This window comes from Toxotes jaculatrix, chromosome 17 (genome assembly GCF_017976425.1).
Source record: "Toxotes jaculatrix isolate fToxJac2 chromosome 17, fToxJac2.pri, whole genome shotgun sequence".
Classification (NCBI taxonomy): Eukaryota; Metazoa; Chordata; class Actinopteri; family Toxotidae; genus Toxotes; species Toxotes jaculatrix.
The window spans coordinates 6,682,088-6,914,816 of record NC_054410.1 but is presented as its reverse complement, the minus strand read 5'-3'; the positions used below and the strand labels follow the sequence as shown (position 1 = coordinate 6,914,816).

At 40.0% G+C, this 232,729-nt stretch overlaps 6 protein-coding genes and 1 non-coding gene across 13 annotated transcripts; 5 read left to right on the top strand and 2 right to left on the bottom strand.

Moving 5' to 3' along the window:
- The first annotated feature begins 6,621 nt into the window (after positions 1-6,621).
- fndc3ba (fibronectin type III domain containing 3Ba) lies at positions 6,622-95,778 on the top strand. 3 transcript variants are annotated; one of them, XM_041060653.1, is made up of 27 exons: positions 6,622-6,723; positions 30,709-30,854; positions 33,666-33,741; positions 50,119-50,195; positions 52,881-53,112; positions 53,264-53,435; positions 53,751-53,881; positions 66,219-66,277; positions 68,579-68,730; positions 68,844-68,903; positions 69,082-69,220; positions 69,817-69,870; positions 70,178-70,302; positions 71,307-71,481; positions 71,720-71,806; positions 73,114-73,249; positions 73,491-73,562; positions 74,854-74,972; positions 75,238-75,343; positions 76,022-76,194; positions 76,849-76,962; positions 77,261-77,410; positions 79,160-79,440; positions 82,102-82,320; positions 88,152-88,318; positions 89,552-89,679; positions 91,013-95,778. In XM_041060653.1, exons 2-27 carry the CDS (start codon positions 30,738-30,740, stop codon positions 91,322-91,324), a joined length of 3,633 nt encoding a protein of 1,210 aa, XP_040916587.1. In that variant the 5' UTR covers positions 6,622-6,723; positions 30,709-30,737; the 3' UTR covers positions 91,325-95,778. The 3 variants fall into 3 exon arrangements, with proteins under 3 accessions (XP_040916587.1, XP_040916588.1, XP_040916589.1); XM_041060654.1 differs by lacking the exon at positions 6,622-6,723 and adding an exon at positions 7,030-7,156; XM_041060655.1 differs by lacking the exon at positions 6,622-6,723 and adding an exon at positions 7,790-7,817.
- Positions 95,779-100,323: 4,545 nt separating this feature from the next.
- On the bottom strand, positions 100,324-101,787 carry ghsra (growth hormone secretagogue receptor a). Its single transcript, XM_041060942.1, has 2 exons — positions 100,947-101,787; positions 100,324-100,637 (listed from the first exon to the last, which is right to left on the bottom strand). The coding sequence occupies exons 1-2, from the start codon at positions 101,785-101,787 to the stop codon at positions 100,324-100,326; spliced, it is 1,155 nt and encodes a 384-aa protein (XP_040916876.1).
- Positions 101,788-104,617: 2,830 nt separating this feature from the next.
- Positions 104,618-133,510, top strand: pld1a (phospholipase D1a). The gene is made up of 26 exons (XM_041060899.1): positions 104,618-104,767; positions 114,494-114,709; positions 115,232-115,401; positions 115,881-116,023; positions 116,963-117,074; positions 117,348-117,413; positions 118,671-118,729; positions 118,980-119,072; positions 120,022-120,174; positions 120,754-120,903; positions 121,590-121,673; positions 123,588-123,669; positions 124,031-124,141; positions 124,291-124,476; positions 125,343-125,556; positions 125,800-125,928; positions 126,296-126,414; positions 126,871-126,984; positions 127,443-127,553; positions 127,911-127,999; positions 128,135-128,248; positions 128,433-128,482; positions 128,634-128,768; positions 129,295-129,448; positions 129,612-129,729; positions 129,974-133,510. Exons 2-26 carry the CDS (start codon positions 114,526-114,528, stop codon positions 130,196-130,198), a joined length of 3,165 nt encoding a protein of 1,054 aa, XP_040916833.1. The 5' UTR covers positions 104,618-104,767; positions 114,494-114,525; the 3' UTR covers positions 130,199-133,510.
- Positions 133,511-134,052: 542 nt separating this feature from the next.
- On the top strand, positions 134,053-191,715 carry tnika (TRAF2 and NCK interacting kinase a). 3 transcript variants are annotated; one of them, XM_041060960.1, is made up of 32 exons: positions 134,053-134,455; positions 145,238-145,303; positions 161,573-161,629; positions 162,673-162,798; positions 164,579-164,689; positions 166,115-166,205; positions 166,757-166,887; positions 166,990-167,044; positions 168,363-168,441; positions 168,856-169,031; positions 170,192-170,258; positions 170,350-170,548; positions 171,472-171,588; positions 174,120-174,350; positions 178,457-178,621; positions 179,263-179,523; positions 179,946-180,052; positions 180,342-180,457; positions 181,072-181,169; positions 182,229-182,297; positions 182,703-182,809; positions 183,011-183,113; positions 183,354-183,503; positions 183,707-183,806; positions 183,925-184,095; positions 184,201-184,344; positions 184,780-184,914; positions 185,132-185,232; positions 185,390-185,539; positions 187,172-187,331; positions 188,356-188,495; positions 188,933-191,715. In XM_041060960.1, exons 1-32 carry the CDS (start codon positions 134,399-134,401, stop codon positions 189,014-189,016), a joined length of 3,924 nt encoding a protein of 1,307 aa, XP_040916894.1. In that variant the 5' UTR covers positions 134,053-134,398; the 3' UTR covers positions 189,017-191,715. The 3 variants fall into 3 exon arrangements, with proteins under 3 accessions (XP_040916894.1, XP_040916895.1, XP_040916896.1); XM_041060962.1 differs by lacking the exon at positions 134,053-134,455 and adding an exon at positions 143,640-143,728; XM_041060961.1 differs by lacking the exon at positions 178,457-178,621.
- A 482-nt stretch (positions 191,716-192,197) lies between these two features.
- On the top strand, positions 192,198-197,163 carry slc2a2 (solute carrier family 2 member 2). The gene is made up of 12 exons (XM_041060963.1): positions 192,198-192,313; positions 192,862-192,957; positions 193,219-193,418; positions 193,666-193,790; positions 194,003-194,118; positions 194,220-194,382; positions 194,618-194,724; positions 195,094-195,174; positions 195,448-195,552; positions 195,703-195,804; positions 196,302-196,505; positions 196,639-197,163. Exons 1-12 carry the CDS (start codon positions 192,299-192,301, stop codon positions 196,840-196,842), a joined length of 1,518 nt encoding a protein of 505 aa, XP_040916897.1. The 5' UTR covers positions 192,198-192,298; the 3' UTR covers positions 196,843-197,163.
- trnak-cuu lies at positions 194,904-194,976 on the bottom strand. The gene has a single exon. It is a non-coding gene; the product is annotated as a tRNA-Lys (tRNA).
- Positions 197,164-198,195: 1,032 nt separating the features above from the next.
- On the top strand, positions 198,196-205,091 carry eif5a2 (eukaryotic translation initiation factor 5A2). 3 transcript variants are annotated; one of them, XM_041060466.1, is made up of 5 exons: positions 198,196-198,274; positions 199,428-199,602; positions 199,743-199,847; positions 200,520-200,651; positions 201,220-205,091. In XM_041060466.1, exons 2-5 carry the CDS (start codon positions 199,441-199,443, stop codon positions 201,280-201,282), a joined length of 462 nt encoding a protein of 153 aa, XP_040916400.1. In that variant the 5' UTR covers positions 198,196-198,274; positions 199,428-199,440; the 3' UTR covers positions 201,283-205,091. The 3 variants fall into 3 exon arrangements, with proteins under 3 accessions (XP_040916400.1, XP_040916399.1, XP_040916401.1); XM_041060465.1 differs by having other exon boundaries at positions 198,215-198,274; positions 199,423-199,602; XM_041060467.1 differs by lacking the exon at positions 198,196-198,274 and adding an exon at positions 198,533-198,720.
- Positions 205,092-232,729: the final 27,638 nt, after the last annotated feature.

Genomic DNA, 232,729 nt, shown 5'->3' with positions numbered 1-232,729 from the left:
TGCAGGAAATCATTTGGTGCTAGTTTACTCCATTGAGGGTTCACAGACCCACGTGGCTTGGGCTGTGACTGGCATACATAACGTAAAAACCTCTGTTCTGAATCACTGTGATTGGCGTCACTGTTGTCATGACAAACATGGGCCAAAACAGGAAATCTCTGGTGAGTGAAGCACATTGCTGATTGTTTCTTTTGGCAGAAAACATATTCAGGACATTCCCAAGGTAACCACAGCCAACTATTCCAAGGTGACAGAGAATCACTTAGTCACTGGATTTTACATTGCTTCCTCAATAGCATAGCCTCCTGCATGTTATGTTGCACAATTAAATTTTGTAACTTTCCAAGGGGACCCTCACTGCTGTTCCACCTGGGCAACATACTGATACTGTTTGCAACACCAGTCAGCTAAAGTGGCATTATATGAGTACCTGCATCGTCTCCAGCTTACACTGCCATCAATGCTAAGCTTTGCCCTTACAATTACAGTGTTGCCTGGGTCCATATACTACCACTCCTCCCTCGGCACAGCTGCCATAGAATACTTCTCCCATGCTGTTTTCTACCAGTAACAGTACTGGTAATGGAAGTGGTCTGTGTCCAACCAGAGCTGGCACCATCTGGCATTGCTAACCTATCCACTAGCATCATCCCCTCTCTTTTTTTCCTCACCACACAAATACCAGAGGCAGGTCATGGCGAGCACAGAGCCCTAGAATACAGTTTGATTTTTAAAATGCTAGTATCATATCAAGTGAAGAGAAGAAAACCTTTTGTTTTAAACATTTGCCTTAAATAACGAGCACCTATGCTCCACAAATAAAGAAGGAACTGGTGGAATTTTATTAAAATATCAGCTCATTTTAAGCCCTTTACTTGTGAAAAAAAAACCTTGTCAATCACTGTATTAAGGACTTTTTGGTCCTCAGACCTACATCTGTTAAAATTTAAGTAAAGTATAATTGTTGGCGTTTTGGGAAGAAGACATCATATGTTCTGGTCCTCACACTTCACTCATCACCTCCGTGTCATTACTTTGTTTTCGTAGCAGCTAAAAAAAAATTTCTTACCTCCTTTCTTAGGGATGTAATTCATGGCAAACCAAAGATGATTGTTCTGAATGTAATGATTGTCCTGAGAATGGTGTAATAGTTGGCATGCCACCATGTTGTGATATGGACATGACCAACTTGCCTCCCATCAAAGGTCAGAGTTGACTGGTCATTGTTTGAAATGGCACTCTGCTTGTTTTCCCCAAATGTCAGGGACAAAGCAATTAGCCAACCACATCCATGTCCCACCTCCCTGAGTCACCGACATTCCATTGCCATCATTGCCAACACCCACCATGATATCACCCACGTGATATCATGACTGGAAGGTGTTCTGTAAGTGGGAACACATGGCATGATTGGCAGCATTAGAACAAACACAGCTCTCCCCTGAACATGGTGCTTTAGACAAAGCTGACTGGAAACCTCCTGAATATAGCAAGGGAAACAACTGGAACCAATTCATCTTATCACAGAGAGAAAAAAAAGAGCAACAGAGAGATGTGCTTGGGCACTAAAGGGTCTTGAATTAGGTGGAGTGTCTTACTTGTTCCAGACATACCAGTGATACCAGAGACATGAGCTTTGGATAAAGCTGCCTGGAAAAGTCCTGAAAAGCAAGAGGAAGCAACTGGAAGCAATTCATCTCATCAAAGAGAGACAGAGAGATGTTCTTAGGCACAGAGGCATTTTGAATTGGATGTCTGGTCTGTTCCAGACATACCATAGATACCAGATATATGACGTAAAACACCAAATATCAATACCAAATATTTAAAGTCACTGTGTGCTGTCTCTTTTTGCTATGACAGGGGTGTGGCTCTAGGGGTGGCAGGCCTGATCAGATGCAATATAATTTTGTTTTAGGGTTTCAGTGATAGAATCAAATCCACTTGTCACTTCCAGGTTCTTTTCCTGGGTGAGCCTCCATCTATACCAGTGAGATACACAATTCGGGGCATGCATATACAAACACTCGCACACACCACAGAAATAGGTGAAGTGTTTGATGGTCCAACCAGCTGTCTTGCAGAATGTGAAGAAAAAAGAAAAAAATGGGGGTGGGGAGGGGGTAGAGAGAGGTTTACAAACAGACAAAGACAGGGAAAGAGAGAGAGAAAGAAAGGAGCGGCATGTCTGCTCTTGTTGGTGTGCAGAGAGCTTTGGGTTAACTCCTTTGAACTCATGATGAGCCAAATTCCATCCTCACATCTATGGGAGGAAGTACCTCACATGCACAAACACACACACACGCACCATCATGCCCTATCCACCTTTTCTTTGCTGCCAGACGCCTGTTATCATCTGTCACCTGGTGTCTCAGAGCAGCATTTCATTCCGCTTTCTAGTGAACATATGCACGCACATGCTTATGTAGACATAACATACACAGAGACACACACACGCATAACTGCATACTTAAACACACACGAATGTAAGAGTGGAGCGAGGGCATAATTAACATCTAGAAAACCACATAGTTCCCGCTTTCTCTTCTCTGCGTTCTCTCTGCTATAAGAATATACAGTACATAGTATCATATGGCTGGACATATTCCACTTACTTCAAAGACCTTTGGTGAACTGAGTGTGCATGATTACAGGGAGGGCTTGCTTTAAACAGCCTCAGAGACAAAAAAAAGAAAAATCTGAGAGTGAGAGACGGGGTAAGCGAAGGGGAAGAGAGAGAGAGCGAGCAAGCGAGAGAGAAAGCAGCTGGGTTGGTGGTAAACATCTGGTGGCTGTGGAGGCCTGGCCCTGACATACAGGGGAAATAGCTGCATCGTTGTTCCAAGATCTGCTCCCTCCAGTCTTTCCTCATCCACTCTCCTCCACAGATCTAATCTAATGCGACAGGCTGTCTGTAAAGGTCTAACATGTCACTCAATGTGTAACTTTAGCTTTGTTAACAAGTTTATCTAAATCTATAGGTTTTTTTTTTTTAATTTACACACTGACAATACATGTTTCCCAACTGTACACTTTCCACTGTGAAAAACAGTGCTAACATCTTTCTGATATTGAGTTACAGCCCCTTTTGCACAATTCACTTCAAACTTCCTCGCTGTTCCCAACCCATCTGCTTCTCTTTATTTACATCAACACCTTCTTGACTAATGCAAATTACATAGTGGAGATATGTATCTAACCAGTAGGTTTACCTTGTTAGTGACAAAATTTTAAATCATATATCAAAGTTTTAAGCCCACATGAACAAGACATCAACTATAAATATGGTGTTGTGTACATTCAGTGTAGTTTTTTCCCCCCATCTGTTTGATGACCTGTACACACAGCTGTACTTTGGTCAAAATTCTGAAATAAATTGCAACAACATCAACAACATCAGGAATTCCTAAACACAAACATAAACTTCCTGAATGTGTTGTCCATTTAGGGTATACATTTTTTCAAAGTGTTGCAAATTTAGAAGTGTTTCTTGAAAACCTTTATAGTTAAAGGGTTTTAAACATGAGACTTTGTCCATTTAACCCTAAAATCTGGTTTGGGGTCTTGGTTTCAGAAGTCCACAGACACAACCTGCTCAGTGTCTGGGATGGTGTTAACCAAATGGAGTCTCTTTGGATTTCTGTTGTTGGAGTTTTGTTCATTTTGTCAATAAGAGGTTCAACCGTCTGAGGTCCCCTCTGAGGTCTAACTAACCCCAAACACAATAACTTCACTTTGTGGGAGAACAGACTGTACATTTCTTTGTCTATGAATGACTTTTTGGCACAAAAAAAGAAACATAAACATTTGCGCACGCATAGTCTACATAACATAAAAAACATTTTCTGAAATAACAATCTCTGTGTTCCTTGCTGTATTTTGTCCTTCTTCAAATGTGCAAGCTCAGCTTGTGGCAAAGGAAGGGTTCTATACTTTTATATGTATGTAAATTTTTGCTTTACCAATGGCATTTCACAATATAAAACTGTATGCAGAATGTCATTGTGAAATCAATACATGCATGACTATGCTTACTTATATAATGTGTTTAATATGGTGATTAAAACGGTTAATATTTACTACTATTGTTATTATTTTTGCACACAGCTGTGGGGCCCGTGGGACTGAAAAGCCAATGTAAACACAATGCAATAGTCAAACAGCTGAACTGCTAAAAACGATAAAAACTGAGTAGTGTGTGTGACCACAAATGGTGTAACAGTGGAAACATTCAATGGAAGTGAAGTTAACATCTAATAATCAATAGAACAATCAATAGAAGCAGATCTGAGCATTTGGTCCAGTCACAAAGCCAAGCTTCACTTTGCATTTATCACACACAATAGAAGTAAACTGGCACAGATTTTGCCATATAATACTGCAGTAAGTATCCCCCTAATGTCTCCAGTTGCATCAGGCCAGTGAGGGTGATGCTGCAAATCAATAAGCAAGACTGTTTTGTGGCTGTATTGGACTTTTGGATCAATGTGATGAAGTTAAGTATTTAATTCACTGGATTAGGCAAAAATCAGACACTAACATCTGGTAAAAATGTATTTCTTAAGTGAAATTCCATCTCTAATTGAAGGCTGATGCTTGATGGATATGCTGGTGATGAATTAATGGACACTTTTGTTGATGACAGGTGAACAAGACTCAATTCTGAAGTTAAACTGAATTACACACTGAAGACAACATATATATCTGCATAGTTTTATTAATACCACTGCTTCAGTGGTATTATGCACTATTTCTGCAGTTAGGGGGCTCCACAGCCTCTTTGTGCCCACTGTAATATAACCCGAGTTGTATTTTTGGTGAGAGAGCATGATTTTTCTGACTGCCATTTCAGCTGCACCTTGAGGATGATTAGTGTTTATTGAACTGAACTGAATTTAATATAATTCCTTACAGACATGCTGTCCTGGCCATTGTTTTGCTGGCTAAGAATTACAACAGTGGCTGTTTTCTTAGTGCACTTGCTGGAATGTGTGTGTGTGTGTGTGCCAGCAGAGAGAAATCTAGAACTCAGGGGCAATGAGTGTATTTGGCTGAGTCTACTTGCTTGAAAATACAGCAAAGAAAGAGGTCGCTCACTGTTCGTGACAAACACGTAGATGACTGACGGAAACCGTGCTGTTCGTTTAGCAGCTTGTTTTTGGGATGTTTGCACTTGTTCTTTGCGTAGCTTGGCCTCATACTAAGGTAAAATAAAACCATGATCTGGAAAAAATAAGCAACAACTAATTGGAGTAATGCTTTGTCATGTCTACTGAACGGTTCTACACATTTTTCTGTCTGGGACCTAAATTTGAGAAATTCAGTCCTGGCACTGGCTGTCAGTGAGTCTAATGAGGAGCTTATTGCGCAGTGAATGATTCACTTTTATACTGTTTTCTGCTGAGTGGAATTCAACTCTCAACGGTCAAAATCCTGTTCACATTCAATCTGTTACTGAGTGGTAAAAAAATATATACTTGATGTTGAATGTTTCTAAATGATACAGCATCTGTGCTGTAATTTTACTCCCATTTTAGTTTTAAAATGCACTCAAAATCATTTAGGAAAAGTAGCTGGTCCTTTCATCAAATGATAGCTCTGTGGGTTTGTGATGAAACTATTCAGATCAAGCATTTGGCAGCGAGACACTTGTCTGCATTAATGTCTCAACTCGCCCAAGTAATCTCCTCCACAGATATCACCACTCTGTAAATACATGTAGCTGTGCTGTAATGCACCCAGAGCAAGGAAACCCAATGCATATTACAAGCTGAGATATAATCTAGTACTTGAAGTATATCTTGAACAGTATACATGAGGCCTCGTGGTCCTTTTCAACACACATGTACACCAAAATTCAACCCAGATTTCACTGATTTTGATCTTGATGTTTTGATGGGTTTTTTTTTTTATTTTAAACACCAGTGTCAGACCTGTAACCCTTGGACCTGTCAGCTGAGGGACACCAGGTTTCAGTACAGCCAGTAGAGGGACTTTGGTCTGTTGTCTAAGTTGTTTTGGAGGCACTGGGACAAAGCTTTGACTCATTTCAAAATGTGCTATAGGGAGACTATTTTGCATATGTCATGTCTGTAGGAAACTTCTGTAGATTATGATAAAGCTCTTGTTTAAAGTGCAGGTTGGGATTTTCAAATGAGTGGGGTTTTTTTGCGCACATTGATTTCTACCTTACAATCAGTGGCCTGACCCAGACAATAAAATGTTAAAACTGTTATGTAATACACATTTGTTAAAACAGCTCCAATTCTTTGTTTTGATGGCAAATCCACTATCAGACACCTCTCTCTTTAAATATTGACACATATTATTATTGGGTTAATTAATCAAAACTTAAGTCCTAAATGACCCAGATTAGAAATGACCGAAAATAACCGTTTTAGTTGTTGTTTTTATTGCTTGTTAAATATCCCGCCCGTATGAAAAGTTCTTCTGAAATGACAGTCAACAACCCTGTTCACAGCTTCAGCCACAAACGTGAGGGAGCAGCTCATCTCTCTGTTATGGCTTTTTGGAGGCGCAGCGTCTATTACGGTAAATAAAAAAAGGGAGGCGGGCTCTAGCCTCCATGTGCGTCGCGTTTTGATTGACATGGCGGAGTCTCCCAGTACGCGTTGCGCCGCGCCAGCAGACAGGCAAGACCCGACCCTGGGAATAAAAAAACGCGCAGCCCCGTCTGTTTGAAGATTATTTTATTGCAGCGAGGTGAGTTCTTTTACGCTTGTCTCATGGTACAAACCACCCCGCAAAGAACGGGAACGGAGGCCGAAGGAGTCGATGTTGAAAAAGTTTTAGAAGTGCGTGTCTGTCTCCGTGTGTGCGTCTATGTGTGTGTGAGTTTGGAGAGCTGAGCGCTGACGCCGGCAGTCTGGGCCACTTGGCCAGCGCAAAGGAAAAAGGAAAACTGCTTCACTGCTGCGGAGGGGAGGGGAGGGAGGTGAATCGAAACTTTTGGGCAAATTTTCCCGTTTATTTTCAAACAAGAAGGAAAAGGCAAAACAGCGGGGACTACCGTGTTAGTTCTTCACACTAGTCGAGTGAATGTGTCGGGCTGTGCGTTTGGAGCCTGCTCTTTGTGGTCCCGATTTCTCAGCTTTCACGAAAGAATGTGTTTTTGTCTCCGAGGACTTCAGATGGAGTGAGTGCGCAACAGGAGAAAACCTCTTCTCTTTGGTTTATTTCTGCTACAAATCGCTGTTGTACCGTTGCGGCTTGCATTGTTGAAATAGTCGGTTGTGTTGTAGCTGCTCAAAATCAGGAAATGAGCACTTTTACAGCTGGAAAATAACTTGGAATCGAAGATGCTGAGGCAGTCAGATTTGACAGAGTAGGTTGCGAAATCATTGATTTGACACCATAGGGGTTTATATTGCATTGGATAACTGTTGAGAAACGTTAAAGGGCCTGTGTTATTGCGACTTTCCATAGAAATTGTGTGCGGTTGCAGAATGCAGGAAAAGGCTTTGGAGAAGAAAAAAAAATCTCAACTCCAGCATATCCTAGCATTCCTTCCAGCCAGTGTGGCTACCTCTCTCTCTCTCTCTCTCTCTCTCTCTCTCCCCCCCTCTCCCTCTCTCCCCCTTTCTCTCTCTCCCAGAAACGACTACGTGTCTGTTTGTGCAGGGAAGACAGATCTCCCTCTCAGCCTCTCTGATGCAGACGTGGAAATCAAACATTGGTCTCCTGCTTGAAGCGATCGATTACCTGCCTTCCACGTACCTACATACGAAACAGACAGTTCTATAGTTAAAGCGCTTTACTTCATCAGGCAGAGGACACGAGGGATGTGGCAGAAAGAGGTCGGAAATTTTAAGATGCAAAAGATGACTTGTGCTTCAGTTTTTTTTAAGTTAATGACAGGACTGAGTGGTTAGTTATGATGCTGTCATGATTAGCGGTGGAGGGGGGGTATAATTGGGGCTATGATTTGGGAATCACATATCCCCCTCCACCCCCCGCCCCTCCATGCTGTGGGCTCTGGATCCAGTGGGCACGTTGGAGAATATAGGCTAGGGGAAAAAATAACTTCACACACACACACACACACACACACACACACACACACACACACACACATTTACTTTTTCAGGGGAGAGAGAAGGAGAAATCCGATCCCAAATACATGACGTCAGATGACATTCCTTTGGTGAAAGGCTGATGTGGCTATGCATTTTTTTTTTTTCAGTGAAAAACTGATATCCGACTTCTTTTTATGGGGATGAGGGGAGGATGAAGGGATTGGCTACCAGCTGAAAAGGTGTGTTTACCTTTATGGCTGGAAAGGAATTCTCCCTGTGGTGCATGAATGGGCAATTTATTTCACTGCCACAAGTCAGGGGCATCAAAAAGTCTTGGTATCAAACTTTTAGGCTATGAACAGCAAACCAAAGTATGGACAGTAGGAAGAAGGTAAAGCTTTAGTTAAACTGAAGTCCTGTGACATATAGGCTACATAATGTATGCATCTTAAAAATAACCCCATCAGTTGAAAGGAACATCTCAGACTTTTCTATTTCACTTTTCTAAATCTGACCCTAACTCAGATTTCAGCAGTTACTTAACAGGTAAGATAGGATATCAGATTTGGGAAGGCCCTGCTCCACAGCCCCGGGACGTTTCTTTTTGTTTCTTTGGTTTCAGTAAAGGTTGTTAATCAAGGCCTGCAGCTCACAACAAGTGTGTTACATATAAAACAAATGCTGAAGGTGCAGTAGGATTTTGCACAAAGTAATGAAAATAAGCGATCACTGTAAAATAAGTGAAATAAGCTGCAGGTCTAAGTACCTTAGTGGTTTGAGGTTACAGGTGAGGAGGTGATCACCATCTTGAAACCATATTTTCAAAGCAAAACGTGTGTTTTTGCGTGGTTTAAGTACTACACCCATATCCATCTTAACACAAGCTGAATGGGGTTTATATCACTGAACACTGTTCTCTGAGCGCTAAGCCTCTTTGGCTTCAACATCTATACACTATAAGAATGTAAACAAAGCTCATAGGATGGCATTTGAAAAATTACAAAAGCCCTCTTGTGCTGATCTTGTATTTAGAGCAGATTCTGTAAAAGTTTGGATGAATTATTGTTTTAGCATTTTTAAATGACAGTTTTTCAGTTTTTACTTTTTTTTTTTAAAACTTTATATCTACGTTTTGTGGCTGTGTGCAGAGCCAAGAATGTGTAGCTAGAGGATATGCAACAGCATAATGTAAGCAGGGATTTGCACTCAAACTGATGCAATTGCAAGCAAGTGACTTTTGCCCCCAGTTCCAGATTGCCATTTCTAAATTGTGTGTATGTGTGTGTGTGTGTGTTTTTTTTTTTTATATCAAATACACTGCAATTACGTAACAGAAGAGAAAGAACAGTGTTTAGACTGGAGTCAGGTTGAAAGAGGGTAGCCATTGTTGCTTTGGCCTTTTTCTGTCTTTCACATGAAGAGGCAAAGGGGTTGAATAAAGCTTTATATAAGTTAACGACCTGTGTTCTGTAACTATTACAACTTTGTCACACAGATCCAACCCACTCACTTGTCTCGGTCACTGTGGTGGTGCGTCATTGCCTATACATGGGGTAACTGTAACCTTTCGGCTGTTTTGTTTTATCCCACTTAATCATTTTATTCCACTTAAGTGCTTGAATGAGTACAGAAATAACGCGTACCCAGGAGGTCGAAATATGTCACTCAAAAGTTATTTTACTGGGCTTTTCTTTGGCAAAATAACACTTTACTGTCTATTCCTGCAGCAGGCAGATACCAAGAGTGACATACAGTGACCCAGGTTTGACTGGCTGTGTTTTAGTGACAAATGTCAAATGCTTTGCCTCTAATATTCTGAGAGAGGTTATTCTAGGCGCAATGAGGAAGTTGTTCTCATGCTTCGCGAGGACTCGTGATGCCAAGAGCATCTGTCTCTATCTAACCTCTGGGTAATCTGGGTTTTCCATTTTCTACCCGCTCCGGCTAGTGGTTCGTTCTTGGCCCAATAAAACCTTCAGGTACGCCTGGTCTAAATGGGGTCAGGGAAGGGGCAGGATGATGCTATCCATTGTGTGTATGAGTGTGTGCATGTGTGTCTGACTGGTAACCTAGAACATGTTATCCGTGGGGTAGTGTTACTGAACAGTGCTTGTGTATCAGGAACAGAAGCTGGAGCACCTATACAGTTACAAAGACAAGACAATGCAGACCTGGATAGTGTGTGTGTGAGCATGTGAAAGAGAGGCAAAGAACAAGAGGAGAGCTTCAGATAAACCTCCTCACTATTTGTTTCCTGTTACGTTGGTTTTCCGGGAGTTAGAGCTCATTTAACTCTCCTGGTTTCACGTCTTAGAGCTGGTTATATCTGCTACTGTCAGACCTGTGCACATTTTGTGCAAATGATATATTTTGGAAGGCACAGATTGATATGTCTGCGAGAGAAAAACAATCCATAGGACAGTGGTGATTTAGCAAATGAAACCGGTGCATTCGCCCGGGAAGAAGATGAAATATGCTCAGCCTGTGCAGATATAAGTTTGTCCATCATTTATCATCTGCAATTCTTGCTATGCCTGCAAATAATCACCCGTAGTTGCTCTTTACATATACTGACCATGACTTTTCAAAATGCTCCAGTTGTCCCTGATCAGTTGCCCATATTTTGGCATATTTCCTCCCATTAAGGGTGGTCAGTCTCTACTATTTGCAGTGCTGCACTATGTCTGCAGTTTGTATAAAGTCTGCTATCAGTCATACCATCTGTTTCTGCAAATGCAACAGGTGTGCTTCCCAGAAAGATTGCTGCCTTCGTGTTACTGTAGCTGAGGTGCAGTTAAGTCAATTGAACGAGCTGCTTCTTGCTTCCTTGCCTGTGATGAGAGGTTTTCTTATTGGCCCACTGGATGTGAGGAGGCGTTCCTCTGCTGTGAGGTCAAGGGGTCGACACCTGAAGTGCAAAAGGAGAATTTCTGCAGTTTCTCTTCCTCTTGTCTCTGTGGCCCCTTGTGTCTTTATGATGCACAGTAAAACACAGGGGTTCTCCCTGTGGTGGAGGAGGCTGGTATGTTTGCCTTGAAAATGGTCTCTGCTGTGGCTGCTGTGACATATGATGGAGTGCAGGGGAGTTCTTGAGGGCACACCAACCTAAACTTAAATTACCCAATGTTTTATTTACATTAAAAACAGATGGAGGGCCACTTTTTCAAGCTGACAAAATCTTTACATAATTCATTATTAGGGCTGCAGCTAACTGTTGTTTTCACTGTCCATTGATCTGCCCATTAGTTTCACAACTAATCAATTGTTTTGTTAAATAAAAAAATAGTTAGAAATGCAATTTATAATTTCAGAGAGCTTGACGTGACTTTTTTGTATTTCTTGTTTTTTCTCACCAACAGCTCAAACCTCAAAGACATTCAGTTGACTATCAGATGTAACAAAGAAAACCAACAATTCCTCACATTGGAGGAACTGGAACCAGCAAACATTTGCAAGCAGGGTTTAGTCAACATATCTCTGCATTCTAACATGTGAACACATATTATGAAAGAGGTTTGAAGTCCACAAAAAAACAAAACAATGACCTATCTCATGACAGCAGCTTGATGCTTTCACTTTCTATTTCCCATCTTTTCCCTGTGTGCTCTCTCTCTCTCTCTCTCTCTCTCTCTCTCTCTCTCTCTCTCTCTCTCTCTCTCTCTCTCTCTCTCTCTCTCTCTCTCTCTCTCTGTGTTTCTTGCTCTTGCTTTTTCTCTCCCATATGAACGGTGGCTTTTTGTTGAAGTATCCCAGCATCTCATGTTTGCTTGGCACAGAGCTGTAATGTTTACCCTCCTCTTTTCTTTCTTTCTGTCTCCCTCCGTTCCTACCTCCTTCCCTGCCTTGCTCGTTCTCCAGAGCCCTGTCTCCCCCGTTTTTTGTCTCCCTTGATAATTTCCTGCATTGTTGACAGTTGATTTAGAAGAAGATAAAAGAAGCCTTTCAACCTCTCTGCTCCCCATCTCCCTCCTCCCCTCTCCTTTGCCCATTGGCCTCTCCTCTCTCCTCTCCTCCCTCCTCTCCTCTCCTCTCCTCTCCTCTCCTCTCCGCTTCTCTGCTTTCCAGAACATCAGTTTTGGATGTGGTTATACAAGTTTCAGTCTAATATAAATGATATGACATTTAGAGAAATGTAAAACTTACTCTGACTGACTGTCATTGCTGACGTTGAATCTAAAACTCTCCAAGGACGATCACTGATTGAGTTGAAAGTTGAAAGATTGTTGAAGTTCTCAGCTATCTTAAACTTTTTGCAAACAAAGTAGTAACCTTGAAGGCATAATTTAATTTCAGGTAAACAGGATCATAACAAGTGACTTAGCATGCCCTTGACTCTTATGCTTGCTTATCCGTATGAATAATTTAGTAGGCATGCAGCTGATGATGATATGGATCATTGATTGATCTGTTGATTATTTTTTCAGTTAATCAGTTAATTGTTTAGTCTGCAGAATTTCAGTAAATTGTGAGAATTGTCCATCATCAGGCCAGGGTCTTCAAATGTCTTGTTTCGTCTGACTCGCAGTCCAAACCCCAAAGATTTCAGCACTTATTTGGATGTTGTGATAGTATCTAAATGAAAATATTGATCTATACAATATGGCATTGCAAAAACTTGATAATTGATTAATCAGAAATACCAAACATTTGCTGGTGCTAGCTTCTAAAAAGTGAGGATTTTCTGCTTTTCTCTGCCTTTTTTTGTCATATATGATACTAAAAACTAGACTAATTGAACATAAATTGAACACAGTTGATAGCTGCGTCCCTGCAATAGATAGTAAAACCCAACATGTACAAAATTTTGATGACAAAACTGAAAAAGTAAGTATAAGTCTAGATTCTATGGTTAGACAGAGTTAGAAAGTACCTCTGATCGTCCAGGAGGGTATGTGTTGGACAGCATATTACAGTGTGTTACAGTATAACTTTGAGGGCTTACAGCAGACAGTTTGTGCAAATGCTAGCAATTTTTTTTTTGTAGCTTTGATGCGTTTGAATACACAACGTTGTTGGCCCATGATGCAACGCGTGAGTTCACTGAAAATTTTCAGTTCCTCAGTTGGAGATTTGAGTCATTGCTCATCACTTGGTGTCACTTGAAAGGTTCTGACAGCAGCTGTATCGCTGCAGTGGAGACGACAGCGAGAGGCAGAAACAGACTGACATGGGAGGAAGAGAGCAGATTATGAAAGAAAATGATTATGACAGAGAGATAAAATGTTTTGAATCCAGAAATTTGGCTGTCGAGTTCTCATCTGTTGGTAGAAATACATGCCTGCCTGGATACATGCCTGCAGGTGAGCTGGAGTGATTTGGATGAGCTGATGTGTAGCGCTTGGTTACCCTGCCCTCTTCCTGCCCTTACGCAGTTCCTTCGGGGTATCATCCATAGAAATAGCTTGTTGAAGAGCTGCCCACTGATGTGTGTGTGTGTGCGTACATGTGCGTGGTCAGCTGGCCGAAGGGATCAGACGTGCACCTGTACACACACAGAGCACCAATTTAACACACATGCACGAAACATACCCTCACACAGAGTTAACTTTACGTGCCTGCATTAGCATGCCAGTCGTGTTGGTGTTGCTAGTTGGCAAGCCCATGGAAAGTTCCGCCGGTCGTTAATGGCTGTTTTTATGCCTGACTGTGAGCGTTTTGACTGTGTATCTCAAGTGTCTAGAGTCTGCTGTGGGCTGGGGTGTGTGTGTGTGCCTGTGTGTATGTGTGTGTGTTGAATTGGGGGAACTGAATCCTTAACTGGTTATACTTCTGATTATTATACAGCTGGAACTGAAATTGGAACTGGTACATGTACATGCTCCAAATATGCTTATTTTCTGTGTGTGTGACCATCTGTGTTCATGGGTATTTAATGTGTAAGTGTGTGTGTGTGCATGTTGTACACACTGTCAGAAGTTGGTGGGTATGCAGGGCCAGAGTTGAGGGTTCTGCTTCAGGAGGAAGTAGGTGTTTTTTAATGCAAAGCCACATGTTTTATTGCTTTCCCTTGTTAAACCACCCCCCCCCTCCTCCTCCAGGGCATGCAGACACACTTCGACCCCTCCCTCCCCTCTTCTCACCCTGTCTTCTCCCACCCATCCCAGCTCCACATACCTGCCATTTCTCCTTTGTGTTCTTTTGTCACTTACAGCCCATTTCCACAAGAATAATGCGCTTGAAAATGGTGGTGGACTTGGGCAGTTTTAGGTCATTTTATCAGGAGGAAGATGGCTCATACTCCTGCTCAGTAAGGCCTGGGACAAACATGGCTACTAAGACAAACTGTTATATTGTTCGGTATAAAACTGTAAAAAAAAAAAAAAAACAGTGATTTGATCGCAGCTCATAAAAGTTACCTTTCAACCATATTGAACAGTAAGTCCTGCGCTGCTTGTTCAAATTATGATTTAATTCTTGCAAAATCAGCTGACTCCATAAAAGTAATTACAGGTTAATGGCAGTACCTGTATTGTGTGATTGGCTGCTCCAGCTTGCCACGCTGGCCATGAGCTTTATTTACTTTGGAAAGAGTTCAGAAAACTTTTGTTTTTTGGGGGTTTTGAAAATGCATTTTCAGATTGATCCAGCTTGGTCTTGCCTTTGCCAGCATTCTTCTATTTTCCTTCACTTCTTCCCTCCTTGCCCTCAAGCCGGACCCCCCACAAATCACTAAAACATCCCAAACACACACACAGGCAGGCAGAAAGACACAAAACCACACTCACACACCCATATCCCTGAACTAGTGTGTGAAATCCTGAGGTTGATTGAGGAGGAGGAATGTGACCTTGTGACCCCAGGCTGTGGGGAGGGGTGTTATAATGTGTGTGTGTGTGTGCGTGCGTGCGTGCATATGTGTGTTTGATGTTGGGGAGCAAGTGATTGTATGTACACTTTCCATTGGCTTGCTATTCCCAGAAGTGTCCTCTCTTGTTTTTCACACTAAATCAGTTTTCTTCTAATAGATTAAACACTGTTGTCTGCTGTCTAGCACACACTCACATACACGTTCATAAAAACAACTATGAGTTATTCGTATAATTGAGCATGTACAGAACCATTCATTCATTATTTATTTGCTCTGTTGTACACTTAACGGCTGTGTATGGGAGAGACAGTGTGTGTGAGTGTGTGTGTGTGCACGTCTCAGACTCAGTTGTTGTGTTGTCTGTGAGAGAGGAGACAGGTTTCTCATGTAGGTGTGACTAAATAGTCTTTCTCTCTCAGCACCCCCACACACACCACCCACTGAGCAAGCTTTTTCATGGCCCATAAAACTGATGATCTGAATGTCTCTTGGTGGTTTGTCTGCGCCCACGTGCTCGTCCACCCGAGAATGTGAGTTTGTGCATCCGTCTGTATCTTTGTGTTTGTGTGTGTGTGTGTGTGTGTGTGTGTGTGAGTGTGAGTGTGAGAGAGAGAGACACAGAGAGAAAGAGAAGGGGGAGTAGAATTCACTTCTTGACTTGGCATAGCTGTCTTAATTAAGACTCATGGCATGCAGCCCTGATGGAGCTCAGCATTAGTGGCAGAGACGTGCTGTGTGTGCAGGCCTGGACGGCAGCAGGTCCACTGGCAGTGAATGTGGCCTTATTGTCTGGACTCTGTGGTTGTCCTCCTTCACTCCTCTTTACTAGGCGCTTGTAATGTAGAGCTGATTATGATGATTGTAGGTCACTGCATTGAAATACAAGTTAAGGCAGAAGGCTTAGGGCTAGAGAGACGGCAGGTAGATCTTAACACCAAACTTCACAACAGAGGTATGCTGCATGTTAAATACTGCATCCAAGCTATGTACCTCCGGTTCCAAAGCCACATAAACTGTGATTTGTCAAATAAATATATTATTTTGGTATTTAGTCCAGCTGTATGTTGCAATCCATCTCTGGATTAGAGTTACTTAAATACTTGTAATGTAACTGTAAAATCAACGAGGGAGAAAATGTGTGTGCATGCCGTGGCAGTTACTAAATACCTAATTAAAATGATGATGATGTTGTCCAAGGGATCACTGGGACTAGAGTCTTGATTCTTGGTTAATGATTGAATCGTCTGATGTATAAAACATCAGATGGTCTTGTTTAGCCTAAACAACAGTCCAAACTCCAAAATTATTCAATTTACTGTAATGTAAGATTAAGATGAACAGTTTTTCACATTTCTCAAATGAGAACCTGGAACCAGCTAATTTTTTGCATAAAAAAGAAGTTTGTCAAAAAAGCCGAAAAAAGTGACAGTATCTGTATTGGATTTTGAAAAACAAACAATTTTTTTCTTTTTCTAATGCACGTAATCTGATTTAATGTCAAAAAAGTGCTAAATGTAATGTAACAATTCCCCAATTAACTAACATTATGGTAGTATATTAAAACACTCATATAGTCCAAATCTTTTTTTTCTCACTCTCTCTGTCTGTCTTTCTGAACACACACACACACACACACACATGCACACACATTCATTATATTGTGTCCAGTGTCTGATCCCTGGGTCTAATTCTGCGGTGCAAGTTTGGGTTTTGGGGTTAGACTCCAGGGACCCATTAGCTGACATGTTTATTATGTATTTTACAGTTAAAGCCCCACAAAAGTTATTCTTTTTTAACTTGGTGCAAACATAAGCCAAATCATACACCATATTTGCTGAATATGCATCTGAAATTGTTCTTGAGGGGAAGCTATGCAATAAGTAATCTTCAGTCCTGTGGTGCTTTGGTGTGGAGTCTGGGCTCATCTGTAAGTTTACTGGCTGCAGTGAAAGACTGGAAATATTGTCCGCTGCCTGCCAAGGTAAACAATGTATTGTGTGTATGTGTGTTTATATATATGTATGTGCATGCTTGTTTTTGTGTATTGCAGTTCAAGCATGCCTGTGTGCCCAGTTGCTATATGTTTATGTGGCTGTGTGCCTATGTGTGCACTGAGGAGGAAGTGGCTGTGTTTGTTTAAACTAAGCACGCTCAGCCATGTGGGACAATTTAGCGGGAATGAGACCCCTGCACCCCCCACCACCCGTCCCCAAGCCTGCACTGCTCTCCTCCCCCACCCTACCCCAAAACCTTCTGAATGGGCGGCTGTCTTTTGAAAGCTGAGGGGTTGTTTTGGAAGTAGGGCCAATAGCGTGGGGGTGAGGATGAAGGCGGAGGACGAGGGGAAGAATGAGGACAGGGGAGTGCTGAGACAGGTTAAAGCTCAAAGTGGGAAGAGGAGGGGTAGAGGAGGAGATGAGGGAGTAGAGGAAGAGGAGGAAGGGAGAGAGAGCGCTGGTGCATAGAAATCAAAGTGTAACTAATGTTCATTGGCCACTGGTCCTTTCTTCCAAAAAGCATGCAACCACAAAAGTCATACACAACACACACACTGCCTTATCTGAGCCGCCACTTGAAAAGGATCCAGCTCTGCAGGCAAAGCATCATATTTATGCTAAAGGGCTGTATTACGTGGAACCAACTGCATTACACAGGAATAAAGAAAAGACTAGGAGGAGGTGGTGTGTGAGGACATACAGAGGAGAGATCAATAAGGATGAGGAGCAAATGCAGGTCCAGCCCTGAATAATGTCATGCTAGTATAGTATTGCCATGTCTGGGATGTAAATGAATGTCTGATGCGTGTTTAAAGCCTCCTGAGAGACCACAGTGTGCATCACTGTCGTTTGTGTGTATGCGTGAAAGAGAAAAAGACAGAAAAAGAGAAAATGCTTGAACCTGAGTTGAGTTCGCTTAGGTTTGCTCTTAATATCTCCATGGTGACGAGAAATGACTTTCAAATAACATGTTTTTCTGAAACTGAAATATTACTGTGTGTGTATGTGTATATAAAATCAATGACTTTTTTCCATATCTATTTGTGTTTGTTATCTTTGTTATCAAAGTCGTGTTTGCATGACTGTCTGCCTTTGTATTTGACTACCTTTGACACTGAAGGTTAACTTCTGTTGATCAGCATAACCTTCATCTTTGCACAGCTTCATCATTTGGTCAATAGGTTAAAGATCGGTAAGGTTTATTGGTGCTGTGCCTGTAAAACTTTGGCCTGAGGCGATTGATACATGAAATATCCTGAAAGCTTAGAGATCCGTGAATGTTATGAGTAAGTAGCCTTCAAACCGGAGGATCTAAGTTAGCTCAGGTAACGCAGCATCCAGATGGCTTGTGTGTCCACAGCCAGCCATGCTACCTACCCACCAGTCAGCCCAAGTCAGCTTTTAGTCTGCTGGCTTGTGGAACCAGCCTCCCTGTGTGTGGCCAGACTGAGCCTTGGTGATCCAAGGTGTTAGGGAGGGGTTTGCTGTGAGCTCTCCTCAGGCTCAGTGCTCCTCTCTGGGCTGCAGAGTGCTCAGCCCTCAGCCTCTCTGGTTCTGATGGAGAAAAGTCTCAACTGTGTTGGGGCAGGAGGAGGAGGAGGGAGGAAGGGAAGCAGGGAGGGATGAGAGAGGGAAAGAGAGACAAGGAGGAGGGGGAGAGAAGGACAAAAGGAGAAGAAAAATCTGGAAGCGCTGCCATGAAGAAGAATGAGTCATGTTCATGTGCTTGTGGGAGAATAGCCACTTCCTCTGTATTAAACACACAAACACCAACAAAATACAGCATGTTCTCAAGGCGGTCTGGCATAGTGATGTTAGGATAATGAAGATGAAGGCGGTACCAGCCACGAAGATGGCAGTGATGTTATGGACATTGATGAGGCTGATGGAAGTAATGAAAACAGTGACATCAGTTTTAATGATGATAATTAGGGCGGGGTAGGTTTGTGTTTGTGCCGGTCTATAAATGATTTTGTTGTGTGTGTGTGTGGTCACCAGTTTGTGGAACCAGACCTCCAACATCTGTAAATCAAAGGAGCTCTCAGTTGGAGGAAAAGAGCAAGAGTCTGGCAGGCCTGGCTGATGTAATTGGTGGAAACGTCAGTGTCTCTGAGTGGGATAAACGATATCACAAAGTCACTTTGTCTCTGCGTGTTTGACTGTTTGCGTTGCCTCTGTTTATACTCTGACTCCCACACAGGCATCCACATTATTTCACTTTATTGTTTTCTCAGTTCTGCTTGTGTCTTTTTCTCATAGACAGGAGACTCGTTGAATATAGATTTCCTCTCCTCTCCTCTGGAGTTACGTCGCTGCTACGTGGCTACGTGGCAAGCATTGGACTGTCAGGGCCTCTACTGGTGGTTTACTGCCTGCTGGCCCCCTGCCCAACCACACACACGCACACACACAATCACACTCTCACACACACACACACACATGGCCAGCCCACAGCCGTACAGCTGCAAGAGGGAGGGCTCGCTGGCAGATGCACACATCTGCTGTATTGTGCTAATGCGAAGCTAAAGGCTAACACAGAACTCCCATTGCAACACAGAGCTGATTGTGAGCACGCTGCCTTCATGGATGTTTCAAACTTGCTTCGCTAGACTCTTAATTTGCCGGACTCATTCAATTTTCTCTCCCTCTATGTCTCTTTCACTCACACACACACACACACACACACACACAGGCATATATGCTCTCACTGCCTGCTGTCTGTGGTATGACAGGCAGGACTAATGTTTGTTCTGGAGCAATAACACAATTAGGATTCCACACATTTCTCTCTCCACACACGCTCAACCTCCGGCCCCATCGTCTGCCCCCTCCCCGTCTCCTCCCTTCTCCTCTTTCCTCTCCCCTTTCCTCCTGTCTTCTCTCTTCCCCTCCTCCTTTCTTCTTCTTCTTCTCCTCCTTCCATTCTGCCTCCCTGCCGTTCTCTCAGTTAACAGATTGCTGTCAATTCCTCCTTGCACAGACAGACAACAGATAATATTGATTTAATAACACCAAATTGCTTTGTTTTCCACAAAACTACAGGGCCGTGTCCATCACGTGTTTGTGTATGTATGTGTGTGTGTGTAGACGTACTTTATTCTTGGCACAGTTCTCCTATTTGGTTCACTGCTCTTCCGCTAAGGGTTTGATGCAGGTGATCTTCCACCATACACCAATTAACCTTTCTTTCTCTGTCTCACACACACACACACACACACACACACACACACACACACACACACACACACACACACACACACACACACACACTGGCTGGAAGTACTCTCCCACTGCTCCTGACCTGAGTGTAAAATAGCCATTTCCTCTTCATTTTGTTCACAAGGAAAACTGATGCCTCACCTACCCCTCCCTCTCTCTCTTCCTCACCCTTTCTCAACTTCTCTCCTCTCAGTCTCCCTTTCTTTCTCTGCACTCCCTTTACTGTCTCTCCACCTTTCTTTCTCTCTGACCCTGTTTTGTGTTCCTCTGTGTGTTGAGGGTGTTGTCTTGATCCTGTGTGTGTCTGTGCACGTTATGTAACTGTAGTCTCTGCCTGGGAATGGGCCGCTGCTTCTTTGAGCTCCGCTTTTACTTCCTCCCGCCCACTGCCCCGACAGCAGCCTATAAGGGGAGCCAATGGTTTCCCATCAGCCAGTGGGAGAGGGGAGCTATGTTTTGACAGGGCAGTGGAATGCGAGGGAAGGCGGGGTCTTTCCAGGAAGTGGATGGCAATAGAGTCAGATCCTGGACTCTTTGGCTGAGCTACTTATTTGGCACCCTGGAAAAGATCTGAAGTCAATACATTTTTTTTGTGTGGAAACAAGCTGGCCAAAGCTGTTAGAAGTTTGTTTTTTGGTGTGTACAAGAGCATTTTGCTGTATTTTCACTTAAATGAGAGAAGGGTTAAGAAAAGTCTGCCTGACAGACAACTAAGTATTACTTAAATTTTAAAAATGCTCAGTAGGAGAAAGAGGGAAAGGGAAGGATAGGCAGGGCGAAGGCTGACTTGAAGTCACTGGGTCATCTGTTTCTGGTCTGGGTTCCTGGAAACCAGGCCTGATGAGAGGATTGGATGGGTGGGTAGATGGATGGATGGGAGAATGACAGGGGAGAAAGGCTTTGCCCAGGGTGCTCATTTTGTGTATGTGGAGGGCGAGGGATGGAGGGGGGAGCGAAGTGCTGAGCTGGTCGTTTACCAGACTGAGTCCTGACTTGTCTGTGCTCAGGCTGCACACAACGATCTGCAGAATGCCTGGCATTTGGAGGAAACAGGAAAAAAAAGTGAGACAAAAAAATGAAATGGAGAGAATAGTTCTATGAAAGAAACAATCCTGGAAAAAAAATTATACACTGTGTTTTTATATGCCACCTAATCTTGGATAGGTGAAATGCAGCATGACAGTTCAAAATTTCATCAGACACTAACATAAAGAGCAGGGGTGTTCCTGCATTTCTTAAGACTAACTTTAGTTTGTTAATAGCTCCACATCTGCCATGAGTTAAGTGCAAGATGCAGGCAACGACCGCAGTGCAACCTTGGAGACTCATTTGCATTCTGTAAAAGTGGAGAAATGCTCATTCATGCAGGGAATGTGGGACGTGGCAATGACAAAACTTCCAAAAGTGCAGCATTGTTGTGATAAGGATAACAGTAGCCAGAATTTGAAGAAAAAGGCCTGTGGCAATGAAATGCAGCTATTTAGAGTCCTGGACTATTTGGGGAACTTCTCAGTTGGGATCATATGTTCAGTTTTGGGTTTGCACTGATATGCACATCCTATATGGATACTCCTGGTTTGGCTAGTGATGCAGGAGATTGTCCTGCACCGAGATCCGAGATAATCACAAGTTCAGCATGTCTTTGAGCAAAACAATGTGTTTTTTTTTTTTTAGAAATGTAATAAAATTTTTTACCCAACCCTGAAAGATTGAGCTGTTAGGGAGACTGGTGTTTTTTTCCATAAATTATTATATGGTTGATTGAAATTGTAAGGAAATAAACAGCACTGGCTTTGTAACCTTTTACGTATGTTGTGGCATTGAAGTAAAATGGCCTGATTGAAAGTTTCAAAAGAGGCTGGTTTAAAGTGAAATAAAAGCCATAAGCAGCATCTGGTTGGTAAAGGCTTTCGTTTATCATTAGATGTGGTTTCTTGAGGTGCTGGATTTCATCTGTTTGGGGGGAGGGGGGGTGCCCTAAAGGCCTCAGTTCAGGGACTTGGGAGAGGAGCTTGTTCATACATGGTTTGCAAGTGGAACGTGTGTGTGCTCTCGTATGTGTCCATTGCATTCCACTCCACCCGTTCCAAGTTCTTCTTCGTGGATGACATATCATTACCGCAATTACAGGGCAAGAGGACTTCGACCATACACACACAGACACACATACAGAGACGTGCACACAAAAAGGCAGTGCACAAATGTATGCACACACATATGCAAACCAAATGCATGCAGGCAAACTGAAGAACGAGCTGAAACTCTAAATTTTGTTTCAGACACTCTGTCCCTCTCTTTCAGCCTCTCAATATACCGTCTCTCTCTCTCTCTCTCTCTCTCTCTCTCTCTCTCTCTCTCTCTCTCTCTCTCTCTCTTCTCTCTCTCTCTCACACACACACACTGCCTGCATATGTGCAGAAAGCTGCCGGCCGACGTGGGAACCCGAAGAGGTTCCATCTTTTATAAATCCCCTCTCTGTCTTCCCCAAGTGTGTGTGTATGTGTGTGTGTCTGTGCGTGTATACGTGTGTGTATTCATGCTCCCCTCAGAGTAGGCACAAGTACAGCATTCCTCTTTGCCTTCCTCTCCACCCTTTTTTCTCTCTTCCCTCCCCTCCTCCATCCTTTTCTGCATCTCCCCCAACTCCACTCCATCTCTCGCTCTCCCCTGGTGAAAAGGTACTCACCCAGTCTGTGTGTGTGTGTGTGCATGTGTATGTGTGTGATAGGAAGAGGGTGAGAGAGAGAGAGAGAGAGAGAGAGAGAGAGAGGGAGCAGGTCTTTCCTAGACTGAATACCTTTTGTGAAAGGAGCTGGGGTTGAATGGGAGTGGTGTTGGTGGCAGTTTCCCACCATATTTAGAAGCTACCCCCCTTTCTCCAAACACACACACACACACGTATACACTCACACATAGACACAACAGTGTGTCTGCGGGCCTGTGTATTAAATGCTAGCACAGATTAAAGTTATGAGCTGATAAGATTAAAAGGACTTGGATCAATCCCAGTCGTGTTTGGCGTATACTGTGTTTGTGCACACGTGTATTTCTGTGTGTGTGTGTGTGTGTGTGTGTGTGTGTGTGTACTGGAGTGAATAGATAGTCATTCAGTTCCGAACAGTGACACCTGAGAGCATTCCTGAGTACTTCACACACCCAGGATGAGGAAAAGGATACCTACACCTATGACTCTCTTTCTCTCTCTGTTATCTCTCTCCTTTTATGTCACTACATTTACATGCACATTGCAAATCAGTTACACCAAAGGTTTTTTTTTTTTTTTTTAGCTGCTAACAGTGTAATCTGTGCTCTTTTTATATAGTCCACTGAATCTGCTCACAGTGTATGACTGACATATTTATCAGCAATCCCTGTCTGCAAATGTAGTTTCATGGTTATGACTGTTCAACCACAGCATTGCAGAGAATAACATTACCTAAACACCCTTTAAAGTTCAGTTTCAGTTTCAATTCTCCTTCTTGAGTTGTTTCTCTTTTTGCTTTGTCACTAGTAAAATCCCCTGTAAGTACAATTCCCAACCCTGATAGAAACATGGAAGTCAGGTAATGGTTGACAGGTGCTTAGCCCAGGCCACAAAGCTGGGTCTAATGATGCAGGTTGACATAATTAGACAGACAACGTTGGCTAAACACATCAATACATTTATAATTGAGCTATTTGTGTTAATATAACTGTTATGCCTCTTTTCTGTCTTTATCTTTGGCTGTACCTCTCCTTTATTCTCCACTTTTTTCTCCCTCAGTCTGTACTTCTTGAATCCCTCTTTCCTCTGTCTACTTTTAAATTTCGGGGATTTACAAAACTTTTTATTGCATATTTGAGTCTGCTTTCCCACTATGTCCCAGGAGCTGTGGATTTTGGGAAAATGTAAGGAATCGATGGTGACAGGTACAGCCCCCAACAAGGCTGTCACAATAGTGAAATTATGGCTCACAGACGTAGTTTTTATATCTTCCTGTCTCTGCTTGATGCTATTTAAAAATGGAAGTTGTGTAAGATTCTTGCAAAGCTTGTGCATAAGCAGACAGGAAAGCTCAGTACTCCAAACTCTGCCCCAGTGAGTTGCAACGAAGTGAAAGGCAGTAGAATATTGGTTGCTTTTTGTGGAAGCAAACAAGGAACCAAAATCAAAACCAGCTTTAGGTTCCTGAGTTCATGAAAGAGTTCACGAGTTCCTGGAAACATTGGTGTGCTGGATAAAAGGGCTAAGATACTGTCTGTCTCTCTGCTAATGGATATTAGCACAGTGTGTCTCTGGTTATGGTTTCTGCGCTAAACTCTGATCAAGGGCAGGAAACAGTGGTTCATTTTGGTCGTCTTACAGCAGTTGACCAAACAGTCACAATCAAAGTTCTTATGGAGCTATGTTTGTTTTAGCTGAGAGGTAATTCACTGGCATGATGTGTTTCTGTGTTCTGGATATCAGTGTGCGTGTGCATGTGCATGTAAGACTGATAATGAGTTCATAGTTCTGCGACAGCATATTAATCTTCTGCAATTAATGGTAATACTAAAACAACAGATGAAGGTAAACACTAAATAGTGATAAAACCAAGCCATTGCAGTTTATCTACAACCAAATGTGCTGCATTTGGTTGAAGAATTTTGGTCTTCATACCAGCAAAGAAACATTCAGGACACATTACAGTTTTTAACACTGATAAAAAAAGCATTGTCTTGTCAGTTTGTAACTCAGGCAGACACATTCCTCAGTTGAAAAATAGCTTTTACTGAGTCTTCTTTCAGATTAGGTTCGTATGGCTCTCAAAGTTCAACCTGCTTTCAGTCCAAGTTTCTAAACTTTTATAGATTTCCATCATCTTCTTCACAGCCTGTCCGCAGATAATAGTGCTTTGGGGGGACAGCGGGATTACATCTGAAATCAATGCTTATCTCTTTTTATGACATGTTCACTTCTGAGAAGGACTTGCCACATCTGTCATGAGCGAGCCATGTATCATCCTTCACTGGAAAGACTGTCATAAAGCTAAAGCATTAGCTAATTTTAGAATAAAGCAGTTTATAAGCAGTGGGTTGCATAGGATAAAATGCCAAAGTTTTAGAGAAGTTTATCAGTCCGATGACTGGTGCTGAATTGTGTTGCAGGCTGAAGATAAATCAGCAAACAATAGCCTGTCGTGATTCTTACTCATATCTAAATGTGCAGAAGGCCAAAAGGGATTTCACTTATGTCATGAACAGCCCTCTTGGCCCTTAAGGGAAACGTCAGGGGAAGGCTTCAAGGCTGCTTTGTTCATGGCAGTGGAGGTCTGCTATGTTTACTATTAGAATGATTGGTCAAAATATTAATTTCAATGTTTGGCTCTAAATGAACATTACACAAAGCTTTCTGAAATGGAATCTTGTTCCACATATTTGAGCTCAAATTTAACAAATGTTAAGCCCATTTCCTAAATATAAACTTTTTTTAATTTACTGTGTAGTGCTAACAAAACTTTGTACCGCCATTAAATGCAGAGGAAAAATACAACCTAGGAGAGTCACACATGCTGATGTATTGATTCAGCATTAAACCGCATGACAAATGCCAGGACAGGCCTAACTTTGTTCTCCCCAGCTGCAGGAATTAACAAACAGCAGTCAACTTGTGTAGCAAAGGAGAAAGAAATTAATCTGTGGCCAAGGAGATAATGTTAGCCTTATATCAGCTGTGGCTTCTTTCACTGTGCTGCTAGAAACTCGGTGCTGTCACACTGTTTTATTTGCTTTATATCATCTGCGGTTTTAGGTAGTGGAAGTAGAGGACATGCGATCAGTTTTACACAGTCTTTTCAGAGCTTTTATTTTTATACATAATTCATTCACTGGCAGAAAATCGGAAGTACAAGCTGAGAATGGCACTTAAGACTATTTAATTTTTATGTGAGTTTGGTTTAGTTTATTTTTTTTATTTATTTTTGCAAAATATGAAAAATTCAAGACTCATTTCCAAGGTCAAATTCATTCTGAGCAAAAATGCCGATCTCAAGACATTTAACCTGTTTCGTGGTTGAACAAATGAGTGTGTTCGTGTTTGGTATGGCTGTGTGTGTGAATGATGGTAGGGAGAGAGAGGTGTGAAGCAGTCGAGTGGAAGTAAGTCAGACAGTCTGTTAGGTGGTTGTGAATAACCATTATGCTTCATCAGGATGGACAAACTGGAGTCTTTGGGCGTGTGAGTGTGAGTGATGAATGACTGTATGAGTAATGACTGTGGTGTTGTGGAAGTCAGAGCTGCCCTGAATATCTAGGGCTTCTGTGTGCGTGTGTGAGAGTGTGTGACAGAGTGTGTGAGTTACATCTAGGTGTGTGTTTTAGTCTATGCATCTTTTATGTTATGGAGGCAGTTTCCATGCTTACACAGGGCTTTCAGTCTAACGACATAGACACGTGTACATGCGCACTTACACACGCACACACATATACACATGCTTTTTCACACACATGCACACACACAAACACTCATACACTCAGACAAGTGGGTGATTGTTTTCTGAATCCAACATGGAATTTTTCAATTTAACATTTTATCCCTGCTGGGAATCGACACCTTATTCCTCCCACATTCCACTGGGGAACGGAAACCACTGTGTGTGTGTGGGTGTGTGTATGTGGGTATGTGTGTGTATGTGTGTGTGTGTGTGTGTGTGTGGTGATGTCTGAAGCTGTCAACAGCAGCATCCATCTGGTACTGATTCCACTGGAAAACAAAGGTCATTATTCATTCATTGATACATTAAATTCCCAGATATGTGCATTAGATCCTGTAGGAAACATGTACAACACACCACAGAGAACAGCTGTAAAACAAAAAGTGCATCTACATTTTCCCAACATTTAACCTCCACTCATGACTGAGCCTCACAAAGCATACAGGCACAAAAATCAGCAAAATAGTTAGTATGAACAAATGGATAATCATTTTTTTTCTTCAAGTTGCTTCTGCACCATGCAATTTCACACATCAATTGCTCCAAATTGTAGAGGAAGGTTAAGTGTTTAAATTTAGAGGATGCCAATGCCAAGAAACTATATAACAAGACATCAGTGAGCAGAACACAATGCATTTATGTTTATCTACAAGTTTCCCTGTGATTGCTTTAAAGGAATAGTTTGACATTTTGGGAAATACACCTACTGTATTCACTTTCTTGCTGAGATGAAGAGATTGATGCCACTATCATATCTGTCTGTTAAATATGAAGCTACTGATTATCTCAAGACACAGATTCTGGAAGGAAGTTGGTGTCAGATTTTTTTCATGTAATTTTTCAGTTGCATTCCATTTACTTTAATCTCTGTGCTGTGGTGCTAGCATAAATCTCACTGTCACATATCTGTGAACCTGGGTACCACTTTTGTATTCTGGGTGAACTGACCCTTTAAAACCAGAATAAAAAGTAATGCAAGCAGACTAGAGGCAGGTAACATGTATTTTATTTCTTTGATTTTTTTTTTTTTTTTTTTTGTCACTTATAAAATGTGGATTTTCCAGTTGAAATTTCTCACCTTCGTTATGCAGAAAAGACTTCCTGCTGGTAACCTTACCCAACACCAGAATTCCTTGGACATCATTCAAATAGCAAATGTTATTGGAATCTCATTTCTATTTGTGATTCAGGCTGATGTGTATTAGTGAGTAAAAAGGTTAAATAAATATAACAAGTTTCTTCAGGGAAAGAGGGATTATTTTAAGAACACAGGGTTTTTGGAAGAGATGCCTCGGACTGTCCTCTTGTTCATTCACTGTCTATTTATCACATAAGCCGATCCTTCATTTACGTATTCCCTCTCTCCTCCTCCCTCCTTACTTCTCTGTCTCGCCCTTCTCTTTTTCCTGGCAGAGCCGAGAGTAGTGTTACCATCTGTCTGTGATGTGTCCTGGACGCAACTGTGTGTGTGTGTGTGTCTTCAAGGCAGGATGGCCAGGCTGAGCTGGGAATGGGGCTCAAATGGAGAAAGACAGACATTTGTAGACAGACAAAGAATAAAAATCAAGAAATAAAGGAAGAGATAGAGTCTGAAAGGCAAAAAAAATGAATTGAGTGTGTGTTTGTGTTTACATTACAACAATACGAGCCACAGCTGTGTGATCTGCTAACCCTTTCAAAGGCCTTAGCAGTGTTAGAAGACGACCAGCTGAAAGAAAAGACACACAGTGACATGCAGCTGTATCAGTGGAACGCTGTGTGTGTGTGTGTGTGTGTGTGTGTGAGCACGTGCATATTATCTGTGTATGTATGTCAGAGGTGGATATCAGAGATTTCTTTTACTTACTTAAATAAAAAGCAGATCCCTGATCCATGCTGTAAGCTGAACGTGTGTTCGTGTGTACTAATAGCAGCTTATAGCCATTAGTCAGTAGCTCTTTAGCAGTGATTTCACTCAGCAGCAATGAACTGAAACACCTGCGTCATTCAGTAATCTACCTCTGGCAATGAATCTGTGTGTGTTTGCATAGGTGTGCAAATGTACCTTGTATGTGTTTGTGTGTTAACAAAGTTCATGCTGAACATTTTGGCTGATGTTTAAAGTTTATGCTCTATATATATATATATATATATGTGTGTGTGTGTGTGTGTGTGTGTGTGTGTGTGTGTGTGTGTGTGTGTGTGTGTGTGTGTGTGTGTGTGTGTCTGTTCCCCCAGGGGACAGCGTATGGATTGCTGCTGACGTAACTCTATGAGATGTTTAGTGGTTGAGTTGTGTGTTTATCTACATGGTTTTTGCTGTAATCACACGTGCATTTTGACTGGTAAAGTTTGGGTCAGAAGTTTGGTTAAAACCTGATGAGGACCTCGCACATGGCTGACGTGTGTTGGTTTGTTTTTTTTTTGTTTTTTTTTTTATTCTTGCCATAAAGCCAATTAGGTGAAACCATGTTATTTTCCACTTAAGATGAAGGGCCATGGTTTGTTGTTTTTATTTTTTTCATAGTTATGCTTTTTAGTTTTACTGCTATTATAATGCAAGAAAAGAAACCATCCCCAGATTTAGCTCTCGGTTACTCTCCAAAGAGCACCAAGCACAGTTGACCCCATAAGACCTCAAAAGACTTCCCATTCTTGCTTTGTGTTTGCATGTTTATATAGAATACTAATCTGCTGTGTCCTCTGTTTACAAAGCTAATGGCAGGTGCAGTTATCCGAGTTATTCATCTTTCAAACTAAGACCTTATTCATCCAATGTTTCTTTTTTTTCTAATTTATCCTCCAAACAGGATATTCACTATAATCCCCCTTATATTTTACAAAACTATTGTTGATGATGAAGAGCTTTGAATTAGTCTCTCACTCTCATCTCTGTGTACCTCTCCCTCTTTAATCTTCTTTCTTTTATATTAACATGATATGACTTGTTGTATTTTACCAAAGCCGATATGTCTGTGCAATACCAGGTACTGGCAAATTATTAGGAAATCGCTAATGTTAATCTGTTAGAAACACTTAATAATATAATGTCCTCTGTATCTTCTTATGTGTCTATTTTCTTTTCACTTGCACACAACTTTATCTTTTGTTATCTTTCTCAACTGGACCATCATCTATATCATTCCATCTCTCTTATTGTTTTGCTTGTGTGCACCTTTGTTAAAATAAACCCTTCGGATTCTCTATCTCTCTCTCTCTCTCTCGCTCATTCACCACTCATTCTGTCATGTCTCATGTACACATCTTTTATTAGAAATATATCCGAATTGGGATAGAAACCACATGAATACAGTAAACCCAGTGGAAACAGACAAATTAATGAAAGCTCCTCCACAATGCAAAAAGGTTTTCACGCTCACTTGAAGTGGAAAATTGCTTTGTCGATAATAAAACTGCATGAAACACTGATGGAAACACATCAGTAGGCTGCCATAATGCAAACTTGGCACAAGCTGATAGTTCGACATTTTGGGAAATATACTTATTTGCTTTCTTGCTGAGAGGCAGACAGAAGGTCAATACCACTTTTATATGTTTGTTCTAGATATGAAGCTACAGCCAGCAACTGGTTAGCTTAGTTTGACATAACAATTGGAAGCAGGGGGAAATATCAAATCTTTTTACATTTCAGTTTTTCTACAGATTAAACAAATGAGATATAACATATCTTTTAGCAAGCTTTAGAGGTGCTGGTAGGAGGCCAGGCGTTGTGTTTCCTCTTGCTTCAAGCCTTCAAGTTATGCTAACTGGCTACCGGCTCCGGCTTCATATTTACAGTAACTATAGACAATAAACAAATAGGTATTCGCTTCCCGAAGCATCAAGCTGTTTCTTCAAATACGTAGGTTTGGATGTTCAGAAATTAAAAATCTGTTCAACCTTAGAAAATGTTGTACCCTTTGTTGAACCTTATTTTGTACCTTCACCTTTGAATGAAACTTTTGAAAGAATTGATAGTGAAGATCAACAGCAACTTTCTTTTTCCTTTTTACTTATTGATGTTTTGTTTAATCATCTGAAATCCTGTTTGGTTGCTTTAGCACAGGGAAATGCACCTAATCAGGTTTTTACTTTTGTCCTATCATTTCTTTTTATGACATTTCTGTGAACTGCACTTGATGAACCAATGGAAATGTATCTTTGTGTTTGTGAACAATAGTGAAGTCCCGTGTTTCTCATTCTCTGTACTTTCCCAGGTAGGGCAGTTCAGTGAATTTCTCCATGAATGTACGTCACAATGATGATGACAGACCAGATTCCACTGGACTTGGCTCCGCCCCCCCTCCTGAACGGGGAGGTCCCTCTCATGCCTCACATGGTTAACGGTGATGCAGCACAGCAGGTAAACACTGACTCACACAGACATGCGCACGCACACACACGTCTGTCATTTGCATTCAGTTATCCTTACAGAATGAACATGCAAATGCATCCACCTTCTTCTTTCAACATACCTGTGTTGCCACACACACACGCTCCATGTTGATGCACACAAGAATGCACATCAAACAATTATGCAGGCACTTCTCTTTGTTGTCATTTTGTCACATGCCTTGTGGGTGGCTGCCACAGGTAATGAACAGCTGCCAAGTTGTTACAGTAAAGCATTTGTCATATAACAGGAACAAGAATAAACGCAGACGCATACAGGCACATATACTTCTCTCATTCAGTTCTAGAGACATGTTTGTTAGCAGCATGTAACTGGCTGACTGGTTACATTGATGGATCCCAGGCCTTAACTTGAATTACTTTGGAAAAGGATTCAAATGCTTCTCTGTGCCTGACTGATCTTATCAGATTCTGCAGAGCCAACTGGATCACCTTCAAAGTACAAAACCCCACCCGAGCTCTGCAAAGGCAAAAGGAAGTGATCAGTGTAATTAAAAGCATCACAGTTAATTGACCTGGGTCTAATCCTGTTGTCACAGATACATTTTTACACCGTGTGCTTTTGGTAGATGAGGGATGATGATGATGATGATGATGTTTATGTATCATCGTTGGCCTGTTCCCTCACAGCCCAGAGGAAGCATGGTGGGAGTGTTTTGGCTGCCACACATAACAGTTAGGGAGGGTTTTGGCTGTTGCACACAGCAGTTAGGGAGCTCTTTTTATTGTTAACACCCTGCAGTTTAAACTTGGTTCCCAGTGTGGAATCAATCAGATTCAACCAGTGATTATATAGATTTGACTGTGCATATGTGCGTGTCCATGTTTGTGTGTATTTGTTTGTTTCTTAGTCTGTCTTACACTGTGTATGTGTGTGTGTTTGTTTCTCCTGCCCTTTCAGTGTGCGTGTGTGTGGGCACACATGTGTCTGTGTTGAGTCTGAGAACGTACTGATGTGTTTGTGTTTGTCTACTTTCTTGTCTATCAGTTTTCCTGTCTATCTGTGTCTGCATGCCTACACCTGTTTATCTGCGTGTTTAATTTGATCTGTGTTTCTCAGATACATGTATGTGACAGCACATCTCTGTACAATAGTTTGTATTTAAAAACATGTGAATTGCATTATGTAGAAAATCTTTTGAAGATCCAAAGTGCTGCCATCACATCTAAGCTAGCTGTAAATAAAACTTGATGGAGTTTCTCATTGAGGGTTTCTTTCATTTTTCTCTCTGAAAAAGTTCCTCAGTTTTACTCTTTTATACCAAGAGTTTATGAAGTTAATATCTAAAGGAAAAAAAAAGTTACTATTCGAACAGTTGTAAGTTTCTCACCTGTGACAAAATAAAGTGCAGCAATGTTGCTAAAAGGAAATTCTGATTTTATTATTAGAATGTGGAACACTGTACTGGTGACAGAATGAAGTTCAACAATGTTGTCAATAAGAGTTTCCATACTCTGCATTGTTTCCACTTCATTATGTTATATAGCTCACATGTGCTTAGTTTTAACTCCGTTGCCAGTTTTGCATGCTTAAGAAGATTGTCTGCTTGAAACATCTGTGTATGAATATTTCATTAAATTGGCAGCTGTTCCTCACATGATTTTTGCTTCTGAGAATCCGGCAAACATCTTCACATAATGGAGATGGGCGTGCTGATTTATTATCAACTGTTATTCTTTTACCCCTGATATCCACCCAGACTCTTCATCTGATGTTACTTTTCCAGCTTCTAAGATGTAATCTGCTGTCTAAAAATATTTTTAACATTTGGCCAGTGATCATTCTGCTATTTTACACATACGCGATCTTGGCTCATGCAGGTTTAAACATAACACATATTGCACATATACGCAGTAAATCCACACTCACTCACCCACATGGTCTGATATAGGGGTTTTCTCAGTCCTTAGGAAACATGGGTCGCCCTGTACTATGCTGGGGTTCCCATAGCAACAGCAGCCGCTGCAGCAGACAGAGCAGGAAGTGAGTGAGTGTGTGTGTGTGTGTGTTTGTGTGTGTGTGTATGAGTGTCTGAGGGAGAGGAGCAGGTTAGTGCTGAGATGGGAGAGCATGCAGACACTACAGGAGGAACGCAGGATATGAGGATTTTACGACGGCACACCTGTAGAGCATAGACAGGGCTGCTTGTGTGTGCATGCAGGTGTACATGAATACATGTGCATGTGTGTGCAATGGAGGGTCACCTGTTTCATGTCTACAGCCACGTGTACACTCTCAACAATCTGTATGCGGAGAATATGACGGTAAGGTGCACGCATACTCCCTCGCTCAGCAGAAACACCCAGAAATCATACCCAGTGTCATAGGGTTTGGCTTCATTTGTACAGTTCTCACCTGTCTGTATGTTTGTAATATATGCCTCTCTCCATGTGTGTAATATTTGTGTGTACTGGTTTTGGTGGTGTTCTGCCAGTGTGGTTAAAACAGCGAGGCTTTTGTGAAATCAGGGTGTGTGAAACAGCAGCAGTGTCTCACCATTAGCTTATTTAACACCTCATTCATATGTGTGAACTCTGTGTGTCCGCCCTACTCTGGGATCTGATGGTTACTCTGTTATGTCACCTCTGCGAGCCTACTGGATGCCCAGCAGAGTGTCTGTCCTGTTTTGTGATTGTTGAAGATGGATGTGTTTATGGCATAAGGCATTATAGATTTTTAATGCCATCCTAGTTTCTGTTTTTTTTATCTGATCTGTGCTTTCTAATTGTGTGATCTGTGTGTGTGGGTGTGTTGGTACAGGTGATCCTGGTGCAGGTGAACCCGGGGGAGACGTTTACCATCCGGGCAGAGGACGGCTCACTGCAATGCATCCAGGGTCAGTACCCGCTTATATTATTATATTATCATATTAACATGTGGCCTGGCGGCTGCACTCATGCATGTCACTGTGAGACAGAGTATTTCCCATCACTTTAATTATTTGCTGGCTGCACATCCTCGACATTAGGGGTACTGTCTTTCCGAAGCATTTTATGTTTTTTTGTCTTTTATTATTTTCCTTCTATTTAGCCGGTTGGTTGCTTTTATTTCAGTTCATTATAAAAGTATAATTATGGACCTTGAATGATAGAGAACCCCACACAGGGGATATCATGATACCTTTTTCTATTGTGTGAAGATACAGGTCAAATTATGGATTCTTGAAGTGTATTTCCAAGTTTGGCAGAGCACAATGGTGCATTCATGTGGCTTTGTAGAGATTGGAGAAATGATCCTTTTAAATCATTTTAATGACATTTATCATCATGATTGATGGTCTTCTGGGTTTATTTTTCCTGACGACAGAGCCTAGGGATGCAAGTTTCAGAAGCTGGCTTTCAAACCTAGGTTATAGGCTTTAGGATGTCAGAGCTTCCTTCTACCATTCTTTTAGCTGCATTAACATACTGCAGTGATGTGACATTTTAAAACCAGACATTGGGATTACTGTGATATGTGATACAAGTTTTAAGTCTAAAACAGCATTGCCTTCCAGAATTTTTACAAAATAATAATATTAAAGACGATTGTCACCAGTATGTTGGTTTATACAGCTGTAAAACATGCAAAAACAGAAATTAATTCTTTTAGGGTTGCAGTCAATAATGCAGCAGTAAGAGTGAAGACAAGGAAGTTGGGGGGGTGGAATGTCTGCCTCTAAATATGTTTTCGCCAAATTTAAAAATGCTAGTTGAAAGCATAGTCAGTGACAGATTGGAATAGAGTGGGCAGCCATGGTCTCACTCTCTGGCTGATATCAGTACATGAAAAGGCTGGAAATGTAAGCCACTTAGAGGCTCTTAACGACCGAAGGAGGTGGCAGTGACACGGGAATTCCCCCAACTCTTGTGGAATGGCGTCTCACTTTGATGATGTCAGCAGAGTAAGCTGGTACTCAGAAACTCTGAAAGGGCGCCTTTGTTTTCTTCTCAATCTCTCTCCCTCTGTCTGTCTCTCTCTTCTTCTCTCACTCTTTCTTTGGATTCTGAGTGGTTTTCTATGAGAGAGAGAGCAGTTTTGGCTCAGACACTGACTCCCCCTTGGAAAAAAAAAAAAAACCCACCCCATACTCTATGTTGTAACTAATTACAGCCCGCCTCCTTTTCTCCGCCCGCCATGTAATTCAATTTTTCCCTGAAATCAGAGGGATCGCTCCTAGCAGGCCTATGAGCCCAGATAATGCCAGACAGAAATGGTACATGATAGGATGGATGGATGGATGCAAAGATGCGCAGATACAGTTGACAGACAAATACATAGATATGGATCAGTGACTTGTGGAAAGACGGATTAAAGACGGATGAAAGAATGGTTTAATGTGCACAGTGATTAGATGAATGGGATACCAGACGCTGATTTGCAATGAGACACAGTATTGACGTAGTTGGGGTCTGGTGGTTGTCTGTTTATTTGTGTGGCTGCATGCAAAATTTAGTATTGAAGGTACAAGTGTGTATCTGTGTGTGTGCTTTTTTTGGTGCCTTTTACTACAGTTGACGACAGTTAATTGGGCGGGTGGCTGGGGGCTAGGGGTCACGTTTGAATGCACATATTATTAATGTGGAGGGCCACACACACACGAACTCTTGCTCTCTCTCCCTCTGTCTCTCTCTGGAGGAGGTCACTGGGTTTAATGAGAGGTGGAGTGTGGCAGTGTGTTTTGAAGGCGAACTGAGTCGCTCTTTAGACAGAGACTCGGTGTGATTACTGAGACCTCAGAGCTCCGTGTTTGCGCATGCTTGTGTACTTGTGCGTCTGCATGTGTGTTTGTATGGCGTACTTGTGTGCAAGTGTATGTGACAGAGAGTGAGATTACAGAGACCTCAGGGCACAACCAGGAACCAGCTTTTATATAAAGTAACCTCTGTTTAGCTGCTGCACTGCGGCGCATGCATGCAAACACGCATACACACACACACACACGCACACAAACACACACACACACACATACACACACGCACACAGATGCTCTGCCAAGGCAGAACCAGCCTGGAGACGTCGACACAGCAGCCAAAAGAGATTCTTTCATATGAACCTTCAGCCTCCCTTCTGCTCTGCTCACTTCTTTCTCCCTCTTTTCCTCCTCTCATCTTCTTTTCCTCCCACCTCCCTCCTCTTTTCCTTTCCTCCTCTTTTGTCTGCCTCTACCTTAAAGCAAACCTGGAGCAGAAAAGAGACTATTGTATTTGTTGGATTGATGTTAAGTGCTGCTCATTAGCCACACCACCGCTAAATGTTACTGGCCAAATTGTGTTCTTTTATTTGGACTGAAAGTTTACATAGTTTTTTTATTATGCTCAACAGATTCCATAACCTAAGGGCCCGTGAAATCCTGTGTGCACATTCAGATAATTTATGCTTGCTCTCAAATATAGAAAAGCTTTCAGTTATTTTCAGTAGTTCTTACTGTCAGTTATGTCAGTGATATAATTAATGTACTTTCTTATTTTCTGCTTTCTTCTTTCTGGTTATTTGTTTTTGCCACTTTTATAGCAGCGAATCAGTGTTTGTGTGTGTGTGTGTGTCTACATGTCTCTGTCCCCTGTTTAAACAGACTGACCTCTCAGTGCTCCGAGGGTCAGCTTCAACTGCCCCCCAACCCCCCTAACTCCCTGTCTATCTCTCACCCTCTCATCGTGTTGCTCTCATGTATACATTCTCCTCCCTCCTTTCCCCTCCCCCCTCTTGACCCCCCCCCCCCCCCCCCCCCCCCTTCTCTCTCCCTCCCCCACTAAGACCATTCCCCTGAGCTTTCCCACACTCACATCAAAGGACAAGACTCTGGAGGGTGTGTTAGAGCACCCTGCTCTGGAATGTGAGTGTGTTAATATGTGTGTGTATGTGCATGTGTGTGTGTGTCTATGTGTGTTTTACAAGGCTGCGTTGGTTTACTGTGTTGTTTGCTCTTTGTTGGACTTTTATGAGGGATGATGAGGCCAGGGGGTGAAGAGCAGGAAGCTGTGCCATGCCAGGGAGGATGTGACATCATGAGGCTTGGGTGGCAGCCGCTACTGCAGCATACTCTCTTAACTGAGATCAACAACAGTTGATTAGCTGGCCATACTCCTCAGTTCATTGGCTGCAACGTCTGTTATCACCTCCTAAATGTATGACATTGCAGTATATTTGAACGGAGATGCTTAATCTGAGCAGCATTTGCCTCGAAATGGATATTTTTGCCACCAGGAACTTTGATTTTGCATGTAGATACTGTTGACAGTTAACCAGCTACTCAGTGGCTTTATGATAAACACATATTGTTTGCACAGAAAGAGTGAAACGAGTGAAGTGTTTCAGATGCACTTTGAGAGGCCAGTGAAGCACCTTGGATAAGTGGCAATACGTCCTCTTCTCTCTGAGATTATCCAAATAGAAATCTCATGATCTTTTGGAAGTTTCTATGAGGAGTTTTGCCCTTGTTTTCTTGGTTTGTGTTCCATGTGCTCCAGTTAACTCCCAGACTAGAATTAATAAAGACCAAAATTGGCAGAACCGCAACATATAGTGTCATTCCCCTTCCCCATCTACTTAATATTCATGCATTTGTTTCTCCTAATAATTATATGTGTTTGAGTGTGTTTATGCGTCAGCCTTTCTGTGGAGATTACAGGAAATTTGGCTTTTTATTGAATTCAGATTGGTTACAAATGTGTAATAATCAAATGAAAGACTTAACTGTGTTATCCAATCAAAATGAAAACACAATTAAAAAAAAAAGTTCCTGCTGGTGCTTATCTATTTAGTTACTGAATGTCATTGATTACCATTATATTGGATGGATATTCTACCTAGCATCTGTCTGTGAAAGGAGAATATTTAGTTATATGCTGCTGCATATTGATGACTATACTGCTGTATTACAGCAGTGACGTAATGGGAAATGTAGTCCTATGTTTTGCTGTTGTCCGGTTAGCCCAGGCTGTTTCTCTGACAAACAGTTGTTATGGTGGACACTGCCAGTGTGACCTCAGTCATGTGGCCTCTGCACCGGCTCTGTGCACATGTTTCTTTGCATGTGTGTCATCTGGACAGAGCAGAGTGAGAATCATGCCAACGTCTGTTTTGAGTTTTGTCAGCAGATGCGCGCTGTTTGTTTGTCCTCTTTGTGTCTCCCTCACTGTTAACTCTCTGTCCCTCTGTGGGTGCATCCGATTTCTGTTATTTCATATCTCCACACTCCTCCTGAAATCGATAAGGCCAGTTGTCGTTAAAGACTTTCCACTTACTTATGTTTGCACAGAGTAGCTTAGACAGAGGATACACAAAAGCATCCAAGGTGTAATTTTTTTAAGACAGACAGATGTTGTCTTAGTAATTGTCAAATGGTATAATTTCTTTATTGTGACAGTTTAGCAACCAATTTCCATATGTCAGTCAGACACACTAGATGCAAGGAAGGCTATTTTCATTTTCTTCAAAATGTCTAGGGCAATAAATTGTTTCTACACTTTATCAGGCATCAACACAATAAACATAATATATAATGGGTTTATAAGTGAGCACAAATCGATAAATGCAGATGTGCAAGTCATGCAAATTTTGTGCCTGATCAGTAACTGATGTCAATTCAGATGATTCATGTTTTCTTGATTCCCCTTCCTTGCATCTGTTCTTAGCTTAAGTGGCAGGAACTAAGTGAGTAAGGGAAAGACAGTAGACATTCAGGGGAATTGGGATGTACTGTGGGTATTTCTGTCCATTTCTGCCAGCCTCTGTCTCTTTCTCTGTCTTCATCTCACTCTCTGTTTTTCCCTGCTTTGGTGTTTGTCTCAGCAGGATGGACAATACTAATATTCCTCTTGCTGGCTTCACTGCACCACTACAGAAGCACGCTGAGGTTCTCTTTTACCAGTCTTCTGCCGGAGTGTGCACTTCTACACTCTGAGCCCTTTGATGTAAATGGAAATAGCTGGTTGAGAGAAATATGGTGGAAAGTCTCGCGGCCTGTGTTTACACCGAGCCAGATGGCTCTAAACAAGTTGGGGGAGAAGGCACAAATATGCTTCTTTCAAAAGGGCTTAATTTAGAGTACTGTGCCGGATGGTCCCTTTGCTGCTTGTAACTAGAGGTAGTTGTTTAGGAGCTTTTTCAAATGTGCCTTGAAATCTAAATCCCACCCGTATGGGACAATGTGACAATCACAGTGAAATGAAAATTACCGTGCAATGGGAAGGAGGTTGGTTGATGTCTGTATTCCAGCTGACCTCTCAGCTGAAAGGATTTACAGTGTGTTTATTCAAATGAACTGAGCAACATACTTTAGGATTATGTGTAATTATCCCTCTTTTTGGAAAATTAAATGGAAGTAGATTTCTATCCATCATTCCAAATGTGTGTTAAAAAAAAAAAAGACATGTGCAATGTCTTGGTGACCATGTGTGTCTTTCCTTCTGTTTGTGTATGTGTTAATGGGTGTGACTAGACAAATTAATGAGTGTGCTGTTATTGCTGTGGCAGTTGTTTTTAGCCCCAGGCATAATGAATCCCATAACCAATTTAATGTGCATTGCATATTTATGCAGTACTTTAAGTGGACATCATTTGTGATTGTGGCCTTTCCAGATGTGGTGAAGTTAACCTTTTCATCACTAAAGTTGCAGTCAGGTTTTCAGATATCCACATGTGCCTTTATATGATTAATGATTTGGGGGTTTTTTTAGCCCATAAAGGAATACTTAATCAGTCCCTGGACAGCAGTGTTCCACTGAGCAATTTTCAAAAATGTTGTTGCAGATTTCACTGTCTGCATCCCCAGTACACTTAGCTCCTAACAAGCCAACCACCATATTAAAATCTACTAGTGCAATCATGTTGTCTTTCAGGTGAGGAGTGTGAAAAGGTACTGCTGCAACAAGTCAGACAGTGAAGTTTCAGTTATGTGTTTTTTTCCTCCCCTCTGTTTAAAATTGCTCCAAGTTGACAACTGCTGAGTCTGTATTTATGGAATATGCTTCATATTGTGCTGGAAAAAGGGTAATGGGATGGGTGGAGAGACACATGGCCATGAGGGATCATATATATTAGAGAAATCCTCTGTATGTGTAATGTGTGTTTGGGTACATGGATATGTGTGTGTAGCTTGATCTTGACAGCCAAGCAAAGGAAGATCTTTTTGCAGAGGATTTACCTGAAAGTTTTTATGCCTTCTGGCAAACTGTAAAACTGGAGGTGTGTTGAGTGTGAGTACGTGTGTTTTAAGTTAGTGTTATGTCCCATTGGATTTGTGAAACTGGTCACCATGGGAACGGACTCTCACTCCAGGTGGTGTGTAATGGAATGTGGTCCCTCTGGGCACAGTTTGTGTGCGTGCGTGTTTGTGTGTGGCATACCTGGCTTTTTCTATTTCCAGTATTTTCCGCTCAAATGTTCTTTTTGAGAAACAAAAGGACAGGGAAGATTGGTTTGGTTCATTTGGCACAAGGTAGTTTAGAGCTTGAGCTTCAGCGTGTTTGTGTGTGTGTGAGAGTGTGTGTGTGTGTGTGTGTGTGTGAGAGAGAGATAGAGTGAGAGGCAGAGAGAGAGCTGATTGTTGTTGTATGCCCTGCCCAGTGCTCACTTATAAACTCAATGCCCTCACGCAGTAGGGCATAAGGAGGCAGAAGGAGGAAGGGAGCGAGGAAGAAATTGACTGGAAATAAAATGATAGAATGAAGGAAGGTAAACAAAGGAGGAGAGGCAGAAAGAAAAAAAGAGGGATAGAGTGAGAGTGAGAGAATCAGACGCTACATGTCTGGTCGTGTCTGCTGCCATACATTCCGGGCGAGGCCACTTCCTCGATGCGATGACCCCGGCCACCCCTGCGCTGCTGACTTGGTCTGGTCTGCCAGCTCTAGGGAAGGCTGCATTCGCTGTTGGGACTGGCCCACTTAGGGCAACACAGGGGTGGGAGGGGTTTTGGGGGGATGAAAAGAGTGGGCAAAACTCTGGAGAATACTTTGTCTGTCTTCATATGTAAGACTTTGTGAAAGTGGATGTGTGTGAGTGTGTGTATGTGTGTGTGTGTCTGTGTGTGTGTGTGTGAACAGCAGCTGTGTAGAGGAGAGTGCTTGCAGAATTTTCCAGAGAGTGAGACAGAGAGAGAAAGAAAGAGAGCTTTTCCAGGGATGAAATTCTTGGCTCCCTTGAAGCTCAGGGTACAGCTGGAGCACTTCTCCCTCCCTCCACCCTCATTCCCTCCTCCTTTCCCTCTCTTTACGACCTTTTTCACTTCCTCCCTTGCTTCCCTGTGTGTTTCTATCTTGTAGTATTTTTTTTATTTCAGTCTGTACCCCATAACTCCAACTTTTGATGATTTGCCTTTTTTAATTAAATTAAACTTCATCGTAACACTCAAGGGCCCTTTAAAAACTGTTGAACCTTCTCCACATGTTGTTCATGCTGCTTTTCAGATTAGATACAGTTAGATTGGATGAAGCTTTATTGATCACATGGGACTGTTGTAGCTGCAAGTGGTGGTGGGATACATCAAAGAAGAGTTGTATTTAAAGAGGAATAAAACTGATGAGTCCTTCACAGCTGCGTAGGTTATGCATGTGATTGTTTACATCATGTTTAGATTTCATAGAGAAGCCCCTCTTTTTTTCCTTTTTGCTCTGATCTGATTGGATGGGCGGAAGTGTGTGTCGGCGATGGGCCGGCCCAACCTGGGAGGTCTGGGAATGGTTGGAGGCAATGGTAGAGAAATTGGTTTGATATTGGTCTAAAAGAGAAGTTAGTTGGACCGAGGTACTTGTCCAGATTTCTTTCCTTATCGCACACACACAGTCTCCACCATATCATCACTTCCTTGCTTGTGTGATCGCTCCAGCCATCGGACATGCACACATACACTCATATAAACACATACACACTAACAGTGGAATTCAGAGTTGGGGAGTGGGGGAAAGTCCCTGCTAATCTAGTCTTGCCTTCTTTCTTTCCACTGACATTCACATGACTTCTCTTCTCTTCTCTTCTCTTCTCTTCTCTTCTCTTCTCTTCTCTTCTCTTCTCTTCTCCTCTCTTCTCTTCTCTTCTCTTCTCTTCTCTTCTCTTCTCTTCAATTCTCTTCTCTTCAATTCTCCCATCTCCCTACGCACACTTTCTCTGCGCTTTGTGGTGGACACAAACTCGGTTCAGACTGTGACTCATACTCCAGGAATGCCCCACATTAACATGTGGAGAGATAGACGGAGGAAAGTGTCGGGAGGACAGGAGAGGAAAGGAGTACAGCCGGGTCCAAACGTAGCAAGTTGTGCACAGAGGGGAAAAAATGAGTAAAAATGACTAAAAGCATCACTGTTGCTTTAGTGGGTCAAGGTTTGAGTATTTGTTTCGGCTTGAGGATTCAAGGGAGTGAGAGAAATAGAAGGGAGCAAGGGAGGGAGAGCAGGAAATGATTATTAGACTGGGTTTGTTTACACACCAACAGCTGTTGCACTTCATTGCTCTCTCTCTCTCTTTTTCTCACTCTCTCTCTCCTTCTAGACATGTAGAGTTGATTAGGGAATGGATACAATGAGTCATCAGTGTCTGGATTGTGTATATTTGCGTGTGCACGTGCATACTTGCACATGTATGTCAGGAGCCTTTGCCTATGTCCACATGCATGTGTGTATGTGTGCATGAATGGCAGACTTGATAAGTGAAGTATGTTGCTCCATGCATTGTGTGTTGCGTGGTTACCAGTCCCCAAAACAATTATATCTGCAAGCCCAAGAATAGCCTCATGTGATAAAAGAGCTAGCTAGGATGTGTGTGTGCTCAGAGTAGTTATGATTTGCAAGCGCGTGTGTGTGTGTCTGTCATTTTGGTGAATGTTGTTTGTGCCAAGGTGACCGTGATTTCTGACAGTGTAAACTATTCAAATGTCAGTTTGTTCCAAGTCAAGTGTGTATGAACAACTGCGTGTGTGTGTGTGTGTGTGTCTATGTCAGCATGACATCTTATGAGTTTACATACGGAATGCTCAGGTGTTAATCTGGATCGCTCCGCTGTTTTGAAATGTGTTTGTCTTTGTATATGTGAGCGACATACATCTGTGTCCATGTGAGTGTGTGACTGCAAAGGTGTGTGTGTGTGTGTGTGTTTGTGCAAGGGTCCTGAGAACAAGGCATGGCTGAGCTCGGTGTCCCTCCAGACGTTACGTTGCTCTCCTCTGGAGCAAACCCAACAGCAGAAGTAGGTCGGCCGACAACACCCCTCCTCTGGGTGGGGGAGAACCAGAGAGAGATCTGGGCTGGGTGGAGGTATGGGCTGGCACCCAGGCTACATGCTGAACACTAAACAGATCTAGGCCTGTATGCTCAAGGGCTGTTTACACAGTGATCAGGACAGGATAAGATGTAGATGTTAACACCAAATTCTAAGAAATTTAACCCTTTGAAATAAGTTGTGAAGAGTTATTTTCCCCAAATGAGATATCAGACTCTAGATGATTTGGTCATTTAGAGGAAGAAATTGTTACTAGAATCCAATTTCACCAAAAGATAAAGCCTCTTTAGGAGATAGTGGGTCAGCTAAGATCCTGGCTGAAGAATTTTCAGTAGTTTTATATGGGTGTTGTGCGGCTTACTGATGATGATCCTGATGTATTAAGTTTTTCCTTAAAATGGGTGTATAACCTTTGCGAACAAAGATCACCATTTGAAGTTAAATCATTTTTGAGGAGTGTTTGATTTATAATATCTTGCATGTTTTTACTGCTCTGGGGCTACTGAGTGTTAAACACTTAAAGCACTGCTGCTGTCTTGGCCAGTTCTCCCTTGTAAAAAGCCAGACTTGAGCTCACTTGGACTAACCTGAATAAATAAATGGTACATGCATTAACCTTAAATGAATAAATAAAGTTTCAAAGTTGCCAAGATTCTCAAGTCTTGAGGATCACATGGAGAGCGGTAAAGACCTGGAGATACTGTCAGCTCAAGATTAGAGGAAACATTTTTGACTTAGAATACATATCGAGCATCACACAAATGCTTCAAATATTCAGAAACCTTTATAAATTTATGAAGTGTTTATTCTAACATAATGTGTCTGCCAACATAAAAATGACACCTGCTGTTTTGAAATGATTCAAAGAACAGGAATATAATAATGTTACTGGGAACATTACTCTTTAGCTGACAAAATGTCACTTTTATTGACTGTATGTCAAGACTTTAGTTGAATGACAAGTATATTTTATTTTTGCATTTTCCTTGCAAAATGCATGTATGTGACATGAACTGGAAGTTCGTCTTTTTTTGGTGACTGACTCTTTCAGTGATAATTTTATTTGCAGAGACAGCAGAGAAACAGAGAAAGCAGAAGAAGGTTATAATGGGATTTAATCCACTTGCCAGCCAGGGACAGGGATCACAACCACTGCTACTACCTCTGGGCAAACAACCAGAGATGGAACTGAAGACTTTAGTGCACAAGTCTGGCAGTTCTGTTTGGCAGCAAACCTCCCTGCCATCAGACCCCATACAGCATTTCACTTGGAGGGGTGATTGTGCACAAGCGAGGGTGGAAACTTTCCTCCACTGTTGTTGTAAAAGGCTCATTGTTTTAGTTTTTTCATAATCTATATGGAGGAGAGCACTCTTAATTTGAAATATGAACTGGGGGCAGTGGGCTAGTAAAATGCAACGCTGGTTTTACAAGCCTCATAGCGTTGTTTCTTCTTCAGCTCTTTAATATGTTGATGTCAGATGTTGATGAAGTCATTATGGCATTGATAGTTTCATCATCTGGCAGAACTTCCTCCTTGTTCTCTGATGACGCTGTTATACAACTTTGATTGACACACATGTATACGTGCACACACGCACTCACACATTATGTACATACAGTAAGGCCCAGTGTTCAAACTTAGCAACCTTCCATCTTATGATTTACATTCCACAGCAAATCAGCAGCCCAGACAAATTACACACTGTAGCACAGAACAGGATCAGAAGTGTGTTTCTCTATGCACATGTGTATAGATGTTTGTTAGATGAATATCCACCATATCAGCTGTGTGTGCATGTCGATGGGTGTGTGTGCATGCATGTGCTAGTTTCTGGGTGACTCTGCAGAGTGTTAGTGCTGTTACTGAGGGCAGGGCAGGGCAGCGCAGGAAGTTCTGACTTCCTCCTCCATCACTGAACCTCATCCTGCCCATGGAAGAGATGTCCACCGGACTCACCAGAGATGGACCACAGGGCTGTCTAGTGTGTGTGCTTTTGTGTGTGACTCTGTGTATGTGCATGTAGCATCACATGTTTCACGCCAATCCAGGATGTGTATATGCAGTACGCTGTGCTATTTTAAAGTTGTCTCCCACATTTCCTGCTACAGCAAGCTCTCTCTCTTACTCCTCTATCTCCATTTTTTATCTTTTTATTTTATCTTTTATCTCTTTATCTTTCTTTGTTTCCTTTTCTCTCCCAAAGCTACTAGCAGCTATATCAGTAGACTAAAAGATCTATGGGGATTTGTTTCAGTTTTCTATCTTAGATATGACAATGGGCCATGCTCTCTACAGTGTGTGTGTGGTTGAGTGTATTGGTGTGTGTGTGTATATTGGCCAGGCAGTAGAGGAAGCTGTCGTGGGAGTGTCTTGCTCTTGGAGCTCTGAGGACAGATAACATTACCCTGCTGATGCTTACATAACTTCCAGGCAACGCCACGTCACAACTGACCCAGACACACATACATACACAGATGCGTGCACACACACACACATACACACACATACAGGAATACAAATACCCATCTAGATCGGACAGCTGCCTCCATGGGGCTCTGATAGGATATACAAAGGCTGTGTGTGTCTGTGAGTGTGTGTGTGTGTGTGTGTGTGTGTGTTGAGATTTTTTTTTCAGTCTGTCTATTTAGTTAAGCTATGTGTTTTTTTTTTCTGTGTGTTTTTGGGAAATCCATCTGAGTCTAGTTGTTTTGTATGTAGGTCAGCTCACAAACAGACTCCTTTGGTCTGACACCAACACCACACACACATACACACATGCTTTCCCAAGAGGGTCTGTGTTTCCTTTCAATGTGGTGACCACATGTGCGGGGCTGAAACGAGGGGAAAGAGAGAAAGTGTTGCACTTTTTCTAGAAGCTGAATAGTTCTTCAGTCTGATAGGCTGAACACAAACTGATACGCACAATAGACCTTCAGTACACACATTGACTGTCAGCGCAGTCGATTGATAGATGTGTGATAGATGACTGTGTTTATGCACCGTGCATAGGTTAGTGCATGACTACGGATGTAAGTAATGGGGCACGTGTGAGGCCAAGACTCTTTCTGTGTTTGAGTGTGTGTCTTGTGCTTTGGGGGCCCAGTCGCAGCTGTCTTTTACAGCTGTATCATGGGAAACATCTGACGAAATGTTTCATCATCTCCTCTCCATACATGTGTATGTGTGTGAATGTATGTACAGCCAGCTGGACAGTCGCTACAGTACAGTTCAGCATAGTAGATTTTCTGCTCATCTGAAATATTGTGTGGGTGTGTGAGAGAGAGAGTGTGTGCGCGTGTGCATGTGGTAAAGCGTAAGACAGGATGTTTACCATGGACATGTGTGTATATTTTTTGTATAAATCTTTGGCTACAAAAGTTAAACTTTCTGAGGTGAGAGACTGTGTGTGTGTGTGTTTTGTGTATATGCGTTATCTTAGTGTGAAAACTTTGCTGTCTTATTCTTCGCCAATAAGATTGGGTTCATTGTTGCCCCATATTTCCTTTTTTTTAAAAACTAAATTTATTGATGTGTTTTGCACTCTTTTTCATATATCACAGGAATCTATTGTTTTCAGTGTTTTCCAATTCAACACCTGTCTGTTTTTCTCTCTGCTCTCCCCCGTTAGTCAGTGTTATGGTTTGTCTTTGGTTTTAATGTGAAATACGAAACGTAATTTGTCATCATTCCTGTGGTCCTCTTGGTTGCTCCAGCAGTGGCTCTCAAACAAACGTGCACACGTCACTGACCCCCAGATGAATGCACATCTGACCACAGACCTTGGATTTATTTCAGTGACCCTTGTAGTAGCATTGTTTAGTAGCAGATGTTGTTTTGAATAACTCTTGTGTGCTAGCAGAGTGAAACCTATGATTACAGGTAGATCTAAGACTCTGAAATTAATGAGGAATCTCGGTAATCATTGGTAATCTATCACTCTGTAAATCGATCATTGAGCAGAGGGCAAGCTCTGCCTGTCTCAACACAACATCAACAACATTCTGAGCCACGTGATAGGAATTCACAGGAAATCTTCTAGACTGAATGTGTTGTGGCTTTCCCTCCCACTGCTTTTTTTTTTGTTTTTTGTTTTTTATGTTTCAACATTGCAGAGTCTAACATTGGGTCAAAGACTGTACTGTTGACCTGTTGTAGACACGCAGCATGATATATTCAAAAATCACACACAAAAACAGTTGTTTTTAATTGTATTTCATTTGTAAGTCAAAAGAAAAAAAAACTTATTAATAGTTTTTGGTTCATTTTGATGGCAGCATTTTGTAAATAACAATATAATCATGTCATCATGGGTATCATGATATAATACCCAGTGTGGGGGTAGGACAATGAATGAAAATGAACTCTTTAGTCAGGTACCCCCTGGATCTCTCTCAAAGGGCCATATTACTCATGCTGATGCCCCTCAGTGGCTCAGGTAGTACAGTGATGTCATCCCACATGCAGGATATGACCTCATAATTAATCTCTGACCTGACCTCTCCAACAGTCGGAAGCGGAAGAAGCAACAGATGGAAGATGAGAAGGGGGGAGAGCGGAGGGGGGGTGCAGTTGGTTAACTCTGTTGTCTGGGATTCCAGCAGGATTAGGCAGAGGAAGTCGTGACTCTATTTGTGGTCCTTAAAGGGCAAAGCGGGGGGAAAGACCAGTGACGTTACCACAATGTGGATCAAGGACCACATTCACTTCTGTGTGCACGTGCACACACGGACACAATTGCAACCACTCAAATACACATGCACAACTGCTTGATTATCCTGAGCTTTTCTAAATGGCAGTCAGTTTAATACTATATGACTTACAGCAGTGTGTGTGTGTGTGTGTGTGTGTGTGTGTGTGTGTGTGTGTGTGTGTGTGTGTGTGTGTGTGTGTGTGTGTGTGTGTGTGTGTGTGTGTGAAGGGCTTCAGGACAAAGAGTGTCTTGTATTTTGGGGAGGGGTTGGGGGGCAGTTGGGCTTGTTGGGTCCAGTCCTGGGGGCCAGGGATGGGAATGTTCACTGTGTGTGTGTGTGTGTGTGTGTGTGTGTGTGTGTGTGTGTGTGTGTGTGTGTGTGTGTGTGTGTGTGTGTGTGTGTGTGTGTGTGTGTGAGTGAGCAGAGGAATGCTGCTGTTTGCTGAGTGAAGAGGACAGAGGCAGCAGAGACTGTCCAAACACACGTCTGTTTGCCAAGTGTGTGTGTGTGTGTGTGTGTGTGAGGGCGACTGAGATACAAGAACGAGTGTATTTGAGACAGTGTGTGAGCAAGAGGGAAACTGTGCTATGAGCAGTGAATGAAAGAGGTTTAGAGGAGCTCAGTGTGTGTGTGTGTGTGTGGTGAGTGTGTTCTCCCCATACTATGACCTTCTACTCAATGAGGACTTTCATATCCCTCCTAGTCTCCATGGTAGGGGAGCAGACGAGACTGAAAGAGGTCTGTCTCTTCATACCTGTGACTTACTCAGTACACACACACAAGCCTGCACTGTAGACTTTGCTCAGGTTGTGTTGGTGTTTGTGTATTTACTGTACTCTTACCTATTTGTTTGGCTGACTAGAGGTCAGGAAAGTGGGATGGAAGGAAAGACGGGATGGTTTAGGGAGGGTGATGGAGAAAGGGAGAGAATGACTGAGGGAATGGGGAAAGGATGAAGCAAGCAAGGGAGAGATGAAGTGAGTAATATTTGAAATGAAAGGAGGGAGTGAGGGATGTGAGTAATAGGTGTAGCAAGGGAAAGCAGGAGGTTCTTGCAGGAGGAATTCCTGAAAACAGGGATGGAAGGATTGTGGTAGACAGGAAAAGAGGAAAAAAATGGAAAGAAAAGCAACATAAAGTGAGTAAGAGCTGAAGAGTGAGGGTAGAGAGAATAGCTTAAAAAAAGGGGGTGACACAAGGGTGGACAGAGGGGGAAGGATGGAGAGAGAAGCTACCGGAGGGAGGAATATATGACAATAGGAGTTAAAGGGTCAGTTCACCTAAATTACAGAAGGGAAAAAGCATATTTTCTCAGTTATACCACTAAAGGTGAGAAAATATGGACGTTTTGTAATTTGGGTGAAATTACCCTTTAAAGGAGGAGACCAGGTTTTAGAATATTCAATTGGAATTTGACTGATGGCTGCATGGGCAGAAAATATTAGTGTGCCTTCATGCTTCCATGTGTAGGTAGCTAGGGCCTCCGTGTATGTGTGTGTGTGTATGTGCAGTGTGATTTATATATTTAGGCCAGGTCTGCTTCCAGCTGTCCCAACGGGGTCCCAATGACTTTACCAGCCGCAGACCTCCATCACAGGAAGACGGAGGAAGAGAGAGACGGGGAGGTTTGGTGGGGGGAGATATGGATAGTGGAAAAGTCAACATCATTTTCAATCTGCTAATTCTATTAGATTTTCTTGCGTCTCCTTCAGAGCAGAGGTTTTCTTTTTCAGTGAGCAGTACTGTGCCCTCGTGTGTTGTACATGCATATATCATTATTCTGCTGCTGAATACAGACATCATCATGTCCTACTGCTTTCAGTCGGCCTGCCAGATATAAGAGGACAAGCCTGGTTTACATTTAGATTTATGTTTGTATGCTTTTTTGGGCCATGCAGGTGGGCTTGAAGGGAACAAAGCCCTCTAATTTCAGCAATAAAAATTTATTTCATGATATGATACATCCATACAACAGGACACTATTGAACAAAACAGGCAAGGATAAAACACTCTCAGATAATATTTCAAAGCTATTCAAGAAACAGTTTTTTCTTCAGTTAGTCTAAAATGAAGTCATTTTTTGACCTTTAGATAATAGAATTTACTCTTATACATCTTTACTCCTATCAATTAACCTTTCAGTTGACATGTAAATTCACTGGAATAAGGGGCAGTGGGAAATAAAGTGTTAGTGTCACCCTTCCCTTCAGTGTGTGTGGCTGTGTTTGTGTCCCTTTACGTGTTCTGTTGATTGACAAATGTAAATGAGAATTGACTTCAGTTTGAGTTGCCTGGTTAGATAAATAAACCTTCTCCTCCCTTCCAGGTCCTGCTGAGGTTCCCATGATGTCCCCAAATGGGTCAATCCCCCCCATCCACGTACCCCCAGGATACATCTCACAGGTTTGTGTGTGTGTGTGTTTTTCCTCAGTCTAATGCCCTCAGACATTTTTTTTGTTTATCATGTGTTTGTGTTGTGTGGGAGAGTTACAGTCAAAAAAAAAAAAAAAAGTCAGACACAGAAGGAGAACAGCGCGACTGCATTTAATTAGCCAGTGGTTTCTTTTCCAAAAAAAGTTTCATCATGTGATGTAGTATTGACTCTTAAAGTCATATTCTTCCTACTAACAATTATAAAAAGTATAAAATTCTGCCACGATTTAACGTGTTTTCACAGGGCAAAAGTATGTTCAGTATTTATTTAATTAGCTGTCAGTGCATTGGTGCTAGTTGAACAGTGTGTCTTCTGCTTTGTTTCAGCATGCTTTTGCTTGTTTCTGGAAAATTCCTGAAATGCAGTTAGGAAAGTGAAATCAAAATTGTGTATTTACAACCAAATAAAGGGTTGCATTGCAAAGATGAAGCACATCCAGGGCAGATGGCTGGCAGAGTTTGAGCTGTTAGACTTGTGCAGTGTTTATTTTTGATGAACGGCCATCAGAAGTGGGTCAAGTGGTCATCATTAAAGAATGGCAAGCATTAATATGATGGAGGTCAGGCTATTTGTGGCGAGCTTGTGCCCATCAAACCACACAGAAAGCATGTATCAGGCATTGCAACCATTCTAGCTGTTGTAGTCTAGGAAGAGAAGTATCCAAGTATCCTCCTCCCCCAGCAAAGCACCAAGCAGGAATGTGCTGAATTTTGGGAGTTTGGGGGGTTGGTAGGCATTTGTTTCTCTGACTTTCACATATATGTGTCTGTGTGTGTGTGTGTGTGTGTATGTGTTTTTTTTCTCTCAGATGTCCTAACAAGAGAAGAAAAATTAGATTTCCCAAAACAAGACTTTAATCTGCACATTATTTATTATTTTCACATTATGAATTGTGTAAAAGTTAGGTATGGCATGCTGGTGGTATGGAGGGTTAAAGGTGATTGAATTGACACAAGTCAATAGTTTGTCCTCACAAGTATAGAGTTACAAATACAACTGTGGTCTGTGTGTGGTGGGATTGTGTTCTTATGCCAATGGAAGTCAGGTCATTGGCTCACCGTTGGTGTGTGTTTGTGTTTTGTGTGGGTGTGTGTTAGTAGGGATGGGGGCCAAGTGTGAGCGGGAAACACTGTCATTCTTAGATAAACAGGCCTGACAGGGGAGACAGGCACTGGGTGGGTAGGTTTTTTTGGGGGGTGAGGGCTGGGAGAAGGATGGAGAAAGAGCACTGCCGCGGTGGAAAGTAGTGCACTGACAGATGGATTTTGCATGTGTGTGTGTCTGTGTTCGTGTCCTCAGTGATTTGTGCTGATGGCTGCGTTGTGATCGTGTGTGTCTGCACATGTGCACACATTTGTTGGTCCCATCCAGTTTGTATTATCTGGAATAAGTCTGTGTGTCTTCTTGCCAGTAAATGTTGCGTGGGTTTGTAGGTCAGTTCCACATGTACTCATGCAGGGACTTTGCCCTTGTGTTCCTGTAAACACTCTGTTTTTCTCTTCTGCAGCAGAGGAGGGGATGAGAGGCAGATAGGGGGCCTCCTCTTCCTCCTCCTCCTCCTCTTCGTCTCCCCCTCTCTTAGTTTTTCTCACTCGGATTAGTTCTGTAACCCCCGTCCTCCCCTCCTGAACCTCTTTAATACTCTCGCTCCTTTCTCTCCGCCTGTCGTATTCTGGCATTGAGTCTGTTGCCTCTCAGTGTGTGTGGGGGTTTTGGGGTGCTGTTATTTAGTGTGTGTGTGTGTGGTGTTGTTGTTGTTAGGGACCAGCAGATGACTTCCCCTCTCTGCAGGGAGTGTGTGTTTGCTCTGTGCTTGGAATGCAAGCATGTGAAAGTGTCTGAATAGTTGTAATGTGTGTGTGTGTCCGTCCCAGTCCAGGAATTTGAAAGTGAATACATGCATGGGATCTATGTTAATTTGAGGCAGTTCTTTGAAACTTGTTGTTATTGAAATCTGCACGCCATCTGATGACAACACTTCAGCGCTTTAAGGGACAAAGCATCCTGTTAGCACAATGTCTCACTTGTTAAATACATTGTGAAATGAATTTCTTTATTAGATATCCACCATTTGACAGACGGGACATCTGCTCTTACAAAACAGTGGGCAACAAAACACTCTTTAGATGGCAGCTATACAACTAGGATCTTTGAATCTCTAAAATATCTTAAAAGTATAAGTATGAAGACTGTTTTTAAAAGAATGGTTTGACATTTTGGGAATTATGCTTGTTCACTGTGTTGCATAGAGTTAATAAGAGCGATGCAACAATCAGGAAAGCGAATAAATGTATTTCCCAAAATACCAAACTATTCTTTTAAGGCATTTAGGAATTTTATGAACATAAAAACCTGTAACATCAGCTTAAATCATTTGTAGAAGCAAGAGAAAAATTAAAGAGCTGATCGCCTTCAACTGATAATCTGTGAATTTTTCCTCTTGACTTGAATTAATTTTTGGTGTCATGCACCAAATGCTAAATTTAAACTTGATAATGAAACACAAACTGATTGCTGAACCACTTTGAATAAGCACTATCCAAGGAAATCAGAATTACAGACTGTGCAATTTAAGTTCCAGTTTCCATTTGGAAGTGCCGCTATGCAAAATTTCCTCTCACCCACTCACCTTTCTTTTCTCTGCTGTCCCTCAGGTGCTGGAGGATACCACAGGAGTCCGCCGGGTGGTGGTGACCCCTCAGTCTCCAGAGTGCTACCCTCCCTCCTACTCTCCAGCCCTTTCCCCCACACACCACCTGCCCCCTTACCTGGCTCACCCTCACTTCATCCCCAACTCTCACTCTTTCTACCCCCCTGTCAGCCCAGGAGAGCTGCCCCCCCACCAGTACTACCAGCACCACCTTCCCCCCATGTACGGCGATCCAGGTACTGACATGCTGACTTCACTTAATGGCTACTGTCAAAAAAATCAGGGGCTTTATGTGGAATTAAAAATTCAATTATTATTCCAATTAAAAATATGCTGTGCACAGATTTTTTTTGGCTGATGTAAAATATCTCTTCTCCTCTCCTGCAGAAATCATCCCAGTTTATGGGATGTCTAACTACATAGGCAGAGAGGAGACGTACAGTAAGCCACAGCCCAAAAAGATAAAGGAACAGAGACAACTAGAGCGACAGAACCGACTTAACTCCCCTCCCTCCACTCTCTATAAGGGCAGCCTGGGACCAGCACACAACGGATACAGGTGACCATGCTGTTTACTTGGCCTTCTGCTATTAATTGGTTGACTTTTTAAAAAAAAATTATTTAACATTTTGATACATCCAGCAGGTTTTTCAGATGTTGTCCTTATAAGTCTTGAAGTTTGATGCACATAACATTTTCAGTCAAATGTGAGAACATATTAGCTGCTTGTGTATTTCTTACTGTAGCTAGAAAAACAAGTGGAGACCCTCAGCACTGTATTTAAAAGTTTGCAATACATAAAAAATGTGATCTGAATTTAACTGAGTCATTAATTTCCTTGTGAATTCTGTTGTAATTTCATTTTGTGATGCAGCAACAAATCACACGCCCCATTGCTCGGGTCAGTGGGGTCAGGGGGAGGTGTCAGCAGTCCAGGAGGGAAGAAGCCAGAGAGACGACTCCGCAGCAGTCCACGAAACAGTGAACCGGAGACACACACACAAGGTGGGACACACACAAACACAGAGAACTGGAAGAGAGAATGGCACACATGCCTGATGACAATAATAACTCTTGATAAACAGCGAAGGTTCACAGTGGGCTTTTATGTTTACCTTTCTTGAAAGCATACATTGATTTAGTTGTTTTTCACTTTAAACATGAAACACCTTCGGTCAATAAGTCACACAGAACACTCACAGTTAGACACAAACACACATGCAGGGATAGATGCTAAATGAATAAGGGCAAAATCAAAGGACCGTAGTGCCATTTGTTTTTTCCGTTGCCAATTTTAAAATTTCCTTCCAAAACCACCAGCAGACCAATATCACTGTAGGGCTTTTTTATTCTCCCAATTGTGGATATTTCAACATACTACACAACCAGCTCATATCTCTTTGTGTAAGAATAAGTTCTATCCTCTCTGACCACTCTCTCTCTGTCTCTATGTGACTAGCTTTGTCCTCTTCAATGAGATGAAGAGATCTATTTGGGAGAGTATGGAGGGACTGAGGTGGGAAGGTGGGGAAGAGAGTAAGAGGAGTTGTCTGGGTAACCACATAGCTGAACCCGTCCCTGAGCGCTATCGTTTTACTCTCGCTACAATACTGGCCTTGTTGGTGAAGGCTGAGCCACAGGAGCAGGGGGGTGAGGGGGTGAGGGGGCTGGTGGGGGAGGGGGGGTCACATACCTGTAGAGTCCTGCTTGAGATGAAGGAAACCTTTGAGCTCTGAGATTTAGACACCACAGCTCAACCTTGTCGCACATGCACATAAAAAAGTGCACATGTGCAAAGACATTCGGTCCACACATACTGACTTGTGGTACTGTTCCTCTTTAATGACATGTCTTTTGACACGTCAGATGTATGTCTGAGTTATTAAAAAGAGCAGAGGATCTCGTTTATGCACACACACACACACACATATAACACACAGAGCTATCTGTAGAGGTGATGACAGACAAACATAGAGGGATACACACATTCATCTACTCTGTCATTTTAACTGGCAAACTCTTTTTTTAAGTTTACTCTCCTCATAAAACTTTGGTTTGGTCCCGCACAACATGGTGTCAGATCAGAGGAATATTCCATCTGGGCCAGGTGTGGGAATATGTGTGTGTCCCAGATCCCTGAGACTTGTGTTTTCCTACATATAAACTCTGAAAATGTTGGAACATAGCTATGTTGTTATGTAATTTTAGTGTTGTTGTGACGGAATTGTATTGTATATTGAATTTTGTTTGGACTTACTGCATATTTTGGATTGCAAAACTGTTTCAAGTTCATAAACATAACTGGTGTGGTTTGGTTGAGCCGGATGAAAACATTATGAAAGTTTTTTTTTTTTTTCTTTTTTTAATCTCTGAGAGTTCTGCTTCCATGTCAGTATATTTGAAATGACTGGAATTTTGTTTGTGCTGCTCACAGCACTGAAAAATGGCATTTAAAAAATTCAGCAGCAACAACTCTTTCCAGAAAAAAATGTCCTGGTTGCTTTGGATAATCCACAGAAACGCACTGTAAAGATTTTCACTGGGACAATCTTCCTTACTAAAACAGGTCACAGGAGCTGAGACTGTGAGTTTATTTATGGATGATGTGATCATCAGAAGATTAACTGATTAACGGTGCTGATAACTGATAATTGATATGTAAGTCATTTAGATCGCTTGCACACAAAAATGCATTTAGACCTGCACACATATACTCATAAACAGTGCTTTCACAAGTCTGGACACCTGCAAATGCAAAATGCACACATAAAGAAGAGGCAGTGTTTGAGGGGAGAGGGCACAGCTTCTTACAGTGTACACTCACACACCAGTCTGCCGCAGAACATGTATCAGAGAATTATCTTAGAGGAGCGCACAAGGAGGAAAAGTAAAGCAAGGTTTCATGCGGCACATACTGTAGCACTCAAACAACAATAACACACATGACAGACAGGAACATGTCAGCATGTTGTCGGTTGTCTGTTCTGGTCTATTAGGGTCTCAGTACTGGGGTGGAGATCAGGCTGAGTCAGCTAGATGTACCACACAACAGACGCACACGCACACACATACACACACCAGCACACTCATGCACAAACACCCCGTGACTGGGCTTCCTGTAAAACAATCAGAGCATAAGGGTCCAGAGGATTGGCGGGAGGCAGGGGGGCAAACAGAAAAGAGTGGAATGCAGGATTTGAAGGACAGATGAGAGAGGAGGGAGATGGATGGAAGGTTTGTGAAGAGAAAAAAATTAACCAGAACTCCTACATCACAGGACGGAGAGATGGAAAGACGGAGAGACAGAGAGTTTAAGAGCAGAGTGCAAACATTCCGACAAAGTTGCTTCTTGGCCCGGTGCATCCAAGTATGGTCCAACCCAGAATACCACACACACACACACACACACACACACACAGTGCCGCCTACGCTTTGCCCTTGATGCCCTTGGTCTTGTTAGTGTGTGTGCCTGTGTGTGTGTGTGTGTGTGGCTATTGCCCCAGTGCCAGTAAGGCAGCAGGCTGACTTGGCGAGCACAGTGACCATTCCCCAGTAAAGCTAGCTCTACAGGCCTTTTTCCTCAGAACTGAGCTGCTTACTGAGCAGAAACAGATGTGGGCCCCGTCCCCTCTATTCCTCCATCTTGGCTCTGCATCATCACCACCGCAGATCCTGTCTCTCACTCTGAGAAACTGGGATTTCAGCAGAAACAGATGGACCAGCACCCTCAGCTCCTCCATGTTTGGTTCTACGTCATTGCCAAGTGCTGCGAATTCAGGAGAAACCAGATGTGCACAATGACTGCTGTGTCCACCATGTTGGCTGTGTGAATGAGATATGAGGAAAATAATAAGGGTCATAGATATTACAGTGGTGGAAACATATCTATCTATTATGTCGATGGGAAATTTAACTTAATAATATAACTAGCTTTTTTTTCTTTTTCCTCAAAAGTTTCTTTGGAATTCCTTAAAGTTCATTTTCAGTTGCACAATCATTTTACCAGAACAATTAAAGGAAAGCATTTCATGCATCTTCACTGCTGACATAGTGAATCTAAACCAAAGAAGTTACCAAAGATTTTTCTTTCTTTGCCAAACATAATGAAAATGTGCCAAGAAGGATGTTTTGAAACAAGGAAAACTCTTCTGGAATTTAAAGTTCCCTCAGTTCTTGGCACATTCCTTGTTCCAGACTTGATGAAATTTTTGAATTATATTTATTAGTTAATTTTTCCTCTGGCGTATTCTTCCAAGAATACAAATTTCCACGTTGTCCTCCCTTTTCTGGTTTTAATAATAACGTTATAAAAATGCCAACAACAATACCATCATCATGATTTGATGCACTTCAGAAAAAGCATAGAATATTTACCATACATGGTAGACTGTGAGAAATTACTCAGTATTTTATTTTTTGCCTTACCTTCGCATATTTCTTGCAGAACCACTAGCAGCCACTGTTGCCATAACATGATTATGAGATATTTTAAATGCTAAAATGTAGCGTGATTAACTAACACAAGTGAACAGAGTCTGTCAGTGACACAGCAGTATCTGTCTGAAATTTGCTGCCAGTTACTAACATTAATCACCATAAGCTACTGGTCATACCTGGCCAAATTAGGTTAAATCAGCATTCAATTTGTTAGATAAAGAATGTGGTATTTCTTAATTTATGGGAGGTAAATGTGTTTCAGTTTCTTCTTTTAAATTAAATCTCAGTTCAAACTTATGAATTGGCAGAGAAACCCCCATTCAAATCTCAGATATAATTTTGCCTAATTGACTGAACTGATGTCCTTTAATTTAGCCTATTAAAAGTTACTAAGCCATTAATAATCAGTCAGGTCATAGTAAGCCATTAATAAATAGTAGCAGATTTCTCACTGCTTATAATAATAGCTTATTATAACCCATTAAATCTGTACTTCTAAATAAGTTAAGTTGCTACTGAACCGATCATGGTCCTGCTTTTCTCATGAAGGTCAGAGGTCAAGAGGTTCATCGGAGGGTCTTCCTGTTCAACTAAAGATCTAAAAAGGCAGGGCAAGTGTCCTGCTGGAGAATGATAAACATTACCCAGAGGGATGGTTTACAAACTGGAAATCCAACAACGGATCTATAAAGCAATAGTAAAATATGGCTTTAGTTATCACTAATGAACCCTTTAGATGGTGCCTTTCCAGAAAGTACAAGGGCATTGAAAAACATAAGGTGACCATAAAAATGTAATATAAACATATGATTCCAGGAAGGCAGAACCATCACTGTCTTCTCTTGTATCAGTGACATGGGATGTGCTTTTTTGCCTTTTCCGGCTAATTGCAGTAGCAATGAAGTAACAGTTTTGGAACATTTATGGTAATAAAAGGAGGCTTTTAAAAGCACAATGTCCTATAATGTTTTGATGAGGTCATCCTCATTAACTCTTGTGGCCTTTGACCTAGTCATGATTCAACCCTTAATATTAACATCAAACTTGTCTTCCAGCTCTTCCTGCTGTAAATGTAGTAACAGGCTGGGAAGTGTGTGAGCACATACCCACCCTTCCCTGACTGGACGACTGTTTTGATGTGGATCACCATGGTGATAATCTCAGCCCCCCCCCCCATTCCCAACAAACTCCAGCCCCTTCCCTCAAACCCAAATACGGCCATGTTTGTAGGGCGAGATGGAGGGCAGCGGGGTGGAAGAGAGAGACTAGAAGAGGGAATGTTGAGAGAAGAAAGAAAAGACAGAGATAAGACAAGAGAATAGGAAAGGAGAGAAATGAAGGACAGAAACTGGGGAATGAAAGAGCCAAAAAGGGGGGATGTACAGAAAACAGAGAGAGAACAAGGGATAGCTTTACCAGCAGAGGAATGTCTTTCCTGCTGATATCATGTAACAGGACTAGTGGGATTAGAAGGGGAGGTTGTTCTCGCCAATCACAATGAGGACACCAGACATTTCCCCATTCAGCTGAATGAACCTTGTGGTACAAGCGATAAACTCGCCACACTATCAAACCACAGCACCCAGCCACACTGTATTAACCAGAACTGTGTTACATAATATTAAGTCTTTTTAGCTGCTTCATCGGGGTAAAATTGAGTTTGTCCCAATCAATTTAAGTAACTCAGTAGATGAAATGTGCAAACTCTCAGACATCTACGGCTTACTGCTCAAGTGATTGAAAAAACTGTGAGCAGATTTAAAGCTCTTGCATGAAGCATTGTTAGACTAATTGTGACTGCTGTAAACAAAAAAAGATTACAGTGGAAAAGAGCTGCTAATACCTTTTTTTCACATCATATGTCTCTGTTGGGCTTTGCATTGCTTTACAGCACAGGACAGCTTAAGTGTTTGTAGTCCCTTTGCAAAGGTAGATGCTGAAAGCAGAAGCCCCTCTAAGTGTAATGGTAATTTAACATCCGTGTCTCATGTACACTTTTCTAACTTTGACTTTTAAGTCATTGCTGGTTGGACAGTGATGCTACCATGTCATACCAAGTTTTCAAAAATAATGTAAAAATGAAAAAAAGATAAAGACGACCTTGGTCCACCTTTATCTCTGTCCCTATAGTTCCATCAGTCTGCTGCTCTGTCTTTCCGTGTTCTCCGTTCATCTCTTTGTTTGCCTTTCTTCATTTCTCTGCCACTGTCACTCTCCCTTTCTGGCTTTGCTGTCTGTCAGACTGTGGATTTGTCTTCCACTCTGTCTGCCAGTCTGCAGTCACACTCGCAAGACTTTTTGGGCTGAGCAGGGTCGGATGGGGTCAGGGTTCTGAGAAACTCATCCCCCATAATCCCTCACTGCCTGGCCAGGTCGCTACGCCGTTCGCAGCACGTACACACTTACACAAACACACGTGCATACATGTGCACGCTCTTCGTAGTCTTCTTGGAAAAGTGGAGAGAGTTTTTGTGTCGCTTTGCAGTTGAGACACTCGTCTCTCTCCTTAGTGAGAGGGCTGCAGTGGACAAGGTCTCTCTGTCTCTCTCTGTCTGCCCTTACATGCACACATGAAACCCTGTTATTGAGAGAAATCAGGTTAAGGCAGAGAATTGGAGAATTCAGTTATATGTGTTTATACTGTGACTTATTTGTTTTAGTTTCAATTTAAGTTGGACTTTGAATTTCATATTTCTAGACATTGGGGCACATGATCTTTGTTGAGATTGCACTGCGTTGCTGCCACTGAAAGAGTTTCTACAGATTTTTGTCATACACACTTTTAGAAATCTGGTTATGCATTCCCCATAAATCAAGTTCCTCTAACAGAAATCAAGCTGTATAAACTTGATTCTCTCAGTCTTTACCCCAGTTAAGAAAACTGGGTTTCTCATTTACACCAAGTACAATAAATCATATTAGTGCAGACAGACGACAATAACCAAGTTGCTTGTTTACATGTCCGCCTCTATGCGTCTCTTACAGTCCTCTCTGTTTTGGGTTTTATTTTTGAATTTTAATTTAGACTTTTTTTTGGCTTTCCTCTGTCCTTATTTGCTCTCTTTCTTACTCTACGTCTCCATCTCTCTGTGCCAGTCTCTCTGTATGTCTCCCCCTCTCTAATCCCCTTAATAAACGATCGGGACTCTGGCCATGAGAACCAAACCTTCACCATGACAACCACAATTTCAGGCATGTCCCAATGACTTCTCTACTGTTTGTGTGTGTGTGTGTGTGTGTGTGTGTGTGTGTGTGTGTGTGTGTGTGTGTGTGTGTGTGTGTGTGTGTGTGTGTGTGTGTGTGTGAGTGAGTGAGTGAGAGAGAGAGTGTGTGTGTCCATGTAGCCCAGCTGTTGAACAGATGGAATGCTCACTATGCAGCAGATGATAATAGTGTGGAATCCAAGGTCTGTGCCCCTCACTACCTCCATTTTCCTCTTTCCTCTCCTCCCTCTCTCTCACTCTATCGTCCTTCCTCTCTGTCCACTTCTGTCTGTCCTCCCTCTCATCTCTCTCTCTCTCTCTCGCTCTCTCTCTCTCTATCTCCTTTCCTGCTGAGTGTTCGTCACTTTGCTTTGTACTCCCTGATTAGAGGCTTCTAAAGATGGGTGTCATATCTCACTTTGTTCCTGTAGGACGACACACACACACACACACCCTTTGCCTTTGGCCCTGTATGTGTGTGTGTAGTGGGGGGCTGAGTGAGCGACCGTTGCCACATTTTTCACATTTTTTTTCCAGGCCTTAAAGGTCTTTTTCTGTCCCAGCGCAGACAGACTGTGTCTAAGAACCACAGGCTGTCATGCAGGAGGAATGCAACCTCCTCAGTGTCAAAGTGACTGGGTTTTACTGTAGCTCTTTTTGCAAGTGACGCCATTAATTTTGAAGTATGTAGGTGTGTAACGTTCAAAAAGATTCTTGTAAATATGTCCATGTATTTGGAGAAGACTAAAGAAGCAAATGGGAGAATTAGAAAGTGGAGGACAGACAGTGAAACACATATAGACAGAATAATGCTCACATTAAGTATTTATGTGTGTGTGTGTGTGTGCTTCCAGATAATCCAATGTGTTTCCCTCTTTTGTTCCATGGAACAGTTTCAGTGTGGATTTATTTCATGTGGTTATTTTATCTTAGCATAGAGACTGGATACTGAAGTTAAACAACTGAAAAAAGTGTTATTTGTTTCAGCTCTGATTTGCGACCATGAGTAGCTTCTTCTGCATTAGCTGCAGTGGCTGAGGCTAATGTATATGGTAGAATTTAGGGCCACCACACCAAAGTGAAAAAAAAAACATGAGATAAATGTGTAATATTGTTAGATTACCCAGGAGACATTTGGGTTCATGTGTTGTGGGACACTGAATACTTAAGTAAAAGAAAACTTTGTAATGGGAATTTGCAGTGGCGTAAAATGCTTCCAGAACCAGCGTCTCCTATCCCCTCTGTTACAGTGACTTAAAAAAAGACTTTCAGTTTGTAAATACTACCACACTGAGATCAGTGGTGTGCATCTGCTCTGCGCCCTCTGATGATGTCACATAAGGTTGTGTAATCCTTGCCTCACATCTTCCTAAGCCCTCTCCTTCCTCTCTCCTTTCATCCCTCCATTTCTCCTCCCCTCTGTTGATCCCTGGCTCGCTCTTTGTCTCTCAATTTCCTTGTGTTTTTGTACCTAATCTCTTACCCAGACTCCTCTTGCCTGTCCTCTCTCCTGCTCTGCAGTCTGTCCTTCAGTGTCTCTCTTTCTTCCCCTAAATCCCCCTCTCGCCTGGTTTTGGCTTGGGCTGATGCCTCCCCCTCCCCAATTCCTCATTCCTCCTCTTTTCCTGCTGTCCATTGCGCTCCCTCACTCTGTCTGGCTGTCCTCGGTAATCAAACACAGGCGGTCAGACACAGACAGGATGTGAGGTCAGACGAGGAGAGGAAGTGAGGGTGCGTGGGCAGCACATAAACAGAAAAGAGAGGAGGTGAGGGACAGTAAGGACAGAAGAGCGTGTGTGTGTGTGTGTGTGTGGAGTTGGACTGGGAAGAGGTTCAGTTTCTGTTTCAGCCGTCAGCATCAACTCTTTGTGGTTGTTCTCTATTAAACACTTAAACAGCTGGACTCAACAACCACAGCGAGTCATAACACTCAGCGGTGAGGTAAAGCAGTAGTGTTTTTCAAACTTTATTACTGGTCTCCTGAAATATTAAATAAATCTCTTTCTTCTGTAACAAACTGAGTTTGTGGGTTAGCCAACTTTTTTTCATAGTGTTGAAAAAAATCTACATTCAGTGTAGAAATGTAAGTAGCAGAGTAATGTAACCACTAGATTTAGGGTCCTTCAAGGTTCTGATTCAGCCAAAAGGAAGTGAAACTAAACTGTATAACCAAATTTAGTGTTGTATTTTGTTTAGGTAACACTGGAAAGTAAAGTTAACTGAATAGCATTTCTTTAACTGGAATAAAATGTAACACATAAGCTGTTACGTGAATAATTACAATTAGAGATATCTACGTGTGATTTTGAGAACCTAATACTGATTTGTACAGAATGTAAAGGCAATCACTCACTGACCTAAATTTACTGTGATTAATATAGACAATCATATGAAAAGCAAGCAAGAACAAGAAAGGGGCTGTTATATACTAATACAAAAATGTATCTTTGCATTTACTGTGAATTGAAAATGTGACTAAATATCTGAAATTTGTGATCATTCATTTTTAACAGTCTTGAAATGATGGTACATGGCTGTCTTAACATCTTTTCTCCTAATTCTCTCTTTATGTAAGCAACTAAATTAAACATTTCTTCGTTAAGGAAATTTCCAAATCTTATCACTTCTTGAGAAAAAAAAAAACAATCACAGCCTCGGTTTCTGTCTTTCATCTTATGGTAAAAGCAGAAAAACAAAATTAATTTCCCACATTCCCAATTATAACCACCAACTTCCAGAGAAGTTGTTCATCAGCCTTTGGCTATTGTTTGATTTTGAACATCTGTTGTTTGCTGAACATGACAGCTGAAATGAAATGCTGTAATGGAATTCCACCTCTTCTTTTCTTAGCGGTATTAGCTGCACTTGACAAGTAGCTACAGGACTGCAGCGCCAAACAGGCCATATTCTCCTTTTTTGCTCAGTTGTGATGTATGGGTGGAATAAGGTGGGTCAGCCTGTGAGCCAACTGAAGTGTTCATGTCTGGAGCTGTGGGTCTGTGAGTGTGCTTTTATTCCGTTGAAGAGAAAAGTTCAGTTTTGTCCAAATGGATGAAAGGGGACGAGTGGGTTTGTGAAAAAACAAAAAGGAGCCTTAATGAGCTAATGTGTCTAGCAGTGATGCAGAATGTGTACTTCGCCTGTTGAACTCTCTGCCATCCCCAAAACACATACACACACACACACAGTAGCTTAACTACCCTCCTCATATCACCCATAACCAATCTCCTGTAACCTGATACTGGGAGTTTGGAGACACACACTCTTGCAGTCTCTCTCCTGGGCTTGCTTTTTTATTCTGTCTAACACACACACACACACACACACACACACACACACACACACACACACACACACACACAGACACACACACACACACTCATACACTCAGAGGTCAGCTTGAGGTTGTGCTTCCATGACATCACTGTTGCCATGACTCATAAGTGTACCCCCAGGCACAGTAAGGCCCTCTCCTCCACAGAATCTGTCAGAGGGACTTAGCCACTCACACACACACACACACACACACACACACACACACACACACACATGCACATGCACACACACACACTTACACGCACAATCTCTCATTCATCACTTGCTCTAAGTATACGCCGTTGTTTGAAACACAAACAGATTTGTACACAAGTATACTGTGAGTGTGTGCATACGTGTGTCTATAACTTTGTTTTGTCCTTTGTGTTCATGTATGCGAGCAGTTATGCGTTAATGCCTATTTAATTCAAGTCCTCTTGCCACAGTATCACGCTCATCAAGCCAACTTGGTTTCATAGAGATTTTGTGTTGCTGACCGTCACACAGAGAGAGCCATACACACACACACACACACACACATATACATATCCTGTGATCCTGTGTGATTTACAGTGGTCAGAGTCAGATGGAGAAAGCAGGCCTCCTCTGGTCGGAAAAACCTCAACTGCGGGGATCACACAAGGGGGAAAGACTTCCATTACCCACACATGTGCACACACACTCTCGCCCTTATAACAACCCCGAGTGTCCACTAAATCACCTTTAGTCATGTCATCTCACTGGACCAGACCTGTGCATGCTTGTGCGATTGTGTGTGTATATGTTTATGCTGTGTGTATATAATTAATTGTGTACATGGCCTTACAGTGGAGTAGTCCCCCCTCACTCAGAGAGGCTGTTCAGCACCCCACAGTTCAGGTACATGGTAGAGTAAAAAAAAAAGAGGCCAGCTCACATTACATGGAAGCATTTTATGTCTAATAAGTGACCTTTATGACTTTCTGGGCTTCAACTAATGATTACGCTGATTCTACGCCATCACAAAGTAATTGCACATATCCTCAGTGTATAAAAGAGCCTATGTTATTCCTATGATACTGCACCTGTGTTTGATCAGTATTTTATGGAGGGATATGTGTTCTTATCCCACACAACATAGCAACTTGGAGCCTCATGCTGGGGACCACGTATGTTAATTATCTGGTTTAGTACCGTATATACAGTATATATATATATATATATATATATATATATATATATAGTGTGTGTGGTTATTAAATGAAATTAAATAAAGTAGGAAAATTGCTTCTTTAAATGGTTCTAAGGGAAAATCTCTTAATGCTCCTAATATCTTAATTTTTTATTTAAAAAAAATCCAACAACATTATATACAAATTAAATGCGTAACAAGCTGTACTGTGGGGCCTCAACAACACTGGTGACGTTACATCATTCTGCGGATAATTACTCTCAGGTGTAGGGACAATTGATTGCAAATGATACATAATAACGATTAGGATAATGATTTCTATGAGCTAATGACTCCAAAGAGCAGAACAGTCACTGTGGAATGTGAGCCATATATATATATATATATATATTTTATTTTGGTGATCCCCATTTTATTTCCTCAGGGTCAGGAATTCGTGACTAATGCTTTTCTGTGGAGCGCTGGATAATTTAGTGATTTTTCCAAGAGCTGTGTTCTTCATGACTTGATGAGATGAAATAGGCGCTCGCTGAAGAAAACAAGTGTTGCATCACACACTGTTAGACAACACAAGAATTTAGGTCTGTTTTTACTCTATTTTGGGTTATTTCTGTTCTTTTTTTTACACAGATGACTGCATTACTAGTTGGATAGGATATTTTCTCAGACAATATTAGGGCTGATTGGGGAGTCAAAATGCATTTAGCTGACTTTTTTCTGACCCTACAATTTTGCAATCTATGCAAGCCTTGGCGGACCTTGAGCAATAATGAGCCATAGATTTCTAGATATCACAATAACACGGCTTGAGGGAATTGAAAAACCTCTCCTTGTCAGTCAACAGCCGCTTCTTTAGCAGAGCTGCCAAAATACTGCGCATCCCAAGTTATACCCCCACCAAATACCTCACCATCCCAAGTTTCAAAACAGAAACTTGGGATGGTGGAATATTTCTTTTCTTTTCTTTTTTTTAATTTAAAAGAAAAAGTCAAGAGCCAGAATCTGAGATGTAGGAAGATTGCAGTCATGACCTGACATGTGGCAGAAATGCCCTCAAGATTTCCATGTGTTAAACACAGCTTGTAAGTCTGTGTTTTTTTTTTTTTTGCTGAATATTACCTTACAGACACCTCCTGTAATTGATTTTTGGTAATTGCTTTTTATCTTTGTCTCAGTCTGCTCAGATTATAATTTTTCTTTGTCTCTGTCTCCTCAGATCATGATTCAGAGGGGAAACGTGTTCAAGACATGCTGTCTACAATTGACAAACCACAGGTTGGTATGAATACATCCTCCCACAACTGCGCACACATACACATACATACAGACTCAACACACACAACCACTTTCATCAATCACCTCCTTGTCTAATGCAGTCATAGCTGGCATGAGTTTTGATGTCTTTTCCATACTTCCATCCTGTCTCTGTGATTAACATAAAAATCAGACGCTTAGACTGAAAAAAATAATTATATTGACGGGTGTGTGCAGTTTACCTCTGTCATTTTTAGGGCTTTAGTGATGGTTACTTGGAAGGTAATGGCTCATTTAAGCTCTGCTCAGCCTGGCCACATGAGGGCAGCATCTATTCATCCTAGTCATTTGCTTCAGTATGCCTTTATCAGCTGAAAAACACTGTAACAGCCCTTTTTCTCCCCTCAGGGGTTATGTGAATGAATGAGCTGCAGACATGGTTTGCTGGAGAGGAATTGCTCCCTCCCAGTTAAAGCAGTTTGGTCAGCAGGCTGTGCAATTGGACCATTTGATATCTGTGAGTTTATATCAGGGGTTGAAATAGACAGCGAGAAAGCAGCGATGAGAGAAAGAGAAAATGGAGTATAAAGAGAGAGGGATATGTCATTAAATACGTGAAAGAGAGCAGAAGTTGATGTACAGTAGTGATTTATCTACTGTCATTACCTCAGATGACCTTTTCACTGACACAGCAAGTTTATTGTAGTTGATGCTGAGAGGAAATAGAATTGGGAGGGAAAGAGGAAATACAGCAATTTTGAGAGTGTTTTCTGTCGCTGCGGTTTTGTGTCATAAACTTCATTTTGACTCTTCAGTGACTCTTCATCACTGTAATGTATTTATATAAGAGGCAGGAGTTTGGTTTGGGTCACGTACAGCAGAACCTGTGCCTCTTGACATATTCAGAAAGGTGTATCCATGGGAGCGCTGAATGAGAGTTTAAATTGATATGGTAAAGTTTATATGATGATCCATTATCTGGGGCCCGTACCTTGAGTAAGTGGTAGGGGATCATAAAAATCAGCACCAGTGCAGAATCACTGCGAGTTTCACCGTTCACTTTCATTCCATGTTAACTGGTGTGGAAAAGTCCTGTGCAAATACAAGCAAAGTGAATAACACAAAGGTGTAGGAAGTGGTTTGGGACTCTAAATCACATTGTGATTGGACTGACACTGTACATGTACATAAAAGCAGCCATTGTATGGATTTATGAGCGAGAAAGAAATGGAAAGTCAAAGGTGCAAGGTCAAATCAGACAGTTATTAATTGTCTTAACTGACTTGAACAGTGAATAGAAGACTACAACTGCCGATGAATACACAGTGGATTATACTGTATCCTATACCATACTGAATACCCCTTTACTTTCAATGGCCTTTGTGCAACAGTCTGTCAAATGAAGAACAGGCTGTCTCTCAGGGTCAAAGGGACAAAAGATGACAAATCTCTATGGTGCTTTTTATTTCTGTTTCTTATCCTCTTTTTACTTTTGACTTCATGGATCTTTGTGGCATTTTCTTTCTCGCAGACATCATCAGGTAATTCATTTGGTTGAAGTGCTGGTATCACTTGTTCTCAGGGATGTGGACACAGTAACTTGATTTCATAGAACCCAATCTTTATGATCACAATTCACAATGAAATGTCTCTCCATCTTTTCCTGTCTGTCTGTTGCTCTTCCTCATAGACAGTCTAGGCATGGTTGCAGTTTTCAGTGCCCTCAAGGCACATTCATCGCCAATTCAGTGGATGTGGAGTCTGGAATTGCAGCAGCCTGTGCTAAATCACGTTAAATTGGCTCACCCACCATGTGCTGCAGCTAAAACTCCCATAAACATGTGCACACTTTCAGGCAGTCAAACACACAAACATGCAGACCTTTTTTTTTGTGTGTGTTTGTTCGTTTTAATTTTCTTGTGCATTCCTAGCATGGATGCGGCAGAGCCAGAAAGAAGAACCAAATCTGGAGTAATGGTTTCAATGACACATTGTTTTACTGAGATAGACACACACACGCAGAGCCAAATACATGAACAGACACACAAACACACAGGCACATTCAAAATTATAGTAAAAAACACACCTCCATAGAACGATTTTACATATTTGTGGGGTTTGATTTACAGCTGCCTAGGATGGAAGAGAACACAACAGAATAGAATAAATTTAAATAGAGTAGAGTAAAATAGAACAGAAAGCATAATTTACAAATAAAGTACATACACAGCACATACAAGGAAAAATATTGTGCATGGGAAACCATACTTAATTTCATTCTGTATATAACATACAGTATAAATCTTTATGTGTGTCTTGTAGGTGTCCAATGTGCAGGCGCGGGCTGCACGGCTGTCTTGGGCCCCCCCGGCAGGACTGGTGAACAGGCATAGTAACGGGATGCCTGTGTCCTGCTCCTACGAGGTCTCTCTCTCAGATAAGGGACGAGATGGAAAGTATCGACTCATATACAGGTAGGACGCTAAAAGAATGCACCATTGGCTTCAAATACAGTTCATATAACCTCAGCTAAAGTGCTCTGGTGTGACTTTTTTTTTGTGTTTGTGTACATGTGTCTGTGTTTTAGTGGCGAGGAATTGGAGTACCATCTGAAAGACCTAAGGCCAGCGACAGACTACCACGTACGGTAAGGACGCTTTTGACGGATCTTTCTGGATTATATGTCATGTTCTGTTATTTTAAACTACTTACATACTTCTTCTGGTTCATAGATCTCTTTTCTAAACATCTGAATGTTGCCTAAAACAGGAATCCTTTCATATTTTTAAATGTTTGGTGTCTTTTTTTTTTTGTGTATGTTTCAGGGTCTCGGCAATGTACAACTCGGTTCGAGGCTCGTGTTCGGAGGCCGGCTCGTTCACCACACACTGCAGCGTCCCTGACGTCCCGTTACCCCCTAAACTCTCCCACCGCACCAGGAGCACCCTAAGCCTACAGTGGAAGGTACTGGCACAGATATGATGAGCCACCCCTTTTTAATTTTGAAGCTGATGAAGCGTTTTCACCCCGATAAACATTTAAATTTATGACAGTTAGTCAGTTGTTGTTAGTCTTGAGGGCACATTTGCTCTTAGGTTTTTATAACTCAATCTACTGCTACAAAAACAACACAGGAGAATTTATCTCTAATCCAATGTGTCTGTGTCTTCCACACTGTATTTGTACAGTCAGACACTTGGCAGGAAGACAACTTAATTGCCAGATGAAAGAACACCGTATGTTTTGCTTCACCTGGTTTATCTTCTATCTTGATTCTATCAGCCTTGCAGCACCTAATAGAGAGACATTCTTGCATTGTTACACACTGCTGTCAGCGAGCATCCCCGTGTCCTCTCTGACCTTTTCCACACAAGCAGTTTTTAGCCACTCACACTGTCCCTGATAAAGAATGACATCAGTCACCCAGACAGGATATGAGGCCAATCATAAAAGCACGGCAGGTATTTTGTCTGTCTCAGTGTCAGTCTTTTATCCTTGGCTAATCTCTCTCCTCTTGTCTCTTGTCTTCCTTGCTTGGTCCATTTCCCTGTCATCCACAGCCCCCAGGTGACAACGGATCCAAAATTACAAACTACCTGCTCGAGTGGGATGAGGTAAGTCTCACTCTTGATGTTTATCATCTGTCATGCATTCCCCTTATTTTAAAAAAGCACTTATGAATATGACAGACGTCACTAAATAGATTAACATTCAGCTCATCAGGAAAGATGAACTAAGTCTGTGAATGATTCTTTTTCTTTGTCTGGCACTCCTCTTCACCTCTTTGTACTTTTTCACTGTCATTCTATTTTTTCTTCATCTGTTTTACCTTGTTCTTTAATCTCTTCTTGCAATTAATCTTGTCCCTCTGTTCTTACTTTCTTTTCTCGTCATCCATCTCTCCTCTTCTCTCCCCTCCAGGGAAAGAAGAACAGTGTTTTCAGAGAATGTTACTTTGGGAACCAGAGACACTGTAAGCTGACAAGACTGTTCCCCGCCTGTGGCTACACGTTCAGAGTGGCTGCGCACAACGACATCGGCACAAGGTACTTTTGCCAATTACGGAGTACACAAACACACATACAGTACATGCTATACACAAACACATCATCAAAAATAACACAAGGCACGTGTCATAACATTTCCTTGTTCTTTGTTCATGTACAGTAGGAGCATGGATTTGTTAAATTACATGACAGCTTTACACACTCCTGACAGTTGTCCCTTGTGAGATCGCAAACCGTACTTTTAGTAACCATGGATACTGATACCTGTGGGAGCAAATTATATCAATGTCAGCCAAAACATGCACCGTACACCACCATGATGGCATACGGAGACACACAAACATGCACTAGCTTATGTGTAGCTATTATTCTGCATGTGAGATGAGTCCTCTCCCTCTTTCTCATTTTCCCTCCATTTCCCCTGTCCTCTCGTCACCTCTTTGTCATTATGGCGGGGAGCATCTCGCCTGTGGTCGTTAGGGTGACAGGGAAAGGGGAGGAGGTGATAGAGGGGAGTAGGAGCGAGGGAGGAGATATGTGCTCTCTGGTTGAGCTCAAAGCGGCCTTAATGCATCCTTCAGTGTGATTCCCCTTTGAAACTGTGGACACACATACTCACACAAACACACTCGGCACACGCACGCTTCTGGTTATTGGCTATTTGTCTTACTTGAAAAAAGTTTTACAACCTCTCAGACCTCTGCTGCTGGTTATATATTCAAATCCAGCTCGCATATTAGCTTCACCCCTCCACTGTCTTTTCTGTCTGGTTTTCGACATGTATAAATCTTCCTCCTATCATTGCTCCTCTTTAATTTTTTTTCTTACTATATCCACTGGGAGCTTCCCACACCCCCATCCCTGCCTGCAACCAAACAAGCATTCATTTCAGTGATCTTTTCTTTTTTCGTTCGTTTTCTTCTTGTAATTCATGATGCGCTACCTCCGTTCCCTCAAAAGCAATGATCCAACAAGTCAATGATTTGCTTCATCATTTTAAATAAAAACAAAATGTGAATGAAATGGAAATGTGTTTTGTGCAGTGGCTTCAGCACAGAGGTGGTGTTTTACACCATGGGCACCCTGCCTGCTCTCCCTCTGGCACCGCGACTGGTCAGGGCAGGGGTGTCCTGGGTGACTCTGGAGTGGGGGCGTCCTGAGGGCAGTCCCAGCGAGGAGCAGCTCAAATACACTCTCGAGATTCAGGAGGACAACAGCGTGAGTGCCGCACACACAAAACAACTCCTTCATTCCCTCACACATACAGATATATATGTATTATATTATATTATATTATATTATATTATATTATATTATATTATATTATATTATATTATATTATATCTGTAATGCAAAAGTCAGCATTTAGTTCATCCATACACTCAAAAATGATCCAAATACATATTGAAAGAAGCACTCATACACACAGACCACTGACAGTGTGTATCTCCCACAGGGAACAGACTTTCATCCAAAGTACACTGGAGAAAACTTGACCTGTACTGTACAAGGCCTGAAGAGGAGTACACAGTATAAATTCAGGGTAAGTGACGACACGATGGGGATGTGCGTGTGTGTGTTTGTTTCTGCACGTAACAGTTTCCCCTGTGTGTATTTCCGTGGACTATCAGAGGGATCTTGGAGTAGAAAATGATTATAATGGAACTATATATTGCTATGTATTTATTTTTCCTTCTATTTCTTTTTTATTTTTTTTACATTTTGGGAAATAGGCTTATTTGCTTTCTTTCTTATCAAGAGTCAGAAGAGAAGATTGATATCTCTCCTGCTTTATAGACATGAGAGTGGAATCAATTGTCTCATCTAACTCTCAAGAAAGCATATGTTTTTTTCTTTGGTGTGTACATGTGTGTCACATACAATATGGCACAATAAAAAGAAAATATTATTTTGATGGTATTTAAAGTAGATTAAAGCAAACCTTCAAAAGACTGGCTTTGTTTGGTTTTGTTTGACTTGAGGTGTATTCTTGATTAGAATCATCTCAGCTGCTTCTTTTGTTTTATTGCTTGATCAATTTCCAATCAGTGATGTTCTCTTTCTGTTAAATTAACAAAAGTGTTTCCAAGGATACCAACCTATCCAGGTGGCTTTCAGTAGCAACATAATCTCCATCAGTCTAGAAGGGAGTACAGTAATTTACCACCAGAGAATTGGCTACAATTTAAAGAGCAGTGAAAAAAAGGCAATTCACAAGCCATTTAGCAAGCAGAGGACACTGTCCGTCTCTTCTGAACTCTGTGACAGTTGTTCATAATGCGAGGACATGGAGAAACAAAATGTTCCAACATAAGATCTCTGTAAGTGTGTTTTCGTGTGTGTTCCTGCAGATACTCTTGTGTATCAGATACTCCTACTATTATGGTGCAATCATGTCAAACAACATGTCCTCGCTCACACATCAGCTGACACGGCAGATGTTTCAAGAGGCAAACACACATGCTCACGAGCAAAGAGACAGCTATGTGTTTTTTGTAATGTTCCTCCTCTGTGAACATTTGGAAACAAGGCAAATTGATTGTCCATTGGGCGAGGTAATGGAGGGAATGAACTGAAGAGAAATGGAGCCAGAGGAGCCAAGAGAACCACAGGTGAAAGAGCGGAGAGTAATGGCTCCTATTAATCAGGACAGTTACTTTACTTCTTGATAGATTTCTCTGTAGGTTCTCTTCTCTCATCTTACCACGCGCACTGTGAATCTGTTTTGTCTTACACCGCATCGTTACTCATTTTGTATCTTCTCTCGTACTCTCTTCATTTCTCTTTCCTCTTCTTCTTGGTGCACCTCACACCCTCGTCCCTCCATACTGTCCATTGTCCTCCCTGCAGCTCATAGCGTCAAACGTGGAGGGAAAGAGCAGTCCCAGTGAAGTGTTGGTGTGCACCACCAATCCAGACAAACCAGGCCCTCCATCTGCACCCTGTGTCACCGCGGTGACGCCCTACGGATTCACCGTCACATGGGGTGAACAGACTCACATGTTCTATACGCTGCCACACAGACAGAGAATATTTAGATTACACATGCACTTTACATAAAATCCAGCATTTCCACCCTGTGATATACTGTATAAAGCCAAGAAGATCATGTAGGAAGTGGATTTTTTTTTTCTTTTACTTGTACGTGCCTGGGTTGTTCTATTGCTCATTCTGTTTATAAGTGATGTTACACCAAACTAAAATCAACCCCTCAATTGCTCCAACAGATCCTCCACAGGACAACGGGGGCTCAGAGGCTCTTACGTACCTGCTAGAGATCTCAGAGGGGTGCTCCGAAGGTACGATTTACATCTATCTGTCTGTCTGTTTGTCTGTTCATCTGATATTTAGCTAATTTGAGTGCTTGTTCTAAGTCCATCTTCCTATAAAACGAAGTTCAAAATGTACCATCTGTCCTCTGTCCCCTGTGCTTGTTTTCTCAATCTATCCATCTCTCTCACTTACCCCCTTAAGAAGAGTAGCATCCATAATTCACTCTTTGTTAGCATCAATTTAACACACAGCGTCATTTGGATTTCCTCAGATCTGCAACCCAGGAAACTAAATGTTCTCTTGTTTCTTTGAGTCCATATAACAGGAAGAGAAGGGAGGCATAATTTCATTGAATCTGTAACCACTCAATCACATCAAAGAAAGAGGAATAAGTTGTTTATTGGAGACTAGTGTTGAATGTAAAATATAAGAGTCATTCTGATCAACAGTGGTGCATCTTTTACTCCAGTGGATTGGGCTAAATTGGTCAATTAGGCTAATCGTCTAAAATGTAGTTGGTTAATTCAGTTTCTGGTTTGATTTTCTGAAACTCGCATTTACTCTGTGCTGTTCCATCAGTGACAGGATATGATTGATGTAAACTACTTACTACTTACATACTTAGGCTACATAGAAACATTCAGAAACTTTGCCTTTAAACAAGCCTTTCATAATTTTGCGACGCCACAACTATAACAGTCACAGCCTTCAGCCATGCCCCCAGCACAGCGCATCCGGACCCACTGTCCTCACCTTTTTTTGTTTGTTTGTAATTTTTTTCTGTGCCGTGTTCACCTTCTCACCACTCTAAGTTGTACCAGTGGGTGCAGTGTTGAACTCTCAGGATGATTCTGACTCATCTCATTGTCTTTTCTGTGATTCATCATATTATTGTGTGTGTGTGTGTGTGTGTGTGTGTGTGTGTGTGTGTGTGTGTGTGTGTGTGTGTGTGTGTGTGTGTGTGTGTAGCATTACTGCTTTTTCAGAGTATTTAAAACAACCCAAGCCTGTGCATTACATAATCACAATACATGCTCCTTCTTCTTCCTATATTTGCATAACATGAGAGCTGTGTCACAGGTGGAATAATAAATTTCACAATTTGTCAACGGGAGAGAAAAAGCAACACGAAGTAGTGTGCAGGTATTAATTAGGTCAATGGGATTCTGTTTCTGGGAAAATAATTAGGTCTGCTGCAGAAATAAATATGTAACACCAGGAGATTATGTATATGCACTTATGCCTGCGTATGCGATCGGTTGTGTAACTGTGTTTTTTTTTTTTTTTTAATCTGTGTATATGTGCTTGTTCATGCAGCGAGCCAGTGGGAGGTAGCGTACAGTGGTCCAGCAACAGAGTGCATATGTGAGCGCCTGACACCTGGGACCTTCTACCGCCTACGTGTGTGTAGCATCACCACCGGTGGACACAGCCCGGTAAGACACACACAAATACACAACATTAAAATGGTAACCTGTGAACTCTGAATTTTCACAAACAGTTATCGAGTTAGGAATGGGGTAACAGTGATGCGTAAGCGTTGCTTAGGCAGAAAAATGTGGGAAAATCGACAGTGCACACACACACACAATCAACAAATTACTCAAGTTCCATAATTGACAATTCCGCCAGTGATTAATCAAATGATCTATAATTATTGTTCCTTCCCTTCTGTTTTGATTTCCTGCATTTATTCTGAAGTGCACTGTTAGTGTTCCAGTTCGTACATTAAGTGTCCCGCCAGGGCCCTGCCAGCCGCCAAGGATTGTGGGTAAAGCCAAACACAAGGAAGTGCAGTTAGAATGGGGTAAGTGCAGACATACACGTACACTGTTTTTAACTTTATTTTCTAGAATGTATTTGATTTTTTCTTTTAAATGTAAGGCAGCTAAATCACCCTCTGGCAGTTTAATATGTTTCCTGGCCAGCTCTAATGTAGCCTTAGTCAACCATGTTTCAGCCTAATTGAGCCCTAATTTAGCCTATCAAATGTCTTGTGCAGCCTCATATCTGACTTAACTCTCCTAATGTCAGCCCATTATTGCAGATTACTACTGTTATCTGTTGGCAGGCAAAATCTCCCAGCCTGAAACACTGAGGAAGTTCTTGTTTTACCCAGTTTAATGCAGCTGGCCACATCCCTAATCAGCTCACATTCAGGCAGCGCCGCTGCAATTACTGGCTCGAGCTGAAGGTCAGACATAAAGTATTGGAGGGCTTTCCCCACTGTCTCCATCATTTATTACCTTCACCATACTGCAACCAGAATGAAGCATCTGGTGGAAGAAAGAATCCCTCAGAAATTGTTGAGAAATGTACCTGATCTGTAAACACGTGTCATATAAAACTGAACAAAATCTTTAGCATTTATGTACGAAAGACATTAAGCTCTGTCTTTCCATCACACACGTGTGTGATTTTGAATCCATGTCATCTGATCACGGTTTGGTTGTAAATGCTTTTTTCTCTACTTCTTTGAAATTAGACTCCCCTGTCTCTGAGGGAGTGTGTGAGGAGTGTGTGTTCAGTCTGGAGATGAGCGAGGGGGACACCCAGCCAGCAGAGGTGTACCATGGGTCGGAGTTGCAATGCACTGTTGGCAGTCTGCTACCTGGTGCCACGTACAGCTTCCGACTGCGGGCTGCCAACGAGGCTGGGGTGAGAAATTCACACGCTCATGCAGCAGGATTATGATCATCTATGATTACAAAAAAAAAAAAGAAAGCCTTTCAGAATATTTAAAACTAATTTTTATTTTTGGCTTGGAAAGCATGAATTTCTATGCTTAATGGTCATTATGGCCATGAGGTCTACTGAGAACACTGAGTACTTGAACTGTGGAACCTCTTAAAATGTTCCAAATCTAAATATAAATATATGTAAATATAAGTATAAAAAAGGCAAAAGATTCTCAGATAAACAGGGGCAGTAGCCTTTAGGTCAGTGTGTCCCAGACGGTCTTAACATCGGTCACGTTTGGATACAGGAGTGTTCCTCGGTCTTACATGTGATTGGTTTGATTATCCTCACAGACAAGAGACAACTAGCACTCAGACTGGCTGATCAAATGCGGGCACAAACACAGCACACACACACACTTAAAAATAGGAAGCATGCAGGGGAAACCAAAAAAACAGCACTCAACCCTGAACAAAAACACAGAGCTCACACACACACACACATAGGCACAGGCAACCCAGTGTGATGTGTGCTTTCTCTTCCACTTGTGTTAGGTTAAATATACCTCTAATAGTGTGTATATGTGTGTGTGTGTGTGTGTGTGTGTGTGTGTGGGGTGTTTCTTTCTTGTAGATGGGAGAATACTCTGACCCAACAGAGGTGACGACTGCAGCGGGTCCTCCTGGTCAGTGCGGGGCGCCACTCATCACTCTCACCAGCAACATTTGTGTAACGCTTAATTGGGAGGTAAGACAAACACACAGAAAACAAACCTGTATTTATCGAAGGAAAGCAACACTTTCCATGGGAAAATAAAGCAAAGACAAGACAGAAAGAGACAGAGAGCCCACATTTTTTAAAATCTGTCTGAGGAGGCCCAAGCTCCCCTTTTCTGTTTCTACTGACCTAAAAACCTGCTCCTTTGAATTTGTCTTCCCAACTTCTTGTTGACAAGTCGCAGCTTTGTAGGTTTTGTTTTATACTGAATTAATTTATGGTTTCCATTGATTTCTGTGAGCTGAATGTGTGTTTCTGTGTGTTGCAGAGTCCTGAGGGTTCGGGTACAGACATCTCTGAATATCGTTTGGAGTGGGCGAGGGAAGATGAACCCATGGAGCTCATCTACTGTGGGTCTGCCACACAGTGTGAACTGTCAGACCTGACACCTGCCACAGACTACTGCTGCAGGCTACAGGTAACACAAACTGAACACCTACACTCAAACCAACTTATGGGCATAGAATGCATGCACACTTATTCACACCCATGCACTCAAACTAGATTCATGCACAGACACACAGGGATGAGGGAGCATAAGTGATACATGAACACAGATATGCAAACACACAGACAACTGCAAAAACAACAGAATTGCAGACATACACAGACTCAGTCAGGACGCAAACACTAACAAATGAAAAAAATGTGCATACAAATTTCAGTCAAGGGAAGTACCAAAAGCAAGACGCACACACACACACACACACACACACACACACACACACACACACATACATATAGACAGAGACCAATTGATTCTATTTGTGCCCTGACTCTTAATCTGTTGCATAAATAACTGCTCTTTCCTCTCTCTCTCTCTCTCTCTCTCTCTCTCTCTCTCTCTCTCTCTCTCTCTCTCTCTCTCTCTCTCTCTCTCTGTCTCTCTCTCTCTTTCTCTGTGTATTTGTCTAACACACGCACACACACACACTCACTGTCTTTCTCTCTCTTCCTCTCCTGCTTTCTTTCCTGATGTGCTGAATCCAGTATCAGTATGTTTTATGGCTCTCTCCTTTATGGGTTCTTTTATAAAGTTTACAGGACAGGACAAGGTCATCCTAATGTCTTAATCAATGATTTTGTGTGTGTGTGTGTGTGCGTGTGTGTTTATGTGCATTACATACAACAGTGTGCACGTGTGTGCTTACATGTGTAACAATATGACAAATGTCCCTCCTAAGAGGACTGCATGAATGGATCACGCAAGACACTCTGGTATGGTTGAACTCAGCGTGACTCCTTATGTTGTCTGCCTGTATATGACGCTTTAGTGTTTGAAATGTCATAGCTTGACACACACGTGTTTTATGAAAACACTTTAGGTAGCCAGACACTATCGCAGTGATGGGGTAAATCAAGAGTTCCTCACATATCTTTGCTTTTTAAGCCTCGCCAAAATATATTTGACAGCTGAAGATAAATCAGATATACTACTGAAAAATAATTTTTCTTCTCTCAGACCCTCAAAGTATGTTGATAGTTTACTGCCAAGACAAAATAGTAAGTCAAGACTTTTCTGTAAGTGCACACTTTGGAATGCAGCTTACTTTACACTCCTTGAGAAGTTCTCCTCGTGTTCTCACACTTCGACTTGACTTGCTTCATGCATTTAACAACCAAGTGCACATTTTGTTTGCAAATTAAAAGAAATTCAGGGAAACAATTTAAGCATTTGTTGTTGTTTTTTGTTTTTTTACCTTTCAAAACAAAAAAATGGTATTTTTTTGTCCTGGTTTTTCTTCTCACCGAGTTTTGGAGACAATAAAGTAGACAAAAGCTATTGAAGGGTTTTCAATAGAGGATACTTGAGGTGAATATAAATGTGTGTTACACAGCACAATAAAATAGACTAATGTTCTTTCACAACTAGTGTGAATTCATCTCCCTTTGCTGGTTTTCTTGTCTTTTTCTATTCTCCCTCTCTTTTTCTTTCTTGCTCTTTGTCTGTGTTATTCTTGCTTCTGCCGATTAATTTCACTGTTGTGCCTTTTCCTTTCCACTGTTAATTTTCATCTATCTGGTTTGGTCTTTCATCCTCTTCCCATCCTCTTCTTTTCACCTCTTTTCTGCCCTAATATTCCTCAATCCCACCACTGTCAATTAGCCCTTCCCTCATTTTCTTCCTCTCTCTCACCCTCTCCGTATTTTTGTGACTCCCATTCAGGCGGTGAATCAGGCGGGCGCTGGTCCTTACAGTGAACAGGTGAGTTTCAGGACTCCGGCAACAAATCCCGATCAGGTCTCATCCCTCATTCTCCTGGACCTCCCGACTTCCTCGGAGTCAGGTCATTCCCCGTCTACCTGCCTCTCCCTAAAGTGGGACGAGCCAAACAACAACGGGGCAGAGATCACCTCCTACGTCATCACCCTGGACGACCAAACCATCACCGTGGAATCAGGGACAAGTCACCTTGTCACGGGCCTACAGCCAGATACTGAATACAGGTACTGACCTAAATCATTAGAACATATAAACTGATGCTGTCTTGGACACAAAGTGTGATTTATGTTCACGGGGTTGATGTAAAATCCAGTTTAAGGTTTAATGCTTGGAGGGTAGTGTATTGTGGTTTTTTTTTGTTTGTTTAAAACAGCTGAAAATTGTGCTATGAACACACATGCCATATGATATATATTTTTTAAGGCAGTAGCAGCTAGGGATAGCCTCTATGATGTTTGCATGACCAGTGATGTCATACTCAAGCAGCAGTAAACAACCACTTAGTAATCTGAATCACCAGCTACTGTTGTTATCGCTCTATAAGCAATTCAGTGATTACATGTGTTTGTGTGTGTGTTTGCGAGCATGCATGCGATTGTGCAGTGAGTTCTTTGAACTGGGTAAAAAAAAGAGTGTGTCCAAGGCAGAGGGACGTGTGACGAGGCAGAGTGTTCACACACCATTGTTTTCATTCTGAGGTTGTTTTTGTCCCAATGTCACTTTGCTCTCTTGCATAATGGCTGCCACTGAGGCAGAACGCTGTGCATGTGTGTGTGTATATGCATGTGGGTATGTGTGTTTGTACATGAGTGCCTGTCTGTGGGACTTTTGTGTGCACCAGTAACAGTAATTCTGGTTGTTATTTACAGCGGTGGGGTACTTCAAATAATATTATTCATATTTTATTTACGTGAATGGCTTTGTGAAGGACAACGGTAAATGTTGTTTGCTCTGTGCGGGTTCAGAATAGTTTTATGTCCAATAGAAAAATAGTAATTTAGATGTTTACATTTTTAGAAATCTTTTTGAAAAAGTCTGAATAATAACACATAAAAAATTATTTTGATATTTTTATGTTTTTCAATTTCATTATTTTCACTGAAAGCTTCATAACCTTTAGTTCTCTAGATATTGTGCAGAATGTGTTCAGTTAAAAAAAAAAAAAAAAACTTGCCAGCAGAGATTTCTGTTGGCTTTTTTTTTTCAGAAGTTTTCACAGCCGCCCTTTGTTTAATGCTGTCACTGTCCATTAAGAATCTTAGCTTAGTATTTAAGTCTGTAGAAACACCTTAAGAGGATAATTGCCACACTGTCACACATCATGGAACACAGATCCCCTAAACCTGCAGTGCTAAGAGACTGCACTCTTATACTGACAAGAAAATCACCAAATGTCTGTTCACATAATTAAAGAAGACAGTGCATTGCATGTTTACATTAATAGCATGAGCTACTTAACAGTGGCTCTTGAGAAAAAATAGTCATAGAAATAGATGTATTTGCAGGAAGGTGCAGTTACCCACCCCGTTTCTCACTTGATAAACAGCCAATGTATTTACATTTTACTAATTTGGCTTGAAAACATTAAGCTGCGTATATGGTAAGTGACCAGGTAGGGGATTCAGTGTTTTGCTCAGCACGAGGTTACCTAAAGCCTTGTGTTTGTGCAGCAACCACTGACTTACAACCTTTAGCTTTTTTTATTCATCACATGGTGAAACAAAATGCTATGAAACAAAAACTGCATCTATTCCGAACTTAAATCCCTTCATGACCAAATGGAATCCCTCATCATCAAAAGCTAAGCTTCTTTATCTTTCATTCCCTTTCTTCTTCTCAATCTCTCATCTTCTTTTATCTATATGCTTAATTACCCAGTGGGTGGATGAACGTTGCCCTTTCTCCTCTGTCTTCACTCAGCCGAGTGAATTATAATAAAAGGTTACAGTTACAGAGAACCAGCAATTAAATGTCAGACGGTAGGCCGAGGGCCTCTGATATGGATGCTAATCAGCTGATCAGACATTGACAGAATAGGGGAGGGGATGGGAGGGGAGGGGAATTCCTAGAAGAAAGGCAGCAGGATAGCTTGAAAAACAAAAATAAATTCCTGCCTGTGCTTTCTAATTAGCAGCTTTTTAATTAGTGTCTTTGTATGTGCGTGTGTGTGTGTGTTTGTGTGTTTGTGTGTATGTGTGTACGAGTATGTTAGTATATTTTTATAGTATGGATCAACAGTACAAAATAGATACACATTCAGAATTTTCTTCCTTTGAAATCACGTTCTTCAGAACCTATTGTACCCTGTCTCCTGCTGTTTATTGCGCCAAGATTGGCTTTGTGAGGCACAAAAGTTAATCATGTAAAAGAAAGCAGAACAGAAAGAAATAGTTTTCTGTTGCTTGGAAAATAAAAAGTTCTTTCCAAAGAGTGAATCTTAGAAAACACTGTGCAGCAGTGGTAGGTGTTTCCTTGCTGTACATTACTGTACATTGGGGAAAAAGCTTGGCCAACTAGTCTGGCACACTGAAGTCTGATTTTGGAGAGTACATTGAATTGAGTACATTGAATTGTAATGGGAGAATGGTCAAAGTTAATACACCAGATCAACCTCTTCACTGAAAATTACTCCCCCATTAGAGGAAATAGGTCTGCAAACACACAACATGGTACATACATATTGCAGCAGTTTTATATACATGTTACTTCAGGTCATGAGCTTAATCCCTGCACACATTATTACTAAGATTCAAATACTTGCAGACATAAGAAATGTCTCCAAAATGAAATTGTTGTCCGATACAGAAATGATAAAACGTACACAGTGTAACATTTTTTTAACAGACAAATCATTATCTCCTTCTCCTTCTCTTCGTATCCTGCAGTGTACAGATCCAGGCGGTGAATGCTATCGGCTCCAGTCCCACGAGTCCACCTCTGTTGGCGAGGACACGCCCCCTCCCCCCAGCCCCTCCCCCTCTTGAATGCTCAGCAGCTGGGCCTCAGAGCCTGAAGCTGAAATGGGGCGAAAACGCCAGCCACACACGCACCCTGCTCGCCGATGACATGGTCTACACACTACAGATGGAGGACAAGAACCACAGGTGGAGTAACCACAACTCAATACCCTTCATACATCATCGTTTACCTCATGGTATAGACTGAGAGGGGATCTGGCGCACTATGGTCCAGACCACATGTACATGTTTAAGATAAAATGTCAAACACCCAAAACATACTTATTTACAGGTACACATTATAAGAAAAGCTCACAAGTAAAGTTTCATTCACACTCTGCACCTCATAGGCTTTGTTGTTTGATTTTGAAGTCATTCACAGCCGTTCCTATATACCCTACTCTCTATATTACATCATATACACCAATCTTATACTAACAGTGGGAATGGATGGTGGTGCTGCATAGTGGATAATAAAGTACCTTCTCCATGCTGCTCACTCTGTGATACGGTTCACAAGGAGTAAGCTCCATGAGAACAAGCTATACTGTACAGTGGCCCTGATGTACAGAAAATATAGCAGAATAAAGTAAATGCATGCAGTGAAAATAATCAAAAGTCATGTTAAAATAATCAAACTAATGCAGCAAATCTAATTTAATTCAGCAAACTGTGCTCACTCACTTAATTTTTACAGATTTCTTAGAATAATTAATTTGGACAGCAGGATTTGAAAAAATGCCAGCTCAATTCATTCATATTCTCATGAGACTCAATTCAAGAAATTCTAGTGCTTATTGAATTAAAGCCGAGCCCCAACTCACTTACAAGTTAATTATTATCAACAGAAGTAGCAACAGCCAACCCTGACGTATTTAAATCAGCATTGGGTACAAGTAAAATCAGGACTCAGAAGGTCAATACTACATACACACTCCACAGTCACATTTACACAAATCCAAGGGGGATAGAACATGAGCTGCTTGAGATAAGGTGAGGGAGCGTGTTTGCATGAATGCTTAGTGAGAGGTACGTGTGTAGATCGTTGTGCTTGTGGGGGGGTTTTGTGCGTGTGTGTGTGTGCGTGTGTGCAGTAACCAGATGTACCAGGGAGTAGTCACGTCGAGGGCATCTAGAGCCAGCCGGGATGCAGCCTACAACAATCAACCCTCCATTTAACCGACTGGTCAGGCTGGAGTGACAAAGAAAGAAACAGGGAGAGAGGGAATTAGCAGACTGAGGAGGAGGGGAAGGGGCAGAACATGACCACTGACAGGGAGTTTAACACACAGTTGGAAAAAAAAAGAGCACGAGAAGAGAGCATTTTTTAGTAATGTTAGTGCTAAGAGGATCTTTAATACATCGAAGCGGAGACAGCAAAGAGTTGGAATGAAAAATGGGGTGAACAAAGAGGTTCCCCCAGACTAAACCAAATTGCCGTGTAGAGCCACTTTTATCTGCTCGCCTGTCTGCCCACCTGTTAGACTGTCTAACTCCCTCATGCCGTCCAGCCCTCTACCATTATGGTTGGCCGGTGTTTGAATTAAGGTTTGGCTGGCATCAAGTTGGCAGCCAGGTACCTTGGCACCCCTGGAATGGGCCAGAGTGCAGCAGGCAACAGATGGGGCTCTATCTGGCAGGCTGTGATCTGTTAACCTCTGCAGCACACACACAAACACACAGGCGTGCATGCAAGCACAAACACACTCCCTACCAGTCAAATGAAAACAGCTTTCATGGTTAAAAGAGTTTTATTCACCCTTTTTTTTTAATTGGCACAGTCATTACTATGACAGTATGCTAGTTTATGTCTGTTTGTGTGAATATGCTTGGGCACATTTGTGTATACATGTATATGTTGGCATTTTAGGAGTCATCCTGGCATTTGTTTCATTCTGCACATTAGCAAGTTCTACGTTTTGCTGAGGGGAAGGGGCCAGGGTGGCTTTTTGTTCGGTCTTAGAATAGCCTTAAATTGGTCACAGATTTATCATCAGTCTGGCCAATTTTCTTTATTTCTTTTGTCGTCAGTACATGTCCCTTCCTGCACCTTGATAGCAGACTGTTGAAGTGGTTGAATCAAGTGGGAGTGAATTAAGGCTTGCTGTTATCTATTCAGCTGTAGGGATGATGTTTTTCCACATTATTATACACTCCTCACATAGCACTGTACCTTTTTCTGTTCGCGAGGTGTTTGAAAAAAAAAACAACATAATTTTTACTCATTCCTTCATTTTGGTTGATTTTTAACATTTTGGCAAGACAAGACATGCTTATTTCCAGCTGTATTCAGCTACAAATGCAACATCTCCACACAGCCCCAATATGCTAACATTATTTCACTCTCTCCTCTTCATCTCTGTCATTTCCTCCATTAGGAAACTGTCCATAAGCTCTATAATTTGCTAAATCTCTCCATAATGACAATGTGTGATTCCTGGCTGATTCAGCCTCATTGCCTTTGCTTAGGAGTCATTACTTGCAGCTACTGTTATTTCTGACAGGACGTTTAGGTGTATTTGCAGATGTATTTGCAGCTGCATTAGCAGCACTTCACTGTTTGTTGAACTGTGCGTGTGTGTGTGTGTGTGTTTGCCGAGGGTTATCAACCGATGAATGTACTGAGCTGGTTTACAGGACTACTCCTGCTATGGTCCTCCTCTTTCTCATCACAATCTCTTAAAATGAATTAGCAGGAATTTTTGTTATTGGTGAAAATAACAAAATGGCATCCAGCTAATCATAGTGTATTGAGGAAAACTGGAAGAGCATTTTAAAAAAAACAGACAGCATTGAATCTTGAAAATATTTTGCTTTGTAAACAATCTAGCCAGATGCAATTTCTGCAAATCTGATTTTAGATTTAGCCAATAATTTCCATCGTCATTTTCAACCAAATAGCAATAGTGTCTATTTATGCATTTGACTTTGGCTGTCCCTGTCTATGTATCTCTGTTTTTGTCTCTCGTCGATCTAATTCATATTTATTCATCTCATTATTTTGTTAAGGCGGTGAGTTCACCTCTCGAGGACCTCCTGAGAAATGTGCACACCCTCTCATAAATTTCCTCCCTCTCACCTCATCCTTTACCCTTTGTTTTTCTCCCATCCACCCAGCTGTGTCTCCGTTTGTGGGTGTATTTGATGATAAAGAAAGCTGTTTTCTCAGGTTCACTATATTGAATACCTGTTTTTTTTTTGTTTTTTTTTTACTTCCCTCCCTTGTCCTTGTCTGTTCCTCTTTCTCCCACAGCTTATTTTTTCATTCTTATCTCTCTGTATGCAGACTTGTTGCTGCTGTTCTGTCCTCCCTCGCTCATGGCTTTTTCATTTTCACTTGTTTTCCTGACTCTGTTGTTGCCCTTTTAATACTAGCTGAGTTTGTTTGATTTTTCTCATTTCACTGTCCCCATTCGTATTACCCAAAATGCCTTCTGGCAGGGGTATTTGGAGTGTAAGGGCGCCATGGCAACATGGGCCGTGCAGTGCAAAGAAGGCCTCAGCCTTCTGACAGAATCGATAAATGCAGGTGAAAGAGTATGCACTAGGGGGAAAGGTTTAATGTATTTTCTGTAATTCATAAGAATTATCCACCCATACCTCCATCCCTACATCTGTCCACCCTTGCATCCATCATCTTTCCAGTTCTCTGTCCTTCATCCCTTCCTATGTTAGATTCGTCCATCTTTACATTCACCCAATATTGCTTATTTATTTCTCCATCCATACATATCTACCAATTTGTTTATCCCTCCATCCATGTTCTTCATTTCTGGTAACAAACTTCTACCTAGTTTTGTTATTCATGACACACACATTTACTTTTGTCATAATATACTATTTCTGTGTATAACAAATAAAGCTGAAGAGATATAGTTTAGTTTAACTTACTGTGATGTGCTAAAAGCTTGTGATGGTTTAAAAAACATACACAACAACAACAACACTCCTTTAGATTTTTGCTAAAAATGTTATTTTGAGACAACAATCTGACACAATCTTACAGGAAAGCTGTCAGTGACAAACAAAATGCAAGAACAAAGATGTTAGATAGTGTCATGCCAATATAAATCTTTACCTTTCTGACTTTTCTCACTGTGTGAGTTTAATGATTGCTTAACTCTTGCTCTGTTTAAGAATGAGAGAATGGTACAGTGGAAGTATTGTTAAAGATGTCCGTATCTGTATCATGCAGCAAAATAGCTGCAGTAATGCAAATAGCAAACTTGACAAGGAAACAAAATAAATAAAACTATTTCATTATATAGTTTAGAAAAAATATGAGTAAGCACAGAAAACATGGATTTTAATAATAAGAACAAATAACATGACTTTCTCTGCTACTGACCTCTCTCTGTCCTTCTGTGCTCCTTGTTGTGGTTAATTGGTTGGCTGTTTGGCTCTAGACCAAGGATGCAGTTCATCTCATTAACGGTGGCCTAGTGATTTTATGTGTGTGTTTATTGTCTGTGCCGTGCTGGCTGTTAATTGTTTTGATATTCTGCCACTCAGCTCTGTCCAAATGAGAAGAGGTCATAACTCATAATGATGGAAAAGCTGATGCATTTGCTGTATAAATATAAAAGCTGCTAATTTTTTGGCCGTGCCGTTGTGAGCTGAGAGTCAGCAGAGAGTAAACAAGGGGAGACTCGGCTGCACGTTCCATTTACATTCCAACCAAAAAACTAATTCTGTCTTTGGGTTAACTGTAAGTCCTGGCAGTGAGGCTTAGGATTAACAACACCATATATCATTTAGAGAAACACATCACTTCTCTGTAGTGCAGCTACATAAAGAGCTCATCTGGAGTTATTGCCTTATACCAAATCATGACCTCTCTCATCTCTTCTTCCTTTCACTGTCTGTTTTTTCTTTCCTCTTACAGCAGGCCCTCCATCATCGTCTCCACTCGTGTAATAACCAGTCTCCTCTCTTTTCCTCTCTTTCTCCTCTCCTTCATATCCTCCTCTGACTTTGTTCCCTTTCTCTCTCACTTGTCCCCTAACCTTCGTCTTTCTCTCTCTCTTCTCCCCCTCTTCCATAACTTTCTTCCTTTCTCAGACTTATACCTTATTGTGCTGAAAAGCTGATAGTGGAGATAAATAATCCCTTTTCAGCTCAAACCCCATTTCTTCCTGACTCATTCATTCACCCACTTATCATCTCTCCTTCAGTCCATCAATCTATCCATCTAGCTAGCCAGAAACTTTATTTGTGCTCGTTTTCATCAGATTTGTGACTGTGGCCTGTCAGTATTCATCCTGTGTGTTCATAAATCATCGCTATCTTATTTAAGATGCTGTCTTCTCTCTTCCCACCAGCATCTCTGTTGCTTTTCAAGGTTTCTGCTTATTTTTTTTAAGAGTCAGTCCTACTTCAAGGTAGCATATGCTAAACCTACTTTGATACAGCAAAGGCCTTTTTTGAAGTTTTACTGGTGGGTAAGACATCCCCAGTGAAGAAACAGATACTAATATATGAAGTAACAAGTTTTTTATGGATAAAAACTGTGGATATTTATTTATACAGGCTCAGGCCAGAAATGTCATGCACCCCTGTGAGCTATTAAGAAGCTATTACTGGTAATGCCTTCTCTGATGAGTCACTGAAACCTGAGGCAAAACACATCAGTTCAGTATTGAGCGTGGTCTGAATCAGTTCCCAAAACTAGTTTAGTGCAATCCAAGTATCGGCGCCTCATTTTACACTGCTCTTGTTATCCAGGTTTTTAACTTCAAGCTTCTCCAACGCCACATCTCCCTCTTCCTCTCATCTAATCATAGCACTATCACTCTTGTCTCTCGCCTCCACCTCATCCTTCACCTTCTCCTTTACCTCTGAGTCTCTCCTTCTTCCTGTCTGGCTTCATCAGTCCCTCCCTCCATGCCATCCGACCTTCAGTCTTGTTTTCAGATTTTTTTGGCCAGGTTTGTGACTCATTGTCTCTCTTTCCTTTCTTCATTATATTCTTTGTCCAGGTTTGTGACGATCTACCGGGGTCCCAGCCACACCTACAAGGTCCAGCGATTGACTGAGTCAAGCAGCTACAGTTTCAGAATACAGGCCATCAGTGATGCTGGGGAGGGCCCATTCTCAGACACACACACTTTCTGTACCACCAAATCTGTACCCCCTGCCCTTAAAGGTAAACTGACCTAAACTGGAAACATGTCTTAGCTAGTTAAGGCTGTAGCCATGTGTGCATACGTGGAGTTTTTAAGAGTTGGTATTCATATGGTTTTGAATGAGAGGGAAATACCAGCTTATGTTATCTAGTCATTTATTGTGAATTTATGAGCATAATGTTTGGTAGAAGCATGTTGTGTGTTTTCATTTAAACAATTTTGAGGTGTCAAAACTAAGCTCTGCATAGCTTAGTATATAATAGTAGCAAACTAGTATATGTTGTGCATTTAAATAGAGAGATGCATAAATCTCCAGTTATGTCATAAATAGGCTAAGTTGAACTTTTGAAGAGGTGGTTCAGCCAGCTCCAGCGCAATGACCAAAAATGAGGTGGAGTTGGAGAGGAGTTTCAGGCCAAGAAAAACTGACTAAACATTTGTTTCTGTTTGGCTGTTAGGGATGGCATGTTTACTGGATCCTAGGTCTTTGCTGTTGCTTGTAATGGCTATAATAATCACAGTAAAGAGTTTCCTCTCAGGTGATATAAACAGAGAGTGTCATGGGTATTACTGTTGTTCACGATTGTGAATGTGCAGCACAGCATTGACGTTTCCTTAAACAGGTAAATAACCACCAAGGGTCCAACAGCCTCTGTAAAACTGTCAGAAGTGCACATGCGCTGTCTTAAAGGTTCTCTGCAAATCAGCATCCATTCAGAATAATAAAGAGTGGAAGGAGCTGGGACAAATAAATGAATGGGCCCCTGGTTATCATAAAGGTTTAGTCAAATGTAAACTGTATTTAGCACAGCAATTAATGCAGTCAGAATTGGATCACTGTTATTATGTTGTTATTTCCGACATTATCCCCGAAGGATATTATTGCTTTGCAAAACAATTATCAACACGGAAAAACAAAATGATTGCACATGAATAATGTATTCTCTTTGTTGTGGCTTATATCCAGGATGATGTGCAGTACCTACACAGTCTAAATAGCCTGACACTAACAGCCATTAACATGACTGTAACCATTAGTGCTGATATGAAGCATTAGATTCTCCCCATCAGGGAGATGGATGTTAGCATTCACTAATGAATAGGTGGCAACAAAATAACTGTTATTTGGACTTATGGATTTATTTTTGCATTAGTACAGGGTGTATTTATTTCAGACGAGGAAATACACATCATGCATCTGTGCTTCTTCATGACATTCTGTCCTCATGTATTGATGCCATTTTTTCCACCAGCTCCCAGGGTGCACCAGCTGGAGGGCAACATGTGTGAGATCACATGGGAGACCATCCCACCAATGAGAGGGGATCCTGTGAGCTATGTGCTCCAGGTGCTGGTGGGACGCGAGTCCGAATACAAACAGGTTTGTCTCACAAAGGTTGTATGAGGATAGCGTTGAGAGCTTCAGTGTCTCTCTGGTCCAGAGCCCAACTTTCAGTTATTTGGTTCATTCTTATTTCTGTGGAATTCTGTACAACCAGTGCAGAGGATATTTTCTCATCTCCCCAAGGACCAGAAAAATTCAATTTTGCATTGAGTGGGAGGGGACTACAGAACACTCCACTACCCACACACCGAGACACAAATTTGCACATGGAAGAATAAAACACACACACACACACACCTGGACAGAAATTTATTCAAGGGAGAATGAAACGTACTTACTCCCACTTTCACACACACTATGTCTTCCCTGCAGCTAAGAGAGCCTTCCTAAATAATATGGAGTGCCATCAGTATTTATTGAATGGCACTGAAGGTTTTTAATGAGAATTACAACACAGTAATAACTGAAAAAAGTTTTTGGCTGCACTTGGTTGTATGGGATTGGGTGGCTGGCAGTTGGCTGGCAGTTGACTCTGCTCAAGGACCTTAGACAAAAAGATATTTGTCTTCAGGGCCATTTTACTTTCTGTTATTGAATTACTGAATGTTTAGAAGGAAGAACTGCTGACAGTCACTAGTGGACAAAACCGCAGCTGTGTGTATATGTGAGAAAGTGGGATGTGTGTTTACCCATTTCATTGTGTACACATATCGGCTGTCAGCACAAATCTGCTGCAATGCTGCTTTTCAAATATTTTTATACTTCGCTCTCTTTCTCATGTGTCCTCTTAATATCACGATGAGGAGGACAGCGAATGCTTATGCGAGTACTTACTATCTTTTTATTTTCACTGTCTACTAATTTAATCAGCAAATTGTTAATTAATGAAAAAGAGAAACAGGAAATTCGGAATACTAAAACTAAAAATGAATGAACCTTGGTTTAAAACGTGCACACTTACAGTTTGCATTCTCCGTTTAATATAGAAAGAGAAATTATGTGTTAGCTTCTTTCTCATACAGAAAAACCATTTCACTGTTCCTGATAAGCAACAAGCCAATTCCAATCACTTTTGAGAATAAATTGAATACATGTGCCTGTCAGCCAGCTTTTTTCCTAAATATGAGTGGAACCACCGCACTGACTGCCCTTGTCCTGTTCCAGTTACAGAATGAATGAAGAATTGCATTATAATGTGATTTATAAACCTTTGTTTTTACTTCCTATGACTAACAGCACTCAGGTATATGATAGGTCACAATAACTACCAAATATTATGACTATGTCAGAGTGACACAGTCATGTTTCATGAGAGCAGGACTCACTCAAGATACTTAGAAACTTTATTCTTTCATTCCTCCCCTCACAGGTTTTTAAGGGAGAGGAGAGCGTGTTCAACATCTCTGGCCTCCAGGGCAACACAGACTATCGTTTCCGAGTGGGCGCCTGCCGCCGTTGCCAGGATACATGCCAGGAACTGTGCGGACCACTGAGCCCCTCCTCCTTGTTCACGCTGCGTCGCCAGGAGACGGCATCATCAGGAGAGATGTGCGCCTTGGAAACCGGCAAAGGGGTGGGCCTGATCTCGAGCGACGAGCGCTTTGCGGCGCTGATCGTGTGCGTGTTCGCGGGCTTCTCCATCCTCATCGCCTGCTTGCTACAGTACTTCTTCATGAAGTGAGGGAATTTTAACTATAGGATAGAAAGAGAAAGCTAAATCACAGAGAAACTTTTAAAAAAAATGTCTATGAAAGAACCGAATGAAATCAAAACAAACACTTGAGATGTACTTCTAAGGCTATGTATGTTTTTTTTGTTTTATTTTTTTTGTTTTGTTTTTGTTTTGGTTTTTTTTTAGTCAAAGTATCGATTCAGGCTTTCCTCACCTTGTTCCTGTTGTCTTCTGCCTTCACTCGGTTTGGTCTCAATTCTCTCTATGTCTCTGTTGTCTATGAATCATTGTCTGTTTCATTTTTTAAGGATTTCTATCGAGGGAAGCCTTGTCTTAGCTGTACCTCGGTTGGGAAAGAAAACTGATAATCAAGCCTTAAAATAGCTGTGAGCAAAGCAGTTGCTCCTCAAACTGACTTGCATGTTTTTATTTTGTATCTTTTTAAAACATATTCGATTAGAGAACGCGTATATTTCTTGACGGTCATTGCCTTACGATTTTTTTTTTTTTTTTTTTGGTTGTTTTCCAATGTTTAATTTGCATTTTTTTTTTGTTTTTTTTTTTGTTTTTGCTGCAGTCTTTATTCATTCAGCCATATTCCAATGTAGGCCTTCAAAGCTTTAGCCGTTCATACCTTATTATTCAGTTTGTTACTACTCTACAGGCTGTCGGTCAATTCATGCAATCTGCACCTGCTCTCACATACAGACTGACAGAGACACAATGCACACATGTGCAGACTTACGCACATATACATGCACACATGTACAATTACACTCATGCAATGACAATGAGAAACACACATTTCCTCCTAAGAAGGCAATCGCATATCTGCTCAGCTTTTAACATTCAATCACTCATTCATTCAGCTACCAAAGTGATGCAATCCATGTGTGGTATAAGATGCTGCTATCCTGTGATTTTATTATATCTAAGAAAGAATGGAAAACCAGTAATCTAATATATATACACACAATATATATATTATAACAAATATCTATGCTATAGAAGTGATGTAATATAAGTGATGGCAATGTAAGGTCTGAAGTACAGTGTAAAAGGGGAGGAGTTTACTCTAGGTGCTCACAACAGCAGCTCTGAGGTCAGTTCAGTAGCTTGTGCGAATGTTTGAAGGAGCCCTTAAACACTGGTCTTGGATCAGTATATGAACCTTTGTAGGTGTTTTAATGTTGGGCATAAACTGGCGTTTAGGAAGCCGGGCTCGGATCGTGATTGGCTGCAACTTACCAGGAAAGGGCTGGGGCTGAACGTGTGAATGGCCCTCAGGCAGTCCTTCAATATTCTACCATCTCAAATACCATTTTCTACAGCCTATTTATCTGTAGCTTTAGCAGCGATATGCCCGTAGCATCACAGACCCAGAGGTGCTAACAGCCTGCCAGCTAGCTGCCGTTCTCAGAGCTATGTGTGTGTGCGCGTTAACCAGGAAAGCCATTAGGAGTTAGCCTGAGCTTTACCCCCTTGAAATTTAGCCAGCTGCCAGCCAGAGCAGTGCTGAAGCTGTAGTTTCTCCTTCCAGCTAGTCTGTGAATCAATTCATTTGAAGACTCTTCTCCTCTTTTCTCCTCTCCTGGCCATAATTATCTGTCATTACCTTTTTGCTCTGGCTGCTGCTCTCTTGCTTTCGATCCATCCCGTCTTTCTGCCCATGCACTACTCTCTCTCTCCCTCCTTCTCTCTCTCATTCTCTCTCTCTCTCTATTAAAAGGTGCTTTATTGACATGTAATCAGAGCAGTAGCAAGTCTGTGGTCTCTCCTCAGACGGACATGTTCTCTGGGGACTTGAACTAATGTTCACTAACCAAACAAGCCTTTGACAGAACACAACTCAACAGAACAGGGCATTCTGACACACGTAACACCCCCTGACCTTACCCCCTCATGACTCCCGAACCCTCTCTACCCCAACCTGAAAAACAAAGCCAAGGTACAGCCCAATACAATACCCAGATAATCCAAAGAAGTCACCCTGACCTGCATGATTAATGTGTGACATTTTCCACTTTTGTCGGTTGGGGTGTCGGGGGTGGGGGATATTGGGTGGGAAAGGGGGTAACGATTAGCTCTGATTGGCAGCCTGTAACGTACCTCAGGGAAAAGGCCTTACAGAGGGGAGATCTCATCCTGTCATCCCCATCGCTGTCATCATCGTCATCATATTAGCCTCTCTTCCTCTGTTTCTCTCTGTCTTCCTACCAGTCTGTCTTTCTTTTTTTTTGATGCTGTATCTTGTCCTCTGTCTATGCTGTGCCTTGCTCCTGTATGTGTCAGTAAGCAAAGTGGTTTACTCGCTCAAAATACCTTTGCCAAAGTTGATGGGAAAGTTAAGGTAGAGTTCTTTTCTAGGTTTTATTTATACTATATATTTGCATACAGTACTTTACATGCCAATTACAGTGCAATCTTCATTTATTTATTGTTTAAAGATTAAGAGACAAGTGTAGTTATATACTAATTTTTTTCCTTGTAGCATGTTTTTTTTTCTTTTTAATTTTTTTTTTAATGGATGTATGTTAGATTGTATGATTAAGGCCAGCATTCCTTATCTCAGTAACCCTTTAAGTATTTCTCTTACAGCTGTTGGGAACCTGTAGCTCATCAGTCCATGCCTTGCAGTTATCATTGCTGTTTCAAACATGTAACCAAATGCCTATGTATTTTTTTTTTTTTTTTCATCTCCTGTTTTGGCCATGCACAGCCGAGCAGTTGTAATGCTTAGAGAGACATGTAGCAAAGCCAGGCCTTAGGGTCAGTTCAAGTCATTGGTATTGGGATAAATGTCGCTGCCTTTGGCTTTTTTTCTGATTAGTGTTATAATGAAGCTTCTGATATCTTTTTACTGTTTTATTGCCAAAGTGCAGGCTTCTCGTGTCCACTAGATGTTGCGTTTGCAGTCGTCTAAAGGGTTTCTGTGATGTTCTTCTGTAACGACACAGCATTACGATTATTATTATTGTTATTATTATTCTCTCAAAAGGAAAAAAAACATTAACTTGATCTGTGATTATGCTTCTTTTCATATTATCTTTTATTATTTTGTTTTTTTTTTGTTTTTTGTAAAACAAAATGTGCCATTTTGAAATGTGTAGCCCCTTTTTGGAGGAAAGTTTTAACACAACCTGATTTCACACTGAAAGGTAAAAAAAAAAAGGCAAAAACAATCATACAATGATTTCAGGCAAATGACAACAATAATAATATTGACGATTCCTTGTTCAGGCTAGTGCTGGTATAGCAGTAGTGAGTATTTTGTATCCAGTATTTTGCTAAGAGACGATATACAGAGATCTATAGAGCTATAGAATGAGATGGTAAATACATTATGACTAACAGAGTTGAAGCACTTTTTTATGCCGAGCATTAGTCTTGATGAGGTTAATACGAGCGAGAGGAGACATGAATCCCTCAGCTCTTTTCCAAACACTACTGCCAACGCCGTCTGTTACATTCATTACATTGGCATTATTCTGTCGTTGGCGCCACTGTGACATTGGCATTACTGGAGCACGGTTCTGTGCTTCTCAAATGGCACCCTGCTCCCTGCAGAATGCAAACTACGGCAACAAAGGCAGTTCATAGGGAGTACGGTGCCTCTTCTCAGACGTGCTCATGGTGTGTCTATCTAGGCTGTTGCATTGTAGTCGACAGGTGTTGTGTGAGGTGTCCTGTCCTTAAACCCCTGATGTTATGTTGCCCACCTGCAGCCCCCTAACCCCCCTTTTTCAAGCCTTCATGCCCCAGTGGAGAGCAGAGGTTTGTCTTGTGTTTGGCCAGACTCAGGCCAGTTATTTTAGTGTTGTATAGTCTGAGGTTAACACAGTGTTAACTGACAGGCTGTGTGTTTGTGGGCAGGGTACTCCCTTTATGTGCTTTTTTTTGGGTTTGTTTTTATTTTGTTTTTCAAATGCTGGTGATTTTATAGACACCCCACCCTCCCCATCAACCCACCCCAACCACCTTGCAGGTCCTGCACATTTGGCGGGTATACCAAGAATGAGAGACAATTTTTTTGCCCAGCAACCCCACGTCTGTGCCTTCTGATCAGTTTTTTTTCTTTTCCTTTTTTTTTATGTTTTGTATGTTTTACAGTAAGTAGAGATCTTGACTGAGAGATTGGCGATTTGACAAACATAGAGATTCACAGGTATTTAACTATTTTTTAAGCAAGACAAAAAAGAAACATATTTTTACCTCACAATTTAAAAACAAACATTCCAATGTTGTCATGGTCTACGAATTGAAAAAAAAAAAGAAATTCATGCATTTCTTCTTGTATTGTAAATGTTAGACAATTTCATATGCATTATATAAAAGAAACTGCCATATCAATTTTAATGTATAGATTTTTGCAAATACTACCCTATGTATGTAAGACGTAACTGTATCGGTAGCGTATATATAATATATTTATGCCCAATAAATGTTTTAATTTTTTTTTCTGACTTTGATTGAAACTGTTTGTTTTATTGTGTGCGCCATTGCAGACAGAACATATACACGGTTTCACATTTAGTATGGTTGTGTGGATCACTTTTCTACATGTACTCTTTCACATGACAGATAAATGGACAGATATTTGGTGGGCTAGTTATGTAGCCACTGTGAATGTTGTTGCAAAAACTTTTTCCCTGACATTTACTGTTGTGTAGCAACAGTATTGATTTTTTTCTTCAAGATTTAATAAGAGAAAGATGATTCTTCCCCCATCAGAGGCACCTTTATGTACTGTTGTAAACACAGTTGAGTAATAATCAATATTCATAATGTTAGGGTTTAAATTATGGTTAATATTCTGAATCATGTATCAAAACTGTTGTAATTCTTCAAGGTGACAGCAGTATAAATGTCACAGAGACTCATTTATGTAATTATAGACAGTCTTGTCTTTTTTTTCCACACAAGGTTTCAAGGATGTGAAATGAGTGCATGTTTGTCTATTTAAGCCAGACTGTGTGCTGGTGTGAACATGTGTCAGCGCCAGGTTTACTCTCCAGTGACCTCAGTGTTGTTTAGCATGATAGCTGAGAAAAGTAAATCACACACACTGTTATCCCCTACTGTCCCTGAAGGCAACCAGAGAGAGACTGCTGAACTGCACGTTCAATTCCCCTCACCCTACAGCGACCCAAGGACCACAGGGAAACATTAGTCTTTTGACCTTTTGTATTACCATTTATCGTTTTGTGGTGCATGTACATAGCTTTGTTTAACATGGGGAAGAACCTGAATTTAAATGGGTGAGAGCAAAACAAACCAGTTCCACTATCTCACCTTTATCTTTTTTAAATTAAGCTTTAGTACAGCAACAATATAACACAACCCCAGTTGTTGGGAAGTGCACTGTAAGCAGTAGTCACGTGATAACTCGCTTTTCCAGGCAGTGATATGCTGTTTGAATAAAGCTGTGAGATAAAGCATGTGGACAGCATTGCGTGATTTTGTTACACAGTGTGAACCAGTGGACACGAGGCACAATTTAAGTGACCAAATGTGGTATGATCACTGGTGTCAGATGCACCTCTGAAGCAGCAACCGTCCAATGAATTTCACAAACTAAATTATTTAGTTTACCAAAGACAACAGAATCCAATCAGCTGCTGTCTGCAGGGTGAAACCAAAAAGAGATGAAGCACAATGTACTTTTGTGGCTTTGCAGTAAGTCTGCAATTCATAGCTCTACAATCTTCAGAACACTGAAAAACAATCTGATAATCAAACCTCAGTGACTGAAAAGAAGAAAACCTACTTTGTTTCTTGTATTCCAAAAGCAGAGTCCATGGAGCTGTCTTGCCTGGTGTTCTTATTAGCTGTTGCTAACTTACCAGTTAGCAACAGCTAGTCATAACTGGTACCTGCTGGTGAACCAAATAAAAAGGCTGCTGCTATACAGGCACACACTAATATAGATGGAGATAGAAGTGAAATCTTCTCCTATTCCACCCTCTTCCTTTTTGTCTAGAGGTAATTTATTCACCATCTACTGCACAAGCCACGTCGAGATAAACTCTCCTAATGTCTGACTCATTGATTAAACCTCTTTTCTTTCACCTTCTGTTATGTCTATTTTCACTGAACTTTTTTTTAAGGGACCCCTAATTCTCATCCCTGTTCTTTCACACCTCTTCTTATTTTCCTCACCTGTCATCCACCCACTAAGAATCTTAGATGTGATAACCAACCCAACTTTTATTTCATTAATGTACTGTTTCTTCTTCATTACTTTTGGATTTTGTAACCCTTTCAGTGTTCTCAGCCAAGTGATCTCACATTTACACATTATTTTCTGTTCTCTGTCTTTTTCCCACAGACACTCACAAAACTCTGCTGAACATCTTGTACTCAGAGGATTTTTTTTTTTTGCAGCTGCTCGAGGTGTTTTGATCAGGTACCTGGGCTGACCTGAGGGGTCTAAGGTCACCCCAGGTGTCCTTTGAGCTATGCTTGGTATGGGCAGAGCCTGCTGTCTCTGAAGCTGTCTGAGGTGACAGAGTGGTGCTGTGCCTTGTAACTACAGAAATATAACGGCAGCTGAGTTGACAGAAAAAACACTGCTGTGTCTTTGTGCTAAGATTATTGCCTGCTGACTTGTGTTATACCCTGCTGAGAGTAACATTATATAATGGGGTATAGCATGGTATATATAATGGAGAAAAGACTGTATGCCCCATCAAGGTGTGCTATGTGTATCTCAGTCCACTTTGAATGGTGTAGACTTTACTTCAGTGATGTTTGATGTGAGTGGGAGGGTAGTTTTAAGTAGTTTGTTAGTTTCACGAACCTCTTGGACTGCAGTTTACGTCGCATACCTGTTGGAGACAACTACCTGACTGTCAAGAGTGTGTGGGCTTGCACAAAGAATAGAAACAGTGTTTACACAAAAAAAAGAGGAAGTGAGTTTTTCCTTTCTTTTTACTTTTACAGGACTTTAACAGATACATTACCCAACTGGAGATATTCACAGACAATTTCAGATCAGTATACATCCTGTAGATTAATAAATAGTATGTCATGACATCAGTATGTACAGTCAGAAATGTTCATTAACAGAGATACATTCTTCAGAGCCAGGAGGCCATGTTTTGAAATCCAGTGCAGATTGGTGGAGGCTGCTGCGGTGATTTGGACAGCTGAAACTATCTGAGTGTTCAGCACTGAGTGTGTAACATTACAAAGCATCTATTTACAACTTAAAGCAAGCACAGCGTCATCACTTATAAACAGTTCACTGATCCTTTTTGTCCAAAAGTGTGCATAATACACAAATTACAAAATTAAATCACTTTTATTTGTCCATCCGTTGTTTCATCTAACAGATGGCTATTTCAAAAACATTTTTGTAGAACTTTGTTGTGACCTTTTGTCAGGGTTGGCCACTTTGGTACATTTAGTGTTTCCATTTCAGTTCACACCCCAGCATGCACTATATTGTCACCCATGAAAATAGCTTCCACTGGGAACCCAAGCAGTCTTGCCTTATCCTTCATTGGCAAATGAATATGATATACAAGACATATATATTATCATTTACATTGTGCGTGTTTAAGTTAACCATTGAATAAGTCACTGCTCCTTTACTTTTATGAAGGTGTGAATGGTGAAAAATGAAAAGTGGCTTCCAAACTGTCTTTAATACTTACAAAGTTATGCATTGCTTCAAGTGGTATAATGTATCCTGTCAAATCAGACAAAGGACAGAATGACAAATCTGCTACATCTTTTGCATGACTGGATCATCAGATTGGCACATTGTCCCCATGCAGCTGTAAAAAGCAGAAAAGGCCCTGTTCTGTACATCAGTACACCTGAGATGGCTGAAACATGTAGATAATGATGTTGGAAAAATCAACATTTCAATGGTGCACAGTTCACGAGACGCAGAAAGCTGTGGCATTCATGGCCACTGGTGTCTCTTTTTACAGTAACACCAACAGCTTTCTTTGTCTTATGCACCCAACTGATACTACTTAAATGCATTGCACAAATTTCAGCTTAAAGAGCTTCTCAGAGACTCCTCATGTACATTGTTTTTTTCTTCTTAGATTATTTATTTAGCAGCAGTAAGAAGAAGCCTGCGGCTTGAATAATGTTGATCTTTTAAAACGAATGAATGACAATCATATAAAGTAGAGACCGACACATCTTGGAAATGTTTGCATTCTGTAAATTGTCTCACAATCACCAATATTAAAACCACTTCTGTGAAGCACATGGCTACACAGGAAAATTAATGGTCTTCATTTCAGGGGCGGTCCACCAGACACTTGTTGGCAGCATCAACACAGCATGGACTTGAATTTCTAAGGTACAGGGCACTGAGCATGTCAAAAATTAATAATACTAACATAATACTTTTTCATCCTCACACTCTCACCCACTAATTACATGAATCAGTTACCAAAAACATGACACCTGGCACACAATACACACATGAAAGTACTCTCTCTCGCCTCTCACACACATACACACACTGCACCTCTGCCCCTCTCTACAAGAGTGCAGAGCAGTGCCACAAGTTCTACAGTGCTTTCTTTGTCATCCAGAATGTGTATACAATATAAGGCAATTGTAAATGTTTATGATATTTATACATATGCGTGTGTAGGGACGTGTGTGCCACTGCTGTTTGTTGTTCACATTTGGATAAATAAAAGCACTTCAGGCAAGTGTGTATTTTGAATTCCACCAGCTCTTTTCAAATGCTGCTGAGTGAGTTGTATGAATGGTGGATGTCACTTTCTGAAATAACCCCCCAAAAAAGAATAGTTTAAAGAGCAATCGAAGTTCTTTTGATGCATGTTGACAAAGTGGATGGAGGCCTGCAGCTTTTCTCATCCTTCTTTTAGTCTCAATCAAAGATAGGCAGGCGCTCTGATGAAGGCGTTTCTCCTCTGCCTGACAGAAATAATGGCTTTTAGGTCGGTGTTTTCAACTTGAGATAATTATCTTTACAAATTATACGCAGACACACTGACAGTCGTACAGTACGTTTAGAAGCTGACTGTAGACTCCGTCCAGCCGTTCGAGCCGTCTACCTTCATAGTGCTGGCTGTGCGGCCTCGTGGGGGCTGGCTGTCGCTCAGGCCGAAGAGGCGCGCCGCTGCGCCCCGGTATTTCCAGGACATCGTGTTGTAGAGAATGGGGTTGATGGCGGCACTCAGATAGAAGAGAACCACCGACACAAAGCTGCAGTACTCGGACAACACCGACAGCAGAGGGGACGGAGCGTCCAGCGAGCGGAACTGCAGGTAGCGGCCTACATGGAACGGCAACCAGCAGAGGACAAAGGCCAGCACCACCACCACTGGAGGAGCAGGAGGGAGAAGAAGAGGAACAGGTGAAGAGGGGGATGAAGAGGAGGATTAAATGGAGATGTTAGGGTGAAAGGAGGGGTAAAATGTAACTGGATGCAAACGTTGCAACGGATCAAGACTAAGGTAAACTAAGTCTAGATGTTAACTTTCTTCTACTGTTTTTATGGATATACTTTAAAGGCTAAAGTTAAACTCCAGACATTGGTTTACTCATTAGTTGATATCCGCTGCTTTAATTGTTAAACAAAGCCTGAGCCACGTTATGCACTGCGCGTCATTTGCGCGCTCTCCAAACTTACCAAGCATCTTGATGGTCTGTCTGTTGCTTTTGTCCCTGTGAGCCACACGGGAGCCGATGTTTGTTTCTCGGTGTCTCTGCCACAGCCGACGGCCTATGAGGCTGTAGAGCACTGTGAGACAGAACACCGGCATGAAGAAGAAAACAGAGCTCAACCACACCATGGCCCCCATCAGACCTGACTCCACGGCGTAGTGCGTCATCTTACACTCCCGGGTGTCCCCGCCCTCCAGGAGAGAGCCAGTCTCATTCATTCCTGAACTGAAATTTGGTGGTCCCATGCTATCTCGCTCCACACCCACCATGACAAACACAGGTCCAGCGCTCAAAAGAGACACTGTCCAGAGTAGAAGAATGAGGCCGCGCACCCGCCTTTTTGTAACCACAGCCTTGGCGCGTAGCGGGAAGCAGATCGCCAGGTAGCGCTCCACTGACAGCGCGGTGATGCTCAGGATGGTGGAGTAGGTGCATGATTCTGACACGAACTGAAAGAGCTTGCAGAGCACGTCTCCAAAGCGCCAGGGCCTGTACCTCCACATGCGATAGAGGTCCAGAGGCATACAGAGGAAAATGAGTAGGTCGGATACAGCCATGCTACACAAGTATAAGTTGGTGGTGGTGCGCATGTCCCGGTACTTACTGACCACCAAAATGGTCATGACATTCCCTACCACCCCGACCAGAAACAGCACCGTGCAGGCAATGGTGATGGCCGTGAGGAGAGGTATTGAGTAGTAATTGAGGGGAGGCAGGACAGGGTCATCATTCCTTGTGGTGTTGTGGATCTCCTCCCAGCTGCAGTTATGGGAGAGGCACTCCGAGTGATTGGGCCAGGAGGGCATGCTGTCGCCGCGCGGTTATTCACGGGGCCGTGCCTGGCCCTGAGTGTTAAAGGCACCCCGGGTCTGGAACTCCTCGAGCCCCTTGGCGCTGCCCTTTCCTCCCATCATCACCGTCTGAATTGTGGAGGTAATGGTAAAGGGTAGCAGAGCCTGGCAGACGTGCGTAAAACCAAGATCCTTGCAATCTTCTGTAACCCCTGTTCACAGCGAAGGTTAAATCGGTCTCAATCAAAATTCTGAGCTCACAAAGGATGCCTGAGGTTGTCCGGGGAACGGATTGTCCTCTCCAGAATCTTGCACAAAACTGGGCTATTTTAAGTCTATTCAAATTGTCCACTTTACCTGAAGTGGCTCAACCTGAACCTGAACAACGTTTGGCACTGAAAGAAAAAGAAGAATTTGTTGGCCTCTTAGTTACAAAACAAATTACATGCTGGATGTTTGTAAGCTACACATCGCCATCCGGAATTCGAGGAGTATTCCAAACAAATCAGAGCACAAACATCTATTATCTAAAGAAGAAAAGAAAAAAACTAACTTAAAGACAAGTTATCTCCCACATCCTTTCTGTTTATGATAGTTACCAGCCGCATTAGGGGAAAATAAAACAGGATGATCCTTCATGCGCCAAAGAGTCTCAAAGAGCTCCCATCACCAGCAGCGTGTTCGTTGCGTTTGAACCTCAGACAAAAACAAGTCTGTGGAGCAGGAGACGAGTGGCACCGGTCAGCATGTGACGGTGAGTCAGAGGCAGGGTCGTTAAGATGCGGCAGCAGCAGTGAACATCTGTCCTGGGAAGGACAGAGGAGCTCAAACTCAACCAAACACAAACGGACAAACAACAACCACCGTGAAAACAAATACTATATGACGGAAGGGAGACAGTTTTATAAAAGTCACAAGAACCACGAAGGAACGACGCATTGTCAGCATAATCATGCAAATAGGACCTCAAAAGATCTGAATGAAACAAAGTAGCTGAGACTGACAAAGAAATTCACCCTGGCTCTCCAAATCTGTTCCTCTAGTTATGGTGCATATCCAGTGAGTGGATCCTGACTCCCAGTGCGCAAAACATCATATGCAGGCGAAGTGGAACTGCTCAATGGAGGATGGTGTGGGGTTCTACAGGGAGTCAGTGCTGCAACGCCACCTACAGGGGCTGTGGGTGCAGTGATAACTGGGGCTTATTGCAAAAAAAAAAAAAAAGTTTATTCAGAAACAAGAACATAAAAGTGTGATATAATTAAACTGAAATAAGTTATTTTCTTACCGGGTTAACTGACAGCTTGCTGGAGGCCTCGCTGGTAAAGGAAATGGGCAGTTTCAACATAAATGTAAATATCCACATAATAAGAGCTGATATACATTTCTGTTTTTACTGCACTGATATGATGCTTCATATGTTGTTATCTCTCTGCCCTTTGCGCTGCAATCTTGTGTGTTTACCAGCAGATCCCATTTATGTTTATGGCCACTGAATCGTGACAGAGAGAGAGAGGGAGATTGTTCTCTGGGAAAGAACAGAAGTGGACACTTGTCAGGACAGTTGTGTCTTCCACGGCCTCTGTGAGACCTTTTCATTACATCTGGTATGTATCTGTCTGTGATCATACAGTGTGTATGTGTGTCCAAACTGTGTTGTATGGGTGTGTTCATGCCAGTTTGTACATGTTAGTGTGTATGTGGGTGATAGGCCTTTTTTTGATTTTCAGGGAAACTTTAACCCATGAACTTCAGACAAGCAATTTCTCTGTTTGTTCTTTTTACTGTTGTGAACTCTTATGTACAGTATATGAAACAGAGGTCGCCCGCAGTTTCCAGCAGTTCATCTCTGTGATTGATCTTTTTATTAATTTATTGCTATTTATTCAGGAAAGACATTCACTGCTTCACTGTTTCACTCTCATATTTCTCTGTGCTTCATATATTTGTAACGTGGTAAGGTACTGGCATCTTGGTAAGTGTTTTTGGCATTTTGTCTGAACTATGTGGCCTGGGTGTGGGTGTAAATTAGGGGGTAAAGTCCCTGTCATAATGATACACAAACGCATTTGACAGCCTAGTGTGATTGTGTTCTCTGTGTTCTGGCTGTGAGAAGCGCAGTACATCCACTCATCCACAAGATGGAGGAAGAGATCTCTTTTAATTTTGCACTTGAACACAGGAATGTGAAGGGTTTTTTGTCTTTGGCTGCCAGACTATAATAAAGGCTTTTGTTCTACAGGTGTGATATAGAATTTCATGAGATAGAGCTCTTTCAGTCAGGACACACAAACAGGTTTATTTGAACACTAAATCAAATTCTTGCTGCTGTTGTTGTTTTTTTCTTTTTCTCTTTCTTTTTTCTTTAATAAAAAACACTTTTTTTTTATTTTACAAGCATAATTTGCTTCATTTTTTTTTTTACCACTTATATATAATAACTTTTTTTTTTGTTGCATGCACAATAGACTCAAAAAGACTCCGCACACATACATGCAAAGCGACAATCAGACATTTTCATACTGACATAGATAGACGCGCACACACACTGACATACAAATACAAAGAGAAACAGACACAGGAGAAAATAAACGCAAAGCAGAGAGAGTGTGAAGTGATGAGACAATGGGCGGGACCAGTGTCCGTATTTTTCCCCCAGAGGACTCCTCCTACTTCACCGAAAGTCCGGCACTTTTTTTGTCCAATGAGAAAAGCCTGCAGGAGGGAGCTCTTCCTGTGATTGGTCCAGAGTTTCAGAGACCCCCCCCCCCCCCCTTCCTGAGGAGTTGGACAGAGTTCACAGTTAGTTTTTCCTCAGCCCCACTTAGAGAGTTACAGAAGAGAAGAGGCGCAGAGATAGCGGTCTTCGGCTGCTCTACAGTGCTTTGTGCGCTCTGGCGGAGACATTGTGTGTGTCTTAGTGTTCCTGTCCATTCACCGAAGCCAAGTGGACTGATCAGACAACATGTGGGCTGCACGTCCACAAACAGAGCAGGTTGGTAATGTCTCCCTCTCTCTCTCTGTTTGTCTGTGTCTGCTCTGTTCTATTTGCGTCCATGGGGCTGTGGGGGAGATAAAGTGCCCCTGTGACAGTCCTTGGTTTTGGGTTGTCAGTGGGATCACGCAGGAGAATGTGCAGTATGTTTGAGTTTGTCATTATACTCAGGCTACTGTTCTTGTGTGTTTGCATTATGTAGAAGCAAACAGGGAGCTGAATGTAATTCTTGTCTTGCTGCACAGCAAATATGTGTTCAACATGACAAGGTGTAGCTTTGTCCGTTTATCTTTTTTGTCTGTTCGTGGTGGAAAGATGTGCGTTTGTGTGAAGTCCTTAGCGGGGTGGGTGTGGAGATGAGTTTTGTGCTCCTGTACTTGAGGGTGTAGATGAAATACTGCAACAAGTGGTGTGTTACCTGTTGTTTAAGGCTGTACAGGTGTGTGTGTGTTGGCCTGCTGCCCCCATCTCACGCTGTGTTGTGAAAGTTAGTTGCTTGAGCTGGAATGTCATGGGAAGGCTGGAGATATTTTGCTCCCTCTCTTCTCTCTCCCCTCTTCTTCTGTTGTCTTTGCAACAGATACACATGATACTGACCTCTGGCATTAGGTACAGGCAGCAGCAGAAGCATGACCTCGGTTCTTTTCTGTTGTGGTGCCAGCCTACACATACCCTTCAGTAATCTTTATTACTTTTATTCCTGCCTCAGGCTTTAAGTGTGTGTTGTATCGACCTGTTCCATGTGGTGCCATCTCGCTCAGTTACGTGATGCGTATCAATCATTAATCTGTACTGTGGGATAGAGGAAAAGTTGAAGAATTTTTGTTTACTAACTCCTATTGTTTTTCATAGTGAAATACATGAAACTATGCAACAGGATTTTACTTTATTGCAGTGTCTCTTCTTCCTTTCAAGAGGGATTGGAAGAATTTGAAATATTTTTAGCGTAGAAGGAACATTCAGTGCTGTAAATTTATTCCAGATGCAGACTACAGTTTCAGCTTTTGACCCTGTGGGGCTTGTGGGTTTGTGGGTAATTTAAACATTATGCTCAAGACTGTGCAAAAGCGAGCTGTTGTATAATGTGCTGTTGCTGCAACTTTTACTGTCAGTCTGCATCATAACACTGTTCATGGCTAATGCTTGGTTCACCAAATCCTTAACAGGAACAGATTTTCTCAATGCTTTCTCAATGAGACTTATATAGACAAGAGGTTTGCATCTCATTGAAGTTATGCAGCAAACAGTACTGTTCTAGTGCTGCTGTGGTTAAGACAAATGGAAAAGCTCTCCAGCTCAGACTGTAGAACATAGAAGAGGTCCTTAAGATACAAAAATAGAAGTGGTTTATTTACATGAAGGAAAATGCCTCTGTGCCATTTGGCACTCATACCACCATTAGAACCTATTTCTTGCCTGTGTATCTAAACTGTGCCTAGTTTTGAGTCATAGTGGCTTATTTCTTGGCTTGTTTGCAGACTTGGTTCATGAATTCTCAGGTATTTAGGTCCAGGACAATCAGGTGACAGAATTTTCTTGAAAAGTTTAAAGAGCTAGCTCACCCAAATTATAAAAAACATATTTTACCTCTCATCACTAGTAGTATCTAGCCATGCAGATAGCCTGGGTTTGTCTGCTGCTCCAAATCAATGGAGGTAAATGTAATTTTCTTTGTCGTGCTCACATGAATGAAAAGCTACATCTAAAAATATTCAACAAGTGTCCTTGTTACTCTGGATGACCCATAGAACACACTGTCAACAGTTTACGTTGACAGTGTGTGTCACCGTATGTGCTATTGCTATCACATGAATGAAATTCAGTGAAATTCCATTCAGAACTATTGCATTGAGGTGGGTGGCAGCAGAAATCTCAGGGATAGTTATCTCAAAATGTGGGTAAATAAAACCAAAATTACCTTCATGGCTTCACAACACTGGAGGTGGCCATTTGAATGAATGGGCCGTTTAAGTCAAGAGCACACCCATTCTCCATACACCCTGTCCTACTACTGTAGTCATGGTGACTCAGAGTCACTTTAGAGGTCTGGACACAAGTTATAGTTTGGTAATTTCCAGGCTCAAACTTGGCTTCTCTGGAAGGGCCGAGTCAGGCTTGGCTGAAACAGAGAGAGCGAGCAGTCCCCTCACTCCTTCAGTACAATGATGCCTTGTGTTACCGCCAGCAGAACACCACTCTGGTGATGATGACGATTGCGCTCTCTCTTTTTCTGGCATCTACTGTATGTCTTGCTTTCTCTGCCTCTCTGACCATCCCAATCCCCCCATCCATGGTGTGAAGGATTAGATAATAGGCAGCTTTAGTGTGGGCAGAGAAAGAGAGGTGTCACAGACCTCTCTCATTGCTTCTCTCTCCCTTCCTCCCTCGATCTTCTCTCTATCTCTGTCTCTTTGTACCATCTGCGCCATGAGGAGCTTGGCACCACACGATTTGCAAATGCTATGTTTATGTTGTCTTTATTGTATGAGTGTGTGAGTGCGTATACATCGGTGAGTGTGGTAGGCTAGTACGCAAATATTATGTTTACATATATGTATGGTATCTTATTATATATCTAATTATTTAAATCATTCACTGTGTTTGCCACAGCACTTTGTAAATGTCACGCTTGCTACCACACATCCAGAAATAGAATATTCATCTCACAAATTATCTATTTTTCCAAACACTCGATGGGTAATCAGTGACAGCGCCTTGGCTGATGTTGACATAGATGTTCAGTCCGCCTCCAGTGCTCTTTTCAATAATTTGACACTTTTCAAACACATATTGCAAGCAAAACCCAGTGTAGAGGGACAAATGCAGGAGTATCAGATGCCATTAAAGACAGGTAGATGTGTAGGGTTCAGCGTTTCTTTTCTACTTCCACCAAGCCAGTGATTTCCCATGTTTTCCAGGAAGACCAGCTTCTTTTCTTGAAGTACAACGTGCCCTTGGGACTATGTGATATTATTTATTCAATATGTATATCCAATATGTATATTAGAATATATATGTATATATTCTAATATTGATTATAACACAGTATACCTTGGCTAAATTATGCAAATTCACACATAAAATAATACATTCTCTCTCTTTGAAAGTGTTACTAAAGAATGAGTGTGGTATGTTAAAAAAATAATCTGCAGCTGTGTCCACCTTAAAACCCTCTACCTCCAGGATGCCCTAAAGCAGTAGAGGAAAATCATTTTCTTTTACCTACTGGAGAAATAAACATTCTCCACTCAGCTCTGGGTGAGGATAATACCACTGTTTCCCTTTTTCAAGGCAGTCAGGATTTAGTCTAGGGCTCAAGCAGCGAGCACAGCTCAGCTTCCAGCAGCAGCCACAGCATGACGAGTTCCCACCTTAAAGAGAGAAGTAACTCCCTAGAGAAGGGCGAACCTCTTTCCCAGACTAGATCAGATTACTCACAAATCACTGCCTAAAGTTGTGTAACAGATTTTAGTGGTACAAGTAACACAAGAGTACAATTTGTGATAAAGGAAAGAGCTTCAGAAAACACAAGCCTATGCATGATCATGTTAGAGGTGGGCCAAATCAATGGGAGTGCCTTCCCACATGGGTCACAAAAGTTTGGCAGTAAATCAAACGTTTTGGCAGCAAGACACTCAGCCTCTGAGCTAATCTTAATTTCGGACAGTAACAGCTACAGAGCTGATAGGGGATGCAGATTTTTTTCTTTTCTGGTGTTAGATAATACATGGCCACAATGACCTTGTCTTCCTTTCCCATGTGTCCCTCATGGGTCCTTGCAGTGCTGCAGAAACAGGACTACAAGAGACTGTGCTGCAAAAACACAGACAAAGTAGTGCATTAGTTAGTGAAGTTATTTCAAAAGTTTTTTTAAGTTACAATAATCTTCAGGAAGGTGTGAGAGTGTTGTATTGACAGTATTGATTGTGGATTAACCACAATCAATACTGTGTGTCCTAAAGTAATTATTAAACTTTAAACTTCAATTATTATACTCGTTAAACATTCTTGTAAGTCTCACTTTAATAAATTGTAACTAGCAATGACTTTTTAAAGTAATGCTTGGTGGACAAGTGATACATTAATTAGGACAACTTTTAATAAACCATGAAATCAGCAGTTAAAAATGTTGATGTCATTACTAATAAGAGTCACAGGTTTCCTTCTTTCTATGTTAAAAAGTTAATAATAAAGTTTTTTTTTCCAAATAAGAATCAAAATCTTCACTTGTAAATATGAATTAAAGGAATACTTAGACATTTTGGGAAATATGGTGTGCTTGCTCGCCTGATATCTGAAAGTTAGATGAGAAGATCAGTGCCAAAGACACATCTGTCTTCTAAATATGAAGCTACCTCATGCAGCCAAGTAGCTTAGCTTAGCGCGAATTTCAAACTAGCCTGGCTCTGTCCATTGGTTACAGAATCTGTCCACGCGCACCTGTAAAGGTCCCTAATCAACACCCGATATCCTGTGTGTTGAATTTGTTCATAAACCAAAGTGTAAAAATGGCATGACTGGATCTTTGTTGGGAGCAGTAATAAACAAGGAAGCCTCCACTGGTTGCCTGGAAACTGCTTTGAACCAACAAATAGTCTGACACATAACCCCTCTGTAAAACAGAGAATTGTTTTACACTTCAGTATATATATATCACAAGATATAACATGTTAATTTGTGAGTTAGTGAGATGGTGAGTTGCCGGTGGGTGGATTTTGTTGGATAAAGCCAGATTAGCTGTTTCCTGTCTTAATGCTAAGCTAAGCTAACTTAGAGCTTTGTAACTCTAGCTTAATATTTAGCACACAGGCATGAAAGTGGTGTCAACCTGCTCATAGGCAACAAAGCAAATAGGGATATTTCCACAATTTTCAAAGCCTTCTTTTCCAGTTAATCAGAGTTCAAATGGTCCATTGGAGCAGACAAAGTTGGTTCTCATGAATGTTTTATAACTGTTAAATGAAGCATTATTAAATGATTTAACCATGGGTAATGGTTAAATCTTATAAACCTTTATAAAGGTAGACTTATTGGAAGTTGGGACCAAACTTTCTCTGTCCTCCAGCGGGACACAATCCCATCTCAGAAGCTTTAAATTTGAGTTAAATGCCACCTCCCCAGTAATGGATTTGCTCTTATTAGAATTTATGATGGCTGGTCCCTGCATGACAAGTGTAGCAATATGTTTTTAATGGATCTGTGGAGCAGAGCGAGACTAAATTTCCCATGTGTCACATGTTGAAAAGATTGATGAGTTCCCACTTTACTTTTTATTATGCCATCGTTTTTTTCTCTGTCTGCCAAACTCTACCAAACCTCCGCAGTTCTTCTCCCACTCAACATTCTTTCATTTCTTCATCTATGGTTTCACAGCGCATTGATTCCAGCTAATTGACATTTAAGAGGGATGCTAGCACATAAAGAGAGAGGCGGATGCTCTTAGCTGCTTCTGTTGAAACTTATATATAAGCAGCTTGCTGGTTGTTAAACATATCGCCATGACAACAGGACAGGAAGCAGGAAGCAGGCAGTGTTCTATTTGAATGGAGTAGAGAGATAACTCCTAGTTAGTTCCATTACGTTTACGTATTCTCTCTGCTGTTTCCCAACAGGTTAAATGGCCACAGTCTGTGCATGTTCATGCATGCATGTGTCTGACATTTGAGTCTACGCATGCAGACATTCAACCCACATTCAGAATTCCAGGGTCCTCTGCAGTTAACCTCTGTGTGGGTAAAGCCTGTGGTGGATCATGTGTATTCTTAGAACAGGGAAATAACTGCAGCGTCATAAATACTTCATCTGGAATCTAAGTTCACATACACTCTGCACAAAACTTATACAAAACTAGCCAATATGCATTGTTGAATTTGATGAAATTGATGCATCTTATAGAGACCGATAGTCATGTTCATTTTTAATGATCCAAAGCAAACCTTGACATTTTGAATTAACTTTACAGGTATTTGTATTTATCCACAGACTCATCAATGTTGCTGCACAAGTGCATGGTTTGTCTTTGATACAAGCTAGCAAATAGATCTTAATAGCATCATGTACCTTCCACGCTTTAACATTTAAATATTCTTGCGGTTGTCAAAGACCAGTAGGAAAAAATGTATTCTAAATATATGCTTTGAACACAGACAAATTTAGATGTGTCACCATTTGTAACTGTGTGAAGTAGCTTTTCCTACACTTTTGCCCCTCTGGTTGAAATGTGACGGAGCAAAGTGAACTCTTTAGAGTCAGTTCTGACTCAGCAATAGGCAAATGTACTCTGCTTTGGAAAGTGAAAATAAGTGGTCTTAGGAAATGTCCTGGAATGTGGGCTGCACAACACTATCTGAACAATAACTACAGAATTCTTTTATAAAGCTGAAGGTGATTGAAGTGTTTCTTATCATGGACATGTTGAAAAAAATAGAATGCTGAAAACTTCAAAAGCCAGTTAAATTGTGTTTAATGTCTGTATGATTGTATTTTGTCCCTTAAATGATTAACATTAAGGGCCATTATTTAGAATCAGCAATTCCTATAATAAAATCTAATCAGAATGATTGTTTAAACCTTTACGTTAGCATCCTAATTCAGGGAAAAAAAACAGAATGAGAAAATGAATGAATGAAAAGACTAAATGGTTTCACAGGGACAAGTGGAAACAGACAGACATGCAGTCATTTCAGGCAACTGGTGACTGCTAGCGACTCCTCTGACTGTGTGAGCGTGTTGGATCTTGTTCGGCAGAGTGGGAATGTTTACTGTCAAGCTGTTATCTGTTTCTGTACGTGCTCATGTGTTATTTACTTGTCACAAACATTTTTAGCTCCAAACAGAAGAATTTAGCACTCTGCAGGGAAAGAAGGACATTTCATCTTCCTTACTTGAGAAGAGTGTATTTTTAAGATGGCTCATATTCAGTAGGTTAAACTGGAATAGATTGTGGGCACTGTTAAATGTGGACATAATTGGCACCTTAAGTGAGTCTAGTCAGTGGCAGCAGGTAGTCACCTGTAAACCTGTGTGAGTCTTGAAGTGTGTGATTTCTTTTGCCTTCACTGACTGTAAAGAAACAATTGACTTGTGTTCATGTGTCGCTCCTGCCCCAACTTGCAAATCAGATGAATCACCAAAACCTCATCGTTTGGTTCTGCTCCTTCCTGCTAACCTTAAACCAAGAAGACATACTGTCTTTTTTCCATGTGGACAGTGGCTTAATGGTTCCACTTGAAACATGTTTGCATTCCTAGACTCATGACAGTGTTTTTCGTTGTTATGTCTCACGACTGCGTAGTTGCTGTCTCTGAAACTTTAGGCCACATTTCCTGTCTTCCTGCCCTTTTGATCTCTGTCCAGATTGGGTGTTTATTTAATTAATGACTGATATCTGTCTGCCTTTTACCAGAATACTGTCAGATGTTTACATATTTAAAAAAGTTCTGCTCATCTTCTCATATTAATGAGCACACTTGGAAAACGCAGTGAGCAGGGATGCGATATCAGGGGGCATCTGCGCTGCTCGTAAACACACATCTTACTTTGAACGTTTTCCTCTCCAGAATAAATATTTTTAACTAACAGGCCATGTTAACATCCTCAGGAGTAATGTTAATCAAATTGTTTCACTACAAACAAACTACAGCAGAGAGCTTTTTTTCCACAAGGATTAAGGAAAAGTTGGGAGTGCAGAAGTGCACAGTGATATAAAGCATTAAAGGACTGCATAAAACAGAGAAAATTCCAATCATACTAAAACTCCCCTTTAATGACATCTCCTTTCACTTCTGTCTGCTGATGCAGCTACACTTCTCTTTTCCTTTCTTCCACTCTCCTCCTGAGTAATTACTTCTTCTCTACTTCTTCTAAACTCAGAGGGAGATTTGATAATGGTCCACATGAGTATGGGTAGTCTTGGATGACTAAGCATACTGCTTGGTGGTATTGTATGTGAATGGGTTTTTCTTTTTCTTGTCAACCTTTCAAATGCGTCCTGCATTTGAAAGGTTGACAATTTAAAATGTTATTTTCCACACCCTGCCTGTTCCTGTCTCAGTAATGTAGGATTTTACAGATGACTGCTCTAGGGGCTAAAATAAAGTTGGAGCAGCAAACATGAGGAATTTAATTTTTCAGGTTTAACTGGTTTTTGATTTCAGAAGAATTGTTTATCATACAAAAGTGAGCTGATGTATATTGATAATGCAATCGTCAAACTGAAACTGAGAACTTTTGCCTGTATGTGCAGTGTTACTGTATGCATCGTGTTCGGTCTTTGCGTCTAAAAAAGACACTTTAACTAGTTCTATGTTACATTTCATATAGATTCATATAGTTTTCCTGTGGTGCGTGTATGCATATGTGTGTGATGCTCAGCTTTGTCAGATCTTTCTCAGCATGGTGGCAGCAAATTACATCACCAACAATTGCTACACCACCAACTCACTCTCCCATGGACGTTATCAGTCAAATGACTGCCAGACACAGCACTGACTAAATACCACAAATAATAAAGTAATACATGGTAAGGGTGTCATAATCAAGATCTTGCGCTTTACAAACCTCAATGAAAGAGAAATGTGACATACAGTTTGGGGAGAGCGGAGACTTTACAGATCAGAAAGTATGAGCATGTGAGTGGAAGATCCAGGTTGATGAGTGGATTAGATGTGACAAGACACATAGGTCACTGTGGCTCTGGTGAAGCTGACAGTAGCTTGAGATGCTGTGCAGATTCTGGGAGTAAGTTTATGTTTGTATGTTTGTATGTCTGTAACAGCTCTTAAACCATGGTACCCAGCCTGTAAGACTAATGCAAAGCTGAGTGTAACAGACAGAGATCAGAACACTGTTTGTCTGAAGACCACAAATGAAAGTGACAATGAGGAGCAGCAGCAGTGGACTGAATATTTTCTCAGTATCCTGTATGAGAAAGTGACAAAAATGTTCATGTGCAGCCTGTGGGTTCATAATAAGTCATTAAATCCTTCATTACGCATCTGATTTGGATTACTGTGTGTCTTAGTAATTAACAAGTGGATTCTAGTCAGACACTTAGTCATTAACTTACTTCGTAAGTCACAAACTAAAATAGTGAATGACACATGTTCCAGCCCAGCACTCAGAGGTGCTGGGCTGGAAGGGTTGGTGGGGCTTGGGTGTGCATGACTTCTGTAATGTTAACGCACAAAAAGCCTTCCTCAGAAAAAAAGAAAGTTCTGAACTAATAATAGCTTGAGATAAAACAAAACATATTTTCATGAGGAAGTGTTTCCTTTTTGTTACCGATATTGGGACAGTATTTCAGCATTACTGTTTCCCCCATAGGTCACAGATCTCTTATTTCCCATATTTAGTTTTTAAATGATCAAAATGAAAGACTTTATAAAATATTACTTACACATATGACCTTGAAACCTGTCACAGCTGTGTCTGCAGTAGGTATCTGTTGGTTTTTACTCTGCATGCTTGTGGTCCTTATGGGACTCTTGTGATAGGACACCCGGGTCTTGTGTAACCAGTCATGGTCAGTATAGGATCACGAGAAGGTCAAAAGTCAAATGACAGTTCTTCTCTGTGGGAGTGTTTGTACACTCACAAAACAGTCACACAGCTTACAACATCAACAGAAACATGCAAACCCACACACTCTCAGGCTTACATTTATTCCACAGCCCAGTGTCACGAAGTGTTTTTGATTTCGAAATGATGATCTCTCCTCTCCTCTAGGTGCGCCCTGCTCTGGGGCCTGACTGTTAAGTATGCTGGGTAAGGCTCAACCAACTACGAGTAGCCTCAACCTGGTGAACTCCGAAGTTTCTAACACCACAGCGGCCCCTGACTTACACGACGGTATCAAGATGGCCGAACTGGTGGAAAGCTTGGATGCCAGAGAGCTGGATATAGGCGAGGGAGAGGAGATCGACTATGATGGAAACTACATAGGTTTGTGTCTGTTTGTGTATTTTCTGTTTATCTGTCTCTCTCAAGCAGTGCTCAAGTCTCACTGTGCTTGTGATCATTTTGAACACAATGTCTGAAGAATACCTGGCAAACCATTCAAAACCAGTAAAACCAAACAAAGCTATCAGTTTTCCCAGTGAAAAACAGTTAATCTTGAAGAGAATGAACTTAAAGGACTCATACTATGTCATACTATGAATCTTATTAATCATTCTTAAAAACTTTTCTGGGAAATGTAGGACATTAAGGAACTGAATGCATTGAGCTTCCAAACTGGAATATAACAGTGAAAGAGTATTGCATAATGTTGATCTTACAAACTTTACCAGAGAATAAACAGAAATATTTGACCTAACACTGCAAACTAGCAAAGCCTATAAATCTTGAACAAAGGCTGACTTTTCAGTGATGCAGCCTACTTGCTCCCAAGCATCCCGAGCAACTCCTACATACACAAACAGAAAAACCACACTAACCACCCGCCTCTCTTTCTTTCTGTCCTAGGGGATTGTCGTATCCCATTTTCAGCGGTGTATGGCACAGTGGGCTTCAAGGAGGCCAGTGCTAAGGTTTACCTTCCCACTGTGCCCATCACTGTTCGGATCCTGGAGGTGGAGAGATTCACCTCTGCTCAGGACCGCTTCAACCTGTCGCATCACAGGAGCGTCAACAAGGTACTGCACACACACCTACAATCAGAAAAACACAGTATTTTTTACTTATAGCTCTATATTTTGTTGGTCACAATGTTGAAAAGTACATTAAAATTGCTTGAAATGTTTTGGAAAGTTTCAAATATTATTAGCATCCTAGCCTGCTCTGCTGTGTTGCGCCGCACTCCTTACTCTGAGTTGTTTTTATTTTGGAAAATGAGGATTTGATGCTAATTGTGAGTTGAATGCTTTAAATGTTATTACAAATGACTGTCATCATTTTTAAGTTACAATTCTTAGTACACTTGAAATTCAATTTTTGCTTCTAAAACGACCATTTCCAAATCAACTAAAATGATTCTAACCCAGTGTTCACCCCAAGATATTATATTTTAGCTTCATTATTTTCCTTATTTAATAAGAGCGCTTTCTCTCCCTCTCTCTCAAACACACACACTCACTGCTTCCTGTCTCCCTGTGTGTTGTGTGTCCTCCTGTAGTCTCTGCCAGCCGTGTTTAAGATTGAGCTGAAGCACGGTGAGTTTACCTGGGTGGTGAAGAGGAAGGAGAAACATTTCATGGAGCTCCACAGAGAGCTGAGGACATACAAGACCTTCATGAGGATACCGCTGCCATCACGCAGGTTGGCACCAACACACATTACGTTTCCACATGAATAAGAACACATACAAATACCAACAAACACAAGTTTAGATGTGTACACAAATGCCACATTATTCTGACTCGCATTATTTTGCTGCAGGTATTTACAGACTCGCACTAAACATAAACTAAAACCAGGTTTTAAGACTAGACTTTAATAGATTAAGTTCAGGTTTTTGTTCCCTTTGTGAAATGATCTTTTTCCCACAGCGCGATAAATACAACTGTACACACACTCAGGTGCACAGACAAATCCACTGACAAACACACTGAAAGAACAGTGTGACATTTACAACATGTACTGCTTACTTAGTAACTACAACTAGCTTTTCTTCCATTACTTCTTCCTCTTCTATTATATTTCTGTTTCTTTCCCTCCCTGTGTTTGTCTGGTGATGTTCACACTGGAAATCAAAGGAATTTTTCCCTTTGATTTTAATAGGATTTGCTTTTGTCCCGTCTCACGCTGTCTGTGATGTTCACTTTATTTTGTTGTGTCTCTTATAGGAAGGATGGATTTTCAGAATGCTTTGGTAGTTTTTAGTCTTTTTATTAAAATAAGTAGCTTGGCTGTTTCCAGGTAAATAAATGTAAATTTTGCTTTGATAAATTCCTGGTTGATATACATTAACACAGCAGCGAGTCCGCCTATGGTCAGTTTATTCAAGCTTTTACATTTGTCTTTCTAAACACCTGCTCACAGGACGGTACACAGAAAGTGATGGGTTTCACTTTCTGAGCAGCCACTGAAATCGGGTTTTTAGCTTTAGGCAAAGGTTGAAAAGTAAAAACAGCACAACCTCAAACTTTAATAACAAAGTATGGATTTCATTTATGATTTGACAAGTGCTTTCTGGAAATCATATTCACATCAGTTGGACCTTTATCATCTTAATTTCATCTTGATTTAATGTCTCAGCCACACAGTGAGGAGAAGGACGGTGAGGAAGAGCGAGGTCAGGGAGATGCCCTCCTTGCCAAGGGGAGGAGGAGACGAGCTGGTGCGAGACGAGCAGGTCTCCAGCAGGAGGGTACGTCGCAGCAACAGTGTTTGCAGCCTCTTTGCCTGTTTTTCCTCTTTAGAAAATTCACTCTTGTCATATCTTAACTTTAGGGCAAGGAGCTCGCCTGGCTCTCGCTTGTTGCCATGGTACTTAACTCCTTGCTAGTACATTTCTCCTGTAAAACACTCTCCAACTGTGTGTGTGTGTGTGTCTCTGTGTGTGCATGTTAGAGTTTCTATGCATGGATTTTGTCATTAAAATACTCACAGTGAGCAATACATAGTGTATGTGTTTCTGCAGAGACAATTAGAAGACTATTTGAACAAGCTGCTGAGGATGGCCATGTACCGCAAATATCACCATACTGTGAGTAATCATACTAAGCACTGCAAGCTGACACTCTAAAATAACCTCATAAGGAAGTTCAAGATTATGCGAATTTTGTGTGTATTCTAAATTTCTCTCGTTATGAGGATGTCATGACCTGGGTCAAGTGGCTGTAACAAAGGGGAGACACACCACGGGAAACAGAAGAAGCAAGACTATTTTTATTAAACCAAATGTAACTAAATTTAGGTGTCAAATTAAACAGGCCTACTTACAGAATGGTCAGTTGTGTGTGGTGTGCAGGAGGGAATGATGTGGGTGCGAGCAAAACAAAACATCAAAGAAAATCTAACATAACCAAACCCAGGATGTGGGGTGCCTGTGGAGGTTAGCAGAGGTAGTGGTTAGTCTCCAGCCAGTGTAACCTGGGACATCACCGAGTCAAGTGTATCACGCCATCTACTGTAAATACCTCAGAGCCAAAGGTATCATGTCATCTAGTGTAAATACCTAAACTATAAACTGTAAAAGTAAATATAATTAATGGTGTTTTTCTGCATTTCACTGTTCTCTAACCTTATGGGCGAACATTGTGTGTTGACACAGATCTGTCATGTGTTTACCCATAGCAGTGTTTCTGCTTTATGTTGACACACTCAAGGAATTTAAGTATATTATCACTGCTGTTTTGAACAGCTCTTAGGAGCGGGTTAAATGCCCTGGATAACAATGGTGTCACCATCGGTGAGAAACATAAGACATACAGACAAACAAAATTATTTATTTTTTCTGAAAATAGCATAGAAAAACTGTAGTCATTTATCATGTTTTTATTTAAATGTGACTTTAAAACTTTAAAGGATGTTACATATGTTATATCATTTTCAAACACTCTCAATCCAAAAATAGGGAGGTGACTTATTTTCAGAGCCATCTTATATTTAGACCAAGCATATTTATGGTTTTGTATACTAAACTTTATCCTCATTCTTACTTACTTCACCCTAATAGTGGAATGAGCCTTAAAATAGATACTTGTCATAGCGTTGTGCCTGTTGTGTGCTGACATATTAATTCTGTGCATCATTCTGACACAATTCAAGTTTATATCTGAGGTGACAACACATGGTGAGATAATTTAAGATGACTCACATTACCTCCAGGTGGATGGTATGCAACAGTTGCCTGCTCACAGTCACTTGTTGATGTACAGCATGTATCACATTTGATTTTTCGGGTGTCTGTACAAGAGTCACTGTTTGAAGCCTCTTGTTGTCTTTTCCTGTCTATTCTCAGATGGAGTTTATTGACATCAGCCAGCTGTCTTTCATTCATGACTTGGGACCCAAAGGACTGTGAGCATTTTCTCTTCTTTCAGTCCCTTCTATTCCCTCAGTCTTTTGTCGGGAAGATAAACACTAAACCACTCACAAAAAGAGTGAAAAGAAAAAAAGCACTTGATCTGAAATATAGAGAATTAGGATGAAAATTTAATGTCAAAGTTCCGAGATACTTTCCTGAAATGTGTTTAGTTACAAACCTTCAAGTCTCCTGTTATATTTTGCATCTGATGGTACAGTTATTTAATAATAATATCTCCTACAGGGAAGGGATGATCTATAAGCGCTCAGGCGGACATCGTATTCCTGGCATGAATTGCTGTGGTCATAGCCAAGCCTGCTACCGCTGGTCCAAACGGTGTGTGGTTCACTCCGTCCTTGTCTTTCTCTCTTTTTCTTAATCTGTCTTTGTCCTTGTCTTTCAGTCTTCAGCTATTTGTGCCTCATTTATTCTCTCCTATAATTTCAGTTGTAATTTCCACTATACATACTTACGTACACTCACATACCATGCTAAATTTTCCCCTGGAGACTGAAAGATTAAGAACATTTTTGTAGTAACTTGATGGTGGATAGGTGTTTCTAGTGGAACTCCTTACAAGTAGAGAAGTTCACTACTGAAATTTCTTATGTTTGTAGATCTAAAACACAAGAATTTTCATTTTTTCATTGGCAAACTTGTCAAAAATGGGGGTGTCACGGATGTTACAAGAAATTAAACATTCTAGACACAAATTTTTGGCAGGAAGTTGTCAGGGTGTGGGTGTTACAGTGGAAAAAAGAAAAACTTGTTAAGATACAGTGACCGTTCATTGCACATTTAAAAATATTACAATGATAACATCTTATCTTAATAAGTGTTATTTTTGGCTGTCATGAATTTTTATTCAGTTTTCTGTAGTTTGCTCTCTGAATCTCAGTAGCATCTTCAGCTCAGCTGTATTGGCACATGCTTGCCTCTCTGTTCATCTGTTTCTGTTTCTCCTTCCCTTTATCACAGCCAAATTATTATGTGAGCAGTTTTTATTGTTATTTTCTAAAGACAACACAAAAAAATCCCACACGTTTGAAACGCTCGGCCCATCCACCTACATCCCCAGGATGATTTTCTTCCTACACCCGTTCCTTAAAACATGAAACATAAGAAACAGTCCAGAACTTTACACAGACACACAAATCAGAAATCCTGATGATGATGTTCATAATAATGACAGCTGTGTGTGTGTGTGTGTGTGTGTGTGTGTGTGTGTGTGTGTGTGTGTGTGTGTGTGTGTGTGTGTGTGTGTGTGTGTGTGTGTGTTGTGTAGCTGGCTGGTGGTGAAGGACTCATGCTTGCTGTACATGAAGCCAGACTCTGGGGCCATCTCCTTTGTCCTGCTGGTAGACAAAGAGTTCAGCATCAAGATGGACTCCAAAGACACAGAGACCAAACATGGAGTCCGGATCGATAGCCTCTCCAGGTTATATTCCTTTGTGTGTGTGTGTGTGTGTGTGTGTGTGTGTGTATACGGTCAAACTCTTGAATTTTGCAGCAGATGCACAAGGAGTGATCACATAAATTTTGAGTGAAGCCTCACAGTGAATTCTGGGGCTAATGCTACTTCAGCAGCACTGTGCCTCTCACAGTGTTCGGTAAAATCGGTTTATGATGTTTATTCCAAAGGGCAAATTGTGCTGCAAATATCAACCAGTGCGGTAAGAAAAAAAGATTACCCGTGGACTTTAAAATTACAGCTACATGACAGGGAGGATTGTTTTGTCTAATTCCTTTCCTTTCCAACAATCTTAACCCCAGAGCTTATTTAATTTTAGAAATGATTACCAAGCTCTGTCATCTCACTACAGGAAAACACAGATTCCTGCCTTGATAAACTGATCAGCAGTGTGTCATTAGGACCAAGAATTGCCTCACCTTTTTGGCATGAATGTGGTTCAAGCTGCATCCGATAAAATATATATGTGTGTTATGCTTGTGTGAGCTCAGGTATGTGTTTATTTCACTGTGTCTGTGTTTGGATCTGTGTACATCCTCCCCGCAGGACCCTGGTGTTTAAGTGCAGCAGTTACAGGCACGCCCGCTGGTGGGGTCAGAGCATTGAGAGCTTCGTGAGGAATCATGGGAAGGCTTTCCTGCGAGATCACCGCTTTGGATCATTTGCACAGGAACAGGAAAACATCCCTGCCAAATGGTAACTACACTGTTAAAAGACGACTGCTGCAGCTGTTACTGATGTTAGTGTGTGATCGGGAAGTCTTGATACAAAGAAAACACTAAATTGTGTTCCATATAATAAAGCTGCACATTGCAAGTTCAAAAAGACAGAGATTTTCCACATATCTTATTTTTAACTGCCTTCCTCTGTCTTTCACTGGTAACTATGGAAATGTATTGAGAGGACTGAGCAGTCAACTCTCTCTTTTGGCTGCTTTGCCAGGTTTCAGGTCTTTTTTTTTTTTTTTGCATTCTCTCCCCCTCAGCTGGCAGATTCTGTGATATTGAATCAGCTGTGCGATAATGTCATTACACTGTCTTTGTACTCAGCACGGAGTCTGAGGGAGAAAAACGTGCTGCAGTCCTGAGACATGATGGAAAAAGAGAGTGTTTAAAAAACAGTTGTGTCATGATGACACAGCTTTGGGTGTAGCCTGAAGCTTGTAAGGGTGTTACAAAGTTGGAAAAGACAAATGTGTATTCATTACCCTCTCTGTCATTCGTCTTTTTTTCAGTGGGCTGATGACTCATTTGTGGTTTTGTGATAGTTTTGAGGCAATATGTGGCAGGACAGTGACCTCCAAAATAGCAGAAGCAGTTATAAAGTTACTGTATACTATTCATAGTGAAACACTGCATAGAATTGTTTGCCTATTTTTGCAGGTATGTGAATGGAAAGACTTACATGGAGGATGTGGCTGACGCTTTGGAGGAGGCCAAAGAGGAAATCTTTATCACTGACTGGTGGTAGGCTTCACCGTGTGTTTTGTATACGTATGCATGGTGTTGAAGGTTTTGTGTGAAGTGTGTCTGCTTTCTGTTCTGAGGTGTGAGAACAGTTCAGTGAGCTTCCCTCTTTTAACACATCAACATTCAGTGTGGCCCCTACTCCTTTCAAACATGAAACATGAAAAATAAAAACAAAACCTGGGGCGTGTGTTGTGAAAAAAGTTACTTCGTGCACCTTTTAAGCTTCCTGGGTTCATTTCTCTTGATTACTTGTCCATTTATTGTAAATTCCTGAGCGAATTCACCTCTTGTGAAATTATTCAGTGTGTTGAAACCTAAACATATGGACGGTAAAGTGGATTGATTGGTCAGTAGTTGGACTGTTGACATGTTTTTATTTGATCCTCTGCACTGAAGCTTGGTCAGAGGATCAATCCCCACTTCAAACTGATCCAGCTTCGTGTTATCAGAAAACCTGAGTTGAAGGTGCCCCCATGGAGTTTCCTTGTAAACTAACAAAAGTTATGTTTACATTCAGTATTACTCACCAGATGCCTTATGTGTGTCCTTGGGGTTTAACAAACATTTCAAGTACACCTCCCTCCTCATAAAATATTTGAAAAAACAGTATTTCTTAAAGTTTGAGCCCTCCATTGTTTACATCCATGTTTGTTCACATCCATGTTCAATCCATGTTTTAACACAAAAGCCCCAGAGACAAAGAAACTATGCAACAGTTTAATTAGGAATGTAAATAATGCTCTAAAAACAGTATCATTCATCAGGTGAACATAATGTAGCATAGCTGTAAGGCCTTATTTCAGTATTTTTGTAAATGATCAGGCCATCTGTTTCCAAAGAATGAGCTGACAACTTGACACTGATACCCAGTTAGTGTAGTACATGCTGTAACACATTACATTATGTATTACCCACAAGCCCTGGTTCTCTTCAAGGCACTCCAGTGATACTGGCTCCAATTACAGCCTTATCCACACACCAAGAATAGAAATATACTGACAGAAAGACACAGTCTCCATATCTGTTTACACGTCCCCCCATTGTCTCACTCTGTCTCTCCTGTTTTTTTTTTACCTGTCAGGAATCAGGTTCACCACCTGAGAAATCATTATGTAATCTGTTAAATGATCTGTGCCTGCATGCATGTGTATCTTTCCATTTTAGCATTGTTTTGAGGCACTGATATAAGTGTAAATGTTGAAATGAAGAAGCACAAACATTTCCTTTCAAAACAAAGAAAAATCTAATTTCCCAGGGTACAATACCCTGGGAAATAGTGTTGCAACACATAAGATGCTTATGTAATCTCGATAACCAGCTCAACTGCTTTGCATAGTATAGAGACTTTTGCTTGCCTGTGTTTTATCAGAAGTTAAATCTTATCACTATTGTCTACTTTCAGATTTTTAATGTGTGTTGTATGATGTTTTCTAATGGGAAATAAACACTGTATTTGTCTCAACTGACACAGTTATAATATTCCTGCCATTATAATTTCAAATATAATAGTTTATGGTCCCTCAGAGCCAAATGTGAGACTGTTGACGTGGCTGAAATCCCTCTGTTCCAAGGCAGTAATCACTGGGCTTATGGTCTTAGCCAATGAGGTGTCAGCCTGTGTAGTGTGAGCCAATGGCATTATAGACATGTAAGCTCAGGATGCCAATGTGAGTGACTCATGAGACTATATCATTATGTCATGTCTGTCATATGTACAGTGTATAAAATGTGTTGGTAGCTATAGAGGGTGAATGTAAACATTGTCCTTTTCATTTAATGAGTTTTATTTTTGTTTGAAGTTGAATTCGCTTTGTTGCTTAACAGGAATATATATAAATTTTTTTCTCTCATTCTGTTAATCTGTGCCTCTGTCTTTCCTTGCATCTGTTTCTGTCTCTCACTCTTTGTCAGGTTGAGTCCAGAGATCTTCTTGAAGAGACCTGTGGTGGAGGGCAACAGGTGGCGACTGGACTGTATCCTCAAACGCAAAGCAGTAAGTCAACTTTAGACTGCCAAAATTATAGGGGAAAAAATACCCCTCCCATGGTTTTAGGACTTCACAGATAAACACAGATTCCCTCAAAATGAGAGATAAGTTTGCCTTTTTAGGTAGCCAAGATAAAACTGTCCTCCATTACTTCCATGCGGTTTAGGACATGAGTTCCTTACAACTTTTCCTACTTTCTCATGAAGGCAGCGTTCATTCCCATTCCTGTTCGTTCCCGTTAATTTCTCATGAAACTGTAAGTGCAGCCCTAATGGTCCTAGTAGAAGTGGACCAGAGCGTGATATCTGATAGCATCAATTCTTCTGCCTAATAAGTGCTTAAGAAAATATGAATATTCTGCCAACAGCAACAGGGAGTGCACATCTTTGTGATGTTGTATAAGGAGGTGGAGCTTGCACTGGGGATCAACTCTGGCTACAGCAAGAGGACCCTCATGCACCTGCACCCCAACATCAAGGTAAATGAAGGGATTATGTGTATGGGAAGAAGGTGAAGTGTGCAGTGGTTGTACACTTCACTTTTTTGCATAAGTTTATTCATCCATAAGTTTATTGTGTCTTAATATATAAATGCACGTGTGCTGTGCTGCGTATATTCGTGGCCCAGGTGATGCGTCATCCAGACCACGTCTCCTCCTCCGTTTATCTGTGGGCACATCACGAGAAGATCGTTGTCATTGACCAATCAGTGGCTTTCGTGGGTGGGATCGACCTGGCATACGGTCGCTGGGACGACAGAGAGCACCGGCTGACGGATGTCGGCAGTGTGACGCGTTCTGTGGCTCTGGAGCAGGTCGGAGACAAATAGAACACGAACATACACAACTAATTAAAGCTACCTGTCCACACTTTGGAGTTATAGGCAATAAATGTGGTTCTAACCTCTGACAAATGGTTCAAATATGAGTAGAAGGACCAGAGGAGAGTAAATGGACAAAACCTCATTCAGACTCCCACAGTTGCACAATAGGGGAATGACAAAGTGGCACTGCATGTGCCCTCAGTGACAGCCTTTGGTGACTGTGTATGAGCGTGAATACAGAACCTCAAGAGTGAACGCTTCTGCAGTGCCAGCTGTCGAAACAGCTTCTTCATTTTAATGGCACACACTTAAGCAGACACACATTCTCATGCACGACTACACAGATGTATTCTACACCACTGACCTTACAGTCAATATCATTATTTCCTTAACCTTCTCCAACAAGAGCTCAACCCCTCTTACAGATTTGCAGGGTTTGTCTGTCTGGCCAATTCTTTGGTCCAGAGCAAGACATTTAAACAACTACCAGACAGTGATATCAATATGCCATGAACATTGCCTTGATTTTATTGAGCACCTTTGTGCTTTAAGTGCAGCCTTTCAACAAAATTGTCACCTCCTGTGCTCAGTCCAAAAAATGTCAATATTCCAGATGATGAATCTTGAAGTTTTGGCGAGCCTCCCAAACTTTTTACACCAGATATTTTAAATTGCAAGAGTGCTGTACTCCCAAGGGAATAAATCCTTTTGATTTTATGAAATGAAGCAATGAACTGTCATTTAGCACTTTCACACACACAAAACTCCTAGCTCTTAATTGTGATTTTAGCCATCCTTTAATAACCTGATTAACCTGCACTATGTAATTTCTATTACTGTTGGTTTCATGGCCTTAGGCTGGCTCCACCAATACTCCATCCAGTAAAGGCGTGTCCTCTGTTGATGGCGTCTCCCAGAGCAATGGACGAGGGACGCCGCCCAGTGATCCGGTGGACTTGCCCAAGCTGAAGGGGATTGGTCGCAATAGGAGGGCTCGTTTCAGTCTGTACAGACACCTGCATAAACACACTATGCAGCATGCTGACAGTGTCAGCAGTGTGGACAGCGCAGGTATGTTAATATGAGAAAAAAGAAAAAAAATATGAAGGAATCAGAGCGTTTCAAGATAAGCTGAGGCTCCTCTGTTTTGGCAAAAACATTCTCTACTACCTCCACTACATCGGTGTGTTGGTGTGGGTGAGAATGGGTGAATCAGAGGCACATTGTAAAGATCTTTGGTATAAAAGTGCTATGTTTTTTGAATGCACTTCATTCGCCATAATATTTTCATTCTGTGTGTGTTTGTGTGTACAGGGAGTGGTTCTGTGCGAAGCTTAAAGACGGGAGTTGGAGAGTTACAGGGCAACACTCGCTTCTGGCATGGAAAAGACTACTGCAACTTTGTGTACAAGGACTGGATCCAGCTGGAGAAACCTTTTGATGGTCTGGTATTCACATTCACACACTTTCTCAATTAGGTCTTACTCTAAAAAGCCTCCTGTATCGCTAAGGAATTTTTTTCGGTATACAATCCTCCTTAGTATTACTGCATGATTTTTCCTGTCATACCAATTTGATGGAAACAAATAGTCATCTGGAAAACTAATATGGAGTAGAAGTGAGGACCATAAAACTTTTTTTCTCTCTATCCCTCTTCACCGAACCCTCTGACCCCGCTGTTCCTCTTTCTTCCTCTTTTCTCCCATCACACTGTCCCACTGGATCTTTTTATCCTTCTATGTCCTCTCTCCATCTCTTTGCTGCCAGCCTTTTCTCATGTATTTGTTTGGTTCTCTTCCACTCTGTGCAGACTTCATCGACAGATACACCACTCCCAGAATGCCTTGGCATGACATTGCCTCAGTGGTTCATGGCAGAGCCGCCCGGGATGTGGCCAGACACTTCATTCAGCGCTGGAACTTCACTAAGGCACTTGAGCACACACACACTATGTACATTTACAAACACACACAAGGGTGTAGAGTAGGATTAAAACTTAAAGATAAACTTGTTTAACCCGGATTTTCATTTGCTAGTTTTCACAAGCCAAATTTCTCTGTTGGCAAAATTTAAGCATCTTTTTAGACTGACAGTCTATTAATGGGGTAAGTTGATAGTGTTAGAATTACGGTAAGGCAAAGTCAGGGCTGTAATTACAACAAACAGTAGCTAACTGATGTGAAGTTTCAGTGGGAAAACACTAACCAGGCTAAATTATAGGAAAGGTTTGGCTGGAACAGTGGAAAAAATACCTTAATCCTCACACTCATACTTTCCATGGATCCAGCTTTTCCCCAAGTTTTCCAATTTTAACTCTTTTCCATCTGACTCTGACTTTATATTTACCCTCCCTCTGCCCAAATTCTGTAACTGTCTCTCCTGCAGATCATGAAGCCAAAGTATCGCTCTCTGTCTTATCCATTCCTTCTGCCCAAGTCTCACTCCAGTGCCAATGAGCTCAGATACCAAGTCCCTGACTGTGTCGATGCCAAAGTGCAGGTAAGAGAACGCTCGAAGCTCCTTTTCTTTTTTTCTCATTGCACTTACAAAACAAAAAACATGGTGGAAATGGTTGGTTTTATCTTTATAATTACACAAATTGGAAACTGGGATAAAAAAAGCCAACCTCGGACCAAACCTCAAAAAGAACCACTGGTAGAAAATTACAGAGAAAAGACAAGAATACATGGAGCATAAACTCCTGCTTTCCCAGACTATCTTCTGCATCCCAAAAAATGTCTGTATGTGCCAAAAAGTTACATAACTACTAAGATTTGCACTTGCCATTGACTCTTAAGGGTTTTTAGCTGAAAGGAGCTGACCCTTGAGTGAAATGTTTGACTAAAATAAGAAGGACATGAAGATCCCGTCCTAAGTCTGTCATGTTTTTGCTTTAAGAGATAGTGCAGCCCTTTATACAATTACTGCTGTGGTAAACCTTTGTCTGTATTTACAAGGTGCTGCGGTCAGCAGCAGACTGGTCGGCAGGCATAAAGTACCACGAGGAGTCCATCCATAATGCCTACATTCAGGTCATCGCCAAGAGCAAACACTACATCTACATAGAGGTAAACCAGCATTGAAGCCCGGATGAGAAAATAAAAGATAAATGCTGTTGTGAGAGGTGTATTTCATACTACTCGGTTTTGAGAAAATGCTGTTCCCGCTTGTTTATTTGGCAGAACTCCTAAAATACTGATGATTGTAAATAAGCTGGATCCGTCAGAGCTTAACTAATAATACCAGTAATGAGATAGCTCCATTGAGAATCACTTTGATGTTGGCGATGTGTTTTTTAGTGACTATCTCACTGGGGAATGAAAAGCTTCATTACTCAGCAACAGAAAACTGTACTTGTAAACCTAAAGCTGGAAAGCTATAACGATTCCTCTCTGGGTTTTTGTCTCGCCTCACTCTCTTTTCAGAACCAGTTCTTCATCAGCTGTGCAGACAACAGAACGGTCTACAACAAGATCGGAGACGCTATCATCGAAAGGATCATCAGGGCACACAAGTACTTCCCTTTATTTAAACCTTTGTTTGTTTAACCAGGAAGTTTTATGTGCTGTTTATGTATGCAAGATTATCTTCTCTTTGCTTCTGCTTCTTAGTCTGTGTCTTTCTGTAACTAATATATGTTTGTTCACAGGGAGGGTAAGAAGTATCGTGTCTATGTGGTCACCCCTCTGCTTCCTGGCTTTGAGGGAGACATCACCACAGGAGGAGGAAACGCCATTCAGGCGGTAATGCACTTCAACTACAGGTAAACCACATGTGCTGTCTGAGTTTTATTAAGAAAGAGGAATTGTGGAAGGAAATGAGAATGCATAAGTGGAAGTATCATTAGACTTCTATTGTAGCTAATATCTTTCAAGTGTATGCAAATCTTTTATGTACTTGTACAATATTTATATACTTTTTTATGGGTTTAAATCTCTTCTCATCAGAACCATGATCAGAGGAGAGTACTCCATCATCTCCCAGCTGAAAAAGGAGAGTAAGTACAAGAACAAACCATCATATTAACTGTCTTGATACCTGATATTAAGAGCAGGAAAAGTGGAAAAATGATAATATTCTCTCAATTCCATCCTTCACTCTTTTGGCTTTTGTATTCCTCCTCTCATCTCTGCTGCTCTGCTTCCCAGTGGACGATCAGTGGATGAACTACATCTCCTTTGCTGGTCTGCGGACTCATGCTGAGCTGGAGGGACGCCTGGTCACAGAGCTCATCTACGTCCACAGCAAGATGCTCATTGCGGATGACAACACAGTCATCATTGGTCAGTCTGTCTCTAATCTGCTCTTTCACCTTCTTCTTTTTCATACACTGTTTTCCCCAGTCACTATTTGAGGCAGCTGACCACTCTGCCTTGACCAAGGCCGAAACTCTTAACTTTATTTCTCTTAATTTCACCATCTGTGCAGCTAACTAATGTGCATGTGAATACTATTTAAATATGTACTGAGAGTTATATAGCTCTGTTGTGCCACCTGCTGGCTCATAAGGTGCAGCTCACTCTCATAGTACCACATTCAAAAAAAGGCTGAAAATCCTTCTCTCTACCCATCTCTTTCTTCATATGCCAGTCAAAAAGCAGTTAATCTGTTCTTTGTGTGTATAGTTTTTATTCTCTACTAGCAACACATCTCTGTTAATTAACCTGCTTGAAGAGCTCAGACTCGCTTGCCTATAAAATCATTAAATTATTGTTATTCACAACATGATAAAAAAAAAAGTAATACCAACAGCAAGTCAGATGAATGCAGAGAATCAGTTCCATCTGTAGGTTTTTGTGTTTGTTTCAGGTTCTGCTAACATCAACGACAGGAGCATGCTGGGTAAGCGTGACAGTGAAGTGGCCGTGATTGTTGAGGACTCTGAAAAGGTGGCTTCTGTGATGGATGGACAGGAGTATGAAGCTGGACCCTACGCACTCCAGCTACGCCTAGAATGCTTCAGGTGTGGCTTTATAAAAAGCTGTTGATTTTATTAGAATTAAATTTTTTTATCTTGTCAGCTCAGTGTTTACACATAAAGAAGTAGATTTTTTCCCACTTTTTAGAAGTTACTGTATTTTCCCATCCCTCTGTGTCTCTCCCTCTTTCCCCTACTTTCTGAACAGGACTATCCTTGGAGGTCACAGTGACACCAGCATTGACCTGTCTGACCCTATCAGTGATCGTTTCTATAAGGAGGTGTGGATGACCACAGCTGGCCGCAATGCCACCATTTATGAGAAGGTAGGTTGGACATGATGACAACCTCATTTGTCCCATGTATGTATACTCATTTTATTGGATTAACTGAGACAGCTGAAGCCTCATTTTAACTTTAGATAAATTTTGACATACGGTTTTGTGCAGAATTAGGTGTCTGGACTTTGGGCAAAATGTTTGTCCATATTTTTCATGAGAGTGGTTCAAAACAAGGGCTTCAGTTAAAGACAGCAGTATGTTTGCAGTACATATGTGTGTCTTGCTGCAGGTATTTCGCTCCCTTCCTTCGTCTCTGGTGAGGAACATGTCAGAGCTGGAGCAGTACCAGTCCAAACCAGGCTTGGCCCAGACTGACCTGGCCCGCGCTCAGGAGGAGCTGCGCAAAATCCGAGGCTTCTTGGTTCAGTTTCCTCTGGACTTCCTGTCTGAGCATAACCTTATGCCCTCTGTTGGAACAAAGGAGGCCATGGTCCCAACTGAGATCTGGACATAAAGGATGTGAAACCACTGCCACACACTTACACACCTGAACTGAACTGTTTCATCTTGAGTATGTTACCTTGAGAGAAGTCTCGAATGTGTAACATTGGATTTGCAAGAGATTGCCTTTGATGATGTATATATTTATAATCTAGAGATAAGAGGCAGGTTTACAGCTCTTCTCTTCTGGATCGATAGGACTGCTGGGCATTGACGAATCTCTCAAAACTGTTTCTACTGAAAAACACTAAACTGAGGTTACAGCTTAAAAGGGTAAGCACTATGTTTTGGAATGTATGAAGAACAAAAACAGCAACGGACAACGATTATAACTTTGTGTTGCGTTGTGACTGCATTGAAATTGTGGAGACAGGCACATGAACCAGGGGATTTGGGAATCAAACTCAGTTGTGGACACTTACAGCTTTGGACTGTTGAAAATGCTCACAAGACAGAGAGGATTTCTAAGGGACCAGGGTGAGGCACCAGTGAAATCTTAGCCAGCAGTGCTCATAAATATTCAGCTCATGGTTAGAGATATAACAAAATACGTAGAAATGGTGATGCATGTGATTTACTGAGTTTTTGATGTATACTCGTAAGGTGCATTAGTGCTAAATACGCTGTGTGTGAGCTCACAGAAGAGTTGTTGAGCTTGCGTATGTGCTGCTGTAGACGAGTTTAAATTCTTATTATCTCAGATGTATCTTGTGGATCTTTTGTAATCCAAGACATGTGCTTGCTCTTGCATTGTGTTCACACATGCACACAGACAATTTTACCGGTTCAGCAGTGGTGCATGATTTACTAACTATGCTCAAATCCTGTTAAAATGATTGCCATGATGCATGTACCAATCACAACTCTGAAAAACCCCATCAGAGACATTATATTTATTGTCAGAGGTGTTTTGTGAGAAATAATTATTGATACATGAGATAAGAACTTTCTGAACTGCTGAAATCAAAGTGAATCAAAGCGAACTGTGTTGAGCTGACCGGGAAACAGAAGCTCATTCAACCCAGTCTGTCATGCTGTGTTCGGAAATGATCATGGCTAAGGGAGTAAGATCAAAATGAGAAGGGTTGTGCTGGTGGCCCAACATCAGAGGCTGTGCGAGACAATCTGCTCACAAATTCATTGAAGCAATTTCCTCTTTGCTCAACAGATGGTGCTAGCTTCTTAAAAATGCAGTCTGTATACAGTAGTGGAACCGTTTGAGATCTCCTGTCCGTTTTTCTCAGTCTTATGGCGAAGGCTTTTGATTGGGTGCAGAAATACGGACTTTGAAACAATGTAAACAATGAAGATAAAAACAATATTTTAAACGAAGTATGCAGCTGATGCCAGAAGCAGAGCTTTCAAATGAAGATACAGTTTGCTTGTTATGTTTCCAGTTTTCTGGGAGTTCCAGGTGTGTTTTGTTTTCTCATGGTATGTGGCCTATGAAGCAAGTGACTTATTTTGTATACGTAAATGTTTATGTTGACTAATTTGTTTTCATTTTTAACCCCTGTGTCTGTGTCTTGTTTGATCACGAAGCCCCTTAAATGTGAAGTGAAATAGCCACTCCTTTGGAATCCAGCTACGCTCAGTAATTGCAACAAACACATAAAAGGTTACAGGAGATAACTGGTTAAAGATCTTCACTAAGGCTCTGAAAAAATAAAGGATGGCTGCTGGAAAGGTTTGTCATTTGGCAGAGATCCTTGCTCTTCTCATGAAAGGGCAGTACCTGCAAATAACTGGCATTTATTTAACAGAACAACAATGATGAATAGATATTTTTTTAATGGGACCAGGAAATTGATAGAAGTCAGCTGAAGCGACAGAGTTTGGAAACATAATGCACTTTGTTTCTACAAAGACAAATAATTCAAACGGTTTTTCTTTTCAATTTTTATTGATTTTGACAATATTGCCCGCATTGTTTACCCTCGCTATCTTTGTCAGTGTGTTATTTATGGAATATGAATCATTGAACATTTATTGTTTAAATGTATGGCACGGTTCTATGGATGGTTTTGGATTTGTAATTAGGCCTCGGTTTCTTTATCATAACCATCATTCAGCAGTTTTTTTCTATGGACTCTCTGCACCCTCTGGCCTCAGTTTAGCTGGTCTTGCTTCCGCTCTGTTTATGTACATTTTATTTGTACAGTTGAAGGTATTTACAATTTCTATTTGTTCAGTTAACACAGTGTAACTCATAATTTGGCTAATAAATAAAATAAAATTATCTTTGGAGTATTTGTTTGTTTCATCCTGGGAAAATAACAACAGTAGATTGACTAACATAAAATCCACCACCGGTGCCAGTTCTTAAGTAACCAGCTTTTATGTAAAACAACCAGGAAGTTTTAGTGTGGTACCAGGCTGTCATACCATGTAATCATGGGCTTATGTGTGCAATAAACTCTGCTACAGTGGTTATAGTGTTGGTCTTCAACACAATCAAAACACTTCATGCAAACACAGAATGACACCTGTTGAATCTCAACAGACCTGATTCCTTAGAATCCTCTTGCTTACTTTATGGTTCGTGAGAACGTCTGATCAGAAATAAACCCTTCAAGTGCATGTTTCATAGATGGTGATTGATTGAAATTAGACTTGCCAGAGAGGTTGTCACTTTGGAATGTTTGGGAGGAGTATTTCTCTGCATTAGATATGCCAAGGAAGAAAATTTTATGTCACTGACATGTCTTTGGCAAGCAGTTTTACAAGTTCTAGTAACAGTCAACCCATACATCTGTTGAAACGGAAAACTGTTCAGATTATGGATTTGGATTCTTAAATAATGTTTGTCATTTAAGTGTTTCACAGGTGCAGAAACCTTCGAAAGCTGCTTCTGATTGTTGTATAGGTATAGAAATATGTTCTAATATTGTTTCATCTCATTGTTTCAACTGTCATCTCTGCATCTACGGTGAGGATAGAAATATTACCCTGCACAGATTTGTTTATTTAATCTGACGTGTGTGGGGGGGACTCAAGTAAAGTACGGGGACTTCAAATTGTACTTAAGTACATTACTTATGTAATTGTACTTCATTATATTCCACCAGTGGTCAGGATGTTCCAGCGTCTGCTGTTTCATTGTTGACCTTTCATTTAAAAAAAAAAAAAAAAATCCATCTCTTGTGAGTCTCCAGACTTTATGAAGGTGCGGTACTAAATTGTGGGAGAAACTCATAAAGATGAAATCTAATTTGGTTGTCAGAGGTGGGCAAAGTTACAAGAGCATGTGGCAGTAAAATGCAGTCCAATTCAGCAGCCCTGCAACAGCCTTCATAAAGCTTATACCCCCAATTTTTTTATTTTTATTTTGACTGTGTCAGTGAGATGTTGCTTTTGCTCAAGCACAATTTTCATATCGTTGTTGTACTGGACTGCATGGTGTTGTAACATGTTTCTTTTATTTTGTCCAGTCCTATGAATAAACAAAAAGCAATCTTCTTGGAACTGGTGTTAAGCGATTTCTATTTTTTTTTTTTTTTAATGAAACAATAAAAACAACAAAAACTACGTAATATAAAGATGGATGATTTCTGTTTTCTCAGAATGAAAATTAAATAAGTAAATAATCGGAATTTCTTAAATGACTTATTCTGAAGTACTTGAATCATTTGGAGTCGAATAGCAAACGTCAGTTAAACATCATTTAATGCATGGGTGCTGATCTTTTTCAAAATACAGTACCGGTAAGTAAGAAGGTCTGTGGGGAACAAGAAAAAAAGTTTGGGAGTCCCTGCTGCTTCAACAAACCACGCCTGTTACTGGGCGGGGTTTGCTGAGGCAGTGCGCCCCCGCCCCTCTGTATATTCACTGGCTGTCACAGCAGCGGCTGTAAGACAAGCACTAGCAGCAACCCAAGCTACACAGCCCCTCACCTTTCCCTGTGAAAATCCCGCAGACATGGACCTGGAGGGGCCGATGTACATGGCGCTCTTGCTTCCCATCTTCCACGCGTTTGCACTCTAGCTGTGCGCTCCCGGCCCGAGGCACGTCCCGCTGCTGACCAGAGGGGGGCTGTTATTATTTTGTCGCTCGCCGAGACATCACTGTGTAGGAGAGAGAGAGAAAGAGAGAGAAGTGGGGGGGGGGGGGGGGGACAGTGGAGACTGAGCAGCAGAGAGGACCACACAGTCGTGACAGCAAAGGCCGTTTCAGGATATAGGGCAACTGAGAGCGGCTTTTTGTGTCCTCCATCATGGCGAGTGACTCTCCAGCTCGGAGTCTGGACGAAATCGACCTGTCCGCTTTGAGGGTAAGATGATGAGACCTTTCACTTTTTTTTTTTTTTTTTTTTTTTAAAACATAGCTTCATAAGTAGCAAACCGGTGAGTGCGTGCGCGCGTTTCTCCTTCCCCTTCTTGCACCTGACAGCGTTCCCTGAATAGCAGCCGGCAGGAAAGCAGAGGAGGCTGCAAGAGGCGGATGTGTGGGAGACGAGCAGCCAGGCCGCCACAATGTGTCAAATTATAGATCACATTATATATAGACATTATCTAACATGACAGCTGGAATCGCGCATCTGAAGCCTCATCTTCATTCAACTCAGTAACAGGAAGGTTGATGGTGTGTGTAGTGGTGAATGGAGGTGGTAGCTGTGATTCTGCTGACCTGGATTGGGGGGGTTGTGTATGTTCTTTTTTTTTTCACGGGACCAGCCTATTATAGGCCCATCAGCCTTGTTTCAGACAGCAGTGGAATTTAACCTATTTCTCCCACCCACTGCTGATTCTTCAGACTTGTAAGAGAGCGAGACAGAAACTGTTACTTGATTTCAGATTTCAAATAGTTATTCAGCCAGATTAGTTCCCTCTTAATGGTAAACTAGTTTCCCCTCTTGCTGTTTTTGGTTCTGTTTGTTATGTATGTGTTGGTTTGTATGTGCGAGAGAGAGTGCCAACCTACCTGTAGTCACTGTAGCCTACTCTCCATCAGCCTTGCATGCAGCAATAGCCAGTTCTTTTGTTCATCGAATGTGTGCTGCAAACACACACACAGGTACACACACACAGGCATACACACAAACAGCCTCCTGCGCTTGTGTTTATGCGTGGATACCCATGTTTTCGCTTGGCTGTGCATGGTTTGTGTTATTCTGAGCATGTGTGTTTCAAATAAGTGGGTGTCTGCCAGGCTGATAGTCAGCTGCACACGAGTAAGGAATGCTGCACATGAGAAAAGGGCTTCAGCTAAAGACCTGTTTGCTGCCCTTAGATGCCAAACCACATCACACAGACACACACAATGCAGTTGTTTTCTGCTTTCCCCTATTTACCTGTCTCCTTGTCTGCTTGATTGTGCCTGCTTGTCCATTTTTATCCCCTTATTCTGTCTTTACCCGTCTCTTTCTCTCTCTTCATGCCTGTTTGCTTGTCTCTGTGTCTCTGCTTCAGTCACAACTGCTCATCCCTCGACCTGCATGCTGTTCCTGCTTTTTATATCAATTTTCTCGACTGTTTTTTTAGCATCTTGTCTGTCTGACTGACTGAATGCGCCTCCTCGTCTATCTGCCAGATGCTCTGACTGCATGAAGAGTAATATTCACAAGCGAGGTGAATGAAGTGTCGACAACAAACACTACTTTTTAGGTTTACACCTAGTGTGTTCTCAGCAGTAGGGAGAGCAGGATTGATGGTGGAATTGAAAGGAGAAAATGAAAGGAAAAGGTGAGGAGGAGATGGCAAATGAGACAGACAGACAGACAGGAGATGAGGAGAAATGAGGAAGAGGAGGGAAGGGTCTGTACATTGGGATTCAGCCCATGCATGTCCCCTTCTTTCAGAGGCGTGTGAAGCGCCGGTCTCTCACTGTGACTCAGAGGCAGCGACAAGGACACACACACACACGCATGCTCACATAATTTTGTTTTTACATGGCCCAGTTATGTATCTGAAGTAATGTGAATTAATTTGAGTAGTCTCATCAGCAGTGATCATTTGACACCTCTTTTATTTATGTTTTTCTACACACTCAGGGTATTAACTAAGTTTGAAACATTACATCTCTAAGGATCTTATGGTTTGTTAGAATAAGATTTGTTAGGAGAAAAAGACTTAAGTTTTTAACCTCCTGTTGAGCAACCAAGATTTTTAAATTTCAGTGGAATCCCCAACAATATTTCCATTTGATGATATTGTGCAAACATTCATGTAGCTATTACACAGATGCCATTTGTTCTCTGTCTGATGCAAACATACATCCCACTTTCTTGGGAAATGGTTTACGTGACAGCATAACAGCCTGATGTCAACATAAACTCTCCAGGTAAACACAAGTGGCATTCTTGAGGAAACCAAGATTAACCGCCCAACGTGTCTGGACAGGTCTATTTATCTCCCTTGCTCCTCGCTTGGTCCCCTCCTTCCTTCCCTCACGTTTTTTTTTTCATCTTTTCGCCATGTATTTTGAATCATCATGATACCCCACCCCCCACCCCACACACACACAAACACACACTCTCATATGACATAGTGTACAGTCAACCACTGGACTGGCTAGACAGGAAGTAGGTCAGCTGGCTCTGGTGAGATGGGGAGGGGGTGGCTGATTATAATACTGCCATTGGTGGTGATGATGGGGGATTGTGTTTTATGTGTTTGTGTGAAGGGGTGGGGGTCTGGGGGCAGAACTTGCTCTTGCACTCGGCTCCATTTAGGCGAACTGACCATCACACACACACAGACGCACACGCACAGTGATACATAGAGACAGAACTGAGTGGGAAGTAGAGAAGAGCGAGAAGTGGCTTTTTATGTTTGCTGTATCTGCGCTTTTCTCTGTCTCGCTCTCTTTTTTTATGCTTTGTCTGGTCTCCGCGACATTTGCTGGTGTCACACATCAACTGCAGCAGCACCTGAATAGATGCTGTGTGTTTCACTTGAGTGAGAAAGGCCAAAGTTAGAGGCAGTCGCAGACATGTCACCGCTGATTCCTTGTCTTGGTGTGACTCACAGTGACAGCCAGAAGACCAGAAGAGGTCAAAAAAGCTGTGGTTTTTATACAGACAGTGGTTTTTATGTAAAGTGATACGCACATGTGCGCACACACGCAGGTCAGAGGCGTCAGAAGCACGGGTTCATCCAGTCAGCTGACGAGAGCAACAGATGGTAAACCAGCAGGAAGTATAGCCACAGCACTACACACACAAGCACACATGCACACACTGGCAGTAGACAAATGTTCTGAGCTGGGACTCAGGTGTGAGATCTGTGATGAAAGAGAGAGCAGGTGAGGATGAAGGGACGGTGACACGGTCAGGGAAAGACAGCGAAAAAGGGCGCAGAGGGAGACAGCAGGATCGATGGATTCAGAGAGAGAAACAGGACATGTGAAGATGAATGCAGCTTAGAGAGACTTACAGGGACAATGAGAGACAGAGAGAGAAGAAGAAAGCGACAGAGGCTGTGCTCTGGCTAACGGTGGAGATGTGACCAGTGACCAAAGTAGTCAAAGGCATAGGCCCCTCTCCAGATCTCCTCCCTCCCTCCCTCCCTCTCCATCTTTCGTTGCCCAGTAAGGCCACATTCCTCGGCCCTTCACCAGGGACGCCATAGTAACGGGGCCACAGCAGTGCCCAAGGCTTACACAGAGCTTATTCATGAATAGTCTATATACTGTATGGTAGTCTGTCGCTGAGAAATACCCCTCTCCCTCCCACCCTCCTTTCCACTCTGCCTGCCTGCTTCTAGTTGACCTATTTTCCCCCCCAAGTCACTGATGGAGCTGCATCAAGTCTTTAATTCTCTGCTACACTTACACAAGCAATTAGATGTACAAGTAAGCTCTCTGTGCACAAAATATGAAGTTCCTCATTTGAATCTGACAAATTCCAGTAATAATCATTGACATTTTAATAGAAGTGTCCTTTTTGCTTCTTGCTATCTGATTTGAGAAAACAGTAACTCAGTCTAAAAGTAAAGGGAAGATTTGTTTTCCTAAACATACAGGCTTTCCTGGGAAAATTCTCTCATGCACAGGAAGAGAAATAGTTTATGTTTCCAGCAAGAAAAAAACAGTGGTCTGTATTTAGTGTAAGCACAGTTTTTGAACAGGTAAAGTAAATGAAATTCAAGGAAAGAGACAACACAGTGTCAGCCACACTTTGATTCCCAAATGATTTCTTGGAAGTGCAGAGTATAAACAACTCAGCAGTCAGCAAAAATGTTGCCAAAACATTAAAAAAAACAATAAACAAAAGCTGGGGTTTTCTAGATTATAACGTTAAATCATAATACATTATTTTACAGCATTCTTTAAGGCATTTACGGATACATTAAAACGCAAGTACGCCCAAGCACTCACTTTCCAACTCACTTTCCTCTCATGCTCTAACGCACAAAGTCTACACTCACACTTGATCTGAAGTGCTTGAAGGAATCATGTGCATGTAAACAAGTCCATAGTAGGAGCTGGATCCCTCCGTTATGTCTCCGTTAGGCAGGAAGGCAAGAAAGATGGATTAAAGCAACAGAGCGAGAGAGCGGCAGGCAAAAATTGAGAAGAAAAGATGAATGATGAGGGGGACGGAGGGATGGACGGAGAGATGACAGGGAAAGGTGACAAGTTGGCAGAGACGGATGGAAGGCGAGAGGCGAGGAGCGGATGGGTTCATTAGCATCGCAGAACAAACTCTGTGGCGCGGATCATCTTCGACAGGCTGCAAATCTGTGATTAAAAGTTGACTGCTGTTAATGTACTGTACATGTCTGGGTGCGATGTACTGGGAATTAGGCTACCACAGCATCTCCTTGTAAAAGCAAGCAGTGGTGAGCCATGTTGTTAAATGTAAGTGGTTTTATAAGAGGCAGACCCGGCCCCAGCATGACTCCTATCATCCTCTTAGGGTCTCTAATTCAATCAAACTCACTTCTCTGTAATTCACTTTCTATAGACACTAACAGCACTCACCTGGCTGCTGTCTGGTCCACAGAAACATATAGATACATAGTAGGCCTACATCAACGAGGGAAGAGACAGTAAGGGTGAACAAACTAATTGCTTTCCAAATTTTACTGGCATTTTATTGCATCATAACAATTCATGTAGCACCAGGCTAATGTTTCATCACTCTCCAAAAAGTATGCTGCGTCAACTTTGTAATATTTAAGCTAGAATTAGTCGATTTTTTGGGGGGCCTTTGGGGGTGAGAGATGCACAGCACTGGCAAACTGTCAGCTTATACAGTTGATGGCGGCTAACGTATTAGCAAGTCACAGTTGCCTGTTTACATATTCGGCAAATACAGAGCTGTATTAGCACTGATTTAGAGTTGTGTTTTTAGCTGACTGAGGAATGTAATCCCGATATTCCCTCTCCTTTTAGCTCTGTTTTGAAAGTTCTGGCTCTTTAGCTGCTCATTGCTCCACCATGTTTGTTGGCTAGCCACTAACTGTCCCTTTGCTGTTTGGTGCTAGAGAGGTAGCGTAGCACACAGTGGGTGTATCAGCTTTTTGCTGAAAACAGCTGCGTGCTGGAAAGTATATGTTGATGAGAGAGGTGAGACTGAGTCACACATAGTAAGGTTGTGGGCTATAAAATCAAAACAAAAAGCTGAAAAGCTTATTTTAACATTCTTGCACAAACAACGTCACTGTAATTTATCAAGGAAAAATGCTTGATGTTTGCTCCTCAAGTGTTTTCATTCATTTATGTCATTGGAAATTAACAATCTTTTGGATGTGGGGCTGTTGCTGAGACAAATCCATGAATCAGAGTCATCCAATTACTTGATAATGAAAAGAATCATTAGCTGCAACTCTTCAGTGCACATAGAGACAGACAGTGGAGAGTATGTATATGAAGTAGGCCTAAAATGTTCTTTTCATGACTTTTCATGAAGACGAAGAATAAACTGATTTGTGTTTTTGTTCGTAATGAGTGCAGTTTGTTTTAATATCGCAGTTTATCCCTTCAGTAATTTGTGCCACTGCAAATACAGCCTCACAGATTAGATTTCACACATCTACACTGATTTATTTCTGTTTTAGTGGAAGTCTAATGTTCACTTATTGCACTGTTGATGTTTTTCAGGCGACGCCTTCTGTCTCTCTGTCTTACATTTTATTTCCTTCTAATCCACATTGTCATATGCTTTTGTTAAAGTGTGTGTGACGGATCTAGATAAAAATCTTTGGTCTTAAATTGATAAGAGAAACCATAACAGATAAACATGTCATGCTAAGGCCTCTGTGGCAAGTAAATTTCATATTCCTGGTAATAAAACTTCATTTGATCTGCAGTTGACTGCCAGTTTTCTAGTGCCCTACCATTTTCACCTGCAGTAGCATTTTTGTTATTTTCATGATTAAATTTGACATGGTTGGCATGACTGACAAAAAACCCTATTTAAAGAAATTCAGACCTTATGTAAAAGTGCAAACTGAAAGTGGTTTAGATAAGAATCAATTCATTATTCAACAGGTGCAGTTTGTTTACTTGGAATCTAAGTGTTTGTCCTTCAGTGGAGGCTTTCGATATTGAAGTGTTATCTGGAAAAATGTAGGACACAGTACAGATACCAGTCTGTGTTTTTGATATGAATAGAAGTGCTCACAGTGAATCAGAAAGTTGAGTGTCAGCCAGAGACAAACAAAAATAGGGAACTACACTGGTTCTTAAAAAGTGGCTGATAGTTTCAAGTGCTCTTTTGAATTTGGCAAGTGACGGTAACTTAATAATTAACCTTAATTTCTCAGCTTCCTCAATCAGCAAGCCATTTCTTTAGCTGTCAGCTGAGGGTGCTTCAAGGCACTCTGATGTAAGTTAAAAATCTTTCCTTAAAGCATGAGGGATACATGTTTCAGCTGAGGAATCTGTCAGTCCTTGTCATGTTACATGCATGATCATGAGTTCCTTTTTATCAATCAATCAATCAAAGAACTTTATTTGTCCCCTGGGGGGCAATTCAAGATGTAACCCTAACCCTTATGTAACCAAAAGCTTAAATGGTTCAAATTGACCCACACCATTATTGTAAGAACTGTCCTCAGACAGCCATTAAAACTGTTACTGTAAGTGATTACGTTATTGACCCACAAATGTTGACGTATAACTTCTCAGGAGTTGTGGTCCATTGTGGTGAGGAAATGCTTACTTGTACTTTGGTTTGTTGCTTCCTTTATAGCCTTTGAATGTGGTTTTGCTGATCACGTTAAATCTGTTCAGACCTGTATTTTAGCAGTTGTTTGTTCTGGTTTTAGGCTTAAGGTCAGTACTAGGATTAGCTTTTGGTTAGGTAAGAGTTAAGGCTGGGAATGCAGTGGAGAGGATTAAGGTTAGGTTGAGGAATGAAAGAATGAATGCAGTCGGTGAAAGTTGTCACACATGTTCTAAAGTGGCTTTCACAAGAACTCTGGCCCTGCACTCTAAAACCCATTATTTCTAAAGGGCTATACTGCACATGGACCGATATCCCCTGTTTGGAGGAAAGAGTGGATCCAGTGCTGCATCTGTCTGTCCTTGTGGCCAAAGTTGATTCCACCCATGGAGTAAAAGAAAGGAGTAAAATAATTGAATGTTCATAAATGTCAGGATGTCTGCTCTCTTCTTGCAGTATGTTGTCTCAGGTGTATGTAAAAAAAAAAAAAATACTGGAGAATAATGGGGAGTAGCTATTCATGACCAGTGAATGTCATACTTTGAATATGACAATGAATGCTGGCAAGATATTATTGTTATTCTTCACACTTCCTAATAAGTGCTGAGTGAGGCTCCTGAAGCCGTGTCCTATCTTAAAGACACTTATGATAAGCATGTCATTGCCCCTGTTGTGTGAAAAAGCTTGCTAATTGAACTTTTCTATGAAAATGTTCTCATAGAAATTGGAGGAAGTCATCTTACTTTGTGGGTTTGGAAAATTCTCAGACGTCTGGCCTGCTATTAAACAGTTTTGAAAGCTGTTGGATAAAGTAAAAAAATCTGCACCGTCATCAGGTAAACCGCTTCAGCAAACATCTTCTCAAATTTTGGAGGAATGATGTGTGTCTGAGTGTCCATCGTGTCTCAATTGGCCAATCCTCATTCTAACTTCCCCAACACTTCTGATGTTTTTTTGAGAGCTATATTTAATTTGTGACTGTTATTCAGCAGTTTCGCACACACACGCACTGTGATTCATTGGCCACCACTGAGGTCATGTGGCAGTCATGTGACTCTGGCAAACAGCACAAACACAAAATGAAGAAAGGGGAAGAGGGCAAAATTGCTCCAGTCATAGGGAATTCTAAACCACAGACGCACTGACAAAGCCTGGCGCATGCTGAGAGCTCATTCTGCAAGTGGCCTATAAAATATGAATGATATCGTGCTATATTTTTATCAGCGAGCCCGAGGACATGTATGAACTGGAGCAGCAAAAACGCTCTGTTTCTCTATCCACAGCACTCATTCTGTATGCTGTGTGCGGAGGAAAGGGAAGCTCCACATGCATATCTACATCATGAGTCTTTCAATGCTTGTGGTTCCTATATGCATATGCATTTACAGCATGCACTTGTGTGACTGTTTGTGTGCATGGGGTTTTTTTTATTATCAGAATGTTTCTGTTGAGTAAAAGCAGAAAGATCAAGAGATGTGTCTTGGGAGTTGTTGTCAGAACTTTGTATGCAGCGCTGAGAGTTAATTCACACAGCTTCCAAACACACACACTTGGAGACAGAAAAAGGAAGTGTAGGGAGGAAAACTCTACCTGCATAAGCTGAAGGCCTGATAGGCCAACACTTGCACTGCTTGCAGAATGCTGCTGTCTGCACTCTTGAAAGAGGCTTGCAGTCTCCCTTTCGCTCTCACACACGCATTTAGTTAGACGCGCACTCTTCATTTTGTGCCCACTCATACTCGTTAGAACATTTGAACATTAGCCCTTGTGTAGGAGTGTGCTTTTGGCACAGTATGTGTGTGTGGTTATGAGAGTGTGAGAGAGCGAGACAGCGGGAGGATGTACTTGAGACAGAGTGTGAGAGAATGAGTTTGTCGCCGTTTGTGCGTGTGTGTTTGCATGTGAGGGAAAGTGCATGTGTGTGTGTCTGCAGTGTACAACAAAGAAAGAGGGGTGAAAACGACAGGAAAAGGAAGGAGAATGCAAGAAAAGCACAAGGCCCTGTCTTCAGAAACAGCTGACAGGTTGACAGGTCTGCTGAGACCCACAGAAACAAACATATAGAGACAGAGCGAGCAGGACGAAGAGAGGGATGGAGAGAGAAATGGAGGAAAGAGAAGTAGGGATCAACAAAAAAAAACAGAAAAAAGAGAACATTTTTTGTTAAAATATACACACATAAGCAACTTTAGCATGTACATTATATTGTAAATGTTTTTCATACTGGCTGTAATCCTGTGTCATTTCCTTCTCCATTTAAGCAGCACACAGATTTGCATGTTGCGCCAGCTAGCTGAAAATTCATCTGAAAAAAATTCACAGATGTGGCATGAAGGAGAAGTGCAGAAAGACAAAAACAGAAAGCAAACAAGAGACTGGTTAAAAAAAGAGGACAGACTGTGAACAAAGGAAGCAGGACGAAGAAGTGATGAGGTTCGTAGATGAGAGAGATGGAGAAGGAAATAGGGTGCACGTGTGGCTGTTCAGAACGGAAATAAAATGATGCTTTATTGAGAGGGGAATTGTCTGTGAAAAGTCGGCATCATGTAATCTCATCTGTTCTCCAGCTATGCATGAGTCCCACTTCAGATCTACATAATAGTGCAGTTTATTTTGGTGAATCAGCAACAAAATAAGCCTCTAGCTTTGCCCTCTGTAGAAGATCTCATTTTTTAACTTTAAACTTCTTTGGCTCGTCCCTAGATGATTGTGTAGAGCTACTTTCAAAAGGGAAAGAGAAAAAAAAAAGGATATTGGTATATTTTGAGCTGACCCAACAGAATTGGCTGTGAGTTCAAGGTAATCCACATTACAAGCAGTGTATCATGAGAACTGCAAGCATAAGAGCCTCATCACCCTAAAGCCACACACTGCTTGTGTTATGAGATGCCTATAATTCACATTAACAGACATTGCGGACATTAATATCTTAAATTGACAAGGGCCCAAGACTATCTACAGGCACTTCTGACTGAAATAATGCATTGGGAGAAACAAGACATAACAAAAGCTGGTAAAAGGGCCTGAAAAACGCAGTCTCTGGGACTCTGTTGGAATCAGAAGAGCATTAGAAAAAAGTACCGGCCCTGGACTCTGTCAGGAATGAAGCGGAGAGAGAGAGAACTCGGTTGGTTAGAGAAAAGAAGCTGCTGGAGCAGAGACAGTGTAAAAGAGAGAGAGAAGGAAAGAGAGGGTGAATACCAGCCATTGTTGCAGCAACACATAGCTGAGAGGAAGGGGGAGGTGTCTGTGTGTGCGCGTGTGTGTTCGTGTGTGCACAGGGGTCAGTGGGTTTTATGCTCTGTTCGAGCTGCTCCTTGTCAGAGATGCGTTGAGTTCTGTGTTGGCAACCTAGCGACTGTGGGCTTAAATTATTAGCTAGTCTGGACACAAGCCTAAAACAATCCAGTACTGCATTTCAGACCAATGTATCAACACCCAGAGAGCTCAGCTGGTTGAGCAAGACATCAACACTGCCTGGGTTAGAGGTTCAACTCCTACAGCTGTTAAAAGTGCAAGTGTTCACTGTTGTGATATGGATATTAAGACAAAGAGTCTACAGCTAAGCTAGTGAGTCTGTGACGCTGGCAGGCACAGTGGTGCCTTGAATGAAGATTCATGTGAGCTTGTTAATTTACTCATAAGGACGATGTTACCATGCTGATAATAATGCTACACGGAAAGTCACTGAAGTTATCACATTCAGCAGTTTACGCTGATGTCCTTCCAGTAGCTGGAAATTTTAACTAAAACCAAAAATATCTACATCCTGGTGGCACTAGAGGAAAGATCATGCTTTGTTGTACATGTGCTTAACATACAGTGTACCTTGTTGCACTGGATAATTCTACCAAATTTTTAACATTAGTTTGACTTTTTTTCATGAATCCTAGTCATATCGAATAACCTAATAATCCCGCTATGTTTCCTTTGTCTTTCCAGGATCCTGCTGGCATCTTTGAGCTGGTTGAGCTGGTGGGAAATGGCACCTATGGGCAGGTGTACAAGGTAAGAATATACACTTGCATAAACAGACTTTGATACACATGAGTCCATCATTCTGATCAGCATGTTCCCCATTCTTATCAACTCTTGTTCATTTTCTCCAAGTTGCCTATATGGAATAAAGAATGTGCATTGTGACTGAGGGAAACAGAGAAGACAGGAGATAAAAGCAGTGCACAAGGTTGAGAGAAATGGAGCGGATGTTAAAGAGACTTAAATGCAGAGAGGAGAAGCAGAATCTGGGGCACATTAAAGTGCTTTTAGGAGAATTTCCTTCACTCCTTTTTCTGCTTTCTCTCCCTTTCTCTACTGTATTTACATTTGTTCCTGTACCTCTGCAAGGGTTTTTTTTTTTAGTTTCCCCTCTGAGATGAGATGTTTTAAAAGGAAGTGTTTCTCTTGGACACAAGAAGTGCTTGTGCTTGATCTGACATTGTGACATCACTGTGGTTTGAGGTTTTTGCTGTCAGCTGGACTCAGCTGCCATTTAAACACTATCTCTCCATCCAAGTCAGTGTCTGAGCTTCCTCTTCCCGCCATGATGGCCCGCCGTTCTCTGGTCCTTGCTTCCTTTTCCTGATTCTGTTGTTTTATCCTGCCTACTCTGCAGGATGTGACACCAGCCCTTTGCTCTTTGTTTAATTGCCTCTATCTGGAATAAACATGTGTTTGTTCAAATATGTGACAGCACGGACATGTGTAGGCCCTTGTGACAGCATGTATTTTGTGTGTGTGAGACAGTGTGTCTAATGGAGCAGAGAGTCAAGGTCAGATGATGATGGAGATGGGCTGTTCTTACAGCTGATTGGACCAGATGACAGGTCAGGCAGAGGTCGGACATGCTTCTCCACTCTTCTAGAAATAATTTGATATCCTTGTGTGTGTGTGTATGTGCGAGTGTGCGTGTGTAAGTGACAGAAGGCAGGAAAAAACACAAAAGGAACGGAGAATAGGAGAGTTATGTGTATCCGTTTATTGCTGACTCTGCTGTCTTGGTGAAAGTCACGGCTCATTTACTGGCTGACATTCAGCCAGTCTGTTCCTATACATTACTGAGCCACAGAATGCCTATGGCAACAGCACCGGCCCGTTGGGTCAGGAATCCGTGCAGCTGATCCACACTGGTTTGTGATTGGGTGTCACACAGTGTATAATACTCAGTGGAGACCATACAGAAGTTTCTAGTATTTGACTTTTTACCCTTAAAGTTTCTTTTGGTGCTCAATATAATGAACTATATGCCTACAAAACTCTATTGGACACATTCAAAATTCCGTAGGTGCAACGTAGAAAATAAAATAGGAAATAAAAACTGAAACGACTGACAGAAAATTAAGAGGCAACTATTTTGCTAATTTGTTATATCAAGAAAAAATGCTAAACATTCCCTAGCACCAGCTTTTTGATTGTGAAGATTTGCTGCTTTTCTTTGTTATATGTGATAGGAAAGTATCTTTGCACAGTTGCTTCAACAAAGCAAGCAATGTGAAGATGTAACCTTGAGTTATTGGATATTGTGATAGATATTTTTCACTATTTTCTAAACCAAAAGTTTAATTATCACGATAATCATGATAAAACTTGATAATGAAAAGAGTCGTTAGTTTCAGCCCAGAGAGAAATATGTGCTTTAAATTCAAAATAAAGTTAAAAAAAAGAAAGGGCAGAAAACATGCTAAGAATGCTTTGTGGTGTTTGGTTTCAGATATTGCCCTTCAGTGCTGTAGAAGTAGATACAGATGTAAACTGGAAAAAATTGGACTCATACATACAGATAAGCAGCAGTCACAAAAATGCAATCTATTTTAAATTCCTCATGCGATTGAGGTCCCTCGTCTAGGCAAGCTGCCTGAAGAGGATCAGCTTCTTGTGAGCAGGTGAATCTCTGAGTCACTGAGATGATAAATTGGCCTTCAGCCTGGTGGGTATTAGTGAACTGGAATTGCTTTCTCTGACCCATTTTTAGACACCAGTAAAAGCAACTTATAAGAATAAGTGTATATAGCTTTGGACTGTAGTATCCCCACTCTGGAACAGTGTGTGAACACAGGTGGAGTCTTCAGTTTTGTAAAGGTTAGAGTCAGGCAGGCTGAAAAACATGATTTTACTCCTCGTCTTGACTCCAAAAATAAATTCAATTTGCTCAGTGGCCAGGGGCCAGTCTTGCTCTGGTGTTTCTGTGATCATAGACTGCAAGTTAACAAGTTGTGCACTGATATTTTCTCTTTCAGTGTTTGCTGCAGCAGTTAAAAAAAAAGAGAGAATCATCACACAAACTCCTCCAGAATATACACAACGAACACTGCCTTTTATTTTGCTCCTTGCTGAATGTGATTGTAAGATTTACTCAGGTTAATAGAACATACCAAAATCATCCGAGCTGTAAATTTACCTTTTCATATCACTGAAATGAAAAAGTAGCACTTCATGTGGATAGACAAATTTAGACTACCTTTGGGCTTATTAAAACTTTAATAAGCTTGCCAAGATGAAGTGAAAAATGCATCAGTTAAAAGCTGGAAAAAAAAAGTTCCTGAGCAGTTGACATTTTTGAATATGATATGGAAACATCATATGGAAACATGATATGGAAACAGCACAGTAATAGAAAAAATTTTCACATTTTCTTAGATCAGATACTGTTGTACTTTGGTGTTTTTCCTGCAGCAAAAACATGACTCTAAACCCAGTCCACTGCATTCTGCTGCATAGCTTTTGCTCAGTGTACTATGGGTAATGAAGCTAGAGATATGTAGGTTTATGTGTTCCCATGCACACATCCTTTTGTATGTGTGTGTGGTCAGCACAGTGTTTTATGTTAGTAGTGATAGAGGGGCAGTAATGTGCCACGTAGCTGCAGTTCTGTGTGTCTGCGAACAAGAGATAACAGGTTTATCAACCATTCACCCTACCCCATCTAGTTAAACGATACAGATCTGCTCCTCAGTTCTCTTTCCTCACTCTCCATCTCTCTCTTTTTGCTTTGCATGTGCACCTAACATCTCTTCTCAATTAAAAACTGTAATGAAAAGTTGTTCCTGGTTGTTGTTGTTTTTTTTTTTCTGCAGTTTCCCTGTCAGCAGAAAATAGTTTGGCCAAGAGCAGAGATAGACGAGCAGCTACAGTGTAAAGATAATTTTAGCTTGACTTCTGCCTCGGTCTCCCTTTCTCATCTTACATCTCCATGGCAGTTCTCTTTCCTTGTTTTTCTTCCTCTGTCTATTCATCCCCCTCACTTCTTCATCCCTTCCTTCTGTGCATTTCTCTTATCAATATATAATGACGTTTTTCTTCTTGTTTTCCCAGTTTTTTGGGTTGAAACTTCCCCAGTGAGCTGTACTTAAGGGAGCAGTCTGTGCCTACAGTATGTGTATATATAGCTTCTACTGGCTGCTCTAAAAGGGCCATAAATAGAGAACATGGGTAATGCTGAATAATTAAACACATTCTCTCACTACTTCCCTCCCTCTCCATCTTCCACTCTCTCTTTCTGCTTCCTCCTTTAGCTCTCTCTCCCCCTCTCTCTATCCACTCTCTTTCTCATCATCTGCTTCTCCATCTCTCCCTCATCGGTATTTCCTCCCTTTATTTTGCCACGTCTCTCTCCACCCCTCTCATCTCTCCAGCCCTCCCCCTCCTCCCCCTGCCCACTCTTTTTAAATTTTTTTTTATTTTATCATGCTTCTGTTTCTCTGCTGTCTCTCCCCATCTCATTTTCTTTCTGATGCTTGTGAATATTTGATGGGGGGTTATGGGAATTGCAGTTTTCCAAATTGATGAAGCACTCATTGCCTCACACGGTGCCATGGTGGAGGTGGGAAAGAGGATCATCGGTGACCAGCCAATGGCCGTAACACTGACTGACTGACACGCCGAGTTATTGACTGACAGACTTATTGATTGACTTATTGATTGATCACAGTTCCTCGTCATTCCCGCGGGAGAAGTCATTTTTCTCCTTGATGGATGCAAGGACAAGTTGAGAGGGTGATTAATCATATCTCGAACACAAATGCGACCCTGACGCACACTTTTACATACACATTCACAAACAAGTGAACGATGACACAGTGAGCCCATTGTCTCATTGACTGTCTCCTTGGCTTTGGCAGCAACAAAACATTTCCATTGCTTGTGTTGGCTTGTGTGTGTTTTCAAATTTCACATACCGCCTCTCCACCGACTCTGCTGTTTCCATGCAGCGAAGAAGCAGAAGAAAGAAGAAGAAAGGAGGCGACCAATCCTTTTTTCTCTGATGACAGAACACATCCACTCTGCTCCTCCTCAGGCAAAGTGCTCCATACACTCTTTAAATATTCACCAGTCACTCTGACGCGTGCACGCACACACACACACACACACATTCACACACAGTAGAGCAAAAGCGATGGTTGGGGACCTGGGCGGAATGGGCTTTTATATGCTCACCTATTGTGACAGTGACTCTGTACAAATAGCAAGTGTGTGGTTTCCATGTACGGCACTAGTGTGTTTCTGTATAGAAACCTGTGTGTGAACAAGGGTTTGAAGGGGCATGCATGTCTTATGTTGCTCTGTATGTCTTATGTTTCATGTTATCAGGAGTGAAGGTGTATGTGTGAAGGTGTATGTATGTGTATACTTTTGAACAAGTCCTCTTATCATGAGTTTCTGTTATCTTTAAAACTGATGAACAGATGAGACCACACGCCGCCAAACGTAGCCGCGTGCAACTACACATCCTCGCTGATAATCTTGTTACCGTGGCAATCTGGGGTCTCAGAATGTAAACACACTGATGGGATATAGTTTAGGATTAGGACTCAAAGAAAGGCTTCATCTCATTAAACAATCACAGCTGTATCTTTCTCACTCTCTCTCTCTCTCTCTCTCTCTCTCTCTCTCTCTCTCTCTCTCTCTCTCTCTCTCAATGTCTCTTTATCGTTTTTATCTGCACTGTCCCTGTCTGTTTTCCACCCTGACCCACCTCTCCTCCTCCTCCTTCTGCTCTCTTAAGAACCAAATAAAACTTCAAAGTTGTTTTTTTTTATCTCTCTTATCTGCTGGAAGTCACGCTGCAAAGGACTCTGGGAGATTTTTCTCTCTGCATGCCCACCACAGCCGCCCCTCCACCACACATGTACATGTGCACACACACACACACACACGTACACACTTCAGAGAAGCAGCATGAAGTGTGAAAGCCTGGCATAAAAGAAGCTGAAAAAAGGATGGAAGATACAGTGACTTCATTTATTCCTCTTTGTTTGATGTTCTAAACGTCTTCTGCTAGTGTTTCACAGCAGGAAGGAAGATCAAGCACACATATACGGTGTGAATCTCTTTTAAAGTAGTCATTGATAGATTATACTAAAATGGCAACTTGACAAATCAGTGATCAGCTTTACTTTTTGTTCTGAAAATGTTATTTCTTCCTCTGTACACTTAACTTCATTTTTTTTTAACCAGAAAAGGCTTAAGGTCAACTTAAAACACACCACTGTAAATTGTAATCGTTGTCCTCAGTACCTGAATATGAATAACAGATCAATTAATGATTTACTATTTGGTACAGGCTTCCAGTACCAGTAAGACCAAAGATGTTTCACCACTGGCCTTTTCACAGTTCCATTGGTGCAGTTGGTGATTAAATACAGTATTAAATTATCTTCAGATCACCTTCCTCTATAATTGCAACTGTTGTTGATCAATTTTCTGATTTGATTAATTTGTTCAGTCTTAGGCAGTCTAGTACTTAAGTGAAGTCAGATGATTTGACCAAATAATAATATTATATTACATCATCAGTACATCACAAGTGTATCTGAATTCTCAAATAAAATAAGGTGATTAAAATAAAAATACATGGCTGTGGTTAAGGTGGAGCGCAATAAAAAGTCACCATAATTCTGTAATTTGAGTCTCTGAATCTCATAGCTGGCAGCAACACTCTAGTGGTACTGAGAACATTACTCATCCCCAGCCTGCCCTAGAAAATGTATAGGCTAGTCATGTTAACTGTATCAGTAAATTGCAGTTAGCATGATAAGGGGCTGACATTGGTAAATGAAAAAAGAATGTCGTCCTATATGGTAGCATTAGTGCTAATGGGGGTGCTGTCAGAAGGGCTCAGCTGGGAGTGTCTGTGGGCTAAAGGGCTCGGGCATGGTTTGTGTTTAGCTGTGCACGTAGAAAGTGGATATGTGTTTGTGTGTTTGCTGATAGCCATACACTGCACATGTCCCTGGTGTAGGGGCAATGCTGCAGTTGTTTACAGTTTAACACTGTGTCATTACCCATGTCCCATTGCCGTATTTTTGTTGTTAAGATACACGAATTGCACTGACACACATACTTACACATGCACACTTCCGTCTCTGGAGTCCTTATGAATGAACTGTGAACCGTGACTGAGGTGGATGTTGCTTGTTACCGTGGGAACAGTAGAAGTTGCTCGTTCTGCCCACGTGCAGCGACACACACACGCACGCTCACATCTGGCAGTGTGTTCATTAGCCTACATCTTCCCTCTGTCTTCCCCAAGGCCACACGCCCCACTTACCCACAATTCACTCCTGCCACCCTGACCAGGGTCAATTATCCATGCCTGATGTCAATAACAATCGCTCTTTCTCTCTGTCTGTCCTTCTTTCTCATTCTCTCTCTTACTGTATGTTTTCCAATGAGATCCACCACTCTTTAATTGATAGTGTACACTGTAAACAGCAATTTAGCCAGGGCTTTTTTCCCACACTGTGAATTACTGCTCATCAATAGTTAAATCAATAACCTATACCAGCCTTGCCTCTCTCTATTATTCTTTGTTCCTCTTCCCTCTACTTTTTCTGACTAATGTTTTTTTTCCACAACCTTTCACTCCTCATTTTTGTTTTCTATCCTTGCTGTCGTTCATCTGAGCGACTTCTTCTGTTAATATTTTCTGTCCTTCTCTATGCCCTCATTCAGCTGTTTCCTTCTCTCCTCTGCCTTTCCCTTATTCACCTCCAGTCTGTACAGTAAATCAGCTCGGCTGTTCGTTTGACCTCCAGAACCGCTGGAGCGTGATGTCGATGTGCTGAACCTGCCGCTTTGCCTCTTCGCTGCAGCCCTTCTCCTCCTCCTCCTCCTCCTCTGTAGTGTTCTCTAGTGTTTTCGTCCTCCAATCGCATGTCTGCATGTTCTGCTGATGTTGTAGTGTCAGGGGGAGGGTTTGTTTCCTTCCCTCATGAATCTTAAGACATTTAGATTTTAGAGTCTGATTTTAAATAAGAGATAAGTGGGTGAGTGGGTGAGTCGACGGCTAACTGAGTGAATTAGTCATTGAGTGCATTAGTGAATTGACACTTTTAGAGGGGGTCACACAGCTGTTTAGATGCATTTCAGCAACCTCAAGCTAAAAAAAAAACAACATTAGTGTACAGTGCAAGTGTTTATATGAGTGGAGAATGGAGAGTCAGCCTTAAATGCCTAGCATAAATAAGCTTTGGACATATTCATGTTCATCCAGTGAGTGGTTGTCCTGCTAGGGCTAATTTATTCCCATCACATCAAAGGATGTATGATGAGGACAAACCTGAACTTTATACACATATGCACACACAAACTCAGGTGTACACAAGCCCACAGATCCATTTTACATACATAGCCTTAAATCATATTTCTTGTAATATGAAAATGGACTTGCCCAGATTTGTGTTCTGCCGTGTCTCTTCATTTTCAAGCACCTTCACACCAACACAGGGAGTGACAGACTTGCTTTTGTTGCTTATAATCAAATCTCTGTATTTTTCTGTATTTGGTTTCTCAGACTTAAAACCATTTTATGTGCCTGCATTTGTGATTATTTAGCACTGCGCCAAATCCCCTCCCTGGCCCCAGATTAGTCTGTTTCTCATACACTGGTGTGTCCAATGGCTTGTTAATTAGCTTGTTGTTCTGTGAGCAGGCAGGTTAATGAGCAGCTATATTTCAGACTGCTGATAGATTATCGTTTCAATAGGCTTTAGCTGATAAGACCAGTTCATTCAGAGTCGAATCAACATGCGCTTTCTGTCTGTTGCAAAATTCAGCTTCTCGTTCCTGTAAACCCCCCCATCAATAAAAGCCCTCTGGACTATTCTACAGATCATTGCTCGCATCTTTCTTCCCCTCATCTTTCTTCTTTCTTTCATCACCTCCGCCTCTCTTTCTTTACAACCTCCTTCTCCCGCAAACTCTCCGCTAGTATATGTTTCCCTCGTCTTCACCGGCTCTAGTTACATCTTCTCTCCTTTTAAATCTCTTCCTGTCTCAATCTGTTTCTCTCCACTCCTCCTTTCTCACGGCTGAGTGTGAGAGCAGCCTCAGGGTGCTTCTATATTTCCTGGGCAGTGCAGTAGTAGATTGGAATGGAGGCCTTTGTCACTTTTATTTACTGCCTCACTGATTCCACAACAGCGTGTACGCGTGCATGTGTGTGTGTGCAGCTGTCTGTGTGTTGGTGTGTGCGAGCATGTGTGAATGCAGAATGATTGCAGGTGTTTGAACTGCAATGAGGTGTGTCTGGGAGCATTGCCCCCTTATTTCTTTGGGCTACCTCGAGCAGAACTGTGTTTGTAACGTTTGTTAGCCGAAAGTAGCTTTAATTCTGCATCGCAGCTTCAACACCTGCTGCTGAGCATGATGGGATTGTAAGCCTACAGACTAGAACCAGTGGGTGTTGATACCAGGGTACAGACTGAAACACCAGTTGTCTGAAATCCTTCAACCCTGACACAGCTGAACTACAGTTTGGTGTGTGTGACAGCAATGGGCAATCTCCCTCTGGGACGTGCCTGTCAGAGAGAGACAGACAGAAAGAAAGTGTACATAGTGAAAGCCCAGGGGCGCATCCCATAGCCCACTTCTCCCCTGTGATACTGTTACCATGCCGACATGCTTAGATGACATTCAGTCATTTCTTGCCTGATATCTGTGTGTGTTTGTGTGGATTATCATGACGGCACAGATTAGGATTATGGTGTGACCCATTTCCTTTTCACAAAGAGCTGGCAACACAATCTGGCAATTGAGACCTAGTATAGTGATTGTGTGAGCATGCATTCATATTTTTTTTTAGCATTTGTTGTTCTGTATTTTGTGCAAGCATGGGACATCTAGACTGATGCAGTTCGCAACCATGGTTGCACAACATTACGCAACAAGTCTTTGAGAATTGATGAAAAATGTATGGAGAATAATGTGACTTTTAATTAAGTTAGTTAAAGAACTATGTCAACATTGTTGTTCATTTACTACAAATCAAGTATACTTTGGTGTATATTATTCCTAAAAAGCATTGTGATTAATGAATATGTTGTCAAAAATTCAATCTGACAAATGATAAACATACAAACAAAAACAATGCTTTTGCTGGTGCCTCTTCTTTTTCCCAAAAAATTGAAGTTATATTTTACTGTGTACTGGTTTTGTGGGATTTTAGTGGAGGTGGCCCTTTTTAACACACTGTGGGAAACCCTGTGCTTTTCTAAAGGCCATACAGGCCCTCTAAAAATGTCCCTACTTGCAGCTGCAATTGAACAGTCTACCACGATGTACGTCTTAAGTAAGTTTCAAGGTGATCGTTAATTTTTGTGAAATAAGTAACCCCCCCCCCCCGTAAAGTAGGAAATCAATCTTAATTATGGTAGGCTTTTGAAAATAGTGCCCAATAATGAGATTTGTAGTTAATGGGCTAAAACATGCGGAACCACCAGTATGGGTGTTTAAATTTTGGTTAATGTTGAGCTTATAGATGTAAAAAATCAAGTAAGGATCAGTTTTTAAATAAGAAAGCTCATTTACTCAGTCATTTTAAAAATAAAATTTGGATGGCTGCAGCTTGACCTTGTAGCTTGGCCGCACAGTGAGCAGACACTGAGGACAGATGCACTGTGAAATTCAGATCTCTCAGCGAACTGATCTTCTGCTCATCCACTGCCTCATTTCTCAGTCACTCTCTCCCTCCATCCTTCCCTCCATTCCTCACCCTTCCTCTTCTTCTAAATAATAACTCTTCAATATCAGGACAATAGTCTCTTATTCCCTGTCCCCTCCCTCTTTCTATGTGTGTGTCTGTGTGAGTGTGTATGTGTATGTTTAAGCGTTGTGCCCACTGTACTCTGGCCAGCCAAGACTGTTGCTAGGCTACGACAGGAAGTGTCCTGCATAGTAAATGTGTCCGAGGAGGGTGGGGGGGTTCTGTGTAATTGACTTGGCAAGGGCACGGACGCGCACACAAATAAACAAAATACACACACGCTGTTGAAGAATTTCTTTCTCACTCACACAAACACACATGCACACAATCCAGGGGTGTCATGATTTCCACCAGCAGTGGCAGGTTAGCAGGTTGATCTCGTCTAACTCAGGCTGCAAGAGAATGATGAAGAGATGCTTCCCTCTGTAGCCTGCAGTGTGTGTGTGTGTGTGTGTGTGTGTGTGTGTGTGTGTGTGTGTGTGTGTGTGTGTGTGTGTGTGTGTGTACGAGCGTGTGTGTGTTTGTTCCCCCTCAACATTCAGCTCCATAAAGCAGCAGAAAAATCGTAAAAGAGAATCATTACACACACAAAAAAACACACACTCACACACACACACCAAGAACCTCCTCTTCTTCAGCCTCAGACACATATATACTCACACGTCATACCAAGTACTCTGCGTACCTTCCTCCATAGGCTGCAAGTCCTTTACTGGCGTTTTACTGTCGCTTGACAGGTGCAATTAATCATAATTAAGTGTTGATGATAATTACTGAAAGAGGTGTGCTTCATGTCTGACACTTCCCTCATTCTGCACGTGGAAGGGGACAAATGAATGAGGAGAAATGAAATAACGCCATGTTATCAGACCTGCAGTTACAGTAGGAACTTAAATTGACAACATGATGAGTGGTTATCTGAATTAGTGCAGTATAATACTCAACAGCAGACGATATTAACATGTGGAAAAGGGTCTTGAGTGTTTGTTTTTCATACTTCTTTAAGTGCTGTACAAGAAAGTATTTAAAATACATTTAAAGTACAAGAATGATATGATTGTATATATGCATCAGTATTTCTACTGGCGCTGAAACAATTCTGAAAATTCAGTCCAAGCAACTTTGATAATTGATTAACTGAATGCTTTTGGGCTTTGGCTAGTTAGTCAGAAAAAAGAAGCAACTTTCAGATGTCAACTTTAGCACTGGGAACTTGGGAGGAGCATTTATAATATCTTTATTGGTAAAATGATGAATCCCTTTATCAAACTAGTAATCATCAGATTTTGAGCTGAAACAATTAATCAGTTGACAGAAAATAATTGCCAGCTGTTTTGATATTAAAGTAATCATGTAAATAAGTTTTTAATAAAAAAAAAAACAATATATTCCCAAGTTCCAGCAACTCAGTTGTGGTGATATGCTGCTTTTTTTTGGGTTTTATGTGACAAAACAAAGCTTATGTGTAAAATATTAAATATCTTTTGTTTTGGGAATGTTAGTTTGACAAAACAAGCAATTTGATTCCATCCCCTTGGGCTTTAGGATGTGGCAGTCGATATTTTTCATTATTTTCTGACATTTAATAGACCAGATGATAACTTGATTAATCAAAAAAAGATTCATCGATGATGAATACAGTCTGTATTTTCAGTAGTGGCAGCCCTAACTTGCACTAAAGAAGTGCTTGTATAGCAGTCTTAGAAATTTTTAAGTTTTAATCCTTGTAAAAGTAATAATTTTTTGCAAGCCTTTTTTGTTGAACTGTGTTAACATTGGAGATGTTTGAGATGTTGTGTCCACTGTCAGGAGCATCATTGCCCCCAGTTTCTTTAAAATCTAATGAGCAGTCTTTGATACATCACACAGAATAAAAGGACAAATGAACATCTAACCAACTGCTAGAAGATGAGTTGATATTCTTTTACCTTTAGTTTATTAATAAAACAATAATCAGTACTTATGCCATTGTTTTCTGCATTGACAAATAAACAACAGACATTATTAAATATTTGTAGTGTAAAAGACCTTGGTTTAGGAAAGCATACCCTTATTTTGTTGGGTGGAACTATCTGAAAAACACCTCCTGTCTATTTTGAATCCCCGACCCATACAGCAGTTTAAGAAAAACTGACCTGCAGGGATGACGCCGAGTAATGACTCCTCCATGATGTGGCCGCCTGAAGGCTGATTGGAGATCAGTTTGGTATCAGTTTGCTGTCTCCATCACAGCATGGCCATTCAAGCGGAGCAAACATAGTCAATTTGGTCTGTTATCGCTCGAACACACCTGGCCTGGCCACATTGCTTCTTGTGGGTGTGTGTGTGTGAGTGACAGATGTTGTGCTATCACATGTTTTTTTGAAAATGCAGGATTAAAGAGGGAAAAATGGTGGATTGGACACGTGAATATAATTTCCTAGACCTCATTTGAAACGTCACTGTGATGATTGAAGTTAATATACAGCATAATCAATGTAATGACAGTTAGGAAGTATTAGATGAAAGCATTTGTGTACAGAAGTATACAGTATGTGTGCTTGTTTTGCTTTGCGGAGCCACTCAGGCCTGCGTCAGTGCATTGTGGTTTACAGCAGGCGCTAGATGCATTAGCAGAAGCAGAGTGAAAGGGTTGCACGAACTCCACGGTTTGTGTCATATTTGCTTGTCAAGCTCAAAGCTGAATGCTGTTTCCCTGGCATTAGCGTTCAGCTCAGTCATGTTCATGTAGGACCCCGCTTTTCACAGGCTACTGGTCTGAGCTGTGAGGCATGAGAGAGAAGGAGACGGAGAATACAACAGACAGGGAGAAGGAAAAGTAAGCGAGACACTCAGAGGGAGGGGAAAATAACAAAAGGCATAAAGAGGAGATTGTGAGAAGTTAAGAGGGTTAGATAGTGAGAGAGAATCAGGGGGATAAGAGAGAGAGGGGCAGAGGGAGAGAGTGAGCAACTGCAGATCTAGGTCAGAGAGGCAAAGCAGTCAACAAACGAGTGGAGGAAGGGATGAACAGGCCTGCGAGGCTCAAAGATGCTCATTCTGAATGGGACGGATCAGGGAGCGAGTTGGCCATCCCTACGAGAAAGGGGGACAGAGAGGGGGAAGGATGACAGAATGATCTCTCAATACTTAATGAAATCTTCTTGTACCATTATTTATCACCAGGACTGCAGCTAGCAGTTGTTTTCATTTTAGAAATATACTTGTGTCCTTTCTTGCAGAAAGTTAGATGAGAAAACAGACACCACTGTTATGTTTGTGTGATAACAAAGGAGGTGGAGCCAGCAGCCAGTTATCTTAGTTTAGTTTGTTTTGTGTGACCAACAGTCCAAAATCCAGTTAAATTCAATTTTCAGTGAAATAAAAGAGAAAAGCAGAGAAATAAAAGAGAAAATCCTCACATTTGAGAAGCTGGAACCATTTATTATTATAGCATGATGTTGATGAAACAATGAATTGACTGGTGGTTTCAGCTCTAATCATTATTCATCCCAAATCGTTTTGATGTTTTTATTGTTACACATTATCCTGTTAACTGCCTTGGAAATACTAGCTAGGCTGACATTCATATAACCAAGGCTCACCTCTTTCCACCATCTATGAATGGGAAAATAAATGAACAGGGAGAGATAAAGAAAGAGCGAGAGATGAAGATGAGCAGACAGTGCTAATTCCTTTCTGTTGCCCCTTTCACACTTGGTCATTTAATAAGGCTGGATGATATTACTGCTCCAGGAGGGAAGGAGAGATGGAGGGAGGGAGGTTGTCAGGTGGCTCAGAGTAATGAATCTTTATCCAGCTCTGATGATATCCATGTCCAATATCTATTTGACACGTTCTCTCTCTCGCGCTCTTAGTCACTCTCGAACTCCCTCAATCATTCTCTCTCCCCCTCCCTCTCCACGTCTCTGTGTGCACATGTGTGGGTGTTTGTAAGAGTTCTTCTGTCTGTGTGAGTAGTCGAAAAAAGGGATATCATTTTGTATTTTGTGTGTGTGTCTGTAAGTATGTGTGTCTGAGCTTCTGGTTTGTAAGTGGCAGCAATTCCTTTGTTGGTCTCCAACAAAGCCGGTCCTTGTGCTCGTGGAACTGGGGCAGTCTGATCCTAATGAGAAATCCCTGTTCAATCTTTCCAGCTCTTTTACTCTCACAGAATCTGGACTGTGTGTGTGTGTGTGTGTGTGTGTGTGTGTGTGTGTGTGTGTGTGTGTGTGTGTGTGTGTGTGTGTGTGTGTGTGAGAGAGAGAGAGAGAGAGAGAGAGAGAGAGAGAGAGAGAGAGAGAGACTGATCACAGTGTTCAACCATCCAGTGGTGCTTAGTTTGCATTGTGCAGTGCTGGATTGTGGCACAGTGAATTATCATATTAAAACCCTAACTTTCTTTTTAGCAATAAATCAGCGAGTTTAAAAGTTTTTTTAATTCCAGAGGAGCTGTTTAATGAGAAATTTAACTCATGACTATAAATTCCCCTCATTCGGGGACCTGAGCTGATGTTAACGTATTACCAGTCATCTTGTGGGAACCCATTAAATGACAGGCCATGTAGGGTTTTGAGAGAGGACGTGATTTATTTCCTCAATTTAAAACAAACTCTGGTGACTTTTGAAGCATAGTAAACAAGCGGAGCAGTTGGTTTACAAATTGATGAGTGAATATCCCTGTAACATTGCTTTTTTCTTTGATTTATTAAATCAGTCTTTAATATGTAATTTGACCCCCAGCCTAAACACCAGGGGACCTAATGAGTAAAAACATCACTTTTTGGCCTCAGTGGAGAGTGTAAAAGAACAAGTAAGCTATTGCTTTGCGCACATTATTTCACAGTTAATAACTGTATATATTGAATAACCTCCAACTACTCACAAACTATTCATCAAGTAAAGTGAGTTTTGGCGAGCCTGTGGGTACAATTGATCTGTTAAAATGACATAAAAATAGAATGTGAAGCAGTGAGGATGACTAATGACCAGTGGCAGGGTGCAGAGACTGTCCTGTTAGTGTAAAATCACTCCTGCAAATGAATTGCAATTCAATGAAACCACCAAGTTTTAGCCTAACATTGCTCTGTTCTTGTTCCTCGCTTCTGTTTTGGCTGTGACGCTCATTATCAGAACGGCCCTTCGATTAAAGCCCTCAGGAGGCGCTTCAGAGCCAGACCCTTAATGCCATCTGGTTTATAACAATTCCACCAGGAAAACAATCCTGCCCTTGTTTGGTGTGTTTGTGTATGTGTGTGTGTGTGTGTGTGTGTGTGTGTGTGTCTGTGTGTGTGTGTGTGTGTGTGTGTGTGTGTCCTTGCCCGTACATGTGTGTGTTTGTTTGTTTGTTTGTGCCACTACTGCTAAGCTGTTCTGCTCAGACTGTAACATGCTAATCAGTTCAGTCCAGACAGGTGGAAGTAATAGTCGTCAGTGGTTTTAGCGTCTCTGGCCCTGTTAGCTTCATTAGCTAATCACAGCCACAGATGCTCTGTTGCAAACAATCCACTTGGGCCTTCCATTCGGCCCTTAGCTTCCAGTCTCCTGGTTCCTTGCCTCCTCGCTCCCCCAGGCATCTGCCCAGCCTCAGTATTACACAACAATGGATTGCTATCTGTGTTTGCTTTTCTTCTATCACACTTCTGTGGGATATCATAAGCGTGGTCAAGCGTGTTTTGCTGGAGTACACGCCGCTATGACACTGCGTACTGATTGCACAACGACAGCTCATATCGGAGTGACATCGGGGTGTCGTTTTGACCTAGCAGTCCAATGCGAGTCCTGTCATGTCCTCAACTTGAATATTGTCGGGGACATCATAATTTTTCTTGCTCTCACGTGTGAACTACTCAAAGCCTTCAGTCCATGCTTTTTGATGATACATGAAGTTTATTCCCACACGCTACATTAGTGAAAAGTTTGTCTTTAACTTGCAATGAGTGATTTTCTTAGCTGCTCGAGAACAGCAGAAACACAACACTGACAAATTATATTTATGTTGAATGAAAAATATTGATTGTGCTTATTAATGACTTATTTGTCTGTGTCTCAGATCACAGATTGTGTATTTACATGAAGGCAAAAATTACGTCAAAGTATTTTATTCTTTAAAAAGTCATGGGAACATATGTTACTATGACTCTGACTGTACAGTTTATTATGTATTTTTGAATGAAGTGTAATGTTTGACTGAAAGAGAGAGATTTACTGTAAACTGTGACACTGACATTGCTCCTCTCTTCTTTCTTGCCCTCCTCTTTGCTCTGCCTCTCTTGTCTCCCTGTCTCTCTGTCCCTCTCCTATCTTCCTTCCACCAGGGTCGCCATGTTAAGACAGGGCAGCTCGCAGCCATCAAGGTCATGGATGTCACCGGGGTAAGAAACACACATACACGCACTCTGGCACTCTCTCACACACACCCACGTACACACGCACAGCAAATCATCTCAAGTGATTATGCCACGGTCGACCATATCATCTAATTATGAGCAATGAGTCAGTGCTGGCGAGTGTGTGTGTGTGTGTGTGTGTGTGTGCTGTGGCAGAGAGGAAATGAGGACAGGCCTATTGCCATGGTAATATTAGTTGGAGGTATTAGGACAGCAGTGTGGTCTCAGGTGTGTCTGTAAAGCAGGAGGGAATCTCAGCTATATTTAGACATCCTCTCACCCTACGCTTCTCTGTCAGCACTCAGCTGCCAGCAAAACAACGAAGGTCTGCAGGAATGAAGCAACAAAGGAACTAATGAATGAATGGATGAATAAGGAAGTGAACATGTGCAGGAAGGTGTATGGAAATGAATGAATGAGCAAATTACCAAAGGAATGGAAGTAATCAAGAACGAATGAACAAGTAAATGAAACTGTGTATAAATGAAATGGTGTGAATAAATCTCATGTATACAGTATACATGAATGGCTGTGTTAATTAATGATCGAAAATTAAATGAAGGCCGAACACATAACTGCGAACTAAATGAGCTGCTACTGTACAAAATCAGCTTACTAAAAAACAAGTGTCTCTGTTTTCTTCATCAATGAGCATTAAAGTAATCAAGGCATAATTTCCTAACGTGGGGGATAATGACTAAGAAATTACGTTTTTAACTAACCAATTGCAACCATAACAACTTGTTTCACACAATTGCTTTTGGCTTTGTGGCCCTAACCCTCTAAATGAAAGTAATTAAAAAGTAATGCTGTTATTGTGGATAATTTAGAGCCCAGCTGTGCGCTTTGCAAAAAAAAAAAAAAAAAAAAAAAACATTTTTCAGAATTTAAATGGATTCAAAATGCAAATTCATCAACAAATGAATTTATTTTGCACTATTACCATCCTATTAAGATGTTTGAGGGGTCACAAATAGAGGTTCTGCTTTAATACTTGTTGATTTGTCTCTTTGTCTCGTGTGTGTCAGGATGAGGAAGAGGAGATTAAAGCAGAAATTAACATGCTGAAGAAGTACAGTCACCATCGGAACATCGCCACCTACTATGGCGCTTTCATCAAGAAGAACCCTCCTGGCATAGATGACCAGCTATGGGTATGGCATTACATTTGTGTGTTTGTGCCTGTTTTTGTCTGCATTTTTGTATTTTTGTGTAAATGAAATGGACTGTGACAGGAAACGAAGATGGCTGTAGCTTCCTAGAAAAAACAGAGAGCCGAACAGAAAGGAGTGACTTTCCATTTTTCATTGTTACATTTACGTGAAAGAAGCGAATGTGTAGTTTGTTCATGCACGCAGTGACTGTAGATTTGTGTGCACTGGAATATGTATATATAGTTAATGTGTGTGTGCAGAAGATATAAAGGATATGAATGAGTGTGTGGCCGGCTGACTGCTGCAATAAATCATGTGTAAACGTGATCTAAGGGAGCTCTCTCTTCTCTGATCTCGTAGCATTCATCACACAACAATGGGAGGACACACACACGCACAAACATATGCATATACACACAGTAGCCAGATCTACTGCCTGCACAATTCCCACTGACTCAACAGTTGCTGGTTTTCTCTGAGTGTGCTAGTTATCAAGAGCTTCATGTTAGTGTGTTCTTACATTTTGTACTTTGTTTTTACGCATATGTGAGCATGCTCCTCTTGTCTTTGCGTGTCTGGATACTCGTGCGCGGCCTGGATGAGAGGGGTTTGGCTGTTACTCGCCAACTTCCTCTCTGCCTGTAATCCAGAGTGATGATGAAGGGAGCTTGAAGCAGAGCCAGAACTGACCAGCTGAACTTTTGGCCGCAAATCTCCACGGATGTAATGCTGGGAGAGGATGAAAGAGGAGAGGGAAGGAGAGGAGAAGAGAGGAGACGCTAAGGCAGTTAAGGACTGAGAGAGGAGAGGGATGAACAGAAAGGACACATTGTGTTTGGGTCAAGAGATGCACTTGATTAATTCATATGATCTCATGACCCTGTTGAGTCAGTTTATGCCAGTCGTTTCTGTGGTCTCTGTGGAATATGTGTTTGGAGAGAATGACAGAGAAAGATTGCACTCTCTGTGCTACTAATGCTATTATAGTAATGTGATTATTGGTACTGTGGATTTTCTTTATAATGTGAACTATGTTAAAGAAAGCACTTTTTATTCTGTGCACATGCATCAGTACAGGTCAATAAAAATTAATACATTCAAAAGAGAGTTTTTCCCTATAAATATTGGTACTTGAACCTGATCCATACCAGATTTTTGAGGCCAATAATAGTATAAGTTACTTTGACCTCTTAAAAATCTTTCACTGGTATTCACAGGTATTTTTCATGGTTTTCTGATGTTTTACAGACCAAACAACTAATCAGTTAATCAAGAACCTACATGGTAGATTAATCCGTAATTAAAATAATCATTAGTTTCAGCTCCACTGTGAAAGATGAGAGTGATGGTAGCTGTAAGAACCATTTAGTTTTAATCAGTAAAATTTGTTGAAATTTAATCACAAAAATTGCAGTATAAATAAAATTCAAATTACATTTTTTGCTATAGTTTATTTTTGCACATATATTGCACTGCCAATACTGTATATCTAAAATGACTTGACATTGACAAATAGTATTAGCACATTAGCTCTTGCACTTGGTTATATGGCTATGCACAAGGCAAAAAGAAATTTGTCTTTGTTGTTAATCAAACCTTAAAAAGGAGGAATTGATTTTCACAAAGTACTGTGAATACACATATATACATACAAGTTAGACAGTCAAGCTCCTTGCTTATCCCAGTAAGTTGTTTTATGGGAGTTATTGGCTTGACTGGAACACATCCTAGATTGCTTCTTATTGCAGAACAAACAATAATCAATCTTTTATGTGTGTAGCTGGTCATGGAGTTCTGTGGAGCTGGCTCAGTGACTGACTTGATCAAGAACACCAAGGGCAATTCTCTGAAAGAGGAGTGGACCGCTTATATCTGCAGAGAGATTCTCAGGGTGAGTAACCATGTTGGCAAGTCAGGTCTTGAACTTTAAGACTATGAAAAGACGTTATGATGACTCATGAATTGTGAATTCATGACCATTCACAACAATAAGCAGATGTGATTTGGGGGAAATAATATTATCAGATAAGGAACATGGACAGAATTATCTGAATTGTTCTGAAAAAGGAGTAATCCAAATTTAAATACATATTTGATGTATTTATTTTTTTCATTTCAGTGCTACAATGAACAAATAGGTGTGAAAGTTTTCTGAAAGAATTCACATAAAAACTTGTTAATGTTGATGTCCTTCCAAACCTATAGGGTACAAGACATTACAAGTTTGAATCTGAGAAAGCCATATTAATGCAAAGATATGCAACTGTCATCCTCTGCTGTTTTGTGCTTTGGTTATTTTTTAAATGCTGATTTAACTTATTCTTGTTTCATGTAATAACTCCATAGTGTCTCTTCACAATAGTCTGAGTACATTGTAGTTTTCCACAATTGAAACAGACCTGTTCTTTGATAACAATCACCACTTTTGTTTGTGTTCCATGATGTCTGTATTTTGGACTGATGTAAAGACATGAGCTGGCTCTTCCTGGGAAATTGCACTCATTCTCCCACATCTTATCTGGACTATCTGTTATTGTGCGTTTTGTGTGCTTAGGGCTACAGCCTCACACAGAAAGCAGCAATATCACTGCATCTTGTCAGTTATACGCAGTTGCTGCTCTGAGCTGTGGCAACAATGATTTCCTTTCATGCACTTTTATTTCTTTTTTCACCCCTAGTCTCTCGTCTTATTTCGTGCTCTCTGCTCTGTCTCTTTCTCCTCTGATTTTGTCTTTCCTGTTTTTTTATGTTTGCCTTTTTCCCTTTACATTGTGTCTCTCTTTGTCCCTTTTGTCTCTTTTATGTTTTTCACATCTTTATTACTATTTGTTTGTTTTTACCTCTTCTCCTCCTCCCTCCCTTGTAATATTTTTACCATCTCGGTCTCCCAACTGTTTCACATTTCTGTGTTTTACTTGTTATTTCAGTTGCTTTACAGTCAATACACATGGCTTCACTAAAATAAGAAAAAGTGTCAAAGCATAAATACCTGAAATTGTGCATGGATTTAAACCAACATTTTTGACAGGTGCAAATGTAATTATGCTAGCAGGAAGGAACATTTCATGCATAAAATTTCCAAATTCTCTTTTAAAGACAGAGACAGTATGGAAGATGCTTTTTGCTTACCAGGCATGAACAGGGAGGTCAGAGGTCAAGGTCATCTGCACAGTAGCAACCATAGAGCTGCCAGTACTACACAAAGACACTTATTTTTGGCAATGAGCTCTTTATATGATGATGATAATAATGATCATGACTTGGCTCATTGCTGCAGTGGTGTTCCTTCATGGTGTGTCTCTGTCGCTGTCTGCAGGGTCTGACTCACCTCCATCAGCACAAGGTCATCCACAGAGACATCAAGGGACAGAATGTCCTGCTGACTGAGAACGCAGAGGTCAAACTAGGTAAGTCTGTCATCCAACCCCACTTGATAAAATGGCTTTAGGACTGGGAGAGCAGTAGGAGGTATAAACTTTCAGATGGCTCAGAGGTGTTTGTGTGTGTGTGTGTATTTGTTTGTGTGAGTGTGTGTGAGGCTTTTCTTTCTTCTTTTATGCTGAATACCAGCCTACTCATCTCTCTATAGCTGTGCCACTGTTCTGTTGGTGCAAACTGCTGAAGAAGGCACTCTCTCTCTCTCTCTCTCTCTCTCTCTCTCTCTCTCTCTCTTTCTCTCTCTCTCTCTCTCTTTCTTTCTCTCTCTTGCTCTCCCCCTAAAGCCCAGTGGGGAGGGGATTATAAAGCATGTGTGTGTTTGTAAATCGGGCAAGCTATTGCAGGTTGGGTAATTCGTTCCTGTTTAGAGTCCATTATGGAATTCACTAAAGCCCACCGGTGTGCTTGTGCATCAGCACACACAGACTCACACACACAAACAAGCACACAGCGAAGACAGAAACATGCATTAAAGTAAACTGCACACCATGACCCAAAAATTTGTGTGTTTGCCCTGCAGTGGACTTTGGTGTTTCGGCCCAGCTGGACAGGACAGTAGGAAGGAGAAACACATTTATTGGGACACCATATTGGATGGCACCAGAGGTCATTGCTTGTGATGAGAACCCTGATGCCACGTACGACTTCAAGGTGCTTCAACAACCTCCACCCCCATCCTGAAGATGTTCATCTCTCGTGCCTTTTTTTTTTAATCCTCTTGAGTATTTATGCACCATGTCTGTTTCATTGCAGAGTGATTTATGGTCGCTGGGAATCACAGCAATAGAGATGGCTGAAGGAGCACCACGTATGTACCCAGTCAATAACCCACACCTCTGCTACACATCGTTTCTTAGTGCTACTACAGTAGATTGCTATAATCAGGAGTCGGATAATTTTTCAATCCAGGCCAATACAACTCATCTTAAGCTATAATTTTAATGAAGGCCAAGGAGTGGATAAAAAATTGGTTGTCAAATCCTGGGCTTCTGTCCAAAAGCCTTAGAAGATAACACCAGTGTTTCGTCTTTCATCTATTCATAATCATATTCCTAGAAGTGCTTGCACACAGTCTTTATGATTAGAGGTGGCAGAAGTTGTTTCTTCCCTCCAAGTTAAAAACAATTTCTTGTTTCTTTCTCTTGTTAAAGTCTGCCCAGGCTACAGGGGGTAACTGATCACAGTAATCACGAAGGACGTTATTTTGTTTTGTCAAGGTTGCAAGACTAGGATAGTACAGTGTTGCATTTTGTACCTCTAACTGGGTGAGAATGTGTCAGTGTGTTCTGCACAAGTTCAGCTTGTGCAGCACACACGGGTCGGCAACCCGTGGCTCCAGATCCGCATGTGGCTCTTTCATCCCTCTGCTGCGGCTCCCTGTGACTTTGGAAAAATAAATAATGAGTATTTATTTTAAATGTATTTTTATTTCAGTTCGTTCGTTTTAATGTAATTCTAAATTTGAAGATTACGGTGATCTTGTAACATTAAAATAAAACTTTTTTTTTTTTTTTTTTTTTTTTTTGTCGCTCAAAATATGCGTCATAACCGCCGATGTGCGACACCCGGCGGCAACATTTTCAGGTTGACAGGTGACTGCACGCTCCAGTGCACGCGATAAAGTGACGAGGTAACACAGAAGCACGCGGCATTTTTGGTTTGCTGTAGGTGGATAATTTAAGTTTGGATTTTTATTTCATAAATACGAGGATGACTCAAATAGACACTGAGAATTTTATTTGAAAGTTGGCATCAACCAAGCGTCTTTTGTTCGGAGTTCAAAATGTTTTTGTTACATACAGAAATAAGATTTCGTGTTCTCTGTAGCAGTTCACTGATTTCATAACTGCAACACACTATAGTTTTTTTATACATAGCATACAGGGAAAAAAAAAATATGCAGTGTTATCCTCATTTTAGATGTCAAAAGGTTCTAGTAGAAGACCCAAGTGTGTGTGTGTGTAAAACTAATAGATTGTTTCAGTATCGACAGCATATATTGATCAAGTGAAGGCTAACCCCAGCTGGCTTTGACTATATGCCATGATAGTGTTTAGTACAATTATCTAGAAACATTCACCCTAACACACCTGTGTTTGGTATCTATGTTATCTATCTCTCTTTAGCATTGTGTGACATGCACCCAATGAGAGCCCTCTTCCTCATCCCGCGCAACCCTGCCCCCAGACTCAAGTCAAAGAAGTGGTGAGTGAAAATCTCATTAATTTGACAGTCGAGAGCGACGTCAAAATCAGAGAAATTAGTCCAGAAATGCAGTAGACTGGAAATAATGCTACTGAAAGATTTATATGTAGTGAAAGATAAATGCATGCACGATTACAGCCTAGAGATTCTATGATGGGTATAGTTTTTATGTGCTTTCTCTCAAGAATAGTATTTTATCACTGGTATTTAGTGTCAGTTATTAGAGCTAATCTTATACAACGTGTCCTTACAAGAAAATGTATCACCATATAAAATTTAAAGAAAGTTTAAATCTGCCAAAAAGTGTTATATTTGTCTTTGAATTTACATTAATCACTATAATTTTATATCATATGTGCACAGTTACAGTGGGTTTTTCATTTGCGTCTCTGCTGTATGTTTGTGTGCTTTCAGGTCGAAGAAGTTCCAGTCGTTCATAGAGAGCTGTCTGGTGAAGAGCCACAGCCAGAGACCCAGCACAGAGCAGCTCCTCAAACACCCATTCATCAGGGACCTGCCCAACGAGAGGCAGGTCCGCATCCAACTGAAGGACCACATCGACCGCACCAAGAAGAAGAGAGGAGAGAGGGGTAAGAGCAAACGTGCTGTGGACATGTGGAAGCACAGATGTACACATAGATTTACAAACACAGCAGGTGGAGGAACAGTAACGCTTGATAGATGGCAGCTTGCAGGAGCATTAAAAGGAGTTTCCTCCATGTATACATTAATTGCAATGATAATTCTTTGCAATGATTGCAATAATAATATGATACAAAATTGTATCATATTAGTTGTTCTACTTTACAATGTTGGCATTAAAACTTACTTCTAAAACCAAGACAGACAAAATAATTTTCTGTAAATCTTCTAATCCTTAAATACGTTGAATAGCTTTTGCTTAATAACTGCAGACCATAAATTGCATCAAAAGCAGGGTTTGATTTCAGTGAAATCTTAAGGATTATAACGTATAATGTCCACACATTACATTTAGCATGTGGTTGAAGTGCTTTTTCACAGATACAAACACAAGCTTATTGCACAGAAAGAAACACAGCCGCAGGCTGGTGAGATGTAATAGACTTTCAGATATACGCACAGATGTAAATCTCACACACATGTGCCATCACATTAATGGTTTTCAGCGAGGCGAGAAATAAAAGTGACAGACTTCCATTCCACTCCACCATGTCACACAAACGCAATTCTAAGTGTCTGAGTGATAGACTGACACTCGCACACAGAACTGAGCCAGTAAGAGCCACATTAACCGCTTCAAGAAACAACACACTGCAGGGTGGACGTCGTGATGATGTATAGAAATGTCTTGTCATCATAGAGACTGTGCCTTTTTCCAGCTGTCACTTTGTCACATTCGGAGGACAAGTCTCTGTGGATGTGTCTCAGGAAAAGCTGGGCCGCCCCTACAACCGTTATGCTTTAAGCCCCGTTTGACTGAAAGAGCTCCGAGCTAATGTTCTCCACCTCGCTACACACAGTAAAATTACAATTTATACTCTTATTGAAAGCGGCTAAAAGAAAGTGCCTTGAAGGAGTGAGGATCTGGGAAAGCCAAAATCGTGAGCAGTTTAGTAATGAACAAAGGTAGTTGAAGTGAAAAATGCAAATCATGAGGTGGAACGACTGTGCTCTCTGTTGGTTATTACCTTACTCATTTTTGCTTTATTCTTTTAATTCTTTTCCTCTCTCCCACTCTCCCTCCCTCTCCCTCCTCTCTCCCCATCAGATGAGACAGAGTATGAGTACAGTGGCAGTGAAGAGGAGGATGAAGAAAGAGACATGGGTGAACCAAGGTCAGTATCTTCACAAACGTACAAAAAAACACATTTGGCATCTTTTCAGTAACTCAAATTCAACCTGCCGTCTCACTGGTTCCGTTCTCAGCTCCATCATCAACATCCCTGGGGAGTCGACCCTGAGGCGGGATTTCCTGCGCCTCCAGCTGGCCAATAAGGAGCGCTCGGAGGCGCAGCGGCGCCAGCAGCTGGAGCAACAGCAGAATGAGGAGCACAAGCGGTTACTGTTAGCCGAGAGACAGAAACGCATCGAGGAGCAGAAGGAGCAGAGGAGGCGGCTGGAAGAGGTAAATAAAAGGAGTTTAAAGAGCTGGCATGAACCATGACCTTGGTGAAAGCATTTATCTACAGCAGCTTACATGGAACACTTCTATAAGTGTACACAGTACATTATTAGCATGGATAACATAAACGTGCCTACTGGTATTACAGCAGATCAGGATCATTCACAGAAAAGTATCAATGATCATTTGAAAATAACTATAATCTAATTCTGCTTCTGTAAGTACATTCACACACCAAAGGCCAAAGGAAGCACACTTGTTTGGCTCTCCGTGCGGTCGTCTGTGAAGCACTTTAAGACCTTTTTGCAAACATAATTTGTCCCAGTTCTGGCTGTTCAGACTCAAAAACACTACATTCACAATTTGGTGGAGGCTGTACGAGGGGGAGAGAGAGAGAGAGAGAGAGAGAGAGAGAGAGAGAGAGAGAGAGAGAGAGAGAGAGACACACACACACACACACACACACACACACACACACACACACACACAGCCTTTCCCTAGCGTCCCTCTCTTAGTTCCAGAGAGCAGGCTTACAGAAGGAAATCCTTAGCCCATAATCTGTTCGCTCTCTCTGGGTTCCCACCAGGGTTTGCCTCCCAACGCACAGCTAAACACCATGACTCGACTCAACTAACATGACCCTCCACTCAGGGCCAAGTGTGTGTCTTTAAGTACATGTGAACCAATGCGTGTGTGTTTGTGTAAGTGTGAATGGACATGTTTATATATTTGCATCTTGTGTGCATATTCTAACACAGTTCCTTCCATTATTAATGTGAGTAAAAATATCATACAAAAAAATATAATTAAATGTGCTCTTGTATGAGAATCTGCTGAGACTTGATTTCATTTCTCAATTTGTGTCGCAGCAGACAATCGAGTGTGCGGTGATCCTGAATCTTCTTGTGCTTCTGTTCTCTTGACAGCAACAGCAGCGAGAACGTGAGCTAAGGAAACAGCATGAGCGGGAACAGAGGAGGCGCTATGAGGAAATGGAGCAGCTCCGCAGAGAGGAGGAGAGGAGGCATGCTGAAAGAGAACAGGTCTGTACACTCTCTTTTATTAAAGTACACTAGTATTGCCAGTATGATTCTAAGGAACTGTTCACCACAATGATGACTCAAGTTCAAAGTCCCTCATTTGCCCTCTGTTGTTTTTAGTCTCTTCTGGCTTCCAGAGTCACTGGTTTTACTTGTCTACTTAAATTACCTCAGGGACATATTTTTATGAGTTTTTCAGTTTCTGACACACAGAAGTTGGACATTTTTAATCCCATAAAACAGTTGCGCAACAGGATGCTTTGTTTATCTCCACCCCTGGGACCATTTCCTTTAGCTGTTAGGGCACTTTCTTCTTTTCAGGTCCTGGATCTTACATGGAAGTGATTTAAACACTACCTCCCCATTTCTATCTCATGCAATCTAACCACAGCTCAAATTTGATTGCAGTATCTTAAATGTTGAATGCAAAACACAAAAAGATGTGTCTCTATCATGGGGCTTAAAGCAAATTAAACCGACACACTGACATCCATTTAAAAATACTGATCCAGAAGTGAAATGAATGAATGAAAGTTTGAAGAGCTGACTGATTTGAAGTAGTTGTTATTGTGCTTTAGTGTCAGCTTATGTTTGCCATATTTCATGTTGCCTGAGAACACTTAAGAAATGCACTTGGTAATGTAGGCTACATGATAGGGAAAAAACGAATGACTGGACTGTAACACAGTGAGAGTACCAATGGGTATGACACTGCTGATAGGTCTCATATTTTATGGCTTTTCAGAATATCGACAGCCACTAGTGAGTTGTTGAATTACTAAAGTAATTTTCTCAATTATTCAATCAACAAATGACTTTCCACATTTGCTTGCAACGTTTGCAAGGATCCCATTATAATACTGACAGACCAGAAACTGTTATAGCTTTAGCGATTTAAATATCATATGTTTTGTCATGGGTCCTGTATGTTTCTCAAGCTGAGGCCACTTACTATTTTTAGGATCCTTTCTCTACTTTTGGTTCTGCTCTTGTCTGTAGTTTGATTGTTCTGTATCTTTCCCTCTCTACATCTTTCCTGCTCTCTTCTAACAGTTCTTTTTCTTGTCCTCTCAATGAACTTACTGCTGTTCTGGTGTGTATTTTTTTGTCTGTCTTGCTCCCTCTGTATCGCTCTGTTGCTCTCCTCCCACGCTTCACAAGTGTTTTAGAAATATAGCCTCAAACTTCTTTTTTTCTCTGTCTCTTTGTCATTTTTCCTTTGTAACACATTACAGTTGTTTGAGAATACGAATCTTCTTCGCTTCATCTGGCTTCTGACTCTGATCTTCTCTCCTCATTCACAGCCACCTCAGGAGATTATCTTCTCAATTTCTCTTTCTTTCTCTGTCTGTGTCTGTGTTTGGATGTTCAGATTTCCTGATTTTTCTCTCAATCTATTTTTATGTCCTTGTGCCGACATGCTGCTCAGGAGTATATCCGTAGACAGCTGGAAGAGGAACAGAGGCAGTTAGAGATTCTCCAGCAGCAGCTACTGCAGGAACAGGCATTACTGCTGGTAACCATAGCCCTCCCGTGTGCTACCACTGCTCCCCATCTGTGCCGTGTGGCCCCCTATCCCCACTGCATGCACCCAAGTGGCAGTTGTACAGAGGAACTGACTGTGAGGGAATTTGCAGTCTGAGTCACTCAGCCCCTTGGCTATATAATTGTAGAACTGTTAAGTTGGGTGGATCTCAAACGATTCCACGAAGGATGTAGAAAACCTGCTTTTGTCTCACCACAATCATGTTGAAACATCCAAGAGGAAATAGAACATTGTTGTTTCCCAGAGAGTGAAATTGTTTTGTGCTTAATCAGTGCAAGGAAAACCACACTAAGTCTTGTAGTATTTTCCCACCGCTCCTTGCATCTTTTTAAAGAAAAATGTATTCAGCCTGCAAGAAAACCTTTTCAGATCCAACCTATTCAGAGCTCCACAGGCCACAGGAATGACTCCAAACACCAAAACGCAGGGAGATGTTGTGGCCCTAACATGGTCTCTTCCTCTTCATCCATCCCTCCCAACAGTTCCTACCCACCCACCCCCCAAGCCTTATGTCTGGTATCATCTTATGTGTGATCATTATCTCTGTGTTCACGTTCTGTATCCGTTGTCCCATTCGTCATCTGTGAAAGGTAGAATTCACTGCAGTTGAAAGATAATGTCAGTTCTGTTAATTAAGTGTCCTGATTGGAAATGGCATCTTCCCATTTTGGGCAACTATTCAAGTTATGCAAAAGTGGTAAAATCCACACATCTGGCAAGTTACACTAAATATTATGAATTATTTGCAACTACTATTTTTCTCACCACTGATGATTTATGGATTGAAAATTGCATAATAACATCTTACTTGTTTTGGTGTTAATCTGTGACTCCCTATGTGTTACCCACAATCCTGTCTTCCTCACTCTTTCTCCCATTCTCATAATCTTTCTTCCTGTCTTTCCTCCTCTACCACCGCTCATTTTCTTTCTTTTCCCTTTTCCTGCCCTCCACCCCCCCCAATCCCCCTCTCCCTCTCTCCCTTTAGGAGTACAAGCGCAAGCAGATAGAGGAGCAGCGGCAGGCGGAGCGGCTACAGAGGCAGCTCCAGCAGGAGAGAGCCTACCTGGTGTCTTTACAACAGCAGCAGCAGCAGCAGCAACAACAACAGCAGCAACAACAACAGCAGCAGCAGGAGGGAAGGCAAGCAGAGAAGAAACAGCTTTACCACTACAAAGATGTCATCAATCCTAATGACAAGCCTGCCTGGGCTAAAGAGGTAAGTCCCAACATGCATGACATACAAAAACATGCATGCAGATCTGAAAGTGTGACATGTTTTTTTTTTGAGCTTGGAAAAGCAAATACTTTGGTCTCTTCATGTACATCATACGTACCGAGCTGCCTTTTTGTGTTGCTAATATCTTATTTGACAGGTCTTTCGAGAAGCAGTGATGCTGTGAAGAAAGTGGGTTGAGAATGGTGGGGGATCCCACTTTAGAAGATATATTTTTAAGTCTGCTACTTAAGAATTAATGCTGCTGCTGTAATGTCCGCTTCGTGTGTGTGTGTTTTGTTGCTTACCCTCCTCTGACTCTGATTCCTAGGTCCCGAAGCAGCAGCATGCTCATGGTAACCCGCCCCGCTCCCATCTACGACATCACCAGTCATTCAACCAACCAGCTTTGTCCTCTAGCTCTCATGGCCAACCCAGAGCTCAGGTCCCTAAGCGAACCCTGTCCCATAGTTCCCAGCTCCTCTCCACCCACCTCCCCCATATCCATATTTCATTAGATCCTGGGGAGTCCCTAGATCCGGGGCTGAAGCAGGAGATAAGTCAGCAGGTCAGAGAGTTTAGGGCTCAGAAACTCAGTCAGAGGGGCCGCAGCCCGGGGGCCATACAGGAACACAAACAGGTTGCAGCCCAAGGACCCAGTAAGGTCTCTAACAAGGGCCAGAAAGAGCATTCAGGTCAACGGCCAGTTAGCCAGTCAAATCCAGTACCCAACCCTTACCCTCTGGGGCCCAGTAATCAGAAAGAGAAGCCTAGAGACAGGCCTCTCTCTGCCCCCAGTCAGGGAGCTATTCAGGGGCTAACGCCTCCAGACCTACAGCTTAAGGCCCTTCAACCTCATCCTCAGTCCCAAGGACAGATCCAGAAACCGCAGTCTGGATCAAACCACATTTCCATCCCTGCGGTCAAACTGGTTAGTGGCCGTCATCGCTGCAGGTCTCACTCACCTAGATGTAGAATAGATGTAGATGTAGAACCTGAATATCAGAAAGAGTGGCGGAAAGAGATGAGGCCAGCTGTCAGCCACGAGAGCCTTATGGTGCCCTCGGACTGGGAGGTTGAAGGTTTTGACCCAACTGACCCCTTCTCTCAGTCCTTGCCTGAGAGCTCTCTCCGCTCTGCTCTGCCTAGACATAGGAACTCCTTCTCACCTGCCTCCAACAGTAGCAATCTTCTTCAAGTCCCTGATAAGAATCACTTCTTTTTCCATCCCTCTCATGGGGGCAGTGGGAGTCACAGGCAGAATGCAATTAGAGGTTCCTCTATGTGTAACCTCAGTGCTTCTGCCCCAGCAGACATTCTCAGACAGACCATGGCTGACAGTGGTCTAATGAGGAGTTGCTCTTCTGACCACTTGGCATTCAGCTCCCCAAAGTCTCTGCCTCCTTGGATGGTCATTTCTCCTTCCTCCTCTCCTCAAACCTCACCCTCATATTCTCCTGTATCCTCAAGCTCATGGTCCATCAGTACCCTTTCCCCTCCATTTTCTCCCGACACCCTTCAATCCAACAGGGCTTGTGAACCTTCTCCATCTTTCCACATCGAACTCCACGTGCCCAACAAGGCCTCCAATACCCTCCTCATCTCACCTGCCTCTACTCCTCACGGCTCTCCTTGTGGCTCTCCCTTTGGATCGAAGACCCAGATCTACATCAGATCTGTGGGAGCTGAGTGCTAGACCCTTCTCCAAAGTGCCTGTATATAAGAACATACACACACACACATATATATAGCACACACACAAACACACATTTGTAAATAAATAAAATGTAATAATGCATTTCCTAAGCCCTAACCTTAACCATCACAACAATTTGAATCCCAGCCCGTACTGTTTTGGTTTTGGTACACACACTTTTCAGAAATACTCACACTCAAACTAGACAAATCAGTCCTTACAAAGACAGAAGTAAAAGAGCATTCATACTCATGCACACACACACACAGTGTACATTAAAGATTTGTGAATATATCTATATTTATCTCTATAAAGCTGGAATTGTTTTTTTTTTACACTGAACATATTATCTACTGGGACTGAAATCCAGAGGAGAGGTGCCAACAATCAGGGACCGTCTAATATCACCCTGATTCATAGGTAGCTTAGTTAACTCCAGCCCCGCCCTAACCCCACACTGTGTCAGCCCCCTTGTGACCCTTATCACTCTGTGCCCCACTATAAACCATGGCAAGCCCGCCTCCAGACATAATGGTGTCTGTGTCATCGGGGAAACCCACCCATGCCAACTTCCCTTTAGGTTTGTGAACCAGTCAATCAAATCCCAGCTTGGTGATGGGTTCTGGCCATGTGGTGGTGGGATCCTTCTAACAAACCTGGATCCTCAGTGGATGCACTTTGTCCTCCATATGCTCTCCTTCCTCATCTTTTTCCGTGTCATTTCTTTGCATAGATGCAGCTGTGGTCATAATTAACTCCTCCAATGTTCTGTTTTTCTCTCTTAAAATATCTCCCATACAAGAAAGAGCTTTTGGGTGTTAGACTTTTGACCCAAACACCCGATACATGCAAAATGAGGATTTAAGCAGTACTACCCAAAAGGTTTTTCTTCTGTAAAGGGATCTTCTAATAGTAATCTCTCTATCTCTTGTAGGTCAGTTGGTGTTTATGCTAACATTGATCACGTACTGCCTCCACAGATTAAACTCCACTTCAGTCACAGCAGTACTTCTCTTGAATCTCCAAATGTTTCTTTTCCATCAGTTCTTTGTACTTTTTTTGTTCTAAAGTGACCAATTAAAAAAGTATTTGGGAACTTTTATGCTATAGATGTTATAGTTGCCGCATTGTAGTTGACTTCCTAGCAGGTAACTAACAAAAATTTGAGAAATGGCACAGTATGGCATAGTTGTTCTGACCCAAGTCATAATCTTGAATAATCCTGCTAGATTTTAAGATCATTCGGAATTACAGAAAGCCTCCAAAGGGGATAGTTCTCAGTGCACATGCATGTTTACCTGGGGGCTATTGACACTATGCCCTGCTGAGCCATGACTCAACCCTCCACAGACCGTTGAGTAGATTGTTCAGAGTAGAAAGTGTGATTTGGGCAGCTAGGAGCATTCCTTGGAGCCTTCTCTCACTGCACAGCAGATAATCTGATAATCTGATTATGCTGGCAAGAGAAGGTTTCTGCCTTCCGCACACACATATATTCAGTGCGCGTTGGACGCACATACACTCCCAAAAGTTAGTGGAAACAGTCACTCAACCGCTTATGTGCGCAGTCAAACATGGTTTTGTGTGTGTGCACACTACCTTTGCTCGTACTCAAATCCATGCTTTTGGTTTGAATGTGGTGTCTGCTAAAGGCGATTAGAGATAATCCTTGACCTTTCTCCACAGCCATCAGACAATCTTACTCCTCAATGGCATGTGGGACATGGAGACACACACACACACATAAACATATGGGACAAACAAAGATGAGAATCTAAAGCCAGATGGTGGTAGACAAAGAGCCAAATCTATAACCCAGACCTGTTATGCCAAATTGGCACCATCAACCTGCCAGTCTAGTTTTTAAATGTCCTGCTGACAACAGGAACACAGCAGTTGATTCTCTCGTGTTTCACTCTCAAGTGTGAGCTTGTCTCTATAGTGTAATTATTCTGAAAGACAGGTTACAACAACAAAAACAGACTTCCACTGAATTCTACAGTTTTTCAGAGCCATGAACTTAAAAACTATGCTAGGCCTTTATATTTTACTTCCTTCACCTGCAAGTCTTGTGGCACTTGAATGTGGAACATGGAACTGAATACTGAGGTGCTACTGTGGCTTGGATTGTACCTCATTATTATGTTTTGGACAAAAGCATCTGGCAAATGAATAAATGCAACATTCAGTGTGAGCATACAAATTCCTCATATGATCATCAACATTCAGTCTCGTCAGTTACATTCCACATGGTTGTCGTTGTCCCATAGAGCTGACCAACGTTAAGATTGTCTGGTGGCTTGTAGGGATGCATGGGGTGGGGGGTAATACCCCCAGTGGGTCAAGCATGATTGGGTGATTGGTTGTACTGAATGCTGGGCTATGAGTGACAGTGGTATGTGACCTGTCCCAGGTGGAGGAGCGATCTAAGCTGAACAGACAGAGCTCCCCAGCGCTGCAGCACAAAGTGTCCAACCGCATCTCCGACCCCTCCCTCCCTCCCCGCTCCGAGTCCTTCAGCAGCGGGGGCATGCAGCCTGTCCGCACCCCACCTATCCACCGTTCCATCGAACCACAGGTGTGTGTGCGTGTGTGTGTGTGTATGTGTGTGTGAAAAAGGAGGCACATGAGCGTTTGGTGTGTTTCCTAGGGACCAGTATTTCCAAACAAACAATCACTCCTTGCTCCTTTGTGCCTTTCTCTTACAAGTGCCATGCCACCATATCAGTCAACTTTCTCTTTCATTTTTTTTGTCTCCCTCCTTTCTCTTTCCTTTTTTTAATCTTTTTTTCACCTTGTTCTGTTTTCTGCCATTGCCTTTTCTTCCGTACAAATCTCAATTTTCATATTTCATTAACCTCTAAAATCCATACTTCCTTCTGCAATCTTTGCCTTCTTTTATCTTCCCCCCTTATTCAACTTTTGCTGTCTCCATCTTTATCATCTTTCTACACCTTTATCTTCTTTCTTCATGTTTACTGTCTCGCTCTCTCTCTACTTCTACTTTTTTCCTCTATCCTTCTCTTCTCCTTCCTCAAACTTTTTCTTATTTTCTTTCTCCAAACCATACACCATCGGGAACTGTCCCATCTTTCTTTCCCTCCTCTAACCAAACTTTCCCCCCATACCTCCTTATCTCTATCCCGACCATGCTCAACCCTCTCAAATCCACCCAACTCTTTCCATTCATGTCGCCCTCTTCCTCTCTCGATCCCTTAGATGGCTCACCTGGTTCCAGTGAAGACCCACTCGAGCTCCATGTCTGGCTCTCAGTCTCTGCAGGACCAGACGGGCTCGGCACTGAGTGAGGGCGTCAGTGTGGGGTCCCCCAGGCCCGAGATGCCCCGGCAGAACTCAGACCCCACTTCTGACACCCCTGGACCCCCGCTTCGCATTACCGGAAGGGAGGAACGGGAGCGGGACAGAGACAGAGATCGGGACAGGACTGCCTGGCTGAGAGAGGAGGACATTCCACCAAAGGTCAGAGAACCAGAAAGAAGGACAATCATCATGCAAATACTGTTAAACATATTCCAAAATTTACACAAGCTGTAATTTATAACTTTACACACAAGGTTATCCTCTTTAGTCCAATGAGGTAACTGAAATGATGTTGAAATTACAGTGAAAACGCTAAGCTTTGCGAGGATTTAATCAGCATTTAATCAGTGCAGAATTTGAAAAATGCTGCTGGGCTTAATCTGTTAACTTGGAAATACAAACATGATATGAGATGGTTCACTTGCCACATCATGACTTTATTTTGGTCAGATTATGTCAGTATTGTTCAATTTCAACAATAAAAAAAAATATGGATAGAAGCTCTGAACTACTTGCTGGGGATTAAACAGCCGAGCTGCACTAGCAAAGCTGACCTTCTGTGCGCTTTTATGCATGTCCAGGTCCCCCAGAGGACCACTTCCATCTCCCCAGCCCTGGTCAGGAAGAATTCCCCTAATGGAGGAGTGGGTCTGGGCCCTCGAACGGGTTCTCAGCTCATACGGGCCAGGTAGAGCTGATATTAGCACACTGCATTCCTCTGACGTCTAAAATAATCTTCTGAAGTCACTTTTATAGTCTCAGTCATCCTTTAAACCACTTTCTGATTTCATGAAAATTGTTTTACCTGTAATAATTTGCTTGTTTTTTAGTGATTTTTAAATAAATTCCTTGCATATATTAAAACACTATACAATGCTATTGCATAAAGTGGAATTCTACAATGTATATAAAAATGTTTATAATTCATAATTTTAAAGAACTGAGAAACAACTGAAAACATTTTCATCCTTTTGCAGTAACCCAGACCTGCGGCGCTCTGAGCTCTCTCTGGATGCCATGCTGCAAAGAACCTCCTCCAACTCGTCATCTTCCTCCTCCCCTTCATCTCAGGGAGGCTCAGCCGAGAGGAGAGGTACAAACACACAATCTCACAAACACTAAAATCCACAAAAACGCACTCATGCACGCACACACACACACACACGGCTAAGCACCTTTACTTTTGCATGCGAACAATTAAAAACTGGTGTGTGTACATGCTTTTGTGCAAATAGGGAGAAAGAAACAGATAAACATCCACAAGCACTGACATGGCTTCAGTGTATTTCTGAGGCTATCAGCGGGACATTGTCAGTCGCAGTTCTGCTCTGATCAACCTGTCTGATGTGCCCAGTTGCTCTCAGCCTCCAGAGAGATAGAAGGGAGGAAATGAGAGAGGGAGATAGAGAGAGGCGTAGAGGGATGTGTCAAACACCAGGCCAGAGGGATATCTAAGATATGCATGGATCTCCCTCTGACACACACGGCATAAAAAGCGATAGAAGTGTAGCAGGATCAGTATTCCTTTACGTTTGTTGGGTTGTTGTAACCATTTTGCACAGGATACATTTAGATCGAAACCTTTTATACAAACAGCTGTGGTACCTCATGATCTTTTTTTAATCGCCATTGTTTAGGTGATTACGATGAAGCTTGTTTGTCTACAATTTGTAGATCAAATGTGTAATTACTTTCTTGTTCTGATAGGTCAAACCAAGCAGGAAGGATCCCCTCCAGGAGCCAATCAGGAGGCAAAGTCCAAACAGGAGGAGGGCCGTGAATCAGCCAGACCCAGCAGACCCGCAGTGAGTCAGGCTACACAGACACACACATTCACTTTTTATCACAGCAATCTCCTCTCTGGGAATCTTCTACAGGTCTCTTCTTTTTTCTGCTATTCATCTGGTTCTGTCTTGCTTTCTTTCTTTATTTTTCTGCCTCTATCCATTTCTCCTTTCATTCTTCAGAGCTATAAGAAAGCCATAGATGAGGTCAGTGACACTCGAGTCCCCGTTCTTTTATCCCGGTTTTCCTTTTGCCTCAGCCTTCAGAGCCCCTCTTTTTACCCCGGCATGGTGGAGTTAGTCGGTTTCACAAGACGACGATATTTGGTGTTTTACGTCTGAAACGTCGGGGTGAAATGGCGATGGCAGTGCATGTGTGCTTTTACACACATACCTAAGAGAGTGTATGTGGATGAGTGCTTGTGCGGGTTTGCGAGTATATGCATGTTTTGTGTGCGTGTGGGCGAGCGTGTGTAAACTTAACTGCCAAGCACCTGAACAGTCTCTAAATCTGCTTTCCTGTTTCTCTGTTGTCACGGTTACTGGTCAGGAGGAACTGGTAAGCGCGCCGTTAATGACGGTCTACCTGCCCCCCCACCTCTGCATGATTTGGTCTTATCCACTGGCTGGGTTGAATGTGGAGGGAGGAACCTCAGGCCAGTTGGCATGGGAATGTTTGGTAGAAGGGGTGCTGATTAGTGCTGCACTCCACAGCAAGCCCGACTATCTGTCTTTCTCTTTTCTTCTTATGACCTATGTTCAGAAATTTGCTTGTGAATGACTAAAAGTGCTCATCTGTGATCACTCCTCATTTCACAAAATTTCAATGTTGCTAAGCTGATAAAAAAAAGTGGTCTCAGATAAGCACTCTTATTCCAGGAAACCTGTGTTTTCAGGCCCGGATGTTTGTATGACAACAAATCAGTTGTCCTCTTGTCATGATGCTGATGGTTTGTCCCACTATTTGCTCCTTTCTGCTCCTCTTGTCCTTGTATGTAATTCCCTTGGTCTTGGTTTCTGACGATGCAGAATTTAATGACTTTGCCGGTTTCTCCTCTTCTCTTCTGTCCCTCTTTATAGGACCTAAGTGCTTTGGCTAAGGAACTCAGAGAACTGAGGGTAGAGGAGGGCAGCAGACCTCCAGTCAAGGTATGATGATAATGATAAGTGTAAGCAGATACTGTAGGTATATCTACTCAGCAATAATAGTGAAGATATATGTAAAACTACAGTCATCCAGTCCGGGCCTACAATTAGAATAGCTGAGAACAGCAACACAATAATCCCAAAAGCTTATTTCCATTGTGGTTCTCATGACTGTTTATTGACACCTGCATACAAGTGTATGTACAGGTAGGTACCTTTAATTTGAAGAATTCCGAGATTAAAATCAAGAGTTTGAAAAGAGGCCAAATGAGTTTGGGGCGGCTAATTTAAATACAACCCTAATAATTACCTTGTCTTATCATGGTGTTGTTTCTCAGTGTGTTTCTGACCAGTTCTCTTTATTAGTAATTAAAGTTCATTTTTGTTTGTACTTTTCTTCTGATGAAGGTGACAGACTACTCGTCTTCTAGTGAAGACTCAGAGAGCAGCGATGAGGACGGGGAGACAGTGGGGCATGATGGGACTGTTGCTGTTAGTGACATCCCCCGCATCATGTAAGTAGATCTCTCTGTTTTTGTTTTTCTCTCTCTTGCTCTGTTTTTTTTTTCAAGCTGGACCTGTCAGTTTACATTTGTGTTGTGATATGCATGTCTTTGGAATATGCACCATGCCAGTTGCTTGTCAGAACAGGTTTGGCAGAATTGCCCTGTAAATGATCGGGTCTGTGTGTGTTTTCTTTTTTGTGTGTGTTACAGGCCAGCGGTGCAGAGCGGTGGTGAGCCGTACGGAGGGCTGACAGAGGACTCTCTGGGAGATGACTATAATAGCTCCAAGGACGGCACTCTAGTGATGAGAGAGGTGATGAATGTACACACACACACATGCAATCCACATGCATTTAGAGAGAAAAGAATGAAAAAAACAGGGAAAACAGTATTAGTATGTATTCTACTATCAAACTGGGATCATTTTGCTCCTTCTCTTTTCCTTTTTCCTTCTCTTTTTTTATTCCTACTCTCCTCACTTTCCTGTAAACTCCTCTCTCAGTACCATAGTTTATCCTCCCTGCGTTTCTCAACCCTTTTCTCTCTCTTTCAGGCAGAGGAGAGAAGGAGAGGCGGTCACACTGAGAGTAACGGGTTTGGGAATCACAGTAACCATGGTAACCTCCCTGACCTGGTACAGCAGAGCAACTCTCCCTCAGCCACACCCACCACAGCCCTGCAGGAACTGGGCGACATGGCTGAGGTCAGGCACGCACACTTAACATACGCACAGAACCACACACGCATCAACAATCTTTCCTAGACTCTACGATTTAAAGAAGGAATTTTAAAACACACTCTTCTGAAAGGAAAGTCCTGATGTGGATTATTATCAATCTCTTACGGTCTTTATAAAAAGTATTCACACACGACACAACAATAACTCACTGTTCTTGTGTTTTACAGTTTGGTGTGGGTGGGTCCAAAGCATCCTTTACACCATTTGTTGATCCACGTGTCTATCAAACATCCCCAAGTGAAAATGACAATGAGAACTCAGCTGCAGGTGAGGAAAACTTGTGGAAGCTTTGGTCACACATCTTATGAGCACCTGTTTTTGTCAAGAAACATAAAGTGACATATTTCTTTCTCTCTTTTCTTTCTCTTCTTCTATGATACCCTAGCCATGTTTGCAAATGAGCTGCTGAGGCAGGAGCAGGCCAGATTAAATGAAGCCAGAAAGATCTCTGTTGTCAACGTCAACCCTACCAATATCAGACCCCACAGTGACACACCCGAGATCCGGAAATACAAGAAACGCTTCAACTCTGAGATCCTGTGTGCTGCACTCTGGGGTAAGAGGGAGCATTCTTTATAATATCTTCTCTCCTAAATATCCATGTCTGTTTTTTTGTGGATCTTTCTGTGCCTCTGACTTTTGTATGTATGTGTGTGTTTAGGTGTCAACCTGCTGGTGGGGACAGAGAATGGTCTGATGCTGCTTGACCGAAGTGGACAGGGAAAAGTCTATAACCTGATCACCAGACGGCGCTTCCTGCAGATGGATGTGCTGGAGGGGCTCAATGTGCTAGTCACCATATCTGGTAGGTCTTACACACATGTTCACAATGTACACACACACATACATGTACTCAAATACACAGACCCCACACATCCAGCATATCTGGAATGTGTTTAAATACGATTTTAAATGCCAGCATACACCTCAAAAAGCAGATTTCTCTTTACCACACAAAACACAGACGAAACACATATCGCTACCTTTTGTTATATGCATGTTCCCAGGTCCTGACAATATTTGTTTGAAATAAATATTTGCAAGGGTAGTAAAGAAAGCAAATTTAAGAATTTCTTTGGACACCTGTTTTTCTTCTATTCCTCTCAAAGTATAAAACTAAGTCATCAAGATCAGTCACAATGGCCATTGTGTGGGGTTCAAAATTGTTTGGGGTTTTTATCACTTAATTCCAGTAAATTTGATCTCATTTCTCTTTCTCCTCCTGTTCCTCCTCTCTCAGGGAAAAAGAATAAGTTGCGTGTCTACTACTTGTCCTGGCTGAGGAACAGAATATTACACAACGACCCAGAAGTAGAAAAGAAGCAGGGTTGGATTACAGTTGGAGAGCTGGAGGGCTGTGTGCATTATAAAGTTGGTAAGGATTTGTAAACTGTATGTGTGTGTGTGTGTATTATAAAAAAAAAAAAACAAATTATAGGCAAAACATATGAAATTTAAAAATAAAGCAGCTTTGAAAACAGTTGCCAGTCTTTAAAATTCAGTTTAAAGATGTGTCTACTACTTTAAATCAAGCATTAAAATCAATTAAAATGAACTTGGTCTTAAACGTGTATGTGTCTCTACATTCCCAGTAAAATATGAGAGGATCAAATTCCTGGTTATTGCTTTGAAGAACTCTGTGGAAATCTATGCCTGGGCTCCCAAACCCTACCACAAGTTCATGGCCTTCAAGGTATGGAAGTGAACAATGAGCACTTGTATAGGTTCAGAATTACTGATCATCATTTTATTATTTTCTTCTGACTTTGACCATTTCCTTAACTCCATCATCATCATCATCATCCTCTAAGCCTAATTATCTGATATCTCTCACCCTCTCTGTCTTTCAGTCATTCACTGAGTTGCAGCACCGTCCCCAGCTGGTTGACCTGACGGTGGAGGAAGGTCAGAGGTTAAAGGTCATCTATGGCTCCAGCGTGGGCTTCCATGTCATCGACGTGGACTCAGGCAACCCATACGACATCTACATCCCTTCACATGTAAGTGCGGGACTGTATGTTTGTTTATGTCTGTGTGTGTGTGTCTGTGTAAATTCTGTAAATCTTCAATGAACACGTTTCCTGAATAAGGCTCTAGCAACTCTAATGTATTTGAATCAAAGCCTTGACCCATGGCAGGGGCAGCAGTGACTCATACACTGTCTCTCGAGGATTGAATTGGAGGAATATGTTGACTTTTTCTTGACAGATTACCTGCTTGATCCTTGATTGAATTAAAAGATTACTGGCAGTTTTATCTCTTACACCGGAATATTTTTAGTTTAATAAATATAGTGTTGGGTTTGGACTATCTATGTTAAGTAGACTGAAGTTACTGAATAGCTCTCACATAGCTCTCTTACATAGCATAAATAAGTAGCAGCTGCTTCCAAATTTCCTGTTGCAACAAAGATCATTCTAAGAGCATTATTGCCAAGATATCTTATTCCTTTTCTTTATTTCTTTTTCCCACGGTAGCAGGCAGTCAGTTATAAATTATGGTTCCTGAGTCACTATACTTGTCCAGTTGCATGCGTGAATGCAAATCAGTTTTGGTACATGCATGCGGAATAATTTGTTCCATGCTAGCTTCATTAATCAAATTATTTTACTCAGACAAACTCAAATGCAGTTCAAATGCAGCCAAACACTGCTTGATAACCCATTCTGCACAGTGGATTCACCGCAGAACTAATAATTAAAGAATATTCATGAACTCTGAGTTGATCATCCTCCTGCTTCCACCTTTCATCCATGCTTCCTCTCTCTCTCCTTTTCTGCCAACTTCTCTTGCAGTGTGCCAGACAGATGAAGGTGACATCCTGCCATCCACCCTTTAGACTAGATCGATTGATTCTTTAGTAAAACCCCATAGTTGACCCACAGAAGCGCTACATGTGTCTATGTTCAGTACAGTTCATTAGTGTAAACATTAATGGACAACTTAACTAGAAATCGGTTTGTGTGAATCAATTCATCTTTCCCACAACAGACGTCACGTGATTCTGAGAAGATGTGTTTATTACCAGGAGATACTTGATCTCACAAACACAAAATTGCAGAAGTAAAGCATATTAAACATAAGCATTTCCACATTTATTAGAGTCATTAGTTAGTCCTCCTTTAAGTAAAACTGCATTGCAAAAAGCGTATTTGATTCTCACCAACCAATGACGATTCAGCACAATGTATGATACAGTGTAGTTCTTGTGTGAACACAAATTCTCATGGGCTAAGATGAATTTTTTCACTACCTTGTCATTTATTTGTTGTGCTAGTATGTTCCCTTGTTGTGCTCCTGAAGTGTACGCTTAAGTCATACCTCACGGTAGCCTGCTGACACAGAAAATGCCTTTGGACTACAATTTTAGTTAGAGTGCACAGAACGAAGCCATGTCTGTACGTGTGTTACTGTTCCCTTCCTCTTCTGGTGTTATATCTGTTAATCAAGTTTAACTCTCTCTTTGGAGGATTACAGAATGCAGGCTGGTCCAAAAAAAATGCCAGAGCCAGCCAAATTCTGTTTCATTAAATGTCTGCATTGAAACCTCTGATCACAGAACAGGACCATGCTAAAATCTGTCAGATTTAATTAAAGCCCGTGAACTGTTTGCGTGTGTGTATCTGTATTAGATCCAGAGCCAGGTAACGCCCCATGCCATCGTCGTACTGCCTAAGACTGATGGAATGGAGATGCTGCTTTGTTATGAGGATGAGGGCGTCTACGTCAACACCTACGGTCGAATAACCAAGGATGTGGTGCTTCAGTGGGGAGAGATGCCTACCTCTGTTGGTATGTCCTACCCACATATGTATTTATACGCATGTTTGGTCAATTTAAAAGGATTTTTATAACATAGGGGTTGTTAAAATATCATACAAAAACACTTGGTTTGAATATTAAATTTAAAAATCACCAAAATTTAAGAGACTTAGATAACTACAGTGATATGCCAATACCAATTTCAGCGCCTGTGCATGTGTGTGTTGCAATGCAAATGTACTGTGATGTGAGGTATCTGAGAAATGAGCTTGTGTAGGTTCATTTAAGGTTTAATTACATTCAAAAATCACTTCATAGCATCAGCCTCCACGGGAAAGCCTCCAGAGCTTCTTTGCAGGTTTAAGAAAAACTAGGGAGGGGTGAGTGAGGGTAAAAGTTTCAGAATGGAAAAATGGATATATATGAACAATAATAACTACAAAATGAAAAGTGAGGGAGTACGAAATGGAGTAAACAAGAGGTAGAGAGACCTACAAAGAACTGTGGATGAGCACTGCATCAACAGAAAATACCATTTCATTTTTTGTATTTTACTGCCCCTATGTGGCCACCAGGGTTATTACACTTTTAAAACCACCACCATGTAGACTAATGCTGTTTCTTCCAGATTTCACAATGTGCATGTGGATGCTCACGATAATGGAATCTGCTGTTTTTGCTTAAATATTTGATTAAAATACTGCCGCTATGAATAGAAACATGTCCCATCAACTGACTTGCAAAGTTCAAGTGCCGCGTCAGCAAGCATCTTCTGTTCTGACACGTCATGAGGTTTCAACAGCACTGCTTTCTAGTGTGACTTCTGTGTAGTGAGGAGAAAGCAAAGAGAATTACCCAGCTGTAAAATGGAATAATGCATTATGACATGATACTGTTAAAGCATCCAAAGAAAGCACTACATTAGTAATTAACTTATCCAAAAAGCAATAAACTGTGTGTTGTGCATTTTCATGCTAGGAAAGGATCCAAATGATATATCTTTTTTTTTTCCATTGTCACTACTTATACCTCACCTATGTTTTCTCCTTTCCAGCCTATATCCATTCTAATCAGATTATGGGCTGGGGTGAGAAAGCCATAGAGATCCGATCGGTGGAGACAGGTCATCTGGATGGAGTCTTTATGCACAAGAGAGCCCAGAGACTTAAATTCCTCTGCGAGCGGAACGACAAGGTAAAACACAGCTGGACCGCAAATGCTCTTTGATCTGTTTCTTGGAAATGATTAGAGGACAATCATATAACCTGAGAAAGACTTGACCCCCCTTTAGTCTTGATTTGTACCTTGTCTCCAATAAAGTGGTGTTGGTTTCATCACTGCTTCTGTGGAAACAGATGCGTGCACATACACATTGATTCTTGGCATGAAGTTTGGAATACATTGCATAGATCTTGGTCTGGACAGCAAACAGTTTGGTAACATTTCAACTGTAAAAAAAAAACAACTATCCATTAGCTGTATATGACACAACACTGCACGTCCATGAGAAAATAGCCATAGCCTAATTGTCTACTGTTAATGTTATTTCCTTTCAAAAATAATATTTCAGAAAAAGATTGAGAAATGAGAGAGCACTGTTTGTGTATATAATATTCTCTCTGTCTCACTAGGTATTCTTTGCATCAGTACGTTCGGGAGGTAGCAGCCAAGTTTTCTTCATGACCCTCAACAGAAACTCTATGATGAACTGGTGATGGATCCTCCCACGGTTCCACTCTGCCTCACGCTCCCATTGGCCAGCCCGGCGACCCACGTTGGCCCACGGCACATCTCACAAATGAACCCGATTGCCCAAGAGGCCACAAGTGAACTCTTTTAACACTGGAAAGACTAAGAATGGTGTAGAAAAAAAATTATCATAGAGAAAAACAAAGACCTGTTCTAAATGAAGAGACATGTTACCCTAGATTATGTTGGGTCATGCAGAAGCCATCGTTACTCAACTGACTGGCAAACTGGTGCCACTGACTTTCCAAATATTCTCTTATTCCCTCTTTCTCTGTCTGTCTGTAACTCTTCTCCCTTTTTATCTGTCTCTTCTCACCAAACGGACCGGTGCATTCAAGTGTTCAGCAACTGTAGAAATACACTTTACACCTGCCTCCTCCTGTCGCTCTCCTTCTTCCTTTTGTCCTCGCTTCTTAAGCCTCTGCTCCTTCGCGCCTTCCTGCTAGATCTAGTCATCACGTTTTCAGTCTTTTGACACCTATGTCCTCCATTTTCCTCCCTTCCTGTCTGCTATGTGTGGGCTCATTCCACGAGAACTGCACCTCAAGGGATGGAGGAACAATAGATGAATGAGAGTTAATATAAATTTGAAAATATATTTCTGAATATGACAGTGCAGGGAGGGCAGCTGAGGCATGACAAATCTACTGTGGATGTCGGCGGTGAAAGTCGACTGCCTGATTGATTTTCTCTCTCCTCTGTCACTCCTCCTCCTCCTCCTCCACTTCCTCCTCTTGCCATCTTTTTCGGGTTCTGAGTAAACCGAATTACGATTTAGTGTTCGATCGCATTTCACTGATTGAGATGCGGTGAGACTCTGCTGTCACAGGCAGGTCGCAGTAGTATGCAAAGATGATGTCTGTGTCCCTTTAAAATGAAATCACTGGTCCATTCTGTCTTTTCTCTCCTTTCTTTCTCTGTCCCTCCTCCTGCCACCGCCCCCACCCATCATCACACTCATCTCCCTGTTGTCACTCTTTAAACTCTGAAGGTGCTGCATCAGATATACTGTAATATTACATGAACAATGAGAGCGTCATTCTGTTCATTCTGTTTATTTCTATACTTTTCTCTGTGTAACAGTTTGGAGTCAGTCAGTCTTTGAAGCTTGATGAAATGTACAGCACATGTGTCTCTGAAATCAGGAGCGTATGTTAATGTGTGTATGAATGTGTGCATAATGTGTGTATGTGTGTGTGTGTGTGTGTTTGACTCGATGTTGGAATGAGTCCTGTTCAAATCACGTTTGAATCAAAGTGGGACACTGAACTCAGTGTCCACAAAAAAGAGTCAAGTAATTCTGTTTCCATGCGTGAACTTCTACCTTAATGCGATCAAAGCAACATTGAGTGTGTTTACAAGCAAATTTATGATATTATCTTCTTAGTATGAAGTTTATGAGTTGGTGTATCTGAAAACCATGCATTTAAAAATAGGCAATATTAGTGATTGATTTTTTTTTTTTTTTTATTATTATGTTTCTGTTTCCTTTAACACACTAATGTTCTGGCTACTCACAACTACAGCCATGTTACTGTAGCACATATATGAGGATGCACTGAAAGAGCTTACGAATACAACCTCAACAGGACATGAGCTACTGTATGGAATATTGTGTGCACGTGAAAGCACTCATTGTCGAAAGTTGTGGTGTCCTTTTGAATTGTGCTCCTCCCTGATTGGCTCTTCTGATCTTGGCTCTTAACTGTTTGTACAGTGCCTAGCATGATGTAAGCAAAACTAAAATGAGGCCAAGAGATTATCACTCACATTACAATTAGTAATTTTATTGCCTAAACGGTTACTTTACACTGTTTTCCATTTGTTTGTTTTCTTTTGGGGTTTTTTGTGTACATTTGTGTGTTATTATCTAACTTTAACACATTGCTGATGTTATTTGTCTCTTCTAATGGAGATGTACATTAACAAATTTGAGACTTGATTTGTTCTTTGAAAGGAGTTAACTGAATATGGTTATGCGAAAGCATTGCCATTTCTTTCTAAATATCTAGCACAGCTCAATCATTGACACAAATTGTGTTAAATTCATGACACTATTTAGGGTGGATGAGTTCTTGCATACTCATCCACGTCTGAGAGCCATGTAATTTGGCAGTATGTTGGCCAATGGCTAACAAACTTACAGTGGCACAAACAATAGACCCATTCCCCAATTGTGTAATGATCATTGCAATTAAGTTTTTTTGTCAGTGAAATTATTAAAAGCTTTCTGTTATAAGTTCAAGCACTTTTACACATCCAAGCAGTAGCTGTTCCTGCAGAGCTGTAAGTTAGGTTCACTGATCTCTGTTAGGGGGAGCAGGCTAACATTTAGCAATAAAGAGCCGAGCTGAAGAAACCACCGTCTTCCCTGTGTGTGCACGCATGCATCTGTGTGTGTGATTAATGAACCAAGTGTGAATGGGGCATTATTACTATGTTTGTCCATTGTGGAATTCACTCTTCCAACTGAAAAATGATGACGGTCATTACACTGAGAACTCTCCTTTCAAAGACGAAACCACTGTATTCTTTATTCTGTTTATTTCTTGTTTTCTTTATTTTGAAAGAGCATTACTAATGTCCTGTTTTGGGATTTATTTGTTTTGTAAAAGAGATGCTGTAAGAGAGAAATAAATGAAACTAGAGCATAATGCTATGGAAACTTAGGTTTATTTTTATTATTGGTTTTTAGTGGATGTTTGCTAGAGAGCCTTTTTTTTTTTTTTTTGCAAGCATGCACATTTGTATCAGCAACGACCCTCAGACTTTGTCCACCCAACTCGAGTATATCATTAACAGCTTGTGTGACAGAGAATGTGAACGAGCGAGAGAGTAAGAGAGAGATAGAGAGAGAATAATTTTATTATAACATTAATGTAACGTAGAATAACTTTCCATCATTAACTGCAATATTCAGTTTACAAATGTACTGGCATGGAGCACCATACATAAGATCCTGAGTTTTCCATAAATAGAGTCCCTACTGTTTAACATTTTGGTCTCCATGAATATCATTTTATTGATTCCTTTCAATAGGACTTAAGTGTGTGTTTGTATATAGAGGATGAATAAGACTTCATTTATGTGTAAGAGTCTTGTCAGCATTATAGATGTGTGTGTGTGTGTGTGTGTCCATGTGAATCAGGGCATGCATGTGTTTGTCGATTAGCGAGTGGACACAGCGTGATCGAGCATGCAGCTTCACTGATCATTGCCAAACACCTTGCTGACACTCTGGACCCATCATGGAGTCGGGAAAGGTAAGATAATTCTTGACAGTTACATTCTTTGCATTTATTTTAGATAATGGTCACATATGCTACCTCTTCACTCTCAATCATGAAAGGAATATTTGCAGATTTGTTTCTTTTCTGTAGTCAATACATAGACTCTTTTCTGCAGAGAGAGCAGAGCTTTTTATTCATCAGTGCGCTTTGTTTGCATTGTCATTTTGCTTGAGAGACTGTCGAGCAAATTTTTGATGTGTCTGCCACACTGACATCTCAGTTCAAACATTTAGAACATTCAAAAATAATTATCATGTTACTTCTGTAACTTCTGTACATAACCATACTTTTACCAGTCAGTAATAAATAATAAATCCTTTGACAATGTGGAAAAAGTTTTGTTCTGTTCTTCTAAATGCACTTTAATTTGTGACTGTATAATGTAAGTAGAGCTGAGTGACTGTTTACACTCTCAAGTCCTTGCTTGTGTGCATGTGCATGTTAAATTACGTGTTTGTTCACACATTTGTGTATGTGTGTGTGTGTGTCCTTACCAAATCGATTGCCTTTCACCCCTGCAGCAGCTAACAGGGACACTGGTCGTGGCTGTGTGCACAGCAGCTCTGGGATCCCTACAGTATGGTTACAGTCTTGGAGTTATCAACGCACCACAAAAGGTAGGCTCTACTTTGACACAGGATTCGCTCTCTTAATGAGTCATTTAATTGCCTCAGATTATTGATAAGTGCATGCAACTCAACCAGCCCAAATAAGCTTATTCTACCTTATGGTCATTCTCACCAAATCAAAGACCAAGGCACAGACTTGCCTTTTCTCTCTTGAATGTCATCAATGCAAATTTCAGCAGAAATTTCACCCTTTTCTGTCTCTCAGTTTGCAGCTGTGATTGATGATCAGTAAACATATGTGTGTCATAGGTCATTGAAAAACATTATGAGCTCTCCCTGGGGGTCTTCTCGGAGAGGGCCTCTGGGCTTCCAGAAAACAGCACAGAAGAAAAAGAGGTGGGACAACACCCTGCTGTGGTCATGTACTGGTCATTGTCAGTGGCAATCTTCTCCGTCGGTGGCATGTTGTCGTCCTTCCTGGTGGGATTTGTGGGAGACCTTAAAGGCAGGTGAGAAAGAAAGTATAAAATAATAAGGATGCAATTGTGAAACAAAAGTTTGGTGGAAAAAAGAAATACCTGAGCAAAATGATGGAATGTAGAGTAATGAGAGGAGAGATGGAGGTAAATGTTAGTGGGAAAAGACTTGTTAATGTTAAACTAGGATCAATATGCAGTGCAATGGTACTCATGGCTACATCCATCATCCTTCTTTCTCTGTATCTTCTTCTGCCACTTTTCTGTTTCTGTTTTGCAGGGTAAAAGGCATGTTAATGGTCAACATTCTGGCCGTAGCTGGTGGACTGCTGATGGGTCTTTGCAGGATGTGGAAACCTCACATTATGGTCATCTCAGGCCGCGCTATTATGGGCTTTTACTGTGGTATAGTAAATCACATTGTAACCTTCAATGAGTACTCACATTATTTAGTTTGAAACTCTTAACTCTAAGCTTACTATATTATATCTAAGAGAGAATTAACATATTATAACATGTTATACTTTATTACAGTTGGCTAGAATGGATGTACTGTATATGTTTCTATCAGCAAATGTTTGTTAAAAGTCGCTTAAATCATGATGTGTGTGTTTCAGGATTGACATCTGGACTAGTGCCCATGTACATTGGAGAGATTGCACCCAAGGCTTACAGAGGGGCACTGGGAACATTACACCAGCTGGCTATTGTCATTGGCATCCTAATCAGCCAGGTGAGGTGTTCTCACACAAACACTCACAGACAGCAAATTTGCTTGACGACACATCAAGCTCATGAGTTAAACCATGTATGTGCATGTGTTTGTGTGTGCAGGTACTAGGCTTGGACTTTGTACTTGGTAACGACTACATGTGGCCCCTGTTACTTGGTCTTTCTGGAGCTCCGGCCATATTACAATCCTTTCTGCTACCTCTATGCCCTGAAAGTCCTCGGTACCTTTATATTCTACTGGGCAAGGAGCAAGAAGCTAAAAAAAGTAAGAATTACACACAGCAACTCTCTGTGCCATCCATTTTCTCTCTGTAATGGACTCAGTCATTCAGAAATTTATGATCTTTATGCTAAGCTAAACTAACTGGCTGCTGACTGTGGCTTCATATTGTTGTCATGTAGTTTTTCAAGTCCTGGCAACAAAGCAAAGAAGTGAATTCCCAGAGTATAGAACTATTCCTGAAAACACTTGTCTCCCATCACTCTCTGTTTTGTTGCAGGTCTTTATCGTCTAAGGGGGCCATATGATGCAACTTCTGATTTGGAGGAGATGCGGAGAGAGAAAGAGGAGGCGGACAAGGAGGCCAGGGTCTCTATCCTTTCTTTGGTAGGTCTATGTACAAGAAGAAGTACAGTTGAGATATTTTTGTCACAACTACCAAAAGAAAGAGGCAAAGAAAGAAAAGAAACTAAACCGTTTCTGAAATCTTGACACAAATACATCATCAATAAGATAAGAGAATCCTTTATTAGTCCCTCAGTGGGGAAATTGCATAAGAACTTTGCCGCCCAACGTGGGGCTCAAACCCACGACCCTGAGATTAAGAGTCTCATGCTCTATCGACTGAGCTAGCCGGGCGTATATAATAGTTAACATCTGGCCATAAGTTAATCAAAACTTTACATGCCTTCTAGCCATCTGCTTCAGAAAACCACTGCAGTGACAATATTTTGCTGTTCTGTGTTCTCCTTGAAGATCCGCTCCTCTGTGTACAGACAGCAGCTGTTTGTTGCCCTCATGATGCACCTCTCTCAGCAGTTGTCTGGCATCAATGGAGTGAGTGACAAATTGATTTTAACTCTTCCTTTTCCTGTCTCTAATTCTGTTTTTTGATCATTTTAAGTTATGTTAAAATCATGTCACGTTGGCAGAAAATGCATGGTTTCATTGTATGTGCCATATTAGCACTAACAAGGGCAAAAATGTTGTAATTCTTCATTTTAAAAAAGCATCAGATTTTTGTTTATGTCCATAGAAGCAAAGCAAACACACAAACTGTTCCTTTGTATTTAACTTTGTAATTTTGGATAATTTATACTTGTCTTCAAGATCTTTTATTACTCTACGGCCATCTTCAACCGGGCAGGTGTCAGTCAGCCGGTCTACGCCACTATAGGAGTCGGGGTCATTAACACAATCTTCACTATGGTTTCTGTGAGTGGCTACACAAATGAAAAACACACAGATACATGCACACACATACAGTATATGAAAATTATACACTAACATGCTCGTGTTCTCTTGTTTCTTCTACACACATAAACTTAAACACAACACACAGATAAACAATGTACTGTGTTCTAGGTTGCACTGGTGGACAAGGCTGGCAGGCGTACTCTGACTCTCGCTGGTCTGGGAGGGATGTGCTGCTGCGCAATTGCCATGACAGTGGGCCTCAGATTCCAGGTTTGTTCAGTCAGGTGTTAGCACTTTAGACTGCCAGCAAGTTAAGCTAAACTTCTATTTTCTCAGTTGTCATGAAGATAGCTCAGCTGTCACTGTGTACCACAACCTTCTTCATTTCTCCGAGCAGTTTTTGTCCAAGCATGCTTTGATCATATATGGTACTGAAAAGTTACGCCACTGTGGGTGTCCTCCTAGACTCCAAATATTTGTTGGGAATGGCATTTGTTTCAGAAGAAGTTGCTTACTTCACTGCCACATCTTGATAAATAAATGCAGAAATTGTACATAGAGCAAAATATGCAATTCCCCACCTCCATTAGTGAACTGTTTATCTCAGTGCGTTGCATGCATGCACAGGTCCTACGAATCTGAGATCTGGAAAACTACATTATGGGTAGAGGCAGAAGTGTTTAATGCCATTAAAAAAGAAAAACTGAAACAAATAGTGCTCTTTCTCAAACCACCCTGAAAAGAAACAGTTTCTCTTGACTTTCTAGGATGAATACTCCTGGATGAGCTACGTCAGCATGTCAGCTATCTTCCTCTTTGTGAGTTTCTTTGAAATTGGTCCTGGTCCTATTCCATGGTTCATAGTGGCTGAACTGTTCAGCCAGGGACCTCGGCCTGCGGCCATCGCTCTAGCTGGCTGCTGCAACTGGACCAGCAACTTCATCATAGGCATGACCTTCCCTTATATACAGGTAGGGAGAAGGGACATATGTACTGTAAACTTGTGAAACACATTACTTAAATGTGTGTCTTTGCTTCATTTACACAAAATCAGACACACTGTCCCTCCTCACTTGTCTTTTCATTCTTTCTTTTCTTTTTCAGGCTTGGCTGGATAGTTACGTGTTCACCCTGTTTGCTGTGCTGCTTCTCGGTTTCACCGTGTTTACTTATCTTCGGGTCCCTGAGACCAAGGGTAAAACTTTTGAGGAGATTGCTGCTGTGTTCCACAAGGGACGGAAGAAGCTGGCACAGAGCCCCAAAGATGATACTGAGCTGCAGCAGCTCAAAACATCCTCAGATGCCTAAAACAATGGCTATGTGTTTGTGTAGTCCTTACAGTATTACAATGATTACTTGAAGGAATTAAAGAATATATATGTTTTTTTTACACAAGAAAAGATTACAGTTTTTCAGAATGTTAATATGTGGGCACACACATAAGCCCACATTGAGAGTCTGACTCTGAGAGGAAAGTTACTTGAATTGAAAATGTTTTTGCTGACTTACCTTAAACTGGACTTGTATTATCATTTCCTTCTCTGATTTCAAACAGATACTTTCATTAATAGAAATCTTGGTGTGATAGATTTTCAAGAAAATGTTACAAAAAAATAAATGTCTTATAAATGCCTATAGGGAGTGTGCCACTCTGCTTGAGTCAACACTCTGCCCCTGAGATTCTGTAGTTTTCTCCTTTCATTTTGTTCATTTGGGCAACACAACACTCTTTATAGCCGGTGGCTTTTAGAAGATCCACTCAAAGACCAATCCGAGAGAGCAGGAGGGTGATGAATCTTTAACTGATCCCAGAGGATATGTCTGTCTAAAAGTCTATTTACCCAAAGACACAGTCCCTCCTACACAACCCCCAGCAACGCTTAGGGACTAATTTAAGACTAATTACAAGTTGGCTTTGTCAGCCTTTCCCAGAAAACACTGCATTTTGGCCTTTAACTAAACAGTCATTAATTAAGACAAACCTGAATACACAGGAAACTTGCAATACTTTTGGTCATTGTTCAAAAAGAAAAACAAGAGTACAGTTACAAGAGTAACTATTTTGTGTCATCATGGTTGTCTCATACATGCTTCACATTAGAAGAACATATGAGACAACCATACATGCTTTTCATTAGAAGTACCAGACAATTTAGAACTGTAAATAATCTCTATTACAATTGCATTTTCTTTCTTTCTACTGCAGTTCTCACTTGTTTTGTGTTTTGATAGTATTTATGTTACATTCAGGGGTTAGTCAACGGATGTCAAATAATTGTGGCCTGTTGGAGTTAAAGCAGAAATAATAGATATATTTTTATATAAATAAAAAGTAGCAGAAAATAAAAATACTCTGGTAAAGTACAAGTACCTCAAAGTTATGTTTAAGTACAATAGACTTATGCAAATGCACGTAGTTAATGCCACTATTTGGAACTAAACACTTACCTGCATATTTTGCACCATTTAACTGAACAACTCATTTGCACGGTTACAACTTAACAAAGCCTCTATTTGTGTTGGTATTGTAATGGATATTTGTGTACAGGTGTGCGTGGCGGTGCAGACGTCCCATTCAGACAGCCCGCTCACCCTCACCCTCGCCCTCCCCCCATTCCCCCTCCCTCCGCACCTCTGTCGTCGGAGCCCACACCTGCCCCCTCCTTACTCCTCCTGCGGTACTGAAGCTCTACGCATGCGCAGTGACTTTCCCTTTTTTTTGGCGTAAGCAAGACACAAGGTAAGCTAAACGTTGGGGCTTTTAAGTAACATTTCGTTCTTTTCTTTTTTTTTTATAATTTAGCTAGTGTTAAGAAAGTCGTTTTGCGGTGTAGTAACGCCTTACGTAATGTGTAATACCGTGAGGGAGCTGTCGTCTCTAGTTAATCAGTAACTTGTAAGTAGTGAGGAGGTGTTTGGTGAGCGATTGAAAGAAGTTAGCACACCGCTTTAGCTAACGTTAGCAACAGCGTCGTCGGTCAATGTCAGTGGGTGTGGGTCGTGTTAGCGAGCTAACTCGGCTAACGATGACTGAAAATACGCAAGGAGGAACCTGAAGCTAGCCTGGCTGTTGTCAAGATGCTCACTTGGCCCAGCTGCCACGTAACACAGCTAGTTAACGGTGTATGCTAGCTTTCTAAATCTAAGCCGCCTAGCCATACTTTCTGGAGGCAGTGAGCTAATAAGGTAGTTAACATGTTTAACTCGTTAGCAGTTGTCCCCGGACAGTGTGCAAAAGAAGCTTTGAGAGGGCGGCGACGTGGTGTATAAGCAAATTTGACATATTAGCGACTAAAGTCATGTCGTTGGTCGGCGATATATGGTTGCAACGCCTTCGGTGATTGTTTGTGCACATGCATGGGGCATGAATGTTGACATTAGATCGCTACGTTTAATCTTGTGTATGTGTATGAATGTTTGGGAATACACATTTTAACGGCGACCAGTGAGCTTCAAAGCTCTAAGCGGAGCTGGCATCAACTCGGGAGTAGTTGACGTCTCCCTCTCTGATTTCGGGTTGTGTTTTTTTCAAGCGCTTACGGCCCAACCAGTGTCGACCTCCTGTTAGGAGAAGATATTGAGCGTGACCACGTAAGCACAGCTCTTCAAGGATACAACGTGCTCAGCACCAGCCTATTTTCTGACAGCTGCTCGGGTTTATAAGCCGGTTTTAAGTATAGTCACAGTCCAGTGTTTATAATTGAAAGTCATAAGCATTGAAGTTCTGTGCTCACCAGCTCACAAAAAAAATCCTATGCAATTCCTTTTGTTTATCAGTACAGTATTGGTTCTTCAAACCACATACATCCTACATCCAATAAATAATTCTACTTTCAATCACATTTCATGTTTGCTCATGTGTTTCTTTTGTTCATCTGGGTCACACAGACCAGTCCGTTGCCCATCATGGCAGATGATGATTTCACCACAGCAGACTCTGGGGCTTCTGCAACATACCCCATGCAGTGCTCTGCACTGAGGAAGAACGGCTATGTCATGCTGAAAGGACGTCCCTGTAAGATCGTTGACATGTCTACCTCTAAGACTGGCAAGCATGGGCATGCCAAGGTAAGAGCCTCTTGTGCATCCTTTGGAATGCAGAGCTTAGAGCACTTTTGTGGTTTAGTTTGACGTTTCCCAGTTTTACAAGCAACCCCGATGCTTACTTGGCCCGAGGCCAAATCTTATCAGTAGTGGTGTTTTCTCAGGTTCACCTTACTGGACTTGACATCTTTACTCAGAAGAAACTAGAAGATATCTGCCCATCTACCCATAATATGGATGTTCCAAATGTAATGAGGAAAGACTACCAGGTAAGATGTCCCTGTTGGAACCCTCTTGGTGTAACTTTGGGGCTCCAAGGGGTACGGAGCATTTGTACTGAATACTGGCTATTGTGTCATTTGAAGCAAGTTGGCACTGGAAGACAGCAATTTTTTTTCCTGGACAGTATTTGTGGCACTGGTGTTTAGAACACTAGTGCATTAATTTCCCATCATGCTTTGGATTTTATATAACCTTATACCAAAGAAAAAGTGTGATTTGAGAAAAGAAATGCTCTCCCGATTGCTAAGTGGGTGTGTCACATATGTCAGAGCTGAACTGTCGGTTCAGTAGTTGAGAAAAGACATACAGGTTTTAAACCGGTTGAGCGGGTTTTGACTTGACAAGCAGTCTCTTCTTCCCTGAGCAGAGGCCTCTTTTGGGACAGAAATTGTCTAAAAATGCATGAAAATGATAGTTGGTATGTAAATGGGAAGCCAGGTTTAGTTTTAAAAGTTTTTCAATTTAATTAACCTGATGTTCATAATGTGCATTGATCATCCTAAGTGACTCTGTTGTAGTTGTCCCAAAATGCCAGGTGTAATTCTTAAGTGGGGTGGAGCTTTTTGACTGGCGCTAGTTACCCATTACTTGTCTCTGCTTTTTTTCTTAATGTTTCTAACTGTTTACGGTTTTCGTTCCTTGCCTGATGGCACATTTAGGTAATTGATGTCTCAGATGGTTTCTTGGCCCTAATGGATGACAACGGAGAAACCAGAGAAGACCTTAAAGTGCCAGATGGTGACCTGGGTAAAGAAATTGAGAGGAGGTTCAACAGTGGAGAACAGTTTATGGTGAGTTTCTGTGGCCTGAGGTGAAAAGTGAAATATTCTTACTGGTAGTGGCTGAATTGCAGAAACTGTAAAAACTGAGAATTAGTTTTCTTCATTCAGCTCTATGAGGTATTCTAAGGTCATCAGTTTCTTCATTTATGGTTTTGCGCCACCTACTGTGATGGACTGCTGTGTGCACACAGCACTGTTAGACTGATTTACAATCCTTTTTGTACTCCTTTAAGGATGACAGTGTATGGCTTTTCCCTCATTTTATTTTTGAGGTAAAACTAGAAATTGAAAAAGCTGATAATTATCTGCTTTATTTGTGTATTGGATTTACTTAACTCATTATATAACTGAAAATCTGCGATCATCCTGTTTCACTCGAGACAGCCTCACTAGACAGTATTCCTTGCTTTCACTGGATTGTGTGACAGCCCTAGGCACTTGGAGTCTAGACCACCTCTAGTATTTTTAAAAAGAACTAGTCAGCCAAAGAAAATGTTAGTATAAATGTAAAATAAGACCCTACCAAAGTAGCATGGGACAGCTGTTTGCAGATTGTATATTTCTCTTCCCTTTTCAGGTCTCTGTGCTGAGTGCTATAGATGAAGAGCATGTAATCGGCACCAAGACCATGGCTTCTTAATACGTCCAGGACAACGATTGAGACCTCGCATTATTATTCTCCATTATGGTTTCAAGCCTCACCAAAGCTACTGGCCTTCACCCCACATCTCCACCAGTTTCCCTGCTGGTCAAGTAAAGTCTGGAAACCGGACTGGCTCAGCTTCTTAGCTGTACCTCGGGCTCAGGGCTGACTGGCATTCTCTTCAATCAATGAAGTTATCCACCCTAAGCCATCACAGCTTAACTTTGCAAAAGATACTTGTATTATTCCAGGAATTCCTTACAATATTCCAGCAATTCATAACATTCCTTTTAGAGTTTGAGTGATATGTGCATTACTCTTTAAATCACTCTTTCGTTTTTGAGCCGGCTGTGAACATTTTTCAAAGCTCAGTCATAGTTAAGATGCTGCACCTTTTGTTCAGCGTACATTCCCTCTTACATGACTTTATCTCCACTTACATTACATCTCAAGTAAGCTCCAGCTCTACTTGGTACACAGTTCAGAGACCCTAAAAGCATATAACTTCATTGATAGCCAGAATTTGCCTTTCTGCCTTTGACAGTTAACACATATGCATTTACATGCACTTTTAGGATTGACTTATATGCACATGCCTTAGCAGTTATAAATTTATGTAAACAGCTAAATTTAATTTACTCTGCACTTCAGTTGCAGATCTTGTGGCAAGCTCTCTACTGCATCTAGTCCAGGTCTCATTAAGATTGGCCTTTTCTAGCAGGGAACTCTGCTGTTTCAGCTGTTCTGAAGCCGAACAGGCCTGGACAGGGGTGGTTGGGTGGGGCCATTTTCTCTTCTATGCTATGAAACTTTTTCCTTTCACTTGAGGCCTTTATGAGCTGACAAATGTATAGAAAAGGATTTCGAAAGAACAAAACACTGAAAACCTTTACTATTATAGTCATAAAACAATTTTATCTTGAAGCTTAATTTCAATAGTTTTTAGCATTATTACAATGCTACTGATATTGATGCCTCTTGGCACTTAATAGTGGAAACTAAACTATTTTAAATCTTATATGATGTAGCCAAAACTAGGTGGTAGTTAAGCTGCAGGTTATCCAAGTCTTATTGTGATGGGATACATTGGTGCCCAAGAACAGATTAGCAGTTACCATTGAGCTATATTTTGGCTTGTGGGTGGGGAAGTGGAAAGTAAATTCGGGGGTGGTTAGTCTGTTTACAGTTAAATGGGATTGTTAAGGGGTTTGTGCAGAGTTTGTACACTAAAGCGGATCGTGGCTCACATGGATTTTTACAAAATCATGCTAAATGGTTATTATTTAGGTTTACGTCCACACACACAAAAAAAACCGTTACTGAGAGATAAAGGCAAAGGCAGGAAATCAGAATGCTTTTACATGCACTGCATTAACGTGGTTGCTGTAGAACCTGCACTTATGTGCAGGTTGTCAGTTTTCTCCCCTACCTCCTACCATAAAATTAAAACTGAGTGGCATATTTTAAATGTATTAGCAATATGTTTAAAGCACTGCAGCCTGAGTGTTTCCTGTTTTCTGATCAGAGCATTTGGACTGATGGTGCAGTGAGAGGACACTAGTGAAGAAGGCAATTTTCATGAGAGCATGTGTTAAGAAATTTACAAATAACCTGCTGTTCCGCTGTGAAAATGACTTATTTAGAACTGTTTGTTTTATTGTAAGTTTTAGTCTGACTTTGGATTTTGACTATAAGGATGCACTATTATGAGTTATATGATATTGTCAACTTCTGCACTTCTGTCACAGCAGTACTTTTCCTAATTCAAATTTTGTCCACGAGCCTATGCTCTTGTAAAAAAAAACCTGTTAGAAACTCAGTTAAATGTACACATGGTCAAGAAATCTGATTTCTTTTGCAGAAATCCCTCAACACTTTACAACTGGGAAAGGAAGTGTTTACATGACACTTACGAGATCAGGTTGCTTCTAGAAGTTGATAATAATCAGATTACTTAATTGCTTGTAAACACACAGATTGTAATATTGACATTAGAAGGTATTCTGTTTAGCTTTCAAGTTGTCCTTTGTACGGCAGCCGGTCTGTTATTTTTGTTCTGACTTAAGTCCACCTAAAGTATTTTTTACTTCTGTCAAGACACCAAAGTAATTCACTGGGTGTTGCATTGTGTATTAAGTTCTACATTAATTTTTTTTCTCATCATTCCAGTCCTGTTTAGTGTGTGGTGTATCCCCTGAATAGCATAATGTTAGGAGCTGTGGCATTACAACAGTGGCTTCCAACTTTGGCTTTTCCCTCTAGCCATCTAGATTTTCACTTGTGGTACAAAACAGCACAACAGCAGTACTCTGGACTGCAAGGCCCAAAGGTGGAAGCCACATGACTGTCTGCAGTCAGTGCACTAATGGTACATCTAATTTTGAGAATTCCTTTATTCAAGCAGAGCAAAAAGAAAAAAAAATGACTAGTAAATGAATGCTCTAAAGACAGCAGTATAGTAGAGACTTGTGTTGCTCCCTGCAGGCCATTGTATACACATTTGCTGAGTTGAGCTGACTGTCATTCTATGCCAAATGGGGGCACATGCAAGACAACTTGAAGTCGTCCTGCAACTTCAGCCTACAACGTCTCAGCCTGATTTTATCATTCTCGGGGAGCAGTAAGTCTGAAGGATGTGAGTAACATAAAACAATTCATATGCAAATTGCAGGAAATGCTGTTATGGGGCAGGAAACAAAGCTGTACAAAAGTTAAACTAGTTTGTCCAGTGAGCCAGTACACTGTGGCACAATTCTCTGTCCATTATTTTGGTTGCAAGCATGCCACTGTGCCTGTAAAAACCAGATAAATATCCAGTCCATAGTGAAATTTAATAGTAACGAAAAGAGGTTTTTATGCTAAAATTTCACCCTCCATCTCCACAGCTCTAACAGAAGATGACAGTCTTCCTTAAGCCATATTTTTGCCCCGTTACATTTGTCTATAACCAAGGTCAAACGCAGGAAAATCGACTAATTTCTCACCCTCAGTTCCCTCCAGTTATGGAGCCGCTCCTGCCTCTGAAATGTAGCACTAATTACTACCACACACACACAGTGATGCTCGACCTTTAACTGTCTTAAAAGGTGTCTCTCATACAGAGACAGGTAACAGGACTGACCTCTGATTCCGTTTGAGAAAATGTTTACACTGTAAAGGGAGATGGCCTTGTCCTTGTTGGCTTCACGTGCTGATCTAGGATCTGGTCTCCAAGGGCAAAATGTATGATGTCAGTTTCATGAGGACAGATTTTCTCAGGGCTCCAAACGGAGTATTAGGAGATGTGTTACTTTAATGGTGTCAGTAGTGAGGATAATAAATGACATTATTTGCATGATTTTTATTTTGATTAATTTGTCCCAGAAGTCTATACAGTTCTGGTGTTGGAGAATGTTAAATGTCCTGTTTTTTTTTCCTTAGTCCTCTCTGGCACCTCCCATAAGAGACATTGTCTGCTTCACGTTTTCTCTCTGTCTTTTAACTCTGCTACTTCATTATTCTTGCAGGAAACAGTGGTTTGTATGTTTAGACCACAGCTATAGTGTATTATGTTAAAAAAGAGAATAGGGGAATTCACCTTGTATACTGTGTTCATTGTATATTCTGAGCAAGGGGGTTAAGGGTATTTCCCCTTGTTGGCACAGGTCTCTTTCTTTCTTCAGTGTTGGATCTAAACAGCCTCCAGGGAAAATCTGACCTTGAAACTCTGCTGGAACATAAAGAAACAAGGAGTTCTCTATTCTCTGTTTTAACCAATGTACAGCTGCTGTCAAAAAAAAAAAAAAAATCACAACTGTTTTTATTGAGTAGGCAAAATAAAGTTACTGGCTACAAGAAAAGCATCAGCTGTTTTCTCTTATTTAGAATGACATATGCCTCAATGTAATGTGTTAGAATAAAGTGCTTTTGTTTATCCCGTGGATAAAATTAATAGACTGTTAAGCACAGCAGTTTTGCTACGTGTTTTCACAATACTGAAACTTTGTTGCTGACGTACCAGCTGATATATGTGAAGTTCACTATGTTAGTTCACTAATGGACACACTCAAAAACCTCTAAAAACCATGGTTTCTCTCTCCTACTGTCTTGCAGCTTACTTTTGTGGTGACCTAAAGCTGTTGTGACATACTGCACCTTAACTCTTTATCTCCTCCATTGCTCTTTATTAGCCAGACTTAAATGTGACACAGCACCACCGTTCAGCTCAACAAGGTTCTTAGTAAATTCTAGCGCAGGTTGAATGCATCCTTCTCAATTGAAGACACAATCCAGTTAGATGTGTCTTTGAGCAGCCCATGTTGTTATAAATCAAAGGTGTTTCGCTATCAGCAAGTTTTTAGTTCATAGACTTTCCTAAAGGATTTTCCAAGAATAAATATCACAAGTTAGAATGACAAGAGGTGGAAACAGCAATGCAGTCTTATAAATAAAGGTGTAGATTCAGGAAGAGTTCAGACCTCATGGTATCAATGACACCTTGTGGCTGCTGTTATGAAAGTGTGAAAATTGTGAAATGTTCGTGTTTTTTTGTTAAGAATACCAGGATGTCCTTGGTTAAATATATCCTGGTATTTGTGGATATATATATGAAAAAGTTTAATAGAGTTTTAACTTTAATGGACATTTGTACTTTGAGTGAGTTGTGTTTATGTGACTACATGTGTTATGTGGTTACAAGAAAGTTGCACATGTTCAGAAAAAGTATCATGAAGTTTGTCAGGGGATAACTCACACAGTCAGTGTTCAGTTTGAGAGATGTTGATGAAGCAGGTTAATGGAGCCTGTTAAAAGTTAGACATTGTTTTTCCAAGCATTGTGTAATTGTTATTTTAACCATACACATTTCATGATTAAATGTAGGGAGGTAGGTCTTCAGTTGAGTGGGACTAGTTGTTTGGTTCAGTGTTGTCTTATGATTGATGAATGATGTCTGTGGCCACACCCCCTTTTGGGAGTTCTGCCAAAGTGTGAATAAAACAACAAGGTGAGTTTAGGTAGACATTTTTGCCATGCGGATGATTTGGTAATAGTTAAAGCTTTGTATAATTTTATAGTGTGTTGGTTTTTGATTAGATGGGGTTTATTTTGGCAGAACAAATGTTGATCTGCATTGTAAGATGAATTATCTGTGCAGATAAAACGTAATTTGGTTTGATGGACAGTGTGTTATTTGTGAATCACCTTAGTGTTGGTTAGAGTTTGGATGGAGGTGGAGATTGTTTTAGTGATTAAAAGCAATTTTACAATGGTTGTGGCTTGTTGATGTACACAGGTGTTATTAAAACACATTTAAACAGTTCTAGCTTTGGTGTAGTTGAGATATGATTCAGAACAGATATGAAAACAGTCTTTTTTGCCTGTTTTTCTGAACTTATATTTTTATATGTACTGTTTTTATTGCTGGAGCACAACAGAGCTCTGGTGCATTTTCTACTGTGTTTGTGTGCTCTTTACATGTCCAAATCCTTTGCTTTCTCTACTTTCTCAACAATTACAAACTATTTCAAATCATATACAATCTTGTACATCACACAATATTTAAGAAATGCTGTTGAAATATAGGTTCACTTCAAAAAGCAAAAGGCACTGGTTATGGTACACCTAGTACACTAGGGTAGGGTTCAATTCCCTGCAGTGCCCTGCTAATAGATTGCTGATGTAAGATCCACACAAAATCTTAAATCTACACAGCTTGTCATGATAACTCCATGTTAACACATCTATGTAGAATGTATTTCCACTATATAGCACACATGGCACACTGACAAAAATGTATGGCTCCAAGTAAAAGGAGCTCAACTGCACCAATGCCTCCACCATCTTCTCTTCTTTCCAACAGCCCTAATCTCATCTGCTCTCCAGATATACAGAGACATACACATGTACAAAAGACATGTCTTCTCCCCCAGTAGGTTCTGTATGTGTGTAGCATAATATGAGCATGTCACTGTGTTCTCTTTTGTATGGTGATCAGTTTCTCCCTGTTCATCTGGTCTGCTTTCCAGTGAACTACATGAAAAATACACAAAACGACATGAAAAATACACATATTTCCTATTCCAGTAGTTGGCGCTATTTGTGTATCATGATATCAGTACATCAATCTGTTCTGAATTACATGATCAACATGACTGTAAAGTTTGAACCACATTGGATGAAGTATGTGGGAGATACAGGCACAAATGCATCCATTTCCTGTGTGTTGGCGAAGGGTCAATTTCGTGGTGGTGCCACGGCCAGACCGTGAAACCCAAACAAAAGCTTTTCAAAACTTTTAGTCATGAAGGCCTACGGCCATAAGGCGTCACACACCTCAAAATGTCATAAAAAACGTCATAGTATAGTAAGGCATCAAAATCGGCCAAAAAAAGTAAAAAAATTTTTTGACCTCAAAATGTCATAAAAAACGTCATAGTATAGTGAGGCGTTTTTTTTCGGCCAGAAAAAGTCAAAAAAAAATTTGACCTCAAAATGTCATAAAAAACGTCATAGTATAGTAAGGCGTTTTTTTCGGCCAAAAAAAGTCAAAAAAATTTTTGACCTCAAAATGTCATAAAAAACGTCATAGTATAGTAAGGCGTCAAAATTGGCCAAAAAAAGTCAAAATTTTTTTTGACCTCAAAATGTCATAAAAAACGTCATAGTATAGTAAGGCGTTTTTTTCGGCCAAAAAAAGTCAAAATTTTTTCTGACCTCAAAATGTCATAAAAAACGTCATAGTATAGTAAGGCGTTTTTTTCGGCCAAAAAAAGTCCAAATTTTTTTTGACCTCAAAATGTCATAAAAAACGTCATAGTATAGTAAGGCTTTTTTATCAGCCAAAAAAAGTCAAAAATTTTTTTGACCTCAAAATGTCATAAAAAACGTCATAGTATAGTAAGGCGTCAAAATTGGCCAAAAAAAGTCAAAAAATTTTTTGACCTCAAAATGTCATAAAAAACGTCATAGTATAGTAAGGCGTCAAAATTGGCCAAAAAAAGTCAAAATTTTTTTTGACCTCAAAATGTCATAAAAAACGTCATAGTATAGTAAGGCGTTTTTTTCGGCCAAAAAAAGTCAAAATTTTTTTTGACCTCAAAATGTCATAAAAAACGTCATAGTATAGTAAGGCGTCAAAATTGGCCAAAAAAAGTCAAAATTTTTTTTGACCTCAAAATGTCATAAAAAACGTCATAGTATAGTAAGGCGTCAAAATTGGCCAAAAAAAGTCAAAAATTTTTTTTGACCTCAAAATGTCATAAAAAACGTCATGGTATAGTAAGGCGTTTTTTTCGGCCAGAAAAAGTCAAAAAAATTTTTGACCTCAAAATGTCATAAAAAACGTCATAGTATAGTAAGGCGTTTTTTTCGGCCAAAAAAAGTCAAAATTTTTTTGGACCTCAAAATGTCATAAAAAACGTCATAGTATAGTAAGGCGTTTTTTTCGGCCAAAAAAAGTCAAAATTTTTTTGACCTCAAAATGTCATAAAAAACGTCATAGTATAGTAAGGCGTTTTTTTCGGCCAAAAAAAGTCAAAATTTTTTTTGACCTCAAAATGTCATAAAAAACGTCATAGTATAGTAAGGCGTTTTTTTCGGCCAAAAAAAGTCAAAAATTTTTTTGACCTCAAAATGTCATAAAAAACGTCATAGTATAGTAAGGCTTTTTTATCTGCCAAAAAAAGTCAAAAATTTTTTTGACCTCAAAATGTCATAAAAAACGTCATAGTATAGTAAGGCGTCAAAATTGGCCAAAAAAAGTCAAAATTTTTTTTGACCTCAAAATGTCATAAAAAACGTCATAGTATAGTAAGGCGTCAAAATTGGCCAAAAAAAGTCAAAATTTTTTTTGACCTCAAAATGTCATAAAAAACGTCATAGTATAGTAAGGCGTCAAAATTGGCCAAAAAAAGTCAAAATTTTTTTTGACCTCAAAATGTCATAAAAAACGTCATGGTATAGTAAGGCGTTTTTTTCGGCCAGAAAAAGTCAAAAAAATTTTTGACCTCAAAATGTCATAAAAAACGTCATGGTATAGTAAGGCGTTTTTTTCGGCCAAAAAAAGTCAAAATTTTTTTGGACCTCAAAATGTCATAAAAAACGTCATAGTATAGTAAGGCGTTTTTTTCGGCCAAAAAAAGTCAAAATTTTTTTGACCTCAAAATGTCATAAAAAACGTCATAGTATAGTAAGGCGTTTTTTTCAGCCAAAAAAAGTCAAAATTTTTTTTGACCTCAAAATGTCATAAAAAACGTCATAGTATAGTAAGGCGTTTTTTTCGGCCAAAAAAAGTCAAAAATTTTTTTGACCTCAAAATGTCATAAAAAACGTCATAGTATAGTAAGGCTTTTTTATCTGCCAAAAAAAGTCAAAAATTTTTTTGACCTCAAAATGTCATAAAAAATGTCATAGTATAGTAAGGCGTCAAAATTGGCCAAAAAAAGTCAAAATTTTTTTTGACCTCAAAATGTCATAAAAAACGTCATAGTATAGTAAGGCGTCAAAATTGGCCAAAAAAAGTCAAAATTTTTTTTGACCTCAAAATGTCATAAAAAACGTCATAGTATAGTAAGGCGTTTTTTTCGGCCAAAAAAAGTCAAAATTTTTTTTGACCTCAAAATGTCATAAAAAACGTCATAGTATAGTAAGGCGTTTTTTTCGGCCAAAAAAAGTCAAAATTTTTTTTGACCTCAAAATGTCATAAAAAACGTCATAGTATAGTAAGGCGTCAAAATTGGCCAAAAAAAGTCAAAATTTTTTTTGACCTCAAAATGTCATAAAAAACGTCATAGTATAGTAAGGCGTTTTTTTCGGCCAAAAAAAGTCAAAAATTTTTTTGACCTCAAAATGTCATAAAAAACGTCATAGTATAGTAAGGCGTTTTTTTCGGCCAAAAAAAGTCAAAATTTTTTTTGACCTCAAAATGTCATAAAAAACGTCATAGTATAGTAAGGCGTCAAAATTGGCCAAAAAAAGTCAAAAATTTTTTTGACCTCAAAATGTCATAAAAAACGTCATAGTATAGTAAGGTGTCAAAATTGGCCAAAAAAAGTCAAAATTTTTTTTGACCTCAAAATGTCATAAAAAACATCATAGTATAGTAAGGCGTTTTTTTCGGCCAGAAAAAGTCAAAAATTTTTTGACCTCAAAATGTCATAAAAAACGTCATAGTATAGTAAGGCGTTTTTTTCGGCCAAAAAAAGTCAAAATTTTTTTTGACCTCAAAATGTCATAAAAAACGTCATAGTATAGTAAGGCGTCAAAATTGGCCAAAAAAAGTCAAAATTTTTTTTGACCTCAAAATGTCATAAAAAACGTCATAGTATAGTAAGGCGTTTTTTTCGGCCAAAAAAAGTCAAAATTTTTTTTGACCTCAAAATGTCATAAAAAACGTCATAGTATAGTAAGGCGTCAAAATTGGCCAAAAAAAGTCAAAAATTTTTTTGACCTCAAAATGTCATAAAAAACGTCATAGTATAGTAAGGCGTCAAAATTGGCCAAAAAAAGTCAAAAATTTTTTTGACCTCAAAATGTCATAAAAAACGTCATAGTATAGTAAGGCGTTTTTTTCGGCCAAAAAAAGTCAAAATTTTTTTTGACCTCAAAATGTCATAAAAAACGTCATAGTATAGTAAGGCGTTTTTTTCGGCCAAAAAAAGTCAAAAATTTTTTTGACCTCAAAATGTCATAAAAAACGTCATAGTATAGTAAGGCGTTTTTTTCAGCCAAAAAAAGTCAAAATTTTTTTTGACCTCAAAATGTCATAAAAAACGTCATAGTATAGTAAGGCGTCAAAATTGGCCAAAAAAAGTCAAAAATTTTTTTGACCTCAAAATGTCATAAAAAACGTCATAGTATAGTAAGGCGTCAAAATTGGCCAAAAAAAGTCAAAATTGTTTTTGACCTCAAAATGTCATAAAAAACATCATAGTATAGTAAGGCGTTTTTTTCGGCCAGAAAAAGTCAAAAAAATTTTTGACCTCAAAATGTCATAAAAAAACGTCATAGTATAGTAAGGCGTTTTTTTCGGCCAAAAAAAGTCAAAAATTTTTTTGACCTCAAAATGTCATAAAAAAACGTCATAGTATAGTAAGGCGTTTTTTTCAGCCAAAAAAAGTCAAAATTTTTTTTGACCTCAAAATGTCATAAAAAACGTCATAGTATAGTAAGGCGTCAAAATTGGCCAAAAAAAGTCAAAAATTTTTTTGACCTCAAAATGTCATAAAAAACGTCATAGTATAGTAAGGCGTCAAAATTGGCCAAAAAAAGTCAAAATTGTTTTTGACCTCAAAATGTCATAAAAAACATCATAGTATAGTAAGGCGTTTTTTTCGGCCAGAAAAAGTCAAAAAAATTTTTGACCTCAAAATGTCATAAAAAACGTCATAGTATAGTAAGGCGTTTTTTTCGGCCATAAAAAGTCAAAATTTTTTTTGACCTCAAAATGTCATAAAAAACGTCATAGTATAGTAAGGCGTTTTTTTCGGCCAAAAAAAGTCAAAAATTTTTTTGACCTCAAAATGTCATAAAAAACGTCATAGTATAGAGTAAGGCGTTTTTTTCGGCCAAAAAAAGTCAAAAATTTTTTTGACCTCAAAATGTCATAAAAAACGTCATAGTATAGTAAGGCGTTTTTTTCGGCCAAAAAAAGTCAAAAAATTTTTTGACCTCAAAATGTCATAAAAAACGTCATAGTATAGTAAGGCGTTTTTTTCGGCCAAAAAAAGTCAAAAATTTTTTTGACCTCAAAATGTCATAAAAAACGTCATAGTATAGTAAGGCGTTTTTTTCGGCCAGAAAAAGTCAAAAAAATTTTTGACCTCAAAATGTCATAAAAAACGTCATAGTATAGTAAGGCGTTTTTTTCGGCCAAAAAAAGTCAAAATTTTTTTGACCTCAAAATGTCATAAAAAACGTCATAGTATAGTAAGATGTTTTTTTCGGCCAAAAAAAGTCAAAATTGTTTTTGACCTCAAAATGTCATAAAAAACGTCATAGTATAGTAAGGCGTTTTTTTCGGCCAAAAAAAGTCAAAATTTTTTTTGACCTCAAAATGTCATAAAAAACGTCATAGTATAGTAAGGCGTCAAAATTGGCCAAAAAAAGTCAAAAATTTTTTGACCTCAAAATGTCATAAAAAACGTCATAGTATAGTAAGGCGTTTTTTTCGGCCAAAAAAAGTCAAATAAATTTTTGACCTCAAAATGTCATAAAAAACGTCATAGTATAGTAAGGCGTTTTTTTCGGCCAAAAAAAGTCAAAAATTTTTTTGACCTCAAAATGTCATAAAAAACGTCATAGTATAGTAAGGCGTTTTTTTTCGGCCAGAAAAAGTCAAAAAAAATTTTGACCTCAAAATGTCATAAAAAACGTCATAGTATAGTAAGGCGTTTTTTTCGGCCAAAAAAAGTCAAAATTTTTTTTGACCTCAAAATGTCATAAAAAACGTCATAGTATAGTAAGGCGTTTTTCTCGGCCAAAAAAAGTCAAAATTTTTTTGACCTCAAAATGTCATAAAAAACATCATAGTATAGTAAGGCGTCAAAATTGGCCAAAAAAAGTCAAAATTTTTTTTGACCTCAAAATGTCATAAAAAACGTCATAGTATAGTAAGGCGTTTTTTTCGGCCAAAAAAAGTCAAAATTTTTTTGACCTCAAAATGTCATAAAAAACGTCATAGTATAGTAAGGCGTTTTTTTCGGCCAAAAAAAGTCAAAATTTTTTTTGACCTCAAAATGTCATAAAAAACGTCATAGTATAGTAAGGCGTTTTTTTCGGCCAAAAAAAGTCAAAATTTTTTTTGACCTCAAAATGTCATAAAAAACGTCATAGTATAGTAAGGCGTCAAAATTGGCCAAAAAAAGTCAAAAATTTTTTTGACCTCAAAATGTCATAAAAAACGTCATAGTATAGTAAGGCGTCAAAATCGGCCAAAAAAAGTCAAAAATTTTTTTGACCTCAAAATGTCATAAAAAACGTCATAGTATAGTAAGGCGTTTTTTTTCGACCAAAAAAAGTCAAAATTTTTTTTGACCTCAAAATGTCATAAAAAACGTCATAGTATAGTAAGGCGTTTTTTTCGGCCAGAAAAAGTCAAAAATTTTTTTGACCTCAAAATGTCATAAAAAACGTCATAGTATAGTAAGGCGTTTTTTTCGGCCAGAAAAAGTCAAAAAAATTTTTGACCTCAAAATGTCATAAAAAACGTCATAGTATAGTAAGGCGTTTTTTTCGGCCAAAAAAAGTCAAAATTTTTTTTGACCTCAAAATGTCATAAAAAACGTCATAGTATAGTAAGGCGTTTTTCTCGGCCAAAAAAAGTCAAAATTTTTTTGACCTCAAAATGTCATAAAAAACATCATAGTATAGTAAGGCGTCAAAATTGGCCAAAAAAAGTCAAAATTTTTTTTGACCTCAAAATGTCATAAAAAACGTCATAGTATAGTAAGGCGTTTTTTTCGGCCAAAAAAAGTCAAAATTTTTTTGACCTCAAAATGTCATAAAAAACGTCATAGTATAGTAAGGCGTTTTTTTCGGCCAAAAAAAGTCAAAATTTTTTTTGACCTCAAAATGTCATAAAAAACGTCATAGTATAGTAAGGCGTTTTTTTCGGCCAAAAAAAGTCAAAATTTTTTTTGACCTCAAAATGTCATAAAAAACGTCATAGTATAGTAAGGCGTCAAAATTGGCCAAAAAAAGTCAAAAATTTTTTTGACCTCAAAATGTCATAAAAAACGTCATAGTATAGTAAGGCGTTTTTTTCGGCCAAAAAAAGTCAAAAAATTTTTTGACCTCAAAATGTCATAAAAAACGTCATAGTATAGTAAGGCGTTTTTTTCGGCCAAAAAAAGTCAAAATTTTTTTTGACCTCAAAATGTCATAAAAAACGTCATAGTATAGTAAGGCGTCAAAATTGGCCAAAAAAAGTCAAAAATTTTTTTGACCTCAAAATGTCATAAAAAACGTCATAGTATAGTAAGGCGTTTTTTTTCGGCCAAAAAAAGTCAAAATTTTTTTTGACCTCAAAATGTCATAAAAAACGTCATAGTATAGTAAGGCGTCAAAATCGGCCAAAAAAAGTCAAAATTTTTTTTGACCTCAAAATGTCATAAAAAACGTCATAGTATAGTAAGGCGTCAAAATCGGCCAAAAAAAGTCAAAAATTTTTTTGACCTCAAAATGTCATAAAAAACGTCATAGTATAGTAAGGCGTTTTTTTCGGCCAAAAAAAGTCTAAATTTTTTTTGACCTCAAAATGTCATAAAAAACGTCATAGTATAGTAAGGCGTTTTTTTCGGCCAGAAAAAGTCAAAAAATTTTTTGACCTCAAAATGTCATAAAAAACGTCATAGTATAGTAAGGCGTCAAAATTGGCCAAAAAAAGTCAAAAATTTTTTTTGACCTCAAAATGTCATAAAAAACGTCATAGTATAGTAAGGCGTCAAAATTGGCCAAAAAAAGTCAAAAATTTTTTTTGACCTCAAAATGTCATAAAAAACGTCATAGTATAGTAAGGCGTTTTTTTCGGCCAAAAAAAGTCAAAATTTTTTTTGACCTCAAAATGTCATAAAAAACGTCATAGTATAGTAAGGCGTCAAAATTGGCCAAAAAAAGTCAAAAATTTTTTTGACCTCAAAATGTCATAAAAAACGTCATAGTATAGTAAGGCGTTTTTTTCGGCCAAAAAAAGTCAAAAAATTTTTTGACCTCAAAATGTCATAAAAAACGTCATAGTATAGTAAGGCGTTTTTTTCGGCCAGAAAAAGTCAAAAAAATTTTTGACCTCAAAATGTCATAAAAAACGTCATAGTATAGTAAGGCGTCAAAATTGGCCAAAAAAAGTCAAAAATTTTTTTGACCTCAAAATGTCATAAAAAACGTCATAGTATAGTAAGGCGTTTTTTTCGGCCAAAAAAAGTCAAAAAATTTTTTTACCTCAAAATGTCATAAAAAACGTCATAGTATAGTAAGGCGTCAAAATTGGCCAAAAAAAGTCAAAATTTTTTTTGACCTCAAAATGTCATAAAAAACGTCATAGTATAGTAAGGCGTCAAAATTGGCCAAAAAAAGTCAAAATTTTTTTGACCTCAAAATGTCATAAAAAACGTCATAGTATAGTAAGGCGTTTTTTTCGGCCAAAAAAAGTCAAAAAAATTTTTGACCTCAAAATGTCATAAAAAACGTCATAGTATAGTAAGGCGTTTTTTTCGGCCATAAAAAGTCAAAATTTTTTTTGACCTCAAAATGTCATAAAAAACGTCATAGTATAGTAAGGCGTTTTTTTCAGCCAAAAAAAGTCAAAAATTTTTTTGACCTCAAAATGTCATAAAAAACGTCATAGTATAGTAAGGCGTTTTTTTCGGCCAAAAAAAGTCCAAATTTTTTTTGACCTCAAAATGTCATAAAAAACGTCATAGTATAGTAAGGCGTTTTTTTCGGCCAAAAAAAGTCAAAATTTTTTTTGATCTCAAAATGTCATAAAAAACGTCATAGTATAGTAAGGCGTCAAAATTGGCCAAAAAAAGTCAAAAATTTTTTTGACCTCAAAATGTCATAAAAAACGTCATAGTATAGTAAGGCGTTTTTTTCGGCCAAAAAAAGTCAAAATTTTTTTTTGACCTCAAAATGTCATAAAAAACGTCATAGTATAGTAAGGCGTCAAAATTGGCCAAAAAAAGTCAAAATTTTTTTTGACCTCAAAATGTCATAAAAAACGTCATAGTATAGTAAGGCGTTTTTTTCGGCCAAAAAAAGTCAAAAATTTTTTTGACCTCAAAATGTCATAAAAAACGTCATAGTATAGTAAGGCGTTTTTTTCAGCCAAAAAAAGTCAAAATTTTTTTTGACCTCAAAATGTCATAAAAAACGTCATAGTATAGTAAGGCGTCAAAATTGGCCAAAAAAAGTCAAAAATTTTTTTGACCTCAAAATGTCATAAAAAACGTCATAGTATAGTAAGGCGTCAAAATTGGCCAAAAAAAGTCAAAATTGTTTTTGACCTCAAAATGTCATAAAAAACATCATAGTATAGTAAGGCGTTTTTTTCGGCCAGAAAAAGTCAAAAAAATTTTTGACCTCAAAATGTCATAAAAAACGTCATAGTATAGTAAGGCGTTTTTTTCGGCCATAAAAAGTCAAAATTTTTTTTGACCTCAAAATGTCATAAAAAACGTCATAGTATAGTAAGGCGTTTTTTTCGGCCAAAAAAAGTCAAAAATTTTTTTGACCTCAAAATGTCATAAAAAACGTCATAGTATAGAGTAAGGCGTTTTTTTCGGCCAAAAAAAGTCAAAAATTTTTTTGACCTCAAAATGTCATAAAAAACGTCATAGTATAGTAAGGCGTTTTTTTCAGCCAAAAAAAGTCAAAAAATTTTTTGACCTCAAAATGTCATAAAAAACGTCATAGTATAGTAAGGCGTTTTTTTTCGGCCAAAAAAAGTCCAAATTTTTTTTGACCTCAAAATGTCATAAAAAACGTCATAGTATAGTAAGGCGTTTTTTTCGGCCAAAAAAAGTCAAAATTTTTTTTGACCTCAAAATGTCATAAAAAACGTCATAGTATAGTAAGGCGTCAAAATTGGCCAAAAAAAGTCAAAAATTTTTTTGACCTCAAAATGTCATAAAAAACGTCATAGTATAGTAAGGCGTTTTTTTCGGCCAAAAAAAGTCAAAATTTTTTTTGACCTCAAAATGTCATAAAAAACGTCATAGTATAGTAAGGCGTCAAAATTGGCCAAAAAAAGTCAAAATTTTTTTTGACCTCAAAATGTCATAAAAAACGTCATAGTATAGTAAGGCGTTTTTTTCGGCCAAAAAAAGTCAAAAATTTTTTTGACCTCAAAATGTCATAAAAAACGTCATAGTATAGTAAGGCGTTTTTTTCAGCCAAAAAAAGTCAAAATTTTTTTTGACCTCAAAATGTCATAAAAAACGTCATAGTATAGTAAGGCGTCAAAATTGGCCAAAAAAAGTCAAAAATTTTTTTGACCTCAAAATGTCATAAAAAACGTCATAGTATAGTAAGGCGTCAAAATTGGCCAAAAAAAGTCAAAATTGTTTTTGACCTCAAAATGTCATAAAAAACATCATAGTATAGTAAGGCGTTTTTTTCGGCCAGAAAAAGTCAAAAAAATTTTTGACCTCAAAATGTCATAAAAAACGTCATAGTATAGTAAGGCGTTTTTTTCGGCCAAAAAAAGTCTAAATTTTTTTTGACCTCAAAATGTCATAAAAAACGTCATAGTATAGTAAGGCGTTTTTTTCGGCCAGAAAAAGTCAAAAAATTTTTTGACCTCAAAATGTCATAAAAAACGTCATAGTATAGTAAGGCGTCAAAATTGGCCAAAAAAAGTCAAAAAATTTTTTTGACCTCAAAATGTCATAAAAAACGTCATAGTATAGTAAGGCGTCAAAATTGGCCAAAAAAAGTCAAAAAATTTTTTTGACCTCAAAATGTCATAAAAAACGTCATAGTATAGTAAGGCGTTTTTTTCGGCCAAAAAAAGTCAAAATTTTTTTTGACCTCAAAATGTCATAAAAAACGTCATAGTATAGTAAGGCGTCAAAATTGGCCAAAAAAAGTCAAAAATTTTTTTGACCTCAAAATGTCATAAAAAACGTCATAGTATAGTAAGGCGTTTTTTTCGGCCAAAAAAAGTCAAAAAATTTTTTGACCTCAAAATGTCATAAAAAACGTCATAGTATAGTAAGGCGTTTTTTTCGGCCAGAAAAAGTCAAAAAAATTTTTGACCTCAAAATGTCATAAAAAACGTCATGGTATAGTAAGGCGTTTTTTTCGGCCATAAAAAGTCAAAAATTTTTTTGACCTCAAAATGTCATAAAAAACATCATAGTATAGTAAGGCGTTTTTTTCGGCCAAAAAAAGTCAAAAATTTTTTTGACCTCAAAATGTCATAAAAAACGTCATAGTATAGTAAGGCGTTTTTTTCGGCCAGAAAAAGTCAAAAAAATTTTTGACCTCAAAATGTCATAAAAAACGTCATAGTATAGTAAGGCGTTTTTTTCGGCCAAAAAAAGTCAAAATTTTTTTTGACCTCAAAATGTCATAAAAAACGTCATAGTATAGTAAGGCGTTTTTCTCGGCCAAAAAAAGTCAAAAATTTTTTTGACCTCAAAATGTCATAAAAAACGTCATAGTATAGTAAGGCGTTTTTTTCGGCCAAAAAAAGTCAAAAATTTTTTTTACCTCAAAATGTCATAAAAAACGTCATAGTATAGTAAGGCGTCAAAATTGGCCAAAAAAAGTCAAAATTTTTTTTGACCTCAAAATGTCATAAAAAACGTCATAGTATAGTAAGGCGTCAAAATTGGCCAAAAAAAGTCAAAATTTTTTTGACCTCAAAATGTCATAAAAAACGTCATAGTATAGTAAGGCGTTTTTTTCGGCCAAAAAAAGTCAAAATTTTTTTTGACCTCAAAATGTCATAAAAAACGTCATAGTATAGTAAGGCGTCAAAATTGGCCAAAAAAAGTCAAAAATTTTTTTGACCTCAAAATGTCATAAAAAACGTCATAGTATAGTAAGGCGTTTTTTTCGGCCAAAAAAAGTCAAAAAATTTTTTGACCTCAAAATGTCATAAAAAACGTCATAGTATAGTAAGGCGTTTTTTTCGGCCAGAAAAAGTCAAAAAAATTTTTGACCTCAAAATGTCATAAAAAACGTCATGGTATAGTAAGGCGTTTTTTTCGGCCATAAAAAGTCAAAAATTTTTTTGACCTCAAAATGTCATAAAAAACATCATAGTATAGTAAGGCGTTTTTTTCGGCCAAAAAAAGTCAAAAATTTTTTTGACCTCAAAATGTCATAAAAAACGTCATAGTATAGTAAGGCGTTTTTTTCGGCCAAAAAAAGTCAAAAATTTTTTTGACCTCAAAATGTCATAAAAAACGTCATAGTATAGTAAGGCGTTTTTTTCGGCCAGAAAAAGTCAAAAAAATTTTTGACCTCAAAATGTCATAAAAAACGTCATAGTATAGTAAGGCGTTTTTTTCGGCCAAAAAAAGTCAAAATTTTTTTTGACCTCAAAATGTCATAAAAAACGTCATAGTATAGTAAGGCGTTTTTCTCGGCCAAAAAAAGTCAAAAATTTTTTTGACCTCAAAATGTCATAAAAAACGTCATAGTATAGTAAGGCGTTTTTTTCGGCCAAAAAAAGTCAAAAATTTTTTTTACCTCAAAATGTCATAAAAAACGTCATAGTATAGTAAGGCGTCAAAATTGGCCAAAAAAAGTCAAAATTTTTTTTGACCTCAAAATGTCATAAAAAACGTCATAGTATAGTAAGGCGTCAAAATTGGCCAAAAAAAGTCAAAATTTTTTTGACCTCAAAATGTCATAAAAAACGTCATAGTATAGTAAGGCGTTTTTTTCGGCCAAAAAAAGTCAAAAAATTTTTTTACCTCAAAATGTCATAAAAAACGTCATAGTATAGTAAGGCGTCAAAATTGGCCAAAAAAAGTCAAAATTTTTTTTGACCTCAAAATGTCATAAAAAACGTCATAGTATAGTAAGGCGTCAAAATCGGCCAAAAAAAGTCAAAAATTTTTTTGACCTCAAAATGTCATAAAAAACGTCATAGTATAGTAAGGCGTTTTTTTTCGACCAAAAAAAGTCAAAATTTTTTTTGACCTCAAAATGTCATAAAAAACGTCATAGTATAGTAAGGCGTTTTTTTCGGCCAGAAAAAGTCAAAAATTTTTTTGACCTCAAAATGTCATAAAAAACGTCATAGTATAGTAAGGCGTTTTTTTCGGCCAGAAAAAGTCAAAAAAATTTTTGACCTCAAAATGTCATAAAAAACGTCATAGTATAGTAAGGCGTTTTTTTCGGCCAAAAAAAGTCAAAATTTTTTTTGACCTCAAAATGTCATAAAAAACGTCATAGTATAGTAAGGCGTTTTTCTCGGCCAAAAAAAGTCAAAATTTTTTTGACCTCAAAATGTCATAAAAAACATCATAGTATAGTAAGGCGTCAAAATTGGCCAAAAAAAGTCAAAATTTTTTTTGACCTCAAAATGTCATAAAAAACGTCATAGTATAGTAAGGCGTTTTTTTCGGCCAAAAAAAGTCAAAATTTTTTTGACCTCAAAATGTCATAAAAAACGTCATAGTATAGTAAGGCGTTTTTTTCGGCCAAAAAAAGTCAAAATTTTTTTTGACCTCAAAATGTCATAAAAAACGTCATAGTATAGTAAGGCGTTTTTTTCGGCCAAAAAAAGTCAAAATTTTTTTTGACCTCAAAATGTCATAAAAAACGTCATAGTATAGTAAGGCGTCAAAATTGGCCAAAAAAAGTCAAAAATTTTTTTGACCTCAAAATGTCATAAAAAACGTCATAGTATAGTAAGGCGTTTTTTTCGGCCAAAAAAAGTCAAAAAATTTTTTGACCTCAAAATGTCATAAAAAACGTCATAGTATAGTAAGGCGTTTTTTTCGGCCAAAAAAAGTCAAAATTTTTTTTGACCTCAAAATGTCATAAAAAACGTCATAGTATAGTAAGGCGTCAAAATTGGCCAAAAAAAGTCAAAAATTTTTTTGACCTCAAAATGTCATAAAAAACGTCATAGTATAGTAAGGCGTTTTTTTCGGCCAAAAAAAGTCAAAATTTTTTTTGACCTCAAAATGTCATAAAAAACGTCATAGTATAGTAAGGCGTCAAAATCGGCCAAAAAAAGTCAAAATTTTTTTTGACCTCAAAATGTCATAAAAAACGTCATAGTATAGTAAGGCGTCAAAATCGGCCAAAAAAAGTCAAAAATTTTTTTGACCTCAAAATGTCATAAAAAACGTCATAGTATAGTAAGGCGTTTTTTTCGGCCAAAAAAAGTCTAAATTTTTTTTGACCTCAAAATGTCATAAAAAACGTCATAGTATAGTAAGGCGTTTTTTTCGGCCAGAAAAAGTCAAAAAATTTTTTGACCTCAAAATGTCATAAAAAACGTCATAGTATAGTAAGGCGTCAAAATTGGCCAAAAAAAGTCAAAAATTTTTTTTGACCTCAAAATGTCATAAAAAACGTCATAGTATAGTAAGGCGTCAAAATTGGCCAAAAAAAGTCAAAAATTTTTTTTGACCTCAAAATGTCATAAAAAACGTCATAGTATAGTAAGGCGTTTTTTTCGGCCAAAAAAAGTCAAAATTTTTTTTGACCTCAAAATGTCATAAAAAACGTCATAGTATAGTAAGGCGTCAAAATTGGCCAAAAAAAGTCAAAAATTTTTTTGACCTCAAAATGTCATAAAAAACGTCATAGTATAGTAAGGCGTTTTTTTCGGCCAAAAAAAGTCAAAAAATTTTTTGACCTCAAAATGTCATAAAAAACGTCATAGTATAGTAAGGCGTTTTTTTCGGCCAGAAAAAGTCAAAAAAATTTTTGACCTCAAAATGTCATAAAAAACGTCATAGTATAGTAAGGCGTCAAAATTGGCCAAAAAAAGTCAAAAATTTTTTTGACCTCAAAATGTCATAAAAAACGTCATAGTATAGTAAGGCGTTTTTTTCGGCCAAAAAAAGTCAAAAAATTTTTTTACCTCAAAATGTCATAAAAAACGTCATAGTATAGTAAGGCGTCAAAATTGGCCAAAAAAAGTCAAAATTTTTTTTGACCTCAAAATGTCATAAAAAACGTCATAGTATAGTAAGGCGTCAAAATTGGCCAAAAAAAGTCAAAATTTTTTTGACCTCAAAATGTCATAAAAAACGTCATAGTATAGTAAGGCGTTTTTTTCGGCCAAAAAAAGTCAAAAAAATTTTTGACCTCAAAATGTCATAAAAAACGTCATAGTATAGTAAGGCGTTTTTTTCGGCCATAAAAAGTCAAAATTTTTTTTGACCTCAAAATGTCATAAAAAACGTCATAGTATAGTAAGGCGTTTTTTTCAGCCAAAAAAAGTCAAAAATTTTTTTGACCTCAAAATGTCATAAAAAACGTCATAGTATAGTAAGGCGTTTTTTTCGGCCAAAAAAAGTCCAAATTTTTTTTGACCTCAAAATGTCATAAAAAACGTCATAGTATAGTAAGGCGTTTTTTTCGGCCAAAAAAAGTCAAAATTTTTTTTGATCTCAAAATGTCATAAAAAACGTCATAGTATAGTAAGGCGTCAAAATTGGCCAAAAAAAGTCAAAAATTTTTTTGACCTCAAAATGTCATAAAAAACGTCATAGTATAGTAAGGCGTTTTTTTCGGCCAAAAAAAGTCAAAATTTTTTTTTGACCTCAAAATGTCATAAAAAACGTCATAGTATAGTAAGGCGTCAAAATTGGCCAAAAAAAGTCAAAATTTTTTTTGACCTCAAAATGTCATAAAAAACGTCATAGTATAGTAAGGCGTTTTTTTCGGCCAAAAAAAGTCAAAAATTTTTTTGACCTCAAAATGTCATAAAAAACGTCATAGTATAGTAAGGCGTTTTTTTCAGCCAAAAAAAGTCAAAATTTTTTTTGACCTCAAAATGTCATAAAAAACGTCATAGTATAGTAAGGCGTCAAAATTGGCCAAAAAAAGTCAAAAATTTTTTTGACCTCAAAATGTCATAAAAAACATCATAGTATAGTAAGGCGTTTTTTTCGGCCAGAAAAAGTCAAAAAAATTTTTGACCTCAAAATGTCATAAAAAACGTCATAGTATAGTAAGGCGTTTTTTTCGGCCAAAAAAAGTCTAAATTTTTTTTGACCTCAAAATGTCATAAAAAACGTCATAGTATAGTAAGGCGTTTTTTTCGGCCAGAAAAAGTCAAAAAATTTTTTGACCTCAAAATGTCATAAAAAACGTCATAGTATAGTAAGGCGTTTTTTTCGGCCAAAAAAAGTCAAAAATTTTTTTGACCTCAAAATGTCATAAAAAACGTCATAGTATAGTAAGGCGTTTTTTTCAGCCAAAAAAAGTCAAAAAATTTTTTGACCTCAAAATGTCATAAAAAACGTCATAGTATAGTAAGGCGTTTTTTTCGGCCAAAAAAAGTCCAAATTTTTTTTGACCTCAAAATGTCATAAAAAACGTCATAGTATAGTAAGGCGTTTTTTTCGGCCAAAAAAAGTCAAAATTTTTTTTGACCTCAAAATGTCATAAAAAACGTCATAGTATAGTAAGGCGTCAAAATTGGCCAAAAAAAGTCAAAAATTTTTTTGACCTCAAAATGTCATAAAAAACGTCATAGTATAGTAAGGCGTTTTTTTCGGCCAAAAAAAGTCAAAATTTTTTTTGACCTCAAAATGTCATAAAAAACGTCATAGTATAGTAAGGCGTCAAAATTGGCCAAAAAAAGTCAAAATTTTTTTTGACCTCAAAATGTCATAAAAAACGTCATAGTATAGTAAGGCGTTTTTTTCGGCCAAAAAAAGTCAAAAATTTTTTTGACCTCAAAATGTCATAAAAAACGTCATAGTATAGTAAGGCGTTTTTTTCAGCCAAAAAAAGTCAAAATTTTTTTTGACCTCAAAATGTCATAAAAAACGTCATAGTATAGTAAGGCGTCAAAATTGGCCAAAAAAAGTCAAAAATTTTTTTGACCTCAAAATGTCATAAAAAACGTCATAGTATAGTAAGGCGTCAAAATTGGCCAAAAAAAGTCAAAATTGTTTTTGACCTCAAAATGTCATAAAAAACATCATAGTATAGTAAGGCGTTTTTTTCGGCCAGAAAAAGTCAAAAAAATTTTTGACCTCAAAATGTCATAAAAAACGTCATAGTATAGTAAGGCGTTTTTTTCGGCCAAAAAAAGTCTAAATTTTTTTTGACCTCAAAATGTCATAAAAAACGTCATAGTATAGTAAGGCGTTTTTTTCGGCCAGAAAAAGTCAAAAAATTTTTTGACCTCAAAATGTCATAAAAAACGTCATAGTATAGTAAGGCGTCAAAATTGGCCAAAAAAAGTCAAAAAATTTTTTTGACCTCAAAATGTCATAAAAAACGTCATAGTATAGTAAGGCGTCAAAATTGGCCAAAAAAAGTCAAAAAATTTTTTTGACCTCAAAATGTCATAAAAAACGTCATAGTATAGTAAGGCGTTTTTTTCGGCCAAAAAAAGTCAAAATTTTTTTTGACCTCAAAATGTCATAAAAAACGTCATAGTATAGTAAGGCGTCAAAATTGGCCAAAAAAAGTCAAAAATTTTTTTGACCTCAAAATGTCATAAAAAACGTCATAGTATAGTAAGGCGTTTTTTTCGGCCAAAAAAAGTCAAAAAATTTTTTGACCTCAAAATGTCATAAAAAACGTCATAGTATAGTAAGGCGTTTTTTTCGGCCAGAAAAAGTCAAAAAAATTTTTGACCTCAAAATGTCATAAAAAACGTCATGGTATAGTAAGGCGTTTTTTTCGGCCATAAAAAGTCAAAAATTTTTTTGACCTCAAAATGTCATAAAAAACATCATAGTATAGTAAGGCGTTTTTTTCGGCCAAAAAAAGTCAAAAATTTTTTTGACCTCAAAATGTCATAAAAAACGTCATAGTATAGTAAGGCGTTTTTTTCGGCCAGAAAAAGTCAAAAAAATTTTTGACCTCAAAATGTCATAAAAAACGTCATAGTATAGTAAGGCGTTTTTTTCGGCCAAAAAAAGTCAAAATTTTTTTTGACCTCAAAATGTCATAAAAAACGTCATAGTATAGTAAGGCGTTTTTCTCGGCCAAAAAAAGTCAAAAATTTTTTTGACCTCAAAATGTCATAAAAAACGTCATAGTATAGTAAGGCGTTTTTTTCGGCCAAAAAAAGTCAAAAATTTTTTTTACCTCAAAATGTCATAAAAAACGTCATAGTATAGTAAGGCGTCAAAATTGGCCAAAAAAAGTCAAAATTTTTTTTGACCTCAAAATGTCATAAAAAACGTCATAGTATAGTAAGGCGTCAAAATTGGCCAAAAAAAGTCAAAATTTTTTTGACCTCAAAATGTCATAAAAAACGTCATAGTATAGTAAGGCGTTTTTTTCGGCCAAAAAAAGTCAAAATTTTTTTTGACCTCAAAATGTCATAAAAAACGTCATAGTATAGTAAGGCGTCAAAATTGGCCAAAAAAAGTCAAAAATTTTTTTGACCTCAAAATGTCATAAAAAACGTCATAGTATAGTAAGGCGTTTTTTTCGGCCAAAAAAAGTCAAAAAATTTTTTGACCTCAAAATGTCATAAAAAACGTCATAGTATAGTAAGGCGTTTTTTTCGGCCAGAAAAAGTCAAAAAAATTTTTGACCTCAAAATGTCATAAAAAACGTCATGGTATAGTAAGGCGTTTTTTTCGGCCATAAAAAGTCAAAAATTTTTTTGACCTCAAAATGTCATAAAAAACATCATAGTATAGTAAGGCGTTTTTTTCGGCCAAAAAAAGTCAAAAATTTTTTTGACCTCAAAATGTCATAAAAAACGTCATAGTATAGTAAGGCGTTTTTTTCGGCCAAAAAAAGTCAAAAATTTTTTTGACCTCAAAATGTCATAAAAAACGTCATAGTATAGTAAGGCGTTTTTTTCGGCCAGAAAAAGTCAAAAAAATTTTTGACCTCAAAATGTCATAAAAAACGTCATAGTATAGTAAGGCGTTTTTTTCGGCCAAAAAAAGTCAAAATTTTTTTTGACCTCAAAATGTCATAAAAAACGTCATAGTATAGTAAGGCGTTTTTCTCGGCCAAAAAAAGTCAAAAATTTTTTTGACCTCAAAATGTCATAAAAAACGTCATAGTATAGTAAGGCGTTTTTTTCGGCCAAAAAAAGTCAAAAATTTTTTTTACCTCAAAATGTCATAAAAAACGTCATAGTATAGTAAGGCGTCAAAATTGGCCAAAAAAAGTCAAAATTTTTTTTGACCTCAAAATGTCATAAAAAACGTCATAGTATAGTAAGGCGTCAAAATTGGCCAAAAAAAGTCAAAATTTTTTTGACCTCAAAATGTCATAAAAAACGTCATAGTATAGTAAGGCGTTTTTTTCGGCCAAAAAAAGTCAAAAAATTTTTTTACCTCAAAATGTCATAAAAAACGTCATAGTATAGTAAGGCGTCAAAATTGGCCAAAAAAAGTCAAAATTTTTTTTGACCTCAAAATGTCATAAAAAACGTCATAGTATAGTAAGGCGTCAAAATTGGCCAAAAAAAGTCAAAATTTTTTTGACCTCAAAATGTCATAAAAAACGTCATAGTATAGTAAGGCGTTTTTTTCGGCCAAAAAAAGTCAAAAAAATTTTTGACCTCAAAATGTCATAAAAAACGTCATAGTATAGTAAGGCGTTTTTTTCGGCCATAAAAAGTCAAAATTTTTTTTGACCTCAAAATGTCATAAAAAACGTCATAGTATAGTAAGGCGTTTTTTTCAGCCAAAAAAAGTCAAAAATTTTTTTGACCTCAAAATGTCATAAAAAACGTCATAGTATAGTAAGGCGTTTTTTTCGGCCAAAAAAAGTCCAAATTTTTTTTGACCTCAAAATGTCATAAAAAACGTCATAGTATAGTAAGGCGTTTTTTTCGGCCAAAAAAAGTCAAAATTTTTTTTGATCTCAAAATGTCATAAAAAACGTCATAGTATAGTAAGGCGTCAAAATTGGCCAAAAAAAGTCAAAAATTTTTTTGACCTCAAAATGTCATAAAAAACGTCATAGTATAGTAAGGCGTTTTTTTCGGCCAAAAAAAGTCAAAATTTTTTTTTGACCTCAAAATGTCATAAAAAACGTCATAGTATAGTAAGGCGTCAAAATTGGCCAAAAAAAGTCAAAATTTTTTTTGACCTCAAAATGTCATAAAAAACGTCATAGTATAGTAAGGCGTTTTTTTCGGCCAAAAAAAGTCAAAAATTTTTTTGACCTCAAAATGTCATAAAAAACGTCATAGTATAGTAAGGCGTTTTTTTCAGCCAAAAAAAGTCAAAATTTTTTTTGACCTCAAAATGTCATAAAAAACGTCATAGTATAGTAAGGCGTCAAAATTGGCCAAAAAAAGTCAAAAATTTTTTTGACCTCAAAATGTCATAAAAAACGTCATAGTATAGTAAGGCGTCAAAATTGGCCAAAAAAAGTCAAAATTGTTTTTGACCTCAAAATGTCATAAAAAACATCATAGTATAGTAAGGCGTTTTTTTCGGCCAGAAAAAGTCAAAAAAATTTTTGACCTCAAAATGTCATAAAAAACGTCATAGTATAGTAAGGCGTTTTTTTCGGCCATAAAAAGTCAAAATTTTTTTTGACCTCAAAATGTCATAAAAAACGTCATAGTATAGTAAGGCGTTTTTTTCGGCCAAAAAAAGTCAAAAATTTTTTTGACCTCAAAATGTCATAAAAAACGTCATAGTATAGAGTAAGGCGTTTTTTTCGGCCAAAAAAAGTCAAAAATTTTTTTGACCTCAAAATGTCATAAAAAACGTCATAGTATAGTAAGGCGTTTTTTTCAGCCAAAAAAAGTCAAAAAATTTTTTGACCTCAAAATGTCATAAAAAACGTCATAGTATAGTAAGGCGTTTTTTTCGGCCAAAAAAAGTCCAAATTTTTTTTGACCTCAAAATGTCATAAAAAACGTCATAGTATAGTAAGGCGTTTTTTTCGGCCAAAAAAAGTCAAAATTTTTTTTGACCTCAAAATGTCATAAAAAACGTCATAGTATAGTAAGGCGTCAAAATTGGCCAAAAAAAGTCAAAAATTTTTTTGACCTCAAAATGTCATAAAAAACGTCATAGTATAGTAAGGCGTTTTTTTCGGCCAAAAAAAGTCAAAATTTTTTTTGACCTCAAAATGTCATAAAAAACGTCATAGTATAGTAAGGCGTCAAAATTGGCCAAAAAAAGTCAAAATTTTTTTTGACCTCAAAATGTCATAAAAAACGTCATAGTATAGTAAGGCGTTTTTTTCGGCCAAAAAAAGTCAAAAATTTTTTTGACCTCAAAATGTCATAAAAAACGTCATAGTATAGTAAGGCGTTTTTTTCAGCCAAAAAAAGTCAAAATTTTTTTTGACCTCAAAATGTCATAAAAAACGTCATAGTATAGTAAGGCGTCAAAATTGGCCAAAAAAAGTCAAAAATTTTTTTGACCTCAAAATGTCATAAAAAACGTCATAGTATAGTAAGGCGTCAAAATTGGCCAAAAAAAGTCAAAATTGTTTTTGACCTCAAAATGTCATAAAAAACATCATAGTATAGTAAGGCGTTTTTTTCGGCCAGAAAAAGTCAAAAAAATTTTTGACCTCAAAATGTCATAAAAAACGTCATAGTATAGTAAGGCGTTTTTTTCGGCCAAAAAAAGTCTAAATTTTTTTTGACCTCAAAATGTCATAAAAAACGTCATAGTATAGTAAGGCGTTTTTTTCGGCCAGAAAAAGTCAAAAAATTTTTTGACCTCAAAATGTCATAAAAAACGTCATAGTATAGTAAGGCGTCAAAATTGGCCAAAAAAAGTCAAAAAATTTTTTTGACCTCAAAATGTCATAAAAAACGTCATAGTATAGTAAGGCGTCAAAATTGGCCAAAAAAAGTCAAAAAATTTTTTTGACCTCAAAATGTCATAAAAAACGTCATAGTATAGTAAGGCGTTTTTTTCGGCCAAAAAAAGTCAAAATTTTTTTTGACCTCAAAATGTCATAAAAAACGTCATAGTATAGTAAGGCGTCAAAATTGGCCAAAAAAAGTCAAAAATTTTTTTGACCTCAAAATGTCATAAAAAACGTCATAGTATAGTAAGGCGTTTTTTTCGGCCAAAAAAAGTCAAAAAATTTTTTGACCTCAAAATGTCATAAAAAACGTCATAGTATAGTAAGGCGTTTTTTTCGGCCAGAAAAAGTCAAAAAAATTTTTGACCTCAAAATGTCATAAAAAACGTCATGGTATAGTAAGGCGTTTTTTTCGGCCATAAAAAGTCAAAAATTTTTTTGACCTCAAAATGTCATAAAAAACATCATAGTATAGTAAGGCGTTTTTTTCGGCCAAAAAAAGTCAAAAATTTTTTTGACCTCAAAATGTCATAAAAAACGTCATAGTATAGTAAGGCGTTTTTTTCGGCCAGAAAAAGTCAAAAAAATTTTTGACCTCAAAATGTCATAAAAAACGTCATAGTATAGTAAGGCGTTTTTTTCGGCCAAAAAAAGTCAAAATTTTTTTTGACCTCAAAATGTCATAAAAAACGTCATAGTATAGTAAGGCGTTTTTCTCGGCCAAAAAAAGTCAAAAATTTTTTTGACCTCAAAATGTCATAAAAAACGTCATAGTATAGTAAGGCGTTTTTTTCGGCCAAAAAAAGTCAAAAATTTTTTTTACCTCAAAATGTCATAAAAAACGTCATAGTATAGTAAGGCGTCAAAATTGGCCAAAAAAAGTCAAAATTTTTTTTGACCTCAAAATGTCATAAAAAACGTCATAGTATAGTAAGGCGTCAAAATTGGCCAAAAAAAGTCAAAATTTTTTTGACCTCAAAATGTCATAAAAAACGTCATAGTATAGTAAGGCGTTTTTTTCGGCCAAAAAAAGTCAAAATTTTTTTTGACCTCAAAATGTCATAAAAAACGTCATAGTATAGTAAGGCGTCAAAATTGGCCAAAAAAAGTCAAAAATTTTTTTGACCTCAAAATGTCATAAAAAACGTCATAGTATAGTAAGGCGTTTTTTTCGGCCAAAAAAAGTCAAAAAATTTTTTGACCTCAAAATGTCATAAAAAACGTCATAGTATAGTAAGGCGTTTTTTTCGGCCAGAAAAAGTCAAAAAAATTTTTGACCTCAAAATGTCATAAAAAACGTCATGGTATAGTAAGGCGTTTTTTTCGGCCATAAAAAGTCAAAAATTTTTTTGACCTCAAAATGTCATAAAAAACATCATAGTATAGTAAGGCGTTTTTTTCGGCCAAAAAAAGTCAAAAATTTTTTTGACCTCAAAATGTCATAAAAAACGTCATAGTATAGTAAGGCGTTTTTTTCGGCCAAAAAAAGTCAAAAATTTTTTTGACCTCAAAATGTCATAAAAAACGTCATAGTATAGTAAGGCGTTTTTTTCGGCCAGAAAAAGTCAAAAAAATTTTTGACCTCAAAATGTCATAAAAAACGTCATAGTATAGTAAGGCGTTTTTTTCGGCCAAAAAAAGTCAAAATTTTTTTTGACCTCAAAATGTCATAAAAAACGTCATAGTATAGTAAGGCGTTTTTCTCGGCCAAAAAAAGTCAAAAATTTTTTTGACCTCAAAATGTCATAAAAAACGTCATAGTATAGTAAGGCGTTTTTTTCGGCCAAAAAAAGTCAAAAATTTTTTTTACCTCAAAATGTCATAAAAAACGTCATAGTATAGTAAGGCGTCAAAATTGGCCAAAAAAAGTCAAAATTTTTTTTGACCTCAAAATGTCATAAAAAACGTCATAGTATAGTAAGGCGTCAAAATTGGCCAAAAAAAGTCAAAATTTTTTTGACCTCAAAATGTCATAAAAAACGTCATAGTATAGTAAGGCGTTTTTTTCGGCCAAAAAAAGTCAAAAAAATTTTTGACCTCAAAATGTCATAAAAAACGTCATAGTATAGTAAGGCGTTTTTTTCGGCCATAAAAAGTCAAAATTTTTTTTGACCTCAAAATGTCATAAAAAACGTCATAGTATAGTAAGGCGTTTTTTTCAGCCAAAAAAAGTCAAAAATTTTTTTGACCTCAAAATGTCATAAAAAACGTCATAGTATAGTAAGGCGTTTTTTTCGGCCAAAAAAAGTCCAAATTTTTTTTGACCTCAAAATGTCATAAAAAACGTCATAGTATAGTAAGGCGTTTTTTTCGGCCAAAAAAAGTCAAAATTTTTTTTGACCTCAAAATGTCATAAAAAACGTCATAGTATAGTAAGGCGTCAAAATTGGCCAAAAAAAGTCAAAAATTTTTTTGACCTCAAAATGTCATAAAAAACGTCATAGTATAGTAAGGCGTTTTTTTCGGCCAAAAAAAGTCAAAAATTTTTTTTACCTCAAAATGTCATAAAAAACGTCATAGTATAGTAAGGCGTCAAAATTGGCCAAAAAAAGTCAAAATTTTTTTTGACCTCAAAATGTCATAAAAAACGTCATAGTATAGTAAGGCGTCAAAATTGGCCAAAAAAAGTCAAAATTTTTTTGACCTCAAAATGTCATAAAAAACGTCATAGTATAGTAAGGCGTTTTTTTCGGCCAAAAAAAGTCAAAAAAATTTTTGACCTCAAAATGTCATAAAAAACGTCATAGTATAGTAAGGCGTTTTTTTCGGCCATAAAAAGTCAAAATTTTTTTTGACCTCAAAATGTCATAAAAAACGTCATAGTATAGTAAGGCGTTTTTTTCAGCCAAAAAAAGTCAAAAATTTTTTTGACCTCAAAATGTCATAAAAAACGTCATAGTATAGTAAGGCGTTTTTTTCGGCCAAAAAAAGTCAAAATTTTTTTTGACCTCAAAATGTCATAAAAAACGTCATAGTATAGTAAGGCGTTTTTTTCGGCCAAAAAAAGTCAAAATTTTTTTTGACCTCAAAATGTCATAAAAAACGTCATAGTATAGTAAGGCGTCAAAATTGGCCAAAAAAAGTCAAAAATTTTTTTGACCTCAAAATGTCATAAAAAACGTCATAGTATAGTAAGGCGTTTTTTTCGGCCAAAAAAAGTCAAAATTTTTTTTTGACCTCAAAATGTCATAAAAAACGTCATAGTATAGTAAGGCGTCAAAATTGGCCAAAAAAAGTCAAAATTTTTTTTGACCTCAAAATGTCATAAAAAACGTCATAGTATAGTAAGGCGTTTTTTTCGGCCAAAAAAAGTCAAAAATTTTTTTGACCTCAAAATGTCATAAAAAACGTCATAGTATAGTAAGGCGTTTTTTTCAGCCAAAAAAAGTCAAAATTTTTTTTGACCTCAAAATGTCATAAAAAACGTCATAGTATAGTAAGGCGTCAAAATTGGCCAAAAAAAGTCAAAAATTTTTTTGACCTCAAAATGTCATAAAAAACGTCATAGTATAGTAAGGCGTCAAAATTGGCCAAAAAAAGTCAAAATTGTTTTTGACCTCAAAATGTCATAAAAAACATCATAGTATAGTAAGGCGTTTTTTTCGGCCAGAAAAAGTCAAAAAAATTTTTGACCTCAAAATGTCATAAAAAACGTCATAGTATAGTAAGGCGTTTTTTTCGGCCATAAAAAGTCAAAATTTTTTTTGACCTCAAAATGTCATAAAAAACGTCATAGTATAGTAAGGCGTTTTTTTCGGCCAAAAAAAGTCAAAAATTTTTTTGACCTCAAAATGTCATAAAAAACGTCATAGTATAGAGTAAGGCGTTTTTTTCGGCCAAAAAAAGTCAAAAATTTTTTTGACCTCAAAATGTCATAAAAAACGTCATAGTATAGTAAGGCGTTTTTTTCGGCCAAAAAAAGTCAAAAAATTGTTTGACCTCAAAATGTCATAAAAAACGTCATAGTATAGTAAGGCGTTTTTTTCGGCCAAAAAAAGTCAAAATTTTTTTGACCTCAAAATGTCATAAAAAACGTCATAGTATAGTAAGGCGTTTT

What these genes read in the sequence shown, in the direction of transcription:
- slc2a2 (XM_041060963.1), top strand. An exon ending in GTGGGAGACCTTAAAGGCAG is followed by an intron (nt 193,419 to 193,665) that starts GTGAGAAAGAAA and finishes TCTGTTTTGCAG; the next exon opens with GGTAAAAGGCATGTTAATGG. An exon ending in AGTTGTCTGGCATCAATGGA is followed by an intron (nt 195,175 to 195,447) that starts GTGAGTGACAAA and finishes CTTGTCTTCAAG; the next exon opens with ATCTTTTATTACTCTACGGC.
- ghsra (XM_041060942.1), bottom strand. Translation starts at nt 101,787, where the DNA reads ATGCCCTCCTGGCCCAATCACTCGGAGTGCCTCTCCCATAACTGCAGC. An exon ending in ACAGACCATCAAGATGCTTG is followed by an intron (nt 100,638 to 100,946) that starts GTAAGTTTGGAG and finishes CTGCTCCTCCAG; the next exon opens with TGGTGGTGGTGCTGGCCTTT.
- tnika (XM_041060960.1), top strand. Translation starts at nt 134,399, where the DNA reads ATGGCGAGTGACTCTCCAGCTCGGAGTCTGGACGAAATCGACCTGTCC. An exon ending in AGGAGGACATTCCACCAAAG is followed by an intron (nt 179,524 to 179,945) that starts GTCAGAGAACCA and finishes ATGCATGTCCAG; the next exon opens with GTCCCCCAGAGGACCACTTC. An exon ending in GCACTCTAGTGATGAGAGAG is followed by an intron (nt 183,114 to 183,353) that starts GTGATGAATGTA and finishes TCTCTCTTTCAG; the next exon opens with GCAGAGGAGAGAAGGAGAGG.
- eif5a2 (XM_041060466.1), top strand. Translation starts at nt 199,441, where the DNA reads ATGGCAGATGATGATTTCACCACAGCAGACTCTGGGGCTTCTGCAACA. An exon ending in GCAAGCATGGGCATGCCAAG is followed by an intron (nt 199,603 to 199,742) that starts GTAAGAGCCTCT and finishes GTGTTTTCTCAG; the next exon opens with GTTCACCTTACTGGACTTGA. An exon ending in ACAGTGGAGAACAGTTTATG is followed by an intron (nt 200,652 to 201,219) that starts GTGAGTTTCTGT and finishes TTCCCTTTTCAG; the next exon opens with GTCTCTGTGCTGAGTGCTAT.
- fndc3ba (XM_041060653.1), top strand. Translation starts at nt 30,738, where the DNA reads ATGTACGTCACAATGATGATGACAGACCAGATTCCACTGGACTTGGCT. An exon ending in AAGTATCGACTCATATACAG is followed by an intron (nt 68,731 to 68,843) that starts GTAGGACGCTAA and finishes TCTGTGTTTTAG; the next exon opens with TGGCGAGGAATTGGAGTACC. An exon ending in AGATTCAGGAGGACAACAGC is followed by an intron (nt 71,482 to 71,719) that starts GTGAGTGCCGCA and finishes TATCTCCCACAG; the next exon opens with GGAACAGACTTTCATCCAAA.
- pld1a (XM_041060899.1), top strand. Translation starts at nt 114,526, where the DNA reads ATGCTGGGTAAGGCTCAACCAACTACGAGTAGCCTCAACCTGGTGAAC. An exon ending in GTTCTGTGGCTCTGGAGCAG is followed by an intron (nt 124,477 to 125,342) that starts GTCGGAGACAAA and finishes TCATGGCCTTAG; the next exon opens with GCTGGCTCCACCAATACTCC. An exon ending in CTACGCCTAGAATGCTTCAG is followed by an intron (nt 129,449 to 129,611) that starts GTGTGGCTTTAT and finishes CTTTCTGAACAG; the next exon opens with GACTATCCTTGGAGGTCACA.